The sequence below is a fragment of the Tetrao urogallus genome, assembly GCF_951394365.1.
Source record: "Tetrao urogallus genome assembly, chromosome: 6".
Lineage (NCBI taxonomy): Eukaryota > Metazoa > Chordata > Aves > Galliformes > Phasianidae > Tetrao > Tetrao urogallus.
The window spans coordinates 25875042-26134536 of record NC_136819.1 but is presented as its reverse complement, the minus strand read 5'-3'; the positions used below and the strand labels follow the sequence as shown (position 1 = coordinate 26134536).

The 259495-nt window shown below is 38.0% G+C and overlaps 7 protein-coding genes across 7 annotated transcripts; 3 read left to right on the top strand and 4 right to left on the bottom strand.

Annotated features, from left to right (window-relative positions):
- Window positions 1-30061: 30061 nt before the first annotated feature.
- On the top strand, window positions 30062-86516 carry TTBK2 (tau tubulin kinase 2; the record flags this gene model as incomplete). Its single annotated transcript, XM_079537611.1, has 15 exons — window positions 30062-30130; window positions 32995-33142; window positions 37449-37522; window positions 38571-38711; window positions 42231-42335; window positions 56447-56512; window positions 57056-57148; window positions 58131-58256; window positions 60770-60927; window positions 62137-62353; window positions 63875-64086; window positions 65425-66028; window positions 70032-70280; window positions 83815-85079; window positions 86048-86516. 15 exons carry the CDS (start codon window positions 30062-30064, stop codon window positions 86514-86516), a joined length of 3996 nt encoding a protein of 1331 aa, XP_079393737.1.
- An 11059-nt stretch (window positions 86517-97575) lies between these two features.
- Window positions 97576-99329, bottom strand: LOC306947398 (uncharacterized protein; the record flags this gene model as incomplete). Its single annotated transcript, XM_079536696.1, has 2 exons — window positions 97576-98248; window positions 98840-99329. The coding sequence occupies 2 exons, from the start codon at window positions 99327-99329 to the stop codon at window positions 97590-97592; spliced, it is 1149 nt and encodes a 382-aa protein (XP_079392822.1). The 3' UTR covers window positions 97576-97589.
- Window positions 99330-99453: 124 nt separating this feature from the next.
- CDAN1 (codanin 1) lies at window positions 99454-126764 on the top strand (the record flags this gene model as incomplete). The annotated part of the gene is made up of 28 exons (XM_079536909.1): window positions 99454-99756; window positions 101896-102596; window positions 103836-104051; window positions 106237-106430; window positions 106860-106979; window positions 107671-107749; window positions 108133-108253; window positions 109263-109372; window positions 109978-110067; window positions 111097-111172; window positions 112155-112363; window positions 113092-113206; window positions 114011-114154; window positions 114807-114973; window positions 115546-115627; window positions 116316-116405; window positions 117498-117552; window positions 118509-118642; window positions 119326-119429; window positions 120869-121018; window positions 121466-121529; window positions 122016-122094; window positions 123089-123246; window positions 123386-123493; window positions 123882-123945; window positions 125037-125239; window positions 125972-126079; window positions 126639-126764. The coding sequence occupies 28 exons, from the start codon at window positions 99454-99456 to the stop codon at window positions 126762-126764; spliced, it is 4170 nt and encodes a 1389-aa protein (XP_079393035.1).
- Window positions 126765-131702: 4938 nt separating this feature from the next.
- STARD9 (StAR related lipid transfer domain containing 9) lies at window positions 131703-227781 on the bottom strand (the record flags this gene model as incomplete). Its single annotated transcript, XM_079536652.1, has 34 exons — window positions 131703-131804; window positions 132757-132915; window positions 133299-133378; window positions 133791-133996; window positions 134084-134148; window positions 134761-134903; window positions 135505-135610; window positions 136241-136387; window positions 137635-137818; window positions 138520-138717; window positions 139508-150568; window positions 151306-151789; window positions 155915-156102; window positions 162434-162481; window positions 164666-164769; window positions 165791-165873; window positions 166749-166886; window positions 167740-167791; window positions 171237-171416; window positions 172069-172140; window positions 172888-172965; window positions 173434-173531; window positions 173954-174154; window positions 174346-174443; window positions 175053-175120; window positions 176017-176089; window positions 178881-178950; window positions 184051-184163; window positions 184773-184834; window positions 184924-184956; window positions 187019-187135; window positions 214815-214931; window positions 217518-217587; window positions 227735-227781. 34 exons carry the CDS (start codon window positions 227779-227781, stop codon window positions 131703-131705), a joined length of 15045 nt encoding a protein of 5014 aa, XP_079392778.1.
- A 3486-nt stretch (window positions 227782-231267) lies between these two features.
- HAUS2 (HAUS augmin like complex subunit 2) lies at window positions 231268-235345 on the bottom strand (the record flags this gene model as incomplete). Its single annotated transcript, XM_079537445.1, has 6 exons — window positions 231268-231414; window positions 231561-231669; window positions 232294-232426; window positions 233300-233369; window positions 234629-234721; window positions 235097-235345. 6 exons carry the CDS (start codon window positions 235343-235345, stop codon window positions 231268-231270), a joined length of 801 nt encoding a protein of 266 aa, XP_079393571.1.
- Window positions 235346-235756: 411 nt separating this feature from the next.
- On the top strand, window positions 235757-239044 carry LRRC57 (leucine rich repeat containing 57; the record flags this gene model as incomplete). Its single annotated transcript, XM_079536855.1, has 5 exons — window positions 235757-235840; window positions 236580-236715; window positions 237830-238098; window positions 238569-238754; window positions 239003-239044. 5 exons carry the CDS (start codon window positions 235757-235759, stop codon window positions 239042-239044), a joined length of 717 nt encoding a protein of 238 aa, XP_079392981.1.
- Window positions 239045-245735: 6691 nt separating this feature from the next.
- SNAP23 (synaptosome associated protein 23) lies at window positions 245736-255277 on the bottom strand (the record flags this gene model as incomplete). The annotated part of the gene is made up of 7 exons (XM_079537564.1): window positions 245736-245801; window positions 247790-247934; window positions 248490-248642; window positions 251900-252017; window positions 252783-252831; window positions 254580-254621; window positions 255221-255277. 7 exons carry the CDS (start codon window positions 255275-255277, stop codon window positions 245736-245738), a joined length of 630 nt encoding a protein of 209 aa, XP_079393690.1.
- Between the last annotated feature and the right edge of the window lie 4218 nt (window positions 255278-259495).

Genomic DNA, 259495 nt, shown 5'->3' with positions numbered 1-259495 from the left:
TGTTCTAATTCAGTAATTTTCATTAGTGATTTTATATTATACAAATATGTATTTACATGATTCTATGTCATCCTTGTGGATTCTGCTACTACAATGGCATTTATAAACAGTAAAACATAATCCTATAATTTGAGGAAAGAAGGAAGTGTAAGCAGCTTTATTCATGCATATTTGCTTTTAAGCTTACTACTTAAGTTAAAACAGCATGAAAACCACCTGCAGACAAACCTTCCAGAAGTAGGGGCTATACACTGCCCATCAAAGGATCCACAGCTGCAATGAAGCTTAATATTAGGCAAGTAGACTGCTGCAGAGTGCAGTTAAAAGAGGTAATGATACCATGGTGTTTTCATGTGTGTGTTGGAATGAATCAGTTCTGTTTGTACAGGTTCTTCCTTTCGTATTAGGATGTGCTTTGAATATTAAAACATTTGAATGGCTATGATATCTAAATTATTCATGTTGCATTTATTTTTGCTGCGTACAGAGAGGAAATTGATTTCCTTTAAAACTGTTCACCTCTGTGTATCTCTTGCACAATACACAGAATACTGTGTAAATGGAAATGAAGCCAGTAAGGAAAAATACTGAAGAGGTTTAGGCTATTGTCGCTTCTTGATTTTAAAAACAGGTGCCCTGTTTAATGGATTAAGGCTGATTATCAATTATTGTTGAGTATTTATTCTGGTAATATTGTTATAATTATTTTGCTTATCATGGTGAAATACTACTTTTTTTTTTTTTTTATAAAGATCTCTGTACAAAGAAGTCTGGAGAATATTCATAAAGTAACAGTACCTTTTTCACGCTATTCTTCCATGAAATACTTCAGCCCTCTTTCAGAAGAATCATACTTTGCTGGAACAGGATTAAGCCACCATAGCAATTCAGCTGACAGCCTGTCTGCTAAGCCTGCAGACAGTAGCCTTAACTGCTTCACCAGTTAAGCAGTTCATGACTTAAACTGAAATAGCTGTAAATGGCTGCTGCAAATAGTCTTTGCTTTGAATACTCAAGTCTCTGAGCATGCAGTAGAGGGAATCTGTTGTTAAGAAATTGCTGATACAGGCTTCACATTCTGCGCCTGGGGTTTGTGAATACATCTTCATTTCTGTGAAATGTATCTATTTGCAAAATGCTTCTAAATTGTTAGACACACATTCAGTTAGCAGTGTCACACCAAAAGGTAGTGACTTGGTGAACATCTTTTGCTTTAACATTTGAACAAAGTTTGTAAGTTATTCGGTTTTCACTTAATCTGCTGTTTTTTATTTTGGAGGATGTAAATTTTAGGCTTCCTATTATAGTATTCTAGCCATAAAGAAATCCGAAGCTGACTTTCATAAAGAGACACAGTCAGTCTTGTGTAGTTATTGTCCTACAGCTCCCTCCCCATCCTCAGATGACTAAAGCTAAAAACCTGGAACTTGCACGTGCAAAAACAAGTAATTCTGTGCCTTCAATAATTCTCAAATGCTATTTCAAGCTTTCTTGATGAAATTTTAATTACAAGACCAGAATGTATAGAGTATTCACATTCATTTAATAGAGGTACTTGCACCATAGTTCTTCAGCAGTAGAAAATTTGCCTAACACAAGCTATTTCACATAAGCCATACCACAAGAGGGAAACAGAGGTAGGTGCAGTGCAGCGACCATTTATTGTCTGACCCTGGCTGTCACTGGTAGAGCTGGAATTGCACAAAGTATCTTCAGCACTGTGCTTCTCATACAATGAGTGCCTTGAGTCTGGGACAGAGGAACAACTTATCTCATTTATTCCTGACAAATTAGTCTTTGGCAACACCAGGTTTAGAAGATCAAGTGTACCCAGCTTCTGTTTGTTTGTTTTTTAGCACCAATATTTACTGCATTTATTTCAGGTAATATGAAGACTCTCTTCCCTTTATAACAAATTCTGTAAATATGCCATAATGTTTTTATATCCCTAACTATTCAGTGAAGTGTTGGATATATTTATTCAGTACTGACACATATTCGTTGTTTTGAGTGCTGTGAAGAAACGTTTTTCCAGCTGGAAGAACAGAAGCACAGTTTTAAACTAGAAGTGTCACTGTCTTATTCTGCAATGCATATATACTCTTCTCCAAATTTTATCTGTGAGTGAGACTACTGCAAAGTCACATGTGCTCCTAGCAGATCAGAGGAACTAACCTGCCTATTGAAGTTTTTGGAAGCACACCTCAGTATTTCATATGAGCCATTCCAGAATTATAGTGTGTACATACAGTTTTTTTTCCCACCTTGTAGTGGGAAAGAAAGCTGGACTTTATTCTGTAAAGGGAGGAACATTTCTTTCAACAGAACACCAATAAATGTGGAGATCTTTCCCACATCACCAATCCTATTCTTGAGCTTTTCTTGTCTAAATTTGAACTAAATTTGAACTTCAGCACAGTGTAGCTGTTTACTTTCCAGGTGCCACTTACCTGTTCCTTTGATTTCAAACATACAACAACACACATCACAGCTTTTTATTTGCTTATAAAATGTACTTATTAGATGTAGTTTATGACAAAATAGCAAGCTAAATTTTTAGAGGCAATTTACATCTTATCTCACTGATTTTGCTAAAATGGCCCTTTTAGCTAGGCACAGATTTAATATTATTATTAACTTATTGCAAAAGAAACAACTAACCTGCTCCACAGGACTGGGTGAGGTCACAAAACTGGCACCTTGCTGAGTTCATGGGAGAAAATATCTGGATCTGGCATCCTGAGGAAGGGCGAAGTACTGATTTCCTGATGTCTGTGTAGTTCTGTCTTTATGCTGACACACCAATGGAGATGGTGAAAGACTTCAACTCTCTTGCCTGTGCTAATCTCCCTTGCATCTCTAATCGTATTTCAAGGTTCTTATGCCACTGGGTTCAATCCTGCAAAACAGGCCGATTAACTGAGTGTGAACTGAGACCTCAGTGACCAGTTGAGTTTATGATAATGTTTTTTATTCCTCATGAGTTTGGGCTTGTAAGAAGCAGAGATTTCATCACTATTTGTTAATGTCTTCATAACAACAACAAATAAAAACAAATTATCAATAAATATGAGTCTGGGAGAGAGAATAATGAAACTGTGTGGTTCTGTGAAAGAGCAAATTAAGATTTAATTATGATTAATTAAATTTTAAGGCATTAAGGCATTAATTATGATATAACTTATCCATGATTCTGTACGTTGTTGCTTTGTATGGAATTGGTCACCTCTCACTGTGTATTGGCTGACTGTGAGACAAATTCAAGTAACCGGAGACAATTAGTTCATCGTATATGACTCACAGTAGATTCTGGCTTTGGAAACTTTACAGATTCAAGAGCAGTCCAACAGAAACCTCTCTCCTAGATTCTTAGAAGCATTAGCCAAGCCAGAAGCAAATGCATATTATCCTCCTCTGTCATTTCTGAGCTCTGCTCAGAGCTGTCAATCTGCTGGCTGAGTTGAACTGGCTGCAGAAGCAGCAGCAAGCTGAGTTTGCAGTGCTTGATCATGATAGTGGTGATGTTAGTACCATGATGGAGTCACTAAGAAAGCCCTGTTTTGTTCTATAGGGTTTATAATACCTTTAGCACAATGGTTCAGGGAGCACAAGCGACTGCAAGGGCTGTGCACCACAGACTCATGAATATGGATAGTCTCAGAAGCATTAACTGTCTTCTCCCAGCTGATGATAAGCAATACAGTGTGATTGTAATGTTAATGTAAGTATCCTTGGAATAAGCATGGGAATTCTGGGAATATACCTTGCTTATGCTCTAGGGTTTTTCTAAGGGTAAACATCCCTTTGCGTGCATGAATATTGTGCTTATTATCAGGGAAAGGTGGAAGATGAGTTATCAGTGCAGCTCGGTTCTTCAAAGTCTTGAGTAAAGCAGAGATTACTGTACCTAAGCACACTGCTATAAGAAAAAACTTTTAGCTTACTTGCTAGAAGTCATAATCTTATATGTGACACTGTTGAAGAGGAAGGCTCATCACTGCCAGTATCACTGTGCCTCCATGAGGTGAAAAAACCAAGGACATGTCTCAGTAGGATAAAGACATACAGCGAGACTGTCTTTTTGATTTCTTTTTCTGATACGATCAAACTCATAACTAATGCTTATGCTGAAAGCTCCATCCATCAAAGCAATATCTAGAACAGCATAGCAGATTCAAACCGCAGCGGCCTTAAGTGTATGGGAGTGCGTGGAGTCGTACTCAATGTGCATTTTGCTGGCATCTTCCTTTCACAAACAAACAAAAGAGTTTTCCATAGCCTTACGTTTTTAAGGAGAATATCTGAAGAAGGGCTTCTAGTTTTGTCCTGCCTATGTGCTAATGTACTGCATACTCAGGAAACTTCAGATTTGGAGTATCTGTGCTATGTGTGGGACCCTTACTGCATGTGAATCAGGCTAATGCTTGCAGGTGATCAAATACACCTAGCCAAACTAAGTTTGTCCTATGCATGTGGATTGTTTATGCTTTAGGTTTTCTATACTTCTGCAGACTGCAAGGAATACATCACATCTGTTCAGTTGTGTACATACGTGGATCGTATTCAGCATATATTCCCTGTGGAATGTGCAATAGTACAACTGTATATATGTACAAAATGTACAAGCTTACTTGGGATTTTTGAGCTACTGCTCTGACTGGGATGTGGTGTATTAGCAATCCTGGATCAATTTTTTTTTCTGCCCAGATAATGCTTTTAAGAAAGCATTTTAAAAACATTATTTTTAAAAAAGACCTGTGTTATCTCTGAGTATTAGAAATAGCATTATTGCCTAAGACACCTACTAGAAGAAAAACAAATCTGACCTGTTGCTTTGCAATATGAGCCCAGTTCTCACATGCATGAAAAAAAGCAAGCAGAAGGTGGCAGTGCTGCTGTATGTAGGTTTTTTTTTCTACAATGCAAAGCAAGTAACTTAATTTCAGCTAGAGAGATGAGATTAAAGGTCACTCAGTCAGTAATGGAAGCTCAGGAATGCATCATTTTAAAAAATAACTTAAATCTTCATGGAATTAGAGATCAATGCTACCTGTGCTTTTTGTTCTGTATCACTGGAAAATTGTTTCAGCTGCCAAGTTAATATTCAGAATTGAATTATTCACAAATCAGTTATCTCATACTCATCTATGACTAGTCACGATGTGCTGCTTTATTACAGACCTTCTGGAAAACCTGAACACCAAGACCATAATGATTGAGCAGCATTTTCTAACCCAGCAGGAGCAGTTGTAGCTGTGGGTCTGTCAATTGTCAGCCAGTGATGCAGAAAGAAAACACGCGTCCTACTCAGTTTTTTCTTCTGTTTAATGCAAATGGTATTTCATGAGAAAGAGATTGTGGAATAATGGACTAAAACTAAGTTTGACACAAGTATCACACAACTTTACCTCAGTATGTCAGCACTTCAGAGGGAGAATTCATATACAGGAAGAGATTCTCACCAACCTGTGTAAACGTGGAGGGGGCTTGAAAAAAGAAATTTAGACCATGTGCTTTTTTTTTTTGACCTGGTAGATGCTGACAGGTGTAAGCTATTGGGCAAATAAAAGCAACTGGGTCAGAATATTAATCTCTCAGTTACATTTCTGAACTTTTAGGAATATAGTGGTATTTAGATGTGCCTATGATTCTTGCAGTTAGACAAAGGGATCTAAATTACATAACAACAGTTGAAAATCTTACAGAATTGCAGGAATGGCTGAGATAATGTCAAAACTCATGGCAAGAGGTAATGAGGATAGATGGCAGTTTGAAATAACCCACTTTGTACACTAGAATGCCACAGAGCTTACTGAGAACACAGTCAAATTTATCATATTTTTAACCTATTTCATTGCCTGAAAAGCTCTTCACAGATGAAATGAATCAGGAAAGAAATACTGTAATTTTAACTTTAAGATGTTTAAAGTTCACAGCTATGTGGACGCAGAACCCAATTTCAGGCAAATGGGAAATTATAGCAGTCTTGCATGAACTGCATTGCTCTTTAACTGGTAGTCTTTGGGGCCCCTGCACGTTCCAGGAAATGCCAAATAGGTATCTACGAAGCTGGCTCTGATTTCAGTCCATTTGTAGCCACACTGTCCATAAGCTCTGAGTCATCCACTTCAGACTCACAGTGAGTCATTATAAATGGAAAACTAAGGTACAGAAGTGGTGTATTCACCTTAGAAACAGGCTGGCAGTCTATGGTAAAGCCAGAAAGTGAATCTGTATTTTAGGTTGGTTACCTAAAACTCCTTCCGTCTTGGCTATAACTATTTTTTGAAGACCAGAATTTTTACAGCATTATTCATAATGAGACCATATAGCAATTTTTGTTTTTCACCTTCACTCCCTAGATACTGCAGCAAGCCAGCCCTCAGGAAGCTTTCTGCAAAATGGAATTATACGTGTATTATGAGGGCTTAAAACAAAATTCCCTTTACATAATGAGGTAAAATTTCCTTTTTCAATTCCGTAACTCATAGCGTCAATACTTTTGGTGCACTACAGTGCCAATAAACCTCTTGTTTCCTAGCAAAATATGCAGACATACAGTTTTACGTTTCTCTTCTAAAATACAGGGCCTCCTATACTAACCATGAATCCTCCCTGTTCTTGCTTTATAAAACTGATGCTGATGTCATTTCTCACTCTCTAGATAATACTGGAATTAAACAACGTTACTCAGGACATCTTGTTGGATAGTTGGTATTCTTTTAAAAAGATTCAGTGAAGAGATGTTTGTAAAAAAGAGAATAATGATTCTGAAGCTGTTGAGTAGGAAAAAAACAGGAACTGGACACTGCTCTTCTGTGTTCTTCTGAAAAAGATCCAAGATCCCTCTGTCCCTTTAGTGGTGACATAATGTTTTACTGACAGTTTGTGTCTAGAAATCACACTCTATGGAAAAAAAAAACAAACAACAACCCATACAGTAGGAGCTCAGTTTTCCTACCAGCACAACAAAAATGCTAAATTTGTTTGCTTTACATAGTGACTAATCAGTTACAATAAAGTTTTGTGAGGTGTGCCTTTGGAATTGGGAATAATTTGACAGTAATCCTCTTACTTTCTAGCTTCGGAGTTCTGGTCTGCAGCAAGATTGCAAGGAGACAAAAAGATATTTTGGATTGATCTGTGACAAAACACAGTGTGTTTTACTGACTGACTTTGCTCTTCTGACTACCTGAGACATTTAAAAATCTTCAAAACAAATGCAGTGGTGTCCATTCACAGTGTTTTACAACAATTAAATAAGAAAAAATTCCTAAGTAATTTTCCCCTGTTTTGTAATCAACAGATTGTCTGCTGATACAATTGTCTGGACATCTAAACCAGCAGACAGTTCTTTCTAGAAGTTGTTCTTCTCCAACCCAAAATGAAATTCTCTCAGAAGTATCTGAAACTCAAGAGTTTCAGAAACTTTGCAAATCGTGAGCTGCCCCTTCTTCTGTTTTTGACCATTTATCTATAAAAGTGATATTTTTAGCATGATTTATGATACAAACATTAACTTAATTTCAGTTTGTTTCTTGGAAATAATGGAAGTGATATAATAGTTCTAAAGATAAATATGTAGGTATGCTCTTTACAGGCACAGACAAAGATAAAATGTACATATGAAAATTTATTCATAGTAGAAATAGACTCCAAGATCTGTAACAGCTTGAAGCCTTTCTTATTTCCTCTTTTCCTTCTATGTAAGTACCAGTATACAAAACATGACTAGATGAATTCACAGCTACATCAGAGCTAAACGTTTCTCTCTGTTAAGCTACTGCACTTGAGTATGTTTTTAAGAGCTTTCTTTTATGTGAGGGTCTAGGACACGCATTATTATTCTGTGCAGGTGCAGAGGTGGCTCTCTGCTCATATATATTGATTCAAAGACTGCACAACAAACTCCCTTACAAAAGTACAGTTACATCAGAACATATGAGGTACCCTGTGAGGTCAGACTGGTTATGCACATACCACATCCTCTAGTCTGTCTCTCAGAGGACCAATAACAGATCCTATTTAGATACACTCCTTACTGTCAATTCCTCTTTTAGTCCCCCAGCTTCCAAAATTATTGTGAAAGGGATGTTGCAGAATATCAGATAGTTACCATTCAAAGATAGTTACCAAAATAATACAAGGGTGGGTTGGAAAGAACAAGGTTGGAGTTAAACTGCAAAAAGTTGCACACCTTTACACTGAAATAGCCAATTAGAACTGGCAATGTAATAGTAGAACTTCAAGAACCTCTTTGGTACATTCATGGAGCAGTAAATTCAAGATTGTGTTCTTTTTGTAAAGGCCTCCTGCACTTAAGTGGAAATAGATTTTCCTGTTGAGAAGATTCAGTTTTAGTTCATTTTTTCCCTGCCTGACGTTTATTTGAACCGTGCAGGTTTTGTCTACTTAAGAAGATTCCATAGGAAATGGAAAACAGGTGACACAACACATTGCTAGAACTTGAAAGCTAACTGACAAAGGAAAAAGAAGAGTTTGGTCTTCTACAGCTTGCAGTGCACATGCTGACTAATGGTATGTGGAAGACGTGTGCTGATGGTGGGATATTTGTGATATTGTGCATGCCAATGTGGTTATATTGGAACCTGTGAATTAACTCGTGAAGTTACAAACTGATGAGGAAACTGTGCCCCTTGGATTAGCAGTGATAAATAGGTAAACAGACAAACCAGATAGACAAGTTTGTTAAGGCCTTTCCCTTCTGTTTAACTGAATTTAAAAAGTTTTCCTGAAGAACTGTACAACTTAGGCACCTGAGTTAATTAGGGAACAGTAAGGCGTGGGGAATGAGCTCCCTGTGTGATGATGTTTAACTGCTGAGCAACGGATAAGAACATTAGTACCTTCTAATGTTACTATTTCAACTGTAAAAAGAGAGAATGTACACACTGAACATGAACTCAGTATCCAGAAAATCTAGAAACTTTTTTCATTGAAGATGTAGACCCAGAACGTTGTACGCAAAGAGCTGGGGCCTAGCCAAAGGATTAGGTTTATTAAGTATTCAAGAACTGTAGCTCAAAACCAGCATGAGCTGCAGCTGTGATCTCAAGTGCCAGTAACATTTGCAAGGACACATTATGTGCATGTATACATATATATACATAAAAATAAATCCTCATCACCTCTATCCACGTGGCTACTGCTGCTGTACTGCTGCTCAAGCTGGTTCTCTCTGAATGAAGACACACCTGCCTGAAGCTGACTCTTAGAAATGGTAAGGGCAGTTAGGCTTTGCTGTTAGGTTGGGGTCACAGCCCCCCTGCTAGGGGCTCACTGGTGAGCAGTGGGAGCACGAAGATCCTGCTTACTCATAAAGCAGCAGTAGGAGACGCTGCTTTCTAACCCTACTCCCTGACTAAGCTCTCCTTGCAGTGAATGAAGAGAGCCTCAATTATGCACACTGTCATCATCTTCACGGCCTGGCACAAGGGAAATATAAATCCTTTCTTTCCTCCCTTCAAAGAAAACTTCACGTGAATGTAAGACTGCAGTGTGTTACCCACTTCACGCAGGCTGCTGGGTTCAGGCCAGGTCTGTCCTTACCACGGGACGGGTCTTTGGCTGCCGGGCTGCCGCCGCGGCCTACGGACCCGTCCTGCCAGCCGTTACGTGGTGCCCGCACGTACCGACGGCGTTCAGAGGGCTGGAGCTTCTTGCCTCTAAGGAGGTGTCACGCTCTGGAGCCGAACCGTTCACCGAGCGTGCCGGCCGGTGGCCAAGCTGCACCAGTGCCTTTCCGCTGCCTCAGCGCGTAGCCCGGGGTGCCAGACCGGCTGCTCGAAGCGGGCGGCTCCTGCTTTTGGCGGGGACGGGTCCCCTCCCGCCTCAGCCTCGGGCACCCCCGGCGACACCGGGGTCCGGTTGGCCCCGCGCTGCCGCGAGGCGAAGCTCGGCACTGCAGCGGGGGAATGCGGCTCCCGCACGCCGCGGCGGGGAGCCGCCCGGGTCTCCGTTGCTCCCTCAAAACGGCCGCGAGTAACGGCGGCGGCGGCCTCGCCCGGGGACTGCATTGCCCAGAGGGCCCCGCGGCCCCGAGGCTGCGCGGGGGCGGACAGCGGGGCTCTGGGAATCTCAACCAACCAGGGGCTCAGCACCGCCTCGTGTGTGCCCGCCTCTGCCGCCGTGACTGACCAGGCCGAGAGCCAATCGGCTGGCAGAATTCTCCGAGGCCACCCAATCGGCGCTCCAGAAGCATGGCGGCGGGCGGGTGCCAGAGCGCGGCGGACTCGGTGGCGCCGCGGCAGGGGAAGGGAGACCGCGGCGGCGGTAGCGGCGTGGCAGCGCTCGGAGCGGGACCGCCGCAGGGATGGCGGCGGCTCGCGGGTTAACGCCTGCGGGTTGGGCCGCGGGCCGCCCATAACGCTCCGAGCGGCCCTCGGCGCCGCGCGCATCAGTTACCCCTCCCCGCGGGCGGGCCGGCTCCCGCCCGGCACCGCAGTCGCTATAGAGACCGCGCCGCACGCCACGGGGCGGAGGCTGGGCCGGGGACCTCCTCTCTAGCCTCCCCCCGCCCCGCTACCCGCAGGCCGTCGCCGCGGCGACGGGCGGCACCGTGCTCCGCAGGGACCCGCGGGGACGCGGCGCCCCGAGGAACCGCCGTCGCCTCGGCTCCGTTCCAGGTGAGGAGACGCGGGGCTGCCTCGCGCCCGCCCCGGGGCCGAGGGCCGCGCGGGGGTCGCGGCCCGGGTGGGTCTGGGGGTCAAGGAGAGGGCTCGGCGGTTCCTAGCCTCCCCCCGGGGCTGGGATTTACGGACGCTCCGTCCCTCCCTCTCGCTTGCCGCAAGGAGAACGGCGCCGTGGGGCGGGCTCGCGGCTCCGTGCAGCCGCACCGCCGGCCCAGCGTTGTGGCGGGCGGCAGGGCGCGGTGCGGGCCGGCCGGCCGGCCGGCAATCTGCCGCCCCGAGTCTCGCAGCCATTAGCGGGGGCATCGGTACGTGAACGCGGCTCCGGCTGGCTAGGCCGCGGTGTGTGCTCACTACGGATAGTAGTAAACATACGGGCTGCGTAGGGACGGCGTTTAGGAGAGCGTCGTTGCGTGCTCTTCTCCTGAAGGAAGGGAGAGGGGAATGCCTCGCTCCGAAGGCTGCTGGGATCCCCGGGCTTGTGGCCGCATCCCTGAGTACGGCGCTGGAGCGGGAGCGGAGGGGACAAAGATCGGAGCGGGGCCGGTAACCCGGTAATGTCAGCGCAGGATGGGGGAGGGGGTGGGCAAAGCAGAGCCCCGTGCTGCTTCTGAGCACGGCCTTTTGGGAAGCGTCAACGCTATTCATTATTAATACGGAAAGGACTGTGGAAAATAGGTTACGAAATAGCTCGTAATAGCTCTCTTTGGCCGGGTGTGCAGAACCAGTTGAATTTTGGGTGAATTATTCAGAGTTATTCAGAAAATGTGTATTGATGGGAAGGCTGAAAGCCCCCAGACAGAATGTACTCTCAGTTTGGAATCGTGTTGGCCTTAAAGTGTAGAATTAGTTTCCATGCTGTCGTTCTGGAGGAACAAAACCACCGCCACAATGAGAGTTCTTATATATTCTCCATAGTTAATGCCATGCCTCTGTGTATGTCAGATGGTTTCAGCTGCTGTATCTGAGCAAACAAAAGATGAAAGCTGCTTCACTGCTTGTTTAGTTTTGGAAATATTTGAGGTGCCTGTTAATGGTGTGGCGCAAATGTATCTACCACTTCTTTTCTGTGTTAATGTCACAGAATACTTCTTTGTGATGATCCCTCTGCTTTACAGCGTGAACTATGTTTACAAAGTATTAAAACTTTCTTAAGTTTATAAACGAGAAGTGTGCTCGTTGACGTTGATTTAGTCTGTAAGAAAATCTGACTGCCGTAATGCATTTCCTTATCTGTGAAAAGTTGTTTTGAAAATGAAGATACTGCAGTTATAAAAATGCAAAGATGGATTTGCTTCTTGCAAATACTTTGTTCATCTTTGATGTACCATTGTGCTCTTGAAATCCAGCATCCTTTTAGATATGTTACTTTGGAAGTGTGAGGGGTTAAAATGAGAAGAGCCGTGTGTGAGGACAGAGAATCAAGGTGCTGGTGGGGCTTGGTGTGGTTGTGGCACTACTTCTGCATGCGGCAGTTTCTCTTATCTCTGACATCACAAATTCCAGAGAGGTTTTTCTAGAGTAACTGATTAAATCAAGAAAGATTTTAGAGTGTAATTAAAAGAGAAGGATGTGTGATGTTTCCCCAGCTAGAAACTGATTTCTAACTGACAAGCTTCTGCTGATTCTCTGTGTATGGATACCTAAGGTTAAACACTTGCTTAGCATGTGAATTTGTGCTATATAGTGTGCTAATATACTCCTGTGTTTTCTGTTTCAGCTGAGACTCGTTTATCTAGTGGGAATGAATTGATGCTCAGTAACATCAAATAACAAAAAGGAGATGTGCAGTTTCTGTGTTTCTCAGTGTTTTGTGTTGTGCCACTCCTGCTCTGTTAAACCCTGACACAAAGCCTTTGTGTTTGGCTGGAGGGGAGGAGAAACAGCTACCTCCTCTGCATAAGACACTGACTGGGGTCCTTCCCAGTCTCTCAGGGATGCATTAAATGCCATCCAGCCACTGTCCTTCCTCCCTCTGCCTACCTGGTAATGCACTCTGCTCTTGGCAGGGAAACCTGAGCTTTGTTGCATTGATCTCACAGATCAATGTGTTGTGCCATGCATCTAGGAGAAAGGTCTGACAGGCTAATTGCTCAGGTAGAGATGTGCGTAAGTTTAAGCATGCAAAATTGACTAAATGTGAGCTGGACATTAAGAGGTCCAGTAGATTGTGTTTTGTTTAAAAATGACTTACTGTCAGCTTGGTTTCTTGTCAGTGATGGGGATAAAAGAAGCTTTTTCAAATGCATGATCTGTTACATTTTTCTTTAACAAGCTAGTGTTTAGGCTGCCTGACTGGGAATTAGTACATAACGCAAAATTATTTTGGGCAGTTGTGGGAGTACAGGTAAGTGGGGCAGTTTAACTTTTTGCTTTTTCATGCCAGCAGAGTGCTATGATGGCTGTGCTGTGTTCCAAGTCAAGTAGTGGTGGAATAGAAGTGGATTTCCCTGCCTTTGTTGGAAACACCAAATATTGTGTAACACTGCTGTTAGCAGCCGTACCCATCACGGTTGCTTCTTTGAAAATATTCATCCAATCTTTTACTTATCATTATTATTACAACTTTAGTGTATTATTGGTATCTTTTTTTTTTTTTTTTTTTTTTTACCTACAGTGATAACTGTTATTTCCTATATTACTGTTACACATCACTTATTTAGAAGCATAATTAGTAGAAAATAAGAAGAATGTAATGTGACCTTGTGACTCTTTCTCTTGATTTGGTTGAATATTTTCCTCAGTTTTGAGAAGTCCTGCAAGCCATGTCTTGAATAACTTACTCTTCAAGTCTGTTTCTCAGTAACAGAGAGAAATCTTTGAGAACTTGAAGGAGCTTTTTGGGGAGAAGGAAAGGATTGAATTTGGGAGGAGAGAGGGAAAAGAGAGCGGACTGTGAGACTTAAGATGTCTGTAGCATTTTTATAAATCTGTTGTGAAGACTTCAAAAATCGGTTCACTGCTATGTTCAGGCATATTTTCTTTTTCCTGTGAATTTTGTACTTTGTGGTTGATTCTGTGATGAAAAGTGTTGTCAAATGCTTTTCAAAATGCTGTTTTATGCTGTTGCTTTGTCTCCAAAGAGAGTAATCAATTATTGAGAATTAAGTTGTTTGCAGTGATGAGGAATTCCATATGATAATTCTTCCTTTCAGAGAAATGTGTGTGTGTGCATATGTTGCTTTGCCTTGAGTCTGGTTGCAGCTAGAGGTGAGGAGGGCTGCCTGTTCTTCTGTGGGTGAAGCTGATGAGCTCGCCCATGCTATCAGGGATGGAAGTCAGATCTTGCAGTGCACAGCCATCTGATGTATAAAGAAAGAGTAAAGTATGCTGAACTTGCTTTGAGAGCTTTTAAAAGATGTGAAATTGTTTTAATGTGAAGCCCATTTCTTATTCCTGAATGTTGCAAAGGGATTCGTTAGGTGATGCAGAGATGAGTTAGTATGTGGAGCTAAAAGGAGGAGAAATTGAAGTGATCAAGGTGGACATCATCCTGACTTGCCTACGTGTAAATAATATTATTAAGTTTTCGATGCATTGCTCTCTCAGCTGGAGTTGCCAAGTACTGTTCCTGTGTTAATAGGCTGATTTGAGTGCATTTGTCTACAGTTAGAGAAGATTGTCTTGTGTAGTTGGTGTGTACTTGGGAGCTGTCTCTAGTCAGCAGCTATTAACTGTGCACTCCGTTACATCCCAAAGAATTTTCAGGCATTTGTTGCTTTTTTCATGCTGCCTCTCAGTATGTTCAGATTTTGCAACTTTTCTAGCAAGCTATTTGATACAATGTTTTGCAGAGGAGTAGTAGAATTGGGTTGCTTTCTGTACCAGCAGATTGTGTTTTGTTGCAGCTGTTAAGTTTACTGCTTCGGGAACGCTACTCTTGTCCAGCAGTAGGGCTTCTGAGCAAATTGAGCACATCTGTTTAGCTTCTATGTTGACTATTTGAAAAAAGAAATTAAAAAAAAATGAGGTGAGGAGGTGATCTGTAGATCTGTAAGTAAAGAGTGCTTCTCTTCAGCATACAATGTTCTTAGAAGATTGGTGTCATTATATTTTGTTGTAAACAGTGTTATGTCCAGTTATTTACAATCTCAAAATGGCTTGTTACTTTCCTGTCTTTCCATTTGTCAGCATCCTGCACTACGTAGATTCAGAATGTGCGTTATCTGATGAGTGAAGCTGTATTGAAAGAGAAATGTCTGTGCTATTCCTTGAATTTCATTGGGCATTTTGCCTTTGCGTGTGACACTCTGACTTTCTGTTTCCAGTAAAATCAAGGAATTATTCCTGAAGAAGAGTCAGCCTCAAGCATACTGGCCTGTTGTACCCCCCAGAGCCGAAGGATTGGAATTGATATTAGATCAGGATGCTATTTCAGTGTAACATTTATCTACTGCTGTGTAAGGCTCCAGGGATTATTGTGATGATCACGATGATTTGGGTGAAATGATATTTCTACAGTTTTGAGTGAGACAGTGTTTCCACTGGGGAAAACTGTGGAACATTTCATCTGGATGGAGCAAACTTATGAAAGAATCATAAGGCAGATCAGTAAGAAGAAAGTGTTTATTGGTCTTGTGGGAGAAACGTGCTAGCTAACCCAGGCAGTTTTTGTCTTGAGTAGGCAAGAACTAAGAAATGCTGAAACTGAGGAGCAAATTTGAGTCTCTCACAGTAAAGCAGATGCACAGAGGAAAGGAACTCCATCACTTACTGTTTTGTTCTTGACATTTACTTACAGAATGCACACGCAGAAACATAATTTTCATATGTTAACTTCTGCAGATGAAATTGCAGATTATTGTTGAACCGAACAACTGGTTGCTGTTTAAGAGGAGAAGAATGTGTCTTCTGCCTTGCCTTTTCTAGCACCCATTGATCTCTGAGCTGTGCCTGTACAAACTCATAGGTTTGGTAGTGAATGATTCCAAGAAGGGAGTTGTTTATATTGCTTTTTTTTCTGAAATAGGTTTATAATTCTTATTAGGTCCTGCTGTTCGGTGCGTCTTCACTCTGAATGGCTAGCTGAGGGAAGCAGTCATAACTAGATCCTTTCTGGTGCCACAGGCTCGGTGCTTGGTTGATGTTTTCTGCCTACTGTCAACTCAGAGAAGAGGCAAGAATAGGAGGAGTGTTTTATCTGGAAGTCTGTTGATAGGTCATGTTCTTCTTCCTTTCCTATTGCTCAGGAGAGGGAAACTTGGACTAGTTGGGCTAGGTCTGGATGCTTCTTAGTGTTGATACTGTTCTTATATATTTAATTAAAATTATGATCCTAGGATACCTTGTTTATTTGGCTTTTCTTCTGTAATAATCTCCAATGACTGGATCTGTTCTTTCCTTGATGAGTCAATTTTCCCTTGTCTGCAAGACAGTTGCATCAGGACACTTTTGCATGTTTGGCAGCTAACTAAAATCTGAGCAGGCACTTTACCTCTTTTGATGTGTAAGAAATTAATATCACTTTTTAAGTTCTCTTAGTCAACATGTTCATAATACATACATTCACTAATTCTGTGGTACTTTGTTTTATATCCAATCCCTTGACTGTTAAAATATATTTTCTGGACTTAGGGCATACTCAACAAACTAAATTTACATAGGATAATTATAGTTCCCTAATGAAATATACTTTTATAGTTGAGTTTCAAGGATTAAGGAGTAATCAGTCTGTCTGCTTTGAGGGCAAGGGAGCCCTTGTGGTTACTGAGGCTAACTTTGTGCACAAGAGCAGCTTCCCTCGGACTTCTCTGAGTAGTGTTTGTTAACAGTAGCTGAATAGAAGCATATAATTCAAAATAAATAATTTGGTTGTCTTTTAAGAATCCTCAGTAATGAGGAATCCATTGAAATCATTCATGAAGCCTTACAATAGTAGAATATCCTTACTGACTAAAATTAAAAACCTCAGGTCTTTTTGTAAGTGATCTAAATGTTCAACCTCTGACTATCAGGATTTTCTGTGTCGTAATGGATCTCTTGTGATTCCTTAAGCTTAAGCCATTTTATTTGGTAACCTAAAGGCATTGAACTTTGTGTTTTTCCCACTCAATGTATGTTGTCCAACGCTTTAATAGCTGTTTTCTGCCCCTTTTCTTGACATGCAAAAGCAGAAACTGGGTATATTACTCGAGCTGCAATTCTAACACTAGCGGGTAGAGAGGTGTTATGATCTCCCAAAGTATTTATTTGCCTACTCATCAGCGGTTGTCGGAGCCTTACTGCTGCAGTAGATGGATCTAATTAGGAGTGACTGATTATCTGTATCATGTCAGATGATGCTTCCGTGTGTTCTTTGCTCCCTGATGTATAATGTCCGCTTTTATCTGAGTTGGAACATGTGCAGTTTGATTGCAGTACATTAAATGGCTGACACTGTTTGTTTTATGCCACTTCTTTATCTCAGGATCAGCTACAGACCTTGTATATTGTTTTGCCTAAACTTTTAATAACACAGATGTGAATAAAGTGATAAACTAATTGCTGTTGGGACTAATTAGAGCAGCATTATTTCAGCTAACTTAGTTATATTTTGAGACCTAGTCTTCATTGTGATGTACTCATTTTTCTGCCGTTTTAGTTTCTTAAAAACAGACTTCTATGTGGTACGTGTCTCGTGGAGTGTTCTCACGGCGGTGTCGTTGCCGTAGGGTCTTTATGGGCCAAAGTTGTAATGTTATCGTTAAAAAGTTATTTTGACAAGAACGTCAGTTGAACAGCAGCTCTTATGTCTCGCTTATTCTTCATGCTTCGCTTGTGCTCGCTGTGTCCTGGCGCCGTACCCGCGGCTGGCTGCGGCTCCCCGCCCCGGCAGGCCGTGCTGCTCCGAGCCGCGCTCCCGCCTGACCGCGCCCGCGCGGAGCTGGCCGTGGTGCTGAGCGCTGCCCTCGGGATGCGAGTGCGTTCTGACCAGCTCCTGGATCCGCGCAGCGTTCTGCCTTTGGACCTCCGCCGCAAACCTTTCTGCCCACTCTCTGCTGTGGAAGAGGTTTCCCCAGACGCGCCTGTTGCAGATTTCTCACGGCCCATGTTATATTCATCATTAGTAGCAGATTCCTTGTGGTCCAAATTGCATCATAGGTGTTTATACCAGCCTTGAGTGAGGGAGATAAACTCCTGCAGTTCTATTAGCGCCACTGTAATGTGACACTTGGGCAATCGCAGTCTGTCAGAATGAACTTTTAGATAGTATAATGTGCAAAATCATGGCTCTCACTGTTTTATGATCTCAGCCCTGGTCCTCATCAGAGTCCAACAGAACAGCATCCGAAGATGAGCTTGAAAAATAATACATCTATAAGCAGGTTTCAGCTCACTACAAACATTTAAGAATGTATTTTCATCTGCTTTGCACTAATAACTGTATTCTCCTTTCCTCCCCACACCATTCTTTTCTTTCTCATGTACTTCAAACATGATTACTAATGGCGCCATTTCCAATGCTTACTAAATATGCTACACATAACCCTCTCCTCCCCCCCAGCACTCAAATAAAACTTAGAAAAATGCACCTAAGACTTTCCTTCCTTGTATTGCTCCCATCACCAGCTTTCTCAGCTTGACAAAGTTTCAGTAGACAAATTGTCCTTTGATCAGACATTTCAGCTGATAATGACTGACAAATGGATTAAAGAAATGTACTTTGCCCTGGTCCCCCTGCATATTAGTCTTGCAGGGTCTTTAATATTTAATAATGTGGTAAAAGCCTAGTCCTCCTAGGGCAAGAAATTCCATGTCAGCAGAAGCATCTGATTACTTACCTAGCAAATGCTGTAGAAATCTCTTCATCGTTCTTCCTTGTTAATAGGTAGTGCCGGACCACAATTAGATGTATATGTAATCAGGGCAAAAATATTTTAATCCAGAGATAAGAATTGAATTCTAAAAAAAAAAACCTCTGTCTTTATACAGGGTTCGCATTTAATCTGTTGCCTGTGGAAAGGTAATGAAATTAAGATGACAATTTAGCTAAAATTCAGAGATTCCTTATGAAATTATATTGAGGAATAACCCACTGAATTTATTTAGAGAAGTGAAAATAATGTCAAGAGATTTGACTATTATATCAATTCTGGCAACAGAATTATGGGTTTTGCATTGTAACTTTTGAAGATGGCATCGTATGTTTTCTATGTTTTATGGCAGTTGTTTCTGGCTGTTTATGAGAGGTATTTTTTTGTTGTTGCTATGTGATCTTCTATTTTTTTCTTTTTCCCCCTGAAATAAACACATCATTGGAAATGCCTTAAGTAGCCTCAGGTAGATACAGAAGTCACAGTTTTGGGGAGCTTTTTATGCTCTTGCTTCTCTTGATTCTCAGGTCTTCAGCAGCCTAAAATTTTCCAGTTGCATCACTTGTATAAAAATGGTTGTTTATGTAGCTGCTACCTGAAGTAACAAACTTTCATTCAGAAGTTGATTTCTTTGAACTCCAAGTGTTGCTTAGCTGTCCTCAAACTTCATTGTGAGCAAATACATTTGCAGGAATTTTCATTGCTAAAAATCTGACCTAGAATCCCTCAACCAGCTACATTAAGTAAACTTGAGGTTAAGAGACACGTATTAATGTGTTGGTTCTCCGCATCCAACCAGTGGAATTAATCAAATGTAATGATGAGAAGCATTTCCTTATCTGAAGCCAGATACTGGGATGAAAAAACATCCCTTGTCTAATCAATATCTTCCTGCAACCATCTGTAGTCTGTTGTTTTTGTTGTTTTTTTTTTTTTTTATATTGATCTTCGTGTGCAACAAGTCACATGCTAAAATGATAAGCAGAGATGATTGCCTTCTTAGGGTTGGCATAAGACCCTCTTGGCTTGAACCCTTTGGCATCTGATGAAAGATAAAGTAATAGAAAAATTGCAAGTAATAATGAACTCAATGTATTTGCTGTTTTCAAGTAACTGATGTGTGGAAGTCATCCATGATCCTCGCAGCTGTAGAAAAGTTCACACATCCACAATAACCAATAATCACGCCATACTTAAATACTCTATTGGCTCCATTCTGTGCATGCACAATTTTCCCAACTGAGGAGTGTTTAGTTTCATTGGGAAGAACTATTGGGTATGTGAGAAGTAGGCGGGCCATTAAAAATGAAGAAATAACATGATTGTGATGTGATTGTTATTTAAAAGATTACCATGCTTGTGTGTTTTTAGCATGTTTTTTGTTTAAAACTAAATCCAAGTGCAGATTCCATAAAGCAACAAAGAATTAAAGATGATTTTAGATATTCAAATTAATATTTTCGCAGGAATATTAGAGTAGAGGAGAAATAAATACACTCCATAAAGCAAGGCTCTTATGGGGGTTAGAGAAAAGAAAAATAAATTGCTGGCAGTAGCGATGTCTAGCTAATTATAACACCAACGTTGCTTTACTTGTAAATGTCACTCCTTTAAACTAGCACTTCCAGCTTGAAAGCAGTTCCACCCAATCCCTGCCTTTAGGAGGATTTGTATTGCCACATGGTAATTCAAATTAGGGAACTATTCTATCTTAAGACTAAACTTTTCTGTGAATCTCCAATTTTAAGAAAGTTTTAGAAAAGTACTGCTGCCAAAATTTGTGATTACAACCTCTGTCATCCGGTATAACTTGTAAGAACAACATACATAGGAAAAGTAGTGCTTCCTAGGCTGATTCTGTTTTTTATTAATCTAAAGAGCTGTTGTAATTGAAGTAGCAGTGCTTATCATTAGAGGATGATATCATATGAGTATGATTATGTGATGTTAAGTAGTTTTGATAGTGCTGCAGGTTTTTAACATTTGAGAGTCTTTTACTGTAACTGCTTATTCTGTGACTAGCCTAACTTTATAGCAGTAAGTATAATTTAAAATTTTACTTCAAAGGATTTTAGCAAAAGCAGCATTGTAAAAGCATATCTGCTATTTTTTAAAGAATATAATTGCTGTTATAACCACATATTTTAAGGAACAGTAATGAATGAATGTGACCAGAAGTGAGATGTATTTAATAGCCTATGAATGGTTTGATCTTTGCTATATTTAAAAATGCTCCAAGCTGTATTTCTTTTGATCTTTCTTTTTTTTTTTTTTTTTTTTTTTTTTGTTAAAAGTTAATATTTAGTAAAAGACACATGGAAATTCACTTTCAGGAGTCACTACTCATTATTTTCTTAAATACGTATTGTAATAGATTGTGATACTTCAGCTGGGGTGTGCATTTCTGATCTTAATGAATCACAAAATTGCTCTTTGTTAAGGGTAACAAATCTTAAAAGGAATATTGCACTTTCATAAGTGAAAAAAACATGAGCAAATATGAAAATTGTTGAAAGTCACAGGGATGTGCTTTAGATGCGAGTTATTAAGTCAACACAATTTAATTGCTGAAATGGTCTGCAGCATGATTTGATATACCTTGATTAGAGGTAGAATTCAAGCTTGTAATATTAGTGATTAGTATTAGTTTTTAATGTGTATATGAAAAATCTGAATTTGAATGAGAAGTATGATGATGGAGGGCATGGGAAGCATGTCAACTGATGGGAAGAGTACTATAAATAGATATATTGAGATTATTATAGACAAAACTCAGTGTAAAAGGGGAAGGTGAAATGATGGAACAAACTGTACTTGGAGATCCTGAATGTTTTTTGCATACATGATTTTTTCTTTTCCTCCAAGTAGTTGTCTGATGGAAGAGCTAGAGAAAAAGAATTTACTTGAGTTGAAGTTGCTTGCTTTCTGTCATCGTTCCAATAACAGCTAGCTAGCCAATAGGTTTAGGGTTGGAACTTCTTTGAAGCAAATGACAAAATGTTACAGGCAAGTATTTAATTGCAATTAAATCCTCAGTTCAGATAATTTGAAATTATGGTATTATAGAGGACAGAATTTCTCCTCTCTACGTCTTCCCAGACATAATGTATGAATGTATAGTTGTTTGGTTTTTTTTAATAGGAAGTACTTGAATGGTATGCAATATTCAAGGTACCAGTGAACCAGGGATATAGAAAAAAGCAGAGATGATCTTTGTGTTGTTCTCTGTTTCATCTGAATTGCTAATGTTTGATTTTATTGCTTTTTGACTGCTACTTATTATTAAGTTGTCATCACTTTTAACTGTATATCATAAAAAACAGTATCTTATTTTTGGTTGCTAGTAGTCTGTTGTGTCTCTAATGAGAAGTTATGATTATTTTTTCTGATGTACATAATTTTACATTTATCTACGCAGAACCTTAACTGATATTTCATTCCCAAGTTATTTGGTACCGTAAGGTCACTCAGCAGTTTCTCATAGTTTTTTCTTGTCTTTTCTTTCTTCCTTTTTTAAAAACACACACAAAATAAAAGACAGTAAAGACATGTTGTCAGCCGACTTCTGTTATTTTAGTTCTAGTTCTGCTTTCCACGTTATCTGTGAAAATGTTGATTTGTACTGATCGTATCTTGCTCCTTGCAGAGCTAGTGACCTCTTTGTCTAAAGTGACTACTTAGTCCCGTTTTGTGCCTTTTAACCAATTATTGTGTAAAGCACTTGTCCTTTTATGCCATAGCTGTTTAGTTTCTTTAAAAAGACTTGGTCAGATACTTTTTAGGAATTCTGGGTTGTGCTTACCAGCGTGACTGTTTGTTTAGAAACTCCGAGATTTGGAATATAGCTCTTTATTTCAAGAAACCATGTTGTCTTCTCAACTATATCCCTTTTATTCCAATGTTCAGTAGTTCTGTTCATCATTACAACATCTACTAGTTTGCTAGGTGCAAATATCAGATTCCCAGACGTGAAGGTTATTGGATGTCACATGTAGTGCTTCTTAAAAAATTGGCAATATATTTGCCACACTCTAATCCTTATATATCACTGCATTTACAAGTGAGACATTTTGAGCTATCATTTATAGATGAGTCATTTCACTCTCAAGCTTCTTTCAAGCTTTGGTGAATTCTGTCTGACACTGGTGACATTAATTTTTGTTTTATGTATTCCCTATTCCTTTCAATTTAAGGCAAACCTTCTGATGAGTTTCCTGGAGGAGCGTTTTTCCTGGATACTTTCTCATTTTCTTTCACTGTCAACACAGATGCGAAAAGTCACTGAGTTTCTCTATTGCAGTCTTACTTTCTTTAATGTAGTTCTTATACCGACAGTTTATTCTTCCTACATATTTTCTGGAAAGATTTACCATCTTGGGATTTTTTTAATTCGTTTTAATGTATTTTGTTTATTCCTCAGTCTATTTTGCTTTGTCCCAGTTGCTCTTTTGCACCTTCAGTAACTTACCATTTTTTTAAAACTGCATACTTTTTTGTTGCTTAGGAGTTCTCCTAGTCTGCTCTTCATTTATGTGGGATTTTTTTTTTTTTTTTTAAACTTCCTTCAGGTCTGTTTTAATTGGTATTTTATGCTCTGCTCTGTGCTTCCTATTTGGTCTATATTAGAGAGACTGCTTGGTTTGCAAGACCAAAATGAAGCTAAACTGGGAGTTAAGTTCAGGCAGTCTTTAAAGAATGTGACCATGAATTATGGCATGTGCTAAATAATGATCTTCTTGAAGGAAAATTGTGTTTAAATATCCAAGAAATCCATTCCAAAATTTGAAAGCAGTGCTATTAGTGATCCAGATAGAAGATCATGAGTCAGGTTCTCTATATATGAATAATTTCTGCAATGATATATTTTTCAGTGGAACTTGAATTAAAAATGTAAATATTGATCTTGATAAGTGATGACTCATCAGCCTAAAAATAATAGCTCTCTGTGCTGTACTGTGTAATCACAGATGATCTAGAAAAGCTGTGAATAGTGAAGCGACAGTGATGATAAAAGGGCATTGAGAATAGCAAAGCTGTAGACAGGCATGGAAGTACTGCAGAAAGACATTGCAACTCTGAGGTAATTATAGATGAAAATTATTGTAAAGGAGTGCACAGATGGAAATAGTTTTGAAATGTACACAGTGATAGGCCAACCTTTCTGAAGTCTTGCAGACTTTCTGAAAATAGCAGTCCAGTGCCTAAGAACATCTCATATGGTTTGTGGTAGATCAGGGAAAAGTACACAGAAAGGGGAAAAACAAATCAGTGGTAAAAGAATAAATAGATGAAGAGAGACATGAAGGGAATATGACAGCAAGCTATTCCCTGCATGGGTCCAAAAAGTGAACAGGGAACAATTGCAAACTTTACCTTCCAGTACAAAGGTTAGGGAGCCTCAGATGTAAGTAACAGAAGATAAATTGAAAACAAAAACGTTCTTGCCACAGCATGGAAATAAATTGTAGCTTATTTGCAGTGATGTTATGGATGCTAAAAGATTTCATGGGTTCAGAAAATATATGATGAATTCAGAGCTGGAAAGTCTTAAATATCATCTTTGGCTCAAAAGGAGTTTTTTGTCCCAGCTTTTTATATCCTCAGAAAGTATCCCAGAAAAGTATGATAATATACTTTCTGCATCTTTTTTTCTTCCCTCTGCATATGCTGTTGGCAGCAGTCACAGACAGGAGACTGGGCTGAATAGAACTTGATCTAACTCAACTGTCTGCTCTCATGATTAGCTGTCCATGATATCTACTCTTCTACTGTCTAAATTAATTATAGGTTAAGTGTCTACTACAAACTAAATTCATATTTTTTTTTTTTTTTATTTGTCCCAGCTTGTAAGTACTGTTGCCAAAGTTCCATTTGAGTTTCTTAATATCTGTCTCCCATTTCAAACCAGTCATTATTGCTTGAACTAAAATTTAATTTTGATGTTGCTGCACTTATTTTGGATTTAAAAATGGTTTGTGTGCCTAACTTACACATTTTTTTCTGCCTATATCAGCTAGTTTAGTTAAAGATAACATACTTGCTCCTTCCATAAACTTTGCCTTCTTTTTTTTTTTTTTTTCTGAAACATGTTTTGCGCTGGATTCTGTTGCGTACTGGAAAATAGTGTGGGAACTTGAAGTACTTGTTTTTAAATAAGGCTGTTATCTTGAAACGAAATGCTATATATTTAATTTGTCTTCAAACTGAGGAAAATATTGCCACTTTTGTAATAACAACATAGCTGAATGTGCTGAAGTTCCCAGAAGGAAATCTAGGCTATTTGGCAGCAGATCACAAGACAGCTGGGAGCTTTTCACACCTGGAATCTGCAAATGGTAATAAGAATTTTGGTACCCAAAAGCTTGAAATAGGAAAACATAAAATAGCATTGGTTAAGTATAATTTTGTGGTTTGTTCTTTTTTTAAAATAATTTCTTCATAACCAATGCAGTTGGAAATTTAGGTCAAGGTCTTAATTTTAGTTTTTCTCACTGACCTGCTGGATAATTATTATCATTTATTTTAAAGACCCCAACATTTAATTAAGATATTTAGAAAATACTTAGTTTGTAAGAGGAGAGTAGTTTTCAGATACACACTTAAAGCATTTAGATTTTGCATTTTGAACATGGACTTTACCATAAATGCTATGGAATTAAGACCTTTGAAAATGTCCTGTACTGATTCTCTGTTTATTCAGACTTACTGAAATATACGTGTATGTATGTATGTATATACGTCTGTACATATATTCTGTAGAACAGAAGCAATCTTCTGTCCTTATTTGTTCTGTCCTGTGACTACATTCAGCCAGCATTGTACTACTTTCTCACCCTTATGTTTAGATTTTAACATCTACAAAGGCTGATTAGCAGATATTGGCTTCTGTTTTGGGCCATCTGTAAAGAAATTCTAATATACACAAGCATACATGTACACAAATTACATGTCAGTCTTTCCATTCTGAATTAGAGTCAGTTCTTAGAAATACAGTTTTTAGGTAAAGTTTTGCTTTGTCTAAGTGCGTGTAATGTTTTAATATACTTGGTTGGGTTAAATTAAAGAGTTCTTTTGGGTAGATGATAAGTAGTTATAAGTAGTTTAAGTGGGTAGAAGAGTATTGAATGGTGAATGCTGTTTGTACAATATTAAATTTGGTTATAAGCACCACTTATCCTTTATATTATACTGTGGTCAGTTCCCAGACAAAGGAAGGCTTTTGTTATGGAATAAAATCTGTACTTATAATTTTTTCCTAATTATTCCATGAACTGTCACCTGGAAATAAATTGCCAAAGGGATAATTGCCTTTAATTCTGGTAACTCTGTTATCCTGTTTGTTTACTCTCTTGACATAAACTGATCCGATAGTGAAACTGATGGATACATAATTTCATTAAATGCGTTGCCATTAAAGTGGTTGTTGTTGTTTAGGAGAGCAGTAAAGAAAAGTTCATTTTGCAGAAAATGACCTCACTGCCACCTGTAGAACTGCACTATTGAAAGATTCCTCCCTTGATCGAATAAGGGAAAGCTTGCACCTTAACTGTATGTCGTTAACTACTCATTTGCTTCAGTAGGATATGGAACATGCTGGAATGCTCTTACATTGTTTGCCACCATTGTAAAGTCTTCAGTTGCTTTGCTGAAAGCAATAGCTGGCTGTATTTCAGTAATGGAACTATCTGTGTTTTTATGCACTTCATAGTCATCTGTGGCATTTAGAATGTGTCTGAACAATCTTAATTTGAGTCCTCTAAAATTCAGAAACTTTTCAGTTTCATCCTGAACACCACCTCCAAAAAAAGTCCTCTGAAGGTAGTCCTCTCCAGAAATGTCTTTCCATATGAATTTTAATAGGGCTGGAGTCTGAACGGCACATGAGTGTGTTTTCTATCAAGATATTTACACAGTGCAGTGCATTAATAATTCTTAACTCAGTGAAAGAGAAAATTTGTTAAAGTCATTAGAGCACACAGCAGAGCAGTGAAAATCAGTATATGTCAGAGTGTGAATAAAAACTTTAAAGGAACCCTGTTCTCTCAGCAGTGTAGGCATGTAAGCATCTGATACAGCTGTGATTTTGCAGAAATGTAAATCAGCTTTGGACTTAAATTAGGAAAAAAAGACTGTTAGCATAAACAAACAAAGTTCATCTTTTCTCCATCTTAACCATTGGTATAATTGAGTGTAATTCAGTGTGTCTAACTGGGAGTTGCTGCCCATACCGCAGGAAGAATGTGGAACAAGAAGAGGCTTTTCAAAGGAGCACCACAGAGAAGACCCATGGGATAGGAAGGAAGGCTTAATTTAGAGGAGGTTAAAAATGATTTGATCTCTGTGTTTAGGATGCTTAAATGAGTTAAAATTAGTGGGACTGGAACTCAGTTTCCAAAAGTGTGACAAAGTCCTGTGGTAAGAAACTAAAATTAGACAGGTTAAACCTTGAAAAAAAATCATCTGCTCACTATGAGAGAAGGGACTTGACAGAATGCTTTATAGAGGAGAGTAGGGAACTTGTTGCTTCTGATGACCAAGTATGTGTGCATATACACTGCACAGGGTGAAGAGCTGCCTGAGCAGGTAGAGGTTCTGACTAATTTTAAACTCTTGTGGTCTTGAAATCTATGTACTTAAAGACTCCTACATTTGGGGAACACAAAGTTGTCCAAATTAACTGCAACATGTTTATAACATTTGTCTTTCTTAGGTGAAACAGTGCTTGGCTATTTTATGTGCACCAAAATAGTGCTAGCTTCTTAAGGGAACACCTTAGGGGTGCTAATTAGCATCAGGGGTCAGGAGAGAACTGCCTCCTGTCCACGATTCTTTAACCTACCCTCAGTTTTTGGTGTTTTAAATACTTGTCAATGATAATGTAGAATAAATTTTCTTGCTTTCCTATAATAGAGGATGGCAAGAGATTTAGCAAGGAGTCAGTATAGTGGAATAGAGAAGAAAAGGCTGAGGGGAGGCCTCATGGGGCCTAGAGCTCCTCATGAGGGGAGTACATGGGCAGGGCTGATCTCTGGTCTCTGGTGACGGTGACAGGGATCCAAGGGATCAGCATGGAGTGCACTGGGTATTAGGTCCCCGGGGCAGTGCTGGAGTTCAAGGAGTGTTTGCACTGCACTCTCAGACATAGAGGTTGGATTTTGCGTGGTGCTTTGTGGAGCCGGGAGCTGGGCTCAGTGATCCTCATGGATGCCTTCCAACTTGGGATGTTCTGATTCTTTATGAGTAAGATTGAGGAACAGTGCATAAATGAAGATTTTTATCCTGGCCAGGCAGATGTTATCTACAGAATTATGGTACTTTTAAGGTGATTCTTAAAAATGTGGTATGTTTCTGTTGGTGTACATCTGTGTGGTAGCGCTGCATTCTGGGCTAGTTACTGATGCTCTCATAGCATGCTCAAGACTTTGGAAATTGAGAAATCTCAAAAATATTATCAGAGCTGTGACTATAAGTTGTGATTTGAAATGTATATTAAAAAGATATCAAATCTGATACTAGATGAAGGCTGGTAGGAATACCAGTACAAAATTCTAAAACCATTGTTGTCATGTATTTAACCAAGTATTTAGTATTTGTACAGATGATGAATTTCTCTTGTGAGAAAGCTTTAGCAAAATTCAAACTTGTCAATTTTTGATCTCATTCCAAGCAGATGAATACTTTCTGCACTGCTTTTTTTTTTTTTTTTTTTTTTTTTTTTTTTTTTTTTTTTTAATAAATAAACAAAACATGTGCCAGGGGAATAAGAGAAGTAGGAAAATAGAGAAAGATATGGGAGTAAATGCAGTACTTAGTGAAAAACACCACATAATTGGAAGGGGGTGGAAGGGTAAACAAAGACTCGAACAAATGGAAAAATCATGGGGCATGCTGTGAACATGTAATTTTAGAAGTGTTTAATAGACCTTTATCAATTTGTTACTGCTGTTTAATTTTCTCTTTAGCTTACTTAGTTGCTATCTGTGTTATGATAACTCCAACCAAAAAGGCCAGTAATTAGTCAGCATTTCAGTAATGCTAGGAGCGTTAGCTTAAATTACTGCAACTTGCTGTATAATTTTGACCTTATATATGGGGAGAATTTACCAACACCAAATTGGTTTAGTTCAACTTCGTTAAATTTCAAGGTGGACTTTTTGACTCAGAATATACAGTCTTAATTTGGTTTCCCTTCATTTGTTTGAATTAAACTGATTCAAGCTGTGTATTCTTAAGAAGTGTGCTTTCACAGGTATCTAATCCACTCTAACTAACTAGGTGTAAATTTAAATCTTCAACTAATTCAGATTAATTTTCCTCCAGAGGTTTCTGTTTTGTTTGGCTCAAATGTAAGAATTTACAATTGAAGTGAAAAAGGCATAAATGAATTAGGAAAAATGAATATGAAAGAGTATAAATACAGAACAAAACCACAACCAAATATAATTACTGTTGTGTTAAACCTCTGTCTTCATTAAACAGTAGGGTTTGGTTAGTTTTATTTCTTGTGGTTTTTAGGTGTAACTTAGGCATGGTATTAAACTGAGCATTTCTACATATGAAAAGAGATCCTGTGAATTTGCATCAGAATGGTTGTGGCAGTGTTTACCATTTGGGTGCTGATTCTGGGGTGAGATGATTTTTCAATTTTAGCTTATGCTGTTTTGGAAGTGATTGAAATAAAACTGTATCAAATACACTTTTGATGAGTCTTATTGAATAAGAGAGCTTCTGTCATTGTATCAGTGTAACAAGCACAATTCTAGAAAAGCTGGTAGCAAATAATTGTAGTAAGCTTTTAAATGGTTGGAGTAGGTGCTGATGAGAATCCTTGTATGTGGATTAATCTTCCTTCCCTTCAAAATATAGTATATAAATTGCTGTATAAAGTTTGCTGTACAGTTGATTACCAAAAGTGAGGAAATTAAAGAATTAAACTGAAACGCTCCAACACAAGTTGTTTCAGGTCTTTGTTTTTTTTTTTTGTTTTGTTTTGTTTTTTGGTGTTTTATTTTCTTTAGTTGTTTGTACCCTGGCATAAACCAGTAAAACTGTACTTACAGACATAGTAATACTAAGTATGTGAACTACACTGTAAAACATGAAGTAGTTGGTAGGTATTACAGTAAATTAAAAATAAATTGCAATTCCAATGTAAGTATCTATTTTTACTTGTGTAATTTTTAGGCTAATATCCTTTTCTAAGTTATTATTATATATTACTATTACTTAATTGATTATCTACTGAAGTGTTAATTGTATAGTTGATTAAAAGTTATTGTTATTAAAATAAAAGAAAAAGTGTTTATAATTTACAGTAGTTTGAAACTGCCTACGTATTCTTCTTGACGGATTTTAAATATATATAAAGAACAATATACTTTGATTTCTTTCTCTACTGGAAGTTGCTTGGCTTAATTCTAGCACGAGTCACTATAGGATACAAAAATCCTGGTTAACATGCTATGTGAGAAACATAACTTTCTGTATTTCTTGCCAGTGTTACCTTATGTTCTGCTCTTATTCTGCAGCCAGTGGTTAAATGGAAGCTGCTCCTGGGATCTGGATGGTTTTTACTGACGCAAACGTGGCATAGCAGCTCCATCACATCAGGAGGTTGCAATGAGTGGAGGTGGGGAGCAGCCTGACATCCTCACTGTGGGAATCTTGGTCAAAGAAAGATGGAAGGTGGTAAGTATGTCTTCCTGCAATTCTTTTTCATTTTTAAAAATACTCCTGTTAGGATATTCAATCCAATTAGCTAGTGATTATGTCAACCATTTTGGTAACCAAACAAGCATTCTATTTCAAGGCTGCCAGCAAAAAAAAAGAGTATCATGCAAATTTCATTTCTGCAATAGCAATTCTGTCGCACTCAGTGTGTGTATTTAAACATATTTCGTAATCTAGCATAAAATAATTATTGATTATTTTTGCTGGGATTCTTGAAGTAACAGCAAAATTTCCTTGAGCAGGAAGATGAGGTGGCATAAGGCAGTGGACTTCAAGATTTTGTATGAAGAATCGCTGACCCCTATTAGTGCTCTCTCTGATTGTTCCTTGTGGAGTTCTCTGATATCCTGCTTTTTCTCTCTCCATTGAAGATTGACAACCCTGCAGTTCGATTGCATGAGAATATTCTATTGCAACCACTTTAAAAATAAATAATAAATAAATATGTGCACATTCTGCAAATTATATATAGATTTGTGGCCAGTGTAGAACTGAGAATTTTTGCTGCTCAGGATTTTGGTTTTTGTAATAATAAAATCACATCTGGAGTTTTTGAACATGACCATTTTTTTAAATCTATGCTCAAATTTTATTTTATGCAGATATTCTTCATAAAAATTCTAGTTTGGGAAGTAAACATAGGAAAGATCTTATAAAAATGTTTGTTCTTCTCTGTTTCACTCTCTCTGCCAGTTTCAGTTAGTGTGGCTCCTTGTATCAGTGCCTTTCTAGTCCCTTTTCTTTGCCTTTGGAGCTGGAGAAATTGGAATGTAATTATAGTTTTTTATAGGTAGATTTAAGACCATAATTTGGTGTGCAGTATAACAAAAAGCCCAAAGAAAAAAAAAGTTGGAATAGATGTACTTAAGGCTTGAAGCGTAGGAGGAGAAGAACAGTGGAGAAGAGGATGGAGAGAATGAGACAAGAGATGCTGAATGCAAAGATGGGAAGTGTGAAACTCATGTGCAGAGTGGAAGACTGTGGTGTAGATGTGAAAAAGTGCAACAGCACCCTTGTCAAGGTAGAAGACATTGAGTAGATGTAGCAGGATACCAGTATAAGCAAAAACTTCTGTCATAACTCAAAAGCAAGATGTTTTTGAACAGAAGGTGAAAAAGGGGCTGGGCTGCCTGAAAGGAAAATGGAATTTAAGAAAACCAGAGTTCAGCCTGCAATTGAAACTTGGGAGATATATGAAAAGCAATCGAAAGTCTTCTATAGGAATGTTGGCAACAAAAGGAAGACCAAGAAAAGTGTGAGCTCATTGCTTAATTTCGTGTGTGACCTACTGAAAAGGAGGTGAAAAATGATTTTTCTGTCATCAAAGAGAAGTTTATTTGTGCCTGAAATTATTGTGTGCCATGATTATTGGATGCATGTTAATGATTCTGGTGTACTTCATCTGAGGACAGAAATTGATCTGTTTATTAATATGGACACTTGTTTGTTTATTTTAGCCCACAAACAGAACAAAAAGCCTTTCAGAGGCAGTCTTGCCCCGTCTGGCCATGTCTCAAAGCTGATAAATTGAAATTACGTGATTAACTGCTCTAAGTCTGTAGAAGTGACAAAGGTGACTGTATCTCTCTATCCTGTTTCACCTTTCTAATGTGCATTTTCACTGTCCCCGCTGTACTTAGATTAGTGCTTATGCTGAAAACTGCAGTCAAATAGACATCTACGTTTAGCTGTTTGAGCCTGAGCAGATAGGTAGGTGGGTTAGTTATGAAGTCTTAATGTAATGTGCTGTCTACACAGTGCATGTTTTTAGCAGTGACAATGAGAGACTAGAAGTGAAAATTGCTAGGTAGTATTTAGTATGCTGCAGTCATATAACCTTAGCAAATCTACAGTTTCAAATGATGGTTAGAAAATCATGTCATTCATTTCAAGATAAAATATATTAAAAAAATTAAAATGAAAAGTAAGCCCTGAGGACTTTTTCTACGAGTCTTAGGATAAGTTCGTTTTGTCTCATTTTCTCCTGTATCAGTTGAACAATGGTAGCTACAGGAGACTTCACAATATAAGAACATTCAATGAAATAGCATTGACAATTTGATACTGGAAGAGACAGGTCTTTGTCTCTTATGAGCAGAGTTAAAACGCAACTATCAATATCTGCTCTGAATGTAGTGTATGCCAGGAGCATTCTTTTTGCTTCCTCCTCCAACAGATGAATTTTCTACTGGTGCCTGTTCCTTTAATATATCTGATAATAAGAATGGTGTTAGTGAACACCATTCTTATATAAGTAAATAAGTAACATGTAATATATGTATTCAAAGATAATCTTAGCCATTTTTAGTCATGTGTAAATCATTGCACAGAATAGAAAATTCTGTCTTTTTGTAGTAACTCCCAAGAAGTTTTGTACCTTTAGTATTCAGTGCTTATATTTCTGAGGGGAAGATAGCTTATTTTAAAATGTCACTGTACGTTTGTTTTTTGAAGGTCTGTGGGTAGCATATGGCTATTTGAGGAAAGCTTATATTCAGCATGCTGACTTTGGCCAGATTCATGCTGGGAGTTGTATTCTTATATTGTGTGAAATTGAGGAAGTTTAATGCAGATAGGTATTGTGTGTATTAACTTGTCTGCCTAGGATTCTCTTCCAAATTTTATGCAGTTAACCATATATTTGTAGATTTTTCAATAGCTCTTTACTTCGTAAAGGGTACAATTATATTAATCTAAAATCTAGAATAATAGTGTTTGCAGTTTGGAAGACAGTTGGAAGAAGTGTTGCTGTTTTGTTTCTTTCTGCTCCTCTTTTTCTAATTTGCTTTTTTTTCTTTTTCTTTTTTTTTTTCCCAACATAGCTAAGGAAAATAGGAGGTGGAGGATTTGGAGAAATTTACGATGCGTTGGACTTGCTTACTCGGGAGAATGTGGCACTGAAGGTCGAGTCAGCTCAGCAGCCAAAGCAAGTGCTGAAAATGGAAGTAGCTGTGTTGAAGAAACTGCAAGGTAGGACTGTACCTCGGATATACAGGAAGTAGCATGTCAGTGTATCTGTTAAAAAAGAATTAGAATCACAACGTAGTTGTAGTTTGAGTAAGTACTCTCCATGTTGTCTAAGTTTTTAATTATTTGGCCTCTGGAAGTTTTGCTACAATTAACCTTTTCTTTGAAACAGGATGAAATGAGAAAAAAAGATGAAAAATTAAATTGCTTTCAGAACCTGTGTTCAGCTTTATTCTGGATCTGTTTGCTCTCTTTATCTTTTTTTGCTCTAGATTTTTTTTTGTGTGTGTGTACAGAAAAAGGAGACATTTAAAAAGAGGAAACAAAAATACCGATTAAGCATTGAATTGCTGGTCCTTCATGTAGCACCAGTGATAAGAATACTCCTATTTCTTTTTCTCTTGTCAGTTTTCTTACAAAGAGTTTTCTAAGCTTGAAATTGGAAGCATAATTAAAAAAACAACAACAGTGTACAGGAAACAAGAAACAACAACAGTAATAAAAATCAGCCCAAAACCACAAATTTTAAATCCTGTAACTCAGAGAAAAAGTAATTATTAGTATCTAGAATACTTCTAGGGTTCAGTTCCTTGACTATTCAGAATTGTGGCTTTGGATGTTCACTTCCAATGTACCTTTTAATACTCTGAGGTCTGAAGCTAGTAACACAAGTAAGTGTGCAAAGGTGTCTCTTCACTGCTTTTCACAATATTTGAATAAAAGGAGTGTTTAAAAAGTGACTTTTTTCTTTAAACAATTTATTCTGAATCTGGAAGACTGTGACTAATCTGTTGGTCTGTGTCAGCAGCCAGATTTTTTCTGAACTCTGAGTTCGAATAAAACAAAATCTGCATGACATATGGTGCTGCCTAATCAGCTGTAAAGGTCACATTGCTACAGAAATTGACAGCCTCTATAGATTTAAGAGGGCAAGTATGTCACGTGTGATAGTGTTAACAAACTGTTCCTATGTTCGTATCTTTTTAAAGAATTTCACAAAAACATCTATTAATACACAGCTGAGTAAGAAGATTCAGGGAGTCTGTATTAGTTTTCTTTGAACATCAGCATCAGTCTAGAGATGTAACTTTAATACTGGTTGAACAACTTGAATTTTAATTCGAAATACTATATTGGAACCTTCTAGTTTGAATTTAAGTACAGTGAATTTTGAGTTCAATGGTTACAGAGGTTCTTTTTTTTCATTAAAAAATTTAACTTCTTTACCTTTTTTGCCTGAAGTGGTCATTTCCAAATATTGCTGTAGGACCTTACAAAAGTTATAATATTTTGTGTCAATCTTACTTTGGGAATTTAACTCACTAATTCTACTGAATCTTAGTAAATGCTGTCTAGATGCAAAAAACTGAGTAATGACACACCTGAACAACAGATCCGCAGAGGCAAATAATTCACATATATTATGCAAATAAAGACCTCTCAGGTTTTGTTAATTATTTTCTCAATAGTTGTTGAAATAATTGGAAGTTTTTACATAAATGAAAAACTGATTTAATAAAAGTGCTTTAGAAGACACTTTTTTGACAAACCTTCCTTATATGAAAACAATCTAAATAATATTATTTGTTTATTTTTTTAATCTCTAATTGTTCAGCTCCTTATTTTTAAAAATACAAAACAAACAAACAAACAAAAAGAAGAGAAGGCTGTGCTTTTATGATAGTAACGCAGGAAGTGACCGTTAGTTATTGCTGTTCAGACTACACAATACAGTGCAACTGCTCTGACTTTAGGTGACGAATGTTGTGGGTAATCAGGAAAGTGACTTTGGTAACTGACGAGACAAAGATGAACTTTATGGTAATGTTGAGATCTATAGTTCACACAGATATGTAGCTTGATTTTTGTGTGAGTGTATTTTTATCTGTACTTGATGGATTTTGTCAAATGGGATGTTGAATTATGGTAGAGCATACCAGTTTTCAGAAAATCTTGATGCTTAGGAGCCATTTCCATTAAGTTTTCTACCTTCGTAAGTTTTCAAAATGCTAAAAATCTGTTGGAGAAAGAAAACCAAGAAAAATGGATAACGTGGGGAGTAGAGAAAAACTTATTGTAATTGCTTCCCAAATAATATATGTTTTGTTTCTTGTATGGTATTTTTTTCTTATTTTTGATTATTTTTTTTTCTTCCATAGGCTTACAGATTTAGAAAATGTGACATTGTAGACAATTAGTTTAGGATACTTTTGTTACTACCTTCTAATAGCAAATGTGCAGTGTCAAAGCAACTTTTATCTTGTTCTATCCCTTTTTGCCACATGTCAATATAAGTATGTATGTGTATAATTCTTATTCTGTTCCCAAAGAGCTCATGCTGTCTTACTTTCAAGGTGTTGTAGATACTTTGAACATAAATCAGATGGAATGTAACTGTCATGAAAATCCTTTTCTTGCACATATTTGGAAGGTTTCCTCTGTGACTAGTAGGTAATGAAAGGCATGGTGTTGCCCCACTGTTAGCGTAAGGTGACATTGTTCAGAATTCTCATGATGTATGGGGCTGATTTATTTAAAAATACGTATAATCTCATGTATTTTCTGGGAAAATTAGGAAGAAATAGGCTTAAGGAAACAAATAGGTGTAATGTGTCCCAATCCAGCCAAACAAATCTTTCAGTCTTTACTAGAACTGTACACGTTCTCATGGTTATGATGATGCTTTAGAGCATTTCTGTACTAGAATATTATTTCACAGCAACTGTGAAACTGAAATGAGCATAGCTGTTGGCATAAGTGCAGGGCTGTAGTATTTTTTTTATTATTTTTGCTTTGAGACATTTTGAAAATTAAAGCAGTGTGGTCATTCTTTGCAGGAGTGAAATGAGTCATAACTTTGTAGATATGCAGTGAAGTGAATAATAAAAAACTTCAAAGAAGCTCTTATAAGACCCTGGTCTATCAAAACATGCTTGAATATATGAGTAGCTGTATGATTTATCTCATAATTATGTGGGAGGAGTATGTTGACTGATACGGCCATCTATTACAGTTCAGTTACCAATAGTTTCCTTCATTTATTTGGTTATTTACTTTTTCATGCCTATGATGCTGTCGCCTAATTCTTGTTGGCAGAATACTGTTTAACTCTTTAAATACGGTTTTTTAAAAGAAATCTGCTGCAACAGATGGTTGCACTATTTAATCATGTTGTTAGGCCATCTGTTCACACAGTCAGATCAGAGAAGACAGATTTGTCGTATCTCACTCAGCGAGAGTGAGACTCCCTCAGTTGGTTTCTGTCTCACAACCTCACCGACTCTTATCTCACTCATTTACATCTCTGCAGCATAATTTGATGATTGGTTCCCTCTGGTGTGGTCCACAAAACTAGCTGTAGCGATGCAGTGCAGCTTAAGGAATGGTTGTTGGTCCTCTCTGGCTAGAAATCTTTCCAAGGCCATAGCCATTTGCTGCAGCCTACTCATGTTTTTTCTCCTCACTCCTCTCCAGTCACAGGCTTACAGATGTTTTACACTTAGAGAAAAGGATCTCAAGGTATCTGCAAATGTGTAATAGGTACACAATGTTACACTAAAGTGTAAGAGAATTAGGTTATTTGAATAATGTGTTTAGGCCCTACTTCTGCCCTTTGTCACTTCTTCAGTTTTTTAATGAAAGTTAGTTTCCAAAGAATTTACCACACAGTTGGAATTGAGGCTTCAGATAAAAGGGATTTACTTGGACAAACCAAGTTTTGGACACTTACTGGAGTTCTTAGATAAGTCTCACCATGAAAAAGTGGACTGATGTGGTTCTCTGAACTTGTTACTTCAGCATATCCACAGTGACGGTAAAGTGAGTCGTGAATGTTTGAGATATGAATTCACTAACTGGAAATGGAAGCAATGAATATACAAAACTTCATCTTGAGAAATGTGCTGTAAATCTTTCGTAAAACTGTGTTGTCCGTGCTGCTTTCCATCTCACTTAAATGAGTGGAAGAAATAGAAAAAGCAGTGTTATTGTTTGGCACTTACGTATTTGTAGAAACTGTAGAGATTTCTTTCAAAATCAGTTTAGAAATTATTTTGAACCATGAGTTTTTTTTTGTTTCTTTGCTTGTTTTTAAATAATTATGGTTAAATGGTGTTTGGCAGGGAGCTTCCTGGGGAGCTATTAAGTAGGAACCTGTTCTGTCAAATGAGCTGGAAGTATTCAGAAGTTGTAAAACTAAGTTCTAGGGTTTTGTGTGAGCTTTTCTTGTTACTTACTAGGAATATAAAAGAGAAAAAACACATATTTTCATTATTATTGCCTAATTTGTTTCTTCTTATTCTTCCTTCAGGAAAGGATCATATCTGTAGATTCATTGGATGTGGAAGGAATGACAGATTTAACTATGTGGTCATGCAGTTGCAGGTAAGTGTACCAAACAAAGCTCAAATGTTTGTTTGTGTGATTTGTTTTATTACCCAAACATGAAAATAGTATGAAAACAGTATAATTTCAGAGAATAGCAAATGAATTGTTTTATTTTCAAATTTAATAAGTAGTAGGGAGCTAACTTAAATTGACCCTCTCCTTGTATCGTTATCTTTCATATACTCTCAAAGAGGAGAAAGTTTCCATCATTAGAAAGGTTTGATTATTGAAAGGAAGAGGTTTTCTGTGATAATGCACATTCGTTTAAAGACTTAATTTGGAGGTAGTCTAAAATATAGTATGCTTGTCTTTTCATCTTGTTAGCATTTTTGGATGAAAGTTTAAAAAACAAAAAAACAACCAACAACTCTTTGCAAGTCTATAAAAAAAAAAAAAGGATAAAATATGTGATTAATACTTAAAATTATGATATTGTGGTTCTGCATCATCTTGATTAATATGAATGGTGGATGAAGAAGTGGCTGGTCCTAGTGGATATGATACTGGAGAAAGAAATGAGCTGTTAGTCATATTGTTGATTGTTGGTTATTTTGATAGACCAATGGTTCTTTGATGTCATAGGAGTGTATTTAGTGCATTATATGAATATTTTTCATCTGTTTCATTAAATCATCTAAGATATATTAACTAATTAAGTAAATTACATACTTTTCCATAAACAAATGAATGTAAAGTTGTCTTTGTGGGTATTTTCTCTCTGACTTTTTTTCAAGCATCCTTGATGGAGAAATATGTGTGCTGTTTTCTAGAGATTATTTTGGTCCAAGTTATTTAGCTGTAGATACTAAAGATACTAAAATTAATATTTTTAAAAATAATTTGTAAATTTAATATTGTAGATATTTGGGAACATCTGCTCATTAGCTATGTTATTCTTGAATATGAAAACAAGTAATAAGAATATTCTGTGGTCAACCACTATAGCTAAAGATATGATGGGAAGACTTTATGTTATCAGTGAATGTTGTTATTAGGTTGTTTCGTTTTGATTTGTTTTTTTTTAAATGTCCTTTTAATTTGACAGGGTCGAAATTTGGCAGACCTGCGTCGGAGCCAGTCTCGGGGAACATTCACAATTAGTACCACTCTGCGGCTTGGGAGGCAGATCTTGGAATCTATTGAAAGTATTCACTCTGTAGGATTCCTGCACAGAGACATAAAACCGGTAAGTCTGACCATTAAAACAACACAGGCAAATATTATGTGGATGTTGGATGGCTGTGGAAATAAGAATGTGTTCTATTCTACAAGGGTGGCTGCAAAGGTAATGCCTCCCATTTTATAATATTGGCGCATGACATCAGAGGTGAACATCACTGATGTGGCAGTAGAGGTTGAACCTTCCCACCACTATTCCATTACTTTTTGTTGCCATGCTACAGATGGCAGCAGAGGGGCAGTTTGACAAAATGGTGGCTGACATGAAAGTGTGTAGCAAAGTGTGTAATTGAATTCTTCCATGCAGAAGAAATTATACCCATTGACATTTATTGATGTTTGCTGAATGTTTATGGAGACCAAACAGTGGATGTTATCACAGTGGTGCATTTCAGCAGTGGTGACAGTGACATGAAGGGCAAGTCATGTTCTGGATGGCCATGCATGGCTGTCACACCATGAAATGAAGAAAGTCTCAATCGGCTCACCCACGCAAATCACCAGATTATGACAAGGGAACTGTACAGAGCTGAACTTCAACTTCAATGTATTAGAAATGATGTTGGCAACACTGGAATATTGCAAAGTTCATGCCATGTGAGTCCCACGAATGCTCATACAGGAAGAAAAGTACGCTGTATGTGATTTTGTCATGACCTACTCAACGAATAAGAAGCTGAAGGTGACAGTTTCTTGGATTACATCATTACTGATGATGAGGTACAGCATCACCACTATGAGCTGGAATTAAAACAGCAGTCCATGGAGTCGCAACATGAATTTCTTGTTGAAGAAACAGTTCAATATACGGCCCTCAGCAGGTGGTAGAATGATGTGTATTGTATTAGGATAGGAAAGGGGTGATCCTTCTGCATTTCCTGGAGCCCAGACAAACCATCGATTTTTGAGCACAACGTCATGATGCTGACTAAGCTGAAGGCTTGAATTTCCCGAGTCTGGCAAGAGAAGAAGACAGTATTTCTCTTGAAGCATGATAATACCAGGCTCCATACCAGTATGAAGACTCTGGGGCACATTGCCATTCTTGGCTGGACTGTCCTAACCCCCCCCCCACTGCATAGTGAGGATTGGCACCTTCTGACTCAAGTCTGTTCAGGCAGATGAACAATGGACTCCATGGGCAACCTTTTTGTAGCAAGCGTGATCTCATAGCAGCTTTGAAATAGTGGTTTATCTCCATTGGGACAGATTTTTACAAGCATGGGATGCAGATTCTAGTACCTGTTGTCATTTCCACTGAAATAAATGAGGCATTACTTTTGGAATGATCTGTGTGCATGATAAAAGGGAAAAATGAGAAAGAATAGAAAACTAAATGCTTATTTACCAGAGTAGAATTTTTCTATTAATTAATGTTGTTTTGCAATGACAGTAACTTGTTCTTTTTCACCATTGCCTTGAGTACTTAGACCTCCTTGCAGTTTCCCACAGTTAACACTTACAGCTCTTATCTGTAGAGTAGTTCATGTGTTGATCACACATTTGTCAGTACATGGTTTCGATTGATTTTTACCCTCCATCTCTGAAATGGAGCAACGCTTATATGTAAATATAAATACGTAATTAGATAGATTTTGGGGGGAAAACCCAAACAAATTAATTTGCCTTTGTAGCTTTGTGTTTTTCATCAGAGAGATTTTCTGTTCTTGAAACTTTGCTTCAAAACTTGTATCTTGCAGTTTACTGAAACAGTCAAACTTTAGGAGATAGCATATTGTATAATTGCATACTTCTAATGAGAAGCAAGCAACAAGCGTTTCACCTTTTTGGAATGTTGCAATAATGAGTCTTCCAGTGTGGATGTTATCTATTATAACCTTTCAAATTCATCAAACTGAAGCTTTAAGCAATTCTAATACATTAAAAGAAAAAACAATTGAGCAACCTTCCCTCCTAAGAAATACTAGTTGCATTGTTCAAAGGGATTCCTATATGTTCCTTTTATCTTGTTACAGTTCTGCGTATTTTTTCTTCTGTTATGTATTAATGGCTGGTACTGTTAAGGTGGAATCAATGCATTTTTCTCCAACAAGATTTTCCATCAATCAATGACATTACCTGATGTGCATTCCTCCCTGCAATTTCTTATCACAATAAGAATTGTTTAGCACGTCTAGCTTGTCTCTGGCTTCCCTGCCCCTTCCATGATTTTCTATCTAGGTAAAAATTAGAAAGTGTTTTGAAAAGAGCTCCCTTGTCCAAAGGTATATTTTTATTTCAACTTTTTAGCTCTGAATGGTTATACCAATAAGCAAATAATCACTTTCCTATTTTGTTTTCTTTCCCTTGTAATAGCTGTGGGTTATTGGCAAAAAGAGTTCAGGAAAGTAGTACATGTATCATTAATAATCAACTAGGAAGTTGTGCTCTTTGCTGTAGCAGTGGAATCTGATACAAAAGATTCCTGTAGATTCCTGTATATTGCCTATTTGCTATTTTCTGGAATCTCTGCTTTTTCTTTCACAAAAGTGACAGATTAAGGTTTGAGTATTTGCTACTGCCTTGTGATATTTTGCAGCATATTGTGAAAACTCAAGATTGCAATGTAACTACTCAACCTTTTTTGTTCTTCTGGTGCAAAGATACATTTGTGACTTCGTTCAGGTATTATTCTTTTCGGATTTGCATGAGATACATTGTTCCCCAAGGCTCTGATTTTTTTTCCCAAAGATAAGTGAAATCCAGTCTGGGTTCTAAAGGACTTTAAGTACTGCGAGCTCCCTTAACACAAAAACAAAAGTAGTTTTTCTAGAGTTAACTTGGTGTAACTTCCATCTTGCTCAGATGTATAGATTCAGTTTCATGTTGCAGAATCATTTCATGTTCTATCTTTTTTTAATGTTATGTAATTTGAGGGTATTTTGTGGGAGATAGATTTGAAACAATACAGCCAATGTGTTGGGGTTTTTTTACAGGTTTAATGTGGAATGCTAATCCAGAGAGACAAAAAATTACTTCAGAATGAATTGTCTCCATAAATCCTCATGACTTTCCAGCTCTTACTGATTTTAAGTTTCCTTCTCTCACGTAAAAGAAAAAACATTTGCACTCTTTATTCTGTATTCCTTGTATATGTTATTAGTGCATTTGTTTAGGTGACCTTGTTAACTCATAGATCAGTAGGGTTTTTTCTTGTTTTTTTTTTTTTTTTTTAAATGCTCAGATCAGAAAATATGAACTAGTGAGGTGGATGGAAAATTCTTGCTAAGAATGTGTGGTCTGTAAGTAATAAGGTCAGGCAACAATCTATTTGGGCCTTCTAATCTGTGGTTCAGATATGGCAAACTGAGTGTCTGATGTTCTTAATGTTTTCTTCAAATTCGATAGGAGTTAAAAGAACTGAAAACATGGAAGGAAAGGTAGAGAAGTAGAACATGGATTTTCTGTGACAGTGTAACTGTGTTAGTATGTACACATTAAAATATATATACGTGTGTATGTATTATATATTGTGTATATACATATTGTATATAAAATGTATATCTGTATTTGTTTTTCTTCCTAGTCTAACTTTGCAATGGGACGTTTTCCTAGCACCTGTAGGAAGTGTTATATGCTGGATTTTGGCTTGGCACGACAATTTACGAACTCATGTGGGGATGTCCGACCAGTAAGATTCTTTTCAAAATTATCAATTGTTGATGTGATTAATTAAATGTGGTAATACACCATTTCTTTTTTTCCTGGAGAAGTGTATGAATGGCATTGAACTGGTTGCTTACATAAACTTGACAAGCATGATCCCAGATCAGAAATGCCAGCTGATGTATGGGTTATATTAAAAGATTGGCAGTTAGAGATGAATCTTGTTTCTGGTTTGAAACGCAGCCTACTCCATTTTTATGGGTAGTGAATCATTTGATTTGTGAAAACAAATCTGTATCAGAGTAGTGTATCAGCTCTGAATTTCACTTGGTAATGCATATTCTGTATTACAGAAAAAAATATGAGCAGGAAAAAAAAAACAGTGAACTGAATAGTCTTGTGAAAGGGAATGTCTAAATAATTAAAACAGTGATAGGACACTGATTATAATATTAGCAGGACATAGCTAAGTGTTTTTGGTATTTGTCAATGTGATGCAGTTGGGAGAAAATTGTTGAGAAAAGAATATAAATGAGGGCATTACAATTTAAGTACAGTAGAGCCTCCCTAATTCACTGGGGGGAGTCCTTTCAAAATTTCCAAGTTTCAAATCAGTATCGTGGTACATGGCAATGTTTAAATGAAAAGTATTGTCTTTATTGATTTAATTTGTTTTTATAATAATGAATACTGTACTGTTGAATGATTCATTGACTAATGAATAGTCAATATTGTGTATTGTATTTATTAATGTGGAACAATGTGAGTGATAGAATCTACCTGTACAGGATTTTCAATTTGATTTTTCCTAAGGAGTTGGGAAAGTGGCAAATTTTTGTGTGCAAATTACGAGGTGTATGAATTAGGAAGGTAAATTAGCGAGGTTCTGCTGTACTCTATTCCTTCAGCCATAATGCTGGACACTGCAATGAAAGCAAAGAGCAGGGGAGACCAACAGAGTGGCTGCTGCTGTTGGAAAGGTGAGCTAAACAATTTAAGTAGTTTTACATTTTTTTTTCTATTTATCAGTGTTCTTGTCTTCCGTATGTTTGTCTGCTTATAATGGTTTTTTTTTTTTAAAACAGACCTTAATTTTGAAAATAAAGCAATTCCCAAGATTCTGTAATTTCAGTGTGTACACAGGAACACGCACAGTGGTACTATTTTCAGAAAGCAAGTAATAACAGATATTATTATAATATTTCTGCTTTTTTTGGTAACGACACAACTCTTGCTTTTTGTTTTTCATTGCAGTGCCCTACAGTGTATCTGAAGTAATTATTCAGCTTAATCTATCTATAATTTTCAGACTATTTTATTATAACTTTCAAGGGTACAGTTCAAAGCAGTCAAGTTTGTTACGACTGCATTTCCCTCCAGAAAATCCAGATCCATCTGCACTGGCTAATGTTAGCATTTTGATTCTTCAGTGTTTTTGGTACTCACTGTATTTTTCATTACACTGAGGTGTCATTCAGTACACTGAGGTACACATGTCATACAATCTTTTTAAAGCCCAGAGGAGCAAGCAGTTTACAGCCTATTTCACTATTCTATTCCATAGTAGGATTTGCAATAGCAGGATTTTCACCTTTGTTATAGATTACAAAAAATGACCTTCATTTGTTTTGCAGCGGGCTCTATGACTGGTTTTTGAAGGTTAAAAAAAAAAAAAAAAAAAGACTTGAAGGAAGTGTATTGTACTGCTTGTCCATCAAGAATATGATGGAATCTATGTTTGCCTGGATCTTATGTTGACTGCAAATACTTTTGAGATACAGGTGTAGGTGGAATTAGGATGAAGAGTATGGAAATTCTGGGAATAGTCTATGACTGTATAAGCTTCTGAAACACATTTTTCTTGTTAAGATGGTACTAGGATGCAAGTATTTTGTGTAGATATAGAATGAAATTCTATAATGTAGGTTAATAGGACAACATGGGATTGGTGGCAGGAACCTTTTTTGGTAACTGAAAAGATTCAAAGAGTGAAAAACGCATCTGGAAAGTAGAACAAGAATTGCTGGAGATTATATAGGCTGTTATGGAAGGAGCAAATGATTTGGAGAATAAATTGCTAGAGAAAGGGAGGAAATGAAAATTTGAATCAATAGTATAGATAAGAAATGACTATTGCAAAGTGGGGTAATTAGAATTTAATTGTAGGGAGCCGGTTTCTAATCATCAGGCAAATACATTTAACACAATGTAAATTCAGTATGCTTATGCTCATGGTCTACTTCTGTTTTAATGTGAAGGTTAACTGCGAGTGTTCTTTGAGGTACTATTAAAATTACTACAAAGGAAGCAAAACAAAGGAAAAAATAAACAGCTATTCTTCACTCTCAGAAAGATTAATCTTTCTCTTATTGAGCGTTTAGAAATAAATTTGAGTTCTTAATTTAAAATCTGTATATTCAACTATCAGGTACTGTCACAGATCTGTTTTTTGTCATCTCTTTTATATAGACTGTAATTTCGAAATTACAGAATTGTCTTTGTTATACAAAGAAGAGAGTGTAACATGAAAAGCTAAGATAAAACAATTTGAAAAATATCCATGAGAAGTAGGCATCTAGGATAAAACCTTTTCATCCCAAATATCTCTGCTTTTTTTGCTACGGCATACACATCTTACTGACTGGCAGCATAAAGAATTACTCAAATTAACATGCAGTCCCTTGAGCCTGGTGATTTGGACTCTGCAAATGTGAATGAAGAAGGAAACTTTTTTTTTTGCCGTCTGAAAGAGTGATGTCTAGTATTGGAATGGGCTGCCCAGGGAAGTGGTGAAGTTGCCATCCCTGGAGGTGTACAAGAAATGTGTACCTGTGGCACTGAGGGAGATGGTTAAGTGGGCAGATGGACTAGATGGTACTAGAGGTTTTATTCCAAGCATAATGGTTATATGGTTCTATTATTGTTTGATCTGTATGTTCCCTCTGAGAGTATCGGAACTAGCAAGTTAAAGGGTAGTCTAAGGAACTCTCTTTTTGCCCACTTTTTGGGTCAAAGAAAGAGTTGCTCTATGACTGTTTTCCTCAACTTCCTCCTGTCCTCCCAGTGAATAGATTTTTGGTTGTTATTCAGTTGTTATTTAAACCAAAGAAAAAGCTTCAAAAGAGTCCTCTTCCTCATTGGTTTATTCAGCATGACCTTAATATCAAGTGTGTAAACTTTCCAGTAATTATTTAAAATATAGATTAAAAAACCACATTAGCATATATTCAGGAAATATTTTAGATCTAAATTTCTAGGTTTTATTTAGAAGTTTGAAATCTTAAACCACACCAAGCTGGAAGTTGTGATTTTTTTGAACAACTAGGAAATGTAGTACAGTTTCTCTGATAGGCTTTGCGTTAAAGGAATCACAAGATTCTTACTTTGAACATCAGCAGAAGTATTTAAATCTGAAGGAAATGAGTGTCCACCAGTATTTTCTGACGAGTTATCCATGCTCTTTACTGCTGCTGTCAACCACTGAGTAACAGACAGTAACAGAATTCTGAGACCTGCTAAAGCAGAAGATGCAGCAGTGGCTGTGCGGACTGACCCATAGAAAAAAGCACAGCAGGAAGAATGCGAATGCTTAGATCTTTTTATTCTCTGGGCAAATGGTTACAAAACTGTTCACATCAAACCACAAGCTGAACCACATTCAGATGTTTAGGTACAAAACCAGTTAAAGGCTGATTGTCTTTCTTTAGCGCTCTCAGGTTCTGAGGATTTTCCAGCAAGTGAATTTTAATCTTGAAATTTCACTTTTGGACAATGACAATTTCACTTTTGGTGTCCTGGAAATTACTTTAAGGAACTGAATTCCACACAAAACAAACAAACAAAAAAACAAACAACAACAAAAATATACACAAACCCTCCTTGAATGCTGTGCAGAGATGTGTTGCTAAATGTTAAAGCCAGGCATTAAATACATTTTGAAAGCTTTCAAAGTCTATCATAGTTCAGTTAAATACAGAGAATATATAGAGAAAATATACATTGTATATGCATAGTCTTATTTTGTATGGGTTTTTTGTTTGCTTTTCCTACTTTATGAAGATTTTGAAATGTTATGTGTTTGAATTACATGGTATTTCTTGTAATATTCTATAAGATTTTGATTGCTGAGGAGGACTAGAGAATGCTTCCATCTTACTCTGCTTGAGACGTAACTTGTCTTCTTGGCATAAGAAGATAGAGTTGTGGATTGTTTATTTCTGTGGTGAGAATGGAATGGAGTTCTTGTGGTACTGAAGGATTAAACACTGCATTGATTAAATCATAGAATCATAGAATCACCAAGGTTGGAGAAGACCTAAAAGATCATCCAGTCCAACCGTTCACCTATTCCCAATAGCTCCCACTAAACCATGTCCCTCAGCACAACATCCAGCCTTTCCTTGAACACCCCCAGGCTCGGTGACTCCACCACCTCCCTGGGCAGTCCATTCCAGTGCCTGACCACCCTTTCTGAAAAGTAATACTTCCTCATGTCCAGCCTGAATCTCCCCTGCTGTAGCTTGAAGCCATTCCCTCTGGTCCTATCACTAATGACACGAGAGAAGAGGCCGACCCCCAGCTCACTACAGCCTCCCTTCAGGAAGTTACAGAGAGCAATCAGGTCTCCCCTGAGCCTCCTCTTCTCCAGGCTGAACATTCCCAGCTCCTTCAGCCTCTCCTCATATGGCCTGCGTTCCAGACCCCTCACCAGCTTTGTTGCCCTCCTTTTTAAGATGGGCAAGAAAGTGGGATAATTTTGCGAATTAAAGAAGCAGCAATGAAGCTACAGTGCTGTAAGAAAAAAGATCGCTGTGAATGTTTTGTCCTCTCTGAAGGCCGTTTGGACCCACATACATTAAAGGTAGATGCTCATACATGCTTCTCAATATTCTTTTCAAGTAAGTGCTGTTAGAATCTGATCTGCAAAAAGTGTCATTACTTTAAAAAAAAAAAAAAAAAAAAAAAAAAAGCCAGAGAGGCTGTCCACAGACAACACCAACTAAAACTGATGCTCTTCTCTATATTTGCCCCAGTGTCTATTTAGAGTTTATGTCACTAACTTTTCCCTGGTAGTACTTTGACTGCATGCTTTTATAATAAGTAAGAGACTACACGTGAAGTTTTCAAGAATAGCTACTGAACTTTGCTTAGGGTGAAAGTTCAGATTAAACTAAGACACTCTCATCCACCTGCCATTAAGTTTAAAGAGTAGGCAGCACTGCAGTCAGCTTCAAGAGTTGTAAAATTTATCAGGTTTCCATTTTATGTAAAGGGCAGGAAGATACGGTATATCTTCAGCAGTCCTTGATACATTCTCTTTTTTCAGTGACACCAATTGAAGCAACATTCAGGAACAACCCAGACATCTTTTAGAATTACAGTATTAAATGGCAATGGATTACATGAACAATACACCAAAAAAACAAGAAATGTTACTGAGACTTGTGGCATATGAAGTCTATAGCAAATAATTGGCTAAAGTATGTTAACTGAAGAGACCATTCTTCCAAACCTGTCCAAATCTACTGAATGTCAGATGCAGCAGGGTAATGGTCTATATCATTTTGTTAAGTATGCTGTACAGTGGTTGTTTCATCTTATCAAGAAGCACTTTGTTGCTGACAGGTACCTTATGCTGTCTTTTCCCACTGATGTTCTTTCAGTCTCTAACAGCGCATTACACAGTGATGTGATTAGTTGAAGACTGAATGTTTTCACTGAAACAAGTAAAAAGATATTTTTCTTCTTAAAATCTTTTCATATTCCTCAGTTCACTTTCCTGTCTTTAACATCCGTTGTGACTTGCATTTGCAATAAACCTTTGAATTCCCCTTCTTCATTTCATTTTACCTTCAAGTTATCAATAAAACATACTATTTGCTCAATGAAACTTGTGTAAACTTCTCTAAAACTCATCCACGTGCCTTCTCTGTTATGATAAAATTTTCAGCAATCCCTTGGTTATTTCTTTATCATTTACACAGTTTCTTCTATTTTAACCTTCTATTTTGGCTGTCGTTATCGAATGAGTAGGTGTGGGTTTTTTTTTTTTTTTTTTTTTTTTTGTTACTGGAGTCGTGTTTCACTAGGGATTGCACTGCTGTGTCTTTAGGCTGCTAGTGATGAAGGTGACAAAGAAGTGTTGTGATAGTTAGTTGTAGGTGCTAAGTACCTGCTGAGCTTAGCTGGAGGCACCCTTGGCATGGAGCGGGAGCTGTGCAGCTCCTCAGGCAAGGAACCCCAGGGCTTTGTAACGCTCCTGCAGGGTTCATTTGCTGAGGCTCAGCGAAGGTTCTGTTTATTACTTTTGTACCTAACTGGCGATGCTGTTGCACAATCCTCCTTACTGTCATAGAAATATTCAGGTTGCAGGAAGGCTGATGAAAGAAGTAAATTGTGTTAATAAGTTCTTATCTATATAATATTTCTTTCCAGCTTTTGTACGTTGTTATACTCTAGAGTACTCCCTTCATAAGTTGTCTGAGTTACCAACCATTATCTTATACTGTAATTTCAAAGAAATTACTTAAACATTTACTTTGAATAGTCTCTCCTAGGATTTTAAATAGATGTTGTGTCTGGAGATGGGCTCTTTTATTAAGCTCCAATAACAGAGAACGAATTTGCTTTGTAAAATGTATTTAGAAATAATTTCTACCTTGTAATTCATGTGCAGTATATATTTAGGCTGTTGGTGGATAAATAATTTTGGGAAAAAATGCATGGCAAAAAGATGTAGAGTGAACAAGAAGTAATAAAGAAAATAAAGAAAAATTTAATATCTGTATGCTGTAAATCTCAGTTTATTGGAATAATGTTCTGATTGTGTGTTTCTGCAACAATTAGCAAAAATCAGTTCAGCTCTTGTGGCTCAAATAAAAACAGAAGAAGGAACAGTAGAGATGTATGTGATGTAATTCAGCTGCCAAATAGAACTCCGGGAAGAGTGAAAAACTTTTTACTGCATGTTCTTTGTTTCTAAAACAAATATTTTTATTAATAAGTAATGATTCAGAGGCAGTGTTGGAAGAGAGCACCAGGGTTATTTTCTGGAAACCTGACAATCCCTTCCTGTTACAGTCCACTTCTCCTATTTCATGTCTATAATGTTGTGTTTTCTACATTTTGCTACTGTAGAACAAAGAAAATGTTTAAAGAATAAATAACTTAAAACTACACTTTTAGTTTTTTCTTCACTAAATCTACATCACGTAGACTACATTACGTGAATTTTTGGAAATAGATGAAATTTGCAAGATTTCCTTCTGAGTTTTGATCTAAGTACTTAATAGTTAAGAACTTGTAAAAAAAAAAAATGAAGTACTTTAAAGAAAACAAACTTTGTTTCAGTGAATGGAGTCTAAGAGTCTAAACTGAGTTATTACAGCTGTGTATATTCTTTATAATTTTAGTCATATAGTAAAGATTAATATTGAAAATCAGAGATGTTGTATGGAAAGGAATAAGCATGTAGGCTCATTCTTAATCTCCTATATACTCCTTAATTCTTTTCTTCATATAATCTGAGTTGATAAGACTGGAAAGTAGTTAATTATTAATTTTCTTCTTGAATGACAGGAAAAACTGAAAAAGTCTTAGGTTTTTATGTCAAAATGTGCTAAAGGGAAGTATTGTCTAATGGTTATTTTCTGGAGAGACTAAGCGAAGAGCCATTCGTTTTTTTTCTTGTCATTGTTTTCTATAAGCAGGAATCTGCATGAGTTGGAAGAGCTGTGAGACTAGTCATTTGAGGCTGCATGTCTGAATTAATGCTAGTTTACAGGAAAGAAGAGATTTGGTTTGTAGAGCTTTGTGCAGGCATTATTTTCTTCCAGACTATTAGGTTTCAAAAGTTTTTGAAGTCACGCATCATATAAGTGGTGTTATATCTACCAGTGTCATGCTATTTACAGTATTTCTCTGCCAAAACTTCCTTCAGAAAGAAAGAAGACTTTAAGATACAGTCTTAAAATATGTATGTTGAATTTTTTAATAACTGCTGAACTTGATTTTTGCAAGTGTGATTGAATTAGTGTCAAAGAAAAAATGAAGGAAATAATCCAGCTGGTGTTGTGCATGATAGTATGCAGTGAAAAAGGCAGGCAGTGAGTTAATGTAAAAGTTGAAAAAAAAAAAGCACAGTGAATCAAGCTAAAGGGTGACACAAGTAGAGTGAATAGATTAATTTCATGCAGTGTGATATTATTTTGTAACATCTCTATGGAGTATTCTTGCAATGATGAAATGAAATGAGAAATGTAGAACCCCCCCCCCCCCCCCCCCCAAAAAAAAAAAAAAAAACAACAACAAAACCACACACACTAAACAGCAACAACAAAATCCCAAACACCTAATGATGGGAATTTCATTGAGAGGAAGAGTCTTTGTGGTTTGGGTGATAAATAGAGTTTACAATCTATTAATATTCTGCCTGAAGGAAAAGGCTGATGAATTGTTGAGATATGAAAAGAATTTAATTCTTATAGTACAGTACTTTGTTATTCTAGGGGTATATTGTTTTTTTTTTTTTTTTTTTCCTTTTCAGTGATGCATGGAACATGGATATAATATCCTAGCAATCAGAACAATTTAATTTAGAAATTCGGATATGTGGTATAACTGTTCAATATTCTAATACAGCAGTTCCTTTATTTCCCTTAGAATGGTTAAATGCTTTAGGGAAGAATAGGCTACAACTGTCTATTTCCTGCTAGGATTTGGTATTATATTTGAAAAAATCTATTCCTTAAATGGTGAAATTGACTATTTTCCTGTCGCTTTATGTACTACTTCCTTTATGCCTTTCAAATGTCACTATTTTCAGCTCTGTACTACATCCAGCCTTTCTGACCAGGATCCTAATAGTTGATGTTAGCAATTCTAGGGATAGGCATGTGCTCACTTGCCGCCTAAAACGCTGATTGACCAACTGATCGTTGTCTGTTGAGATGGATGTGAGCCATTTCTGTTGAATTTTAATTGACTGCCGCTGTGTCACAGTACTAATTTAGGTTCTCTAATCACCAATTTTCATTAAACTTGCAGGAACTGAAAGTCTTTGAGAGCTGTCCTATTTGCTTGAAATTAAAAGCTATTATAGTGGAAAGACAGATGGCTTGATCTAGTAGAATTCCTTTCCTGGTGAAAGTAGAAGCAAACCAAAATGAAAACAGAATTTCTAGTCTTTTTAATTCTTTCTGAGCTGTGAACTCCTCTGATTTATGAAAAAATATTATGAATGGTTTAAAAAGAAAACATTTTTTTAATATACATTAACTTGTCAGCCTTAATTTTGCAGTCTTGAAAGAAGTCTACTACTGAATTAACTTTGTACGATAGTATCGTAGTAGGTCCTATATGTGATACATACAAACAAGTAAAAAATTAGGATCTGAGTTCTCTCGTCTGCTAAGAACATAGGAATTCTGGTAATGCAGTAAAAGCTTTTTTTCTTCTGGAGATGAGAAAAACATTATTTCGTCTGTTTGGAGAAATCCCCTGCTAGTGCATTAGCTTGCTAAATAAAGTTGCTGGTCTTCCTCTTACGGTAATTTCTCCTCCATCTCCTGGTATAAGAGAAATCACATACAGCAAAGTAAACATGCACATGGAAGGTGTGAGATGTATCCTGTGTGATTTTTTCACTGGAATAAGTTTAGGTTTGTGATAGACATACGGTAGGTTGTTACCACTTCCAGCCTCCAACTTGTCTGCTTATGAATCAATTTTGAAAACTCTGCTGTTTTCAGCTAGTGCATATCAATGCTGAAGTGAGTACTCTAGATTGAAAATGCTCAGGAGCTTGTTTATGCACCAAGTGTTGCTGTGATGCTTTTTATACCACAGAAGTTGGTGCTAAATTTTGATTTGTTACTACATGCCTGTTAGAATCCACAATAACAAAATTAAATTGTACTGCTAGATGTTAACTCAGCTCATTACTCAGCATCTGCTGGAACTGTGTAGCAGTATGGAAATCACAGTTTTTTGTTTAGGTAAAGTGGAGATCAAGCTGTGTGTCCTACTGATAGTTGGTAGGAGATAATTTAATAAGGATTTTACAGTGTGAGTACTCTGTTGTTAGTGGCTTAAATGGTTTTTATAGAGAGCTAGAAGTATGGCTTTGAAAAGCTATACATTAAAGTGATAACTAATCATGATGTATTACTTATTGTAAAGGCAATTGTATTTCAGCTATCTGATCTTTGCTTACCCAGATGATCCCTGAATGTTTCATTTTCTTAAAACTGATGCTAATGCATGCTAAGCAGTAAATTAAATTCCAAAGCTTATATTCACAAAAAAAAACCGAGGGTGACAGAAGGTGCCATTTGATATAAAGAAAGGTAAATCCTAAAATTGTATTCCCAGTAGATGAACAGAAGAAAGGATTCTTTACAAACGGAAATAGAGTGGCTGCTTCTCGACCCATCCTCCTATTCAGCTTTAGAGACGGTATTGAGAAGGTATTGTTCATTGCCTGAGCTGGTTTCTCAATGTAAAAGCCTAAAGGCACTGAAGAATTACCAGTCATTGACTGGTAGAAAGATACTTGTAGTTTGTCAGATAAAATAGGAAGGAAGTCTTTACTGTTTTTATTTTTTTCATGTTTATTATATAGTTTCTGTGACTGTAGTATAAAAGTAACTTGTACTCCATGTAAAATTTTCAACAATGCCCAGAGCATTTCTAGAGTTACTGAACTGTGTTAAAGGAGTATGATTTGCTTTCTCTATTGACCCACCAAAGAACCAGTGGATGTGGACAGGTTTGTAAGCTTAGTGTCTCTCAAGAATGTGCAAACAATTCTGCTTAGAGACAATAGCTCCCTTTTCTAGTAACTCCTGATTTCCTTCATGTAGTTTTATCTGAAACATTTTTGAATGTTTCTGGGACAGAGCGATGTCCAGGGAAAACTGATGTTGCATGAAAAAGGAGACTTAAAAAAAAAAAAAAGCACTAAAACCCACTAAATTTCAAGAGGGGGAGGAAGAAGGGAGGGAACGAGCAGGGGAAAAAAATAAAAATAAAATTAAAAAAAAAAAAGAGAGAGAGTCAATTATTTTATTTGTCCTGGGAAGGAACATAATGTGGTCCATTTAATCAGGGATGTTAGTGGAATTCACAGATGCACTGAAACATGAAATTCACCATATCTTTACTGCAAATACATTCTGCAGCTACATGCTCCAAATATTCAATGATAAAAACACCACCAACCTCTGTTGTTGTTGTTGCCGTTTTCCCCTTAACAAGGAAATTTTCCTTTGCTTTGGTGGCATGTTTCTTAGATATCACATCTGAAAGACATGACTATAAAAGTGGATCTACGAGAGCATTATTTCTCAGTTTTTGTCAGATTAACTTGGGGAAAAAAACGAGTTAACATGAGTAGTAGCAGAGGGGCCACTATATTTGAAAAATGTAGTGAATCATTCAGGAAGTTACTATTATTGCCTCTAATGCTTCTCTTTTTCTACATGAAATGTAAGGTGCATGAGGAGCTTTGAAACAGTTTGAGAGGTTTTGCAGATGCTTAGAAGTCTATAAATTCTGTTGTGAATTGAGCAAACATGCTTTGGGCTACCAGACCCGTAATTCGTGTAAATTACACAGTATAATTAATTTCTTGTTGAGTGGGATTGTAATACCACTTCTAAATAGTGGTCAACTGCATTACTAAAATGTATTTAAATGTGTCTTAAGAACTGGGACACAGTTACAAATCCTTTTAAATCAGATCTATGGGTACACTTCAGGACAGTAGCTCTTTAGGTTGGGAAAGGATTTAGATATCCTTATGAAGTAAAGAATTCAGAATTTATTTCACAAACTAATATATAGAAAGAGTTATCATTCATTCTTTTCCCCGACCGGTGATCCTGAGATAACAGAAAGCACTGGAACTCTCCCTCTTCCTAGGGCAAATAATTTCATAGGTATACTTAAGGATGACAGTGGGTTCAACATTCAAAAGTAATAGTCTTGATGCACAATGAAATACTTGCATTAGACTTTTCTCCCCAGGATAGTGCTGAAATAGGTTAAACTGTTAATTTCTGCAAACTGAATGGAGTCATTTAAATCCTGTATGCCTTTTCTTACTCTCCTTTCCCCCCTTTCCCCCCCCCCTTATCAAGCAACTGTTTTTGTTTTTTTTTTTTTGTCTACTTGTTAACAATTTCTTTGTCTACTTGATATTCTAAGAATAAAAGCCTCACTCCATCCTTGTTTTCATATTTTTCATTATTCTTAGAAGAATGATAGAATTAGGTTGGTAAAAGTGAATATAGTCCTTTCTTTTTAACATTCATGCCACAGGTTGAAAACAGTATTTGTATGGTTTAATCTTCTGAAATTTTAATTCTCTTGTTTACTGAATTTATGGTGTTCTAAAGTTGTACTCTCAGTGCCCTTCTGAAGATGTGCTGTTGATCAAACATTTTGGAAATGTATTCTGATTGACTTGGCAATGATCTGTATTGTTCTCATTTGGATAATTTCTGGTCCTCAGCACTATTGGGAAGGAGAAATATATATATATTTTTAATAAAGGACTTTATTTTCTTCTGAAATTTGGCAGTACTACAGAACACTTAGAGCTACTCTGTTTATTACTGTGTGATGTTATGAAGTTTCCACAGCTAGTGTTGTGCTTTGTTTCTGGGTAATGTTCAGAGTGAATGTGATGACTGAAGACAGTAACTCAATTGTCTGCCCTCCTGAACAGAAAATGTGTTCTGAGCATTATTCAACCTTTATGAGAATGTGAGAAATCTAAAATGATCTAAATGTAGAGTATTGTCTGAGGTCCTGGTCATATTAAAAATGTCCTAGAAAATACTTTCCACTTTAACACTAATTCATTTCTCATTGTATCTCTGTAACAGACATTGATTACATGAGCTATTAAATAGCTTTAAAACACCTTGCTGCAGGATTATGCAGGATTTCATTGATAGGTTTACTGACAATAATGGCAGCTCCTGATATACTTAAATGATAGTTCTCAGTATTACTTGGTATTTTATTAATAGGGCAGTGGTTTTGTATTGTGGTTATTTTTGTGTGTGTGTGTGTGTGTGTGTGTGTGTGTGTATCAAGATTTTTAATGTATTGTGCAGAATTTTGTATGATCTTAGGAATTGTCATAGATCTCAAGTTTCTCACATTCAGTGTTGTAAGAGACAAAAAGAATTATTGATTAGGAAGTGCAGAGTACAAAGGAAAGCAAACTTTGCAGTTCCAGCAGTTCTCTTTAGTAATATAGAATGATTGATCGAGAGGGGTAGAAAGGATTGCATATCTGGCTTAGGCAAAGTAATAACACTACTTTGTAATTTTTAAATTGATAAATATACATTATTATCATTTATAGTTCTTTTTGTAACATTTTACATGAAGGAGGGAAGGCTGGCAAAATAGATTCTGTGGTTATAAAACAGCAGTTGACTTAGGTGTGTCCATGCAATACCTACAGTGCGAGGGAAGAAAAGCTGGTATTTGGAAAATAGGAAAGAAATAAGTATTTTTAATTAGTGTCAGTTGTGAAACCCTTGTTGTTTATTGTTCAGCCTCAGCTTTCCATGCTATGGCTGGGACATGCACCTGTGGCTGTACTTTCTTTTGGAATTTCTCAAAATTTAGTGGTTTGCTGATTCAGGAGGTGATTTGGGAAAATGTTGCATGTGCATTTTGATAAGTACCTACTTGTGGCATGTATGTATGTGCCATTTTGCATTTGAGCAAACTGGAAGTAATTGTTATGTTTTTAGATCCTGTCAAAATTTCGAGACACAGACTTGTACTAGTTAATAGCAGGAGATATTTCATTATTGGAGAAGAAAAGGAAATATTTCTGTCATACAGATTTATTTTTTTTGATGCATGAATTAAACAGGACATGATGATTCTGGAGATCAAAAACTGACACAAATGTATGATTTAAGAAACTATGATGTGTTGCTTTTTGATGCCTATGAGGATTTCCACTGATAACTGATGAATAGCAAAAATTGAAATAGATCAGTGATATTTGATATTTGTTGTGGCTCCACACCCACTTGATAGCTACATATTTAACTGTTCAGAGGGCTTCTTTCTGACGGAATCTTTTTTATTGTTATTCTTTAATAGCCTCGAGCTGTTGCTGGTTTTCGGGGAACAGTACGATATGCGTCAATCAATGCTCATAGAAACAGAGTGAGTATCTGAAACTGTATTATATCCATCTGATGTAGCTGAAAGCAGAAATGCACTTGCTACTGATTTTGTTTTGTATCTTGATATAGGTACATTTGTCTTGTAGAGCTATATACATCTAAATTTGGGGGAAAAGATGATGTAATTTACAGGAATTGAGAGTAAGAAAGGTTTCTGCAAAATAGTAGTGATATTAATGATTATCTTTGCTCAGTTGTACTGCAAATTTTATAGAACTGAGCTCTATAACATACATAATCTCTAGCATGTTTTCTTACAATTAAACACCTCTTTTAGTGTAAAAGCTCTTCTAGTAAAGATACTGTGTAATATTAACACGCTTCAACTTTTATCTGTATCTTTTATGGAAATACAATTGTCTGTTCCTAACTATAATTAAATCGTCTATTTTAACAACTTATTTGCAGTGTTTTTTAATATGATTTTTTATGTATAACAATGTAAATTTAACAGTGAAGAGTTTATCTTCTCTTTTGTCTTACATCTTTTTGTAAGATGCATTACAGTAATTCTTTCTCATAGGAAATGGGTCGACATGATGATCTCTGGTCCCTGTTTTACATGTTGGTGGAGTTTGTGGTTGGGCAACTACCTTGGAGAAAAATAAAAGATAAGGTAAACCTGGAAGTGGAACCAAAGAGTATGAGTAAAATTAGTTGTGAATTGCAAGCAGATGCCGTGATAAAGATTCCACAAAGAATCACTGCTTTGTTATTTTGTACATTATTCCTTTGAGTGTTTTCTAGTATTCTTTTTCCTAATATCATGATATAAAGTACAACCAAGCCTTATGAACTGGGAAACTTTAGTGGGGAAGTGTACTGTTACTTCTAGTTTGATAACATTTCAAAAACAAAAGTAAATGTATACACACCACTGAATTTGTGCTCTTGTTCTCACTTGGATATTTTTTTTATTTCACCTTTTGGACACTGAGCATTATTTATTTATTTTGATTATTTGTGAGGTGGGCATTTATTATGTGCTGATGAACAAAAATTAATCAATCAATATGCAGTACTCTTTTGGCATATATCTTAGGTGAGATATTCCAAGAAAAATGGTATTTAATTAGCCTATTAGTATTTCTACTTTCAACTTCTCCTGAATTCATATTGAAACTAGGTTACTCCTGTAGTTCGTGTGTTAGTAGATGATAGTGTGCTGTGCTGTGTAGGTAGCTTCTTTTGGTTTTGATTTGCTCATCTTACACTAAGCAAGATCTTCTGTGATGTATTGCAGTGACCGAATAATCACCAGAAAGTGATTGGACTTCAGATGATACAAGATATTTTAATCTTTAAAGCAGGGTTTAATCTGTGGAAGGGTTGAAATTTCTAATGATATCAGGCAGCATTCAGGCACAGAAGCGAACAGCTTTTCATATTCAATTTGAAGTTAGTATGTTATTTTTGTGTATGTACTGATGGCAATCTCTTATCTTGCTATCTGATTAAGAACTGCCTTCCCCAGTACTGATCAGTGTAACGCAACTGTCTGTCTGGTTAGTATTGTTTTGAATGGCTGTAAGATGACAGTGTGGGTACGTAGCAGAGAACAAAGGTATGTTAACGTTTTTTGTATTATTTGCTCCTAGGAGCAAGTGGGATCCATTAAAGAGAGGTATGAGCACAGACTTATGTTGAAACACCTTCCTCAAGAATTCAACGTCTTTCTGGATCACATCTCTAATTTAGATTACTTTACAAAACCTGATTACCAGGTAAACATTTTTACTTTTTTGAATCTCTGGTTTTAAGTAGAATTTTATGCAGTTGCATCTTCAATTTCCTTTGATTTCATTGTCTGGTCTTGAGTGTGGCAGTCTCACTTCAGTGTCTGGCATAATTACAGAGAAGATTATTCTGGGAGTTACTGGAAAAACATCTGAAAGGCAATGCAATCATTGGTTACAGACTACATGAGTTCATGAGGGAGAAGTCCTGCTTAACCAACTTAATCTTTTATGACAAGGTTACCAACATCTATGAGAACATTACCAATGCAGTAGTAGGAAGCCAGTTGTGGATTTCATCTAAGCTTTCTGTTTCTCACAGTATCCTTCTGGACAAACTGTCCAGATAAGGGATAATGTGGTGGGTGAAGAATTGGCTGATCGGTCAAGTTCAAGTGATTGGAATAAATTGATTACATCAGGCTGTTGGTCAGGCACTAGTGGGCTGTGGAGAGGCTTCATTTTAGGACCTGTTCCCTTTAATGTTTTCACTGGTGACTTGGATATAGGACTTGAAGGTTTTGAAGGTCAACACTAAATTGAGAGGAGCTGTTGACTTCCTCAAAGACAGAGAGGCCCTGCAGAGACATCTTGATTAATTTAGAGGGCTGGGCAATAACAAGCCATATTAAATTCAAGAAGAAGTGCTGGATTCTGCACTCCACCCTGGGTCAGGGCAACCCTGGCTATACGTACAAACTTGTGGAGGAGAGACTGGAGAGCAGCTCCTTGGAAAGGGATCTGGGTGTTCTGGTTGATAGCAATTTGGACAGGAGTCAGCAGTGTGCCCTGGCAACCAAAAGGGCCAACTGTACCCTGAGGTGCGTCAGGCCCAGCTCTGTTCTGTTCTGCACTGGTGTGGCCTCACTTTGAGCACTGTGTGCAGTTTTGCGTGCCACAATGTAAGAAGAGCATGAAACTATTAGAGAGCATCCAAAGGAGGGTTACAGAAATGGTGAGAGTTGAGAGGGTAAGACATAAGAGGAATGGCTGATGTCCCTTGTTTAGTGCAGCCCAGAGCTGGGGGGGTTAGGTTTCTAAAAGTGATCGTCAGTTGCTGTGCAGTCAGTGATCTCTTAGGTTCAGATGTTGTGCTCATATTCTAGGCTCCAGTGAGTGCTCTTTAAGTTAAATTGATGAGATTGTTTTATAGTAATAAGCACTCAGGCAATTTTCAGAAATCTGGAGCTCAGCACCCTTGATACTTACAGCTGGATCATGACATGAATCCATGCTTTTTTTTTTTTCCCCCCCACACTGAAGTATTGCCTACAGAGATCATTAGAAAACTAAATAGTCATTTTTCTTTGTTGAAGAGAATATTGCTTGCTGAAATAGGCAGCTTCAGATTGGTGATAAAGTGGTGTATTTTTAGTCACTCACTGTTGACCCATATTTTAACAAAAAATTAAACTCAAAAATATGACTGTTTTATGCTAGCATGTTGGAAACGGCATTTGGTTTTGCATTATAGCAGAAATTATAGAAAAGATTTATAGGAGAATGATGTCTAAAATAATTTGAGAGAAAGTGATGAAGGTACAGGAAAAATCGAATAAAGGAGAGTGTGAATGGGACAGAATGAATTGTGGCTTTGTGCAGTTCAGTAGGGTTTTGGATTGACAGAGATAGATAGCATTTTTGAGAGCTCTTAAGAGTAAAGATAAAATGAATGCATTTTGTGCAAGAAAAATAATCCAAACTTCCCATCCATTTTAAGTTAGAAAAAGTAGGTATTTTTAAAAGAGGCAGAGAAATTTCCAGCAACCTTGATAAGAAGAAAGAATGAAAACCAGAGATTTAGCTTTCAGGAAAAAAGTATAATTTGTCAAAATGTTTTGAAGCAAGAGATGATGTGATACAGACGCAGCCTTCCCACCAGTTACTGGAATGAGACAAAAGTTTTCCAAAGCAAGAGGAAAGAAGATGTAATTTCTTTCTCTCCCATGGACACAAATTGGCCTGGATTAATTTTCATAGCATAAAATTAGAGAGGAAAGCTTCCTCATGTGGCTTTTCTGTGGTATGAATGTCAGCACTGGATAATATAAATGATGCATGGTATTAAATAAAAGAAGTATATAAATGAGTGAATTGGTATTCTTCCTATGCACTCCTGATTAATTCCCTAGCATTTAATGATTTAATGATTAATGATTGCTGAATATATTCTTTCATCCTTCTCTCTTGGAAAGCTGTGGCTCCTATTCTGCAGCAACTTGGTCATGCCTATGTGTACATTTCTACCTTTTTTGCCTCTCTTTTCAGCTAGAAACATGGGGAAGATTTGGTTGTCTTTTCTTGCTTATTTGTTTTTAATGTAAAACAGAAGTTTGCATATCTTACATTTGAAACATTGCAAAAATGATAAAAATATATTCCTGGAAAATTGTCACTCAGAATCATGAAGGAGTATGCTGAATTATTATTGGATAATATTTTTAAATTGTTTGATCTCTGTGACAAAAATGAAGCTAATGAACCTTTTCCTTCATTTTTAGCTTCTCATGTCTGTGTTTGATAACAGCATGAAAACCTTTGGGGTTATTGAAAGTGATCCTTTTGACTGGGAGAAGAGTGGAACTGATGGCTCTCTGACAACGACAACAACTTCAACCACACCTCAGTTACACACTCGTCTTACTCCAGCTGCAATTGGGTATGTATGCACATTGTGTATGTATGATCACTGAAATTAATTCTGATGGAATGGAAACAATTACTGAATCTGAGAAGAGACAAAAGTTGTATCAGTAGCTTTTTTAGTAAAAAGCAGACATTGTCTTATCTTTATGCTAAGATAAGTGTTAAATAAAGTTATTCTAGCTAAATAAACGCATGGATTATAGCAGGTGTGGTTTTTTAAACACACTTAAAAAAAAACACAAAAAACTACAACATTTGAATACAGAGTAACTATTGACTGGGCTATGGTTAAAATGATAATAGTTTGAGAGGGAGTTTTTTAATTTCATGCACGTGGATTATGTGATCTGTAAGATATTTTCAAACTTTACTGTTATCTTCATTATTCTTTGAACAGTCAAATTTGTCAAACTGTTTTCGAACTATCAGTCCAACTAATTAAAACAGATACTGGAAGAAAGAAGTAAAAAGATTAGAATATAGTAAATGGTACCTATTAATAAATAATAAAATTTAATAAATATATTAAATTTAATAATAAATAAATAAATATTTTATAATTATAAATTATATATATAATTTATAAATAAATTAATAAATAAATATATTAAATTTAATAATTAATATTAATAAATATAATAAAAAAATGTTTGTCTTCCATCAGGACTAGTCATTGAAGTCAGGTACTGTACTTTCCAAGGTGATAATCCTGGTTTACCATATTTTACATGCTACTGTTTGTTCAGTATATTTCTGTACAGTATAGAAAGTAAGACATTACTATTCTGTCAGAACATCCCGGTTTATTTATCAATTGTTGGTTCTTGTTGATTTCAGGAGTGCAACCAATATGAAGGACTTCATAGTCCATTTCTATTCCAGGAAGTACCAAGAGGAGAATGTTATTCCAGTTACTTTGAATTGTTATATGCAGATACTAAGCAACTGTTGAATTCCATTTGGAAAACAAACAAACAAACAAAACAAAAACAAACAAAAAAAACAAAACAGAAAAAAACAAACATTTTTCAACTGAACAGCATTTATAGAGGATTTTCATCCAGTGATGGAAGAAAATAGTATTTATCCAGTGGTCTGTAGATATGATCTCTAATAATTTTTATTCAGAAATTACTTTGAAAATGTTCAAGCAGCAGCTTTTAAGTGTTTTTCACATGATTAAGTTTTTTTGACTTTTCCAATATTTTTTCTACTTTTGTAGAATTGCCAATGCCACTCCTATCCCAGGAGATTTGCTGCGAGAAAACACAGATGAAGTATTTCCTGATGAACAGCTCAGTGATGGAGAGAATGGTATTCCAGTTGGTGTCTCACCAGAGAAGCTGCCTGGGTCTCCTGGGCATCAGCGTTCTCAGGAAAAAGACGTTTGGGAAGAAATGGATGCAAACAGAAACAAAATAAAACTAGGGATTTGTAAGGTATTTACAAATTTGTATTGTGAAGATTTACAAACAACTTCCTGTCCTCATGGTACACAGTAGAATATCATTAATAATACAGTCATGCTAGTATGCATTACTTAGAGTGATCTAAGTAAACAAGATTTCATGGTAGAGTTTACACTTTTTATTAGACTAATGTGTGTACTAGAAAAAGTAGACAAGCTTTTGGGCTTTTCTGGTCTTTACGATTAATAATTTGCTGACAATTTTAAACTTGAGTCTCTTTCAAGCTTAATCTGAGAATTTAGTTTGCTATGAGAGTGACATAGTTTGTAATGTCATTGGTATCATTTCTTAACGTGATCGTCATATTCACGTTCTTCAGACATCATTTCAATTCTTGCTCAGTGTGTGAAGCCAAAGCAGATTTTCTGTATTTTGCATGAGTTTAAATACAGAAAATACAAAAAATGTTTTAGTATTATTTATTGTCTTTCAAGTGGCGAATTAACATTAAGCATGATTGGTAGTACCCTTTTAGTTCATGTGGTGTTTTTGCTTTGGTAAGATATGGTACCTTTCTACTGATGCAGAGAGATTAATGGGTTAATCTTTTGGAGACAAAGTTTCTTAAGTTTGACCTGTAGTCTCTTGGAAGTGGTTCCTATTTCCCTTGTTCATTTTCACAGCATTTCATATTTTCAGACACAATCACTAGACTTCATATTCAGAAAATGTAGCTCTTTTTCTTGATATAAAAATGTTTTAAACAGCTCAATAGGCATGTGTTACTGAAATGTTCTTTAGATAGAGAGATGTCCAGTTTTCAGGCTGTTGCGGCTTGTTTCTAGAAAAAAATGTGTTGTGGTAGGCCATAAGACATGGTGCCTTTTTTCACTGTTGCTGAATTTATTGTTTTTTGTTTGTTTGTTTTTTATTATTCTTTATTTTTACCAAAGAGGGAGCAGGCCAATTGCTCTGATTTAAACAAAAGCAATTTTTGTTAGTTGCACCTGTTGAAATTAAGGATAATCACGATTCCCAAGCTTCAAGTTGTGTCCAGCTAGTATACCAGATGAAATGCAGTTGAGCTAAGATAGAGTTCTAGGTTGAGGATCATAAGGACAGCTTGGAAACTAACTTTTCTGTAATAAGAGCTGTTGGCTCTGAAGTAGTCTGAGGATGCTTCTAAGTGATTGGTTTCAAACTATTTTTGAGGAAAATTTTAGAGATGGGTATGAAAAATCAATACAGATTTAAGTATATTACTGTTTTCTGTTTTGTTTTGTTTTTTCTTTAGACTCTTGTTTTTAGACCTGCCCAGAGCTATTGCATTACTACTGGCACATTACTAGACCTTTTTTTTCTGTTCTGGGTACATGCTGAAGAGCATGTCTGAACTATCTCAAATGTGGTGTGAGCTTAAGGAACGTTCCAAATACAAATTGGCTTATCAATGGATAAAATCCTGGATGGATTTTACACTATACAATTCTGTGTCTTTCTCTATTTTACCATTCCTAGTGTGTTATGTTTTTACTTTTACTTTTTGCGCAGGCTGCCACAGAAGAGGAAAACAGCCAGGGACCTGTGAATGGAATGCTTAATGCACCAAGTCTAGGTTCTCCAGTTCGTGTCCGCTCAGAGACCACCCAGCTGGACAGAGATGTCCCACTGGTTCGAAAGCTGCGTTCAATTCACAGCTTTGAACTTGAGAAGCGTCTGACATTGGAGTCAAAGCCAGACACCGATAAGTTTCTTGAGAACTGGTAAATAAATTATTTCTATTTTATTTTTATGCTTAGATTTTTACAGAATATGTTGTTAAGACAGTATAATCTCTCTGCTGTTACTCTGTCAATTTACAGCACCTTGCAAAAATCCTGAACGTATTTGCTGAGTTGTGCTTATGCAAGCTACAGCAAACAATATTAAATATGTTCATAACATTGCTCAACTTATTGATGTTGCAGCTTTACCTAGTCTTTATTTAAAAAAAAAAAAAACAACAAAGGAACAGAAAAAGAAGAAGACTAATGCTAGTGTAGAGCTAAGGTCATTTTTATAAAAAATCTTTTATTACAGGGTGATGCTTATTAACTTTTCTTCACTGGACTGGTCTTGACATTTGACAGTCATTACAACTCATCCAAAATAAGAATGATGACGTCAAGTGCTCAGTAGAGCTTGTGTGGGACTGGTTGCTAGGAGATGAGAAGGACAGCTTACAAGAAGCTGAGTGTTTTGTGGTTGGTTTTTTTTTTTTTATAAGAAAGTCAAGTTAAAAGTCTACTTGCATGTAGCAGATTTGATTATACTAAAAAATGTTGAATCAACATAAAAAGAAACAAAAACAACAAAACAACACAAAGTTGTTAGAAAACAAAGGTCTTAAAATGGAATTTGAAGACAGAGAAAGGAAAGCTATATCAGAGCTGATTAAATCAAATTTGCCCTTACATAGAAAAAATAAAGGAAAGTAAAGAAAGATGCATTGCAATCTGTCTGAGAGGCAGTAGCTGAGGTAGGACACAGGAGAAGATGGATGAGATGTTGACAGTGGCAAAATCTTTCTAATACACCATTGAGGATTAGTAATTTGAATTTGTTTGAAACAAATTAAGCGAAGCATAAATTGGGAGTCAATCCAAAAAACAGAAACACTGATTTTGGAAGCATCTTCTAACTGCTGTTGGTGAATTCTGCTTTTACTGTTCCACTTGGATTCTTTGTAGCATAGCTTAAATGCAGATGGAAACCAGAACACGGAGCTATCAATTGCTCATGATTCTCTCTGCCATTCTCTCAGGGTAATTGCCTTGATATGTGTGCAAACTTCTAAGACCACCCAACCATTTTCACTTGCCATTAGAGTTATTTTTTGAAGAAGTGGATAATAAACATCACAGTGAAATAATTGTTTTCTATATTTGCTTCTCTTTTCTTTGGTTTAATTTATGGAATTGCCTCAAGTTTTAGCTCTTTCACTATATGTTTTTCTAAAACGTGGCAACAATTTTTTAGGTAAATCTGGTTTTCATAAATTGAAAAACTATCAAATGCAGGTTACATCATTAGTAACTAATTCAAATATTTCTTTTCTTAAGTTTGGAGAAGAGGCAGAAAGACTTGAATGCTGCAGCTGAGACTGCAGTTGCTGCTGTTCCTCCTCTTCCTCAGAAATCACTCATTCCTGCTCCTGTGGCTGCCCGCATGGACCATGTTTGGCACTATGATGAAGAATATCTTCCAGATGCTTCAAAACCTGTGTCAGCTGGTTCTCCAGAACAAATTGATGGTGTTGTTGGCAATGGATTTGTAGCTGTCAACTTAAGCTCCTGCAGGCAGGAGATTGATTCTAAGGAATGGGTGATAATAGATAAGGAACGGGACTTGCAGGATTTCAGGACAAATGAAGTTTTAGGGCACAAAACGACTGGAAGTCCCTCAGATGAAGAGCCAGAGGTACTACAAGTTCTAGAGGAGTCCCCTCCAGAAGAGCAGCCCAAACAAGAAGGCTGGGCTGGAAACAGTGTCCATGCCAAGAATCAAACCTCAGGGGTGGAATTTCTTGTAGCCATGGAAAGTCATCCTGCTTCTTCTGAACAGCTTACAGACAAATTGGAACTTCTGACAGGAGCTGCTGGACAGCTTCTTGCAGCCACCCCTACAAGTCCTATGGAAGCTCAAGCAGAAGGAGCACTCACTCCGGTAAGAAAAACACTCGCTGTTTTATTAAATCTCTCTTTGCTCAGTATTATGTGAGGAGATAAGTGAAAAGGCAGTAAGTCAATTGCAGTAGTGTAGCAGAAATTCATAGTTTATTAAAAATGGGACTTGATTCTTGAGAGGTAATCTTCCATGCTTTGTTATGAGTATTTCCTTTCTCCCATGGACTTGGATAATTGCTCTGCAAGTATGATCCACAGAATTTGCCTCAGTTAAAACATATTAACATTCTATTTGTGCAGAGGTTTCTAATCAAGGAGAGTAACACATATAAGCTGGTATTAATTATATTTGTCATACATAAACATAAAATCACAATGGATGTGTAAAATACTGTGCTACAATCCTTGTTGCAAAGGTAAGTTGGAAATGGTATCTGAAATCTCTAGAACAACACCTGTTCTAGAAGTGAGCCAAGTTACGTAAAAGACTATACTTTCCTCCAGGACCTGTACTTATGTACATCTGTGTGGAGGCAGCATAACATGCTATTTGAAACAGGTAGGGCAGACTACCTTAATCTTCAAAATATTTGTTATGCAATGTTTGAAAGGTGCTACGGGTTATTTTTTTTAAAGCAGTTCTGTGGTTGAACTAATTTTACCTTTCATAAATAGAGTAATCTCCTTAATCTGACATTCTCTATGGTAGTAAATTAAAGTTGACTAAAAATGATAGCTCAAGGTAAATGTCATGCTGTATTTTTTCTGTAATGCCATCAATTCTTTTTTCTTTACCACAAACTTTTCTGTCCACTATTTATCTCTTAGGGCTATACTTGTTACTGCCAGTGCAGTTCAAAACAAGAGACACAATTATGGGAGAAGGCAGTAGCCTGAAGAGTCTATACTCTGCCTGCTGGTTGGATATTTTTACCTCTGAATGTGTACAACTGCTGCCAAAGCCGTAGTATTCAGATAAGAGAGTCTCCTTTGAACCGATATAAAGATAACAGTAGCAAATACTACAACCCCTTGGTAAAACCTGTTATGGCTCAAAAACATTTGTATCTCACACTGTATGATTTGGTTTAGCACACGCTTCCTATTATATGTTGGACCACAAAACCAAACTGGGAAGCAGAGTACAGTTACATGACAGCAATGTGAAATGCTCAAGATAGTATGATTCCAATAATAAAAATGCTTTGAAAGACTTTGCGTAATTTTAATAGTGAAGTTGGTGCTGTGTTTATGAAATGATAACAACCTTAATTAGATTTGAATGTTTTTGTTTAGTAGTTTTATCTAGATATTTCCTTCCTGACAACAAGTACAAGTAATGGGCAAAGGGTTGTATTTTACTCTTCTGCTAATTTCAGTTATGTTGAATCTGTTACTAAGAGATTGGATCCAAGAATGTAAGTTTGGGACCATATATCAAGTGACTTAAAAGAAGTGTTACTGAAAGGGGTTAAAGATAGATGTTGAAATTTCAGAGTATAGTATCTTAACATAATTTCTGAACGGATTATTCATTTCAAATGGCTTGAAACCATTCTTATCTTCAGAATCATCATGATTATTAATATACCTCCCATATGGATTTCTAGTGACCTTACTTCAGTATCATTTAGGAGAAGATATGATGAATTATGGTATTTGAGTTTATTCTGAGAGTTTGGCAATTCAGATAGCTTTTTTGTTTTTGTTTTTTAAATATGCAAGCACTTAATTTAATGTTACAGTAAATGAATGGATGTAATATTTTTAAGTAGTAGCAAGGATGTTTCTGTATAGGAAATTGAAGGTTTCTTCCCCCCCCTCCCCCCCCAGTTTTATTTTCTTCTGAGGGTAAGAAATGGCTGATCTGTAGTCCTTCCATTTGCAGGTAATTGCTTTTCAGGATATCATGTGTATACCTGGTTTTTCTGTAATTGGTGATAATATCATTTCTTACCAGTTACACACAGCATCAGTGCTCTATTAAGAATGTGAGATTGTAGCAGTTCAAGAGGGAAATCTGAGCTCAAAGAGTAAGAGAAAAAATATGTAAGTTATTGGTTTGGGATTAGCAAGTTTTAGGCTTAAAAAAACTAGTCAATTATGCAATTATTTGTGGAAATGCATGTATGTAAAGAGATAATTTTCTTGTTATCAGACATGGTTTTGCAGTCACACAGAACAGATTACCCAGTAAATACCAGTTTGATGTGTCTTGGTCATGGGCATGCAGTCAATTTCTGTTGAATTACTCATAGCATGCTGGTATGTATGTGCTGACTGTATGATTTCATGTTGGCTTTATGTAGAGTTTGGCTTCAGCAGGACAGGCAGTATCTGATTTACAGTAACATCTGCTGCTGTTAAGTTAATTTGTCAAAAGAATTGGAAGTGATATAAACTATTCAGAAATTTACATTGGAGAAGCACTTAGCATCCTATTGCTTTTTTCTTTTTCTTCTTTATCTGGTTCTAAGAGTTTAATGCTGAACTTGCTGTGTTGCTAACTATGGCCTCATTAATTTACTATCTCTGTACTGAATTGCAATGACCTCCATATAGTGGGATGCACAAGACTGTTTGCAACATAGGATATTTGTCAAGCAGTTATTTCAGCATAAAAAACAACAATGGTGTTAAAGTAATCCAATATTTATCAGCTAATGCCTGTTTCAAGTTCAATTTAAATTAGACAACAGTTTACTCTTGTCACATTTTCTTGGCAACCTACTACCAAATACATATATATGCATGGTTATAGAAGTTATTTAACTGTGAATGCGCTTATTTTTATTACTTAGAAATGTAGCTGAAATTAGCATTTTGTACATCGAGTTCTGTTGTATCGATAAAACTGCTCTTAAATTTTCATTTATTGGAGGGTTCTTAGTTCTGTAGTGTTCGTGTGCTTTATATTCTCAATTTCTGTTTTCATGAGACACTGGAAATAATTTTTTTCTTTCCTTCAGTTGAACGGTAGATATGTAGTAAGGGAACTGAAGCTTTAGGATTGACGTGAGTGGGAATACCTTTTCCTTGGAAACCGCAGTGCTGGCAAGTGTGCTCTGTTTCCAAGGAATACAGGTTAGAATTGCAAGTATCACAACAGGAAATGGGAAATCATGTTTGTATAGCTTGCAAAAAAGAAGTTTCCATATCTATACTGTTCCTGGATTTGTCCAAATATAATTGGAACAAAGCCATGTAAGCCATAAACAGTAATCTCACTAACAGATATTTAGATGTGTCACCACTTATTCAGCAAAGGTAAAAGCCTTGGAAGGGGTCGGTTGGCTTCAGAATTGTGTATCAAATCTATAGGTTTATTAGAATTACTGATAATCAATTAGAAAATGTACTTCCTTTAAAATTATTACTTTGGAACACTTTGACTTTACCATTCCTGTTGTTTTTGCTCTTTTCTAAGTGCTTGTTTGATATGATACAAAATGAAGCAGATGTTGATGGATTCTCTGGGCCAGTGTATCCTGCAAATTCAATTCCATGTTTGGGAAATTTCATTCTCTAATGCTAATCTTGCTGATTAATCCCTTCAGCTATGGTTCTTAATATACACTGCTGTAGCCATAGTTACACAGTCGTGTATGTAAAGCATGCAATGGGTGCATATGCTAAAATTATTATTATCATACAAAACAACACTGTTGAAAGGATATGCTGAATATTTGTGAGGACCAGCCAACAATCAGCTAGCCTCTCTATATGGTGTTCCTGGAACTGACTGTGTTAGTTCATTAAATGTGCCCTAGGTTCTGACTGACTGACAGGAGCCAGCAGGAGAAAGGATGCTTGCTTCTGACTTGGATGTTAGAATTTTTTTTGAATTGATGGAAAATATGGTAATAAGACTTCAAAAAAATAATAGCAACAATCAGAAAGAAACCTCTTAAATTATTAGCTTTTACCATGAGAGGGAGATTGCAATGCAGTCTCCTAAGAAAATGCATATATGCAGGACAGAAACAAGAATTACTACAGAATTGATTTCTGAACCTTATTTTTTCCCTGCCATGTTCTCACAGCTCAACTCATCTCATATGCTGCATTTCTCTACTCCAAGAATTTCAAGTCCCATCCTCCGCACCATGAGCCCTATAGCCTATCTGTCCATCCACCCGGACCCTCTGAAAGAGGCTGGTTTACCAAGGAGTCAATCAGCTGAGAGCCACTCCTCTTCTTCCCGCTCAACTGGTCGTAGGCAGCTTCCTGTCATTCCCTGTGGCAACAAGTTTCCCCCTGTCATTCGCATCTCAAAAGCACAACTTCAGCAGGTGAATAAGTCTTGTCTTCATAGAAATGACTGCGTTGTAGCAGTCATCTGCAAAGTTTTTTAGTTGCTCTGCAGAGTTTGGTACTACGTGCATATGCTAGTCATACTGCTACACACAGTGTCTTACAAAATGCTTTGGAAGATAAGATGGAATAAGAGAATGAGAAGCAATCTTATTAAGGAATTGAGGCAGAAGTTCTCTTACGAAGATATACGTAATCCCATTTAGAAGTGGTTACTGTGGATCACAGGTTACTGTGATCTGGAGCATCAAATATTTCTGGAAGATAGATTCCCATCCGCAAAGGGATTTTCTCTTGGAAAAGGTAGGATTAATAAATCTAAGAAATATATATATTTTTTTCTTTCACAATGGAAATTAAAATCTTTTTTTTTTTTAATTTAAAAATTTTCCTATAATCTATCATCAGTAGCAGGTAGATTTTGAATTGGGAAGCATATTAAAATTTGGACTACTGTAAATTATTTTAATGTGTGGGAATAGGATATAAGTTCTACTTACAGCATCAGGAATTTCAAGAACTGTTCTATGCTTACAATATATAAAGGAAAGATGAGAACTGCTGCGTTAATACCTAATGGAAATGTCATTGGAGAAAGCAGAATTTTCATAATGTTGTATTCCCAATTTATTTACATCACGAAAATGAAGAAGACTTGAAATCAAGTTAAAGTTTAGTGTAATTTGTGTATTATTAACGAAATTGTAAAAATTTGCTAAGCAGCATCAGCTTATATTGCCTGTAAAGCAGTATGACATGGCATTAATGCTGTAACATATCATCATCATTTTACCATTAATATTTCATTTGGATTATATTTTATGTTGTCATTTTTTTCCAACTTATCTTTCAGTATAACTTTATCTATGTGAAAGGTTTATTTTTCTCCATGAAATGTGCACAGAAGTATTGATTTTAAAAGTTAACCATCATCATTAGGTTCTTTCAAACTTCAGTAGGATCAGTGGTGAGAGATGATACAGGTGAGTGAGTATTGACTAGGGAAAAGGACTTTGGAGAAATTAATCATTAAAAATTAAGCTTGTATCACAGGATACGAAATGGATGGGTATTTTTTTGCCTGTACATTTGCAATTTAAATTTTTCAATCAGAATGTATCGCAGTTTCCAAGTAATTTCCAGGCTCCTCACAATACTCAAAGTAGGATTTCATACAGAATCTTCTCTGGCTTCCTTAGTATACCCAGCAGTTGCAATATTAAAAGTGGCTCTGAAGTGATATACTCTTGTCATGTGAAAAAGAATAGGTATTGTGCCAGGTGCTGCTACTGAGCAGGGTGAGAAAGGGAAGGGATGAAGATTATATGCAGGATTCGGAGCCTTCTCTCAAAAGGACTTGGTAAGTCCTTTACTGCTTTATTCCTTTTCCTTGATTTTTGGCATTCCTGGCTTTACTGAGAGTGTCATTTCCAGAGTTTCATTTGCTGTGGAAGTTACAAGCATGTGAATCTTCAGTTTATTTCCACAATGAAAGCCTTATGTACTTTATGGCTTAGTGAAGAACCGAAATAATTTTACAGATCATCCTCTTTTTTTACCTTTCAGTGATGTTAGGTACTTAGCAAGTTGGAAACTCCAGCAGCATGAAAGATGAATATGCATGTTAGTAACCTGAAGCTTTTATCCAATTAAACGCTAAAAAATATTTTAATACTATTATGTATAATTCTGTATAAATATTTAGTACTAAATATATTTTCCTGTGTTTACTGCTGCTTGCCCTTTAATTCAGCATTCGTACCTAATGAATTGCAGAGCTCAGAGATCTTCGCTGTTGAATTTTGTTTCATGTACTAAAAACTAAATAGTGATACATTTGTTCCTGAAATCAGGCAAAGGAGTTTTCTTTCCTGATTGTTGATGAGAGAGGGTTCAGGAACTGTATTGCAGCCTCCTTTGGTTTGACATCAGATGGATTTGGGTAATGAGATTTATGTATATTCCTCATTCACTAGAGCAGTGAGGGTTATAGGATGTAGGTCTACCTTTATTTAAAAAAAATAAAATTATATATATATATATATATATATATATATATATATATATATATAAAAATTAGATAAAGATAACTCTTCTCTTGCCCTACATATATGATGGAGGAGAATTGGAGTATTTTTCTTCTCTCCTTAGTTGCTCAACTTGCAGCATTAGAGCTGACAAAGGCAGAATGAATTCTTTGATGTTACTTGAATCTGAAAAGAGAGGTCACAGTGCTGCTAAGTATCCTTTTCTTGAATAGAGTATAAAATTGTATAGCAAACCTCCATGAAATGTAACATTAATTTCTGTGTTTTTTTTTTAAAGTCAGATAACTCATCTGAACATTGTTCATTAGAGAAATAATAGGATGGTGAGTGAAGACCATGGAAAAGGAGATGGAAGCGTAATAATGACTGGCCAGAGCTGTGTGTGAAAAGATTGCTTAGGTAGACATCCTGCTAAAAGTGAAACTATGTCTTGAGAAACAATGAAAATCAGTGATCATTTATTTATTTATTTCTATGTTTCTCAGTTCTAGTTCTTCAATAAGAACATGAAAATGTTTTCTAGCTGTGGCAGTCTGGCAGTCTTCTATTGTACAAAAGCCAATTTATAATTATTTTAGAATTCAGCTTTTAATGAATGTAGATTCCATATTTGTATATCATTCTGATGTTTCTTCATTTTTTTAAGTGCTTAATGAGACATGCACAAACAGGGCTAATTTTAAATTCATGATTTTATGGCTGTTTATTCTGTTAGGGAATGGTAATCTGTGTCTCTTGTGTAAAGCAGTTGGAATTGGTTAGCACTTTCACATTTATTTTCTCATAGGTCTTATTTTTCCCAGTAAGCCATCTTGCTGCATTGTTTTTAAAACTATGTTATAGGCATATAGTTACAGTATTAGCTACAAAGTACTTTGAAATCTTCCCACACAAAATAATGTGGAAATGCAAGCCATCATGTCCAAGAGGGGAGACATAATGCACTGATCTGAGTTGGAAATTTTACCTTGATTTCTAAACTTCTGACTGGAATTCAAGTGCATACAGAATAATAAGGTAAGACTTGTTGACACGTTCAGGGGATATTTAGAGAAAGTATGTATGTCCCATATATTGCTGTCATTTTATTTTGGGTGTTGTAACTGCATCAGCCAGGGGTTAACATAAATGTAAAATTCTACTAATTTTCATGAACTAATTTTGTCAAGTTTCAAAAGTCTGCAATAACAAGAGATGAATGTTTACGCTCATGTCCACATTTAATAATACCTTTCATACTCACAAACAAAAAAAGCGAACTGCTCCTCTCTTATTACCTTGTTCTTGAAAATGATTTTTAATTTGTTAGTGTTCTTATAGTCGCTATGCACTTTAGGATTGAATTAGAGCTCAACTAGTTAGAGCATTAGTTAGGCATTTTACCTGTCCATTAGATACATCAGAAATAGATATATTTGTCAAAAAGTCCACTTTAGAATTTGTTTCAAGACATACTACATTACCAAATAGGTGTGTCCTGGAATGAAAAGGAGGTAAAGGCTTTTCTTTGCTCAGTGAGTCTCCTTTTCAGTGTTGCCACCATTGAAGTTGTATGTAGCAAAGAGACTTCTGCTTTCAGGATCTACAGAACAGTCACACCCTACCCTATCCTGATGTAAACTATATTGGGTCTGCGTGAAGTTTAAGTGTTTTCCCAAAAGTTTACCATTTGCTGTGATGTTACAGTTGTCATGGAAAGTAGTTATTTGATAATGCTTATGATCAGGTTCAGAGGCAAGCTCAGATCCAGAATTCTGTTTTCAGTTTTTACTGTTAAGTACTTTGAAGGGCAATCAGCATATGGTTACTAACTGTAGTGTTGTTGTTTTCTTTGTTAGTCAGTTTCTCTGTAGTATGTGAAAATTTTCAAACAAAAGCACATATTCAAAATATGAGGGAATATTAGGAAATATTTCAGAAGGAAAAATGATGTCCTGAAGATGCGCTCAAAACCCACAAATTACTGCCGTTCTTTTAAGCAGTTGGATTTCAAATGTAGAATGTAGATTTTCTTTGAACAGTTTTCATCTACAGTCTTTCCTCCTAATGCAAACGTGTAAAAGTTGTGTATTTGTTTCTGGTGTCCATGTGGCAAAGGCAATAGCTTGACATCTGGAAATCTAAATGTTGCCTACTGAGCTTAGCAGGACCTTCTGTCTGAAGGAGGGAAATTCTTTAGGCATCGTTTTTTCCCCATCAATTTTTAGTGTAAGGAATAATTAAGAAGTGTGTGTATGGGTAGCTTTTCTTTCAAATGAAGCTTTCCAAGCTGCAAATTAAGAAGTAATCAGTAGAAGAAAACAAGAAGTCAGAGTGAACCTGTTATTATTATTTTTTTTTCCCAATAGTGTGCCACCTGCAGAGAGCAAATCAATTTTTATTGACAGGATCCTCTTGCCATTTCCCTTCTGCAGGTTTCTCTAGCAGCAGTGGCAGGAAAGTGAAGGAGAGAGAAATGAATTAGCATTAGAAAATGAATTAATAAAAGCATCCATATACACTGATTATTAGCATGTGCATTGAAGTGTGGACAAAAAATAAAAGGAGAAGAAGAAAATGGATTTTAAAAAAATTAAAAGCTACTATTTTTTTTAACATTTATGTTTTGTGGAATCTACAGTACTTCTCAAAATTGATAACCACATGGTTAATCTATTCTTGTCTGTCATCCTTGAAATGATCACTTTGTTATATTTTTTTAAAATGCCAAGCTAATCTTATTCCAAACATCTGCTCTTTAGTACATTTTTTCCAGCATTAAAATTTCACTGACACATGATAATAAAAGATAGTAAAAGGTGCTTCAGAAAGGCTCAATTCAGAAAGGCTCTGCAATTTCCCAGAGAGAGCTGATCAACTCTGGTGAAAAAAAAATTGTTATAATTAAAATATAGTCCAAATAGATTGTCAGAGGAAAAAAAAATCCCTACTTGAAGTTTGTGAATTTACTAGTATCTTACTGTTTTCTTCTGATTAGATACATTTTTCATATGGAAAAAGAGAACTTTTTAGAAAAAAATAATGTATACACTACTAAAATTAGAACAGGCAGAAAGAGGTCTCTAGTGTCTCTAAGTTACCACTATATAATTTTTAAAAAGTGGTTACTGTAAGGAGTTTATAAACATGGAATATGATATACATAAAGAGTTCTCAGGTTGGTTGAAGTGGTGCTGCCTTGTTGCCATATCTCATCTTGCTGTTACTGTGCTTGAAACCAAAACAGAATCAAATATACTGACTTCAGACTTTTAAGTACCTTTTAAATTTCTCACTAGCAACACGTAGCCTGTGGATCATCTGAGTGATCTGAGGGAAATCAGCTGTGTTGTGACTAGATGATCTTATAGGTCATTTCCAACCTTGTGATTCTGTGATTCTATATGGACCTGTGCTTTATATTTATCATCACACCTGTGCACAGAGGCAAAGCTAGGTAAGGTAACAGACTGCCAAATGTTTAAGGGATTTTGTTTTTAGAAGATAAGCTGGGTTCTGATCTTTATCTGCACATGGTGTAACTGTAACACCTTGCGTATAGAGAAGAGTATATATTAAAATATTGAAAGAAAAGAGAACCAACCTTAAGACTGCTATCTCTGGGTCTGCTTCCTATAAAGAATATCTATAAAACATGCTTATAAGCAAACTGAAAGCAGACAGTTCTTTATATGAATTATAACTACTCTTGGTGGTGAAGCACTATGGACATGAGAAACCTGTAATGCTTTCGAACAGATCTTAGCTATTAGGAGAGATTTTTAAGAATGTTTATCTAGGTTTCAAATTTTAAAATGAAATTTTACGTGTACTTTTATGACTGCATACATTACAATTTGTATTAAAATCATATTTATGCAGTTTGGGTTTCATAAATTCTTCTGATGTGTTTTATTTCCCAATGGAAAGTGTAATATTCATGGATTGTTTCCCTTGCAAGCGTAACACACACTTTGGGCAATGTGTACAAATACAGTGCCAATTTTATAATTGGATAGAACTGGATTTAATTTATTGCAACACACATGAGTAGATTCACTGTCTCACTGAAAAATCAGAAGGGAGATGCTGAATTTTTTTTCTTGTTGTTGGTTGTGTTATTTTTGTGGGTTTTATTTTAATGTTGCTGTTTGAATCTGAATGATATTTTTGCCTTTACAAAAATAAAAAATATAATGCAAACAGCAAAATTGAAGCACAAATGAAGCATAGGAGTAATCTAAAATTATATATGGGTTCATAGAAATCAGGTATAAAAATCACGAATACAGATCCTTGAAATCTGCACACTGAAATAAAGGTAGATCTTATGAATTATGTGATATTTCATGATTATTTCATAATATTTCATGATATTTCATGATATTTCATTCATAAATGATTTCTTTATTGAAGTGATATAAGGAGAAGAGTATTCAGAATTCATCTGAACAGTAGTGGCCGGACTCCACTGCTGTTATGCAGAAAAATATTTTTGTGTGATTGATAGTCTCTGTGTATGTCTCATTTTCATGACAAAGGAAGACTGCTGTGTTTAAAATAAATAAATAAATAAATAAGGGGGGAAAACACCAGCACTGTCTCTTAATAACAATGTATAATATTACTTTGAAAAGGAGATCTCTTTTGTTTTTGTTTTTTCCCTGAGGAAGTATTAATCCACAGTTTTATTGTTTCTTAAAGTTGCAGGTATTTTCTCTATAGGGACAGATGTTAATATAAAACTTAGCTTCAGAAAGATAATTCACAAGTAGAAAAAATTTATTCTAAAGTTAGAAAAAATACATTCTGACGTATTTCTGATAGCTTGATGCTGAAACTAGACTTGATTAAAGATTCTTGTATCATTATTATCGATTTGTGCCTGGTAGCTTCAAAAATATTTTAAGCGCATTTTATATATCAAATATCTGCACCAAGAATTGAAAATAAATGCAACATTGTATTTGCAATCCTCTATTATCAGGATGAACCACTCTAATTTGTAGCATTTTGCTTTGTTTCTTAACAGAAAAAGCAGGATATCTTGGGCATGACCTCTCGTGGCAATCTAATTACCATCCTATGAAGGTGGTTAGATATGTAGTAAAATCTCAATTTAGAAATGCTGATTGAATTGTGTTCCTTAGAGTGATATGTATTCATTAGCTTTGATACATAAGCCACAGTCCTCATGAAATATGTAGTTTCCAACTTTCCACAGGAAAATATCATGAAGTGGCCATGCTTCTTCAGTGGTTTTAATCTCTACATGTTTTATGCTATGAGAAAATAACCATGATAAAGTAGGAATTTGGTTTCTGTGAAGACAGAAATGAAAGCATGAGATAAGTGTGATACCAGTTGCTGTGTTTTTACATCTCTGAACTGTGTGTTAAGGCAAACTGATGCTTTGTTAGAAAAAGACTTTCTCTGCGAAACTGAAGAACAGTGTTATGATACTAGCCCATTTTTAATTGCAGTATATATGACAGGAGTATTGTGTGAGAGCTATAAAATAATTATCTGGAATTGCAGCTGCTTACCAGTTCTCCAGCAATTCCAGCAGTTCTATACAACTTAAGTAAGTTTGAAGAATATTCTTTAATTGATGTACATATTGTATGGAAGTTTGAAATTGAGTACTTGTTTTGGTCACATAATTAACAAACTAATTAACCCCGTATTACAATGGCAATCATTGTCTGAAAGCAATTAAAGATACTTCTTACAGAGCAGTCAGTATTAGCCCTTTGGATATGTGAGTATAGGGGTTTTTGTTAGAATAAAGAACACCTTCCTTTACCTGTTAAGTGGTATAGGAATAACTGAAAAGGGGAGATATTTAAAGAATATTGGAACTAGGCCATGAATAATAGATGCACTTAAATAAAGACTGTACACACTGTGTGTTCTCTATCCTCAAAAGATAGCCGTCACCTCAGAGGATATGAAAACACTGTTGTCGTGTAGCTTTCTAATTCTGCATCTGTGTTTCTTTCTCTTCCAATTTCTTGCATCCTTCACAAAAGGTTGATGCAAAAGATAGCATTATAGAACAGTAGAAAGAATGTAATCTAAGAGCTGTGGAGAGTTATCTTCATATGCTCTTTTCCTCCAGGTTAAGACTAGAGCGTGTTGCGTGTGAATTTTACCAATTGTGTAATATCTTGGGGACTGCCAGTTTGTTCAAATGAATGCAATGCTTGCAATACTGTATATATGTCAGAAGGGATTGAGTATCAAGACTTAAGAGTTGTCTTTGGGCTCCATAACACCATGAACTGCAGTCATATATTTGTCCGGTTTATCAGCATGTTAGCCTATAATAGAAAGAGACAATGTATTTTAGGAAATCTTGAACTAATTTTGTTCAGCTTCTTCCTTTCTGCGACATTAATCTGGGAAGGGGATGTAAAGAATACAGAGGATTAGACTCTGGAAGGTCAGAAGGAATGATAACAATAGATGCAGAGAATTTTGAGGAAAACTGTTCTGAACAGTCAGCTGGTAAGTTACCTACAGAATATGTAAGCATCACAGTGGTTGAATCACATGAGAGTAACAGTAGCTGTAAATTACAGGATATTAGCATTTCTTTTATCCTTTCATACAAATTGCAGTTGAATTTTCTTTGCAGAAGTATATAGCTGTGGAAGAAAAGTTAAGCAACAGGGAAAGAATTATGAAGTAAGAGGAAGCTGGTGAATTGGAAAGATTCAAGGAGACTGTTTGGTATTGCAGAAGCTACAGGCTTGTACTAACGTTGATCATATTGCTTCCAGGCTGTAGAGCCAAAAATGGATGAAAAGTAGAAGGAAAAAGAGAAAAGACACGTGAAGTTTGATCTCATAGATACATGAACTTATCTAAGGTAGGAAAGAAGTTCTGAAGATTAAATTGATGAGTGGAGGGAAGAAGCTGTTGCTGCAAGGTCAGGTTCCTACCTGCTAGTATTTTACAGTAATCCATATTTACACCTTTAGATCTTTCAAACTTAGCTGCTTTCATTCCTCTGCAATTTGCTGTATACATTCACAGAAGGTTTGATCCCAGCATATCACTTGCTGTTGCAGCCTGTCAAAAGTTTAGAGAGAGGAAAGCCTGACGGATGCCATAAAGGATGTCTAAGAGATATTTGTTGTTTTGTTCATTTTCTTTCGTAACATTCCACTCAGTATATTGTAAAGCTTCTTGAAGAAAATGCAATCTAATATAATGCCTCAGAAAACAGAATGAAATTAAGAAATCAGTTAGGGAAGACTGATGGATTCAAGGTAGTGGTGATAATTTCATTTAAATATTCCAGAAGAAAAGGAGATATTTTTGCAGAATAAAGGGAGCATTGCATCTAAGAAGAAAATTGTGCAGAACAGATTTTAAATACTGGAGGATACAATTCCAGCATACTGGGTGTAATCAGTTTATAGCATTATCTACCTGATTGTCACAATTCCAGGACTTTAAAAGAAGGCATATGATACAGCAGTTTACTGAAAAGGACTGAGACAATATACAGAACATTTTCTTCTTAGATGCAGCACATTATAATCTTTGTTCCTCAGGTTCAATGTTGTGCAAAATTGATGTAATTAGCCACAGAAATCTTATAGGATATGATTGTAGTTTGTGGCAGAAGAAAATAGAGTACAAAACTTACTTATGATGATGCCAGAATTTTAGTTTTGCATACTTGGCCATGTATTATTTGTTTCGTAACTAGATATGTATCAAACAGTCTTTAGATTTCTGTGTCCCTGAATTAGATTAAACCACCATTTAGACTGGTGTACATTGCACATCTGAGGATCAGCCCTTCTCAGGCTACTTGATTTTCACTTCCGTTGTGCAAGGTTTCACAAGGAAGATGACTATTGGATGATTAGGGTTACAGAACTATATGTTGCTTTTTTTTTTTTTTTTTTTTTTTAAGTTGCTTTGAGAGTTTTTTTATACAATTATTTAGAGTTCGAGGAGAGTTAAGGCATGAAGGACATCTTTCATGGCTCATAATTAAATTCAGAAGTTAGGGTGGAATTTTTTTATCCTTTCACGGTTGCCAAACTTTCTTCTGCTGTTGTTTACATCTCATCCTTACGGCCCCATCTCAGGGAACAAGCATTCACCTTCAAAAAACAGTCTCTCTATCCTTTCTAGGGATGTTCTTACAACCCTGCAGTGTGAAAACACTAGCATTCAGTAAATGCATAATGTGTATCCCTTCGTATTTTCATCCTGTGAGACCTCAAATATCAAACTTGTATAATAATGAAATTGTTATACAAGTATAATTATAAAATTATTATTATGTAAGTAAATAAAATTGTATAACAGTGCTTTTTAAAATCCCTTGTGTTTCTTTTTGGCCTTGTTCTTTTTTTCCCTCTCTTGAAGCTGCACCTGAAGTTGTAAGAATGCTTGTGTGAGAGGCACTTCTGCATGATTTGTATTTCTTGCATGTGTAAATGAAATGTCAAGCCTATTAGGGATATAATTTAATCCTTGTGCTTTGAGAAGAATAACAAAAAGATTATTGACCATCTGAGAAAACAAGCTTCTTTTTGTTAGTGAGCACAATTCAAGAAAGTGATACATGCATTCAGGAGGCCATTGCTGAAACTGAGCTACTCAGCACTACAGAGTCTTTGATGATACTTAGTGTGCTTTTCTTTCCTTCTCTTATTTCGGTGTTTTTCTTTCACAAAAAGCTCCTTCTTGTCCTATTGTAGATTCTTCAACAAGTCTACTCCTGCATTTCTTGGATATAAGGGCTAAATCTGGATTGATCAAGAGCAGTCTAAAAGGCTAGAAACTGTTCTCTCTAGTTGTGGCAGAGAAGATGAAGACTGAAAACTGTAAACAGATTTCACATCAGAATTGGTTTCACCTAAAAAAGGATTGACATATAAGGGAGATGTCATAAGGAAAAAGGTTTCTGTGTAAATGTATTTAAGCAAAGAAAAAAAAAAAAATTAACTGCAATTGCAGCTCTTCTGGAAAAATACCAGGAAGAGAAATAACACTAGAGAAGCAGATAACTAAGGCTGTTTTACTTCCCAAAACAGAGTCCACCAGATATCATTCTGTTCTATGGGAAGCCATCATTTTTCAGAAATGTGGGAGACAAGCCTGGTTTTTATTAATTAGCAAGTGATACAAATTAACTACCAGTGTAGCTCATCAGGTAAAAACTTTTGAAAAGGAAGCATTTTACAGGATTTCCTTTTTTGGAAATTCCACCTGCAGCCCTGTGGAATGGTTTGTTGAAACAAGATAGAACTGATTGTAACTCCCCTGTCTCTTATACCAGACCTATTCCCTATTTTATTTCTTTTTCGTTCTATGCAGAGTTCCTGCGAAACCATTTTTATGGTATTAAAATTCAAATTAAAATTTAGGTATTAGTTGACTTAATCATGAATAGGTGCTTTTTTCAAATATCTACTTCTTCTGTTCTTGCTGTGGCCAAACTGATTTGCACTGGTTCTCTCACAGGAAGGCTTCTGCAGTAAGAATTTGCTAACTCAAGAGAAATGATGTGTCTTTCAGAAGAAAGAGCTTGTCTTGGGAATAAGAGTAGGCAAAGAGGACTGTTTTGCTGAATGAAACTAAACAATCTCCATTTGTTTGTCAAGGTAGAACTTCAATTCAGCAAACATAGAGGGACTGTATTACATGAAACTAAAAAAATGATCCAACTGGGAGACAAAAGCTAGTCTCTTGCTGCCGGTCTCAGTGTTTTTTTTTTGGTTTTTTTTTTTATTTTATTTTAAATATATGACTTTTTTCCCCCCAATTTCAATAAATTTCAGCTCATTGAACAAGCTACAGACTGATACATTCAGAAAACAGGAGTTCAGTTATTTCTGCTCATTTTCTTTAAAAGAAAAAAAAATAATAATAAAGCCATGCTTTTTAGGTTAACTTCCAAAATTGTATTAGGTAAATTAAAGTATGTTCAGTAAACGTTTTACAGTACAGAGATATTTTCTTTAACAAACAATTACCTTCTCTTTAATTCATCTCTATTCCAAACTGTGATTTATTTTTTTGTGTTCTGTTCTAATGAGCTGTTTATAGTACACTTGTTTATATAGTACTCTTGTTTATATGCTCTTGTTTCATGTAGGTCAATGTGTGTGCATACTGATAGGAATGATGTACAGGATTATCAAGAAAGTGCAAAAAAAAAAAAAAAAAAAAAATCAGCAAGAATTTTAGAGAAGAATCTTCAGATTCCCATGAGGGTGTATATCCTTGACTGTTCGTTGGCATTTCTTATTTTGGAGAGTTCTGCATTTGTGAAGTTGGAGTACACAGTATGAATTGTTGCTGGTCCAGAAGTACCAATGCGCTAGCTCTTACAAACAACACGTTAAGCTCAGCAGCATGTCTAGATAATTTCTGTAAGAAGTTCAAGTGAAATCTGTCTTCTGTACCACAGACTATTTGGAAATAGGATCAGTAGTTGTCTCTTCTATTGTCACTGAATCAACATTTTCAGGAGCTCCTGTCACTTCTGTGTGACCTCACCCCCGACCTCATGACTCCTGCACTTCTTACTGTGCAGTGACCTGTCTTCAGTAGGAAAGCAAAAGAGCAGATCCATTATGGTTCTGCCCATACTTGATGGGAAAGAGGGTTTGTGTCCCTCAGGGTGGAAAGAGACATGAAGGCAGGTTTCCTATTTCCTGGCTGTGTGTTCCAACAATTGAGCTATATACTCAATCGTTTTTCACACTGACTCTGAGTCAGTACTGTATATAGGTTTTGGGCGCACTTAGCATTAGATTAGACCCATCAGGAGATTTAGTTGTGTGAATATTTAGTTTGTGAATCTCTTAATGACCTTAAGTAAGAAGTCCTGACCTGCTTGCTCAGTTTAATAATTAAAAAAGACGTAAGCTTATATAGGGAAGAAAATAGATAAAATTTGTGCACTCAGGAATATTTATGAGCTGTAGGTATTAGAGGTACTGATGTATTCAATTAGGTAGATAAGGTTTTCTTATTAGTTCTTTTGAGAACAGTGTCTAAGTTCTGCTTAAATTGAAGTTTAAATCAATTCCTGAATCTGGACCTCAGTGTGTTCTTTGTCTTCTATACTTGTCTAGAAAGTATTGTGGTGTACTTGTTAAAGTTCTATGTTTACATGAAACTTACACTGAAAGTATTCAAATTAATGTAAAATGGTAAAGTGCTTACCTCTTAATCTGAGTCTCTTTTCCAGGATGTTCCTTGGTAACTGCAACAATTTCCACTGAGACTGTTTTTATGTTATGCATTTCTGTCTTGGGATGGTAGAGTATCTAATTTTCCTAATTACCGATACGTAATTTATGAAGTTCAGGGATTATTTAATCATTGTGATTCATAGGAATCATTATTTAATGTATTTTGAATATATGAAATCACAAATGCAATATAAAGAATGCTTTCTATGGTATTCCCGAATTTTTCACCTTCTCCTTCTCAATTTTTTAAGGTAACGATACCCAGGCCTTCTGTGGCATCCACACAGTCTGCTTCAGAGAGCTTTCATTATGGCCACCAGCTAGATAAAAGAGAGCGGGATGCACAGTCTGTGGAACAAACAGTGGAACTTTTATCTCCAAGGGAAACTTTGCCGTGTTTGGTTGTGACAGGAGATGCGACAGGTAGTGGCAGCAGAGCAGATATGGTACTTCATATCAGCCAAGAAGTGCTTGAAAGGGAAGAACATGTCAAAGAACATACCAGTGTCCTGAGCAGTGGCCAAAAGGACCTACCTGAAAAACAAAGCGGGAGACAGGAAGAGAAGGAACTTGAAAAGCTTCCTGTAGAGACTGAGGAAGAACTACTTCCAGTGGTTTCTGAGGATGCTGTTGTAATGCTGAGCAAAGAACAGAATTCTTTGCCGGGAAGTTCGAAATCTGCGGATGAAGAACCTCTAACTAATACTGATGCTGCTGAAGAATCAAAGCCAAGGCCTGTCTGCTTGGTGCCAAATCAAGATGAGCTTCTAAAGTCAACAGCACCTGAAACACCAGAATTTTCTCCGTCAAGACGCATCAACCCATATGTTAATAGACAAACAAGCAAAATAGCACCAGTTCAGGAAAATGGTTTTCATTCTAATAAGGAAGAAGTCCATGTCCAGGACTTGCAGTGCCACCAAGTGGCTCTTACTACTTTTTTGCACCAGGAGGACAAGAAGGAGAAAAATGCTCCCAGAAATGGAGAGTTATTTCACTGCATTTCAGCAAATGAGAATTCTCATCGATCTAAGAAGGACTTAGTTAAATCTCCTTTTGTATTCAGGCAGAGCCGAATCCCGGTTTTAGCACAAGAAATAGACTCAACATCAGAATCCTCTTCTCCTGTTTCAGCAAAGGAAAAGCTTCTTTTAAAAAAGGCCCATCAGACAGACTTGGTCAGACTACTTGTGGAAAAGAGGCAGCTCAAATCTTTTCTTGGTGACCTCTCAAGTGCCTCTGATAAGTCACTGGAGGAAAAAATGGCTGCTGCTCCGGTACCATTTTCTGAGGATGATGTATTATCCTCATTTTCTAAACTGACACTGGACTCTCATTTCAGCAAGCAGACAGAAGATAGTTATTTATCTCCAAGCAGCCCTCAGTCCAGAAAAAGCAAGATACCCAGACCAGTCTCCTGGGCCACTACTGATCAAGTCAACGGTTCAAGTTCAACTCATTTCCTTCCTCGGCCACCACCTGGAAGACCACCTACTAGGCCTGGGGTAGAAGCAAGGTAACACAGTGAAAATAGAGATTGGTTTTCAGGTTGAAAATGGATTTGAGTTAGGCTGCAGTTACTATGCAGCGTGTAATCGTGTAGAAGTCCCATCCTTATTGTTTTTTAATTGCTGGCCTTCAATTCTCTGAAAAACCTTGCATTATTGAAAAATGAATGAGGAAAGACTGCTAGTCTGCTTCAACAGTAAGTTTTATACATCAATACGTGTAGTCAAAATTTCTAGATCTGTCAGTCTGTAACTAAATCCTTCTTCAAATGCAACCACTTACTCAGAACTGTCAATTATTCACAAACTTACAGAAATCAGTAGGATTTATCAAACGCAGCCCCAATTAACACTGAACTGTCCTTATTGTAGAAGCTTTAATTATTCTTGTTTGGAGAGTCCACCCATCAGTATGAAGTTAATTAACTATGCTCTGATCATGGCTAAGTAAAAACAACCACTTAATGGATGACAGAGTGAACTGTAGAAATGCTCCTTTGCAGGTTCTCAATATAGACAACCATGATCTAGTTTATTCAGTGCTTAAGTTACCAGGATAAGGAGAATTATGATATAATCAGTAGTGTGAAATCCTCGGAAGGAAGTTGTGGTTTGCTTTGTCATCCTTTGTGTATAGGAGTGTACTGATGATGGACAGAAATGGATACATCCCATCAAAATAGATATTGTAAGCATTGCTTTTCTGTGCACTTCAACATCGCTAGGAAATTTCAATTTTCTTGTAGGTGCTTAAACTGTTTATGTAGGTGAATTTATACAACTAATTATTGGGTTGATTAGAACAACATGGAGGCCAAAACCTAGATGTGAACATCTCTGCCTTACAAGAAAGTTCACATTCAGATGTCTGTTCTGCCATGTAAACTCCTCCTTAGTTTCCAATCATACTGTGTGTCTATTTGGATTTTGGTGAGTAGATTGAAACAGAAATATTTTTTCTTCATTTCTTCTTAAGGTTACGCAGATACAGAGTCCTGGGGAGTAGCAGCTCAGACTCAGATCTTATCTCTCGTCTGGCTCAAATTCTACAGAACGGATCTCAAAGACCAAGGAGTTCTACACAGTGTAAGAGTCCAGGATCTCCACACAGTCCAAAAACACCACCCAAAAGTCCTGTCAACCCCCGACGCAGTCCCAGTGCCTCCCCTAGGAGCTCTTCCTTGCCCCGTACTGCTAGTTCTTCCCCATCACGGGCAGGGAGAACCCACCATGATCAGAGGAGTTCCTCCCCACATCTTGGGAGGAGTAAATCACCTCCTAGCCATTCAGGCTCCTCATCTTCTAGGAGATCCTGCCAGCAAGAGCACTGCTACAACAAACCAAGCAAGAATGGTCTGAAAGGATCTGGCAGTTCCTTATACCATTCCCCAAACACTAAGACTCCCACAGGAAAGAGCAAATCAGCCACTAAGCTTAGCAGATAGGAACTGGGCCTTGACAGGTATAAATCCGCCTCTTAAGTCTGATGCATGTTGTGTCTGTGTACTGTGTATTTAAAAAATTAATCAAAAAAGTATATTTAAAAAAAAAGTGTTGAATCTGCGCTTTTTAAGAACGTAAGCTTCATAAACTACTCATGAGAAAGCATACTTTGTAAATGAGTGGCCAGACATTGCCTAAGAGCAGGCAGCAAGCAGATCTGGGGGGGAGAGGGGTAGAGGGCAAGAAAAGAATGACTCAGGTAGTCAAAGAGGTGGAATGTGTTTGAAGTAAAAAAATATCTCCAAGGTGAGTGTTTAAAAAGAGTATTTCTATGTTTTCAGTTTACTTAACTAGAAGATTTGGCCTAATTATTTAAGGTTTGTCTCAAGAATTATTTAAGGAATCAAAACCATTATTCCCAAAACAACGTCACCACTTGGGAGATAAGTGCTGCTCAAGCATAGTCTTTACAGTTTTAAAAAAGCACAGTTTATATGACAATGGTATTTCTACCTTATGATTCTGTTTCATTTTGAGTTTCACACATCCAAGTCACTTAGTGCTCATCTTGTCCCCTATCTGTTATAGCACAGATTTACTTACGTGAAGTATCGTGTTTCTTGCCCCTTCTTTACTCTGGTGACATTTTAAGTATGGATACTAACAGTTTCTGAGATGTTTTTGTAGTGATATTTTGTAGAAATTTGTTCAGTACTAATTATGATCCAATAAGCTAATTCTTGGTTCCATGTTATACACTTTGGGAATCATAAGGGGTTCTACCTCAGTAGGTAGAATTTGAAAGAGCATCCTCATCTAGGAGATGAGAGAAAGAAGTCTGCAGTTCACTGAATGTTGCAGATTTGCAATGGATTGCAATGAATGTTTGAAAAGGAGTGCCTGATTTTTCCCTAAGCAAAATGCAAAAAGAATCCTTGTTACTGCTGGCTTTTGTTTTTATTTTGTTAGTTGTGGATCACTGAAATCACTGATCTTACAGTATAGAATCGATTATAACCAAAATTATTTTTTTTAATAAAAACATGAAAGGTAAACTCCTTGGGAGGATTCAGGTGACAGAAATAAAGCCAATACCTTACAAAATCTGAGTAAGAATCATTACAGCAAAATACATAGAAAACAATCTGAGATATTTTTGTTATTGGGTTTTTGTTACTCTTCCCAAATCATTCTTTGATAGCCAAACTTTGTTATCTGCCAGTGAAGTCCACAGTGTCTAATTCTTCTTATTTTTTTTAGTAGTTACTTAATAATCTCTCGTGCTCTACAGAATCTCAGTAGAGAACACTTAGCACTTTTTGCTACATTCAGAAGAGAATACTGGCTAAGAATAGTAACGAGCATGAATGCAATCCTAAAAAAGATGTGGCCAGCTCTCCTTGGTTATAACTGTTGTGGAGATACTGGATGTGTAGGAGACTTGTCAGCTGCTGATCTGCTTGCTGTAGTCATATGCCTCTCCAGCCAGCATCTGTGCTTTTTTTCTATTTAACCTCTGCCAAATGAATACCTTTGGATTAAAAGGGAATATTTTGTCTCTGAGCTAACACATTCTAATGCTGCATTAAAGCTGCCCTGGAGCTGCACTGAATTTCACTTGCTCTGTCAGACTATGTTGATTTTTCTTACTGTTTATATGTATATTGTTTCTCATACGCAATGTAGCACAGCGTAGAACCTTAATTTCATTCAGGTTTCAATCACTACAGATGAATGCAATAGGTAGGGTATACCTGCTTTTTCTGAAAAAAAAAAAAAAAAAAAAAAAAAACCTGTACCACTGGAAAGTCTTATTCCTTTGTATTATATTGTATAATAGGTGCTATACCAATAATTGCATGTCCTCATGGTAAATTATATAATATAAATATTTATATATACATATATGTACATGCTTATATAAATTCACTTTCTCATTTTTCACTTGTAATTTATGGACCACACATAACGCAGTTCCCTGTTAGTTCCTGAATACTCTTGGCATTGCATCTCCTATCTCCTGGAGAAAAAAAAAAGTCTGGAATGCACAAAGTCTAACAACCTTTGTATCTTGGGACAAGATTGAAGGACTACTGATTTCTCAACCAGCCAACATTTTGTCTTGCAGCTCTCTGTCTTTCTTTAGAATTGTGTGCATTTGCACATGAACAGGAACAGAAACTGAAAGGTATTTTCATTTCTTATCACAAATAGGGCTTGTTGATTATTCATTTTATTTTATAATGTATGTTCTTAATTGTTGTGAATACTCATGATATAGGTACAGTGGTAGTCAATGAATACTTGATAGATGAATGTGACAACAACAATTCTGTCTTTCCTTCCTGCTTTCCTCATGGCATAAAAAAAAAAAAGAAAAAGAGAGAAAATTGGTTCCCATTTGTGATATTTCTACTCTGGGCACTGCTGGAATTATTTGTTAAGGTGGTATAGCAGCCTAAGGTTATTTTCCCTCCACTCTCCCTTATTTTCCATTTTGTTAAGGTCCTTTGAGCTAATTCCTACATTAATAGGGTCAGTTTGAATAAGTGCCAATTTTATGCTTGCTCTCCTGAAATGCTGAAGTTTGAGGTGTTTGTATTTTCTCTCTAGTACAACAGAATCTAGAAACAGGTAACTTCTTTATAGATGAGAAAGAATATTAACACCTGAGGATTTTTTGTGCTCTTTCCAAAAATACAGACTTGTTCATTGCTGCAGTTTACTGTATATGACAGGGGAGTTAGACTACTTGATCTTTAAAGGTCCCTTCCAACCCAAACCATTCTATGATTCTATACAAAATAAGCCAATGTTGTAGACATTCACCTGTACTTGAACCAGTTGCCAATGTAACAGTAGTAGACTATGCCAAAATAGGGTAAGAGATGAATCATGATTGATAATCCAGGCTTCTTTCAGTGCAATACAAGGTAAAAGGCCTCTATATCACCGAATGCTTCTTGCTGCGGATTCCACAGGGACTAGTGAGAAAATCATGAAAATGCAAACAGGAAAGTGGTTATGAGCAATATGACTTGAATTACCTGCTCTTCTAGAAATTTTTATTGCTTGTTGCCTTCTGCCAAAAACATACAGAATTGCATACTATAGGCTAATGTAGCAACTGGTTAATGTAGTTAGATAGCAGTCACTTGATCACCTCATCTATATATTTGTTACTGTACTATTTCCAGGGGGTCCGTTTAATCATGAGCTCTGTAATCTCCGACACTTGCATACGCAACTGACATAAAACCATCAATGTATGTGTGTGACCCTTGTGCAGAAGGGGAATGAAGGATCTACATAGAGTATCGTCATTTTGCTTAAGCATCCAGCAACTTGTATAGCAATTTTTAGCTGAAAAATAATGTAATTCAAGGAGCTGTTGCTTTGTGCTTTTCAAGTATCCATTTCTTTGGAGTGCAGTGCAATGGCGACATGGCATGTTCTGGATGAAAATGCTGCATGTGTATTTCCTTTTCACAGTGTTACCTGTGCTGTTTTTTCCAACACTTTAAAGCATTTCTAGAGAAATTGAGGCAGGAAGCCTGTAAAATAAAATAGAACTTGAAAAGATAGAACATGTCACAAAAAATTATGTCCTGCAATTTTACATGATACACTGAATTTGAGTGACAGCCTTGAAAATCAATATTAATATCAACAAAATTTGTTATTAATTGCAAATTCTAATTGCTAAGTAAAACTGTTAAAAATAACAGGAGTTGTCATACAGTATAACAACATTGGCAAGTCATGATGGTAGGCACCTATCTATTTGAGTAGGATCAGTAAGCATGAACAATTTCAGTGTTCAAAGGCAGGAGCAATATGAGGTTTTAACTGCTAGTATGTGCAGTTATTCAGGAGGCACAGACCTCTGGGGAGTTATAGCCACCAGCTGTAACATGGAAAATCTGAACGTATTCTTGCCTTGAAGTCTCCATGCTTGAGATCAAGTTTTCTATCATACCTCACAAAACAGTCATGGTGTAGAAGGAAAGGTCTGGTGCTGTATGCTTCAGAGATTTTTCAACTGAAAAAGGCTTGCAAGAGCTCTGCCAGTTAGAATTTATAATTATTATGGCATTGATTATCGCTGGCAAAACACAGAATTTTAATTTTTTAATATATATATAAATATACCTTTGTACATGTGTGAATATACACATTTACCTAAATACTGTATGCTATATAGAAATATATGTTATTTATATACATATATACACATGCTTATGTGTGTATATAGGTAGAAACAGTCTCAGCTGTTGCATCTTGTTTACTTAAACTCATTTACCAGAGTGAGCTGAGGTCTGTGGTGCTTTGACTTGGTCTGATCTCTGCTTTATCTGCCATAATTTTGCCTTGCCCTAATGTTGATTCTCTTCAGTTTTACAGGGCCTGATCCTGTAGTTCTCTTTTGGCAAAAGTGCTGTAAGTCTTTCTTATCCCAGTAACATTTATACAATGGTTGATCACAGTGCTCCTAGAAATGTGTTATTTTTCTCTTTGATACGAATGTAGACAATGCCAGTTAAATGGTGGGGACTTTCCTGTAAACAGATTTTTTTCCATAATGAAATAGAGATTTCTGTAGGACAGTAAGAAGCAGAAATTCTGCTAAAAAGATGATTATTTCAATGTTTTATAAAGGTTTAGTTGCAAACCAGGAATACTTGCCTACAATTTTTGTATGAATGTTAAAAATGAGAGAGAAATTGAATCTTCCAGAAGAAACAAGAGAATAAAAGGGAGCTCAAACTCACTAATGAGCTCAATAACTAATTCATGGAATACTCTGATATAAGTTGTTTTTGTTTTTGTTTTTTTAACACAGGAATGATCCTGCAGGATGGTGAGAGGCATGTTTGTCTGTCCAATGCCAGTGTGCAAGAGGGTTCTCAGGTGTCTAGGTTAATACCATGATCCCATGTAGTGCATTCTTCGTAGAATATTTTTATTCAACTTCTTTAGCAAACCAAGCAGGCAGTGAACTGAAGGATTTTGTTTGTTGTTTTCGTTTGGCTGAAATGTCTTGTTCACAATTTGCAGTGACTGGTAACTTTGATAAAAGGAAGCAAGGTTCAGTGTTTCGGCTCCATGCAGTCCGTAGGTGTGGATCATGCTGTTCTTAGCCAATATGTGCAACCACATAAACACACTCACCTCACACAAGGATACCTCAGCTATCCACTTGAAGCCAGTCTTCCTCTCCCCTATGTGTAACATTTGTAAAAGAAAAATGTTATGAAATTCAGTCTAGATTCTAGAATAACTACCTGGAATTATCTTAAGATATTGCAAAATGCTGAGTTTATTTAATTACAGTAGCAACAAGCCTCATTTGGTGGTCTAAGTAACCAGATTTTTAATATTAACCTCTGAGCGTTTGTTTGTTTGTTTTTAAGGAAGAATTGAAGAGGAATAAGAGGAATGTATTATTTTAAATCTAAAGTATTGACTTGGCAATTTTTCCAGCCTTTTAGGATTGATTATATAGGGTGATTTTACTCTGGTAACACATCCTCTCTTAACAGGAGCAGTGACAACACCTCAAGAACTTTATACTTTTGTGGGATTAATAAGCATTGCTTTTCTAACTTTCTACAATGGCTGGCAATTATGTGGACTGTCTACAGGAGTTATGTATTTTCCTTTTGGGAGATTTCTTCAATAAAAACAACCATGTGGTTGACACAACAAATTTAGCGCAGAGCAAATTGCGACCTGCAAACCCCAGCAGGGAAGCTGAACCTGGGCTGCAAGGGGTACCCACAGCTTCCAGGGACTAGCTGGTTTTCCTCTACTGCTGCAATAGAGAAATTGTCTTTCAGAGAACAGGAATTTAGTTGCAGTGCTCTGCAACAAGACCTGTGTACCCTGCTCCTTCCTTACTACAGAAGAGTTCCAGCTGACTGGTTAATTTTGGTGCCAAAATCCTGGGTGAAATTCTGGTTTTGTTTCAAGTATGTCAGGATTCCCACTAATGCAATGCAAAATTTAAACGCACAAAGTTGTACGTACAAATAATAATGAATGTGGATTTGAAGTTTCTGCTCTAAGTGTTGAGCAATGCCTTTTTTTGTAGTGCAGATGTTAGCTTGTGTTTTGCTCCTGTTTCTCCCCAGTCCACATAAACAGCTTGGATCCTTTCTGTTCTTGTGCAAGTGAAACTTTCATTAAAATAGACCCTAGTTTTGTTTAGCTTTTTTTTTCCTGTGTAGGGACTGAAGGAATAAATTCACTTATAAGTCTTGCATTTTCAGTTACTTTATTTTAAATTGGAAAATGCATATTTTTAGTAAAGACTGCGACATGACTTGCTTTTTGATCCCTTACTTTCTGTAAGAATTACTGTTAGTCAGCTTAGGCCAAGAGTATGGAGTCCACTGTTTCTTTTGAAAACAATACTGCAGGTGGGCTACTCATACAGGGTCCTGATGGTCCCCAGTTGGCTGTGGTAATTCAGCTAGTATTAATTGGTTACAGATGTTTGTTTCATTTTGCGATCACTTGATCTTTGACCTAACTTTTATGTAAGGGACCTCTAGTAGCAGCAGGCCAGCTTGCTCTTGAAGGTACATAATGTTGACCAGCTTGGTCTGCATGGCTTCAGATTCTTTTAAGTCCTGATCTGGATTGTGGCAGACAAGGTCATAAAGGCTTGACACAAGGTGCGGTGAGGGATTTTGGTCCATTTCACAACTTTTCCTTCTCTCTGGTTATGACTGGAGATCTGGAATGATTGGCCAGCAGCCTTCTCTGCATCTTCTGCTTTCTTAGTTTGGAATGCAACACTTAAAATTATTCTTGAACTTCTAACTGATTTTCTGTAGAATCAACCCAGAATTGAGTTGCAGTGTGTATTAGAGAGAGAGAGAGAGAGAGAGAGAGAGAGAGGGAACAGGTGTCAATTTTCAAATGCTTTCCTACGAATATCCAAACTGCTAAATCAAGGAAATCACCAGCAATGCCTTCAGACAAGTACTGACTTTTTGAAGCTGCAAACCAATGGCTGCTAATTGAAAATCTCTGGGCAATACCACAAAGAATGAAATTGGTGTATTAGCTAAAAATACAATGTTGTTGCTCCATAAGGAATTAAGTACTTGATCTGCATCATGATTAAATTAAATGCAAAGTACTTCTGAGGTTATTCGTTACCATTGGATAAGACAAATGTTGAGTCCTTCAAAATTATTTTGCTCAATAATTGCTGTTCTCTTTCCCCTCCTAGGAAATCTTCTAAGCCATTCTTTTTCTTTTAAGTTTGCTCAGGCAACCAAGAACATAAGAAAGTTGATGCGCTTGTAATGGTCATTTGTACATAAAGGTGTAATTATTTATTTTCTCATTTGTACCATATCAAGGCTTTGTACAATGTTTTAAGTTTTGTTTTCAAATTATTTTGTATTTTATTTTTATAAACTGGTTATAAATAAAATACTCATTCAGCATGCAAAACTTCAATCCTTGATTGTGTTTGTATGGTGATTTTACTGCTTAAAATATACTGTATAAGGTTGATTTTTTTTTTTTTCCAATTTTTTTGTTGTTGTACATTAGATGGAAAAAAAACTTTGTTTTCTCTTATGAGAAAGCAAAAAGCAAGTGTCAGTTGGTACTACTGCAAAAGAAGTTGATACTCATACTGCAAGAGTGATTGAGGCAATGAAAGTTCTACTGTTTAGTATACTGATGTATCCTGTAATAAGTAACATTAGGAACAACTCAACCCTCCTCCTTAAAGGCCTCCTTCTCTATTTGCTCATGTTCTTTATCCATCCTCTCTGCATTCACCCAAACGACAAATGACTGCCATGGCAGATGAGAACAATTTAGTGATGATATGGTGGATCCCAGCCTTGTTTGTGTAGCAAGCCAGCTACACTTATTAATTTGTAAATGGGCTAAATTATAATTTCTTATTTAGCCACAGGCCACTGTAATAAATTTATTTTGTCCAGCTGTCTGGACATTCATGCCAAGGTTTTACAGCCTCTTGTAAAGTCTCATTCTCTCTGCAATACAATTTAGCTGCAGATAGCAAAAACATTACTGAAGTTGTTATTGAATCTGGGCATTTTGTCCCATATGGGGATGCAGTGTTAACCAGTTGTTCTAGTTCCATCCAAGATCCTTTCATTTCTCTTTTTAGAAAAACTAGATAAAAGTACAATGTCATCACAATATTTGTGGTCTATGTGCACACTTATCTTAGTCCTTGTGTGCTGTGGAAAATACTGCTTGCTCTTTGCACAGCAGAATAAGGTTGCTAGGGAAGTCTAGAAGAATTGGAGAAAACTTCCGGATCTCTTTCTTGACTTTGCCACTGTTATGCAGTGTATGTGAAGCAAATTAAAGGCCAGCTCTGCCCTTAAGAGCAGCTAGAAATGTACTGTTGTGCTTCTGGAGGGTGTTTGTTGTTAGTGTTCCCAGTAAAGCCACTATTTGATTACAGAAAAGACACAGAAAGAAACAGAAAGTCAGCTTTATTAATTGGAATTTGAAAATAAAAGTGTACATGCTCTGTACTGGAGGTGAGATATCTCAGTATCTTAAGTTACTTATAATATTACATAAATAGTGATCATAACCAAAATGAGAGAGTGGTCTCAACTCAGCTCCGACATACCTAGGCTGTACAGTTGAGAGACTGAAGAAGATCCAAGGCTGGAACAGGAACACCACTGGAGATCAGTGCTGAGATCTGCTCATCTGATTTCTGAAGCACTTTTTTCTTTTTTTAACCATCTTCACAACCACAGCAGACACAGTCCACTAGCTCTTGAAATCTTGCTGCACTTCTTTGCACCTGGACCGTAGCTTTCTCTCATGGAAACATAAACGTGAGACAACTGTGTAGCACACACAAGCTAGCTTTCCCTAAGAAGGCTGGAGTAAATGAAATTAAAGAATCAATAATTGAAGAAAGAATTGAAATACAGAAAGAACTGGCTACTGCACTCTGGACAAGCTCAAATAGCTGCCCAAAAAGACCAAGTAAACTTCTGATTCACTAACATTTTTCTAACCCAACCTGGGATATCACAGATTGAGAGGCTGCTTTTTGTATGCGAACAAAACACAAATGAAGGCTTGGCAGATCCCATCTGTACTGAGGAGGAGAAATATAAATGCTTCTAAGAGGTTAACTCTATCCTGCTTTTGGTATCAACATTTTATGAGTAAGGTAGTGGTAGTTGTCACCCACACCATCTCCTTTTATAAGGGAATCCAGGAGCCAAGAACCTCCTCCAGGGCATAGACCTTGTGTTAATTCCCTGTGGTGGCTGCAATTGAACTGCACCTGGCTGAGCTTCAGGATTTGTCATCCTCTTCTACCGTTTCCTTTTTAAATGGTTCTTTTGGGCTTCTTAAATAATTTTGTTTCCATTCTTTGCTCAGCAATGCCTCAGAAGAAACCTGTTAAAATCCAGCTGTCCTGAGCTCCATCAGACTCCTGCACGGGCTAAGATGAAATCCCTTGCTTTGAGGTAATTATTCTAATAGTGTGTAACTGGTGATGCACTCCTTGCATTATTTGCAGCTACTGTTAGCTCCCATATTTATCACATTTCAATGAAAATGGCCTACTTCCCCCCCTAAAGATGGAAGAAATTAGTCCTGTATTTTTGTGTAGTATAGTGCACTGTCCAAGTTGACATAAAAATATATACATACCTTGCCTGATGTTTATTTGTTCTTATGCTGCTAAAAGGGGTAGTTGGGCTGCCACTTTGTGTGCAACAAAAACATATATGCAGAATCACTGGAAAACCAGTGACCATTACCATAGGCCAATTTATCTTTAGAATTTTATACTAGTGATAAATGCTTATGAGGAGGACTTGAATGATTTTTTAGGCGATAGGATAAAAGTGCAGGTGAGAGGTTGCTGTATTTCCTTCAGTGAGTACGCTAAAAATATAAATGGAGTGCTTTTTACAAGGCACTAATATACAGGCTCTAAACACCAGTCTTCCACTTATCTTAACGATAGCATCAATAGTAATATTTTCCTCCTGTTCAGAGTTCTTCTTCCTTGGATGTACAAGCATGGCAGATTTTACTAATCTCTCTGATAGGTAAAAATAAAAGCTTCTTTTCATGAGCTATGCAAGAACATTTTTCTATCCAGAATCAGACTCTGCCTCCTGTAATTTATTTAACAGCAAGTCTAAATGTAAAACAATGCAGAAAGGTTTTTTTGTTCTTTGTATTTCAAGTGATACCAATTCCAGAAAGCTTGCAAAATCTGCTTACAAGCCATAATAAGAAATGTCATTCCATGTCAAAGCCAGGCATCACTCATCAGTTACTGTTTTTGCTTTATGTCTCTATCTTAATAATATCACAAGAAATAGCCTGCTCTGCTAGTGAAGTAAAACAAAATGCCTCTGAGAAGATGCATTTGGCAAGCTGGGAATGAGCAGCAGCCAAATGGAGCAATGCTGTACGAATTTGGAGAAGCACATTCACCATCAACAGCTCAATCCTAAAACCATTCCTCAGGGAAGCAGGTGTATCCAACCCTTCCTGCCATATCTTCCTTGCACAGCTGAGACTTAGAAAAACAAAACCTCAAACCAACAGCAAACAAGCAAACAGTTATAAGTATTACAAAAAGCAACTACTTAAAAACACCAGCTCATTTTGCCATTTGTTTAATTAAAAAAAAAAACCAACAAAAACTAAGCAACTCATGTAAGACAGCTCCTGGTAGTCAGTAACCATAACGTTACTTTTTCACCCAAATCTCATGCCTTTTATTTTCCAAAAGGTCACATTAAACAAAGGGTAATACAGACAAGAGTTATAGCCAAAATAAATCTGTTTGTTTTTGAGAGAGTAAGAGGATAAAGAGAACAGCAGAAAAACATTAGCCAACTGAAACTGAGTTAACAAACAGAACTGGTATTTAGTGTTTAATGCCACCTCCTATAGAGAAACATTTCCCACTGGGAAAAAATGCGGGGGGCAAGTCCACTTTGCTCCTTCAAGTCACAGGCTGGAGCAGAACAAACAACAGCACCTAACACCACAGTCACTGTACATATATTCAAGTTTTACATGTCTGCAAAGCAGAAGTAGTAGCAGCCGTTTGGATGTTCTTTCTTAATGGTTCTCAGGGGGGGCCTGGGAAACTCTGAAGGACCTGGTTCCTGGGATGTAGAGCTGGAACTGCAGCTGCTGCTCCTGCTGCTGCTCCCAGCCATCTGCACCCGGCCTCTGTCCTCAGCAGGGGAAACCTGGGGAGAACCTGGGCTCAGGTACCCGGCTGTGGTCTGAGTAGAGGTGGTGGTGTATGTAGTTGGGCCGGTGTTGTTTTTCACGTAGACGTTTTTGATAGCAACAAGCGTATGCGCCATGATGCTGAGGCTGTTACTCAGATCCTGCATGCCTTGCTGCAGCAGCTGAAGATTGTGGTTGACACTGTCAAAGCCAGACTGAATCACCTGCATCTGGGTCTGCTGAATCTGCACTAGGTCCGCTTCAGTTATTCTGATTTGGTCTGCCTGGGATCTGCCTTTTGATTTGGCTTTTACCTTCCCTGAGGAAGCACCACCCGATGTCCCCAGATAAGGCAGCTGCTCCTGGCTAGGTGGGACTACTGCCATGTCCTCAGAGCTTTCCTCCGGCTCTACCACTTTCACCACTATCTCTTCTTTTAGGTTCATCTTCTCAAGACCGGGTTGATGAGATGGGCCGGGATCATCGTTAAATCCTAGAGATGAGGGGAGAGGAAAAGCAGAGCAAAGTCAGTGAGGAACTTCACAGTCAAGTCAGGTGCGCTTTTACCCTTCAGCACACCCACCGCCCTTGAACCAAGACCCTACCGCAGCAACTTGCGCTGTGCTGACGCTTTTAGAACACACATCACCTCTATACGAGGGGAAAAAAACCCTAAAGATCCATTTACTGAATAGCCGTGAATTGTAATTCCCTTACTGTCCCCACCGCGGGGGCTAAGATGCAGGTTCCAAAAGACAAATCTTGTTCTGTGCTGTGTGTGTGCACGGTGACGCCGATCGCGGGGAATCCCTGCGTACTGCAGCTGCTGTTTCAGCGCGTTAACGCCCCCTCTCTCTGGGACACAAAACCATACGTAGTCACAGCACTTCGGGCACCCTAGGATTGCACGCTGGCATTCTATTTCTGCAATTTCAAGAACGGGATCTACAAACGTGGACAGAAGGGGCTTAGCGCCGCCGGGACGGGAGGTCCGCTCCCACGTGCCGTTGCGCCGTAGTGTCACGGGCCGCCGGCTACACGCAGCACTGCGCGTCAAGGCGCGAAGGCGGCGCCCCGCACTCACCCATCTCCCCCACGGCAGCGCCGGGCAGCTCCAGCGTGTCGATGCCGCCCACGATGGGCACGGCCTCGGCGTGCAGCAGGGAGCCGTAGGCGCGGGGGTGCAGGTGGTGGTGGTGGTGGTGGTGGTGGTGGTGGTGGCGGCGGGCGGGCGCGGCGCCGGGCGGCAGCTCCTCGGGGGCCAGCAAGAGGCCGAGGGCTGCAGCGGGGCCCGGCGGCCCGCCGCCCTGAGACAGGCGGCACAGCTTGCTGCGGTCGCGGCGTTTCAGGTCCCGCCAGCGCTTCTTCAGGTCCTCCACGTCGCGCGGACAGGCGGCCACCGGGTTCACCTTGTGCCGGATCAGCTCCCACACCTTTCGCTTCTGGCCCGGGGAGGCGCGGCCCGGCCCCGCCGCGAACAGCAGCCGCTCGTGCTTCAGCACCTGCTCGATCAGCACCTCCGTCTCCGCCTCGTTGAAATTGGCCTTGCGCCGCTTGGGCGAGTCCTCGGCCATTCTCCGCCGCCGGGGGCCGGGGGGGCCCGCGGGGGGCGCCGCTGCCCCTTCCCCCGGCCCGGCCCGCGGGCGCCGCCGCCGCTAGGCCGGGCCCCGCGCCCCGCCGGGGAAGGGAACACCGCGCATGAGAGGAAAGGACGCGCGCGGCCGGCGCAGGCGCCCCGTGCCCCGCGTGTTGACATGGGGAGGGGGCCCGGCCCCGGGCCCGGCCCGCGCCCGCTCCGCCCCCGCCCGCCTCCCCCCCGCCGGGATTCCCCGCCGCCAGCCCGCCCCGCCCGGCCCCGCCGCGGGTTGTGCGCCTGCTCGGCGGCGGCTGCTGCGGCGCCCGGGAATGGCGGCGGTTTTGGAGCTGCTGCTGAGCGAGGAGGTGGCGGTCGGCGCCGTGGTGCGGTGGCTGCGGCGCGCGCCGGGACAGCGCCCGGCTGAGGTAACGCGCGGCGGCACCGCCCCGCACTTTGCGGCCCGGGGGGTATCGCGTCCCGCCGCGGGCCGAGCGGGAAACTTTGCGCACGGGGGAGGCCCGCCTGAGGCCCGGGGGCGGACGCCAGGGGGCCGAGCTCCGCCGAGCGCGCGGCAGGAAGGCGGGACGGGGGCCGCGGGACCGCTACCGCTCGCCGGGCCCCGGGGCGAGGCGGAGGTGGAATGGCGGCGAACGTGGCCCGGAGCGCGGTGCCCCGTCGCCGCGTGCCGGCTGGGGAGGCGCGGTGACGCGGGGGGCTGCGCTTCCCGCCGCTTCGCCGGTGGGAGCGGCGCCGGTGCCGCGACCAGCTACGCGTCGGGAGCTGCTCGTGGCCCCGTGCGCACGCTGTGGTGTCTCGCGACCTGTTGCTGGTGTGAGCGTGGGGATCCGCTGCATCCGAGCACGCGGAGCTTTGTAACGCGCTGTGGGCCGAGCATTGGTGTTGCCGTGGTTGTAGAAGCCTTTGTAACCACACGTTGACCAGGAGCGCTTATACTGAAGTTACATCGTGGAGAACAAGGTCTGTACGTGAAGCATTTTCAGCCCGAGCTCCTTAGAATGCCTTTAATTAAGATCAGAGCTTACTGCTGTCACCCCAAACTTCTCCCTCCTTAACCTGTGGGCTGCAGATGTGGGCCTGCGGGTGCCGTGCAATTTGAGGTGCTGACTGCTCAGAACTGGAGGCTGTGGGCTGGCTAGCGGGGGGTTTGCCTTGCCGGGGGCTGTGGGTGGTGTGTGGGGTGAGAAGGCCAGTGGGAGGCTGGGAGCTGGCAGCATGCCCTCATCCTACAGCAGAGCTATGATCCTCTGTTAACTCACACAGTGAGAGAGGAATAAAGGCATGCTGTGCTCAGAAAGGTTTGAGGAGCTGACTGGCCATGTGTGCAGACCGCAAGCTGTCTCAACTCTAAACATAGATGGGCAACCAAGGAATGGTAGAATACATCTTGCCCTGGCTTTTGTGGGGCAATTCTGCACTGCTGGCACCTGGTGGATTTTGTGTGCTGGCCTTGGTCTGCCCAGGGCATCAGCATGCTGAGTCTACCCTGTACCAAGGCTGTGCCAGCCTCAGGCTTCATTAGGGAGCTGCTGTGCTGTCATGCTTTCGAGGAAGAGTTTCAGCACTGGTGTCAAGGATGGCAGGAGTGAGATCATGGCCTTGCTCTCACTGCCTTCTTTTGTAAAAAGTACTTCCAGAACAGTGCTTGCTCTTCTTTCTTAAAGTGGAGATGGGAATCAAAATGAAACAAAATGTGCATGCAATTATTTTCATGTTACTAAGGAGGAAGTTGCTGCCTGTGAGTTTCTACTGTTGTTGAGATGGCACAGAGTACCATAGAGAGGAAACAGGAATGTGCGTGTTGTTAGAAACAAAAGGCACTTTTCCTAGCGTACAAGGCTTTGAGCCATGCATGGGATATGAAGTCTTTTTGTCTGGAGTTACCATGGGAAGATCACCACCTGTTTAGTTTTATAACATGTTGATTCTATGAGTGTTTTTTTTTTAATTAGTTTTTGTGTGTGTGTGTTTTTGAAAGGTTTGTTACTTAAAATATCATGCATGTTGAAGTTGTGCAGTATCTGTTAGCTCTCTAGGGGTTCCCAAGCAAGAGGAAATACGTAATTGAAATCATCTGATATTTGGCACCACAGGACTCCAAGTACTTAAACACTTGTTCTCACAGCACCCCTCTGTGGATATAGGTGGCATAAGTAGGGAACAGAGAAGTTGTAACTTTTGTTTTTCATGTCAGAATTAGCTGCTTGAATATCCATGCCCTACTTTGAAACATTGGATGCAGAGGTGCCAGTTGCTCCAGGCTCTTGCTGGCCACAGCTCCAGTAAGTGTCACTGCTGTTTCCAGGGACAGCTCTGCTAGTTCCCAACTGGAGGCCAAAGTGAGTGACTCCATTAGGAATCCTCTGCCAAAATGACTGTGTGGAGGCTGACTTTCAGGCTTGTGCTAAGGCCATTTGAACTGTATTGGCCTACTTTGGCATATCATGTTGTTTTTTATTGTGTATTGCAGTACTAAATGAGTCTAGACAAGTGAAAAGAAAGAATGAGAAAGCAACTTTATATTAATGCTTTGTCCTCTTTTGTAGGAGAATCACATCCATGACAAGCTGGTATCGTTCAGTTTGCTTCAGAAGGACTTTGTGCCTTTTCTGCTGAATTTTTTAAGGGAGCAGACCAGCCAGATACTGACTAATGGACCCTCCACTCCTGCTAAAACTCCCAATTCCAAGGCCCACAGGAGCCAAAGGACAGGACCAGAAAGGAGAGCAGGCCATGCGTCTAGCAGCCGAGTGCAGCTCTTTTCCCAAAGGACTTCGGTGACCTCCTGCACCACAGACACCAGCTTTTCCCCCGCTGCTGCATCCAGTGGTTCCTCTTCCTATTCTGGGTCGAACCTGTCAAGCCCTTGCAGTGACTTCCCCAGCGTGGTGTCCAGTAGCAGCCCGAGCTTTGGGTACAGCCCTGTGCTCACCCACAGCGAGAAGCGTTCGGCTCAGAAGGCCAACCTGGGGAGCTTCCTTGCTGCTGCACCAGAGGCCTTGCCAGCAAGGCGGGGCAGGAGGAAGGGCAGCAGCTCTATCAGTGCCTCTGGACGGCAGGTTGCTCGGGACCTGGGGCGTTCCTTGGCCGAAGAGGAGGATGGAAAGAATGAAAGTGCATCGTGGAGTGGAGGGAGAAGGAAGCGGAGCGAAGTGCCTCTTGTTGCTGCTAGAACCCCTCCCAGCCAGCTGAATCTTAACAACCTAGAGGAGTTCCCACCCATGGGTACCGCCTCTGGCTGGACAAAGTAAGAGTGTGTCCGCCTCGCTGTCTCATTTGGATTGTCCTGCAGGTTGCTGTTCCGTTCTGTTGTGCACCTCTGAATGCTGTCACAAACAATACACTGCTGCTGACTTCTTGTTCTCCTTGGCCAGAACAACCTTGCAACTGCTGCTGAAGAGGGGAATATTGCTGTCACAGGCAGTCAGCTTCTGGCTCTGTTTGCTCACCTCGGTGCCCCTTCAGCCTCTCACTTGTGTTGTGCCTGCAGCTTGCTGGTGCACAGGCCAGCTGCCGTAAAGCTGAACGCATCTTTGTCCTTCTGTGTTCTAACAAGAAGAGCTTAGATAATGCTGACGTGTTTCTTGTTTAACACAATAGCAATTGCTGATCAAGTGCAGCCCTGGAAGGCTCTTCAGCTTTACTGATGCAAGGAAAAAAGCTTTTGGGTTGATGTTTTCTGAATTCTGGTAATGAACATCAGTGTGCAGCTTCATTTATGTCATGTGGTTATGGACAGATAGATGGCTAATTCTCATACTCACTTTGGTCTTCAGCAGGCCCTTCTCTCCCTGCTGAGACTAGTTTTGCTTTGGGGCAGCTGTTCGTCTTGTGATTGCCTCACTACTCTCTTTGATTTTTTTCACTCTTCAAAACTTTTATTAGCAAGTATAATGCTTTCATGTCAGGCTATTTACTCTGTAAGCCAGACACTGGCCTCTGAAGGGATCACTTTCTAGTTGGACAATTAAATTTCCAGCACGAAATTGATAATCTCTGTGTTTGCCGGGGAGTGCCTCTTATAGAGCCTCTTCCTGAAGGTCCAGTCTAGGTAGCGTAAGCGGGAAGAATGGGTTCCCCTGAACTTCAAGGATAACACATTACTGGGATATAGTGGTAGCTTGTTTATTTCTGGTTGTGTTAGAAACTGCTGGTGAATCGGTTTCATGTGAAAATAATTCATCTGATGTCCTTCTAAACCAAAGTTGTTTGGAGGAGCTGCTTGGCAGTCTTTGTCACTGTTCTGTGCACTGTTAATAATTACATGTGTTGGCAGCAAGGGGCAGCAGGCTGTTTTTTGCCATCCATAGCTCCTTGAGTACTGACAGTATCTACAGATAAAGTTTAGGAGTTCACAGTGCTGGCTTGATATCTGTTTCATTTTAGCATTATGTTCTTTTGGAAGAGTTTAATGTGTATCAGTCTTGAGATTTAATTTCTTCTGTTGTTTTGGTGATGTCAATGAAATCCCTTCTCACTCCTTCAGCAAAAGCAAGCCATCAAGGCGAATCAACCCAACTCCTGTGAGTGCTGAACGCCCTCTTTCAAAGCCAAAGATGTGCTTCACTTCAACGCCTGTCAGCCAGTCTCCAGCTGCTCGATTTTCAGCGGGATCAAGCTCTGAGGCCTTTACCACTGTACAAGAGGGAAGCCCGACTTGTAGCAGCCTTCAAGAGGAAAGGGAGATGCTGAAGAAAGAACGGTACAGTTTGAACAGGGTGTTGAAGGGCTTGTATTGATTCTTAGTTCTCTTGACTGAAGATGGTATTGATAGGAGAGTGGAAATGACCAGAAAAGTATCTAAAACAGATGCTGATAACCTTAAACTTTAATTTGTCTAAAACCAAGCGTGACTGCTGTCAGACCAGTATGTTAATGCACTTAGCTCATGCTTGTCATTTTAAAGGTGTACTAACTCTGGAATGGCAACCTTCATTTTTATCTTCAGGAATCTTTACTGCTTTCTTACCGTTGCCTTTTCATGGGTTTGCATGTGTGGTTGTCTCCTGTCCAGCTTTTCGTAGATTGTAGAGGTGAAATGAGTTGGTTTGAGTGCATGTAATCAGGTGTATCTGAAGACGTCATCCGTCACAGAAGGTATTGTCGAGTTTGAAAAAAAAATGAGTTAACAGTGCAGATGTGGGGAAAATGTTAATGGAATTTAGGCAAACTAACACAGGCTTGTGGTCAGAGAAACGGGATACAGCTAGCAGGAAATTCAATTTTAAGAAGTTTTAAAGTTGCTACCACAAATATCTGACTAAAATTGTGTGTGCTGGGAGATGAGGTGAATTCCAGCTTCTAGTTTTGTCTGCTGCTTGGATACTAAGTGACTTTTCTCCATCTGTAAAATGATATCACTGTTAGTCTGTGGTGGTTGGTGCTCTGGGAAAAAAGCAAAGCATGGTAATATGTAATTGCTGACACAACTGCTAGTGTTCTTTGTAGCTTTTGTTTTTGGGGAAACTCCTTGGGACACGAGTGGAATTCTTTCCTTGGCAGACTTGCAGTTCACTTCAGTGGGACCAGAATAGGCTGGAACAGACTCACTAGGTTCTCACAAATTCCCTTTTGTACAGGGCCTGTACCAGAACTGGTCAGGATTCAGACCTACCTTTGTGCTCTTCAGTGGAGCATGTATTCCAGTCTGAATTCCACCTGCAGTGTTCCACTAATCTGTATAAACTAAAGTAGGTGAAATAGCAGTACGTGGGCTGGATTGGACCCATGAGGTGATCTCATCTAACCCATCGTGCTTTCAACAGAATGGTTAGTGCTTGGGGCTAGGAGCTGCTGCTGTGTTCTCAGTAGTGGTGGGAAGTGAGCAGTAAAGCTAAGACAGTCTCCAGCCAACTGGGTTTCTTTTTTGAGCAATGGCTCAAGGGGAGAAATTCATGCTGAGGTAGATGACAACACTGAGGTAGAAATGAAGCTGTGTGTAACTGTGTTTTTGGAGGCTTACTGTGGTAGTTTTAAGAAGTGCTTAGCATGAAGTAGTCTTCTTCAGTTCTAATTCATCAAGTGCTTATGTTCATTGCAAGATGGATGTTAGTAAATAACCTTTCTGCTTCCATTTTGAGACTGATTTGTTTTTCATTACTGCAGTTTGAGGTTAGGCCAGCAAAAAAGTTCTTGGCTGTGATGAAAAATGTTTGTGTCTTCCCCATAGCCTCTCAAGTTACTTTTAAAGATTTTACTCTTGAGACAATCTGGACATAAGTGGATGTAATGTTCACGGTGTGGATGTTTCGTTGGGATGTTAAATGGTCATTTTATATTGCTGTTAATGGCTTTTCTCTTGCTTCTCATGTGTCTTATGTATGTTCCTGCATTTTGGGTGACCTCAGGCTTTTTTTAGGCAATACCTTTGTATTTAACTGAGTAATTGTTATTGATTCAGAATCCAACAATTTAAGTAAGCAGTTTGTCTCTTCTGTTGCTCAACTTGTCGATACAGGATTTCATCAGTTGTTGCATTGCCTTTGCACGTACTCATATTGATTCTTCTCAGGGCATTATTTACTTGTAAATATAGCTGGGAGTCTGGAGATGAACCTTATTTTCACAGACTTTGCAGTGTCTAGCTGTCAGAAATTACACGGAGAATTATTTTTTTGAGGACAGGTTCAATATTTTTAACAAATACCAATTTAGATGAAAAGAGACAACGTAAGCATCCAAAGTGACAGGCTGCATCATTAGAGTAGGAATTTGAATGTTTCTTTAGCACTGCCATGCTAAAAGCTGGATTAGACAGTATAAATGATGTGGTTAGTTACTGCAGGACTTCCTTCATGCTGTGCTGGAAGGGAAAGGTCTCTCTTCTGGTCACATGGTTGCTGTGTGTCATTTAAGCCACATAGTATGTTGCTGCTCTTGAATTTCAGATGCAAGTTGCTGCACCAGACATCTTCTCCTGCAGGGATATCTCCTGATCCTGGGACTCCTACTAAGCTCACTTACACTCGCAGTGCTAGCCTTCCTGCTGAAAGCCATCTGGTGACCTGCGCAGATCCTGCAAAGGTTTCCTGCAAGAAACAGTTGGAGTGTCTGGCACAGCTCTACTCATCGTGTATAGCAGGTGAAGACTGAGATGCGAGACTGACCCTTCTGTGAGCCTTGAGCTCATATGTGCACTGTGAGGGGAAGGCAGATAGCAAGTAGAAATTCTGGCGGGGTTGCTGTGTATAAATAACTCCTAAAAGAATAAGCTATACCAACTCAGTTATTAAAATAAATAGATTTTACATGAAAATTTTGGGAAGTAAAATGATGTGGTACTCTGACCTGTAGGAGGCTGCAGTTGCGTGTCCTGTCTGATAAGGTAAATTTGAGCAACCAGACCCTTCCCTCACACATCTTTCCTTGTTGATATATGCTGTGGCTGTGTGTGGGGAGGAAGTTCCTTACAGACTTTGCCTTAGAGCAGTTGTCTGTCTTTTTACCTTCATTCATTAAAACAGGTTAAAACACAATATTCATCTCTAGTATCACATGTCTTCTCTTCCAGAAAACCTGGTACCAAATATTTTCCTGGAGGTTTTTTTTGTTCTGCAACTGCTAACATCTAAAGGAACTTCTGCTTCAGAGGAAGAAGAGAGTGACCTTGAAGTCAATGAAGGAAGTAAAGGTAAGCAGTAGAATTGAGTGGAAAGAATGTCCTTCCTGCGAATGATGATAAAGTGATGTAGGTAAGTTGCCTGTAACCTGAATAGTTAGTATCCAATGCCATAAAAAACACAGTGGAACTCATCTGCAATACTGACAAAAATCATGTGTGTATGGGAGGTATTACTTCAACATGGGTCACAAATGTGGGCATGTAGGGGCTGTTAATATAGATGAATTTTGGCAAATCCATACTTACTCTTGATACAGTCAGTAGTTTGATGTAGGTATGAAAAGCAGAGAGTGGCTTTAAGATGAAAACTTCAGAAAACTTTATTTATTTAACCTTTGTTTTCCTTCTCAGTGTTTCTTAGGGCTGAGCTTAGGAACACAACGTGATCATCATCAGCTGATCAGCGCTTGCAGTTGGTCTGCTTGTTGTTTGGCTCTGCTTATTGTTAGCCAAAAAGCTGAGAAGGAATATTTTCTTTCCTATAGAGCATCAAACAGTTTAGTTGCCGTTAGTATCAGAAAGATGGGGATTTATCAGGTGCCAGGGAATAGGAACTTCTGGAAATTCAGTACCAATCTGGAAGATCATTTGTGTTTTTGGATATGGCAGTTCCTTCTTTCCTCCAGAGCATATTATTGATTGCTTAGCTTATAAATTGTGATAGGTATTGTTGTCACATGTTTCTTTTATTTCCCATTAGATGCATCAGGGAGGCAGCACTTCCGAAGTGTGCACAATTGCGTGTACTTCGCTGTTCAGGTCTTGGATTACCAATATGAGTGAGTTGAGATGGTTTGTTTGGGTTTTTTATTTCCTCTGCTTGTGTTTGAGATAAAGCAAGTGTGCTTGGATCTTAGAGCTTTACTAATTCCAGGTTTGGAGATTAACTTTCCCTCAAAACACCCTTAAATTTGGCTTAAATTTGGATGGCTGTGAATTTTCCTTGCGCTGGCCTCTGTGTGCAAGAGATGGGAAGTCATGAGATGAGTGCAATAAGAAAAAATGTCTCTGCAGATGTCAGTGAGATTTGATCCAGGGTGACTGGGACTTAGAACTCTTTATTTGGTGGCTTCTTAACCATGATGTAAACATTTCTTTGGGTCTGATCACGTTGTCGTTTGTGTCTGTATGTCTGTGGGTTTTATGGATGTTGTCTTGGCAGAATTATTTCCCATTTAGAAAAGGGGACACTGAAGTTCTTGGCAGAAAATGAACGGATTGCAGCTTTTTCTCCCACCCTGCATGAGAGGCTCAAACAGGCGTATGAAAGCAGCACTGCCAAGGTAAATATTGGCGGACCTCAACTGAATGCTCTCTTACACCTCTGCGGTGATGAAGTTTTATTTATATTGGCCTTAATGCTAACTCTCGTTCCTTCTACAGTGGGTCTCTTTGTCATGTCGTCTTTGGGAAGTGTCTGAAAGTTGGTTTTTGTATGGTTTTTTTTTTCCTCATTGAGTGAGTGAACTATATAATCTCATCACTGTTAGTTGTGAATCGCTGCTGGCTGTCCTGATGTTGTGGACCTTAGCTTGTGGTTAAACAGAGCCAAGTTTTGCTTTTGAGATTTGTATCTAATCAACATTAATCCCAGAAAAATAGCCAGCTAGTTGCAATATCATAATGTAGTTGGGAAGAAGTGAATTTCTTTCATAGCTACAGGCTTCTTTGAAGCAAACAAAGCTTGCAGTCTGGAAAAAATGAGTTTCCTGATCGGATCATCTGAGTCAGGGAATTGAAGCTTGATGCTAGGATTCTATTTTCTATTTAGTTTCATGCATCCCATTGCATTTGCTAAAGAAGGTACAGTGACTAGAGCACATCAAGAACTGATCAATTTAGCTAAAGTTATAGATAAGGTTTTCTGTTATTAGAAGGCATATACTTTTAAAGTAGGAGACAGAATACAGAAATTGTACAGAGGCTTCTGTCCTCCTCCACTCTCAGAAGCCTTGTGTTGAAGATATGCTTTGGCTGTTTGCAGATCATTCTTTCCACACTGTATGAATACTAATTGCAGTCTGTTGATTGCAGTAAGAAAAAGAAGTTGCTTTGCTATAGAGATAAGAAGCTTGCATTCATAATGAGTGATTCTGCCTGTGGAGTAATGTAGATTTTGCAGCCGTTGGGGTTTACCAGCAGGTAGCAACTGGGAAATGACTAGAGTCTGAACAACTCAATTAGTGATTCTTGTTTTCATCATCACCTCTCTCCACTGCTTATTCTGGGTGTCAGATTGTTGGATAAATTACACTTGCGCTTGCCTAATTGTTGCTTTTATGTTTTCAACAGGTGTCTCTGCTGCTGCCATGCTCTGTGCAATCTGTTTCTTTCCAGCCAGAAACTGACAATCGTTCTAACTTTCCCAGTGACAGAGCATTTCACATATTTAAGAAACAAAGGTAAGATTCTTTTACTGTTACTATATGGCTCACAAGATATTATCTGCCCATAGTTGTGAACAAAAGAAGTCAAGAATATCCCATTTATGCTACATACCGTAGATTTTCACTCTAATTAAGAAAAGAAAAGTCTTTGTCCATCTTGACTGTAAGAGCTAAATGTTTCATGTCTTTAGTGAAGAATAGCCTAATTCTTCAGGAGTTTTTGAGGCTTCTGGTAAATGCCAGTACATTGTGCTACCGTATATGTAGATTGCTTCTGAATATATATCTGGTATGCTTTGTATTCTTCCTCCCACCTCCCTCCATGCTTGCAGCAACAGAGTGAGGGGAGAATGGCAAGTTGTCTTGGTCCTTTTTTTCTCCTCATAGGTATTATTTTGTGTGGCTTATTTTTTCCCTCTTCTCAGTCTTCAGTATGTCTGATAAATGGGTGCTTTGATCGTTCTGTCTGAGCTTGGGCAGAAGTATCAGAACATGTAGATGCTTGAATTACTTAAATCTAAGGTAGAGTCTCACTGAGTAGTTTAGAAGCAATTAAATGCTTAGTTGTTGCTACTTCAAATGTAGAAGAGTAGAAATTCCTTAAATATATTGGTTCACAGGGATATCTTTTATGAACTGCTGCGTGAGTGGGAGGATAACCATGAAAAACCTGGTTGGGACTTTGAAAGAGTTCTGGGCAGCAAGATCAGGTAGGAGTCTTCTGTAACCCCATCTAGAACTGAAATTTAGCTTTTGCGTAGCTAAATTCCTGGTGCAACATACCAGACTCAGCATCCTAATTTCTATGTTCTTCCTAATGGTCTGACTGTAAAGGGCTGTGCTTCTTGGCAGGTAGCATCTGTGCAAAGTTGCTTCTATATTCTATGTAAAGTTTTCAACTATCCTCTTAAAGAAACAAGGTATAAGTGGTGGTGGCCTAAGATGATGAGTCTTGTTGTAACTCTTACCCTGTTCCCAGTCACGGAAAGAGTTACTCTCACAACCAGTACATTGTGGTTTGGGTGCATTTTTCTGCATAGTTCATGTTTCCAGTTCCCCACTTGTTTAAGCATGTATGTGTTATATGTACAGAAACTTTTATCTCTTGTAAGTATTTCAGCAGGTTCTGGTGTCTTGGCTCTGAAAACAAGACTTTCTTCATGTGGAAAGCAAATGGTTTTATTTATTTACTGTGTAATCAGTATCAAAATACAATGTATATATAAAGAAACCATTGTGTTTTTGAAAGCAGTTGCCTTGTGGGTTTCTGTGTTAATCTTAACCACCAGCCTACTGAAGTTACGTGGACCAAAGCAAGGCTGAGGTTTAAATGAGGAATGTTCATCCTCTTTGGGCATCAGAACTACTGCTGTTGTCTTACTTGCATCTTTGTGAGCTCTCAGCTCTCTGCACAGGAGGAAATGGAAGATGAATGTATACTTCTTCTTCCTAAATAAAGATACTATTGCAGGAAAAGAAGAGAGTCTTTTTGTCTCTAAAGCTGTGTTTGCTCTGTAGACACTAAGGAAGAATCCAGGGAGAATTTTTGTTTCCGTGATCAGCAAATGGGGCTTGCAACCTGGTTGCAAAGAGGCTCCTTTTTTTTTCCATGGCCTATGAAAACTGAAGATCACTTTCTTAAAAGCTGTTAGTTTGTGATTTTGGTGTAATTTGAAGTTAAAATACTATTTTTGTACCACAAAGATCTAGTCAGCATTTTGTGAGGTTTTCCTTCACAGGGCCATGATGGCTCACCTGTCTGCAACCTGCAACCACAGCCATTTTGCCAGGCTCTTTCAGAAGCAGCTCACCCAGGTACGTTCCTCAGTTCTTCTTTTTTTTTTTTTTTTTCCTCATGAAGATATGTGTCAAATGTGATTTGGTCCTTCCTCAGCCTGAGAAATGAGCTGTTGTGCAAATTTGAGACTTTCCTTTTGAAACTTCTTTTTTGGGGCAGCCCACTCTTCAGGAAGAGAATTTCCTGCATTTTCTGGAAATATAGATCAGTGATGAGTTACTGATCCTTATCCAGTTGTAAGGCACAGTGAGCATGTCGTGAGTTGTAAGAACTTATTCTTCGTGGTTATTTACCCTTGACATTCTAGTTTTAGGAGAATTAATTTTTAGAAATGATAACAATACGTTTTGATGTGTATGAAATGAAGATGTTCCCAGTTCCATTCCTTAGCAACGTTATTATGCTAACTTTAGAGAGTCTCATGTTCTTCTGTGTAACAGCCAAACAGGCTCTATTTGCTGTTGTATTTGCAGGAATTTTTGACCAGTAGCTGAAGGAATGAAAAAAGAAAGGATGCTCCTGATTGGAGTATAAATTCTTGCTGTATTCCCTCTATAAGTGGCGGGCTTATTGATAGGTAATAATATCCTTTTGGGTGACCAGAATAGGCACAAAAAAACCCCACTCACATTACATGAAAGATGTGAGCTATTGAATTCCTCGTGTCCAATCTGAATTTGCGTCAGTGTTCTGTCAGGTAAAGACTGTGCAAGTGATGGAGGTTTCTCCACATGCAAATGTTGGCTGCTAGATGTGTCTGAGTTAGTTGTGTGTTTTCCATCTCTCAGAATCTCTAGGCTATTTATGGCCAGGGTGGGTAGTGTGTCTTACATGAGGTAAAGAGATTTTTCTGTGTGTGCTGGCTGAAAAGACCATGCTTGAATTCCTTCTAAGACAAAATCTCATGAAGAAGGAAGAGTGCATAGGGGAAGAGACAGAATGAAACGATGTTTGATTATGAGTTTTCTACTTTCTTTTTTTTTTTCCTCTCACTTAAAGATGTGTAAAGATCCTATTGGTGGTGGTGTGAGCTGGGGAGATACTCCAGACCAGGATGTCCTTAATATGCTGGGTCCCGATAATCTGAGCCGTCTGAAGAGGTTGCAGGAAAGATTTGTTGTTCCTCAGAGCATCAGGGGACCTTGCCCACCCCCTTCATTCCCAGGGTGCCAGCAGTTCTTCAGGGACTTCATCCTCAGCGCAGGAAGGTCAGCTGGTTACTATTTCCACAGCGAAGCATGGGGTGTGTGGGGAAAACTGTGTTGCTGTTGCAGCAGGGGTGTTCAGAGGCCTTGGGGCACAGTGTAACCTAGGTAGAGCATATCAGCAATATTCTAAGGCTGCGTATCACCTCACTTAATGTCCTTGGCCAGTGAGCACATTAACAGACAGGTTTTTTTGGGGGGCATGGAGTGCATTTCTGCACTACATTAGGCTGGATGGTGTAATCACTGAACCAGAACATCTTGTCACAAGCTACCTGCATTTCCCAGTGCCGAGAAGTGCAGGCATGTACAACAAGGGCACCAGCCTGTCCAAACATGTCTTGCAGCAGTGTAAGGAGCAAAGGAGATAAGGGATGGAAGCCAGTTTCTTGGTTTTCTTGAATGAGTTTTTCCCAGTCCAGAGCATAGATGAGTTGCCATATCTGACAGATTTGAATGTAAGTTCATTTTCTTCTTCCTGCTTAGACAGGTCCATATTATCATCCTTTTGCTGGTGCATACTAAACAGTGTCTGCTTCAAAGAGCTTAAGAGTGGAAAAGGGAGTCAGCCAGCACTAGTTTTATCATTTGGTTCGTTTTCTGTCAATTGCTTTGTTTGTCATTTAATGCTTGATATAATTGAGAGATCAGTTTTAAATTTTGTGGTGTGTTAGTTGAGGTTGTACTGCTATTTGCAGCCCAATCTGACTCATCATCATCTTTTGCTGAAGTTACCAGTTCAATCAGCACCTGGTCGATAGCCTGTGCCTGAAGATACTTGAGTTAGATGGCCTTACTCTGGTGGAGCATGAGCACAGTGACGGGGAAACAGATATGGATGAACAGGTAAGGCTGTATTTTGCACATACATCTGGCTGGAGTTTCCCTGAACTGAACCTGTACTGAAAGAAATGTTTTGGTTGCAAGTTGTTTTAAGTTTCTACGAGTGAATTTATGGGACAAGGGTTTCTTTCTTCTGTTTTGTCATAACTCTGTAATTTGTACAGTGTCCAATTCCTGCCTATTTACTCGTGTTTCAGAATGTCTTATAGAACTGTCTTAAGAGGTGAGATGTGCTAGTTTGAAAAGTGATCTCCTGTGGAGGGGCCTCTTTTTATATTGTTAGCACCTTGTGTTAGATCTGTTTCATCATTGAAACAACTGAGTTTAGTTGTTGCATTCAGTTCCCATAGCTCCTTTATTATTGCTATTCCATGCAGAAAAACGCAGTGAATTTGTGGTCAAGGCTATTCAGGTGTCCCGTTACTCACCTATACCTATCACAAGTACCATAGCTTTTAGACTGTTAGCAAAGTAGCAGCCAAAGATAGATGAAAACTTGCAGAGGAGTTGTGGTGTAAAGGAGGCAGCAAAGGGTCAGTTCTCATTGTCTCCAAAGTTGTTAACATGAATATATGACTGAGCAGCTTCTTGTTCTAGAAAGCTCTCAGTATCTTCTCATGGTAAGTGACGCAGTAGAGGCAGAACCGATTTAAAATATGTGTGACAAATATGCATTTTGGAAACATTTATGGAAAGCATTGATGAAGCTATGTGGCCCTTTTTACATGAATGGAATAGAGGTTTAGTGGGGGTAGTTGCTTTGCCAGCTCAGGGTGACATTCCCCAGTTTGCTTTTATTCATTGCAGGATGAAAAGAAGCGTTTCACTGTGGTACTGTTAAGCTTGAGACTCCTTGCCAAGTTCCTGGGCTTTCTTGTATTCTTGCCATATCGCACTGTGGAACAACCAACTAGAGACCTGCAAGACACTGCAGTAGCATTGAGGAACCAAGTAAGAAACAAGAGCTTCAATCTAATGTGGCCTATTGCTTGATAGGCAGGCTTCCTAATCTAGTAAGGATATTACGAATAGTTACGCCAGTTCAAAGCAAGGGAGTGATTCCTGGGAAGGTGTTACGCTATTCTGTGCCCCATCACACATTCTGAAGCTGGAAACAGAAGAAAAAATTATGTAACAGAAAAAGGGAGCAATGCATTGATGCTGAGGTATGAGGTGCTGTTATTTTTCCTAATCAGGGGCTGCTAGACTGATGAGTCTACCTTTATAGAGTCTGCCTTTATAGTGTAAAATCCAGCTACCAGGAATGATTTGGTAGTTTTTCACTCGCTTCCTAGCAGTGTGATGTAAAGAATGCAAGAAGGTTTAACCCCTGTTAAACCTTGACTCCACCTGTACCCTGTTGTGCTTTTAGTGTTACAGCCTTGTATTTGAAAGTCCCAGCGGGACCTGTGGTTGCTGTCCCTCATAGCATAGTTTTTGCTCCTCCTGGTGTGCAGATAAATGTTGTCATTAGCCAAAAAAGTCACCTTCTGTTTGTACAGAAGAAATCTTAGAAAGAATAGTAATGATACAGAAAAATATTTTTCTTTAATTATTAAAAGATAACTTCAAGCTGTTGCTTTAACTTTTTTTGTTCATTAAGACTTTGCCTGTGCTGGACATATTGAAGCTTCTGAGACGATCCATTCGGAATCAGCGTTCTGTCCTCACTATTCCTTGGATTGTGGAGTTTCTTTCTCTTGTGGATCATATTGCTCCTTTCCTTGATTACTATAGGAAGGTATTTTGTCTTTTGCTGCAGGTATACAGGTGAGAGCCTGGGAAAATATATCAGTTCAAAAAGCTCTTTTGTGCATGGTTTTGTTTGAGAATACATGCTGGTGCTAGTTTGAATTTCTTGTAAAGGTATTTTTTTGTGTGCAAATCATGAGCATTCATATCTTAGATAGCACTACAGAGGGAGGGTATTTTAAACAAAGAGAGAGAGATGCAATAAGTTCATGTTCATTGAGTAAACAAGATTCTTTTCTTCTCACTCACCCATTCCACATCTGCAGCTGCAAGTTTTAAACCTTGAATTTAAACCTCAGACCTGCAGGGTGAGCAGAGCCTAATTAATGCTTGAGTTTTCTTTGTGATATACATGAGGAAAATTTCAAGCACGTTCTAGAGAGTTGCTTAACACTATTCGGCACATTATTCAAATGTGTATGCGCAAAAGAGTAGAATTTGCCCTCCATTTTGTAGGCAAACAAGTAGGGAATGTGTACATGATCACAAATAATATGATTAGAAACTGAGTAGTTTGGAATGTTTTTCCTGAAAGTGAATTGCAGTAATGAAATCTAACACTGCCTTTTGTTGCTTTTTATGCATGGCAGGCTAATGGTCCTTTCTGAAGACAAAGAGATGAGTTTCCTGAACAAACTGCTGATCCTTGCAGTTCTGGGTTGGCTTTTTCAGGTAGTCTATTGTGTGCACACAGATTTTCCCCAGAGAAAAGGCAGACCACAGGACCCAATAAATACTCAATACTGAAATGAATTAAAACACTTGAAATTACTAGGTTCTTCTTGTGCTACTTTTGGGGTTCAAACAATCCTCTGTGTTCTAATAGAGAGCTGTTGTCCTATAGTCAAACTGTGTGAAGTAACTTTTTTTCCCAGTATGAATTCTAATTGCTGCTGAGCACACTTGGTCCTTAAATCCACATCCTTGTAAGAATATTGGCAAATTCATGTTAGAACTTGGGGCACAAAGGTGGGGTGCTAACTGGTGTCCTCGAATGAATGGGGATTTTTTTGTTGGATCAAAAGATGGCGTGTGATAAACTTTTAAAATTCTTTTGTGTCTTCAGGTGGAAGTAAGGTGATTTGTTAGCAGGAATTTGCAGAAAAGGTTAAAGATACCATAGGGGAGGTTAAGGAAGGTGGCATGCATATTAGTGATTAAATTAAATCTTCAATTTTACAGCGAAGTCTCCTTATGGCAGAGAGGATCCTTGTTATGTTTGTTTGTTGGTTTTTTGTTTTTTTTTTTTAATGGTTAAAAAACTACTGTGTTCTTTCAGTTCACAGTTTCACAGTTTCTTTTCAGAAATGGTGTAAGTTGACTGCTATTTGGGCTGTTCCGACTGGGGTTTCTGTTTCAGGTTCCATCGGTCCCTGAAGAATTGTTTTTTGCCACAGATGTCAGGCAGGAGGGATTGGTGATGGATATTGTGACATCTGCTCAGGCTTTGGTGAGTTAGTGCAGTAGCAGGCCCTCTGAATCCTTGGATGAGGGTGGACCTACTGTGGCCTCAGGAATTTCAGATTTTGTCAGGAACCTGGCATCAGTGCAGCTGCATTGAGTGAGACTATCTAGGCCAGTGTCATTCTCTGGTTTGTCCAAGTCACTAGTTTGCATTGCATTCTGGATTGCCAACTGTATGTGTTCAGAACTCGGTTTTGTCAGGCAAAGGGCACCTCAGCTGTGGCTCATAGAATGGATGCCAAGTTATGTGGGAGGATCGTATAGTGTTCTCTGATTATCTCAATACAAGGTGAGCTGATTAAATTGCAGTTCTTCCTTCAAGTAACTAATAGTAATTGTGAACTCAACAAAAATAATACAATAGGTCTGTCAAAGCAAGATTACTATTTTTGGTGTCACATGTTGACCAGCTGTATGATAAAGAGTGAGTAAACTAAAAATAATTTGAGCAAGCAGAGAAGTATGTGTTCAGGTAACTCCCAGACATGCAGGAGAATAAATGGTATTCTGTGAAAAATCAGCAGTATGTTTTTGAAGACATATGTAAGTCTTGTCCAAATTAGAAACCTCTGTTTTGCATCATCTCTTTAGTGGCAGAGATGAGATGCAGAGGTAACTGAATATTTTGCAAATGAGTACACGACATGGCTGCCTATGCCCATGGGATCAGAAAAAGCTTTTCCTCCAGTGCCTCTGCCTGTACTGTGTCATACTGAGGTGGTGTTACTCCATAGTGTGGTGTTCTAGCAAGTCTGGCTGAAGACACCTGTGGAGGCTTACTGTGCAGCAGGTGTTCCTCGTTTATTCTGCTCTATGGTTAGGCTCCTGTTTTACAAATAGCAGCTGTGGCAACAGTCCTGGTTTTCTAACTATCAAAATTTAGCTGGGCTTTGACAGTGATCAGAAGAAAAGATTGAGATACACTTGGACTGCAAAGTACGTAATTTTACTGTGAATTTGGAATCTAGCCTTTTCTGTTGTTTTCACAGAATAGCAGTTTTGAAACCTGCATGTGACCACGTGTATAAGATTTCTTTCTTGCTGTATTCCTTCAGCTTTTCTTTTGTTCTCTCACTAGGACTCTGTCCCCTTGGTGGATCAGCAGTTACTTTATACCTGCTGCCCCTACCTTGGTGAGTATTTTATTTTTTTTTGTCCTTTAAAGCATTCCTTAGTCCTGTGAGTCCTTGGATTGTCTTTCTTTACCCCTCCTCACAGCTTTGGGTCTCAGCTGTGTGTAAGTGAACCTTGATTAAAAATCTGGAAACACCTGCAACTGAGGATAGTTATTTGATAACTCTAGGGGAGGGAGGCTACACAGTTAGGGCAGTTGTACAGAGCTTGAATGCAGAGGAAAAGGAGAGCTCGTCCTTTACAAACTGAAAAGAAACACGATAATGACTAAGTATACAACTTTTGCATCCTAGGTATAGGTGTTTGTACTGTGAGAAGTATCTTGAACTTTGGGTGTTTCTGTTATTAGGCAGAGGGGAAGAATCCTGTTGAGCTCTGCTGCTTTATCAGGTTGTTGTCTCAGACATCTTTTTCTTGGAATAATTGATGGCGTCTTTATGTGTAGAGAACAGAATGCTAGATGGTGGGATGGTTCTCTGCTTCTTGGGACTTAGCTGCTAGGAAAACTGTGATAACCCTGGTATCCTGCATCATAAAAGCTAGAGGTTGAAGAGCTCTTTGAGCTTTTCCCCTGTGGTTTCCTTCTGACTCTGTTGTATTTCTTTTGTAATCTTTCTTGTCTTGTTGTCCTTGTAGATTTTGTTATGATTTCTGTTTACTGTGCTAAAAAAGGTTTCATAGAAATGGCTTCTGATCTTTCTGAACAAGTCTGTACATGCCAGGGAATTTTCTGGGATCCTGGTTTAGCTTTGGAGCCTGCTTTACTCTGCCCTGCTAGTTAGACAGGTGGAATGCTTCTCTGTTTCTGAAACTTCTCTTCTGAAACTTCAGCTTTCACCGAAGCTGAAAGAATTTGCTCTGGAAACAGGACTGACAGTGTGAATTTCTCCCTGAGTTTTTGGTTTGTTCCCTTGCTTATGGGATAATGACTGGTTTTGCATGTCTCTCTGTACAGGAGAGCTGCGGAAACTACTTGCCTCTTTTGTGGCTGGTAGTGGAGTAAAAAATGGTGGCTTTATAAGGAAAATCACTCCAACAGCTGCAGAGTCCTTGGCACCAAAGACTTCCATTACACAACGGAAACTGCAGGTAATCTGGAATTCACAAGTGAAAGCAGAGTAGGAGGAATTCCCTGCATGGCAGTAGGATACACAGTAGTATCCCAGTGTTAGGGAAAGAAAAGTATGGACCTAGACAGCAAGGGATGTTGTTTGACTGTCAGTCTTTAGTTTTCGTTATTCTGGTTAAATCACGTGGCTGGGAAACCACATGGATGTTGAAATCTAGAGAAGTTTAATAAGTATTCTTAGAATAACTCTCTCTTCTTTAGCATAAAATGTTGGCACATCTCTCACCAACTGCTTTTGGTTAGGTTGTAGCCATGCTTTTTGTAGAGTGTAGGAGTATGCAGAATTAATTACCAGGCATTTAGGAGAGGATTCTTTGTTTCCAAAAACAAGCCCTATATGGTGACTTAACATTAGCAGCTGCCCTCAGAGCTTTCCCATTTTTCTCTTTACTGATCATTTGCTTTTGTAGCTTCATAAACACTGATCATGAACTTTGAGTTAAGTGGTTAGGAGGAAATGAGGAATGGGTAGTTTACAGAGGCACCAAATATTGCTGGAGCAGAATACTCAAGTGTAGGCAAATTATGTGCCTTGTAACACAGTTACGTATGGCAGTTCTGTCTGCTCCTGTGATGAGGAGAGGAGGATGTGGGTGGGTGGGTGGAGTGCTCTAATCAATTGTAGTGCTTTTGTTTTGAACAGGTAGAGCTGGAACAGGCCTTCTTCCACAACCAGCCTCCCTCTCTGCGGAGAACAGTTGAGTTTGTGGCAGAGAGAGTGGGATCAAACTGCGTTAAGCACATCAAGTAAGTGCTGGTGATCTGTTCTGCGATATAAGAAATAACATAGTACTAACGAGGCAAAGAGATGATCTTGAAAGTTGTGTGTGCAGAGGAGGAGGAATGGGGGAAAGAAAGCTTCCCTCAGAGCATGCTGTACAGCTGAACACCAAGGCTGTATTGGGTTATGACATTATGTCCAGTGACATCAGATTTCCTTCGTGGGGGGGATTTGTGATGGGATATAAAGAGGAGGACTGCATGACTGTGGAGCACTTGGAATGTGAACACAAAGGAGCATTTTGAGATTTAATATCTGTTTCATAGCATTCTTGCTAATTATAGAAAAATGTAGGTTGAAAGGAACTGGAAGTTGGGCATCATCTTGCCCAAATTCACACTCAAAGCAGGGCCACTTTTATAGTTAGGTCAGGTTGCTTGGCATCTTGTCCAATTGACGTGTGAAAGCCTCCAGGGTGGAGATTCAGCATTCTTAGCATCTTGTTTCAATGCATAATTTTACCAGTATTTGTGAAAAATCTTTCCTTATATTCTATCAGAATTTCCTTTGTTGCAGCTTGTGTATCTTGTCTTTAATACTTTTGCTGTATGTTTCCTGTAAGTCTTATTCTGTTTTCTCTATGACCCTTTCATCCCACTTCACCTGCTCTAAGCTAAATGAGCCAGGCTCCCCCAGTCTCTCCTTGTAGGTCATGTGCTCTAGCATCCTAGCTGTGTTAGTGGTCTCAAGTGCAGCATTACAGTGGTGAGGGGAACTGTAGCTTCCTCTTGACTTGCTTGACTGCGCTCTTGGTAACCTGAGGCTAGTGAGAAGCCACTCTTCTTTGGTACAGCCTGTCTGCTGGGAATGCTGGATCCTTTTCTGGAGAGTTGTCCTGGCTGGGAGATCTTGGCCTTTATACCCAGTACAGAATCACTACCCCACTATCAAACCATTTCTTCACCTTGTTGGGGTCCTTCTGAGAGATAGCCCTGGCTCTTCATATGCTCTTCATAAATTTGCTGAAGATTTACTCTGTCCAGTTGTCCAACTTAAAGACATTAAGGAGTATCAGTCTTTGAGGAGCAGTGGTTGTACTGTGCTGCTGGTGACATCTCTGCATTTCTGACCACAACTCATTGAGATTATAGAAGTATTGGTGCCAGAAAAGTTACCGTGTAACCATTTATTTCTGTTAAAACTCAAACTTTTGACTCTGGAGTGTTATACTATTCTGATATCTCTACTTTTTTTCCTTACCTTTTTGGTATTAAAAACAGCAACAACAACAACAACAACAAAGAAATTGTGTGATTAATACTGTTTTATTAGAGTAGCTAGTTGCATTTCTGCCTGAGAGAGAGAGGTATCCTGGAATGAGGGAACCAGCTGATTACAGTTAGCGTGCATTGTTCCTTTTATTGATTTCAGTATGTCTGAATTGTTTTATGTTGTGTTTTCACAGGGCGACATTGGTAGCAGAGCTGGTTCAAAGGGCTGAAGTCATGTTGCAGGATAAAGTGAAGGAGGAGGATGCTAATCATGATAAGCTGCTTGAAGAGGTGTGCGCTCATCTGTATGATGAAGGAGCCCAGGCACTTATCAAAGGCAGAGAGTAAGGAGGAGAAGTTATTTAAATCCGTGCCTTTCCTTCTCTTCTTATTGTGGAATCTGTAAGTCTAATCTGGCTCGGCCTGTCTTGCTCAGGTTCTGGTAATTACAGACCCTGACCTCTGCTCTTCTTAGGGCGACTGTCTGCTGTGCCTCCAGCCAGATAATGCCATATCTGTAGGAAGGAGTAAAGGTTCTGTTTGTCCCTCTGCATCCAACTCCAAACTGGCATTTACTGCAGTTGTTGTATTGCCCTTCTTTGGAAAACTGAGTATTGCAGCTTGAGGGCTTGTAATTCTTTCCTATCTGGTCCTGTTGCCTTGGCTTATTTCTCTGTAGTCTTCCAACTAATTTTGACTGTAGGAGGGCATGTGAAAATTCCTGCAGTAATGAATATCTGCCTGTTGTCCAAGAACTTTCTGTAATACAGAGACATGTTATTTTCTTGCAGATTTTGCAAAAAGAAAGGTCCTGAGGCGGTAAGGGTCTTATTGCCCGAAGAAACATCTGCAGCAGTACGTATTTTCACAAAGACTTCTTATAGGCCTCGTCTCTGAGTCTGTATTGTCTTTTTTTCTCTTGCTGCCTCACTTACCCCTTAATAGCTTTGAACAATGGAATTTACTGATGTGCTGATATAGAACCTGATAGCTAAGGAGAGTCACCTCTGTCAGGCTGTGCCTGGATATCACACTAAAGTGATGCTCTAGCCAATAGCTAACTGCTGTGACTAGAGTGGTAGGTAAATCACATATATCTTGCAAGGATAGCGCTTCTGATTTTAAAATCAACTTCGCAGATAATTGATAATTTTTGTATGGAGTCAGTGGGGTTTGTTCTGTTGTTCAGAGTTAATGGTTTGTCTAGAAATCGTGATGTTCTATTTAAATATTGCATGTCCATACTAAACCGTATCTCTCTGGAGTTTTTTTTTTTCTGATTTTTTTCACTGACTGTTAGCGTTGTGGTAGTAAGCCTCCTATCACCTCCTCCCTGCGAAGGTTTTGAGCAGTGCAGAAGACATTGCAGTGGAGCTGGCTACTGAGAAGGCCTGTGGCTGGCTTTCTGCTAACATTGCAGGTGAGCTTCCTCACTGTGAACTTCTAGCCTGTATATTAAACTCTTTTTCTGAGATCAAGGGGTTGAAGTTTAATCTGGTGCTATGTGAAGTACTTAGGTGTAAGAGCGGAGGCAGGCAGGAAGTGTGTTCCCTTTTCCTTTACTGGGAAGCATGCAGTTGCTCTGTCCCTCCTTCTTTAGTAATAAAGGGAGTGATTTCTAGCTCCACGAATCTTCTTCAGAGACGTTTCAGTCTTGGCCCTTGTGAGTGATTTTTAGTTATGGAGGCTGTTAGGATGGTAAGAATGAATGTTTCTGAAAATACTCTGGCTGAGTTTGTCATAGCATTTCAAATGTAGGATACAGACAACTGTCAAGCCACCTTATGGTCCGTATGTGTAGAGAACTTCTGAAAATTTCTGTACAACAAACACATCTTCAACTGTGTATGTTTTCAGGAGGCTGAAGGCAACTGCAATCCTTTTAATCTGTAATAGTGCTCTGGCAGCTCTTCAGAGTCTCTCAAAATCTACTGTTTCAGGAGATGCTGCCAAGAATTTGGGGAAGACTATCCAGCACCATTTGCAGCAGCAGGAGATTAGTGTTTTGGATGCTGGTCAAAATTTATTTTGGTACAAAACATAAATCTTTTGTGGGCACTGTGGTTGAACTGTCATGCTGATTCAGCTTTCTTCTTTGGTAATGAATGAGCCTCCTGGCTCAGCTGCTTTGTTCATTACAGCTACTGAAGCACTTTCGATGGAAAATGAAATGGGTTCCCAGTGGTATCTGGTAGTAATGGGCAGCTCCTTACTTGTGCCTCTGGCCATTAATATAGTGGGAGCTCAGAGTCAGGCGGGTATGAAAGTGTGAAGTCCTTTCCTCACTCACAGCAGCTCTCAGAATGAGAGGCAGATATGGGTAGCATTTGGAAACAGGTTGTCTGCCTCCCTGGAAAGAAAAGTGGAAGTAGATGGGTTATTTTTATTTATTTATTTATTTTTCTCCTTTGTAGCACTGATTAAAAGAGAAGTGAAGGCAACATTCAACAGAATGCTGAAAGTCCCAGGACTTCCCTTGCCCAATGAGGATCCTGTGGAGTTGAGAAGGGACTGCTCCCCGGGCTGTCTGCACCGTGCGCCATTTCCCTCTCAAATAATCAATGAGATTAAGGTACATGCTTCCTGTCTTTCCCTTACTCCCTTTCTACTTTTCACCTGTTTGAAAAGCACTCCTCTACGTAGGGCCAATGATCTGTTCATGGAAAGTGCAGAATATTAGCAGCTCAATCACTGTTGTCTTTTTCATCAAGGATGTGCTCTGCATTGCTGTGGGCCCACGGGATGAAGGGGAAGTGATTGATGTTGGCTGGCTGGAGTGCTTGCTGGGTCGACTGAGTCAGACGCTTCGGTGCAGAAAGGTAAAAGTTAAAAAGCAGCAAAAGTGGTAACAGTGAAAACATTGGACTACTTTGAGCCACCTTCGTGCCTGTTTGCCTTGTCTCACAGTTGAGTTCAGGCAGAGAACATCAAACTCAATTCAAGTTTGCAAAGTTGAAACAGCTGCATTGCATTTGTTAGTCTCCAGATGTGTTCGTTAGTTACAACTTGCCTTTGTGGACTTCTTTGTCCGTCGGGATCTTGTCTTTCAGTCTTTGTTGGTCTCCTGATTGCAGCTCTGTGCTTCCTGCTGTAAACCGCCTCCTATTCTCTGATGCTTTTATCCCGATATTTTTATCCCTTGTGAAGTCCTGTTTTGTCCAGTTCGCAGTGTGGGGACAAAGATGCAACTCTTTCTCTGTTTTTCAGTTTATGTGTCCCACATCAGAACAGCAGCTGGCAAAGTGCACGGTTGAGTTGGCTTCTTTGCTGGGTAAGTCAGTCATGAAGAGCTGTTTAAGTCTTCTCTTGAATTCTTGGCTTCAGAGATTTTGTTATTTAGAGCTGCTGATCTTTTGGTTCTCTTGGTGCCATTGAGTCTGTTGGCTTTTTTTTTTTTTTTTTTTTTTTTTTTTTTTTTTTTTTTTTTTGGTCAAATCTGGATGGTTTTTATTTCCTTAAACCTTCTGTGGAGGTTACTAACTGTCCTTCATATCTGGGGCTCTTATTCACATCTTCATTGGTTTTCCTTTATTGAGATCTTTATTTAAATGTGCTGTGTTTTTCTTCTCCTAAAAATGTTGTTGTGGTTTTTTCCCACCTAGAAGTGAAAACCTTATTTCCTTCAATTGTATTTTCATGGCTTTTTTAAAATTACTTTTCCCCCTGTTGCTCTAATCAGTTAAGCTATCACTTTTCTTAGTGTGAGCTTGCTGTCTGTATGCAGATGTTTTCTTCTTGAGCACACCATTTTTAGAAACTTTTTTAGGACTTTTTACATAGTTCACTTCTTGGTCCATGTCTGAATATATTGAAATGTCATTTGAGGGGATAACAATGCAAATCTGACCATTTCCATTAGACTGTACCTAGGAAGACTTGATACTGTTCCCTCTGTGTATGTTTAGCTGCAGTTAAATACTGTAGGACTTTACTTTCACTTGTGTAAACTCTGCCTATAGTCAAAGCTATGTACAACTGTTTCATCTTTCCTAGATTTAAATGGTGTTTTCCTTTGTTACTCTTTTCTTTGGAATAGCACCTAGTTCCTATTGTATTAAATGTTAGGCTGACTGAACAGAAACTGAAATAATCACCTTTCAAAGTTTGGGACTATATGCCAACTAACTTCTTTATCTCAGAGAAATATAAATATATTCCCATATAATGTCTCTTAGTATAGTTTCAGAGCACACTTTTGCATGTTTCAGACTCCCCTTTTGTTCAGTGGTTTACGCTCAAGAGGTGTTTTTACTTTAGTGATTGCTTAGTTATCAGCTACGCAAAATCTGCTGTTGGACTGAGCTGATGGCTGTAGAAAAAACACACAGGTGCAGAAGTTCATCTTCCTTCTGTTTCTTACAGTTTCAGGTTGTGTTCCTCTTAGTCTTGGGATCAAGCCCCCAGAGGAGAGCTCCGAGAGGCTCCAAGTGAAGAATAATCCCACATATGACCTTCTGAAACTGCTGCTTTCTGTCTGGAAGGAGGACTTTGGGACACCTGTTCCTGTGCAGCTGATGTTCAGCAGGAAGAACATTGGCTATCTTGCAGAAGTGAAGCAGCAAGAGGTAGGCTTTATTCGTCTCTGAGGAGTTGCCAGTTACCTGCTCTAGTCTGACACATACACATGGAAGTTATCTCACTTGCAGAGTGAACTGATTGCTTGTGGGAACAAGACTGGTAGCATCAGGCTTCATTCACAGGGACAGAGAAAAAGAGGGCTGCACAGGCACAGTGGTCAGTCTCCAGTATTTGCCTTGGGGGCTGTTGGGAAGGCACAGCTTAATTTGGGAGCAAGTGATGAAATGGCCACTCGGATCTAAGTGATTATTAGGACTGAACACAGTGACTGTGCAATTGGTCACCTCTGTGTCTTCTTTTAGCTTTCATTTTTTGTATACGTGTGGTGTTACCTTACAAGATCCTCAACTAGCAAAAGCTGAAAATTGCCTTGCCTAGTTGCAGGCTGAAACCAGCTTAATTGGGAAGGATATGAATGTTTTTCAAGCTGTTTGGAACATGCAGGAATTAAATACTCAGTATGTTTTGGAACTGAGAACTAGAGATGTTTAGTTTTGAAAATGTTATGGTAGAATACCGTGTATGAACAAAAGTAATTCTGCTTATTTGTTTTGGATGTTGCTCTTTGTTTTATCCTTTTGTTCATTTTATCCATGTTCTGATCCAGGAAGGCAACTCATGAACTATATGGAGATAAGGGAACAAACACAAATTGCACTTATTTTTGAGATGTTGTATCTCTTTTTTTTTTTTTTTTTTTTTTCTTTTTTTCTCTGCAGTGGGATTTGTTCCATTTCATCCTTCATGGTCTTGTAGAATATGATCTAATGGGGACCAGTGAAATAGAGAGTTGCTTGCGTAGCCTTGAAGAGTTCCCTTGGCCCTCAGTAAGTAATTAGGTGTGTGTGTGTGTGAGTAACAAGTGAAGCAAAAAGTAAAGCTACAGAATAGTAAATCCTTGTAGTTCAGTTTCCTGTAGATGCAGTCGTTAACAGTGTCCTGTCTGCGTTTCTTGCTTAATACAGCAAAGGGATTGTTTAACAATAACTTGTTACTGTAACTAATATTGTAACTTTGGTTGAAATCTGTACCTGACTGAATCCAGAATATCCCATGCAGTGGAATCATTGCCGAGAAAACTGTAACCCAAGTTGGAGACCAGCTCAGTTAGCATATTTTACTTCATCCTGTATGCATTTGCAGTGCCCTGGCTGAGAGTGACCTATTGGGAAGGGGCCTAGCTGAGCACTCACCTCCAGGCCTCTTTGCCTCCCACAACCAGAATGGGAGAGAAGCCAGAATATTCTAGAGAGGGGGCACAAAATACAGGGAAGGGCCTGAGACCTGTGCTGCAAAGTTGCTCTTATTTCACATGTGGTGATGCTTGCACGTTGGAGATTGATACTTGTTGATAAAGGTTCTCAGGTTTGTATTTGTCTGTTGCAGGATTTCTTAAAAGCTCTGGGCAGCATTTCCAGTTTATTTCTATCGGAACATCTTATGGAAGAGCCCAGGAGTAACCCCTGTGACCTGACCAGACAATCTCTAGGTACCGTGACAGCACAAAGTTAGTGGAGATGGACTCTCTGAGGATAGAAATTACTAAGGAAGATGCAGATGGAATTTTTAGTGTTTCTGAATGCACTGTGAGGTCCTTGCTGGGAAAATACTGCATGTAGGAGGTCTCTATGTGCGAAACCAGCACTGGTCTTTCTGTTTGTGGATGTGTTGCACTGGTGACTGCTGAAGGATTCATATCAGCAAATAGATCACCAAGTCAGAAGTTCTTTAAGCACCTTGATCATTGCTCAGAGCAGCTGTTTTTTCAGACTCATGAACACTTTTGTGTTTGTACAGTAACAGACCGTGGTCAAACCAGGAATCAAGTTGAATGGACAAGTCCCTCTGTGAAGCAGGGGGACTTCCTGGTGACTGGCTCATCTCTGAACTTAATGTGGTTTCTTGCCAGGGGAGGGAAAAGGTAACCTGTTCTGCAAGATGAGCCCGTATTTATTTTTCACTGTGAGCTCAATTTCGAATATTTGATATTAATGTTTTTAAGACTCATTTTAGAAGTTAAAACATATTAAATATATATACACCAGAAAATGTGTAACATTATTCTTAAAGGATGTAGATGATTAAGTTAAGTTTTCTTCCACCTCTTGTTGGAAACAGAACTGTTATTTCTTGGAATTTTTAATTGAAATAAGGGAGAAAATACTTGATTATATTTTTCACTGAAGGCAGATGGCAGTATTTTTATGACTCTTTTTATAGTATGTGAACATAAATGGTATGTAGCTGCTATTTCTTGTTTTTTATAATCCTTCTTGCCTTGAGTTTGAATTTTATCAGACAGGAAATACTCCAGCGAGTAAACTACAGACTAGAAGAACAGACAAGAAATTTAGCAGGGAAAAAACCAGTGCCACCTTCTGGAGAGATGGTATGAAAGGAACCTTTTTTATGGAGGGCAGTGGGCACTTCCTGCTTTTGTGGATAGATCATAAAGCCAGGGTGCAAGTTCCCTTTCACCCAGCAGGGATCTTCTTCAGCAGGAGTTTACGCTCGGGACTGCTGGGGGTTAGCAGAAAATTACCTGCTCGTTAGATGATTCAGGACAATTTTTCTTTTCAGAGGATTTTTTTTTCCTTTTGTCTGGCAGTCTGCCATTAGTACAGGTTTGTCAGAAAGCAAATATTGTGTTAAGACCAATGTTTGGACTTGAAGCTGAGTGTCTTGCTGATTAAATTACTTACCTCTTCCTTGTAGAAGGTGGAAAAAAGTAGCTTTCTCAGTTGAGGTGGAGGGGAAAAACACAACCAGGACTAACTAGGTAGAACTGTGGCATCTGTTGAAACGTGTGATACAGAGGGGAATGCCAGCATCTAAACTCCATTGAGGTTGATTGGACATGCACCATCCATGTGCTTTTTTTCTTTTTTTTTTTTTTTCTTTTTCTTTTGTCTTTTTAGGGATTTTAAGGCATGACTGAGTCAGAGGTTCCCTGAAAGTAGGTGTGCTGTGTGTCTGGTGAAAGCAGGGTAATGCAAATTGAAATAGCGAGTACTGTCTCTTGTTTCATACCTACTTCCTGAGGCTGAGCATTGTGTGACGTTTTGCTGCAGAGCTCAGTTGAAGTTGTTGTTTGTTATAATAAATATGATTAAATGTCCTGTTTTGTGTCCAAGCTGGTGAAATACAGCTTCTTTGTACTGGGACAAAGTACAAAAAGGTGTCTTGCCACAAAGCATGGTGCAGAAAACATATGGTGATATCTGTCCTGCACGCTGCTGTTTTGCTTGTGCTGCAGTACTGCATCTGTTACTTGACCCTGGGAGATAGAGGGAGAAGCTGGATAAAAAGGTGCTCAGTCTCTGGAACTGAATTTATTTGGGTATCTAAAACTATTTGCGTAGATACTGCAGCCACAGGTGTTTTTGTGAACTCAACCTAACTCAGTTACCCTTCGGTAATACAACATGCATGGAGGTATTTATTTAAAAGGTGATCAAACCTGAAGATCAGTTTAGTACTGCCAGAGAATGTAATTGTGCTCCGTTGGGCAGAAGTCAGTCTGTTCTTCAGTGTTGTCCAGCAGGTAAGAAACACCTCTGCTTCTGTTTTCTTACATTGTCATGTCATTAATCTACATAGTTAATGGGTGTCTCATGTTACTTATGCTTGGTGACTTTGGGGAAGCCAGGCACCTGACTCTGCAGCCAAACTTTGCAAGAAGGATACAGCACTCTGGGCAAGTAGGAGACCTAGGAGACCTACGCCTTCTATCACACGCTAACCTTTTTGGCTTCATCCAGGTAAGTGTTCACTGAGTAGAACACCTCCTCCTGTGTAAGTACAGTTCCAGACAGCTATCTTAACTGGAGCAAATACCACAGGGCATTTCTTTTTCTTGTGTAGAAAATACGTTTTATTGTGGATATGAAAATAGCAATCTTGATTAAGAGCAGAGATGTAACAGCAGGTGGTACAGATGCTTGGTCTGATCATCTACTGCTCAGCAGTAATTGACAGGAAGCTGGGTTTTTCCCATTGTAGTTTAACAAAGTAGATGATGTCTGCTAGGTTTTATTTCTTCCTTCCCAACAAACCATTGCCATACATTAAGAGGTACTAAAAAATGTTATATTTGCAAAAGAAAACATCCATATAAATAGGCTTTTTAGTATCAATTGACAATTGTATTACAAAAAAAAAAAGTTACGTTAATACCGATAAAAATAAAAATTAGCTTTGATAGCATATAAAAATGCTTCAAAACAAGCATATATAAATAACTTAATTTGTAAACATAGAAAAACCAATCTTATGTATATATAAAAATAAACATCTGATGCACTGTACAATAAGACATTATCCTTCATAGGCACTGGTTTCATTGACCCAGGAGTCCCCCTAGATGTTTTTCCTACAAAAACTGCTTTAACTCTAGTGCCGTCTCCAAAATAAAAGGGAAAAAAAGCGAAGCACTGAGCAAATCTTTTGTGGACTGGCTGAAAGCCACTCATCTCCTCCTGCAATCCCTTCTTGAAGCAGCATTGGTGATAGCCAATAAATACACCTTGCTGCAGTTCCTGCTCACTTTTTCTAGGGCTTTAATGTATTACCTTGTTCAAGCTTCTTTGTTTTGCCTCCCTCAAAAAGGTATGACAGGGTGCAAATCTGGACATCTGCCTTTTGGTGCAGTTGCTGAGGCTGTGGAAGATGTGCAGTGCTGCAGGTGAAGCATCCCCTGACGCAGCTTGGCAGGCTGCTAAGAAAGGCTGAGCCTCACCCCAGGAGAATGGTAATACACTGAAGGTAATGTAAGAATGGCCACCTTGAGTAAACACAAAACAAATTTATAAGAAATGATGTGTTTTACTACTCTTCCTGCTGCAGCTGGGCAGGGAGGAACCTTGGGCTGATATGCCTCAAAACTATTTCTTAAATATCAATTTAAAATAGCCACTGTCACTTCATTTAAAACTTCTTAATATATTAATGATAGGAAGTAACATAGAAGCTGAGAGCCAAAATTACATCTGTGCAAAGATAGAGTTAAAAATAGATTTTTGGCTCTTGAAGCTATGGTGGGAGGTGCAGTGAGCTTGTGGTATGCTGGGAAAACATCTCTGACCCAAAGTACCTACGTGTGTTCCCGTAGCAGAGATGGCTCTGGTAAGGTGGGTGCTTGAATAAATGTTTCTCACTTGACAAATGTAAAAATCAACAGCCACGTGAATAACGTGGGCTTCTGTGAGCTAAGGAAACAATATTATAGCAGCCTTTATTGCTTAGAGAAGCTAGTTTAGGTGATTTCTGTACTACTGTGCTGAAGACCTACATGAAGTTACTTAGATACTTGAGTTGGCTGTGGTTTTGTTTAATTTTAGGAACCTGTGACCAAACACTTGAAGCCTGACAACATGAGTATTGGACAGAGCTCAACAGCTGCCAGGTAACTGAGAGGGGAGACACTGTGCTTACTGCTGTAGAGGCGGCTGTTTGTGTTGTGAACAAAGAAATGATGATGAGAACAGGACCAGGCTGGATTTTCTGCTCTTAATGCTTCTATCTAGGTAAAAGTAGAGACAGGCTGATGGAAAAAAGCCATTGTGGAAAAGTGCTGGAGCTACTCTTATGAGCGGGATTCAAATTTTAGGAACATGCTGACTACTCTGTACTACTTTCTATTAATGAGTTATTGTTTAGAACTGTCAGTTTGGTTTCTCTATTTCAAAGCACCTAATTTTGTAGTGCAGTAAAACTGTCCTGAGGTGTGGTGGTTTCCACTGTTGCTGCATAGTGTAGTGGTAATCGAAAATCCCTTGTACTGTACTGGCTGTAAGCAGTCAGCCAACTATGAGAAAAGTCTGAGATGACTTATGGATGTCATGTTGCCTTAGCTTCTCTCCAAGGGGAAGTAAATAATTTACCATGGCAAGCTGACTCTAGCTGCTGCTAGAGGGATCTGTATCTGATATTTATCTCAACACAAGGACGTGGCTTTGCATTTCTGCTCAAAAGTTTGTAAAAGGTCTCAAGCCATGTGAATACTATTTCCAGGTTTTAGTACATTTCATCGCTTCCATTGCCTTTTTTCTCACCACTGCTCAAACTTTACTGAATGGAAAAGGTGAACCTTTTATAGTTCCTTGGAAATTGAAACAAAATGATACAATTCTGGTTATTGTAAAGAGAATTCTCTTCCTCTGCTATTGATAGAGACAGCACTCCCTCCTGCTCACGGAGAATTTTCACAGCTGTTTCCAGAAGATAGGCTACTCATAAAACTTGCTGGGTTTCTTCTAAGCAGCATTAGCTAAAGTGATGTTTGTTATTTTTTTCCAAGCTATACATTTTAGTAGTCCAGAATTAGCAATTAGGCTTTTCAAGTGAGGTTTGATTGTTCCTGATGTAAGAGCAGACATTTTACATTACCCTTATGGATGCTTGTGTCTCCTTGCTACCTTTCAGATGAATATTCCAGTTTCTTGATCAATGCTAACTGGCAAGGAAGTGTGCTAGTCGAGCAATGACCAAAGGCTGCCGCTTAGCGATGGAGCTCAGGAGCCGTGCTGGGATCGCTGGGGCACCCAGATCCACCTGTACAAGGTAGAAGAAAGGCAAGTGTTGCATGACCCATTTTTGAACACTTTCTCCAGGCTAAACTGGCTCTGTTGCTGCACATAAAATAGTAAGCACGAAAGTAGTTTACAGCCAAATACTGTAATTTCTGTGGTGGACTGGATCTTTTTCTTCCCAATACTCTGTAGACTTTGAAGGCTTTGCATATTTGATAGTAGTTTCAGCAAGTACAAAGCACACTGGTTCTGGGTTTGAGCTTAAATATTGCTAGTTCGAAACACAGGTTTGTAGTGTTACTGAAAATACATATTGCATTCCACTAATATATGCATAAAATGTGTAGAAAACTTTAAAATACGTTGTAAAGGTATGTGCTAATCATTACTATTTGAGGTTGCTTTTTTTTTAATTACCTATATAAAACGTGTTTTTAGCAAAGTTTAAAGGACTAATTCTAATTGTCACTAGCTGCCTTCTTAAATAAATTATGCAGCATGATATTCTTTTCTGGATGTATTTAGGTGGTTGGCGTCACTGTCCTAAAGGAGCCTGCTTTTTCAGATGACTCTGTAGTCAGTGGAGGGCAAGATTTTCTCATTCTTAACTAGAATCCTCATCTTCTCTATTGTGTTTATTTAAATGCAAAGACTTAATGACTTCTGTTGAAGAAAGTTAACAACGTGCATTTCCATACGTGTCAAAAATAGTTTTAGCAGAGGTGGATTTCTGTGTCTCCAACAAGACAGAAATGCAAGTGAGATTCTCCAGTCCCTAACACTGAACTATCATGTACTGCTTCACTATGCAAAAGCAGAATGTACAAAAGTTGTGAATTAACAGTTACAGAAGAGACCTGGTGTCCAAGGCAGCAGATTCACATAGTGTAAAAAAAACTGTGGATCATGTACATAAAAGCAGAATCCTAATTAGACTGTTATCAGATGTGATGTACAGTAATGAAGGGTCTTACCTGAGCCATGTAAATAACTCTGGTGATATCTCTTCCATTCACCACATCAGGTTCCAGGATCCATGCACTGGGCAAAATTTCCCCTCTCACCACGTCTTTACAAGGGTGAGGCATGGATGCATCGTACACAGACTGAATAGCCAAGACAGACAAGTTCTTCTGCATGAAAGAAAGCGTAAAGAAGAGAATTTTTATTTTTTGATGCATGCAGTATTGTTTTGCTTACCATGAGGCATATTTCTCACTAAATCAGCTCCTGTTTCGTTTTTTTTTTTTTTTTGTCAGAATCCTGCTTGTCTGTAACAAGAATATGCTGTAACAGTTGTGAACCAAGCACTATTAGGCAGTAACAACTGTCAAATGCCATTAGATTTAATACATAATTCATTTCTGTCAAATGAGCATAGCTTTTCTTCCTATTACAGCTTTTTCTGGAACTATGAGCATAACCTTCCCTTCCTTCTGCCCTTGAACAGTGAGTTCAGACAAGTTAGTTAGTTTCCTCTGTCTTAGAGAAAACACACTCACCACACAAAGCTTACCTCTTTGGCTTCTACAGTAATGCAGCAGAAATCCCGTGGCTGCTGTAGGTAACACAGGGAGGTATCAGTCACTAAATACACTGCAGAAAAAGTATCCAAAACCAACAACAAACAAAGGGAAAATTAATTAGGCTTTGACAACTGTAACTTGTCACACTTCCCCCCATCCTTCAAAATGCACAAACAAATTTTATTTGAACTTGCTGCAGTTAAGAGCAAAGTTCAAGCTAACATGAAGATGCTAATAGTAAGATACTGTAATTAAAATGATGCTGTTTGAAAGCACCTGTATCTTATACTTCTGCAGCGTATGATTTGTAATAGCTGTACTTTGAAAAAGTCTTGCAAAATGGAAGCTCCTACACTAAGTAATGAAACTGGCTCTTCAAGTCTGAAGAAACAAGATGAGATGACTGTATATTTCTTTCTGGCTGATCTGAGCTGAAGAGTCCACAATGATAGTTCTGGTCGGTCAGTGCAGTTGGTACTCACCCAGCTGAATGTGACTTGTTATCTTCTTGTGTATTCGAGCTGTGCTGATGGATCTGTCATACAGGTGCCTTTTGCCCGGATCTCTCACTAGTCCCCACACATATGCAAGAGGTCTTTCTATCACTCCTGCTCCCAAAAATCCATGCTTTGTTGCTGAAGGGAAGACTTTGTAGTAAACCAGCACCTCCTTTTCTGTACATTGGTATCTGTCAAAGACAAATGAAAGGTATTGGCACAACAGATGATCAACTGCATTAAAGATCTCCCATTATAAACACCTGCCATAAACTTACTTCCAGCCAGCAGCTGCTTGACAGGTGTAGAGATTCCTCAGGTTATGAGAGCATGCTGCCATTACCTTAGAAAATAATGACAAATGTACATATAAGTGGAAGTTATCTACATTTTAAATTATGTTCAGCTTCTGCTGAAATTATCTGAAATTATGTTCAGTGCTGCTGCAGTATCTTCTACTCAAGCTATTCAGTGGGCTGAATACAACAAATATTTAGTTTTCTTGTTCTAGTATTACTCTGGGAGTTTTAACAGTCAGACTGATAAATCCAGCCTGAACAATAGTGTAGACCTCTGTGAGAAAACTGCACTGGGGGAAGCGTGCATCTCCAAGTCAAGTGATTCCATCTGATCTGAAATGTGAAGTTTGCATGCTTTGCTTCTGGCTACACAGGCATAAAGGTATTTAAGACTTGCACTGTACAAACTCTTAGGAGCTAGAAGCATTCAGCATTATCACCAGCTTCACTTGAATATTTCAGCTCACGTGCAGCGGTCATTCCTGTGCTCCACTGTTACAGCCTGTTTCCTCCCACTATTTAAAACTGCTCAGCATATCCTGCTATACCCAGCACTAATTACCTACTAGGAGTGCAGAAGAATAAGATTTGCCTCACACACTTTCATTACAACATCCAGTAGAAGGAATAAGCAAAAACTGTGCTTATTTACTCACCTCGGTGGTAGCATTAGCCAAGATATGTTTGGATAAATCTTGGTATCCTTGTGTTGATGAGGAGCTTACTGAAATAGTTAACCCATGAGTGAACCTACAACTGATGCTGTCTGATGGAAGTGGTGGCTCAATTCTGCTGTCTTCTGCAGGAGACAAAATTGTCATAGGAAAGTAATAAAAAGGAAAATGATCACTGAAGTGGTGCAGAAGATGTAGCATTGAGCATTCAGAGGAACTTCAACCCTTCTAAAGAAAGACTGTTATCATTCTTGGTCTGGACAGCCCACATATTGGTATTTACATTGCAGTTACATTTTGCATTACTCAAGTATAAACATTATTAACTACATATAAGCTAATAACCTAAAGAACAATATGAAACGTGACTCTGGGAATACAAATATTCAAATATACAAATATACAACTTGCATGTACAATCCTATACTCTTAGCCCCATGCTTCTTTGGTTCATTCAAGACATTATCCTCCTCGCAGCCTCTCCAAGGACTGTACAGCAATGCTACAACATCAGAAGAACAACTTTCTTAAGAGGAACTAAATCTCCAATTACTTTTCTGTGCTTTAGCTACTGATTACAGTATTTTTTTTTCTGAATTCATGTAATGGTAAGACAGCTTCAAAATACTTAGAATCAAATTAGATTGGGATTAGAATAAATAAGAAACCTCATTAGGTTTTGGGATACAACACAGAAATAAGCAGGTGAATATATACTTTACTTACCCAGTGTTGAATCCTTCTGTAGCTGCTCTATCATAAAAAGCTGACTGTTTCTAACAGCTGAACGACCACGTGTGTCTCTTGAAAGCAGTGCACTTCCAGAAGAAACCTGGTTTAGCAAAGAGCAGAAGTGGAGACTTTTGGCTTGAACCAAGAAAAATAAATTGTTACATTATCAAGAAGAATATCTGTAACCAGCCTGCCTTTACGAAACTGGAAGCTTGACGTTATGACAAGTTAATTTCTTTACCTCTCAGCTGGTTATGAAATGATAGCTTAACTGAGGAATTTCAGCAGACAAGTATGACAAGCTAGCATAGGTGCACACTCCAAAAAGCAGTTTAAAGTAAGGTGGTGTTCACACACACATATCCCTGAGTGCATCTCTCTTCAATGAGGAAGGCACACTGAAAATACTAGATTCTGGCTCATCACAAAAAAATGTTCCTTATTGCTAAAATGTGACAGACAGTGGCACTGCTGTCAGTAATAACACACTGGCTTTTACTTACAAGTTAAAAAAAAAAATCTGAACAATGAAATTGTCACTGTCCTTTGCAGGACATGTTTAATGCTCCCTCCTCCCCCGTGTAGCCCATCTATGTGTTTGTTAGGACACAAACTTGTCCTGCTTGATAGCTGTGACAGAATATAAACCACCTAGAATTTCTGTCCTTGTTTTCTCTCTTACTGTTAAAGCATTAGGGGATGTTGGTCTTGCAGGCCAGTTATTTCTCACCTGTCCTTCCCAGCTGCTCAGTTTACTTGCAGTGTATGTAGCAGTATTGCTACTGTTGTAACCTGATGTTGGGCCAGAGGATAGACTGAGGCTGGATTCTGTACATAAGGTGCTCGTACTTGCAAGAGTCTTCAGCCTTGCTTCCTCCTGTAATAGAGATCAGAGCATCACAAACTTGTATAGCACTTAGTCAAATCAGTAACAGCACTGGAAAATGACAGAGGAGTAACATGAAGTCCATTTTCTTTCAAAGAGCATTGGTAAAAGCTGTTACTTTTTGCTTCATACAGAAGATATTTAATAAGCAGGCTCATTTGAAACTGTAAGATTATATGAGCAAATCAATGCATCAGTCTAGGAAAATCTGGATAACTGGAGCTTCTGACATTGTTCCTTTGCTAAAAGAGTCCAGGCTTTCTTTCAAACCAATTCCCAGACGTCTTAAGGGGGAAAAGAAGTTTTAAAAAAAGATCTTTTCTCCGTCCCATTTGTTACTTTTTTGCCTAATTCTTGTGCTTAAATTATTGGTCAAATTCAGTTGTTAAACACTGAAGATCTTACTGCAGCTCAGTGCCAGCCCAAAAGATGAAGAAAAAATTACATAAGAAAATACTGAGAACTTCAAGATGATTTATTCTTAAAGTAAAGGGTACTTTAAGTATTTGGTTTTCAATTCAGCTGAAGTTTCATAAGAGAAGTATGGAAGCAGATGTGGTTAAGAACCAGTCACCCATTGGAGATTCCTGAATTCTAGGTGCCTTGCAGGGCAGAGAGCAGTGAAATGACAGTTCACCACCTATGAGAGGAAGGCTGCAGTTCTAACTAAAACTGCACGGTCAGGCTGTGACAGAGATTAGCGCATGAAGGTGTAGTCAGAGACCAGGCAGAACACGTACCTTCCAACAAGGTATTGTCCTCAAATACCAGCCAAGTCACATTCATTGTGCAAAATAGGTAACAAAGTGCAGAAGTTAAAACAAAACATGCATACACGGGACAGCATAACAAGAGGAAAAATAAAGAAATAGATGAAGGTCTTTCTGCTTAAGTACATGCTGAAACACTAAAATAAACTTATTCTCTTTAACAAAACTTCTCCAAAGACTGCGTATGTTCCCAGCGGGATGACTCCAAAAGTTTGATCCAAAGTGAAAACAGAATTTTCTTGCACAAAAAATGTGCTCAAGAAATAGCTCCAGGAAGATATAGTTCAGAAGCATGAATAAGATAACAGTTATCAATCTCAGTAATAATGATTACTGAGAATTTTTTTAAGACCAAATTTGCATTTCATTATTTGTTTTTCTATGCATTATGTCAGACAGAAAAACTACTGAGCTATAAAAAATGCATCAATGTGAGTAATGGGGAACAATTTCCTCTGTAATGCTCACCTTCTGTAACTGAGCAAATATTTGCTCCCTTATACGTCTTTTCTCTTGCTCAGCTCTTTCCCGAAGTTTGTCCCTTGCTCGTGCAATTTCAGTTTTGGTTTCCTCTCGTGCCTTTTGATAGTCTCTGAGCATCAGTTCAATCTCTGAAGGGTGCTGAATGCTTCTTCTTTTTGGTTCTTGAACTCTGAAGGATAGGTAAGGGGGAAAACATGTGTACTTACTGGAAATAAGGTCACCTCATGGAATGCTGTGAGAAAGTCCTCTGTCAACGTGGAACAGGACAATTTGCCAGAACAGCAATTAAAGAAAACCAGTAAGTCTCCCTTTGCCCACTAAAGGTTGTAGGAGAATTAATCTTGGAAAACGATTTGCACTGAGAGTGCAGTTGATCAGTGAAGATTACTCTAGCAATTGCTCTGGTTTCTAAGCTTTGTAAGATCTAAGGTTATGGCTTTGGCATAACACCCAGAAAGTAACTGTGTGTTGGGAAAATGCTGCCTCCTGCCCAACTGCAAAGGAAGCAGAAATCATTTAGGGGATGTGGTGGGGGATGAGAAAACACTATTTAAAATGATAGAGGGTTCTGGAGAACTTCATTGATATGAAAGACTATTTGCCATGACTTACAAATTAGAGATGGAGTGAGAAGACAGATTAGTCAAAACTGAATCTTTGGCATACATACATAAAGCAAAGCAGGTGCTGGTTATGAACTGAAACTCAGTGGAAGATTTTAATGAATGTTTCCTATAATCAGGCACACGTTTATCCTGAGACAATTAAAAATTCTGCCACAAGTCTCAGATCTCAACAGGAACCATGAATGCACATCTATCGTGAACACTTAATGATCAGAGGGTCAAGAGTGAGGGTTTGAATCCCTACCTGGTATTTTCCACCACATCTCTTCTCAGCTGTTGCAGATATTCACGGCGCCTGCTAGGAAGATCCAGATCCCTGTGACTTGCATCCAGGGTCTGCAACAGACTCAAATGCTTCTGAGGACTCAGACTTCGGCTCCTTTGGTATCTTTGCAGCCTTTTTTCTCTCTCCTTCCTCAGGGTCTCAATAGTCCTCATGTGTCTGTCAGGGAAGCACAAGTAGAGTGACAAAATGCACCCTGCAAAGTTACAATTTCTGTGGTTGTTTTTTAACCTTTAAAACCTTTAACCTTTAAAATGTAAAGTCTTAAATACTAAGTAGCTTTGTAGTATGAAATTTCTAAGAATCTAATAAAATACACTTCCCCTACAAATATCCCTTTCAGTCATGCACTGAAGAAATTCTAAAACGCCATTGCTTTTGAAAGGGAAAATGGAGGAGGGAGATAAGTGCAGCTCCTCCTGACTATTTCAACAACTATTACAACAACTTCCCAAACAGTTCTATAATCCAATCTCTAGAATTTAGGGTATAGATTTTTTTCATAATTCATTTGGCATCATTGCAGGTTTGTTTTTTTTTTTTTTTTTCCCCCCCGCCCCAATATTCCAAAGGTTTTATTCAGAGAAGCATGAGATGCATAACCAAGATGCATGGATTATTTTTACATCATAACAAATCTATGTAATACACCATCGTGGTCACCAGGGAACACATGATCTCTCTCATAATGACTAAAAGTTGTAAGAATGAGGTGTCACTAGATGTGAATTACAACAAATCTTACACTTACTTCAATTTCCTTAAATAACTCCAAAATTTTTATCTTAAATCATTATTTAACTATGTAAGTGTAATACTGTACCTCTTCACGTATTGTTCTTAGTCATTTAGTGTGACTAAGTGATTAAGTGCTCTTTATTTACATTGTATGAAGCTATGCGTGAAGTCTATTCAAAATAATTAATAGGGAACAACTTCAAGCAATTACCTTTCGTAGAGCTGCTGCTTTACTGGAACCGCCATCAGGTCATCTGCAGTTCCGCTCTGCAGAACCCTCAGCAGCGCGTCCGTTTCACCAATGCCGTAGTTCAGCTTTGCCTCAGTCAGTTCCACAGTAAGGGGATGCTGGTGCAGATCCAGGTGTACGCCAGACATGATCTGAGCGCGCTCTCTCTGAAGTCTCTCAATCTCTCTGCTTCTGCTGCCCCGAAGTTGGGATTTCCCTTCAATTTCCACTGTTTGTTGGCTTCCGGGCTTACTTTCTGCCTGGCTGTGCAGGTCAGTTGCACTGCCACTCAAGCTGAGTGATGAAGGTGGAGGACTGCCCTTAACACCACACCAGTTGCTAAACTTGTTGTGTACGGGTAAGTCACGAAGACTGTAGCTCCGAGGCCTGTAAGGCTTGGCTAAAGTAGTACTTTTCTTCAGAGGAATTTCAGTGTCACATTCGATTTCGGTGACAGAATTTGGGTTGTCATTTTGTAAGGAAATTTGCACATCGCTCACATCAGAGAGAAGAGAACAACTGTTCTCATTTTTCCAGAAATCGTGTAATCGTAGAGAAGCTGCTCCTACTAGAGGTTCTGAGGACTCACTAACATTTGCCTGACTTGAACAAGTGGCACTACGCTTTGGATTAAAAAGTAAGTCAGAATCTGGAAGTGAGTGCTTGTGAATCAGAGCAGTATCAGTATTTCCAACATAATTCTCATGTCTTATTCCCCCGAGCACAGATCTTCCTCCCCCTGTGACATACATACAACGGAGTGAACGTGCCAGCGGACTGGAGTCTCTAACATCATCTGTTAAAAACTCAGTATGGCCAGAGACCTCTAATGTGCTGCTAGAGTGGTACAGTCGTTTTGCACAAATTGTAGTGTGTGTGCCAACAGTGAGTCTGTGCTGTTGTTCCACAGCTTTTGAGTCATCCTTTCCTAAAATCTTTTTGGACACTTTTTTATCTAAGCAACTTCCAGATATATTTCCTATGCCGTTGCTGTCTCTAGAAAAGCTGCATTCGCTGTCTGTTTCAGTCTGTGAAAAATTGTCCACGTGAGGTTCCATGCTGGAATGTGGACCTGATCTTTTCTTTCTCTGACTGTGAATGGGGCTTGAAGCATCACTGGAAGATCCAAAGGGTTCCTTAATAGGGCAGAAAGGCTTACTAAAAGCGTTCTGGCTTTTAGGACTAGCACTAAGAGTAAGAATAGGGGAAGAGGCCCTGTCCACCAACAGAGTATTTTTGCAACGAAGTTTTCTTTCTGCTGGAACCTCTAGCTCATTGACACTTCTTTTACCCTGAGCATAAGATGATGGAGATTGAAAGCTGCTACTAGTAGGGCTGCTAACTACAGTGCATGAAGAATCATCTTGCCCTGAACTCACTGAAGAGGATGGAATGGATGAAACTTGGGCACTAGCAGGAGCAAAATTCTGCTGTGCATTTAACGATGGTTTTTGAAAATCTAAGGTGGAGGTGGAGGTTCTGTGTAAGCGAGGCAGGCACATAAAGGAATCTTCCAAAATGCTGTCAAGACTGTCATGGAAGTCAGTGTTGCCCAGATTTCTCATCTCTGTTCCTTCTTGTCCTTCTTCCAGAGAGAATGTTTTCTCCTTCCTTTTAGGAACCTTATCTGTTGCATCTGCACTGATTCCACTGAAATTGCAGTTTACTGCTTTAGCTGCCCTCAATTCATTTTCTAATTTTGTCTGCACTTGTTTTTCTTCATGTTTGCTTTGAGGTTCTTCCAAAGTCTCGGTTTGAGTGCCTATATCTGCTGTAGTCTGAGTGCAGCTGTCTGATCTAGTACTAGTAGCTTTTGCACCCTTTTCCATTCTGCTTTGGTAGATCTTGATATTCTGTTCGTTATCTATAATATTTTGTTGGGAGAGGTTTCCCAGAAGCTCAGAAGTGTTCTGAATAAGCTGTGACAGATGCATGGATAGATTCTGCATACTTGTCCAAGAAGAATGTTGCTGAAATAGGTCCCTGTTTGTTTCCTGCCTTCTTGCAGAAACGTCTGTGTAACTTCTCTGGTGTCTTCTCTGCCTTTTATACCTTGCTGTAGCCACTGTTTGTGTTCCCTGCTCACAGGTAACCCCTGGTGATTTTTTGGAAGACCTTTCTGACTCAGATGGATATAACAGTACAATTTCATCAACTTGCACTGAAGAGTTACCAGGTTCTGCAGAAGGATTCTTATGTTCAGCAGTATCATTTTCTGGATTAGTTTCCAGTGTTTCAATGGACACATTGCTGTACTGCTTGTTACTGTCACTCGAGTATGTGGATTCAAAGCCTGGTCTGGCATTGTCCCATCCTTGAAGACCTTCAATACTGCTTAAAGTGCTTGATAAAACTTTCGCTGTAGCATATGAACTGAGATGAGAATGAAAAGGAGAATTCTCAGAATTCAATCCATTGTCCACACTAGAACATCTCGTAACTTTACGATTATCCAGGTTTAAAGGCATTTGATGGTAAGAGACATCGCTTGCACTTCCAAAAACATACTGCTTCCAGCCAATCTTGCACGATTCTTCTTGTTGCCATGGATGAATATATGGGTTGATATCACTTGAACTAAAATGCATTGTATCTTTACTGCCTTGCAAAAATAAATCTGTTCCTGCTTGGTACCCAGCTTCTTCACTACACTGAGCTACAGAACTGCTCTTTGAATGGATATTTTCTTTCGCACCTGCAGAACTGTGAGCTGTGGGCAGTAAAGATGATGGAGAATGTACAGTACTGTCTTTTAAGGACTGGCTGCTTTGGGTCCTTGCTGCATAATTTTGTAAATTTTTTGGATCACAGTTGGCAATCTTCTTAGTGTGTGTCATTCTTTGCTGAAATCTGGGTTTAGATTTAACCTGTAAAATGTTCTTTGATTCCTGCTTTGAAAATCTTTCAATTACATGAAGATCATCTTCAGTTGGTGATGGAGGCTCCACGCTCATATTTAAATCTTGTAGTGATCTAGATGCAGAATATAACAAGGAATCTGCCAGAGATGAAGCTTTGAAAGTATCATCTAAATCAGAGAACACAGCTAAGGCCGGAGCTGATAGTCTGTGACTTTGTAGATAAAGTCTCTGTTCAGTTTTGCAGTTCTTTGTATTATATGTCGTAGGACATGGCCTTCTGCTCCTGACTTGTACCAGTTGGGGTTCTTGGGAAGGCAAACCATGGTTTACCATGGTTGGTAAAAATTTTAAGGGAGTACTTTCATTATTCATTAAAGAAAATTTCAGTCTTTCTGATTTCATTATATCATCTCCTGCTATTGAAAAACTGTCAGCATGAACATCGGAACCTGCATTATTTTTGCAAAGTAAAATCTCTTTTCTATCTGTATTTGTTCTGCCTGGGTTATTATCACCCGTAGGCATGTATTGACAGTTGTCCTGCAGATCTGCAGGACTTTTTTCAAAACCTAAAACACTGTGATATGGTTGTCTGGGATCAGTACTTCTGCTGTTTGTGGGATATGCTGGACCAAATGAATCATAGGTGTGTTCAGGATCCACATTAACATCTCCTGGATACAGATGTTCCAACACCTCTGGGACTGTTAATTCATTTGTTGAATTTGAAGATACCTTAGTTTGCATTTCAAGATGTTCTTCATCTACTGTTTTCTCTTGCTTTTTCTTTACTGAAAAATGTTCAACCTCAGTACTTGAATGCAGTTCTTCCTCGTTTCTGTTAAGTATTTTTCTTATCTGTCCCTCTTTAACCAGAGCTGATCTTTCAGTATCCCAAAGAGGTACTGTTGACAATACCAGAGATTCACTATCATCTGGCACTTTCTCTGCATGTTCTGTGCAAGCTTTCTGTGCAGGAACTTTACCCCAGTGATGTTGATCAACTTCAGTATTATTGTCAAGTTGCTGACAGTTACTTCCATAGACAGGTTCCACATCTACAGCAGAATTCTCATATGAAGCAGAGTTTGTGTCTGATACTGGGTAATGCTTGTTTGCTTTTGCAAGAGAAAGTAAAATAATTCCTGAAGCATGTATTGGCTCATCAAATACCACAGACTTATCAGACTGGGTGTCTTGCACTTGTAAAACAGCAAGTGGAGAATGCTTTAATATACTTGCATGTGATCTGTCACGCGTGCCATTTTCACCATGGTCTATATCTGAAATTGGAGAAGATTCTGAAAACGTTCTCATGGATGGGTGATTAATTTCTGCAAATGCTGGGGCAAAGCCTTCTTTCGCTGAGCGCAGATCAGCAGAACTAGACGATACCTGCTCAGTCAAAAAGGTGTCTTGAAGTGAGACTTCAAGCTGACTAACTGTTAGAGATTTTGAGTCATCGAGTGAACAAGTGCTGAAGACGCTTACGTTTTTGGAGTTCTGAAGCAGTATATCAGTTGGGGTATTTTCTGCAAAGTAGGATGGAGCACGCTTTGATTCTTCACTGCCAGTCTTTCCTTGGCTTTGAAAAATGGGCACTCCTGATTCTGGTATAGTCACACTAGAAGTGTTACTGTACTGTTCTAAGTATTCAGGCATTTTATTTTCTTTAGTATCATTGCAGTTCTGAAAAGAATCTTGAATTATTTTCCCCACTTGATCAGTTCCTACAGTTTCTTCAGGGATCTTATTACCTTGAGCATCTGTAGCCTCTGTAACTGCAGAACTGTCATCGTTTTCATCTCCTTTTTGTGGAACATCAGGAAAAGTTATACATGCACTTAAAACAGTTGATTCACTTTCAAAGTATTTTGTTTCTTCAGAGAGAACAGCATCATTTTTACGTTTCTCTCCACTGCTGTCAGTCAAATCATTTGCAAATGATCTTGGTCTATTCAGGAGACCAGCAGAATGTTCAGAAGTACAAGATTTCCTCTTGTAATTTGGAAACCTTACTGAAAGGGTCAAAATGTTCTCAGAAACAGTGATCTCAGGATAGTCTACACAGCAATCCTTGGAAGTCTCATGTCCCTGATAATGTCTTGGCTCATTCTGGCATGTCCTGATATCCGGAAACCTTGCATTATCATTATTACTGCTTGTTATAGTATAATTTGTGTTTAAGCATTTCTCTTTGTTAGCACATTGTGTTGAACTTCCTGAGTGAAGTTCTCTCTCAGCTGTACTAATGTTGTGAAATATATTTTGAGAAGAGATTTCCAGTAAAGCATGCTTTGTTTTTCCCCCCATATCTTCCCTTGCATCTTTCTCTGAAGGAGAAAGCAGGCTTGAATTACTGAAGAGCAGCTCATCAGGCATTATGGTATCTTTTTCCTCTTGATCTTTTCTTTCTGTGGAATTAAAGCAGTCTTTTGATATTTTGTTAATCATTAAATCTATACTGTGTTCTTCATGTGAGTTAACACCCTCAATTGTATCTTTGGAAGTGTCTAATTCTTCTGAGGAAAATGAATTTCCTTCAGCCCCTTGCTTAAGCTCAACCATTTCAGGTTCATGATTGTCCACTCCACAGGGCATAGAAAAGCTGTTCGCGTTGACAGGTTGCCCAGATGCAGAATAATCATTTCTAAATACAAAGAGGTCTTCCTCATGACTATCCTTTGTGGTCGTGTTTTGCAGGAAAGCTTCATTTTTACTTTGACTTTCGTCAGAATGAGCTTTGTTGTTTCCCTCTTTTTTGACTGTTTTAAGAGGTGTATCAACAGAGGCCTCATTCTCCATTAATGTTTCATAGTAGAGAAGAACAGCTTCAGTTCCGACATTGCCATTAGATGGTTTTGTGTGACCTTTCAGTGCAGTGGAAGCATCTTGAACAAGATGGGAATTATCACTTACTTCAAGACATAAAAGGTGACTTACAGATGGGCACGGGGAGTCTTTAACTGAACTTTCTTGCATGTTTTTGGTAGACTTCAGTGTTGCTGCTGAATTTTGCTGTTTGCTGTTATCTCCATTATTTGTAGAAAAGCTAGTAGATACCCATTGTCTTTCTTTTAAGATTTCACTTAGTCTGTTGTCCTCATGACAGCTGTCTTTGCTTTCAGGGAATAATTCATTCAGGTTTTGTAGAACTATCAGTTCTACCTCCTCCCTGTTTCCTAAAAACATCTGCTTCTCTGTTTTGTCCACTGCTTTCAAATGCGCTTTCTCATCAATTCCTGAGCCTGTAGCATCCAGTCCACAAATTTCAGGTCTTCTAACAACACTTATGTTCAAGTTTTCTGAAGTGCCATGCTCAGGATATTGTGTTGAACAACTCAGATACACATGGCTGTTCTCTTTAATATGAAGACTTTTAGATTCTTCTTCAAGTCTGTATTGGTCATTACTAATATTATCATCAACTGAATATTCATACACACGTATATCTTCCATAGATGTATTTCTTGTATCTGTAGCAGAGTCTTCTGAGCCACCATCTTCATTCATTTCAAGAGGACTGTGGTATTGTGAATCGTCTACTGACAGTGTATTCTCTCCTAGTCCTGAAGGTGTAAGGTATCTTTCAGGGATCTTGAACTGATTTAAAATTTCCTCTTTGTCATCTCTGTTACAGTACATCTGATGCAGAGCTGGAAATTCTTCAGTAAATTGAACGTTTTCATCTGTGTGTTTGTCTTCTTGATTCCTAATAACCATTTCCTCTGTGTTTGTCATGATGATTTGCTCTTCACTCCCAGTCACTTCACATACATCAATCTCATTTTTCTGGTCAAAGTCTTCATGGGGCAAACTATGTGGCATGTAATGTTCAGTTAAATTGCTAGAATCTATTTTTTCTTCATTTTCGTTTTTTTCTAAAGTATTTCCTTGCCTATCTGTGATTAGTTCCATAGTTTCTATATTCTCTACATTAAACACATTTTCTCTTGCTCTGTTCATCTGCAAAAGCCCTTCACAAGCATCAGGTAAGCCTTGAGCATTCTGAGTAAAATCTGTTCTGTGGGAATGCATAGCTGAAGGTGAGCTTTGGGGAGAAACAGAAAGCTCTGGTGAATAAATGCTGATTATTTTCTCACTTTCCTCTTTTTGAAAAAAACTATTAGAGTGCATGAGTACTTTTGACTCCTGAGCGTGTTCTATACTGGTGCTAAATACCTGTAATTCATCTTTCTCTGCCTCTTCAGGTGTCAGGTGCAGATCTGTATAAAACTCGCACTGAACCTCAGAATGTATGATACGAGTGGGTTTCTTCAGATTCTGAGATAGATCAATGCCTTTAAAATTCTCACCACTCCTTTCTGCAGTTACACTTTCAACTTCGGCTACTGAGCAGTCAGGTACACTTTCTATCTCTCTTGATTTCATTTTCACTCCATTTTCTTCTAGGTTGTTTGCACTATTGTTTAACTTTGTCATTTCTCCAGTGTTTGCTTTTGTATTCTGATAAGGAACCACAGTTTCTTCTGGATCAGCTTCTGGGTTTCTTAAAAACTTGGATTCTTTACCTGTACATATACTCTCCTCTTGAGAAACAGTACCTAGTGTATCTCTGTTGTATTCAAATACTCTTCTCAATTCTGAGTTAAAATGGTCTTCAACAAGCAAAATGTCCTCTGGGCAATCACATTCAAAAAAGGGTTCTTTCTCTTCTCTTGATTCAGTTAAGAACTTTGTTTCTGTTTCCAAGTGAATGGTTGCATCAGATTCCACAGAACTGTCAGTCGCCTTACACATATTGTTCTTCTCCCCTGTTGATGTTGAAGAGCACGTTGTACACAGACAGTTGGAATGTATGACAGAACAACATTTTGTGGCCCTGGCTTCCACGGTGTGATTAGATGTAGCATCACAATCTCTTTTCACTATTGTAACATGCTCTAATAGCGTATCATAATTTTCAGTCTCAGATGCACTTTGAAAAAAATTAGCTTTTGGCGAAGCTTTGTAAAATATGCTTGAATTGGATTCTGGGAGCAAATCACCTGTGTTCTCACCAACAGCGGCAGGGAAGGACTCAGTGTCTTGCCCATTTACATTCACTGTGAGATAACTAACTTCCTTTACCAGTAGGTTCTTATATTTGGATGAAAACTCTTTCTGATCTGTAACCCGAGAATTCAACATACCGTGTTCTTTGCTTTCACCGCTTTCTTCTCTTATGTTGTCAGCACACAATGTAGAATTTTCTGAAACGTGCTGGGACAGGCAACTTACAGGACTGTCTGCTAGACAGCACCCATAGGAATAATTTTTTGGAACAGGTTTGCTTTTAAATTCATAATGATTTAATGAAGACAAGTCTTCATCCCTTGGTTCATGTTCTTCTTTCTCTCTGAGTGAAGGCTCCTCTGATATAATCTCTGATAGGCTGTCAATGCTTGTTTCCATACAGATTTTCTCTTTTTCATACATCTCTATTGGTGTTGCACTGTAAGCAATAACTAAAGGGTTACATTTATGTGTTACCTTCTGTGAGGAAAAATCTGTGTTTACAGTTGCTGCTTCTGCAGGTATTTGTTCATAATCTGTATCTTGCAATGCTTCCAATTTACTCTCCCTAGACCTGAGGAGACCTTGTGCAACAGCTGATTCTGCCCCTTGTCCAGCCAATACTCGATGCTCCTGAGTGCTTCCCGGGGAGCACTTCTTATTTGTTAAGTCATTGAGAAAAAAACTTTCATCACAACACGTTGGTATTTCCCTTCTTGGAAAAAGCTGCACACAGTTTCCAAAATGTACTTGCTTTTCTGCTGAAGCCTGTGTTGAGACTACATTATAGGCAAGTTTTGTAGAAGATCCAGCAGCAGATGCACCGACAGGCGTACTGCCAGTGTTTGAATCTGTTATCCTTGATTCTATCATTGAGTTATTGCAGTCATCATCTAGGTCATCTTTTTCAATAGTTCTGAGGAAATTGCCTTCTAAGTCTGCTTCCACACAGCTGTTTCTCTTCTCCAAAATGTACACAGGCAACACAGAAACAAAAGGTGGCTTTTCCAGCTTGAGATCTTTCAACAGTTCTGGATGAGTTGTAGGGAAAGAATCCTCCTCTTTTCTGCCTATTGGTGACAAGCTGTCTGCAGTAGAGAAGCTTTCCAAACAGCTGAACGCTTGTGTGCATTCAGTGGTAGACCTGTAAGTGGATAATTCATTTATTTGTTCTTGTTCAGGATGATTTGCCATTGAATGTTCATAATAGTCAGGTTTTACTGAAATATGAGCAAAAGAAGAGCTTGGTCCTATTGAACTTACAAATGTGGATGTTATGTCTTGAGATTCCAAGGAAGAATTTTCATCTGCGTTTATACATTCCTCACTCTCAAAGCCTCTGCTTGCAGCTGTTGTTTCAGGTAAAGGTACTTCTGATGTGTCAGAGGAGAAACTTGTGTCTATTTCTTTTATACCATGTGATAAATGAGTAATGCTGTGTATCTGCTTAGAGCCAGAAACAAAAGAAACTTCAGCAGCTGACTGTTTTAGATCATCTTTCTTCAGCCAACCTTTTGGTTTGCTCAAGGAATAGAAATGAGCATCTTGAAATTCTAGATGCTCATGGGAAGAAGGCGCTGTTATTCTGGGGCTGCTGATTTCAACCTTTGAGTCATAGGATGACCAAGCATCAGTTGTAAGCAAAGGATGTCCACTTGCATAATAAAGTCTTCTATCAAGTGACCTTTCTTGCTCTGCAAAAGAGACCTTTGCATCCTTCAGAAACTGCTTGCTAGCATTATTGAAAGCAGGCTGTTGCTTAGTGTCTAAATAGAAGGAACTACTCAGCTTCAGATTGTAATTTGTTACTTCTGTATCTCTGCTGCAGATCTTGGACTCATGGCCTTCTTCAGTCTGTACAGTTGGTGGTCTTGGAGTTTGTAACTTCCAAAAAATCTCTGCTGGGACTTCATCAGATGAGTCAGATTTGGATTCTTCTACTGGATCTTCTGTTGGCACCTCTTCTCCATCACCCAAGCTGTCCAGAGAAAAGCTTCTTTCAGCCTCTCCCAGTCTCCTGTGTGATGCATACGATGTCACTAAAGATGAAACACGGTGTTCAGATCTGCTTTTGTAAAGCTTAGCTGGCTGGTGGCGGGCCTTTAATTTCTGAAATTGGCTTTTATTTTGCTTTTTGGCTTTATTTTCCTTTTCTACCAGAGAGTCTTGTGACATTTGACTGTCATCACTCTCAGAATCTTCTGGGTTGGCAAGACATTTATTTCTGTGGAAATCATCTTGCTTCAGCTTCTCTGTGAAAGCTTTTGCATAAGTGCAGGAGAGTGAATCTACAGAGTAAGTACTGTCAGTATCAGAAATCTCATTTTCCTCATCTTCTTGCCAGTTCCCAAGCACGTCTGTGGCTGTTTTAGACATTCCAGCACTTAACAGCTCAGCACTATGCCATTTTTTTTCAACATAAGAGAGTGGTGCCTGTGTGTTCATCTTAGTGAGATTTCCAACTGATGTTGCCACCATCAGAAATTCTTGATGTTCCACCGATGAGTTCTCATCACTTTGTAAGTCTGAGGGTGGCACTCTCTCCAAATTCTTAGCTGCTTGGTTTGGATGTGCAGATGGTAGGTTTCCATACACTACTGCTTTCTTGATTTTGTTAACAAAATTTTCTGGGGAAGGACTATGGCCTTTTGTATTGATATCCATTCTCGTCTTTTTATTGGACACCTGAGCTCTGTTTTGTTCTAGACAGCTATTTGCAGGCTGACTTAAGTCTCCTAGCACCTTTGTTTTTGTCATTCTTGTCCCTGTAATAAAGGTTTCAGGCTCATTTTTCTCCTTACAACGATCAGGAGAGGAGCCTTTAGAGGTCTGTTTTTGACATCCAGCCCCCCTTGGGCCATCATTCAGCTTCTCCATTTTTTGATCATTTTTATTGATATGAGCCATGACAGCTGAGTGATTACAGTCCCTTTCTGCCCCTTTTTTATTTCCAAATGAAGATACTTTTTGTTTTTCAGATAGCTGCATCTGAACTAAAAAGGAGATACCTTTTTCATCATTAAAGTCATCACTCCTGGAAAAGTCTTTAAATTTTCTGTAACAGTATTCCACGGATGAAAACTTCCCTGGTGTATTGCCTTCGGAGCATTGATCAGTATTTGGCGAGGTAGATAACTTTGAGATTGTTTCCCCATTCAACAAACAGCTGTGGAAATAAAGAAGAAATAAAGCCCAATACTTGCTTAAATAACATGCTTCATGTTTCCATATTAGTAACATCTTGCAGTTAAAAGTAATGACATGTGAAACAACCACCTTAACAACAAATTAATACCTTGATATTTAATCTTCACAGTTTCAAGTAGCTGCAAGTTTTAGTTAAAAATAGAAGATTGTTCTAAGTCACAGGAATTCACTTTGCGGACTTAAGCCACTTCCTGCCTCGGGAGCCATGCTGTGATAGACACGCTATCGCCCTGACATTTTAGTACTGTGTAGTGCTGTATTTGGCTTGAGAAGGTTAATCAACTTCAAAGTCCAAGGCAGAATCACACTAGTAAAAGTATTCTGAAGGAATAATTTGATCCTAATCACAATAATAATGCAGAAACAAATATTTACCAGCAACACAAAGGCGGCAAGAACAAAGTTGAGCAAGCTCTGGTAAGCAATCACAATGAGGTAAAACGCGCAGAAAGGATTGATGGAGGAAAGAAATAAACAGCAAGACCACGTCAGAGACCTAAGTAGGGAATGCACTGCATAAATCCAAGGAAAGCAGCAAACAGCTCCAGTGTGATGTACAATATACTAAGTGATACCGCAAGTTTTAAGGATTGTTTCAGTAAGCTAAAAGGCATTCTGGATTGCAGGTAGCCATTGAAAATATCATGAATTTAAATAATATTTGACATTCAGAGGAACTGGTGGATGTTGACTCACCTGGGTACCTGGGGCAGATGGATGTTACAGAATGAATGCTGACTGTGCAGTGAGTAACTCGAACCCAATGACCTCCTCCTGTTCTGTAACTGGTGATCCACCGAGGCCTGTCCTGCAATATTTTCATTTGGGATGTGGGATTGTTTCACACGAACTTCACTGAGCCAGCAGTTAGCTTCCAGCTGCTCTAGGTTTTGCTTAGCTTCCAATAACTTCTGCTTCTTGACAATCCTTTCCAGCTGGAATTTGACCTTTTTACGTCTTATGTTTCTTTCTGCCTTTTTTAAGGAGCACCTTCGCAGGAGCTCCAGCTGCACCAGTCTCTTCTTGTTCTGCTGTAGCAGCGAAGGCGAGATCTCCAGACCAAGGCTACTCTGTACCTCAGCCTCTGCGTACAACGCAGATTCTGTTTGCACTGCAAATTCTCTCTGCTGTTGCTGAAGGGCAGCTAATCGGTTACTCTCATTTATAAGCCACTGTTGGTCTGTAAACAATGATTGAAAGAAAGTAAAAAGCATAGAAATAACATTGTTCATTAATTTAATTAGCCGAGAATCCACTGAAGAACAGAATTCCTATGCAGATAGAGCAAATCTATCTATCTATCTCCATGTTAATGAAGAAAATAAAATTTAATGCACATACTAATGAGCCTTTGGTAAATAAATTCCTACTGTTTAGTGAAGAAAATGCAATATTAAAATGTAACTGACTCCTCATCAAAGAGTTTGAGTGTTTTACAGCTGCTATAAGACAAACACTGCTTTATACACATTTTTGCTCATGTCCTTTCCTTTAAAATTAACTTGAATGGACCAAAAAAAAAATCCACCTGCCAACTATTTCCTCTTGTTTCTCTATACATGCTGAAAATGAAGGAAATTAAACTCATGCTGAGGGACTTCGTGTTCAGAACATAAGAAACTGGTGGCACATTCAGTAAACTTGAAAGCTCGATCTCCCAGCACTACAGTCAGGATGTGCATCATATCTGGGGCCTGCTGCCAGCCCTCAGGCTCGTGGATAGGCATGCAGCCTACTAAGTGGGTTGAAGAAAAGGCTACTAGGAAGCTTCCAAGTGGCTGCTTGCTGGGCAGTTCTGCTAGCCTCTCTACCCACCAGATGGAAATTTCTCAAGCAACACAAACATTGTGTGGTATCTGGGCTGAGGTGAAGCAACAACCACTAAATTTTCTACCTGTTGTGATTATGGCTGCTCCAGAGCATTTCATAAATGCCTGGTGGGAACCCATGTACCATGAATACGAGCAGGTTAGCATGCAACATGTTTGAAATTATTCAAACACACTCATAGCAAGGATACAAGTGAAATCAACACAACCATGAGTTGTCAGGATGAACACATACAAACTCATATCACCCATCAATGCATATTTTTTCATAAAATCAGGAGTCTACTCCCAAAGAGAATTGGATTCTCCCTTTTTATGAGCATTCCCCAAATTTCACAAATGCTTAATATTCTTTTCTAACAAACCAATTGATTAGCCTTATTTAATAAGAGTATATTACATCTGTTTACATTTTTAATCGTCTCTAAATCTTTGGAGAATCTGATCTTCGCAGTCAGTAGAGAAGCAGTAGAGAAGAATAGGATCTGCTCTGTTAAAAACTTTGTTCACGTTTATGCTGTTATGAAAATATACATATTCAGCTGCACAGAGGAACAAATATATCATTAGCTGAAAAAGCAATATAGAAAACCACACTCAAAGTTCCTTCATACATGAGCATTTCTCAAAGGACAGACGCTTTTCAAAGCACTTCCGTCTTCCTAGCAACACTATTTTGGCTGGGCTTAGCTTCAATGTGCTTAGTTGCAGCCCTTCACTGAGGAGCCACCTTTAGTCACTTATTCATGGAGTTAGGAAATAAGAGTTTGACATGGTCACAAGCCCTGTGCATGCAGCTGAACTACGTGAAAGGATCTGGGGGCTGTGGATGCTTCCCTAATGGAAGAAAAATAACCATCTTTAGCGGATAAGCATTGCCAGCATCAGTTGTTTGGTAACTACAAATCTCATTAAACATTCTTTGTTAGCGATTCCCACCTGAGGGAGTCTCCAGTTTATGTCCTCAGCTAGACACACAGAAGTAGTGATACTTTATAGATAAGTATGTTTACCCTATGGATAAAATGAAAGCATTTTAGTCATAATCTGTTATTACTTCTTAATAACATCTTAACCTTCACATACAGAAGAGTTTCCTCAACTCTTTATTCCCAGATCTGCCCTCTTCAGCATGTTTCTAGGAAGCAGAGTATTTGGCAGATGAGTGTGCCCCTGTAATAGACCTGAAAGTTCTAAGACACTAATTAATGTCTACTCACAAACTTGCCTCTGTCAGAAGCTGAGAAAAAGAGGGTGCAAATAAGGCAAAAGAACTCTGGTGGGCTGCCAAACAAAGAATTATATTTGGCTGCAAAAACTGCTTGTCTGGCTAAGCTTAATATGAGCACAGCTGAACAGTGGAACTAGACAGGAACAGAGAACTTGTCCTGTTTCAAGAAATACGTTTTGGAGAAGCTCTGTACTGCCTACACACACTAGGTCTCCTGATACTCCCCATCTCCACAATTTTCCTTTTAATTTCTTCCTTGCATTTGGCATAATTTAAAGATGGTAAACTGCCTAAGTTTGGCTCTGGGAAGCCTCTAAACATTCAGAAATTATTCCAGGAACCAGTAGCAGGCTTTGTGAAATGGAAATGGTGCCTTTGCAATAGACGTACTCTTCTTATCAAGAAACTTGGATCAGACCATTCAATAGAAGACAACAGGAAGAACACTCTATCTACCCTATTTCAATGCTCAAAAGCTTCTTAAGATTTAAAATGTTACCAAATCTCCCTACAAACTCTGTTCAGCCCCACCAGGACAAGTCTTGCTAAATATGTCTTTGTGCAAAGCAGTATCACTCAGGGCCAGAAGTCATTGATGCTAACAAACACCTCTCCAAATATGCTGTGGTTCCACCTTTTGCCATAGCTATTTACTATTCAGAATCTGATCACTGATCTAATCTCTAGCTTGAATAACACTATAAGAACTTGCTAGAAATAACTCCTATTTGAACCAAAGCATGCCTTTTTTTTTTTTTTTTTTTTTTTAAATACAGTTTTGTTAAAAATAAAATCAGCAATGGAGAATGCAGTACCACGTATCAATCATCTTTAGGGTAAATAAAACTTGCATCTTACTTTTAATCTTTATTTTGTCTCACTTCTGTTTCTACCACAGAATTTCTTCCTACATTTTTATTTCATACTACCAAAGCCTTGTTCCTACTTATAGACTTGGATGAAATCACCTCCAGCTTTGCTGTGATCAAGGCAAACAGACTGAGCTCTCGGGATCATTTATTATACTATGCTATCCCATATCAGTTTGTTAGAGTCATCATAATATACCTCTAAATTTGTATGTCCTCTGCAATTGTGAACATCACAACTATTCTCAACATTGCAAACAGTAGTCATGCCAGTGATTGGACAAGAATCATCTTAGTACCTTTTCTAATCCCAATCAGGCTGTTTATGTACCTAAGAATTAGTTTCTCTTCTGTTGAATCTCCCATAAGCATGTATCACAACACATCTTCATAGGTTAATCAGGTCTTTCCCTAGCTGACAGTAACTAATGAGAGGCCACAGAACAAAGTGAAAGACACAGGAAAATGAGAAAACTGAGAAAAAGAGGCTGTCAGAGGTTTGCAGAGTGAATTAGGCTCCCATTGAGATGAACAAAAAAACCCAGTATAAACAAAATCTGAATTCAAAGTGATTCTTGAAAGCTAGAGAGCTACCTTTTCACTGAACTTTTGAAAGATCACTTATCTTCTGATGTTTTGGGATTTCAAAATGTTTCAAGCTTTTCATGGTATAGTTAGCATAGAGCTGAGGTTTGTGTCAAACCAACATCATCGATACTTTACCTAGGAATGAATTTTTTACTCAGAGGGTGGTGAGGCACTACAACAAGTTGCCCAGACAGCTGTGGGCGTCCCATCCTTGAGGCATTCTAGGCCAGGCTGAATGGGGCCCTGGCAGCCTGATATAGTTGGTGGATGGCAACTCTGCCCATGGCAGCAGGGTTGAAATGAGGTGATGTTTAAGGTCCCTTTCAATCCAAGGCATTCTATGAAGCACAGAAATGTTGATAGAAAAGTAGAAAATACAACAGCAGATTCTGTCTATATTGCTGCAAGGGAGAACTGTACTGCAGATATAATCAGAGCAAAACTAGAGAAGCAGGATGGGGAGTAACTAGGGAGATGAGAGGCTTGGTGCCACAGGAGGAGCAGTGAGCCTATCCCAGTCAAGACCTGCAGAACTAATTAAACAGTGCTGCTGGTGCTCTGCAAAGTTAATCAGTGCTTGATAATTCTCAAAGGAGTTCTCAAAGGAGAGATAATCATAGGAGAAAATTAGTACTGTGCTGTAAAAAACAATAGTAACAACAACAACAAAATTACAACAACAACAACAAAAACTTCCACCACAATACAAAGCCTAACTAGGACAAAAACACAAAGAGGATGAAAGAATGCAATTACGGAAGAAACCTGAGAGAGGGGCAGGTACTTACTTTCTAGGATCTGCTGGTTGATGAGGGCTTGGTCATTTTCCAGTTCTCTCTCTGCTTTGACCTGTCCTTTGAGGATCTGCTGCTTTAAATTCTCAACATAGAGCTGCTGCTGTTGGATTTGTTTTCTGTGGAAAGCTTCCTGCTCTTTCAGTTTCTTCTTGTACTCTTCATGCACAGCATCTATGTCTCTGCAGTTCAAAATGTTGGCAATTAATTTAAACAAGAAAAAAATACCAAACATTTGTAAATGCAACACGTCATCTTACTTACTAAAGAAAGAAAACTTACTAAAGAAAGACAATGTTCTGGATATTGCTGTGTTCATTAAGGGTGCATTACACAAAGAATTCGTGATGGTAGAGAGTATATGCACATCACAGCAGGCCACAGTCCTGGAACTGTCAGAAATACCAGCTTTCACCATGAAAATTGTTATAGTGAAACTGAAAATTCCATCACCAGAAAGAAAACAATAGAAATAATTTTAAAAACAGGTCACTTGTCATTTTGCTTCCAAAGGGAAGCGGGGGATGGGAAAGTGGTGTTTATGTTTTATAGGTTAATGATCACCTATATAATAATATAGGATGTTTTTCACCCAAGTACTTAAAAAAATATACAGAAATAGAAATGAAAAGGTTTGGTTTTTTTTTTCCTTACAGATCAAAAATCTGAAATCTGGAAAGAAATATGGGAATTGCTGAGATTACATCAAAGGTCTCCAGCAGCACCAAGGAAAGAATTCAGTCACCCAACTCTCTCTCGTATGCAACCACTGCAGGTTGCTCTGTCTATATCTGGAATAGAACGGTGATCAGAAAAGTTACTATCCTGTAAACAACTCCATGCAGTCCCTCCAAGTGGCCTGTTTCCTGACCAAATGTCATGTGCACCAAATGTCATATTGTTTGTAAAATCATTATCAATCCAAGGCCAACGAGCCTCTGACCTTTGCTACATCAGGATTTATTTGTAATCTCTATCTACAACCACAGGCATGTGTTTGAAGCAGCTATTTCTATAGCAACAACTTTATGTACCAGATTAGCAGACAAAGCAGATGTAGCAATTAAGCAGCTAACATCCTCACATCTGATGGAGTCCCTCTAGATTGAACATTCATTTTCACTTTCCTAGGAAGCAGCAGGAAAACCTGACTATATGAATGACTTAAGATTCTCTCTTCCCTCTTTCATTCACCTGAGAAAAACAGAATTCAGTTTGTTTTTTATGTTTATGTAACTGTAATGCTGATGAGAATAACAGAAGAGGAGCATGTTCTGTTCTGTTACGTTACATGGTGCAAGCAATCTGAGTAAAAGTTTTGTCCCTTCCATTTTCTAACTTTTTTGAGTCTATTTGAGACTTACAGAAACAAATTACAATAGGGATCTCCAAGACCCATTTGTATTTGGCTTGACTGCTAAGATTTCAACAATCTGTGATGTATAGTTATTTCTATTTAATAAATGGTGTTTGAATTCCAGGAAATAGGACTGGATTCCCTGGTTTCTTATTCACTTGAAGTAGGTTTAAATAGACACTTCACTGCTGCACTGAAGGGTCTCCTATGGCCATTTCATACCCGAGCTTTTCAGTTGTTGTAGTGACATCAGCAACAGGGGGACAAACACAGAGGTTAAAGGCAGGCTGGTTAACTATGGAAGAATCAGTTTTTGAGTATGAAACAAAATCCAAAGGGTTTCATTTCAGAAGAGCTCCCACGGTTTTTATTGTAACTTTGAGGGAAGCTTTCCACAAATTAGGCTTCCAGGTTACGTTATGTATTTTCCAGAGAAATGTAATAGAGCAGCAATATAACCTGGAGGTTATTATGCTGCTACTGCTCTGAGATAGACAATCACAATGATTTTGGAGCAGTTATATCACCTCTGTGCTTTCATGCACTTACACTGCAAGGCCTTCAGGGCAAGGACTACTTATGCACTTCTTAGTTCAAGAGAGCTTTTATGTCGGCTGAAGCCTCCTCTTGCAAATGCATTAAAATGTTAACAGCAATTGTAAACGTAAAGTCTCTGCAAAAAGTCTAATTCTACTTATGGTGGAATAGACTTTAGTCTGACGATCTGATATCTGTGATGGTAACACATCTGGAAAATCTGAGACTGCATGTGCATGACCTTGTAAAAGTCACTTAGTTTGAGACACATGCAAAAGAAACAAAGTACGTTCATCCAAGAGAAGCAAGGAGGATCCATAAACCACATCAAACATCAGAAGGCTCAGTATTAGAAGAGATTAACTCTATTTGTTTAACATTATCAACAGTATTCTATATAAGACTGAGGAAATAGAATAAGTCATGGCCAATAATGCTGAAAAGCAGAGTTTGTTAGCAGAAGAGTAGACAATGAATTCTTGTTCTGCATCTACTTACTAAAACTAGATACAATTTCTTTTAGAAAAATGTGTTATGTTCTAAGATCTCAAAAAATGCTTGCAGAGGTAGTTAAGTAACATCTGTTTACATTTGGGAGAGGGTAACAGGCTTATACTTTCCAACAATGCTGAAACCAGCTCCCAACTCCCAGCCATATATTATAATGAACTGGAGAATAAGCAGTGCAAACAATGGACACAGAAATGTGGTGTTTACTGTTCTCAGCAGCACTAGCATATTCCCTCATGCAGATTTAATAGCTTTTTGCTGATCTAACATGAAACTGTAAAATCTTTTCCAATAAGCACATGTGTTTGCACATAAAGCAAAACACAATGCAGGCCAAACGAACGTTATTGCTTACTGGTCCACTCTATCATTACACCCCATAAGGGCAAAGAGTACACAGGCATAACCATAATTTGCTTTAAATCTTGGAAAAGAAACATCACAGCAACCATCATGGTACTATTGCTGCCTTGTTTTGGTGAGGTAGCTGATGGATACAGTTCTCTATGGTGAAAGTTTCTGTAACAAAAGGCAGGTTGACTGTCTCACCACTGCTGAGGGTACATACATAAATTGCAGTTCTGCTGCTATTTCAGTTCCTTTTCGCCTCATCTCCTATCCCCTAATTTTTAACAGTACAAAACAAAAGCCAGTCAGGGTAGTAAGGACAGCTCCGAATACAGGAGATTGAACATCAAAGCTTTTTACAAAGTTGCTTTTTAAAAACAGCTTTCTCAAGCGAGAGAAAAAGATTATGAAAATTCATGCACAGCCACTTACATAACACAGGTACTATGGCAGAACAGGGAATGCTTTTCTTCTGCTTGTCAGATACTGACCACAGGAGCAAAATGACCGGCTGGTTTGGACTCGAGATACAGATCTATCTCAAGAACTGCTGATACCAAAACCATGAATTGAGAATGCTCCCTTTCTGCTGCTGAATACACTATGTCATGTCAACACGTCCTTGATAGTTTATAGAAATCATACCATAAATTAAACTCAAAAATGAGATGACAGTAGCCCCAAAAGAAAACAACAGATTCACGCCCACTTAGGGGCTAAATCACCCAGTGCACAATTTTAAAAAGAGCTTCTGTAACAGGTATTTGAGTGGCTAAAATAAAGACAAATATCAATCAAATTAACATAAGAATATAATATTCTGAAATAGGCAAAAATCAGTCATTTCTTTAAAATATCTTAACTAATATATACTATATAACTATATAAATACAATATATATGTAATATATGCATTAAATGTAGACTTAAAATACAGGAATCCTATGAAACAGGAATCAAGCACTGATACATTTCTGCTACTGCTTGTATTCCTTCCTTCCCACAGCAACCTTTCCCCAGTTTAGCTCTAGCTATATAACCCCAGGATAAAGATAAGACAAACAGTTTCATTTTTGCTGATATCAAGACAAAGCTAACAAAATCCTTATTTCACAGAACTTGGCATTCAGCATTAAAAATAAATGCAACACTGCATAATATTTCACAAAAGCATGCAGATTTCTAGATATACCAAATGCATCAAGAAGTGTCAACAGTTACCCCTCCCTCCAAGTAAGCCTTTAAAAACAGGAATTAAAATTACAACAGAAAGAGAACAATCTTAAAATAAGGATAATAAATTACTAAGAAAATTTTCATATTATACCCATATTGCCGGATTGCTTTTCCGTCTCATTTTTCTCTCCACAAAGTTTGCATGACGCATGCTAAATGAACCATCTGTAAATCCACATTTTTTCCAGCCTGTTTTGTCATCAGCTCTCCGGGATCCTATTCTGCAATTCTCCTCCCCTCTTCCCCAAACACTTCCACTGCTGTTGCAGAGGCTGGCGGCTCCTACAGCATAATGCAGCTTTCAGTAACTATGGCAGCGATAGCTCTGTGCTGAGGCAGAAGGCTTTCTGCAACAAAATCTTAAGGCTCAGCTAGAGAAACTCAAGTGGAAAAAAAGAAAAAGGAAAAGAAAAGAAAAAGCGAGGAATACTTGCTAAAAGCTGAGATTTGCCATTTTCCTAAAGAAATCAGTCAGGTCATCAATCAGGTTAGCACACCCATCCTTCTCTGTCTGCCTGATGTTCAAGTCTTTTTCTTTTACTAATGATTTTTTCCAGGGAAAGAAGAGTTAATAATAAAGCAGACAAAAAAGATGTTGGCAAGGCATTTTGCACATTTGCAAATCCCAGCACTGAGAGCAATCACAAGTCAGGGTTACAGCCCATCCTCTGATATACATTCCCCCCTTGCTCTGTCCTCTCCTCCTCCCTCTACACGTGTCCAACCCAGGGCCCTTCCCGCAGGGCCTCAGCATCACACAGCAGCAAGCAGCACACAGCAAAGGACTGGCAAAGACTGTGTGCATTTGCTTCTGCCTATCACTGTGGCTCAGACCTCTCTCTCCTCCTCCCTAAAGCAAAGGGAAGAATGATGAAGGAGCTCTGAAGCAATGCTGCTCACACAATTCAAAGCAAAAGTTGGGGGGTGAGGGGCAGGAGATAGAAATGAGAAATCAGTAACAACTACCAGCAGTCAGAATCTTAGGAAATAAGGGACATTTAGAAATATGCACAAAGGAATCCCTGTTAAGGAAATTTACCACCAGATAAAATATCACTCAGATTTTCAATTAGCAGGTTTGCTTGCAGGTTTGTTTTGTTTCATTTTTTAGCTCTCTCAAAGAAACTTGTTTTTGCTTCACTTAATCCCCCCAAAGCAACAGAAAGGTAATGACTTAGTTAAGGCAGTCTTTTAAATATGCTTCTATGCTATCTTTGGCAAGAAGTCACAGGCACAAGACACAGACATACTTTAATAAAGGTCACTGCTGCATTGCTAAATTCCAATTCAGCTGTAACTACATTCTATCGTAGATTTTCCCTTTGTGATTTCTGTCATACATAGAACCAGTTCGTCTGCTAAACCACTATTTTGCTTCAACTTTGTGGAGCTGCTGTAATTGACAGTGAATTTCTTTGTGAAATATTTGAGTAAGGGTTGCAAAAGACTTCTTTAACTTGTATTTGTAGGGCACTTGGGAATTCTCTAGTGTTAGTAAGAACACTGACATTATTTTTACAAGTAACAAGAGGACATTTTAAGTGTACCACAGTAGCATGAAAATTCTGTTGTGTTCTCCAGTATCAAATGCTTTATTTAGAGATACTCTTTACTGTCCTTTCCTTTTCCACATTCTTATGCTTTGTTTTTGTCTTGCATTTTCAGGAGAAGACATTTTCCAACTTCATTATCTACTGGTATGTGGTGATGCTGTCATACAATCATTGTTGCCAGCCACAAACTTTCCATGTGTTTGCTTGCTGACAGTGAGCATCAAAAATGTGAAGCGCAGGGGTATATGAGCAAGCAGAAAAGTAACAAGTGCAACAAATCCTATCATTTTTCAAGGAAAATTTCATGCTTAAAGTTTAAATACTTTGGCTTAACAGTAAAAATTTGTTCTCTATTGTTTTTGAAAATATTTTAATATACATTTAGAGCTTGAACTGGTGATTCAATCCAATGAAAGCAGATGAACAAAACATTGTAGTATTACTGGCAGCACAGGAGATAAGATTTTAAGTAATGATTATAACAAAATGTATGTCCATATATTCTGAAATAAAAACTCCAGAGAAAACCAAAATACCATCAGTTGCTGATGAAAGATTTCTAAATGCACAGAAGCCCAACAATTTCAGAAAGATTTCTGTGCATAATTGTCATCCTGCTTTGTATGAATTGACCATGTTCTATGCTAGGTCTTTTGTTTGGACTCTTCCATAAGCCATTTTCTTCTCACAAGCAGAGAACTCAATTAGTCTGAAGAAATTCTGATATACTAACGAGTATTTACAGGACCTACTACTGACATCAAATTTATTGTAAATCCCACTGCAGTTGTGGTTTTAAAATACGGGCTACATGCTTATAATTCAGCTGCAAGTAGAGATTCTTGTTTCAATGTGATAAAGTCAAATTAAAGCTTAGAGCCTACTTGCTTCTTCTGGAGGAAATCAGCGTAGAATAAGAAAAAGGCAAAGCTAGAGAGACCAAAATATTCAGCATGATTTAGACGTATCTTACCTTATTTCTGGAGAACACTTTTTTTCTTTACAGTTTGTACATTTTTTACTGTAAATATAAAAGTAGGAAATTACAAAGATGTACAAAGAGAAGGCAAGAAAACTTCACTGAATACTTCTAAACACAGAGAAGATGTTATAATTTTGAGTATAAGAATGTTCTAAGATGCAGACTGGTAGCAGCTGGGAAAGCATATATGAACTATTAAGAGCGTGTTTCTGTGAAATATACTTACAGCTTACCCCATTCTTTTATAATTCCTCTAAGTACCTCCCTGGCTGAGACAAGACACGGGGCTAGGTGGATTTTTTTTTTTTTTTTACTGCTTCAGTAAATAAGCACACTGTGTACTTCATTGAGTGCTATATTAGTGTTTATAAAGTACCTTCCATTTTTAGTACCTGACATTGACTTTGCAAAGGCTAGACATTTTAAATGATTTTTTATCTCACTTTATTTTCATATTACAGATCCTAGGCTGTATATCTTAATCATAACTCCCTCCATGAGCACAACTGCTTGTCCAAACAGATAGGGGCTTGCTGGTTATTTTAAGGGAAGACCAAGTGCATCAGTTCAGCTTGCCTTTGCCAAAATAATTACTCAAGGGAAAAAAAATATCATTGGATTACATCAAGTGAAAGAAAATTAATTTAGACATAGTGTACAGCTTAATTCTCTAATAGATCGTCATTCATGAAGGCAATACAGTAATATTTCTAATTTTTAGTGAAGAAATCATTTGAAACATTTGGGATAAGTCTCAGGTAAAGTTATATTATGTAATACGCATAGTCCTGTCCAAACAGTTGAAAATCTGATCAACACAAAAGAACCTGTTACTTGAACACAGTCTGAAAAAAAAACAATCAGAAGTATTCTTTATTTTTGTCAGGTTAAAAAGGGCAAAATAAGTGCAATGCTTTGCTAAGCTGTTTGCAAGACTTCCAGATTTCTGTATGTGTACCTAGGAGCTAGTTCTATAACAAATGCTCCACTGCTGATGTTTAAACCCATGCAATGATTGACATGGTATCTACTTCTGAGATCATTAGAAAAGCTATTATTCTTACATGTTTTTTTTTAAATTTAGCTAAATAAAGAAATAAATATCAAATACCATTTTGTACAGAAAATACCACTGCAGCAAATTAAAAAAAATAAGTGCAGAGATTAGGTAAGTTAAAGAGAGCACATATAAACACACTACCCAAGGTGGAAAGCAAGCCACTTGAATAGAAGGATGAAGAGATGTTCAAAACAGGGAAAACATTTTATGCTCATAAAAACAAGATGAGATACTTCCCCAGAAAAAGATAAGATTCCCAGTATGTAATCACACAAAAACACACCAGCAAGAAGCATAACTATCAACAGATATGAACGAGAAGATGGCTGTTTCTTGCCTTTGACAGGTCAATTGAATGTGCCAGGCTGAGAGAAATTAAAAAAGAAAAAAGAACCCAATTACATTTAGTTCTCCTATACTCTTACAGTATTACACACCAAAACACAGGAGGTATCTTAATTCATTTCCCTGATATACCTGAATAAATTAACCACTGTCTTTATCACACCAATACTTTCCTTTCAGAAAGCCTCTCTCAAGAAATGCAAACACTAGATGTTGTGGATATGAGCAGCTCTTCAGCACTTTGGAAGCAGCCTATGCCTTATTTACAACTCACTTTAAAAAAAACCAAAAACTTTTCAATTGCCCTCTGAGATGAAGGGATTGATATTACTTGAGCTACAGGGAATTTATAATGAAACAAACCTTATTTTCAAAACAAATTAGCAGGAAAAGTGAATTGATAATCACATTGCATAAATCCTGATTCATTTTGATAAAGTCCTTTTGTGCACTGAAGAACATTGCAAAAATTATACATTAGCTTGTAAACAAAAAAACCATAATACACTTGTGCAAGTGAACTGAATTAAGACAGCCTGACAGTCTCAATCAAAGCATTTTCTTGATTGCACATTAACATTCACTGTGTATCAATGAATAATTCTTGAAATTTACTGATTGAATATCCTAACATTTTTAAATTAGTAATTCAGCTAATGCATTTTCCTGGACAATTTTATTTGGTTCTGACCAGCTGAAAACATGAATGGACTTACTCTATATACAACTCAGTTGTACCTGAACAAAGTCCTTGTTTCTGAGGTTGTATTAAAGGAGAAATAGCTTTGTTTTATACTTACTTTACTTTGTAAACTTACTTTTGAAGAGAAGAAAGGATATAATGAGGAGAATGAGTATGACTTCCATCTAAGTTGAGCCAGTCCAAAGCTCCACAGCTCAAAATAGGCGGGACATCATTAATCTAAGCATGTAAGAATAGAGAGGAAAAAAAAATATCACAGCAATCCAGGAAGTTGCAACACATCAGTCATACTGTTGCTGCAAAGTGCTGCATGCCACATGATGTATAATATGCAGGATATGCATAATAATATCTCCCAAGTGAGCTTACAATCACACTTACAGTTCTGCTTAGTCTTCAGTAATCTATAAAGCTGTTAAGAATTGGTTACTGAGGACACCCATTCTTGCAATTCTACTTTAATGTAGTGCATCTTGTATTACTCAAGAAATAAAGGATGAAGGCAAATTGAAGTTAAGCCCTTTATCTCAACCACAGAAGGAAGTACAAAAGGACAGTAGTGAGTACAAAATGTCAGTATGTAAAATACTGTTTTAAAAGGAAGTTTATTGCCAGTATCATTTATATGATTATGTCTTAAATCAGAAAATCTACTTCTTCTTTCTTTAGGGGGAGAGGGAGATACTTAAATAGCTGAGCAAACGGTATCCTGCAGCAGTTAGTTCTTGTGATTACTGTACCAATAAATACTTTACCTATTTCCAGAGTATGTAACAATTAAAAGTCCTCTGGCCTAACAACGCTCAAGCACTTAATCCTGAAAATTTTCCATTTCTGTTAGTACATCTGATTAAGGGTGGTGAAAAGTCAGCATATAGGGAGTAATTCAGAAAATTATAAAAAATGGAAAGACTCTAAACTGGCCTCTTCACAGCAATCTTCTGCCCTTAGGATTCAATCCCACTGTAGTTATGACTAGAAATAGGAAACGCTAAATTATTCAAGGGATCTGCATCTTCATTTGATAAGTGTATCTGAATGAAGAAATAGTGTCCTCCAACAAAGTTTATGTCACCATAGGCCATTAGGTGCAGGAAATGAAGTCAGCAAACTTGATGATGTTAAGAAATATTACCTTTCTCAGGCACCCTTTTTAGACAGAGAATAAAAAGGAAAATCAATAAGAATCAGGAAATCAGTGGAGAATTAGAAAAGAAAAATGCAGATCCTTAGAACTTACTGATCTTCTTTGCCTTAAGGCAGCAGCTTCTGCAGGGTGATTGAATCTAAATTTATGAGACCTGCCGAGGACAACAAGGGCCCCTGTAAACAAAAATGAATTAGAAACCTACAGACATAATATAACAAATGGTGCCCTGAATATTCAGATTTTTAGACTGGTGTGTAAAGACTACTGCATATTTAAAGTACTGTAAAATACTTTGTTTAAAAAATATATATATATATATATTCTGACCAACAACTTTCTGACATTTACAGAACAGAGAACTATTTAAAATTCGCCACCAAGGAATGGCAGTTACCATTCTGTAATGATGGCATCCAAATTAATCATAGGGTCCTCTGCAAATCCAATGTAGCATTAAGTTCCCCATTCCCATACTAAATACCAGCATGACTTCATACCAAAAAACAAAGAAATGCATTATCAGAAAGTTGTTTTTTATACAATCCAAGCTCCCAGTAACTGGATTTTTTATTTTTTATTTTTTTAAACACAACCCTAAAACATGATAGCCCAATACATGTCATCTAAGCTTATTCATCATAGCCCATGACTCAATGGCTAGTATTCTTTACCCAAACACACCACGAATAAACTGAAGATCATTTCAACCATATTATCTAATCATGAGTGGTCTGCTGGCTTGAAGCCAGCCTCCACTATTTTCCACAACACTGACTCTGACTACAGGCTTTTTCTTCTCAGAAGGCTACAAACTACTGCTGCCAAAAGTTGTCTTAATATTGTCACTAATGTCTTTATTTTACTTCCTGTAGGTAGTTCATTTAATTGCTCCAGTCTGGAAGCTTTAGCCATCAAGCCTTGCAGTGCTAGACAGCAGTAGATTGAAAGATGTATTTCTTAGATCTGCACGAGCTAGGTAAATGCTTGTCTCTAAACTCCTGAGATAGGTTGTTTATAATGCATGACTCACAGAAAAAGCAAGCCTTACCTTGTGACAGACGGCATGATCCAGTGACTTCACATCCATTCACAGTGCAGTATGCTCCCTGAAGTGGTCGTAATGTCACGATCCCACAGTTGTTGTCTATCATACAGTGGTCTTTTTCGATCCACCGCCCCTTCAAAACTAGAATGCATACCTGATTTTATTTCACCTGTTCAAGGGGTCAGGTATCCTGTATTTTCCTCAAGATTGGAGTGCCACATGGTTTTACCCTATGACTGCATACTTCATACCTCAAAGAACTGTCTCACTTGCAGAAAAAGGACAGCCAATTGTCATTGTTGATTGTTAGCTCAATACCAAATCATAAAAAAAGCTCGACTGAAAACGGAATTATCCTTCAAAATATTTCCTGTTCTGGAAAACCATAAGCTGCTTTCTGATTTGTAAGCCGGTGTGCAAATTCCTCTTAATGCTATTATAGCATTTATTGGTTACAATCTTACTAATCCATTAGAACAAAATTTTGAAACAAAGAAAGTTATAGTTCCAGAAAGCGCCCTATTTCAGTATGAAGTTTTGATCTGAATCATTATTATCTTGAGATTCTTACTGTGAAAAATAAGGAAAATAAGGATATAAAAATACTCAAAATGTGTTTCAACTCTCCTAGGACAGAGTATCATGATCACCTGTGCTGCTAGTTTAAGAGAGGATATATCAAGATTTGGATGTTGGACAGAGATATTTCTAAACTCTAACATAGACTTTAACATGCATGAAGAAATTGTTAAAGAGACCTCAGTCACTTCCACTGACTTTTTGATTTTTCAGACAGTAACAAAAAAAAACAAAAAATAACAACAAAAACCCTGAAAGATCTTAGCCAACTTACATAATTATTCTTTTCTGCTTACCTTCTTCTAAAAGGAGAACTGACAAATGGAAACATAAGCTAGATATTACAAGGATAAATGTAAGCCTCTTGTTTCAACATGAACATACAATAAAATAATCTGTAATATGATTCTCTTACCAATGTCTTGATCTTGGTCTGAATCGCTCCTTCCAATTTTGGTTGTTCCTTCCTAAAATAAAAAAAAACAACTAATATAATAAGTCAGTTATCAAGGATGAACTCTATACAAGGATTAAAAGCTCTGGTATGGAATCTTAGCAACTATTTGAAAAAAAACAACCAAACCAGTTCTGGAGCAAACTTTACACATAATACTTGGTCTGTTATAGAGATGCAACTACTTCTTATCCTGCAGCTATGTCAGCTTCTATTATGACTGCAGCAGATGGAGTAACCTTCAGTACATAATTTTTGAAACATGCTGAAGACAAATATTTTGAACACAAAACACATGCTCTGATGCTTTGAATTTCTACAGTGAGCTGGGTCTTTTTTTTTTTTTTTTTTTTTTAACAGAAATGAGATTATTTTATTAGAATTACTCACATACGAAGAAAGAAGTCACAATATGATTATTCAGTTAACCAGTTTTTTTTTTTAGATTTCACAATTAAAAAAAAAAAAAGTAACTGAATTTAAGTTTTATAAAGGAACTGTATGTCAGAGACTATGAATTCATCAAAGTATCCACTACTGGAGAACTTATTCCAAACCACATTATAGCCTAGATTAAAGCTGAAACAAGAAGTAAGAACTGGAAGCCTCAAAACTGGAAAAGGGAAGTTGTGCATTACTGTAAGATGATACAGTTACAGGTAACTATAAATAAATCATACTGATTTCTTGTATTTGAGGTCAAGAGCACAAATACCTTTCAGTTCCTCACATAGCTTGGATCTTTGAACAGTGAAGAACTGAACGAACAAATCCCTCTGCAACAAACCATGCTGAGACCTCCATCCTTGCTGGAGAGGCAGATGGCTAGATTATGACCAGTTTCCATGGTTTGGAGGGAGTGTCAGCTTAACATTCAGCAGACTCAACCACCAAATAGCCACCTGTAGAAAACCTTATCATCCATTTGGCTTCTGACTTACCTCACAAAAGCAAGTGAGCTAGCACCACATGATTTCTGCAAAGAGAGTAAATTAACTCCCAAATCACGTTTCATCAATATTGACTAAGCAAGGAGATAGTTATTATCTAACCAGATGAATCTTTTTTACAATATTCTAAAATAACTTTCTTGTAATACAATTTAATTTGGCAAATTGTACTATAGCTGTATTGGCTTGTGAAATTCACAACAGTCAAATGCACCCCAACCAGTGGAGTGAATTTAGATGAGTTTAGGTACAACTGAAAACTGCAGCTGAGAGCAAGGGTGCATACAGCATGCAAGCCAACTAACTAAAGTTGAAGACAAAAGCAGACCAACTAGCCACAAACAAGACCTATTTCAAGTTTCTTATGTTACTGAGCTAATAATTTAAATATTGATACTCCTTCCTAATTTAATATCGATTCGTCTACCTAAAGAAAATAAATAAATCGAAAGGCATATCATTCAGAATAAATGATTGCATAACTTCATCTCAACATACAAAAGTACATCTTCATATCAGTAAGTAATTTTATGTTGTTTTTCTCTTCTGGCAGTGTTTCCTGACTAAGGATAGAATTCCCACTGCGAATTAGAGAAGCATAATGAGGGAGTTTACTTCCTTCAGTTTTGGGAGTACTCCATCTTCAAAAGTTTGTGAAAAATCTTCCAAAACAATGAAAACAAATCCCATATTTTTAAGATAATTTAATCTATAGAAAAAAAAATCGTTGTTTTTGTTAATGAAAGCCAGAAAAAAGGAATGGAACCTAAGAAAGAAAGGTTCATTAAGCACAGTGCAGTGGATTAGTGCAGTTAACACTAGAATAATAAAAAAATAGAAGAGTAACACAATGTCTGTTACACATGATCTGAAGACTAATGCCATGATTTCTCACAAGCAAAAAGTAAAGCTCTGTTATACATTGAAGTCCTTATATGTAAGGAACCCACTAGTGTTTTACCTTCTTGCTGTTCAGATGAAGGTAATAGACACCAGTCTAAAAGCTGCAAAGCACAAAGAAAAGAAAAGGCACCATCTAGAAGCAAAGAAAGAGGGAACAAAGATGTTAGTCTGACAGAGACTCTGCCTAATGATCTCAGAAGATGACCTTTCAAACTAGGCTTATTAATCAAAATTAATACCTTTAAATTACTTCAGATGTTGTTACTATGTGAAAAATTGCTATGTGAAAATATCTACCGTTTCTAAACTGCACATAATGGAAAAACTTCTAAGTGATAGCAGTTACTTTGAATAAACATTTAATGTTAATGATGGAGTAGTAAAGCTTAAGCATGTTGATCAGCACTGGATGTTATTACTTGTTCCTTCATCATAATCTAGTACAATTCCTTTGTGCTGGCATGAGAAAAATCAATAATAAGGTTTGTTTTTCAACATAATAAAGAGTAGTAAGATTTCTGTTTCAAATATTTGTTGCTGTTTTTTTAAAAAGAAAAAAATATGGTGTCCAGAAACTATATCAAGTAGCACAGAACCTAGCTTGGGGTTCGGTTATTTTTATTACCAGACAGATACATAACAAGATCAATTTTACAAGACAACGATATCTAACGCATTTTTTGCTAACAAGTGTGCCTCTGAATACGAGTTTCTCCATCATTTATTTTAATGTTAAACAGCATCAGTGTTTTCATAACTTCTGTTCATTTAAACAATTTCAAAAAAACTAAAGCCCAGCTTAACGTTTAGCCCTGTCTAAAAAGAAAAGCTCTGAAACTATTTGACCAATTCACTCACATCTTATGCCACAACCTAGAGGAATACATATAGAATCATAGAATCACCAAGGTTGGAAAAGACCTAAAAGTGATGTTATGTGATGTTATGAAAAATTACTGGTAAAAAAAAATTCTCTTAAAAGAATAGCTACACAGAAAAGCAGATTCTATGAAGACAGGATTTCCACCTGATCCCAGAAAATAAGCAGAATCATGATTAATTTGCATTCAAGCTACACATGTGGAATCTATTTCATGAAAACAGCAACAGCTATAAACAGCAGTCATTGCCAAATCAATCCTGTCAAAGTTTACTTTTATACTGGAACTACAGTTACACAAATATTCCAGTCTTGAGTATGCAAGCATCTACTAAAACCTGGACCACCAATTCTGGTATACTTTAGGCACCATCATTTACGTTTACAGAGATGCACACCTATTTTCTTGCTTTGCAGGCAAACTATTAATGCCTAATTTGGGTACTTTACTTCACTTACCACACCTTATTATATGCATATTGTCATTTGTGTGTGCATTCATAAAAGGTAAAGTTACTATTCCATATATGAATTCTCCTCCACTTCCATTTTTGTATGTTCCTTTCTGGTGCTGTTTTCATTTTATCTGAGTATTTGTTTTTGTGGATTGTGGGCTCTACTTTTTGCTAACTTTTGTTGTAATGCCACCTCAGCCACACTCCATTTTGCAAATAAAACATGTTTTTAAATTCAAAGGGAAAACAAAACAACAAACAATATCTCACCCTGAGATGATACAGCACCACTCCTGTGCTGAGGATATCATCATCCATCGCCATTAGATGAGGTAAATTGGAGTCTATTGTTACTCCAGCTTTTTCTTTGTTGATGTCCACACTGTATTCTTCCATGATTGCCTTCCTGTCCATCCACTTACTTGTCCAGTCTTTGGTCAGTTGCTCGATCTTTGAGGAGAATAGGAGAGGAAATAATTTCATTTACAAAGTAGTTGAATTTTTCTCATTCATAAACGTTCTAACTGAAGAATATTTCTGTGGCAACAAAACCTGGGTAGGAACTACTGCCACCTATTGAAGTAGATTAATCCATTGAAAAGTCATTCCCAAAATATCAGAAAGATATATGATCATGATAGCTACTCAATTTGCCTGTCCTGACAAGCTTCAGCAAATCTTACAATCAGAGACTTCAAAATCTCTCTGCATCTCTGGTGAAGAAATATCTGTAGAAATATAGTGACTGCACAATAATTTCCTTTAATTAAATTGGAGGAGTTTAATCTTAATCTTGGAAGACAAAAGATTTGTATAATGAATTACTGTGGTACACTTAGACGGTTTTCAAATAAGTAATAGATAGTGCAGACTTGGTAATATACAGTGAACAGTATCATCCCGTCAAGGACAAAAGAGGCTTTTACCACTAATTGGTAGAGAACATGCAACATACACAATAAGGATGACTGTTTTCTGCATTTTCAGAGCAAACAAGAAAGGATTAATGCAAAAACATTTTCATAATTGCCTCAAAACAATGGCAATGTTATCCCTCCCAGCCCTCTGGAATGGGAGAAGGTTACAGGTGACTCATACACACCTTCATCTCATTCTGAAGAACGAGTTCAGTCAGATTTCCATCCCTTTCATCACTCCAAGGACTGGAATTCCTCTGTTCAAACAACAGTCACAGAGATCTAAGGGTTGGTTTCCTTATTCACCACTGGCAAGCATGTTCTTTCCAGATTTCAAGGTGAATTCAGGAAGAAGGACAAAATATACAGACATTCAATGATGCCTACTCCTCTGTAAATACTGCATGCAAATTCTAGGGGAGTGCAGGTGAAAGAGCATTAATAGAGGGATTTCTATGTACAGAATTCCTGTGGTTCCAGTGTCTTTCAGGAAAATAGGCTTCCTACAACATGGAAAGCCAAGATACTACTATTATTCCAAAGACAAAACCACAAAGAAGCCAGCTGCATTGTTATGACCTAGAGACTCACACCCTCTTTCAGGAGACAGAATGCACAGACAGATTGAAGCCTCCAAACTACTGTCAAGGTTTACTAGTTTACATTTCTGGCAAAGAGGATTGTAATTAATCTTGCTAGGAAGTTACATCAGTGATTAGTACTCTGCATTGCCTTCATGCTTTGTCCCTACAGAAAAAAATGCTTCAATTTCAAGGTATTTCTGGATAACAAAGCCAGACAACTCCACGAAAGGCAACAAGAAAATCCTTCCAAATAATCATACAGCTGCTTATACTTCAGGATTATCAATATTATGCCAGAAAAAAAGGAGAGATGGCAAAAATGCTGTTAGTCTTGTAATCATCACAAAACGATGGAGATTAGATGAAACTAAGGTATTGAAAGCACCATTAAAACTACAGTTGGGAAACATTCCTACGTACCAGTTCAAAGCTCATCAGCAAAGTTTTCAATCTATCAATTTCTTCTCGCAGTTCTCTTATCAGTTTTACATTTGCATCCTGAAACATTGAGACAAAGATCCTAGGAAAAACCATTCTTAAAAAATTCCAGCTGAAGAAACTGATGCAGAGCCAGAAAGAGATGAAAACAGGCAAACTCGCAACATCGCACTGCTACAGGCTCAGGGGTTGGTGGATCCCATCTTTGCAACTCCACCAATATTAAGGATAAAGACAGAATAAACATACATTGTCATAGTCATTCAAAGAGAATAAAGATGGAAATGGAAGGGATAGATATGAAGAATATATAGTAGGTGTGATATTTTAAATTATTTAGGGAAGGAATAATTTAGGCTGCAGGGAATCAAATAAATGATTTCTGTAATAACTAGTCACCTATTTAGCTCCAGTTAGCATGAGAAAAACAGGTACAAATTTTATTCAGAGAATAGATATACTGAAAAAAACTTAAAGGCATACACAACTAAACTGAACAAGAATGAAAAGCAGAACTCAGGGCCTCACCTCATTCACTCTGGGCTTGTTAATAATATTTTTGGCATTTGAAGCATATCTTAAGGTACTCATGGTTTCATTGTAGCTGGAGCTTGCAGGAGAAATAGCTAACAAGTAGAAAGCAAACAGTGGTTTATTTAAAAGAAGTAATCAGCTTAACCAAACACTTTTTTAAAAAGCTTATTTTTTTTGTCGTTGTTTTTGTTTTTAAATTCTGCTTTTTTAGAAAACAAATCCAATAATATCTTTAAGGATTCATCAAGCTCATAGAGAATGACTGCACGAGATTGTACTTACAAATGAGCATTTAATCAAAGCTGTGATATTCAAGAGACTCTCATTCTTTACTTCATGCACACAATTCAAATAAAAATCCAACTTTTTATTTCCTTATGTATCCTACAAAGTATTTATAAAAATCTTTCCAAGGTCAGAATCTAAGTGATGCAGCTGACTAACCTCATCAGAGTTGTGTTTTAGGGGTGTAATGCAGTGCAGAATTGTAAAAATTAACAGGAATCAAACTCACTGGCAATCATAATGGTCTTGGAGTTGCCCCCCAGGCTGTCCTTGAGAAGCCAGGTGAGGATGGAATCACGATATGGAATGTATGCTGGTCGTCTGCTCCCACTGACACTGCCTGTGGAGGGGTTATCCACATGGCTGCTCTCCCCTTCACTCGTTAGGGTGTTTATACTCTGGCAGCTGCTGAATATCTGTGAATTTTGTGCTGAAGGAGAAATGCAAAAGTGCTCAGGAAATGGCTTATCTTCTTCTGTCACGGCTAATTTTCTTAAATATTACAGTTTATGAAGTCCCACAGATGTTCTGTTCAGATTTTATTGTAAAGATATAACACATGTATGGCTATCTGCTATACTTTTATCACTACCATCGAATATAAAGAATCACTGTGCTTACCTAAAGTAGAGATGACAATTCCAAGTGTAACCAATGACTTGTTAATATTGGCACCTTCTGTAATTCGATCTTTGCAGTAGCTGGGATCAGCTCTTTCACTGAAACACAAAAGTGTGATAAAGACAATGCAAACCAAATAAGTGCATTTAGTTATTAACATACTATCCATAATAAAGCATCTTGCATTTTCCTTAAAAGAAAACAGAAATAGACAGGTGTGCAATTAAAAAAAAAAAAGACATGTTTTGAACACTTTCCATGAAATATCACTCTGGTTCAGAAAGTCCGCACAATCAGCAGCGTAAGTTGTTGCTAAAATCTACCCAGACAGCAGTGAGATATGACAGTTCTCCCATGCTAGGTAGCAATTAAGAATATATTCCTCTCTGCATCGCCTCCCCCTCCCCCTCTTTTCAAGCTTAGATTTATAATTCTACTAATAGATACTGAAAAATGCAGTCAATAAGAATAAAAGCTTGAACAGAACTCAACATTAAGTGTTTGCAACAGCAGAGCATTCCTCAGGCAATTCCTTTCCAATGAAGTCCAGAGTCCAGACCAGAAGAATAGATGACAGATTATTAGCACCTTGCTACTGTACACAGACTTGGACTTACTGTCATTTCAATGAAGTTTTAATATTTTTAAGGCAGTACTATCATTCTTTCCAGATAAAATTATCATTTTGCCATTTGGTGTACTATTACCTGCCTGCAAGGTCCACTAAGTTGATCTTGCTTGCAATTTCAGTGGGTAGATTGTTCTCCAATATAGCCTGAAAAGGATAACGTAGATAAGGAAGATTATTCCTCCTAACTCATTAATGACAATAAAATAGGTGCATTCTCTCGTCTGAAATTAATTCACACTTCTGATTCTTGCTGTTGTTCTTTGTGACCTTGACTCACTAACTGTGTTCAAACCATTAATATCTTCTTCAGCTGACAGAGGAACTGCCCTCATATGTGAATTTCCTCTTGAAAAAAACTTCACTGCCTAGCAACTGTGAAAGCATTTCTTGTAAACCTTGCACAGTTACTTTCCACCGATATATTCCAAAGGTCTTTTGTGAAACTAATGAAAAATATCCCCAAATGTTCTGTGATTACAGGATGTTAGACATGTGAGATAGAAAAGGTCTTTTGGATCAATGAAAGACCTCCCTGCCAGGAAAGGATATAATTCCTCCAGAGAAAGAGTGCATTGTCTTTGAGAGGAATGGATGCCAAGTGCTAAAGTGATGAGCACATCTGAAATGCTGGACAGATAGAAAATGTTGGTGTTAAACTAATGATATACTTCAATTACGGATCTTAAATGAGTGTGACATAAGAAAGCATAAGAAAACAATTTTTACAGCATCTTACAGGGAATACTGCATTTCAAAGGACTGGTTAAAGCTTTAAACTGTTCTTTTTACAGCAAGTTTACAGCAGCACTGCTAACTACAAGCTTGTATAAAAGAACAAGAACACTTCAGCAAACATGCAGCACAGTGTATCAGCTGGTGTAGGAAGTGTAACACATCTGCAGTGTGATCCAAAGGAAATAAGTAACAGTTTCCACAGAGATCAGTAAAAGCATCACAAAACAGTGGCAACTAAACAATGCAGAGCACATCAAACAATGCTTTTTTAGAGTGAAGAGGAAGTTGGATTATTTATATCTAACCTGAGTGTAGTGGATGGTGAAGATTGCATGGGATCTGCTGCTGGCATTGTGAATATGCGTTGCTGCTGTAATTCTAGAGAAAAAAAAACAAAAAAAACAAAAAAACCACATTCTATTACAAAAGGCTTATTTCCCTGTATTCAGAGAAAGTACAAATAAATAGAGAAAAAAAATGATGCAGAAGAAAGAACACGAAAGTTCGAGAATGCAGCATGCTGCATTCTTTGATCTGATCACACAAAGTTTGGCAGAGGACATAGCTGGATCTAAACCAACTGTGAAGCTAAAGGTGGTTTTGTACACAACAGAACTCTGAAGAAATATCCCAAAACAGTCCTACAGCAATAGCATCATACAGCTCATCCCTGACAGCACAGAATGTACCAGTCCAATATCTTTTTCATAATGTTGTTCCCATTTTTATTTCTTGGCCCTTCAGAAAGGGTCCAAAAACATTCCTACACCACTTTCGTGAACTCCTTCTGTTACAAGGCTGTGGCAAGCAGCTTCGTGCTATTAGAGGAGGGCACTGAGATTAGCCAGCCTACCAGTATCAAATGAATGCTGTTAATTCACTCGAGTAGCACTTCCTTGCCTTTCCCACATGGACAGGCCAGTCCCTCATTTCCAGCTTTCTGACTCACGGATTCTGGCTAGTGGGTACCAGATGCAGGAGGTCTCTGTAACAAACTTTTGGAAATACTCCTTTCTTTGCTATTGTTTTGTTGTGACAAATTCAAAGAAAGCACGCTTTTGCCAAGGGCTGAAGCCAGGTGACAGGTATTTTCCTTTGTCACTCTTGTAGTTTGTCCTGAATACAAAGAGACATTACTGATGATCAGACGTCAAGTTTTGAGTTTATCATAGACAATGGGGTTATTTTATTACTGGAGACAAGGACTTTGAGACCATACATTTGTTATGAGCCCAGCTACCAGAGTACTGCCCAAAAATTCTGTGGTAGGGAGCAGAGTGGCAGCTGTATGAGAACAGCAGCTGTATGTGAGCAGCAGCTGTGAGTAAGCAGCTGTGAGCCCCACAAGAGGCCAAAACCAGGACTCCACTACCTATTGTTTCCTACTTTCTGCTACTCCATAGCCATGTGACCTGGCACTGCTAAAAGCTACAAGCAGTCCAGTGCATCATAGCTTTAAATCTCAGCCTAAACTAAGGAAGCAGGAGAAGGTGATCTAATCTCCAGATCTTGGAGAACCAAGACAAACAAAGAGGTAAAGGGCAGACAACAGCAAGCAACCCTACAAAGGGCAGAGAATACAGGGGAACAGTTCTGAAGTTTATAAAGCAAAAGTGAAAGAGAAAGTGTCCCAGGATTTGGAGGAGAAAACATTAGTGCTAGCTTCGCACCTCCCACAATATACAGGTTGATTGGAGGGAAAGTTCTCACCTCAACTATTCACAATCGTGTCAGCATTTTCATGGGAGAATGTACATATTAATTTTTTCCACATATTCTATTCCATCATGGCATTCTTAACATTTTATTCTTAAGCATTTGAAACTAAGTTTGGCAAAGTGTCAAGAGAAAAAAAAAAAAAGCTGTGAGTTACAACAAAAATAACAATGGCATGTTGCAAAACCACATTTTGTTTAATTTTAGAATAGATTGGTGCAACCAGATTTGGGCTGGCAATGGTCTCATAAAACCATATGATATAAAAAAAATGCCTTCCATAAACTTTGTTTGTTGTTAGCCCAGCTCTATCACAGGCACCAACCATGTTCAAGGGCAGCTTCCCTTCTGATCTTTTCTTTACACATGGGCAGGCCATCATGCCCCATCTACTTCTCTCCCGCCTCTGGCCAGGAGGCAATTGCAACTCCTCTGTCTCTCTAAGATCTTGCAGATATTCATGTGGTAGCATATCCCACACTGCAGATGTTTCTAATTATCTTGGTTGCAATTTTAATGTGCTAATAAGTACTCCAAAGAATATTTCATAAAAATAGAAACTGTAGGTAAATAGAATAAATCCAAAAATGTTTTTGAAAAGTTACCGCAAAATAGCAGTTGCCTAGTTTCATGCAAGGAAGTTTAAAATTCATTACCACATAAATTTACACAAAATTCTGAACTTCTGACTTTTGTTTTTTTCTGCAGCTCCTAATTCCTCAGCAATGAGACCACTGTAGGACAGTCCTAGTTAGTACACAGTTTGGAATTTTGTTGCTATTCTGAAAGACTCTCATCTTATCATAGAGTTACAACTATTCATCACTACAACAGAATCCATGCTTATATTCCATGTTTTTGTCCTAATGTAGTAGTTTTTTGATGTACCATAGCATAACTGAGATTCAAACATTATATCTCCTCTAATGACAAGAGGTAATATTATATTTGGAGGATATATTCAAATTATACCCTTTTCTACCAATTTAACAGCAGATGTACTGATGACCAAAACTGCCTGTAGAAAAGAAAAAGGTAAAAATAAAAAAAATTGCTAGACTAATAAAGGCCAAATTTCAAATTATAATAGATAATTATAAAACAAATACAAAAATACACTATCTTTTCAGCAATTATAAATCATGAAGTTAAACTGACAAGTGAGTTGAAAGCTACGCTGTTTAAAGTGTCATGAGCAAATAGAGAAGAAATAAAGCCTGTTTACAACAAAACATTTTCCTGGCACATCTTTCATTCCAGACAGCTGGTGGAATTCTGTGGGTAAGTTTTGAAGAAATATGTTGAACAACACCTTCATGAGTCCTTGTAACTGTTACTGTGGGTATGTAGCATCAAAAAAATCAGACAACACCATGTGCAAAACAAACATCAATGAAACCAATGCGTAGTGAAAGAGGCGTTGAGTAAAAATCGAGCTGGTTTTAGAAAATACCTTTTAGCTATTCCCTCTTCTAGAAGTTCTACAACTTGCTTGTAGTCTGTAACTAGATGTTGAGATAATCCTGTCAGAGATTTAAGAAGAGTTAAATGCATATTTTTTCTCAGGAGTTTCAGTCAGTTCATTTTATTACCTACTTGGGAGTAATAATAACAATTTACCCAATGCCAGGATAAGGATATTCTGCTGGGATGCCAGCCAGTTCTCTACAAGTAGTCTCTCAACTACAGTAACACTTTCATTTAAAAAAAAAAGTTGCACCTGTCAGACAGAGCAATATCAGTATAAAAAATGCCTTAAGATGCAAAGTACAGACCTTTTCAAATGTATTTGTAAAATAATGGTATCTTAAAAAAGGCCTAACTACATCTTCACAAGGAATTTTCAGCTATGTCATTGCTATTAACTGGGTACACACCTTGTAAAGAGATTTTGTCCATTGGCTCTGAATAACAGCTCTGCTCATATGACTTAACAGAATTGGGAACCAATCACCGTGAATACTTAACTAGGTTAGAACCTGGAACGCTGAGGAGTCTTCACACTGTTCTTTCTAGAGGGTATGCAAATATGAAACACTTGGTCTTTTTATACTTTCTACTTTCAATATCCTCTTTAATTTTATTTTTGAGAGGAAAATAACACATGGAAAACAAAAGGAATACTGCATTGCAGAGCCTACTATATCAGAGCAGACATTGCGACTAACATAGTCCCAGTGGAGGGCAGCACATTGCTATGCTGTAGTGGCATTGCCAGTACCATACAATATGCAAATTCTAGCAGATGCACAAAATTAATTTCAATAGACTTGTATTTCACATAAATCCTGTTTAATATGCCTCATTTGCATTTTATGGTGATGATTAGTTATCATTTGTACTGCAGCAGCTCCTAAAGAAAATCACCTAATTTTTTAAGCAAGATATTCCTCATCATGCAGTTCAGGACAACATTTTTTTTCCCCCTTCATACTAACTACTACATGCACTGATTCGGGTTTGTTTTGCTTTTTTCAGGCCACAAAAGCATGGATTGCAGGCAAAGTACTTAAAAATGATATTTACTTGGACCAAATAATGTATATACTGCTACACTTCAAGTCAAATGAATACAATATTCAGTGGGACTGAAATGGTCTCTGACATTATTAGAGTACCTTATGTGATAACAGCTTACTTAGATTTAAATGAAAGAAAAATCTAAGCTAAATACAGGAATTTATTTTAATTCCTTAGTGACACACAAAGAAAAAAAACAACTAAGAAAAACCCCTCTCATACTTGCACACATTAGGCATAGGATAGTTTTCAAAGAAAAAGCTTTTCTTCAGCTTTCTAACATTGCCTTCCAATTCAATAGTTCCTAAAGTCATCACATTTTCCATTTGAGAAAGAAGATTGTTATTTCTCCAATAGTGATAGGATCATCAAAACTCAGAATTATGGGAATTAATTTAGTGTTTTCCCATATAATTTTTCAGGGTACTGAATAAAATACAATATAATGGAGGTTATACAGAGGGGGCATGGAGGAAACTGTTGCCTACTTAACATTTCCATAAGCAGTGGAACAGTGAATCTAGCACAGAATTCTAGTTTTGTTTTTAGTAAGGTAAACTGAATGTTGTAAACATTGCTTGAGAAGAAAAGACGAAGTGTTCTTTTGGCTGGTAGAAGAAGAGATCATTTTGAAGTCCAATAGAAAGATCAAAAACTCTTGGTCATCTAGAAATCTGCCTCAGGGTAAGACAGAATCACCCCCAGAAATCTGTCTCAGAGTAACAAAATAAATTGCATCATTTCCTGATTCAAGAGAGGCCAATTCCTTAACAGTGCAACCATCTGTGAGGGAGAAGTTTGAAACAATTCCAATCCGAAGCACTGAAACACTTTTAGCATTTTAAAGGCTACAATCTCACAGCCTTTAGGTGGAAAAATGATGGGCTGGAAACTATTCAAAATACTTAGTGTTCAGAGTGGGGACTTCCTGACTGGTCTTGAAATGGAAAATTTATTGCTTGGAGCAGTGCAAGTATCAAAGCAACTAGGCAACCTTAAAGAGGTTAAATTCTGATTTTACTCTCTGTCTGTTCTTCATAGAAGTGCTAGCTGTACTCAGCATATCGATATCAGCCACACAGCTGACATTCTAGCAGAATGCTGGAGAGCACCTGCAAGCCTTAGAATTGCTGTTAACTTGCAAGAAGTCTCATGCAAATGCAGACGCTAGTCCTTAACACGTTGTATCTAAAGGAAATAATTCAAAGTCTGCTTATAATTCTGATCTCAGCCACCTAGTTCCTGGATATAATATTTTTGCATTCTTGTTTGGCACTGAGAAACTACACCAATAGGCTTCAGCATGTAGATGTCACTCATTACAGAGAGCAACAATTGTTGATTGCAGCAATATATTACTGCAGTTGACAAGGTCATTTTGTATTAACGTATTGAACCACTTCATTTTTTTTGGTTTTGATGTTATTAAAATCATGATGACTGTACTCTTCACTTCCATGCAAAATACTTCTGGTCTTCCTCACCAATTGTTATTTGCAATGTGAGCTAATGAGTGCAGTTCCAAAAACAGTGACACAGCCAGATCTTGATTAGTCCCTCTCCTCAAAAGATGTAAAGGTTGTCTCAAGTAAATTAAACTGCTACAGTTATTAATTGTGTAAACTGTACATAAGCATATTTATTTGTGTTAACATATATACGCATATGCTCAAAAATATATGAAAAAGAAAGAACTTATGCCCTATGACTCATTCGCCTGAAACTAATTCTGTTCATGTGCTCTCACAAGGGCATGTAAAAGCATCCCATGATGCTTTCAACAGACAAATCATTTCATTTTTCATGCATGTGAAAATCTAAGGTTTTGGAGACTGTCACAGGATGCAGAACACTGACAGAGAATCTCCTAAAATAAAGCATTTGTGCTGGATTTATTAATGGCCAAAACTTGCAAATATTACCTAAGTTAACCTTTTTCCATTACGCTTTTCTCTTATACTACAAAATTACAAAATCTATTCAAAAGAATAGTCTTCTGGGATATTTCAGAACTGTAACAAAAACTGTCTCACTTTAAAAATTTTAGCTGTGCCTAAGTAGTAACTACTTATTCAAAAGGGGTAAATTTAAATTAAAAATCAGAACTGGAATAGAAGCAACAGACTTGCCTGGAAAATTCCAGATGAAGACAGAATAGTGACAAAAGGCAAGCCAGCCCATTGGCAGAAGCTATAACTGCATTTACTTTTGAAACAAGGAAACTCCATTATATGTAGCCAAGGAATCACTGGAGATATAGTCCTGAGAAAAGGGATAGAAATTGCCAAGGAAGGAAGTAGTTTAAAGACCTTTTCTCGTGTGGTGAAAGAGCAGCTGCTAAAAGAAAATAATTAGTATCTGTACTCCATCAACAATAAAGTTCTCCGATAACAAGCAGGTAGAAAAAGAACTTTGGAAAGAACTCAAAAAAAGGCCAAACGTCTATGAATCTGCTTTTCAAAGAATGATAAGCTTGCCATACTAATGAGAACATCAATTCATCTACTTTCCAGCTCTCCTTAAACAGGGTGCTGATGTGCTGGGAAAGCACAGCTGAAATGACCACAGTGTCAGATAGTTTCCTTTTATTTAGGACCATGCAAGTTAAACGCTTCCTAAGTACTTATTTCAAACTTTGAGAGAAAGAATCAGTAACAACTATCAGTTGTTAGATGTACTGTTACTGATACTGCAAGTGGCCAGGAAATCAGAACTGTGAAATTCAAATTCCATTGAATCAATGATTCACTTAGACAATCACCCTATCTGTTGTCACATCACATCTTAATTTCTGAAGATTTTGAAGGTTTTGAAGGTAAAAATCTGATACATAATCTTGTGATAAACAGAGGGAGAAAACTGAACCAGTAAGGATGAATTTACAAAAGAAACAGAAACAAGAACTCCATATTTAAAAGGCAGACCATTTAAATAAGAGGTGTTAAAGCCAATAAAGTTCTGTGTGATATGCACTTTGCATATTAAAGGCACACATCTCAGGTAACCAGCCAAGCACTTGGAGAGTTAGTAATAACATTGTAATCATTTGGAATTCTGCACATCTGACAGACAAGGCACATGGAAAAGGAAATATGTATGTTTACTTTCTAAACAAACTTGCCAATTTCTTAAACTTGCGCCAGTTCAGAAAAGGCTATTCTTTCTGAACGCTGTAGTAAAATTACGCTGTATGATTTTGCACTGGGTTTTATGGGGCAGGCTTTTTGTCAGTCATTGGTCAGATAAACTGCAGTGTAGCAGGCAAATTTTACAGCAGGTGCTAATCAATTTACAAGGCAACAATGGCCAAATTCCTATCTAAAGCTATGCAACACCCTGAAGTGAAGATAGTAATCAACAGTGGAAATGAATAAAAAATACAGAAACGATGAGAGAGAAGATAACTAAAAATAAGACAGACACTTGAAATTGAAAGAAGTAAATTATTTTTGTTTTTGTCCATCTTCTGAAACCTTATTTGAAAGCTATGATTTACAAGAAAATACAAAACCAAGGGACTGTTATTTATTAAAGTGTAAATTTAAAAGTGTGTGATGTTAATTGCACAACTGGATCTACATTACCTAACCTGTGCCTTCTGAGTGTAAAAAAGGGCAATAATCACATTGCATTCTCATTTGGGTAATAGAGATTTTTAATTGCTTCTCAAGGTGCAGTTGGGAATATTAAACAGCTAAATTTATCTACTTTCTAATTATTACTATTTTCCAAATATACTGATGCCAAGGACTGAAATACAAGGGATCTTAGGCTGGTCTGTAGAACTTATTTAAAGCTGATGTTAGTGGATCTCTTGATTAAATTTGATTCGAAATAAAAGAAAGCAAGAAAGCAAAATACTATGGCTTATACATGATCTGCACCTGGAAAGGCAAACAGAACTGTGCAGGATGTGCAGACACTGAGATAACAGAGCTAAAGCCTTCAGTATAATACATATATTCATACTAGCAGCAAAATATTTGAACAGAGTAACTGCTGAAGAGTGGAAGCAATTAGGATCAGGCCAAGAACATGTGCAAAGATACTTGAAGACCTGATCCACATGTAATTGAAATTTACTTGAAATTCTGATTGCCCACCTTGTACGTACGGTCCTGTTTCAGGGTGCTCTCTGACTCTGAGAGTGTAAGGCTTCTTGTGGTCCGACTGTTTTAACAAATCTCGGACACGCTCATTATAGATTTCTAGAAAACTGCAAAAAATGTTCAGTGCACGCAATTAGAAAAAAAAACAGAAAGCATTTATTTAGACTTAGTGTAAATACCTGAATGTTGCACTGATCATTCATGACAAAGTTAATTACCTCATTGTCCCTGTTACTGTTCCTTCTTACACAGTACATGTAGAAAGAACTTAAAGCAGCAAACTTCCAAGAAGCAAGAGGTATCCATTATTATATTTAAAAATTAACAAAATCTACATTTTTTAAAACGAGTAAGTTCAGATCCCCAGGTTGCCAAATGCAGTGCTTCATTAAGAGAAGGAGACCTTGGAATAAGAAAGGAATGGAGAATTTTGACTCAGATTTAAGTTACACAAACAGTAAGTATATTCTTCATGCAGTTCAACTTCAGCTGTCTAAACTAAACTGAATGGACAGTATGCAGAGATCTATACTAAGTTGGAAAACTAACAACAGTGCTTTCTCATCCATCCTCTACATCTTCCCTCTTGGCCCAAAGGATTATTATCTGAGAAAATATGCATAAAAACAACAAACCAGTCTTTGATTTGTTAGACTATAGCAATATATTTTTTGAAAGCATCCATTGGATTGCCCAAAAGAGTGACACACACTTACCTGACTTTTACTCTGCAAGATGCCGTCTGGTCTGAGTAATCGTCTTTCCTTGAAAAGAGGCCCTGCACAAACCAGTCTATGTAAATTTTAAATACATCAAGAAAATCTAGCAGCTTAATCAAATGCAAGTGAAATTAAGAAAGATAATTACCTCACATATACGAGGCGTCAGCCCAATGGATGCCTTCAAATAATAACAAAAAAAAATTAAACAATATACTTGCTATTACTCATTCAAAACCCTTATTTAAATATGAGTTAAATTATAAGAAAAAGATAGAATTATGACACAACACTGAAGCAAAGACTGCATGGCAGATTACAACACAGACCACTCTGGATTGTCATTCAGAACAGCATGGCACGGCTCTACTATTTCAGCTGAAACACCTTGAGCACGAAACACTGCAGGAATTAGTATGCTGTACAATGGCAACTGTCTTAGCTTCAGTGAAAATCCTGCTCACAGCAAAAGTCATTTTAGAGCAACTTAAGCAGCATCAATGAGAAATGTAGAGAGTTCTTGGGTTAAATCCAAGAGTTGTTCAATGTGAACACACTGGGCATGCCTTTGTCAGTGGTGTTGCAGCATAAAGGCAGGATAACATAGTCTAGTTTGATTGATTAGTCATATTTTATTTTTCCTGATTTTAATTTTATTTCTTATTGCTACAGAATCACAGAACTTTGTGTTCTAGAGTTATAAATCTGATCTCCCAAAGAAAACAGGATACAGGCTGCTAAAATCACCCAAACTACAGAGTTTAAAATTTGCCCAAACATACTAGACAGCACCAAACTAATGCTATGTTTTTGAGTAGCAAACTGTTATTTTGACATGATTGCTCATACTTCAATGATTACACTGCTAACACACCCAGAGAAAGACTCTCAGACTTAGGTGAATCCCTTTATTGAATAGAATCATAGAGTTGCTTGGGTTGGAAGGGACTTCAAAGATCATCTTGCTCCAGTCCCCTGAGATGGGTAGAGTCACTAGCCAATAAATCAGGCACACGATCAGGCTGCCCAGAGCCTCATCCAACCTGGCCTCAAATGCCTCCAGGGACAGGGCATCTACAGCTTATCTGGGCAATCTGTTCCAGTGCCTCACCATCCTAAAACAGAAGGCTTTTAAAAGGAACATTTGAAAAGGGCTGAGGAGAGAGAAAAGTCCAGATTTCTTGAGTAAATGGACAGAAGTTCTGGTTAGACCAAACATTTCATTATTCCTAGTTATGATTACTGTTCCACAATGAATAGACATTACCATATCAAAGAAAGAGTTCATTGAAGAAACAAATCACTTTATAAGCCGAGAATCTCTTAGAAAGATAACTACCTAGAATTTCCTTCCGAAAGAAATAACAATTTCGAGAGTTGGCTATTCTGAATTGCTAAAATATTTTCAAAACAATAACATATTTTTCAAAATAAAGTAATAACACAGATGACCTAGTTTATCTCTCAGTAACTAACTTTAAAAACTCTTCAGGCATTCATAGAGTTAAGTTTGATTTAAAAAAATCAAACAAATTGAAAAGCAAGTTATAATTGGACTATTATAATTATACTAATTATATATATATATTATATAATTATAATAATTCTGATGTCTGAATTAGTATGGGGATAGTAAATAGTGCCCCCTCTCATCAACAGGCAACTCACATTTCACCAACAGCCAGGAACATTTAGATACGAAAAAAAATTGCCTTGTGCTACAGTCAAACAGAGGAATTTCTCAACTGATTGCACTGCACTGACAATGAAGACTAAAACAGAGTGTTTCCCGATATCCAAGCATCTTAAAATACAACAGTTTCTACAGACACCATTGAAATTCATTTCAAAACTTGAAACAAAGAAAATACTAGTTTCTACAGGTCAAAGTACAGCTTCTGCTAAATAAACATATCTTAAATAGTGAATGAAGACTATTACAAAAGTATTCCTATAAATTTTATCTAGATTATAGACTCTTTGCCTCCTATCCTAGCATCATGGCGAGATGAGGGACATCTAAAAGAAATATTTCAACTACATCACATCTTCTAGAATTTTTTTTAGCTGATGCTATGTTATTTACCTAATTGTAAAGACTTGTGTCTCATTTTATATATAATAATAACAACATATGTAAGCATCCTGCACAACCAGCATACATCACAGTTCAAAAATAAAGCAATATTTCTGAGGGGCATCCCATCCTCAACCCCAAGTGTAAAATGAATGCTGTTACTCACAGGTGTTCCCATCATTGTATAAGTTTTTCCTGAACCTGTTTGTCCATATGCAAAAAGGCAGATGTTGTATCCTCTGAATGCACCCGACAGCACAGAAGTGCCAAGGTCCTGGAACACCTGGAAAGATCAATAGAGACAGAACAATCCATGAATAATATGCCTCCCTAGAAACATTCTGCATTGCTTGTAGATGTTCCAGTTTTAATAATATCGTGTGAACAATAAGTTTCATAGTGTTTGTCTTTCTAATCTATCAGACACAAGGTTAAGTGTCCAGCAACTGCCTGTTAGCTCATCCTCCAGAAACTGATATACTGAGCACAGTGCTGACACCAAGTAGTGATTAGTTGCACTTCCTTGCCTATCATCTCTTATTTTATGCTTCTAATGGAGATCCCTATTTTATCCCCAAACCTTCTACAGTCCTCTGCATAAATCTAAACAAATATCATGATCAAGGCTCCTTGAAGCAGTGTAACATTAATAGCAGCATCAGACAAGATAATCACAGATCAGAAACAAAGCAAGGTCTAACCCAGAGACTGTAAGCCATACCTTGCCCAAGAAATACTTCTATCTGATCCATGTGGTCAGGAAGTGATGCCACAAATTTCTAAAATGCTTTCTCTTCTGTTCATGCCACATGCACAGTGATGTGTGTTCTGCTTATAACACAGACCCTGGAAGAACTGCCACCAAATCAGCATCAGCAACTTCTAAATCTTGTACTGGTCTCCTTGGGGCTGCAGAATTTGAACCATCACAGCTAGACTGCCCATGTAGCCAGCTCTGAATAATAGCTCCCTCTGCTTTCCCTTTCCTTGTTCAGCTGCCCCAGGTTGTGGCCATGTTCTCAGAACATCAAAGCTACCACAGACCACTTGAAAGGATACCTGGCAAGGTTTTCTAGGAAGTGCACAGTCGATCAGAAAGTTCCTGCAAGCCAGCTGCCAATTTCTTAGCATAGCATTAGCTTTCCGAAAGAAGCACTGTGAGTGTTAATACTTTTGCCTTTCACATAGAAAACTAGCTTAAAAATACAGAGAGATGCATAGGATTTCACTATATTCGTGTTGTGAAATCTTATCAATTGCCACTCATTTCTTTCTCTACTGGACAGCTAACTGTATCAGTTAGATAAGAAATTCAATAGCAAAACATATTCCACCTAAACTGCATAGAAGAGATAAAAAAATTATCTCCTGAAGCTTTTATTTTCAGATCATATTTCAACTCAAGGTGAGACAAGGTGCTGATTTCCAGCTGAAGAAACAATAATAATTCCATTCAGAGGAATTTGGCTAGCCCCACCCATGTTCATAAGGATATGTAGAACATGAGAACATCTGCTTCATTAGAATTATCAAATCAAGCACCTTTTCAGTTCATGGAGAGCCACAAATAACAGTTAAAGTCATAAACAAAATAAACACACACAGACTGCTAAGCAGGAGATCCACAGTCAAGCCAGGAATATTAAATGGGTAGAAACTCCATGCTGGTAGTTCAGGGATTCAGCAGAGAGGTGCACATGAGCATACGCACACTCACTAGACAGCACCAAGCTGGGCTACCAGATGAGCAGAAGATCCACAGAGCAGGGCTTGGGAGCTATGTAAGGATATTAGATGGGCAGAGGGCCCGTACTGGCATCCGAGAAATCTATAGTCATACGCATTCTTAGACCTGGAGAGTTGGGGTACACTAAATATCACTGAAAATATCACCAGCCAACACCAGTTCTGACCAGAAGAATAGGAAGAAAAGTCTCATCTGCCTATGCTTATGTTTCATGCAAGTGCTGATAGTGCTCTATGTGAGCGCTGCTGAAGGCAGAACACTCTGTGGCATTTGATGCAGGAAGCTGCATAAGCATCCTGTGTCCTCTGCCCTTGTCAGTGACCATGTTATTGGATGAGAGTGAAACTCACTACTGATTGAAGCTGCAAAAGGAGAAGTAGCTGCCTCACCCATCACGCTGAGATGAAGAGAACTCCAGGTTTCCAGGCACACAGTGGTGGCCTCCAGGGGCAGAAAGAATCCTGAGGTTCTGGAGTCCACATGAGCCAATGGCCTCATCAGTGGACTACATACATTTAATCATATTATCAGAAGCAACTATTTATGGCCTTTCACTAAATAAAATTCAACAGTCCAGAATACACTAAGGACTACTAGTTTACTTGCAGCACATCTGACTAGTAATTCCTTATGAAGGACAACATGCCATAAAAAGGTCAACTTTTATGATCAGAGAGATAAGTATGCAATAGTATTAGCAAAACACATTGACTATGCATAGTTTATGAATGAGTACACAAATAGCAGATATATTACAGTGATGGTTAAAAGTTATTAAAATAAATGTTGCATTGCATACATAAATATCAGTAGAGAGAGAAACATGAAATCAAAATATTTCCTATCAGAAAGGTTTAGAATCTCAATAAAGAACCCAGAAATGCAAATGGTAGAGAAGAAGGCTAAAGAGAAGATCACGTTCTACTGTGCTACAATGGAAAGAAAGTGCACGGTTTAAGAGAAGAAAATCATCTAGCCCTACAGAGTCTAAATAGCCGGACTGTTAGCATCAAAGGGGCTAGGCAAAAAATTGTGAGATAGCTATGACAGCTGTGCATTCAAAGCACCATGGAAAAGAATGGTGAAAAACAGTACAGAGTGGGTTCTGAGTCTTGTAGGTAAGGAAGAAAAGTGTATTGGATTTGGTAACGGGAAAAAGGAAGCTTCTTTCCAGCAGCAAAATGGAATTACCACTAAAAGTCCTCTCAGAGCTTTTACAAAAGTAGTTATTCTGTTGACCACTCCAGATGTAAATGTTTCCTTATGCCATAACCAGAACAGAGAGAAAATTGTTCCATATAAATCATGTACATACTGGAAAGTATAAAACAAGATCACAGGCAGCACTTTGCCCATGAAGCTTGTTGCCTTCTGAGCTGTGGGAAAGTCCAAAAGCTGGGATTAGGCTGGGGGTTGGGTTTTCTCAGAGATTGCTTCTAGCACTGTTTCAACATCTGTTTTTACTTACATCTCTTCTTCTATGTGGAAGTCCCACTTAAAAATAGTAATTGAATAAATATATCAAAATGTGCAACGAGCCCTGTTGCTTTTTACTTTATTTGATCTCTGAGATTCAGAGGGACTCAGAGGGACCAAATGCAATGGGATTTCTTGCATGAATAAGGTCTACAGAACTTGACCCTGTATTTGTTACAGAGTTCACTTTCATGACATATACTGAGCACTTTGCAGCTCCTAATTTACTGTTGTTGAGGGTTTATACCTTGATTACTTTTGGCTACATGTGGACAGTATACAACGTATCCCTATTTTTTTTACCAGCCCAGCTTCCCCTTCTCAACAGAGAGTCACTGTTTGTTCCACTGATCTTAACAATCTCCTAGCAGAAAAACAACCACAATTAACAGCTGGAGTTGAAAAGCAAACCTTGGCCATAATCATGCCACTGCTCTAGAGCATAGTGATAAACATCAAGTAAGCTACATCCTAACCACTCATTATGAAGATTTTTTCAGCACAGCCAATGAAACTCTCCCATTCTCAGTTAAGCTGTACTGAAGAAAATAACGCCGTAAATATGGGGCTGACATCTATAACAGATCAATCTGTTTTTCTTCAGTGAAGTTATTTGGAAAAGCATAAGAGCATTAATGGAAGCAATGCAAATCACTGTAACAGATTCTTGGCACAGCTTATCTGTGTAGGCCATAAGACAAGTTCTATTATGTTGTACAGCCTACAGAGGACCACAGAAACGATCCAGGGGATGGAACACCTCACCTATGAGGACAGCCTGAGACCACTGGGGCTGCTCAGCCTGGAGAAAAGAAGGCTCTAGGAGACCTGATAGCAGCCTTTTAATATCTAAAGGGGGGCTATGAGAAGAAAAGGGACAGACTCTTTAGCAGGGTCTGTAATGGCAAAATGGTTTCAAACTAGATGAAGGAGGATTTAGATTGGATATAAGGAAGAATCACAGTCAGGGTAGTGAGGCACTAGAATGGGTTGCCCAGAGAGGTGGTGGATGCCCCATCTTGGAAGACATTCATGGTCAGGCTGGAGGTTGCTCTGAGAAACCTAATGTAGCTGTAGGTGCCCCTGTTCACTGCAAGGGAATTGGACTAAGTGACCTTTTAGGGTCCCTTCCAACTCAAACAATGCTATGATTTTGTGAAAGTTGTTTAAAACACTGAAGATGACAAAAAGTTATCTAAAGGTTATCTAAGATTCTAAACTGAACTGCCACAGGCCTGGACACCTCTGAGACAAGACGCTTAAATCCAGAGTAGAATAAAAAGCCTCTCTTGAAAGAGTGGCTCAATGACTTTCAGTATCTGGGAGTCTGATCCAAGTACAAGACAGTAAGAGCCAGATCTGAGTATTAAGATGTGGTTGGGGAACTCCCCAGGCAAAACGACAACTAATGAGGACCAGTGACAGCAAAAAGATGGAATGAAAAGAAATAGGGACTGAATAAGAAGAGGTTAATGGAGAAAAGGTGGGACTAGTGTCTACTGGGAGCAAGAAATCTGCGGGAGAGACAGAAGAAAGACTGAGTTTTGGAGCTAAAGCAAAGGAAAACATTAGACCGTGTTGATAGTTGATACACAGGACAGAGATCACAGAATCACAGAAGGTTGGAAACGACCTGCAAGATCATCTAGTCCAACCACCATCTTCTCCCTAGATACCTAGGGAGAAAAGCATAAACAGCAGAAGTTTCATAGATCTGGAGCCTAGATAGCAAGATTTTTGGACTGGAATCAAGCAGTAGAAAGGAAAGGAATAAGAAAATGCAGGAAGCATCATCTTGAAGTTAACAGGAGCAAGGTGAATATGTGCTCACTTCCCTTCAGAGTACCATATGTAATACATTCAAGAATTTAGCATGCCCCATTGTACGCAGAAGTGGCCTAAAACTAGTCTGTGTACTCCATTCCAGTTTAGAAACCTGTTCATCAAATTGTAGATCCTCCTACAACAGAAATAAATGCAGCTCAGGAAAGCATCTTAGTTTTATAGTATTGTTTCCTCAGTAAGAACTGCCTTTCTTTCTGCAGATTCATAGAAGATTTTCAGGAGTTATTAATTGATCCAGTTATAACAACACAATCTTCAGAAGCTAATGCACCTTTCTGATAGCAACATGAGCAATAACATCTGCACGAAGCTAGAATCCTGGAAGAACTGTAGTTCTGTTGTTCACACTCTTGTATGACATTGTGCAATCCACTTAAGAATTTTATGGTCCAATACTCCTACGGGTAATGTGTCAGTAGAAAATTGTGGGGTGTTCTCACTGCTCATAAAAGTACTTGTGATCTTGTCTTGAAATGCTATGAAAGTTCTAAGTGTTCAAATTATGCTGCTCTGTATCTCTCAATCCAGAGTGAACTTCTTGAAAGAAGTCCCAGTTAAACTAAGCTCAATTGTGCTTACTCTCCATTAATTACACAGGGCTACTCATGCTGCAATTCAAATGTTTCAAATCAGTATTTGAATTAGGTCTCAAAAGAGGATATTTTACTACAATCAAACCTGGCAGTTCAGAAAACAGTGAGTTTCAACCCTATTATGATAATGAATTAGAATTTCAAAAAGTATTTATTGAAATCCTATTAAAAGCTGTTTTGAACTGTTCTGTATTTGTTCTGATAAGTTACCCTCCCTCATTCTGTGAAGATAAATTACAATCCATCTACTTGACAAGTCACAAATCAGTCAGAAAACCTCTTAGCTTCAGTGTAGTGCTGAAAAAAAAAAAAAAAAAGGAAAAGCAAAGCATAGCAATGAATTCATAACATGTTTAAAAATAAGAGAAGTAATTGAAATTAAAGCTTTTTCTGTGCTAATATCAGAGGCATTAGTCCAAGTTCCATCAGCATGAACAGCTGTATGTCATACAAAATGCATGACAATTAAGCTCTCTGGACATGTGTACTAACATATTTCATTATATAATGAACAAAATTGTGTTTTCTGTTGTTCATAAGAAAAAAAAAAAAAAAATTCTTCTAAGATTCTCTCAATTCTTTCTTCTAAAATGAAACTCCAAGAACATCAGGTTTGTCAAGAAACATGAGCTGCACTTAGCTTCCTGCAGAGTGTATTCCATTTGGCCAAAAATTCTGAGTCTTCCATGTGTGGCTGCTCTACGTGATTGGAAGTGTTTAGTTTGTTCCACACAAGAATGTTTCTTTCAGCAAAGCCTTTAATGGCTTTGATATGCCTCGTTTCTGTACTCACCCAGCTGTAACTGGTACATATCCCATGGTGATTTATGGAACAAACTTATTACCATCCAACTGTGCTAATAGTGGGAAAAAAACATGTCTTTCTGAAGAAGTTAAGAGGGTATATTAAGACAACTGTTCTCATCCAAGGTATTTTGCTGGCATGCTTATTCTGAAGTGGGCAGTTTTCAGTTCCAACCTAGTAAATCTAAAATCATGTGAATTAGTCCTCAGGATAGAACTTTTACTACAAATGGGAGAAAGGGGAAGGCTTGGTCTAAAACTAAGCTGTGTTCTAATCAAACAGCTCAGAAATACCAAAATGCTGTCCAAGTTGTTGCAATATGCACTTATTTGGGATTGAAACTGTTTTACAGCAGATTTGAATCACTTCAAAATAAGAACAAATCACTGAAGTAATTTGAAATCTATTTCAATACTGTTCGAAAACACAATACATTTTTCAGAGAGATAAACTATTTGCAGAGCAAGTACACTTGTGAAATCTTACATTAACAGATTTACTGTAAGCCAGAAGCACAGACAGATTGCAGTAAGACTCCTGCCCCTAAGAAACCACAGAGGATCAGTTATATAGTACATAGTTATACGTACATATAACTATGTACTATAGTACATAGTTATATAGTTATATGTACATAGTTACATCAGTTATATAGTACATATATATAGTACAGAGGATCGTGTAAAATCAAGACCAGAATACCTATTAAAGTAAAACACTTTCAACTCTTAGGCACCAATCAAAGCTTTAAAACTTATTCCTAACTCAGATAAAAAATCACAGAACTTGATTTCTGAAAAATCACAGTGTTAGTCATAGCTCATTCATACTAGAAAAGAGACTATTTAAACTTTTTTTTTTTTTTTTCTTAAACAAGTTTATATTTACAGGTTTACGCCAGTGAGGCAAATACTTCTATCATTCAGGTAAAAATATAACAAACCTCTGTGCAAAGACTTCTCAACTATCTCTTTCGTTGGCTTCAGAGTCAAAATTTATAGTAGCTTTTCTACTTCTTTCTTAAATAGTTTTCAAGATATTGAAAAAAAAATACTCTTTTATTAGCCTGAGTATATTGAATTTTATCATGAGACTTGCACATGTATGCATAAATACGCATACCAGACATATGACGATAATTTCTTCTGGAATGGACAGACATACTTCTGGTGCTAATGCCAAGAAGAGACAAAATAAGGCAAGGAGCACCTCTAAACAGACACCATAAGTGTAAGACATTTATAATTAACAATGTTGGTTTGGGACTTTGTTACCTTACATTGAAATCTTTGCTTGGATGTTAAAAGAATGAAGCTTTTTGGTTTTAGCGTTCACTTTTTTTCAAAACAGTATGTTGAACTTCATAACAAAATTTTTTACCATATTCTATTTATCCCAACTGGTAGGGTTTATTATGTAGCCTCTATATACTAATATTTTTCTTTTCTTTGACCTCTACATTACTATCATACCAATAGTATCACACACAAATTAAGACAGAAGCATGCTGGCTCTCAGATTTTCTTTTGATCCTGACAAACAGCTGGAGATTATTAAACTCTTCTTTAATGCACACGATTCAAAATAATCCTAGTGAATACTCAGCACCAGCCACAGTTAACAACGAATATCTTTGACTTTTCATTGAGTTAATAACCTATAAGTAGGACATTTGATTAAAGCCAATACGTATGAATGGCACTTTAAAATGGCATCTCTACTATGTGATAATGTCCTTTCTAATTAATAAATGCTTTAATTTCAAAGATAATGAGTACATTCTAACAGGAATAAAGTTTTGGTAATATATGAATTCCAGAAGTACAAAACTGTCCTTTCTTAGCTCAATCAGAGACTGAACCTCAGAAGGAAACAAAAAAAGAGTTGTTTAACACTACAGTAAATTGTCTGTTATGCTTGAGGGTTGAATACTTTGGGAAAATGAAATGTATGCCAAGTCTCAGAGAGATGGAAAAAATCCAGTAAACCTACAGGGACAGCACACGATGTTGAGCTTGCAAATTTAAGGAAAAAAAATACCGATATATCACTTTTGTGCATTTTTAACTCTAAGTACTTTCTGGTAAACAATGCTTGCATTTGGTTTTGACGTTGGGCTGGGACAAATTCTGACCAGAGCTGAAGTGGAAGGAGGTGGAAGTGGAGGAGTGTGAGCTGCACCATTTGGGATCAGCAGGATAACAGAATTGTTTTCATATGTGAGTGCTATAGCATCCATTTCCTGATTTGCATGTGTCTGAAATGGTCAATATTTTCTATTATCATTAGGAACCTGAACAGATCTTGAAAACTTCAGAAATTTCAAGGGAATATGGTCAAGGAAAACAAACAGACAAAAAAAGGTATTTTTTATAATGGGGTTTTGAATAAATAAAATCACCACTTACTACAGTCCTAGTCCACAAACATCAATGTGAACAAAAAACTTGCTAAAAGAAAACTGCTTGTACCGTAAAACATTAGCCCAAACACAGAACAACAACACGAATTTCCATCACTTAACAAATGAAAACCAAAAAAAAGTTCTCTTCTTGCACAGCACAATTTAAAAATAGCCTTTTAAAATACCGCTACTTTAATGAAAGAGGAAGGGACTGAACTTATATAGAACAAATATGGCCAAAAGCTGCTCCTGGCAATAGAATAAACAGTTGAATTTATATGTGCTGGAAAGACTCAACCACTTCATTCCCACTAAAGATTTGACATGCAAACCAACAATTAAAAAGATGCCTCGTGAGTAGGTAGAAAGCTTCAGGACATCAGCACGACAATTGTAGCTGACCCAGACACAAAATGGATTTACTTAAAATAAAATGTGCCATTATTTACTATATAGACAAAATTGCTCTCAACCAGTAAGTGAGGATAGTTTAGGCAACCGCATGAACAAAATAAAACACAAGAGGCTCAGTCCTGCAGTATCCATTTGCCACCGCCTCCATAATAAGGAGCCAATATGCAGTATCTCATATAGCACGATTCCCTACAGAATTTGGCCCACCTATAGCAGTAAATGCCCAAATTATAACTAAATTCTGTTTTAATTAAATTGCTACATCTGATATGTAGCATCCAAGGCTTGTGTTTAAAAAATTATTTCACAGAATAAAATTATTCAGAAGTAAACATTTCCTGCCAAAACAATGGGAGCTTTTGTCCTAAAATTTTCTCAAAACCCCGAAGATCAATTTAAATAAAAAAGGCAGAAAGAGGATTCAAGGAAGGAAGGAATATCTGAAAACAAATGTTGGCTTTTACTCCACTACTGCAAGGCTTTTCTGCACGTGTTTTCTCTTAAAGAATATTAAAGAAATGTCAACTGAGGGGCTTTCTGTACACAGACAGAAAACACAAGCAAAGGGAAGCGCATTATGCGGATCAACTGCACAGAACCCTCTACTGTGACATTAGGATTACTTCAGCAACATTATCCCATTCAAACCAAATAGAAGAGGGAAATAAAAAACAACAAAAACCAAGCACTGGTCCATTAGTTTGGGAACATTTCTTCTCTCTTCTTGTTAAGAGGCCACAGCTCCACAGCTCCGATTACTCCTCTCCCTTCCCTCTATCCAGTCTTTTCAGTTTCTTTTCCCAGTCGAACAGGAAACTGAGTGAAAGAGCAGGCTTCCCTCCAGCTCAAGCTGCTTGGCCTGTGGCAGGAGCATTTGCACCACAGCTTGGGAGAGATTGGCTGTGGGCTCTGCCAACAAGCTTCCTGCGTGCTCTTAAATCCCTTTGTGCTTTAATTCCCCCTGGGAAGGACAACAATCACATCTTTGTTCATCTATCAGCTGTCATTTTTTCCAGTGCAAATGCTATTTATCGTGTGCATCATAATGTACATACATTCGTGCTGTTAACATACTGTAAGTCAAGCTTGGTTAAAGTATGTGGGTGGAACTGTTGTCTGCGACTTTTTCCTAGCATCTTACATGGCAAATAAACATGCTATCCTTCTGGGTAGAGAGTGGAAGAATGAGATAGTTCAGCCAACGAGGCTGAACAGTCACTTTGTATTTCTGCTGTTTTATCACCAAAATACACAATCATGAAAATATACCTCATTTGTTTATCAAAAAATGATTTTGTTTTGAGAGAGAAATACCCCTATGCTTTCCACATTCATCTAATTTATAGATGCTGTGACAAATTTTTAAAAGTGCTCCATCAATAAGGACACAACTCCATGCTTTTAAAAATTAAAAAATATATATATATAAAAATTGCTGGTGTTTTATTGTAAAGATCAATCTGAAAGACGAGATAGCCATCACAAAAGCACCACCTGCTATTTTCATCTATCTGTGCAGAACCACATTCATCACAGAACCCTCCTTTCCTGCCCAGTGGGGATTCTTATCATGCTATCACTAGATGAAAGAGCAGTCACAATCTGAACACAACAGCTGTACAATCCACAAACCAGTGTGTGAAACTCACCAATATCTGACTCAGCTTAGTTCAGATACAGTTGTGGTGATAAACCTCTCTACCTAGAAAACTTATGTTTTCATTAATGAAGCCAGAAATCAAGATTTACACACTTCATTTTATGCCATACATGAATTGAATTCTGCTGCTGCATCCAGCCTTTGAATCAGCATAGGTGAATTCCTACCCATTAAGGACTGAACGAATCCCTTTCCATTTAGTTTAGTGAAACGCAAAGCAGACGCTAGGCTTGCTAACAACAGATATTTGTCAGAGAGACACATTGTAGATGTCCTCCCATTTTTCCCTCTACCCCCAAAAGCTAATGGTTATGAGGTATCAAGAGTAACTAAAGGAAAAGCACTACTCATCTTGTAGGGGTGCTTTCTGTTTCTGAACTATAACTAGGGATCAACTGACAGAAGCCTAGCTTGAGTTCTTTCCCTGCAGATGCACTGTAAAATAGAATTGTTACAGGTAGTCTGTTTTTCCAAGAGCACTGTTCCATTTATTTAGTATAGTCCTTAAAGATATAGTTAACAGGGCATATTCAAGTTCTCATGCATATCAAAGGAAAAGTCTGAAAAGCTGAGTAATTCTGGATCTCCTGTCTAGACTTCAGGAATACCTCCTGCCTACAAGCCAGCTACAGGAAGCTCCTTGTTTGACAAGAGGATGAAGGACAAGTAATTAAATCTTCCTGGATACTGTTGCAATAAATGACAATAGTGATGTTAAAATAAATAAAATTTTTTTAAAAGGTCAAACTGATGCATTAAGAACAAAATTACGCACCAACAGATGAGACACAATAAAAAAAACACACAGGATTTTTGGTTAAGCCCGCCCTGTGCAAGGGAGTGGCTATTCCATAGCATCACTCTATTACCTAGTTCTTTAAAATTTCTGCAACTTTTAGAGGAGGGAGGAGAAATTTACAAATAGACAGATAGCCCATGCACAAGCTGCAACAAACAGCTTACTAAGCAGGTGTGCAACAGCCTTTGTTGCACTGTGTGAGCAGTAGGGGATGTGGAGGTCTGAGTGCTGTTGTGGGCACATGTGCACCTTTGGCTGAGTTGAGGAGCAGGATTTGCCTCTGCTCTGTGCTTCTCCACTGAAACACAGTGAAAGATATTTCCTGAGTGAACTCTGGGCCAGAAAACCCAAGAAAAGAATCACAGGGAAAACTTCAGCTTTTCTAAGGGATAATGTCACAGCAGGAAGAGCAGTGAGCCCTTTACAATCAGGCTGCTTCACTCCACCAAGACCCAGTAAACATTTTATCTATTCCAATCCCCTGGCCCAGATGTGACTTCATGTCCTCTACTGCCTTAGAAGCAGAAAAATCACGTGAATCAACTATTTAAGTGTTGTGATTAAAAAATAAAAATAATAAAAAAGCAGTTTTAATGATGTCACCTTTAAATAAGCAAAACAAACAGAGAGCTGTTCAGGTTCAAAATTAAAAAAAAACAAAACAACAACAAAACAACAACAAAACACAAAACCAACTCTCTTTTGCAATGGAAAGAGTAAGGAATAAGTAACAGATAATGAAGTTATGAATATCCCACATTTCTCCCACCATGGCCTGCTCTTGGCTGGGATCCCAGGTCATTAGCGGATGTCTGCAATTCCATGTGAAAGGAAAGTAAAGCAAAACAACAAAAATGACTAAGTTTTATTGTTTAAGACAGCAGAGACAAGTATCAATTCTCAGCTGTTTCTAACAATAACAGCCCATTAATTTTTTAAGAGAGGATGGAAGATGGAAAAAAGATTGTTCCTTGATTTTATTACAAGGAGGGGAAAGAGGAGCAGCGATCCAAATTTTTCAGTAATTCGGTAAGGGCTAACCATCTACTGAAATACTTGAATACAGTGCAATGACGTTATCAAGATAATATTTCTGCCTCTCCCCTTCACCCCCTTCAGCTGGAAATGGGTATTCTCGTTTGTGCATCAGCTAATTCAAGTTGCTACTTTTGTTATTTGATCATTAGCTCTTAAAATCACTGCACTGGAAAACAAACCTTAAGTCTATAAAATACACTTTCTTAGAAATAAGCTAGTTTCTCCACTTTCATACAACATCAGACATCATTGTGGAGAGAAATCACTGGATAGGTGAACCTTGCAAAAATAAATGCTCATGGGGCTCACCAGTACTTGGCCTCAACTGCATCTCCAATGCCAGTTTACATGAGTACAACTACAATGGCTGGTTGAAGGAGATACAGAAGTTGTTTTAATATAGTATATCCTAAGTTTTCTCCATGTAAATAACATAAGTTAATAAAACCCTAAAACTCATAAAAGTGAAAAGCTGGAATGATCACTTTTTAAATGTTACACTGAAACTGGACTCAAAGAAATATTCCCCAAAGACTTCTAAAAGCTCAAAAAACACAGCACTGAAAATTACTTGAACACAGTTTCATTTTTAAACTATTTTCACTCTCCAAATTCACAACATAAAAAATATAATCAAATGCAGCTATTACAAATTCTCCACTTTTTAGTGGACTGCATTTAGTAGCAGCATATGTATAAATGAGCTTCGGATTTCTTGCAATAATCTTATTTCCCTTTAAATTATTGCTCCCTTATAGTAGAGATGAGAAGGTTCAAAAGACACTGATTTGTGCTACACAGCAGTCACATCTAGTTTTGTCTTTCACATAAAGAAAAAAAAATGTAGATTACTGCATTTCTGATAGTTTTAGGCATTAGACTTGAGACTAAATCTGTTTTAGTCATTAGAGGGTTTTTTCTTCTCTCTTGTTGCTTGTTTCCTGGGAATAAAGGATTTCCAAATATACGTGATGACAGACTTAAAATGACATGCTTTCTGATAGGAAAGCTCGGCCACTTTTCTGAATACGTGCAGGGCATATTGCCAAAAGAACAGGTTGAGGAATGCATATCCCATCATCATCCCTACTTGCAAATCTGCAGGTTTCAGTCCAGGCACAACAGAAGAGCCAGCTATCTTCATAAAACATGGTTCACAATGGAGGGATCCGCTCCACTGTTCTCACAGGTACTGGGACAAGCAGACATGTTGCCTACCTAGAGTAAAGCCCTTTTCAGCAATGGAACTGCCTATACATCTGCCTGGCTGCTCAGAGAGCTACACCTCTTCCTATAAAAAGGACATGATGGAAAAGTATACAGACTTGTATGAAAACTGATCACTTCAATGTTTACTGACAAGATTCAGAAGCAGCAGTCAGATCCCCAGGAAGATTTCCTGACTTTGGTTTAGCTTTTCAAAAATTGTTGCAGTGTTAAATTTTCACTTCTTTTTCCTTAAAAAACATGATCTAAAAAAAATACATAGAAAGAAAGAAAGAAAAGAATGCTGGAATGCAGTCTATGATACTCGCCACAACTATTTTAAAAAGTGTTTTGAACTCATACAAGATACTTTCTAAATTTAAATGGTTTTAGTAGTTTCCGGGAGAATCCAAACAACAGGAGCCAATATAAGGTCGCTCTGAGTTCAGGGAAAGGGCTCTTGGCATTTCATTCTCAGCAATATATTTACAATAAAGTTTGCCAGCACTAGTGGTTGAGGAAATTGTTAATTCCACTCTTCTGCCAGGTTAGATGCCCCTGGGCATTTCCAGTTTGCAAGTACTGAGGGGCAGCACATTAATGGCCAAAGGTGCAATGAGCAATCACAGCTCACCTAATTAGAAACGCCACACTCAAAAGGCTGCAAGGTCTATCAGTTCCTTCTATATTTGCTCCCTTGCTGACAGAAATTACTGGATGTTTCCATTATTTTATACAGCCCTTCTCTTACCCAAACACTTCGTATCCCAACCACCTCAAAATGGATCACCACAAGAGATCACAAACACTTGCTATTACACATCGCTAAATAGACAGAAAGCAAAAAGCAGTAAGAAAATATCTACAAAACCAATCTCCTCAGTACTTTCACAAAGCAGTAACACTGCCATATATTTTCAAATACAAAACCATGCAGATCTGGTAAAGATTAGAGAACAAACAGGCATATAAACCAGGAAATTCTTCAGTCTTAATTATAGATGCATATTTCTGTGTCATTGCAAGCCCAGTGATAATCCAAATTTTGGTATTATGAAGACGAGTAAGGACACTCTGGAAGAATGTAAAAAAGGAATTCTCCATATTATGTCAAGCCACTTCCTTTGAAGATAATACTAGAGTTTCACTGTAATACATAATACTTACTAAGAATGAAAGGAAAAAAAAAATCCATAAAACTATTCAGGACTGCACTTGATTGTCTAAGTGAAACAGAATATTTTTACCCATGATGAATTAAGGTGGGGGTGGTTGGTTTTTTTTTTTTTTTTTTTTTTTTTTTTTTTTTTTTTTTTAATTTTAAAATGAGACAGAAGGTAGAGATTTCATCAGAAATCTCATTAGAAATTTTATTAGAGATTTCCCAAGTTGAGGATGCATTAGATTTTATTTCCTTACAAATTAAAACCTTGTGTTAAGAACCACATTAAAAAGACATGAAATGGGCATGAAATAACTGGATGTTCAAAAGAATGACTTTAAAAGGATTGAACAACAAGACTTTCATGTATTCACATGAGGTTTTAAGTAACTCTCCATCATTCTGTATTTGCTTTCCAACATGTTGGTGCAATATTTTTATGTTGAGATATAAATATAGAAAATATAGTGACGGTGTGCTGAAGTTTATGGGTGATTTTCACATAACTGTGCTAGTTCAGATGATAATTTCATGCTTATCTTTTTTCAGTACAATGACTTACAGTAGATACACAGTGTGTTTCTTGCATCCCACATCTACATTGTTTGCTCTCCTCAAAAACAATCCTAGCATCTACAAATTCTGTCTGTTTTAGGAGATAGCTGCAAGGTCTGATCAAAGCTGCACAAACAAGTAGTATTCTGTACAAATCAGGGTATTTCACTTGCAACATGTCATTTTTACTAGTTCCTCAACTGCCTGATCAGTAAAAGCCTGACTAGAAAAGGATTTTTAAAAGTTTACCTTTCTTTCATACCATTCAGTGCATATTGTTGTTTCCTCCAGATTTCCTTTATCAAATAATTTCCCCCTCCAGCTCCTTTTGTACATTTTTAAAAAGTATCCTTAACAGAAGATAATTTAGTTCTCAGGTATGTAACAACAGAACAGTGAAATTATGGCTAAATATTTTCAAATGTCATTAATGTGTTGCTGTTCTAAGCAACATTAACCAGTTCATTATTTCCAACATGCTTAATTACTCCCAAATTGCTATCTTAAGTTCAAGTATATTGCATATGTAATCCCAACAAATTAATAATACAGGTATATATGATTTAAAAGCCAAGAGAAAAACTGTATTGGAATACAAATGGACTATGGAGTTATTAAATTGTTGTTTAGGAAGCGTAGCATAGATAATTGACAAGTCTATATCATTTTGAACTTAACAAGAATACACTTCAGTTCTTACATGGGTTATTTCTTCATGCCCATATCTCATGCTGCCTCATTAATAACGTTATACGGTAGATAATCTGTAGATACCTGCACTGCAAATGGTAAGAAAAACTAGCTGATACTCTCTCTACAGTAAGTGAAATAAGTCTGTAAAGTACAAAAAGCTTCTGGGTGGACAGTAACTGCCTTTTACATCAGAAGCAACTTACAACTTATGTCTGCTTCTGGGATGAAAAGCAGAAGGGGGCTCAATTCTGCTCTCAACTATATCAGCATCTTTTTTTGTTCTCAGAAAAGGTTATGCACATTACTTGCAAGCTGCAACCATCATGGAAATAGTTGCAAGGACTTAGCATGCAGTCTGAATTTAGTAATGTTTTCTTATGGCTAGGTCTTAAAAGAATAAAATAATTTAAAAAAAGGAACATTATCTTTCCTTCAAGTGACAAATTGCCTGTGTCTTGCCTAACCTTGTAGGTCTTATTAATGTTTCTTAAATGTTTAAAAATGTATTTAAAATAGCTGCAGTTACTACCTCAAATCTGTTAATTAGGTCCTATTCTTGTTTCATCTCTCTTTTCTGACTCCTATTCCCACTTCCCCCTAGGCAAGAGGAATGAGAAGTACATCTCTATCTGTGCAGCAAAAAAAAAACCCAAAAACAATCAAGCAGAAGAATAGAACGACGTAGAATGAAGATATAAAACATTATAGAAAATTTCAGGGATGTCTGACACAACATGGATGTGGTGAAGAACACGTTCCCATGCTCCGCAATGTGGCAGAAGATCCATCATGAGTCAAGTGCCTGAATTAGTGGATACATGTATGAAAGAAACTACAGTGTATAGCAGAAGGTGAAAGAAGTAGCTTCAGCACTGCGCTATTCAGAACTAGTCCTAAGTGTACCAAAACCTCAGGACGTCACAGTGCACACACACACTGCCAGACATAACAGACAGCATCACAAAAAAAGGTTCTTGGTGCTTTGTACGCACCATTAAGCAGAGGTAATAAATAGCACGTAAAAAATTCCAGCCCCCATAACCGAATCTCAAGATCTAATCCCTCTCCTGGGAGCAGAATTCTTCACTTCCCACCACAGCTGCACACGTACTGTTGACTATTTCCTACCCCGCAAGGAGTGGTCAGCTGCAGCGCCAGTGTAAATGGCCACAGAGTTCTGGTTGGGAATAGACGTGGCCCTGCCAGTTCCTCTGCTGTGCCCAGAAGCTATAATGAGAAGTGCTGGCTATCCCAGCCCAAACAGGAGCAGGAACTGCTTCAGTGATGCAGTAATGTAGGTGATCAAGCTGTGGGGCTTAGTGAATATTCCCTGACATTCATCTGAACTGGTTAGTTTACTTGTAAAGGTGCTATGAATAAAAGTGCATCAACTCTATGTTAATAAAATGAGGAGTTAAACACGACCTTGTGATCTCATTTGCTCTCCATAGTGACAGTTACATTCAGTTGTAGAAAGCCACTTACACTGATAATAGATGGAGTAGAAAAAGGTTATATTCTGCATACTGTAGTGAGCAATACAATTATGCAAATTACATGCAGTTGAATGAGAGAGAATAAAAGTGTGCTGTACCAAGTAATATCAAGTAATAGGAATGAGGCAAAGGAGAACAACATGAGGAGCTGGAAGCAAGTTTCTACCACCCTTCAAAATTTCTGAGATTTCAGACCAAAAAATGTCTTTAAGGCAGTAACAGGTTTCTGCTGAATTGTAGTTTAAGTTAAAAACAACAAAAGCTGCTTAAGCACAGAGAGTGCTTAATAACAAAAGCTTTGCAATACAAGCAAAACATCAATGCTCCAATGACAAATTCATGTTGACTGTCCCTCTGGACTCTAACAATGATATCACCACTATTTTTTATTTTTCTATTTCAAAGCAGCTTTTAAACAGCTCTTGGTTGTAAAAACACACACGAAAAAGGATAAAAGCAAGAAGGTCCTACATTCTGTTTAGCTACTGAAAAAGTCAGCAAAGTCAGAAACACACATTTTGATGTGGAACTTTCACTGTATCAGCAAAGAAGTTGTAAAATGCAGCAATAAAGAAAAAAAATATCAGCCACTCATGAACTACTCTGGCCGTTATCTTCAGTCATTAAGAAAAAGAAATGCAACTAAGAGCATCAAAACAAGATAGACAGACAAAGAAAATGACTTCACAGCAGTATAACTGAGGACATCACAGCTGACATGTCTGGTGCAGGATAACCCCAATGTCACCTTTGGAAATGGCATTACCTACACAGAGAAGGGTCCTAGAGAGGGTTCATGAGAGGGACTACAGAAGACCAAGGCCCACAGGAGGCAAGAAAAATCATGTGGAGCACAATGTCCACAGCTGAAGGTATGTTTTCTAGCATTTCAGAGAGAAACTGAAGCGACGTGTTTCTAGGGCGCTACCAAAGGAAAACCTCCTGATCATACTCCAAAGTGCTGAGGTCAGACTTGTTGGTCACACAGCAAAGCAAGTCCAGCAGTCTACGTCATGAACAGCTCTGAAATGATGTGGCTACTTCAAAAGACTGGGAATCATTGCTCAGCTGGGTAGATAATTTTTCCTTGGTCTTCGGCTTTTCAACTCCATTAGGAGACCTCATTCCTTCACAAAGAGACTAACACAGTATTATCGATGAAGCTTTCAACATCTTGGTTCTAGCCCTCCCTCAGAATTATCTATTTCTAAGTATATCAGCAGTTACTCAAATCCATTTGCTGCTACCAGAACAGAACACTTAACATAAACTAACACAAGATAAGATGTCTCTTCAAAGCAAATGCTGTTAGCACTTACACTCAGTTTTCCTGACAGACACTAGATATACAGAGTGCACCCTTTCCAACAGGCAAGCAGAATAATTCACTAAACAATAATGGAAAGATCAGTAAGAACACACAATCTCAGAAAAAAGTAGCAAGTTCTTGGCATTGCCAGTTGTCATTCATCTTGCAGTGAACCCATCAGTTTTTCTCTAACCATTGTGATTTCCAGACGTCTTGCATGTGAACGCAAAAGCCTTCTGAATTCACTTGCTAGCACATGGTTATGTGGAAGGATTTTTATTTTCTAAAAACAAACAACAACCAAAAAAAACCCATCATACTGATTTTTTTTTTTTTAATTATTATTTAATCTGTTATATAGATAAGCTGTTGGTTGGTTGTTCTTCCTTACTTGGAGATGAACGTTCACAATTTCAATTCTCTTGTGTTTAAGTGCCTGCCACAGTTTTTCTTCCATGCATGAAAAAATTACATTTCCGCTGTTTCCATTCCGAAATGAAGAGCAGTGTTTTTTCAGCAATCTGTTAGTAATGTTGCGTGAATGACTTCACAGTTAGATTAGTCCTTTGGCAACCAAAGCTACGGGAAAATTAGCAGAGCTTTAACCAAATCTCTAAGAACAAACTGGTCTGAGGGTTGTGTAAGCACCAGATCGGAGGGCTGATAGACTTTTAGAGGGAGACTGGGACAGGTTTGGGAGCTTTTTGTTTTTAACAAGCAGCTGGCTTATGAAAGATTTTATTGGGCAGGCTTAAGCTAGCACTGAATAGTGAGATACATTTATGCAGCAGCTGTGATCGTGATCAACACAGCCATTTTGTTTACTCCTGAAAACGTGCCACGTTTCTGACATGTTCCAGCCAGGAGATTGGACTTGCAAGCATAAATAGCTAACGCTTAAAAAATTAAATGATGTGGTGCCTGTAAACAATCCTGTATGACTGTTTATTAAAGTGTTGGGTATAAATAGCAACTGTTCCATTATAATAAAAACCAGCCTTTTCCTTTCTCTCTTTTTTGTTTTTTAATTTGTGTTTGCTCTATTTTTCTTTGCTAGGGGTTAATTTTTTACACTTCCCGATTAATTAAGATATGTCTCAGAGAGATAAGTGTGCCTCCTTGAAGACAAACCAAACGAATCATCCTTTTGGCTGGATCTGAGCACCTGCACATTGACTCCCAATTCAGCTTTGTTTTTAATCAGCAGAAAGTATGCCCTTGAGAGCTCACTTGTGAAAAGCAAATTAACATCGCTGTTCAGTTGTGCTTTTTCTGCTAAAACAAATTTTCTTAGCAATGTTCCTAAATTGCATAAGAATTAAAATGAATAAAAATAATTCAGTGTAGAAACATTAACTACAGCCTTAAAACATAAAAAAGTCAAAATTCTGAATGCTAGTTTAGATTTCCTTCTCCCCAGATTCACATACTATTCTGAATAAATTCTCACTGTTTAAAAGCATAACCTCTGTGTTTTAAAGTCAGAACACGGTTAGCTGAAGCATGGATGATGATGTTTCAGTACCTTAGGCTGAGGAATATATTTTGAAGTACATCTTGCCAGGCTATATCACTGTCATGTGAAATAGCTGCAGAATAATGTTTAGAAATGGACCATCTGAACTGGCCCTTCCTTAAATAGATTATTTTCCCATGGTGCTGAATCACAACTGAAATTACAGCTATTAACTTTAATGTTAACACCTGCTCTAATGTTATTCCAAGCGTTTTCCATTCTGGACTTTGAGACACGCCTCTCTTTCACACACACAACAAATCTTTGTATTCCTGTGCTGCATCATCAATACTGTGTGTGTTAAAGTGCTCCTGGTGGATTTTCTTGGAGAGAAGAGGCAGCCTAGCCTAAGAAGTACGTGCCCCATCCTATGTGACAGATCAACATAAAAACCTTTTAGGTCTGAAAAACACATCTCAGGGACTGCAAAGAGAAACATCACATCTATATAGAAAGAAAAAATCCTTTATAAATAACAATATGCTGACAAGCAACTTCAGATAGCTTGCAGGTCATCAGTACAAGTTTTTGCCTTCATTTGCAAGACACGTAGAAATCACAGTGAATATGGAAGAACTGCCAGCTGCGGTGGTGCAAGATGCACAGCACCTGGTAACACAAAGAATTTACTATTCTTTTTCTAGGCTGCTGAATATAGTTACTGTTCCTTCTGATATTGTTTGGTGAATTATATAGCTTGCCTATTGCAAATGAAGTGCACCATGTATTCCATGCCTATAAGGAAAAATGAGTGAGTGGGTATAAGTACTAACACATCTAACATCTGGGTAAAGTTGAATTTCATTGTTTGAAACAGGTTGGTTTTGTTTGTTTGTTTTTGTGTTTTTTTTTTGTTTTTTTTTTTTTTAATATTTAGTACTTCCCTCTCCTTTCAAATACAGCTGTATTAAAATATAGCTGCATATGCATGCCCATGCAACATAGTTACTTCTTGCAATTAACTGAATGCCTTATTTATTTAAATCTAAATAGGTAACGTATATGAAAGACAAAGAAAAAATTCAATGTTATCTGTGGTAAATTGAAAATCCATTCAATTTTTGTCTTCCAGTAATGCCTGCCTTGAAGTTTACGAATATCAGCTATGAATACCACATCAGTTTTCTGCAGAGCAAAGAAATCCTGGTCATAGCAAGGAAGAATTACTTCATCTGATCGTGAACTGAACAGAGCAGCTGTGCTGCTCGTTGAAGATACATAATAACCTGCACTGACAGTGGTTTCCCTGCCTTCATCACAATCACAAAAAGCCTTTTTCTTACAGTACATTCTCCTTTCCACTTCTATCTCATTCTGGGTTGGAGAAAAAAAAGTTGCAGATGGAATGTTTACTGCTTTTCAAATAATTCATATGAAAATGCCTCTTACACCCACTGCTGCCTCCACCTCACCCCAGCATTACAAGTAGGAAGGGGGATGGGGGAAAAGATGAAAAGAGAACAAATTGAAGGATTACAGAAATATAAGAGTCAGCACTTAATTCTAAAGAATTTTAATGTAATAAAGCGCATATATCAGGGAACAGATGTGCAACTAACAACTGGAATATCACAAGGAACACATGGAGGCATGCAAATGCCACAGACTCATCTGAAAACAGAAAGGCTCCTCAATCTGAGTTCTTGCATTACACAAACTACCAAGCTGCAAGTACAGTCAGTGTATCTCATCAAGATCTGGAAAGTATGTTGTAATGTTTTGGTTCCAAACAATGCTCTTGTATAACCTTTTAAAGCTTTTTCAACTAACAGGGAAAAACCAAACATTCCTGCCTCCTCCCATTCTTAACAAGCCAAGAAACAGAATACTGCACTGAGGATGCTGCATATTAAAACAAACATATCAGTTTCATCTTCTGGTTGCTTTTGAGTTACATTCTGACACAGATAAGAAAATCATTTGCCCTTTCACCCCTTTCTACAGCTACATTCCTTAGCTGAAACCAGTATTAAGAAAAAAAGAAAACGCAGCCACACACAAATACAATGGGAAGCCAAATGTGAAAACAATTATGACACTTTAAATACAAATAAGAAATGGAAAAATCCGTCTTCACACATCATGTGTGTTCAGTTAGAGAAGCTGCCCTTAGCAGCCTCCATTTCTGTACTTACAGCACAGATTAAAACCCAATCTTCCTAATGAAAATATAATTATAATGAAAATATTTGTAAATAGTGATAGAAATCATCGCACAGTGAAACTAAAGATATGTCTGGTTGGGAGTTCTTCCTAGCATACATGTGCATTGGACAGGCAAGCAGAGAGATCCCCTATTACTTGATACATCAAGTTCAGAAATAAACAACACAAAAGTGAATGAGTTACTCTTTTCAGCTTACAACTATATCAGTAATTCACAGTTATAACAGTAAGCCACTGCTTACAAGAGGAGAGGGGGAGAAAACAAGGTCAAGAACTTTGGAGCAGTTATTGATATTTGCAATACGACTTTTTTTTTTTTTTTTTTTTTTTTTTTTTTTTTTTTTAAATAACATCACTGCTTTTTCCTCAGTAACTGTATGAGGGCTGTTGCAAAAGTCATGCCTCCTATTTTATTATGTTGGCCCATCATGTCAGAGACAGATGTTGGTGGTACGGCAGTAGGGGTTGAACCTTCCCCCCCAATATCCCATCACGTTTTGTTGCCATGCAACAGATGACAACAGAGGGGCAGTCTCATAAAATGGCATCTGTAATGAAGTGTGCAAGAAGCAAAGGTATGCCATTGAATTCCTTGTATTATAAATCTCTGTTTAGTTGGTAACTAAGGCACATAGCTTAAACTTCAGATCTATGAAAAGTGTTCCCAGTCAGAGATTTGGATCCCACTGAAATCCAAGCAAGGCAGGCACTTAAACACTTTTCTGGATTTGACCATCACTACCAGTCATGCTCTATTAGTCATGCAATGTATTCCTCTTATCAAAAGGAACAGATTACTACATGAATTATCTATGGCAACTGCTGTGTGTAAATACCTGCTTTTACATCCTGTTGCTCAGTCTGCCCACCACAATTACTGCAGATACACAATAACCGGATGGGTAGGATGGCTGGAGGGAAGCCGAGAACTGAAGTTATAACAACCAACCACAAGAATACTCAATGCTTGTATGGGTTTCTATAGTTGTGCACGAATATTCTCTAGATTTTGTTTAAGTCTTTGCACTATTAAGTTCAGATGAGTATACATTTAGATGTTCGTTTGTGGGATAACTACAGAGGTTTCAAAGCACCTACATGCTCTGATATTCAGCCACCACACTGAATCAGCAAGTCTGAATCTGCCTATTAGGTTGAAAATTATAATCCTAATCAAATATCACTACAATATCAAATATAACTACAATATTATTATTAAACAATATTCCTATCTTACAGGCTTGCAGCACTTTTTATTGCTAAATAGAAGTATGTCATGAATCACTACTAAAGGATAATCCCATAATTACACAATTGCCTGAGAAATGAATTTCCTTTGGAAAACAATCCTAAACTTCCCCAAGACACCTGTGGAATAAGTGGGAAGGAAGAAAAACTCTTACAGATATCTTCTCCACTAAAGTGGGTTTGTACAGTGCCACATTCACCTTCCAAAAAAGCTCAGTACTGGAATGCAGCGAGACACTGTGAAACAGCACTTCATCAGATGCAAACAGAGAAGCCCAGGTGCAGACATCCACCACCTTTCCATTGTGAAACCAAACTAGTTCTTATGGCATAAAGGCAAAGAGAAAAAGGAACAGTTCATCTCAAAAAGGCAGGAGAAGGAACACAGACAGAAATATTACAGCTTCTCAGCTCTTTTCATATTTACTTGCTGTTGAAGGGAGAATAAAGGAAACAATGACCAAAAAAGCCAACACCTGCACAGTGAAGGTTTGGAGTAACTATTCCATGGTTAATAACCACAGAAAATGAATGTAATACATTGCAGAAGTAAGATCAGAAAAAACCATGCATGACCTTTTGCACTCATGCGTAAAATCTTTCAGTTTTCTTTTGCTGCTTATTCCATTCAACACTCTGTTCCTGTGCTCAGTTTATTCTTACACCTTCCTGTCCTTTCGCTGCTTCCACACAACTTTATGACACTGTATCCCAAGCATCAGATTTACTTTACTGTGCACTGAAGGATTTAGCACATCATTAGAAGCATAGTAGATTCATATTTCTCTCCAAACTGTGGTGAAACAAGGAAAACAGACCCCTGACTCATGTCTGGTTTCTCAAACATTTTGAATGAGAGTACAGTTTTCAAAGACGTCCACTTGCACCTGAAATCTCCTGAAAACAACTACTATCCAATAGGTTGTCTCTAAAACATCACTGTTGATGTTTGAGAAATAGATACCTTTTCAGTAATCAAAAACAGGTTTCTTTTTATTTTAAAATAAATAAGTCTTTTCTCTTTTCAGATATGAGAAGGCTTACCATCTTTATGTAATACTACTCAGGAAAACATGCATATCATCTAAAGTAAGAATTACTTTTAAAATTCAGTCTCAAAGAAACACATAGACAATAACATTTCCTAAAAATAATTTGTATTTATGACTCTGGTTTAACTTGTTGAAGTGAAAAGGACTGCAAGTTGCAGAGTCTCTAAAAAAAGATTAAAAACAAAGGCATACAGTCTGTCACATGGGCATTACTAATTCATTTAAGTTCCTGTTCATTCCACTGTATTACAAGGTCTGCTCTCCCCAGACTACACTGGAAAATTAACCTTATTCCCATCCTCCTAATCAAGTAAAGAAACATTAATATGAACACATTAGAAGAAATAAAATGGACAACATGTATCTACATTTTGGCAAACATAAGTGGAACACAGGCAGTAGAGAAAGCTTTATTTTTTTAATATGGATTTGAACATCTTGTTACAGCATTTGAAAACATTTACAGATGTGACTGAAATCTGGCTTAAGTGTGTAAAGTATATGATCAAAATACACAGGGAATAAAATACAGTTTGTTTGGTCATATTCAGAAATGCAAGAAACCAGAATCCGAAATCAATAACGTTAACATTCAGATGAAACTAGAAGCAATCAGAGAAGCAGACTTGTATCTTTAAAAATCATATTTTTAACTATGATTTGCAGCCCATCTACTGCAGTTGTTACAGACTGTGACAATAGAACAAATAAACTGCCACAACTTTATTTTTATACGTCAGTCCAGAGGACAAGAAAAGGACACTTCAATATCAGACAGTTCTCCACAAAAATGAACCTGAAGGCACATACTTCAACCTGTTTTTCATCCTCAACTGATACACCCACCACGTATAATAACAGTTGGCAGGGTATCCTCAAGGAAAAACTAATCCAAGGTCAGCTCATGAAAGAAAGCTTTTATCGGATGAAAACATTACTGAATCTCCTTTGGCTGCCATTGCTGTAAGGAAGCTTAGAAACTTTGAACTCAGCATTGAAGCACTGATGCAAAATACGGAATTAATACAATAAGCTTCATTCATATAGTGTAAGAGGGCAAGATAAATGCAGAAAAGCACAGTAAGATTGCAGTACTCCATCAGTCCTTTTCTAAATGACATTATGTCATCCTAAATTCACCAAGACAACTTTAGATAAACAGCCAAGAAACTCACTCATGACTCTAGGCCTTCCTCAAAGCAACAGTGTATCTTCAAACACTTCCTAACACTCAAAATAGGTCTTTCCAAGGATCAGTAACTCAACAGTTACATGAGGCAGCGCTGGATATCCTTTCGGCCAGCAGCAGGTGCATTCAACAGCTATGTCACAAGTAAGACAACTACTGCTCATTTGCTTAATTTTCTATGGCCAGTGAATTTGTATTTCCCCTTCAGTATTTTTATTGGATAAAAGTGCGTTGTATGACAACACAAAGCTTTTTAAATACCTGCTTATTCAATTTTACATCCTTTCTGAGTTGCATTTGTATTTTATAACAACAAAAATTCCACTTTCTATCCAATATTTGTTTCCCACTCAGCAGTTGTGATCTCTTTTTGTACTGAGTGGAGAGAAAACTGACTTGACAGATTGTATTTATCAACATCCCATTTGCTAAATCATTCCAGCTAGAAACATAGCTGTATTGTCAAGAGCTTTAAGTGGCAACACTTATATTATGAGAGAAACTTACAAAGACGACAACATCCAAACATGCAAGTAAGAAAATATTTGGGGAGGGTGGAGAGGGGGGGGAATATGGAAACAACAACAAAAAACAGTTCAACACTTAAAGATTTGTCATTTGTAATCCCTAAAGTGGAAGTTTATCTTCTACTGTGTACTTTAGAGAGAAGATTTCCTTTTTTAAACACTACATGCACACTTCCTGAATTCCTAAAATCTCTTCCACACTACAGCACCAAGCAGGAAATCTGGCAAAGTTAGGAATTTGACCGATCATTCTGATAACTACCAAATCTGATAGTTTTTCCAAATACTCTATTGAAACAGTCCTGTGTTCATTGTCACCAGAAATAAGAAATTCACAGAACTAGTTCAGTCTTTAGTGACACTTTCTGTGAAAAGCTGAAGGAAAAATAACAAAATTACATAGTTTAGAATATTGGGAACAACTGTACTGACAAGAAAAGGAAAGAAGAAACAATTCTGAAGACAGAAGAGCTGCAAAATCTCATTGTAATGCTGACATATATTTCCCTGTATGCGTATCATTTATCTTTAAACAGCTTTACCATGCATGACGCTTATAGTAGATTTAATAACACAGCATTTTTTTAAAAAATGAACAAGCAAATCTTAACATATCTCAATACTGAAATCTTAATCTATCAAGCCCCACTCAGTTATAGAATTCCTAATGGTTGAGCAAGAAAAGGTGCTCAAAACAACACACTACAAATAAAATTTAATACCATGGTTTAAATACGTGATTACTTAATTCAAATCACTTTGAAGATTTTCTTTTAATTTTATAGCTTTCTTATACTAGAATCTGATCCCTGAGCAACTGAGCTAGCATCCTAAGGTCATCACAATAAATGATTTTTATCAAAGCTGGCAGCTAATGAAAGTAAAAATTTGTTTACAAACAAGGATATTGCAGATTGTGTACTATAGCATTACAACCAATGTAAGGAAAAGATGGGGGTAGATAGACAAAATTTTCTTATCTAGCTTCATAATCTCGTTCTGTAGATATGAATAGGAAAGGACAAAACAGTGGAAACAAACACGAAGAATAGCATTACTTACCATTTCCTGAGATGCATACTTTGGATCTTCGGGATCAACTGACCAGTAGCAGTAGTCAAAGCTGAAGGCCACAGTCTTTTCTCTTGAGTCCCAAGTGCCATCAATCCTACTGTCAACCTGACAACAGAAGGAAAAAAGTCAGACTTCACTCCAAAGCAGAATAAAAAGCAAGCATTTTAGAACTAACAGGAATTTTACCTAGGATCTACATTGTGGAAAAGGAACAACAGTTAATTCTTTTTGTTCATTTTCCTTTGATTCACAGAGCGAGGAGGCAGGGGTGTCCATGACAAACCTGCTGAGAAATTTTTTCTGAAGGGTATGTTTTCTATAAATTAGGTTCTTCAGCTTAAATACAATTGACAATTGTGAGTCTCCACAACATCTGTATAAAGAGAAGCCGTATAATCCTTTTTATACTTCTCAGTGAAACTGATAAATGATACAGAACTGCATCACAGAAATGAGACACAAGCAGCGCTAAACAAAACACATTTTCTCACTCTATTTAAAAATCCAAGTCTATTCTCCCTTTTCCCCTTTGTCATGTTGACAAGCTAATAGATCTTTTGCTGTGACTGCATGCTACAAATGCAGCCAGTCAATTAATCAATAACTTTATCATAACCTTAGCATGTGCAATAATATAAGTAGAAAATTCATTATTCATATCTAAACAAAATTCTTCACTGATGTCACCACAAACCAGGGACTGACTATACTGTCTGTCAGATTACTGAATTAATGGCATGAAATGCTGAAGACTAACATCAACTGTAAATCTACAAGGAAAATGAATCTATAGGCTCATCTGAGGGTTTTGTGGTGTTTTTTGTTGTTGTTCTTGTTTCTTTAAGCCAAGAAACAGCAAAATAAAGTGTTAGAAGTAATGTCCAGTTATCTTTGATTTGACAGGTTATGCGTATTTAAAATCTCACTTGGCTGCACTTGATTCAACATAATACCTGTAGAATCAAAATTTCCTTCACCTAGACTTCACACCTTAATGAGCCTGCTGATCATTCTCACCATGCTTTGATTCAGAGATCTTTTTATTAAGTAATCTTTTATTTACTTAAATTTTCTACAGCAACAGAAAGACAGGAATACCACAAGCTATCACAACTTTAAAAATGAAAAGTAAAAGAACCAAACAAAAAACCCAAATCCCTTCACCTCAAGATGTACTCCTGCCTGACAGAAGAAAATCTGTACCTTGTAAACCTTGGCATCCTTTCTAATTTTCAAGGTTTTCTTTAGTTTTTAACTACAAAGCAAATGCACTTCACATGCAATGCAAACATTAGTGTATAAGTACTAGTTTGTGCACTGCAGTAAGCAGTCTAAATTTAGTTCATGCATTAAAAAAAACTCACCAATTATGAAACATCAGGAGAGAAAACATTCACAAGTCAGCTCTTGCACCCCAAATAACCCAGCTACAGAGCCTGCTTTGACTTCCCAGTGCCCCACAGAAGCCACAGATACTCTTTTAAGAACTAGAATTTAAAGTTTGTTGTGTCACACGGCTCAGCTGGACCCACTTACCCAGCTGTGGGCCTCCACCTGCCTGCAGTCAGTCCCAGCTGGTGGGGGTGGGGATGCTGCAGCATCGCCACGGTAACCAAAGCCCTCCCCAAGAAAATTAAATTGCAGCTGGAAAGCAACTGCCTCTTGGAGAGCTTTATTACACGTGCAAAGAATTGGGAAAAATTGTTCAAGGGAATAGTGAATTTTGGGCTCTGTAAATACAGCCTTGCAAAGTCATTCACACCTGACCAGAACAGCCAGAACAATGGCACTTCTGCTGACTGAACTAAGCAAACCCTGGAAACATCAGCACATCAACACCAGCTCCAGTAAAGAAATGCAATACAAAGATAATTTGCAACAATTTACATCCATGAGACATTCCATACAGCAAACTTTTTTCCCCTTCTGTCTTTAAAAAAAGAACACCCACAGTCCTTACCTAAAAGTTAAAACAGAAAAAGGTAAAAAAAAAAACAACAAACAACCTCAAAAACCATCCATTTTATTTTTCCCTGTCTTTCTCTTCAAAACCTCATGAAATATTTCTCTTCAGCCAACCAGCTAGAATAACTGGGTTCCTCATAGCTATAAAGAAACACATCCATCTCTTAGAATCCCTACCTTTACCTCGGTAATTCCACAGTTTATTTGCTTTTCAAGCAGACAGAAGTTTGACTACGCAAAATTACTTGGTTTTCATTCCATTAGTTTAGTTAAGGCACGCAGCAGTTTTAAGTCATTTAAGAGTCTAAAACAGAGGGTTGATTCCTATGTATGTAGACACTAGAGCTCTCAGAGGAAGTCAGACACATTAATTTTCCTCTAATAGCTCTTGGCCTTTTACTAAGGCCTGAAGTGTAGCTGAACACAATTTGCTCCATTTCATGTAAGCCAGTCACATTCTACGTACAAATAGGAGAGGAGGAGAGAAACAGGGAAAGAAATCATCCAGATGTTGGTAACAGTAAGATAAGCACAAAATCATAAACAAATTACCAACAGCTTTGAATAATGGCCCACAGCCAAAGCACAAAGATAAATTTTCTAGAACTATGCTAGTTTAAATGTATCCCTTAGTATTCCTTTCAAAATGTCCAGTAGCCAAACAAATGCAGCAAAGCATCACATCAGGATCCTTAAAGGAGAAGCATAAGAAAAGAAAAGGCATACCTTTACATTTCTAACTGTTGTCACTTTGTCGTCAACTTCCACAATCACTCTTCCTCCTTCCGCACTCTCTCTGGAATCAAAACACATTCAAAAATTCATTTGAAATACGAAGACACAAAGATGCATTTCAAATTCATAAACTCTAGAAATTTGCATTTCCTTTCAAGAATTTTAAAGAGACATAAAACACTTCATAAAACATTTTATTCCTAAAGGGAACGTAATTTCACTTTAAAAACACACTGCATTGTTACTCTGAAGCAGCGGAGCCCTTGTAGACTGGCATTGTTTTGTGCAGTAAGAATCCAAGTCACAGACCCACGAAACACAAGTGTTGTCAGGTACTATCATCTAGTTTTTACCACAGAATCCAAAGATTTTATTGTAGTCCTCAAGAAAGTTATTTTTAGCAAAACAAGCCTGTCCTGAAATGTGATCAGACTGATTGCTCCACAGTTGCAAAGCACCATGCACTCCTATACATTATTTGCATAAAATCACTTGGTAATCACCTGCTTTGGCATCATCAGTTTAGTTTTAAGGCAGATAAGACAAAATGAGGGTTAGAAAACTGAAATCTAATTGACCACCATTCATTTGTGACTCCAAATCTCTGTTTTAACAGATTTCTTTACATTTGTACAGCATGTAATTACTTCCTAAGGCAATTTCTGCTTTCATTGGCAGCCTGCCTTTTTGTCAGTTGAGTAGCTTTGTTCAAATCTCAACTGAAAAAATATACACCAAATTTCCAATTCTAAGTAAGTGGAAAATCCAAATAAAAGACCACCCTAGGTTTACTTTTAAATATTTAACCTCATCTTCTATAGTTGCTGAACTGTTCCAGATGAAGTTTAAAAACAATTAGAAACACCTTCCTGAAACAGGTGCTCATGCATGGAATAATTCTAGTAACTTGCAGTAACTTTAAAAGTCAGGGTATTCTCACAGAATATATAAGAAAACTTCAACAACAGCCAGCACCTTCAGTCCCACCAGCACTAATTATGAGAAACTCACTGCCTTCAGGCCACAGTTGCCATACAAACTCTACAAACGTGTATTTATATGGTTCTCATCACCAATATACTCATAGACTAAAGTCATTACTAGAGATCTAACATAAAGAAATTCCAAATACAAGACGTTAAAGGTATAAAAATTATTATCAAATATAAAGTTAAAATGCTCGCATTTAAATACTTTCAATTACAGTACAACAGAAACGAGAAAATCAAATTACCACACCACAGTCTAGCACAGGGTAACGATGATTCTTCACTACACAGCAGCTGAGTAGCTTTGTTCAAGACTCACTAGAAAGCTAGCAGCAGATAGAAATAAAACTAATCTGCTCTGGATGTAGATTCACAGCATACTTATCTCAGCTGATGGCTGTTACAAAGGGACAATTTGTGTTCTCCTGACCAATACCTCACATGTGTTCTCATTTCTTTTTTTGTGTGTGCATGTGTGTCTGATCTAGCAATCACACCCCCACACAATGACTCAGATCAGCTGTGATCAGAAAACACACACAACTGCAAAAGCCAAAGCAAGAAAAAGTTCATGGGTATGCAGTGGTGGAACAGAGCTGCTTTTGCAACAGCTTACAGCTGAAAGAAAGAGAACTGAGTTTTTTCTAAATAGAATCATTAAGGTTGGCAAAGATTGGTAAAGGTCTCTAAAATCATCTAGTCCAACAGGTCATCTACCACCAATACTGCTGAATAATGTTCCTAAATAATACATCTACCCATTCCCTTAAAGGCCTCCGGGGATGGTGACCACACCAGCTCCTGAGCAGCCCGTTCCCACTAGAACTGCACTCATTTGGAGAAGAAATTCTTCCTAATATCCAACATAAAACAAAGCTGGACTTATACCTGTTTCCAGTCCTAAAAACTATTTGTTCAGCCTCCCTGTAAGTATGTGTTTATTTCACACTTCGCTTAGGTACAAAACAGAGAACATTAGGAAAGGAAGCCCAGTTTAATATCTAAAGTCCAACAAACAAAGCACATTTAGCACATTTACAGGTGTTGCAGATGTTCTGCCTTAATTCCAAATTCCAAACACTACAAGAAGCTCTTGCAGCAAAAATCATGTATGTTCACACAGGTTATATACATGTATTACAGTTTGTATTCGAGTAATAAAACAATATTTCATCCTCACTGAATGGGTGCTCTGCTCTACCAGTATGAAAGCTGTATTACTTGTATCAAAAAAAATCATCCCCAAGATTCATTTCTCTTGTGATACGTTTGACTCCCACTATTCAGAAATCACAGTGATCTAAACATTCAGCCTCCCTATCATCCATTCTCTTCCTTTTTGAATAAATCGTGCTGTGCTTGGGAAATGCTCTCTTCTAAGTTACTTTGTACAAACAACATTTTCCTCATGCAGTGCTGCAAAAAGATCATTTTGTGGACAGGCCTGCACCTTCCCAAAAAGCTTCAGCAAAATGCAAACCCAGTGACAGACCAGTAACAAAAATACAAAATGCAGCAGCAAGGCTGCAACAAGGAGCTACAAAAAAGACTCAATGGAAGCAGTCGCAGTCCTACTGTGGCAGTCCAGCCAAAACCAGGGGGAGCTCAATGGAAAATCTCCATTAACAGTTGCTGGTCCTTTGACAAATCATTTCTGCAGCCCATCAAAGCAAACACAATCCTAGAGAGACAGCAGATGCTGAAAGACCTGGAAGAAGGAGCCAGCAGAACTGAATCATGGGAGGATCAAGGCTCCCTTAGAGCAACATTTCCACATCTTGCTGGATTGCATAGAAACTAGGTCAGATTGCAGAGTGCAGAAGTGCAAATAGGTACACAAAACTGGAGGCAGCAGTGAGTGGGAGAAGGGCAGTTGCTTATTTTAGGCTTTATAAAACTTGCACCACTTCTCCTCCACCCTCTCAAATAATAGTCATGCACTTAGAGAACAAAGGAGCTGACTTTTGAAAGTTGCACGTTTATTTTAAAAACATGTACATGCAGTAAAACAAAAATAATGGAGTCACTAGCACTAGACATGTAATACAACAAAACATCTTCTACAACAACTGAGCACCAAATACTTGAGGTAATTAAACATAATAAAGCCAAAATATACCACTCAAGTACATGAGAAATCCTAAATAGTTCTTGAAAGAATGCAGTACACACCTTCTTATACATATTTTAAAAATAACCCTGCAATGCATTTCTTGCGTGCATCCTATGCTTTTCCTGCCAGTGCCCATGACTCAAGCTAACTCCAAAACCAATTTCAGCCTTGAGAGTTCAGCATTGAGAGTTGATAGTGCCTTCAGCCATGAGAGCTTCTGCACTGTACTGACAAGGTACCCACAACCACAACCCAGCCCAGCATCTCTCCATGACAGCAGCATCATCTGTATCCTCAGCCTTGCTGCTGTAACCTGGGAGACTCACAAGCTGCAAACAGTACGAACACGCTTTCTTTGGCTAATGCAGGATTTATTTTTAAAATATTAGCAATTAAAACAAACAAACAAACAAAAAAAACCAAAACCACCACCTAAAACTTGTTTTCAGTGTTTTTCATTATGCAGGACAACCAATGTTATTTGGGATATTTCTTACTAAGCATTTTACTGGGACTTGTAAAAGAGGAGTGCACACCCAGTCAGCAACTTTCCTACCAAATTCAGAACAGATGTTGATAAATAATTTAAAAATCTATATTGAAGCCAAGTACACAAAGTTCACCAAGACAACACACTGCTATACTAGACATGCAGCTCAAGTTATCTGTATAAAGCTTTCACTGGCTCTAAGAACAGCTGAGGCAATATGATTGATGGTGATTTTTGTCTATGTGGCTTCCCTCTAGCATTCTTTGTGAAGATGATACAGCAACAAAAACAGGAATATTTGGTGCAGAAAATCCTGAGCCGTTGCTGGCACTCCCTCAAGATAAAGACCTGCTCAAATGGTCAACATTTTCTTGATCATATTCAGACTTTTAATATCTTGATGGGAGGTGTTGGATGGCCTCCTCCGGTGGCCCTGTGTGAGCTGTTTTTTAAGCCTTGTACTGCTGTAACAAGAGTGTCAGGCATCTTCCTGCAGCAATCCAGTGCTGTTCATGATTCACCAGTGCTTTGAACAGCCTTGAAATGACACTGCTTTCTCTCTTAGGTAGAGGCATTTAGAGGGGGAGGAGGGTACAGAGAGGAAAAACTTATCTATACCACCAGTGCCCAAGAAGCGTGAAAGGAGGAGGATTTAAAACAATATTGCACCCCAGTCAGTCCAGTTTCAATCAAAACCGATACTTTTCCACCCTTGATTCCCTAACTGAGTAACAAGACATTCATCAGCTTTAGCAAAAATGAATTCTGTGCCTTTACCATGTGATTTCCTTGGAAATCAGAATTTAGATACACTGATCAGTTTTCATTCTAACAGGACAGAACTACAGTCCGTGATCACAGTTAAACAAATGACTGTTTCACTGAATGCTACAATGCACCCTCATCTCTCCTGCCTAATTATTTATCTCATTATACCACAATCAGCTCTGATGGTGAACAATTAAATTGTAAAAACCAGACATTCAAAACTTTAAAAAAAAAACAAACAAAAAAACCTATGGCACAGATAGAAAGATGGCTAGAGAATTTTAGAAGAGTGGGATTAAAGAAAAGGAAATTGGGGAAACTCTACGCAAATTCCATGTGCAAAGTGTTCATATCTTGTACTGCACAAAGGTTTCACAAGAGCAGCTTCCAACCTCTGCACCATGCCCAGGGCAGATGGGCAGCAATACCTTGCATACGTCACATTATTTTACATTAATACAGTTTTTCTCAGGGAGAAGGCTTGGTCTTAGAAATCAAAACTGCCAGGCACAGACTTGGTTCTAGACAGGTTATTTAATTATATTATGTCTGATTTTTCTTTGCTGCATAAAAAATAAAAAAAAAATAAAATAATTATAATTAAAAAATCTGATCCCTGCTCCAAATCATTCTGATGTCCATAAAGTACTTATAGGACTTTGTGGTCTATAAAAATGAAAAATTACAGTTAATAGAGTTTCAAAAGGTTATGGCGATGTTGTTTTAGGATATTGTTGCAGATGCTTTTGCAGGCAGGAGAAGCGAAGAAAGATCCAGCCTCTTACTTCAGACATCAGACCCACCAGCAGCTTGCACCTTGTATCAGGCACAGGGCTGTCACATAACATCAGCAGAAACATCACTGTGGTTGCAATAGCCTTGCAGCATTCGGACACTCAGCGCACATAAGAGTTCTGGCCTTTAAAGAAGCCAGAAAACTTGTGCCGTGGAAAAGCTAGAAAGCATGCTCAGTGTGACTGCAAGAATACATCTGGGAAAGGTTGCTGATGCAGTGCCCTTACAAAAACACAGATGTTGCTTATGCAAACGACCTGTTAATGCCAAGTATGGTTACTAAGAGAAAAGAGCAGCCATCTCAGTGATAGTTTACACAAAGCTTTAAATAATAGACTAGGCAAAGGAAAATAACTAATCTGAGTGAACTAAGGGAAAAGATGTTAAGATAACCTTAATAATAGGCTAGGTTACAAAACAGGACATGTGAATGTAAAAATACATTTCTTTGGGATAGAGAACTCCTTTATAAACACAAAATTGGCTTTCTTCAAAACAAAACAAAAACCTCAGCTCTTCTGTGGAAAAACAAAACAAAAAGCTTGAAATCATGAACAATGCAGAACCAATGCAATTTGTGCACAATTTCAGACAGCTCCTGGAGGTCCAAGACAGCTTTCCCACCATCAGGTACCAGCCCTGAACCCACAGCTTTTGGGAGAATTCAGCTACCATCACCTGAAAACAGGAACTGTCAGGTAATAAAAGGACACAGAGGAACAGCACTCAACTGTAATTTTTCATTTTCATGTTCATCAAAGCAGCCTGCCATTCATCTGGGCAATGGCGTGAATCACCAAGGTTACATATCTGCAATATGTAATTGAGAAAGGTAATAAACTACAGTCAGGGTATAAGACAGACACTTCACTGGTATGACTATATTCCATGGCCTGCCTTATTCTAAACTTTGTTGTAATGAGAGGTATCCGAACAATCCTGAACAAACTAAAAGGTGTTTCCTACTCTTGCATGTCACCTATTTTTTCCTGTATTTAGACCTTTTCCTTTCACAGAGACATTCCAGTCTCTTAGAAATCAAGAGCAACTTCACCATTTTCTCAAAAAAAAAAAAAAAAAAAAAAAAAAAAAAAAAGCAGTATTTTGTCCTGTATTTGACAATTACGTCCATATGGAACATATGCTGAATAATAAATCCAAATTCTGCTTCATCCATTCTGCAGATAAATTTTCATCTCTAACATATTTCTTGTGCTAATGTAAAATATATACACATTTCTAAGTAAGTTATTTCAATTTACATCCAGTAAAGCACTTAATAGAGATGATGGCAATACTCCAATAACAGCTAATTTCTCCAACACACATTTGAGCTTCAGAGTTTAAGTTGATCAGAGAAAAGTAACAAAAAGAAGAAAAAAATGCTCATATCTACCATTATAATGGAAAACATATCTCCTCTCCCTGCAAACCCCATTATTTTTGTCCAAGAAAAATGCAAATACAGCATTTAAAAAAAAAATTATCTAAGAAACAGAAAAGCTAACTTAATCAGAAACTGAAATTATAAACAAAATGTAACTGCATTAATGATGCCAACACCTTGTGTCATTACACTTCAGATGTATGTAACACAAGTGTATATCAAGTTGAATAAAGTTCAGGAATTGTGGGATTTTTTTATTTTTTATTTTTTTAATGTAACCTGAAAATGCTTTTGAATTATGAACCTCAACTCATCTGGCTATATTTGCTCAGATTATATCCCCCTGAACAACAGCATTATGAAGTTTTAGGAGTGAGATACTATAACAACCAGAACAGGAGAGCTCATTTGTGAGTTAATAAAGATCCCAACAGCATCTTTCCATTAAGAGCTCCTCGCCTGTCTCTTCTTTACCGGGTTCCACAGGCAACTGAAAACAGTTTTCCAACAGCAGAACGTGCTTTCTGTTTTGCTGGGTGCTACACATGCAGCTGCCAAACCTCAGGGGAAGGTGGTTGACTCACCATCCCTGGATGTGTTTAAAAACTGTTTGGATGTGGTGCTCAGGGACATGAATTTAGCGGGGAGCTGTTAGTTAGGGTGGTATGGTTAGGTTGTGGTTGGACTTGATGATCTTTAAGGTCTTTTCCAACCTGAGTGATTCTGTGACTCTATGATTCTCAAAAAGCATCCCAGGGAAACTTGCACACCCTAGTGTCAAGGTAATTTACCTTGTTTCTCGGCCAGCTATGTGACTTCCATGTCTGGATCAGATCCAGTATCATACCACCATGCTGCAGCATATTCCACAGCAGCACTGGAGAAATAGGAAAGAGTGCCTGTGTCCCTACTTCATATAGTTACATACTAGCATTCATTTTTAATCAACAGCTTTTACCCCTCAGCCAAAAACAACATTAGGCTTTCATTACAAAAGTTTGATATCTAACAGACCAAGCAATAGTATATCTGGAAATAAACCACAAAGGGATTTCACCAGTTCCTAGCTCTTGTTTAACACCTGAAAATTATTGCTGTAGTCAATTTACTGCACCCGTTCAAGTTTCCAAATTTCATTCTGAGGAATCAATGTGGTTATGAACAAGTATCTGTGTACCCATACGTAACAAGTTCACTTTATTTCTTGGTACTTAGAATGGCAAATGTGTAATAAAGATTTTCAGAAGAAATGCTACTCCAGGGAACACACTGGCAGGATTTTACACTCAGGACAATGCTTTGATGACAAAAAATAGTCTATTACTATAGCGTAGTCTATTACTGTATAACTGATGGCATTATGAAGAACGTTGGCTACAAGCTCTTAAAAGCCTAAGGAAAGGAAAAACTGCATTCTGTACAGCTGTATGTGCTTTTTAGCTACTGAAGATTATTTGTGCGTAGGAGTTCTCTGTTGAAGAATGCATTTCGATGGGCGCTGTACAGGCAAAGAACAAAAAGACCTCTCTTTACTTGGCCTTATGCTAAGTAACAAATAGCAGATGCAAATAACATGGATTATAATAAATGGATACTTTAAACAGAAAGTAGGATTTTATGATCTCCCATATAAGACCTTTTAACTTCTGAATATTCTTTAAATTGAAGATGCAAAACCAGAATTCACCCACTCACATAAATTAAACATAGCAATGGACAAGTTTGGATAGTCTAGAAATAACCACTAACACTTTGGTGCTAGCCATTGATCACAGATTTTTAAACTCTTGAAAATCAAAACTTTAATCACTGGAACTGCAGTTGCACACACCACAATACTTCAATCCAGCTTAACCCAAAGAGTTTTTGTAGGAAGCTTTTCCTTTCAAAGTACCTAGGAGGTCCCAGGAGCTGTGGCAATCTGTTAATGGCCATCATGGCTATGTGTACAGGAAGTGTGAGAGGTGCATGTGACCACAACATGGAAGTGGTTTAAGAAACTAGAACGGAAAGTGTAAGCCTCTATCCTCACTGATCCCTATCAGGGTTACATTAAGTATTCAAGTATTTGCTACTTGCCTGGAATTTATCATGTTTGAGCAAGTTCTCCCACCAGAGCCTTCATAGGCAGCATTCAATCACTTCCCCTTCCCTTTTACAAAACACAAAAAGCCATCTGGAATAATTTTGCTGATCCCAGCTGGGGCAACGCAGTACAGGGAACAAACAGCTTATGGCCTGTATGGTCAAATACCACATGCCATCAGTGAGGCTGCCACAGGTGAAGCAGTAGAGCCGTTCAGTGTCTGCCTGTTACCCCCTGAGCTTCTGTCTCCCCTTTGTTGCATCTCCATGTCAGTGCCAGATTCACTTTGCCCTTGTGCAGGGAGGCTGTCCGGGATCCCACCCACCCAAGATCCCACTCACCCCTCTAAACCATGCTGCTGTCACACCACTGATCCTCTCAACTATGCCAAAGGTCTTCCTGTTCATCACACCTCACCTGGCAGAGCTATGGGCACAATTTAATGCTATGATGACCTATGTACAGTTACGTGCTACCCACTGGGGAAGAAACATTAAGCCAAATGCGATGTAAAGCCAAATGCTATTGTGGGAGAACTGGCTGCATGACGAAATACATCACCAAGTCAAACTTTGAAGCTCTTTCAACCTCTGGTTAACCCTGCAAGACTCTGCAAAATGATCCCGTGGTCTGAATAGCTTGATCTCATTACCAGGTTTTCATTTTAATGTCAATACTTCTATGCTAGGAATGGTGAACTATATGGAAGAAAATAAAAACAAGAAATGTCTCCAGCATTAAAACAACACTAAGCAAAGAAGGTCCAAACTTAGCTTATTTCCATGCTGCAATTTGTCTTAAAATACGCCATCATCTGTCAAAACGTGTTCCATTCACAGCTGTGTTATAGATCAGAATTATATATATAAAAAAAGAAACATAAGATTGTATAAGATAGTTATGGATTTTTAAATCCGCTAAATTTGAATTAAAAGGTAAAAAAACACAATGAGAACTGCGCTCCACGGGAGGGCCATCTACCACAGGCCCACGCAGCCAGAAGACGCTGTGCGGGACTCACGCTAACGGGGCGGGCTGCCCCACATCAGCGCTGCCCTCGGAGCTCGGACCCGTCCTCAGATCACTTCCGCCTGAAGCGCTACAGCATTTCTCTAACAGCAGAAGCAAATTACCGGCCGCTAAAATTTGGTTTTCTTTTCTTTTCCTCCCCAAACTTCCGAACTCCTCACAGTTTTACTGATGAGTTGCAGCGGCCCCCCGGAGCTGCCGGGCCGAGCTGCGTGCCGGCCGGGACCACAGCCGAGCAGCCGGGAGGGAGCAGAGCAGGGCGGCAGAGGGAATATCCGGCCCCTGTCTGCTCGGGACAAACAGCCACAACCAAAGGGGAAGAGCACGTTCCTTCGCGTTGGGTGACAACGTTCAGCCTAGAGGAGCTCAGCGATAAAAGCCGAGCAACCTCCCCTGCTCGTCAGCATTCTGGAGGGACACATCCCGCCTCCTCACCCGACGCTGCCCACCGCCGGCTCCTTCCCCAGCCGCAGCTCCGTCCTTCCCCGGCCCCTCGCAGCCGTCCGGCAGCGGCACGGCCACCCGCGCTCCCTTCACGATCCCCGCCGCACCTTTTGCTCAGAGGCCGGACCCGCACGGCCACCTTGACATTTGCCATGCCTCGCCTTACGCCTTGCAGCTCCGCGCCCGCATCGCGCCCCCAGCACGACCACCCAGCGCCCGTGGTAGAGCCGCCCCGTCCCGTGCAGCTTCGCCTCGCCCCGGGGCGGGGACACAGCGGGGCCCGCCCCAGCACTCTTCGCTTCGGCGGCAGGGAAAACTGCGGAGGGAGTCGGGGAAAACCCTGCCCTAAACAGCTGTGAGGGCCGGGCTGGAAGTTTTTGCAGTCCTTCCAGCAGCGAAACTGGGCATTTTTGGTGCTTATTTAAAATCCAACCGGCGGTCGCTGCGCCTACCGTAGGTCTGGCCGGATAAGGAGACAGGAGCCGCCGCTCGCGCGTTGCTCCGCTACACGTGCACCGCTGCAGCGGGGGCTCGCGGCTCAGGCGCGAGCGCCGACACGCGGCCGCTGCGGCACGAGGCCCGAGCGGCTGCGATGCTGTGAGGGCAGCGGTGCTGTGGGGGCGCAGCGCGGGGCGTGCTGGGGAGCACCGAGCTGTAGCGGGCTTTTTTTTTCAAGAATAAAACACTCTTGGTCTACTCCTTTGATACATTTATTTTCCAAGTAAGGTGCGGGCAATCCAGAACTCCAGTGTGCTTCCAGCACGAAGCATCCCACATTTGATTAACGTGACAGGAATTTAAGGGAGGTAGTAAGGAATTGATTAACACTGAAGGAACGCTAAGCTTTTGAGCACTTGCAGTTGCTTTAGAAACTCCAACCTTTATGCATTTATTGTAATAAATCTGGATTTATATTATTACACTATTATTTTATTATCTAGATTCATCATAGTGCATTAAAATACCCCATGACCTGCAATTGAAGGCAATCTCAATCTATCAAACTGACAATAGTTTTATGTCTAGAGTAATGTAAAAGCCATCAAAACTTTAAAAAAATGATTTTAGAATATTGTCCTTGCCCTTGTTACCAATGTGACTATGGGGATGTGAGAGCATCAGGCACACCCACAGGAGAGACACAGGCTGCCCTGAGATATTCTGACAGGCAAAAAGAAACAATCTTCCCCCCAACCCACACCCATAAAAAAATAATCCAAACCCAATGCGGTCATTCACTTTTATTCGCTGCATTTCAGAATATTGAAGATTGTGCTGTATCTGAATAGGCAACTACAGTACCTTTACACCAGATAATCCTTGCCATGTAGACCGTTTAAACAGCCCTACATTTTGTACTTTAAGTATAGCTCTCCTCACGAGATCGTGTTTCTTAAACTGCAGAAATATTGAATCTAAATGAAAGGTGCCACAACACAGAAACCTTCCAGACTGAGGTTCTTCAGACTCAACACTCCTACCAACTCATGACCCTTCACAAATCCGTACAAACTGTGAGCTGCTGTACATTTCAATAGGTTTAATGACCTCATATATCCATAGCTAATGGCATCAGCTAAATTCCACCATCTCCACAGTCAACTCTCCAATAATGGGTAGAGCAGAACAAGGAAGTATGTTCAACTTTTTGGATATGGGAAAATGTACATATTTATCTTTATTCAAAGGAATTATGATGAACAAAGTAACTGGAACTGTTCTCATCCTATTTCTCAAAGTTTTAAGTTACAGTAGCTTTAATTTACCTGATGTAAACTATCACTGTAAGGCAACTTAAGACAGGTTAAATCTGGGATAAAGGCACTGGACTAAAAGTCTGGATTGTTTAGTTTCTGTTACTTCCCATCTCAGAAAAACAGAAGATACAGCTCTTCTGCAACTGTGTGGAAGACCTTTTCTGAATCAGAAAGAACAGTCATGTGGGAGTTTGTGCTCAGATTGCGCAATGTCACCTACCAAGTGTTCACATGAAGACTTCATTTAAGGCTTACAGGACTCAAACTCCAGCTTTGTTCTCAGATCTTATCTCTTGACATTCTGCTCCACTTAATCCAAGCTGTTTGTCTTTTTAACTTCACTCAGCAGCAACAAAAAGGAAAGCTAAAGGAAATTCAGCTACACTTGTATATGACATTAGAGAATTTTTAAGCTATACTTTGACATCATACTCTGTAGAACGATGTGGCTATCCGAAAATTTCAAGTATTTAATACTGGGTAGACCAATTACAAGTAAATCTTATTAGAGTGTGTTCAACAAAGAGCCAAGTATTTCTTCCTTAATGCTACATTTTTGATGCAGCTCTCAGATAAACTTGAGTGAAATTTGTGTGGTAGTGAGCTACCTGGTGGCTACTTTAAGAAATTAAAGGGTTCCTTTTTAGAAACTGAAGTTGTGCATACAGAGAATTCAGATAACAGAGGTTACAGCAATAGAAATAAATACATCTGCAGCACTTCTCCAGTTTGATCCATGTCTTCAGGACGAAGCTGCACATCCCCAAAGGCAACCAAGCTTCTTGATTTATATATGTCCTGCCAGCGATGTTTTACCAACACATCTTTCAACACATAAAAGTTATTAAGGCTGTGAACTGTAACCATCAACCTCTTGCAAGAAAGAAACAAACAAAAAAACCCCAGACATTAATACTTGTGTAAAATGAGTTGTATTTTAAGAAGGTCACTGAAGACAGGGCAAGCAATAGAAGAGACTGAATAATACAGCTATCACTATGATAGAAATCTGGGTTATCAGAAAATTAGAAGAACTGCTACACATCACCAAGTCCATTCCTTGCTTTTGCAGTCAACAACATCATAACTCTAATAAGCTGTAACTTAAAACTAGTAAAATTTCTTGGTTTGAATCCTTAAGTGCCAGTTTATGCTTCAATCAATGAGCGTACAGAAGTTAGGCTAAGCAGAATTATTGTGATAGAAAAATACTGAATGGAAAAAAATGCTCACTGATGTTGTAGGTTTGCAATAAACTCCACAAGGAGCGATCTCCAGATCCTTCCTCAGTGGCAGTCAGCACTTAAATGGGATCTAGGAGCTACCTGCTGGTAGCACAGGTGAATTGCCTTTACCTGTGCTCCCGTGGCTGACTCACTGCTTGCCTCAGGTGGTCAATCAGAGGCTCAGGCTGTGACCAACAGTTCCCCTACAGTTTCCATAGCATTCTGTATCATTGTTTTAAATGCAAAATTCCATAACAAAATAAAGACTTAAATCTTAAAATCTAGTACTTTTATTGAAGTGTTATAATGGCATACAAAATACAGTGTATTATCAACATACCTCTAAAAATGAATAGAGGTTCTAAAGCCAACAAATTTGCACTGAAGATAAAGGCTCAAAGAGTCTGTCAACTATTTCAAAGAGGAACTCTCTAACAGTCCCCTCAGCAGTTGACTACTTACAAGCTACCGCTCAGCCATTTATCATCTGTTTTTGTTTTCAATTAGTTGGAAAACACTGAACTACAATGTCAAACATAAATACAACTATCTACAAAATCCCTGTTAACTTAAGGCACAACTGTGTTGCAGTTTCCACAGGAGACTGGCATGGCAGTTCTTTAAGCAATTATCTCACATGAAGAACAATATCATTTGTTAGGTAGATAAGCCCAAGTCCAATTCAGCAGTACTGCAAACGCTGTCAGAATATACTTCTTTTTGCACTTCTCTCCACTGCAATATTTGCTCAGTCAGCTCTTCCAAGTCTGTCACCAGCACTTCTGTTTTTGTCAAAGCAATGTCCTGAAGCAGAAGAGGATGGGATTTAATCTCCACACATCCTATCAATCTAGCAGGAAACAAAAAGATGCTAGGCAACAAAACAGCACTGAATTCTTAATGCTGGAGGAGATGAAAGGCTCAATTATTATTATTTTTTTGCCACTCACCAGATTCTTCATGAAAGTTGGTACCTGAGGGATCGTTTTTACAGTCTGCAAATGGTTTTCCAACTTCTCAATGAAAGTCACAGCCTCAGTCAACAACTCCACTACATACCTGCAGCCAAGAATGAATTCTGAAGTTGTGCAAAACAATGCAGGATTTAATACTTGCAAAGTCTTAACTCTTTTCCCTGCGGGTTTTCTTAGTCCTCCAGTTTTATTTGAGTTCCTAGTCATCTAATTAACTTCTGTGCAATTACAATTCTTCTGCAACTCTCAGCAACGTGTAGGGCAGGAATTACAGAAACAAGTATGCACTTCACTAACAGGACTAGATTTTTAGAGAAGGACTAGTTTTAAAGCATGTACTACGTAAATCTGAGAATCATCCACACATTTATTCTGCGCAAGTCATAATGGAAAAACACCAAAGCTGAAATAGTATTCTTACCTATGCAGAAGCATAATGAATCAAGCATTTTACACACTCGTTTGAAAATACATATTTTTCATTGTGTAATATTCAGAAGACAAATCAACTAAGCAAACTGTCACAAAAAATAATTATCACTACTGTTCCATGAATTTAGCAGTTAATAGAATTTTAGCTTTTAGCTTTGGTCCTGCTATCATTTCACCTTTTACTGATGTGAATTAAAGTATATGATGTTTACTGCCTATGAGTTACAATTAATTTTGACTCAATCAAACAAACAAGTATTATTTTTTATATGCCTACTTGTGGAAATCAGCCTTAATAGGCAGCGTCTCTTGACATATGGGCTTAATCAGCCTCTGCCTAAGTCTTCTCTTCTCTTTCAGTACTGCTTCCAAGTGTCTGTTCACATCTTGCAATATCTGGTATTTTTTACCTATAAGATAAAATTGCAAAGTTGAAACTGCTGTCCTGCTAGAATAAGAGCAAAATTTCTTCAGCAGAAAGGCAGAAAAAAAATTCTGATCTATTACTCAAGACAATTTACAGTCAATAAACATATCATTACTCCAAGCTACTGGTGCTGGATTGTATAGAACTTAACATCAACACTCACCTTGAAGAAAGTCATACATACTTTTTAGAGACACAGCTTTATGACTGCTTTGCATTTTATGTAACTCTAAGTAAACCCACTTCTTAACCTATACCATATGATAACAATTTTACAGTGTACTTCACTATCAAAACACATTATTAGCAAACTAGAATCTTTTTAAGCATCCATCAAGACAAAATGGAAAAAGCAAGAAAAATAAAATAAATTAATCCTTATGCTCCCAAGAAAAACTAAAGAAAAACAAACAAAAAGCCCTAAATAAATAAGCAAACAAACAAACAAGGTAATTCTAGGGGCCTACAGATGGAGCAGAAATGCGTGCATCAGGTTACTGGAAAATCAGCAAAGCAGCACACAGCTTAAGGGAAGGAAAACAAATCACTGATGATTTCGGAACTCCCAATGCTCCACTGAATTTGGGAAGCTGAAGACACACAGACACATATGATTACAAATATATACACCCACACCCACCCCTTCTACTTTAAGTCATTTTGATGAGATTCAAATATTATGCAAGCATTCTTCTGGAGGAAGTTAACAAAACACCTGTCACCTTTAACAAACTATGCAGTGAAAACAGCTGCAGTCTCTTCTAGAAGCATGATGAGCACTATGTAATCAGATGAAACAGTCTGCTGATACGCACCTTTAAGACTCTTGGTGTTTTTACAATACAACCACACTTACTTAAATAAAAAGGATGAACTATGTCTGCTGTCTCCAGCTCCAATTGCAGAAGTTCAGTTTCCAGTTTCTTCTACAACAACAAAAATAAAATAAAAATGCATCTTAAACATATTTTTTGTCTCTCTTTAGGTGGGAAGAAGAAAGGGAGGGAGGATTAAGAAGGGAGATGGTGCAAGTGTGAGAAAAAGCTTGATCACATGCATGACAGCATGCTATCAAGCTCTCTCAAGTTTTAGATTCTGTTTTTGATTAATAGGAAGACAGTTTAAAAAGAACAAACCAAACACCACCAGCACACAAAGACAAGAAAATCACTATTTGGTGATGTATTGGGAACTTCTGCTTCAAAAGACAGATTCTGCAACTCATTCCTAAAACACAGATGCTTACAAGTCCTACAAAGCAATTCCATAATCCAGATCCTGCTCAAGAACCTCACAGCCCAAGCTTTCTCCCTTTGGAGAAGACAGTTCTGTGGTCTTGATTGTCTTAAGCTGAGAGAGAACCTCTCAGGAGAATCTTAGCTTTAATTATTTTTAACAATAAATGAGCACAAAAGCAACAGGTATCTTCCTGTGGCAGAAAATTCAGGTCATTTTGGCTAGACAGGAAAAGACTGAAGAAAGTACAGAACAGAACAATAAAGTCTTTCAGGACACAGAACTGCTCCTTTGCAAGCAAGGACAAAAATTATTGCTTCACTCACAGCACATTGAACATTTGTCAGAGACGGCACTTTGTAAGCATAACCTTTCAGCAAGAGGCTACACAGCCACTCTACCAGGAGCTGAAAGTGTCCTTTCTTTCTGCCAGTCATATGGGGTAATGCCAGTTAATTCATTCTCCAAAAAGTTAAAAGCTGAGTTTGTCACACTTTTGCAGTAACTGCTGGAGTTTACATGACACAATTCAACAGACACAGTCTGCATACTAGCAAGCAAATGCTCAGAAAACATCACCATAAAATACAAATCAACAGACAACTCAGGCAGTAGGAAGTGACTAAGGTTACCTTTTGCTAACCAAGAAAATGGTCCAGTTGCCTATAAAGAAACACATTTTTGGGGAATGTAAGCGACCTACAAACTCTTATTTGTTCTTCAGTTCCTACAGAAAGGTAACACTTCAAAGACACAAACTGCTACATCTTTCCAGTTACACTGAGAACTTATTTAATCATTTCACTCTTTGTTTTATGTCAGGTAAGCCTCCAGAACACACACACATTTGACAATGGCACACTGCAGTCTGATGCCTCATTAGTGACATGTATTACTTGTACAGATGAGGTGTTAAGTGCACGTTGACAGAAGTGGAGGCCGTATGTACCTCATTGATTTCTGCTCGAATCTTCGCCATTTTTTCCCTCTCTGAAAACCTCACAAAGCATTCAAATTCTTCACAGGCTAAATCCAATGTCTCCTGTGAAAGGAATGCAACGTGAAATGGCACAGTCAGCGGCACAAAGGCAAATTCTCAATATTGACTTTTAATAGTCTAAACTTACCGTTAGCCTATCACCCTGAGAGACAGAGTTAATTTCTTTCAAACAACTAATAAAACACAAGCGTTACTTTGGGAACATCAGCACAAGCTAAAAAAAAAACCCCAAATCATAAAGGACTGCTCTGCGGTCACTCCCTAAGGTATTGGTTTGCTCGCTTTGAACGCCTCCGGGAACGGGGCATCACGGCTCTGCGGGCAGCTGGGCCAGCGCCTCAAAGCCCCCTCAGCGGAAGATCCTCCCTTTTAGCTGCAGAGTCGCTGGCGGGAGCTCCGCGCAGCCCCGCGCCGTACCTGGCTCACAGAGCCCTCCGCCACGCACTCCTCCAGCACGGTCGCAATCTCCGTGGGCTCGTCCGACCCCCAGGGGCCGGAGCAGGGGCCGGAGCAGGGGCCGGAGTCGGGGCCGGAGTCGCTGCCGACCGGTTCGACGCTCTGCCAGAGGCTCTGCCTCAGCCCGCCGCAGACCTGCCGTGCCTCTTGGCGGGGCCCGGGGCTGGCGGGCGCCGTTGCTGCGGAAACCAAACGGCAGCCCTCCGCCATCCTGGGCGACCCGGAAGGGGGGCGGCGGGCCGCCGCCACGGCGGGTGTGACGGCGGGCTGACAAGGTTCCGCTTCCGGAGGAGCCGGTGAGGGTTCCTGGCGCTCCAGGTTTCGAAGGGAGGGGGAAGCGCGGTGTGAGGCGGCTTAGAAGTGAACGACCCCCGCGGGTGCGGCGGGCCGCCTGACTGCGTCGGGATCGGTAAGGAGCTGCGTCGGGGCTCCCCGCGTCGCTTTTGGCTCCTGGCGGAGCTGCGGCCTGCGGCTCGGTGCGGGCTGTGAGCTGCGGGAAGTGGGTGTCAGAACAATTTTGCTTTGTGATGCAGAATTTGGTCGTGCTCCTCCATCGTAGAATAAGAGAATCTGTCTGAAAGCACCGCTCCGACTCCGTACACTCGAAGAAGAAGCGTTAGGATGGGAAACAGTGCATTGAAAGCCCACCTGGAAACAGCACAGAAGACCGGTGTGTTCCAGCTGACGGGAAAGGGACTCACAGAGGTAACGTACCTATAAGGACATGTGGCCGTTTGTCGGTGGGACTGACACTGCTGAAGAGCAGTTCCCACTTAGGTGTGGTCATAATGCACCACATAGTGTATTTCTTATAAATAGGGATGGATAATGTTATCAGAAGAATGTTTTTTTCTTCTCAGCAGAGCAGATTTTTGCTTGCACCGTCTTCTGGTTGAAGATTTGCCTGTCAGGACACTTGCAGGCTACTGATCTTATGCTTAAAAGTGAACGTACCCCAGAGAAGTAGTGGATACAGCATTGTGCTGTTAAAAAAAATAAATAAGAAAAAGGCTTGGAACTTCAGGAAAAAATGTAATTTTACAACGGTATTGCTATCTAGAAAGATCCTCCACAATTTTTCATGCTTAGATATTTGTGCTGCATTTAACTGTAGCCTGTACAGGATGTTCACACTGCTGCAAGCATCTTGGATTTCAGTATGCAGAAATCATCTTGACTTTGACTTAATGGCAGAAAAACAAAGAATATCTTTGGACTATAAATCTGCCGAAAATTCACAGGATAGCCAAAATTCAAAGCTGAAAATATATGCAGTAAAGAAATTTGTCAACTACTTTCTATACAACGATGTCTGGATATTGTGATACGTATTACAGTATGTAATAGCAATATATGTTTTTCACTTAAAGTTTTAAAGCTTATCACTTGAACATTTGAAGCTGTATCAACTGTTTAGACAGTGTATCTTTTTTCTTCACCCTAGTTTCCTGAAGACCTGCAGAAGCTAACAAGCAACTTAAGGACAATAGATTTGTCGAACAACAAAATAGAGCTCTTGCCACCACTCATTGGAAAATTTTCCCTTTTGAAGAGCCTTGTTCTAAACAACAACAAACTGAGTATGCCTGCTAATTAATATCTCCACAGATTTTTAAAGTAGTACCTGCCTTCTCTGATCAGAAACTAAATGTAATGGTTTAACTCTCACAGGATATAAATGGGAAGCTTAGTCATGTAAACTGAAATCTTTGGAATTCATGTACAGGAAAAAATCAAACCATAAATTCTGCAGTACTAGTTGCCAACTTAGTTGTATTATCATTTTTACAATAACATGTAAGTACAAAAACTGTATAGTTTCTGTGCTGTGACTTGCCTGATCTGAAAGTTTAACAGTGTCAGGTGGTTTAGTATTTGCTTAGAAAACAGGTGCTGAAGATTGCCTGTAGAGAATGTTGTGGGCCACTGATTAGTTGTTGCTGCTGCTTTTGGACAAACATGAGTGGAAGGTCAATAAAATTCAGGTTATGTTTATGCTATGAGAGATGCAGTTTTCTGGATGATAAACAAAATTTTTGCCCCTTTATGGAAAAATTAGGCTGAAGTGAAGAAGCCTTTTCTTTTTTTTTCTATTTTTTGCTTGTTCATTGTGTATTAACTGCCTTTTTTGAAAAACAAATGTAATTTACAAACCTCTTTGTTTCTGTAGTGCAACTCAGGAGTGTTACAGGTTAGACACATGTAGATAGAGTGAGGATGAACTGTAGCAGTGCTTACCTGTTGAGGCTTCTCTGCTGGTCTGATACAGTACAGCTTATTTGAGAATTTACTACTGAGTGAGTGGAGCAATACCTTTAAACGGCTGCAGCAGATCTGAGGCTATGAACTGTGTGGTAGATGAAATGCCATAGAATACGTTAGCAAATGGGCTGGTAGAGAGTATAATTTATAGCATTCAATCCTCAAAGCAGCATTTTCAGCTTATGGGTTGAAGGTCTGTCTTGTCTGGAGATTATTTTTAAGATATTTTTAGAAGATGTTTAGAAAGCACATCTTGTTAGCGAGTTTAAGTTTCTATCAGGGATCAGTGCTTTCATTGGAAAACGTGGAAGAATCCTTTGGGAAATTACTGTAATAAACCACTGTTGTTCATGCAGAAATTTGACATAAATGGTTACAGAAGTTTACTGTTCGTTTTTTAGGTCATCTCTTTGTTGTGTGATTTATTTTTAGCTGCTCTACCTGAGGAGCTGTGTAGACTGAAAAAACTGGAAACATTGCATTTGAATGGCAATCACTTGAGGCAGCTACCAGCTGCATTTGGACAACTTTCAGCTCTCAAAACTCTGAATCTTTCTGGGAACCAGCTTCGGACTGTGCCTACACAACTTTGTGGTCTTCGCCACTTGGACGTGGTGGATCTTTCCAAAAACCAGATCCAAAATGTACCCGACAGTGTGGGAGAACTGCAGGCCATTGAACTCAATTTGAATCAGAACCAGGTCTGGTAACAGATGTTATAGGCATGTGGATGTGGGACTCAGTTGTTTATATTAGACATAGTTTGTCCATAGACCATAGGCTGACACAATCAAAACTTTAGAGCTAGAAGATGCACCTCTTCTACACAGAAGAAATGAGGCATCATAACTCCAATTTGTGTACTAATACATTCAACTGACTGATTTTAACAGCTAACATATCCTGAATTTAATTATATAGAAAATATTTGGACAGATACTGAGCAGGAATCTGCCTACTATTATAGAAGAATATAAGTTTCATTATAGAAGAATATAAGTTTTTGGCTTTCTTTAAACATTATTATGGCTTATGTACTGCTAATTAGTCATTGTTAATGTAATCTATATTTGCAAAATGATATTTGTTCCATATCAGTCTGAAGCACAGACCACTTGAAGTAATCATGGATAGCTAACATTCTAATCCCATTTTTTAAAATTCCTACCAGATTTCCCAGATCTCAGTGCAGATCTCACACTGTCCACGTCTCAAAGTCTTGCGTTTAGAAGAAAATTGTCTAGAACTTAGCATGCTTCCTCAGAGTATCCTCAGTGATTCCCAGATCTCACTGCTTGCAGTTGAAGGCAACCTCTTTGAAATCAAGAAACTCAGAGAACTGGAGGGTTATGACAAGGTTTGTATATAGACATACTTTTTTTTTTTTTTTTTAAAAGAAGCTTCTGGTGAATTCTTTAGATATGACTGCAGAACAACTGGAAGCATCATTAACTTTAATATCAGTTCACCCTTAAAACCCTTTAGTTAGACTTCAGCATTTGTAAGGTTTCTTAGTCTAGAGTATCAATCCATTACAACAGATGATAGAAGAAGGTTAGATTTATTAAAGTGTTGTTTAAATGTCTTTTTTGTTTTTCTTTGTAGTACATGGAACGGTTTACAGCTACAAAGAAGAAGTTTGCGTGATTTTGTTCTGGTTGTGTGTATCCCTGGTAAGAAGTTAGTGACTGAGCCACCCACTTCACTGACATAAACCAAGACTGATAAAGGAGATTAGAGTATCCTCTCTATTAGTTGCATACAGTCGGTAAGACCACATTGAATAAACTGGAACTAGAGAGCACAGGTACTGTACTGATGAACCTGCCTAGGGGCCAGTTTTCTTTTTGAGCCGCTATAACTTTTTAACACAGTACACATTCTCTGTTGTCAGGGCTCATTCTTCCATAGAGAAGGGGAAAGAGTATTCCAAATTTGCCAGTTTCCCTTTGTCAGGAAGCTATTGATTGATTTCTAAGAGAATTATTTCTCCTAGAATCACTTTCCATGATAGTACATGGAAGTTTTGCTTTCAAAGCAGATTCAAAACATTGTATATTTTGCAGTAAGCTCTTCTACAGTAAACTCTTCTACAGAGAACTTCCACAGATGTTTTAGTTCTTAACTTATACAAATTTTTCTATGAAGCACAGATAGTTATAGCTAATTTTTATTAACTGGCTCTAGTAAACAAATGACTTGAACATTCTTCATTCATACTTCTCTGTATAGACTTTCTTTTCTCATAAGCAAGAATTGCACTACAGTCCTCTACTGCTTGAGCTATGTCAAATAAAAATGAAGTTCACCTTCAGTGTATTCAGTAAAAACGTATACTGCTGGAAAATATCCTTGCACTGACTCTTAGTGAAAGTCTTAGCTGTCTCCCTACTGCTGCTGCCTTACTACCAAAAGCACCTAGACAGAATTGAAGATGTATGCAATTATTTAACTTATTCTAAAGAAGGAAGTGTACTTGTTTATTTTAGTAAAATGTTTTCAAAAACTCATTTCAAGCTTTATTTGGTGTACCTGCTGTTGTCACTTTTACCAGTAGTATTAAGCTGTCCTACAAACCACCACTTCAGATACACTGTTTCATCAGTTGCTGTTAACAGTTGTACTTCAACCCTTTGAAAAAGCAGAGAAGTCAAGTAAGTCAACACTTAGGTAGCAATTAAGTTAACATGCACAAAATAGCAAAGTAGGAACTGTACTAGGTGCATTTCTTAGCAAACGAAGATGGATGCACCTCTTCCTAATCAGATGGTCTTCCAGTCTCACTGCATATAGTTATTGTTTTATGCATAACCTTTCATACTTGTGGTAAGAAAGGCATTTAGACATTCAACTCCTTGAAGGTGCAGGTGTGAAAATTATATGTAGTCAATGTGTTATGCCATCTGCAACTAAGGAAAATGAAGTGACCTCTGTGCCAGTGTTTTTCCTCAATATACTAATCTTAATTGTAGTTATCATTTATTTTATAAGATGCTTAGGAATATTGAGTTCCCTGGTCCCGTTGAAGTTTTGTTTCATTCTTACACTGTAATACTTTTTTTTTTTTTTTTTTTTTTTTTTTTTTTACAGTATTTCGGGGAACATCAATTAATGATTTAAAGGATGGGTATGATCCATCATTAAACAGGTGTCATGACCTGCAAGTTCCCCAGACTATGAGTGCATAAAGATTGCAATGGTAGACTTAGAGAATTCTATAATATGCAAGAACAGGTGTTTTATTTCTTAGTTTTTAATTACTGACTACTACTATTTACCACCACTTAAGCAAGTAATTAATAAAGCACATATGTTATTTCAAGCATTACCAGCCTGCTGTAATACTTGCCAAATTGCTCTCAGGACTGAGGGTAGTTGATGAAGGACAAAGTTTCACTTCAGAGATGATTTGCATTGTAGAGTCCAGAGTCAGCCAGGTGTTCAGACTCCAAGGTCTTGTCTATCCCTTAGATCTCAAATAGAGATGTTCTCTCAGGGGAGTAATAAGAAAGAAGTTCCATTTTGAGTAGACAGCAAGATATTTTTGGTTGGTAAGGACACAACTACCTGCCACTGCTAGCTTTTGTTCTCCTACCTGTAACTGCCACATTTGTTTTTAGTTTCTTGCTTTCCTAAAGCTTCTCCCCTCCCCTTTAATGAACAAGCAAAAACAGTACCATTCTCTGATTAATTTCCACTTTTTACCTGTTCTTACAGTTTGTTTTTATAGTTATCAGAGCTACCCCATCCCTATCTGAGGCTCTCAGGTACCTAGAGAGATCAAGGATGGTACAGATTCTTGGGCTAGTAGTTCCTTGTCTGACAGACATCTTCTGTTAGTATTGCTGCCATTATAACCAGGCTGGCGACAGCAGGAACCAGTCTCCACTTAAGGACTTCCCCATTCCAGGTGCTATCTTAAACAAGAAGTAACTGACAGGAAGACAGTGCTTACTATACTGCTTTGTTTTGCATGTCAAAATAATTGCAAGGCCAGATAATCGGAAACTTGTTCCTCTATATTAATAAACTCCACAGATGACAACTTGCAGAAATTTAGCAGTGAATAGGTTAAGCCTCAAACTTGTTTCAAGTTCAGCTCCTTTCAGTTGATACCTGAAATCCAATTTGAAGCAGAAGCTTTCTTCCTACAGACTTGCAGTGCTTGAGACACCCACAGACCAAACCCCCCTTCATTTTAGCAGATTTCCCAATGCATGGGACAGGAGCAACTGACCTAACAGTACAACAGGATAATTTATCATTAATATCATGCAGTTTGCAATACTATGCTGTGGATCTGTGGGTGCTTTTTTTTTTTTTTTAAAAACTGAAAATACTTGTTCTCAGGCATGCTGCTCCTCTTAAGCTTAAGTTTTGTTTATCAGCATTCTTTGTCTGAGACTTGTCAAAGATTTGTATGCAGGAACAGAAAGTAATAGGTATTAGGAAACAAGAGCATCAGAATACTTGAAAAAGTGACAGTTGGCACTGCCATAAAAAAAATCTCAGTGGTTTTGAAATATTTGAGATACTATGTCAGTATTTCTGTTGTCTATGTGATTGCCAGTACATTTAGAAACCTTTCAGTTACTCATGGCTAGGCTCTTCTGCTACCTTGGAGTTACAGCACCTACCAGAAGTTTCATCAAGCAAAGGGAAAACACCATGAAAAATACTAAATGCTGCCAAGTTAGTCTTGAACTATACAAATCTGTATCAAAATAGAAGGGGATTTGTTTCAAGAAAAAAATTTCATGTTCTAGGTCACAGTAATGAATGTGTTCAAGTATAGAATAGCATCCAGTTCAGTGACGCTTCATCACTACACTTAATCTATCAATAGTTTTACATCAGCAATTTCTGTTTTCCCTTCTCCTTATGCAAAAGGATTTTATTTCCATGCACAAAAATACATCATTTTACTTTGGAAATTACTGAGTTAGAAGTTAAATGAACTGATTGTAAACTAGGGTATTTTATTTCATACTGATTTCATTTGCTCTCCAATTTTTTTTTTAGCTGCATAAATATACAGTTTTCATCTGTTTATTCAGTTAGTATTTAGATAAAGTACTGTTGCTTCAAGTGCAAAGGCAAATAAGCAAATTTTTTCCACAGCAAAGCCTTTACAGAGGAGAGAGTTTTGCAAGCTACTGCACAAGCAATATGTACTGCAGCTCATATAAAGCTACCTGTCAAAAACCTTACTCACTTTTCACCAAGATGTAGGCTAGCTCAAATTTCATAGTATACCATGAATTACTGTATAAATATGCCTAAAGGACATCTACAACACATTCAGAATAATTATATACTCCATTTGTCCAATTCTTAAAAATTTATTTTTAACCTAGCTCTTAGTAAAAATATGCTAGGCAGCCCAACTTTATATGAGAAATGATTCTTCCAAGCCATTTCTGGATACCACTATTCTTTCTTGCAGCTCAGAACTGTTTCAAATCTGTAATCCTTCTATCCTTAAGTGCATTCTGACAATCTGATGTTACAATATCAGAGAAAATACTATTTTAAATAGCTTTTCAAGTGCATTGCCAAAAAGTTAGATCTCTGTATTTCATCTACTGGATCCTTGCTTGATATCTGTTACTAGTATTCATCATCTTGAAGAGTAGTCTCATTTCTTATCAGTCCTTCAAAAAAAGATGGACACATCTGATAGATTGACATTAGGTGATATTGTCAGTTATGCCAGAATGGAAACTGAATTGTTAAAAAAAAAAAAAAAAAAAAAAAAAAGAGATCTTTTCCTCTCTTTCCAGCCACCTCCCTTCCTGTGTTAGCATCAGGGTTTCTATGAAATAAAAATAGAAGGGAAACTTCCTATTTGCATAACAGCAGCAACTAGTTCTGCCAAGTTTTTCAAGGACAGGAAACTAAACAAAGACATTTCTAAATAAGACAAAATAGTTCTAAAACACATTCAGTTATAAAAGTATGTATTTTGTGCACAATATGCAGTTTAACAATCAAAAGCAGAAACTGTAAACCTTCATTCTTAATAGTATTCAGAAATATAAAGATGTACAAGTTTTGATTACATCCCACAAACTCAGAAAGTAAGCATCTATTCTACAGATAACAGTAAGATGATTCAAGAAGCAGACTGCATTGTTCATTTACATTAAAGCACCAGCTCCCTGACAGGTTTGGCTCTTGCTGCATCAGAAAATATTGATACTTACATAATACTCAAGCTTAGAGTTATTTCGTTGTGTGATATTCATTGCAGTATTAAGATTCTGTGTACCAATCACAACAGTCTCTCATCCAATTTGTGCTTAATGCTCAGGGAAGATCAAGAACATAGACTTGTCATAGCAAGGAAAAAAAACATTTCAAGATGCTACAGAGCAGCCTTGCACTGTTCTAAGTACAATAAGGCAAATGCTTTAGTTTTCTGTTCCAGGAGATGATCACAGGTAATGCATGCTTTGCTTTCGTGATCAGCAGCAAATATTCCTTCAGTTAACCTGAAGTTTGTAGGAAGGAAAACAAGACGACCACCCCAAAAATGTCACAAATTCTAATCCCTGGTGCTTTCCCACACAAAAGGTTATAAGAATATCATATAGTAAAATTATAATAAGTACTTTTTTGCTACTTGTGTTTTTAAGCATTAACAATAGGAGCTTTTATAATTCATTATCTTTCCAAGAACCGTCAGAAGCCAATATCTAGCATTTAAGTAACCAGACCCCATAAAATTGGTGTCTTACATAAGAACATCTATCACTGGCCAATTCACCACATGCAGCAGCTCCATCCTTTGGTTAGTTGTTTTCTTTGATTTTTGTTTAATATCAGGTTGTACTGGGAGCAAACTGAGAATATACTAGTTAATATACTATACACAAATTGTATTTCTACTGGAAATCAGAAATGTTACATACATTCATTACATCTCCATTTCAGCGGTTACTGTAATCTCTTTAGCCCGAGGATTTACTATTAATAGTTACAAGATACCTGTGGACTGTCAAAAGCCCTGGGAATAAATCTGGGTATATTGGAAGCGGAAAAGCATTTTGGTTTGACTACAGAGATGACAGCTGTACCTCCACTCAACTGGTCTTCTATTCTGCAGCAGAATAGGAACTTTTTAGTTTTAAGCAACTGAGATCAAGTATTTCCAGCTGCCAGTCCCAAGGCCTGAAATAATAAGCTAGTCAAGAATCTATTCAGAACTAGTTTATTTGGAACTAGCAAACAGATCCTACATACATGTACTGCTTCTTCCAGACCCGTGACAAAGTAGTATCATAACAAGATGATCTTTGCTTTTGGTAATTTTAAAAAGCTCCCCTAAAGTCACTGCTGAGGACAAACCATACTCAATCTCAGTCATTCTATTTCAATGGAGAAAGGCCTGAACTGAACTTCAGCAACAACTAGCCAAAACAGAATACAATATGGGATATGAGAAAGCTGCATGCTTTTCTATTCTGTTTCTATTCAGATCCTTCCAGTTAACATGCATTAAACACTTCAAAGCTAACTTTCAGACTGTGGACACAGTTTTCTGTCAAATAAATGCTTTGGGGATTTTTTTTTGTTTTGTGATCTACTCACATGCACATAGGTTTTAGATCAGATATATCAACACATACCACAAACATTACTAGAAAAACGGAGCATTGTTTCCTAGTCATAACTTCCAAATGTCAATTTACAGTAAAGAAATGGAAATCTGTATACCCCTCCAGTTAGCTTTACATTAAAGTTTGCGTGTTTAAGAAGTGTTTTTAAAGCCCTCAACCCAGAAGTAGTAATTAGTGGGCTATTGAATTCTGTAGTCCATAAGCCCAACCTCAAACCAGTTGTGGTTTGAACTGTGAAACTGTGGTTAGCCTGCTTAGAGATATAAGTCGAACAATACTCACCAAGTCCCTATTTCATTGAAGACACTCAAGTTATGAGGTATTTCAAACAGTGCAAAGTGCCCTCTCCAGCTTTCCACAACTGTGAATTCACATTACCCTGCTTATTCAACTTCAGTAATGAATTGTATTTTGGATGCAAGAAAAGAGACTGGGAGGGGGAGTAAAACATGCAAGGAGGTTCTCAAAGCCATGACACTTCCAGCCCTGAGCAGTTTAAGAAAGTGAAGGCAAATGAGTAGAAGAAAGTTACGTTGACTACTTTCTTTGAGTAAAAAACCATGTTTACATGAATTAAAAAAAAAAATCCCTATAGAAAAGGTAGATTTCATTTTTTCCCAGCCCCCTCTTATTTCAGAGTAGAGAAGTTTCACAGATCCATGAGTATGGTGGCTTGAAGATGGAGAGACAGTGTCACTGAACAACTACAATAGGTTCTAATTGTCAATGAGTTTCTTCGCTCTGATGTTGGCTTGCTCAATGCGATCTCTATTTGTATCTGCCTGAAAAAGACAAGTTTATAGGTCATTTGCAAACCACACACAAAACAGTTTAAGAAATCAAACTGACACAAACTCCTGAGTTGCAGTATTATCATGGTAAATATAAAGGAAGCCTTTTTTTTTTTAAGTTAGATCTTATATAAAATATTGATTTGAAAAGGTAGGAGGCCACAATATATTTCATAACGTGTTTTTAGAAATAGCTGATTTGAAAAGGTAGCTACACCATACATTTTAATAGCATATTTTTAGAAATAGTTGTTGAACTGTTGTATCATGTGATTAGTTCTTGCATGCAAAACTGTAATAGCTTTTAGATGTGAATAGTTACCTAAGTAGCACTATACACTAGAAAGCATGCTGTAATACTATTCTGTTTTAATAAGAGACCTTCAGCAAAAGAAACACAATAACAATATGAGTAGGCTTGTCAAACATCAAAGCAGCCAGGGCCTCCACACAAAAAGGAATTGTCTCACTCTGGGAGTAGGTTGGGATGCAAGATACTCCCCTCTATCCTCATTATCTTCCAACACGCCAATATATGTCATCAAAAGACAGCTTGCCAAACTTATCTCTATCCAAGGATGAACAGATGTCCAGAAAAAAGGCCAAGTGCCAAGTGAGCAAATGTTATAATTTTCGTACTTATAAATTACTTATAATAGGTATTCTACTAAGCATGCACCCATGAAGGAAGTTCATCTAGAGAGTGAGGAAGACTACTGGATGAAGTAAAAGGCTGTAGATTGGACTGTCATAGTACTAAAAGGATGCTAGATGAGACCATGGAATAGAAGACTGGAAACCTCATAAATCACTACCTGAGATAGGTGCGTATGTTAATTATCTCACAGGTAATTGATGAGTATGTACTATCTGTGGAAATGTAATGGAGCCTGAATGCTGTGATCTTTGAAGCGCTTACTGTAGAAATATCCGCAGTGCTTCCTGGCACTGCTAATAAAGAACACCTGACCTAAGTCATAAAATTTCACTGTTAAGACAAAACCGAGATGCTGACATAAATAATATCAGCAGCATTTATGTCACACTAGCCTATGTGGCTCTGTATATTTGATATCATTAATCCTATGGGTTTTTTCAGAAAAACCTTTTGACTTGCAATTGCACTTCATTTTATAAGTACACAGCAATGTGTACCTACTTCTGCTTTTTAAAATGTCTCATACACACCATTCATTAAATTTCAGTACCCTTTATTGGAGAGACTGTTAAAAAGCTTCTATTCAGTTCAGAAGATGGGGATTCCTAAAACATGGCTAAACTTCCTCAAGTTGCCCACTGAAAGAAAGCCCCTTATAAAAACACTTATATACTATTTATCCATTTAGGGAAGTTTACCTTTAACACCAGGTTACGATGGGATGCAGAAAGATGTTACTGTCTGGGACTAACTTAATGCACAGATAAGAGTAAAATAGGTTTTTGTAGATGCACAGGAACATATTTCTCATGGACATACCTCAAGAGACTTTGAATTAAGACAAAGAATTACCTTCTGATAATAGAAAAGGACCGTGGTTTGTGGGATTTTTGTTTGTTTTTAAGAGGAATTCCAAAAGAGTCTTGCTATTATTTAACAAACAGTAACAAAAGAAACACACTATTCTCTCCCACACACCAAAAGATTACCTGGAAGCAACAGACCCTCAGTTTACTTCCAATACGTGTCAGAATGTTTCATAAGTACAAATTAATTATTTCCAGAATAAACAAGTTACCTGTACCATATTAAGACTTTTTTATTTTTAAAGATTCTTGAATTTGAAAATATTTGAATTTTCAGCTGCATAACAAAACACTAAGATCATTGTTTATATCACTACAACTACAGGACTGTATGATCTTAATTGTGTATTTTACTGCAAATGCTGGAAGATAAGAGTGAGCCTATTCTTTATCACTTCTTAGTAACAGGAAGTTGTCAACCTAGGCTGAAGGCAGAGAATACGTTTGACACTTACCTTTACATTTATCCGGTCTATTTGCTTATTCTGTGCATCAATCTCATTGCCCATATCCAAAGCCATATTTTTTAAATTTCCAAGAATGTTTCCTACTTGAGCAAGATTTTCATCCATTTCATCTTCTCTGGCATCATTTGTTATCCTTTTCAAACAACAAAAACAGAATTTCCAAGAAGAATGAACATGCTTTTCTTTATCGAAACTTCAGTATTTTTGTTATTTCAGTCATCCAACAGCTAGCTATTGAAGCCAAGGTATGTTTCTAACATTTAAAAACTACACATTCTAAGCAAACAGTCCATCAAAAGGAGAGTTTTAGATTATTCATTATTAGAAAGAAATTCCTTAGTTTAAAACAGTAGCTACTAGAGAAAATTTGAGACATCAGAAGACATTAGTTTGTCTTATAATTGTATGACAGTATTTCACTTTAAAAAAAAAAAAAAAAACAACACCAAAACATTACTCCCTGTAACTTTCATTGGAGCCCTACAGTTCTCACTGTAGAGTAAGGAAGTGCAAGATGTATGCTTTCAGTACTGTATTATTTCATTCTTGCCACCTCCACCTCCTCTCAAAGTAATAATAGTTATTCCAAATAACAGTAAAAAACTTTATTTAGCAACTTCATCTAAAATCTGTCTGAAAGAACCTTATGATTTCTGTATTTGGGATTGATAAATATGAGGAAACAAACCTTGTAATATATCCACCACTTGGTCCTCTAGAATTCTGTGTCTGCTGCTGATTCATGCTTCTTGGCTGCATGGATATCACATGATCTGCTGAGTTCTCTGTTCCATCTCCCCAGGTTGCTCTGTATGCTTTGGTAGACTCGAAGTTCTTTGTCCTACTCCATAAAAATCAGAAATCTGAACTACTCTATCAAAAAAAATGGTTTTCTGATTGAGGCTCCCCATTAATCTAGAATTGTCAGAAACACTTGTCTTGGGCCCTAAAGACAGATTTTATATGTACTAACAAGACAAAGCTTTTTATAGTTTCTCAGAATACTACAAGCATAACCAAGTTACTCTATGGACAGTCGGCTAATCTTGTCTCACACTAATATAGGCACAATACCTTCCTTAGTTAAGTAGTATCCTTTAGCAGAATAGATGAAGCTTACAACAGTATCAGGAAAGTTTATATAGTCAAGAAGTTGTATTTAGAACAAAAGTTAATCTTTAGTTGGGCATAAATACTTTTCAGGGAAGGGATAAAGAAGCTATACTACACAAGATCAATCTTACTCTCAACTGATTTGACCAACAATTTCTACATTGAAGTTCTTTTTAAAGTTAATAAAAACAGACCTGAGAAACATTTCAAAATAACACCATTTTTATACAGCTGCTTCATTCTAAAATTTACCATTATACTTTTACTTCATAATTTAAGAGCAAACAAAACAACCATAGGACACTAACATGAAGCAATCTTAAGAATCGTAGCTACAAGCTACAAGATCGTAGCTACAAGATTGGAAGAAAATATAACAGAAAAGTGATTTACATTGGGGTAACATCTCATGAACTCTAAAGAACATATTTTGAGAAGAATATTCTAATGTTCAACTTGTGTGCTGTCATTTTCATGTTTATGCTATATAATCCAGACACTACTATCACTTCCCTGCTTCACTGGAAACATGTGAAAGCCAATGTATTGTATCTTTCTTTACATCTAACTACAGGTAATTCAATATTTGTAGTGCCTTTAACATCAGTAGCCCATACTTGAAGAGGTGTGAAGTTGCTAGAATGAAGAGATATTCCCTTCTCATTCCTTTGACATTTATATAATCAAGATAGGAAATGCTTATAGGAGCTTTGGATGCCTCATCCCTGCAAGCATTCAAGGCCAGGCTGGATGTGGCTCTGGGCAGCCTGGTCTAGTGGTTGGCATCCCTGCACATAGCAGAAGGGTTGAAAGTAGACGATCATTATGGTCCTTTTCAACCCAGACCATTCTATTATTCTATGAAATATAATCTAGTATAAATACATTAAGAGAAAGTAAAGGAGTCAGCTCTCAATTCATAACAGAAAGGTTGCACCTAGTAGAATCCTGAGCTAGTTAATTCTGTGTGTATACAGCCTTCAAGATCTCCTTAGGTTTGCTGCAAATAGCTCGAGCATTATATTTTAATCTCATTCATGAGAATGTTGCAGCAGCAGGTGAGATTTTTACACTAGTCTTTTGAATTATCACAGTATTCAGTGTCAGAGGTAACAGCAAAGACCTTTTTGAGAAAAGACAAGCAGCCTGAAAAGTACTTTCTCATCTGAAATAGCTAAAAGACAGCTAGAAACAAATTGCTTAAATAAAGTATAGTTATTGAGTTACAGTTACATAGTTATAAAGTATAGTTATTGAGAACAAAACCTCTCACTGTTTTCACTGCTAGATATTTTAAGAACTTTTTTTTAAAGTTACTATGCATTCACTTTTCTCAAGTTTTGTTTCTGTAAGAGTAAGGCAATCTACACAGCTTGTCAAAGCAGCAAGGGTTCAAGTAATAGGTCAGTATTGCCACAGCTAATGCAACCCGTGATAATTGTCATTTTCTGTCCACACAGTATTACAACACATCACAGTTACAAAGAGACCTGCATGCAGATACCATGCACATGCAAGCACACATCCAACAGAAGCACTGCTTTAGACAACTGGTTAAATGCACATGCTGCACTAATAAGACTGACCTTGTCCTAAAATCCGCTTTCCCCAGTTAAATGAATACAGCTTCTCATCCTAGTCTTCATTTTTAGAAAGCAAGCATCAGTGTTAGAAGAGAACAGAGAAGAACAGTAAAGACCAGCAAACAGGTAAATCGGATTAGTATACAGATTATATGAGTACTGCCAGTATCTCACATTATCACAAAGCCTTTATAAACAAACTGATTAAGCCTAGTGAAAAATAGAAAAACCTAAACTATTGAATTAAACGCTCTGATTTACATTTTAAAAAAGCTTTGGAGATAGCCAGTTGGCAAGTATCTCAGACATTAATAAAGCATCTGATATAGCAGTAAAGACATTCATTTTCCTCTTCATGGCCCTCCACTTGCTTATCTCACAAGTTTTTCTGCATAAAATTTTCTGCTCATTTTGGTACCCAGCACTATTTCTTTTCTTGTTATTTTTGTATTTGGAATGCCATAGCCATTCACAAATTCAAAGTTCACTTAGTGCCAGTAAGTAGCTTAATTAATTTCAGTGAAATAAGACTGCCAACTACAGAAAACAAAGACTGTATGTGTGAAAATGCTTGAAGTCCATCAGCTTGATACAGTTAATATAAAATAGTAAGCACATCTATCTAGAAGGCAGAACTACCTCCTTTTTCAAGATACTAAAGCTAAAATTTTTCAGTCTCAAAGACCATATCTGTATCTATCCTAAAAAAGATTTCTGAAGTATTATTCGGTGAAATAAGTAGACTTGCTACTCCAAGGAATTTTTACCTAGTTTTATGCTACCTCTCAGCAGAATAATAAATTGGTTCTTTTAGTTTTTTTTCCCCCCAGTTACACTAAAGAGCTAAAAGCAAACAGAAACACAGAGATGACACTGAAGTACTGTGAAGCAAGTCCGCAAGAATTTGCATAGTCACTAGTGAAAGCTTTAATCTCTAAATTCAAGATCTGTTATCCTACTTTTCCCTAAAGCATTAATATATTTTTCTAAATACCTAGAAAATCACTATTGTGACTCGAAAAAGGAGAGTAAGTCTTCTTCCAAGATATTTAATTCTAACATTGAATTGTCCAGCATTCTAAGCTTTTATCTAAGTATTTAGTACATTTATATATGTATTTGCAATGTTCTACCAAGTGCATTTCAGAATCACCTAGCTTTATACAGATTAGGGTATAATTTACAGAATGATACAAAGTAGCTACATTTACAGTGAAAGGAGCAAAATCTATGGTTAGATGAAGTATGCTTTAGCTTTACTCATAGGATTATGATAGTGCATCTCTACAAACCAGGACAAACAAGCAATTGTTTTCTTTAGCTCTTATAAAAGACCACCTCTGAAAGCAGTAGCTATTGGGAATATTCTAGAACTTCAGACCCACAAACCAATTTAACTAACCTGTTACAAGGACAGACACAGAGTCCACAGCATTTGTTGAGCTCCGTCAGCGTCTTCTCAGCTTCTCTCACATCCTTATTTATCTGGTCCATGCCTTCTTCTATGCGATTTAGCTGTTCTAAAAGAGAAACAATTATCCAGAATAAATACAAACATTCACGGGCATGCTGTATATGCATTCCTTTCAAGCAGGTATCTATAAGCTTCAGTTCCATCCTTATATCAGGCTGAAATCTCATTTGCTTTCCTGCCTTCTGACATTTCTTTTGTAGAAAGAAATTAAGGAAATTGGTTTTTATTTTTACTGTATTAAAAAGTTTATTACCTTATCCTCAGAACAGCACTTTGGTTGCTGCTTTTAGAAGAAATGCAGACAGTTACAGTCACATCACAGTGGAAGGAAATTGCTTCCGTAACAGAGGCCTCATTACATTGTAACTAATTTGATTTCTTAACTACTTTATCTTAATGCTACAAGTACATAAGAGTATCCAATTAATAGACTGGATTCATTTTTTGAATCAGTTATCTAGACTGGAAAAGACTTTCTAGATCATCACACCAACCCGAGTCCCATCACTAAACCATATCCCTTAGTGTCATGTCCATGCACTTATTAAACACTTCCAGGGATGGGGACTGTACCACATCCCATGTGAGCACATTCCAATGCTTGAACACTCTCTCTACAAAAGCATTCTTCCTACTATCCAATTTAAACTTGTCCTGGTACAACTTGAAATGATTTTCTTTGTCCTATCACTTGCCATCTACTTTCACATAAAGGTCTTGAACAAGCCTTTAGTTTCCACAACACTTCAATGATAGCTTTTTTTTCTTACAGCTACAGAACTGGTCATTAGCACTGTGGGGAAGAACTCACCTCCTTGTTCATCCAGCATGGCGATAGTCTTGACGCCAACATCATGGGACTGCACAAAGAAAGTTATTTGGTGATACAAAGCCATTTCAATACATCACTGCAAGATCAGAATATCTCCAAAATAAGTTTGACAAGTCAGACAAGTTTGTAATAAAATACAGTGCTATGAAATAGCTTCTATAGTAAAGTTACACTAATTTTCAAATTTGATCTTGTTAGGCTGACAACGTTCTTACCTGTTATGCCATATCACTTAGGATTTTTTTTTTTTTTACTATTATTAAAACAAGATAAAAATTGATTAGAATACTTAAGATTGAACTATGTCAAGGTCAAGCTGAAAAAAAAAAAAAAAAAAAAAGAAAAACAAAACCTAGCCATATCTTGTTTTAATAAGCAGCATTTAGTTCATTCTTTATCCCTACAGCTTTCAGTAGAACTGAAAAAAACTTTTAGTCCTGGAAGTCACAAGTGAAAGTAAGTAATTTTGAAAAACCAATAAGACAAACCCTGGAAAACCCTTGTCGGGAATTTAGAAGGTATCAGGAAGAAACTTGCCCATCACTTGGCAAAAACAAATTGTTAGTGAGGGACATACCAAGCTACAGCTCTTCACTGGCTCAAAGTCTTCAGTTTAGCAAACAAGTTTACACCCACGTTTTACAGTAAACTTGCAGCTCAGAACTGTGGTAAGCATTACTTAAGCTTCTAAGAATTGCCAAAATGCGACACCAGAAGATACAATCTTGTTGCATTGTGTGTTTTTGACATCCATGTTTGAGAGGAATTCATTAGGCCGTACTAAATCAAGCATCCTATTGATAACAGCAGCATCTTTGTTCCACGCAGTCTGCTACCATCTGGATGCGAGTGTAGGTTCTAAAGCAGTACTGATTAAACTCTCATTTGTAGGATTAATGTTCTCATTTGTAGGATTAATTTTTAACTAATCTCACATAGACAAGAAGTCATCTCATCTTCTGGGCTAGAAGTAGTCATTAGCTTTACTGCTCAGTCTCTGTATTCCCATTTGCCCACAGCATGCACAAGTACTAGCAAAAGTCTCAACTGAATCACATAAGCTTTATTATCTCTAACAGAATTGATTCTCTAGGGATCTGCTCTTCATTATGCATTTCTGAAAATAAGAAGTAAGCTTTCTATAGGTTGGGGTTTTTTTTTCTTTTTTTTTTTTTTTTTTTTCTTTTTTTTTTTTCTTTTACAATGGGATACACAAGTCATAGAAGCATAGAGGAACTCACTGATAGTATCATCCAGATAGACCCGAAATACAGATTTGTTTCAGGTAATGGACAAGGGTGTTAAGAGTTTCCTTATCATACCTAACTGCTTTTAAAAAAATAACTAGGGAACAGATGGTAAGAAGGGATAAGCAGAAAACTTTTGTGTAGGAAGAAGCAAAAGCAGTGCTGCTCTCTGCTACCCTGCCACACCCTACTAAGCACTAAGGGATAGAGGGAAAAAAACATTAATTGTTTTGAGAACTAAGCAATGAAGCAGCCAAAGCCATCTGTGACAGATGAGTGTTTACAACTGATCTGAAACATCTGGAGATTTGACCATTTTGCTTAGAAGAACAGTCAAAAATACAATATTCATTTTGCGACTCAAGCCTAATGGCTTTCACATTATATGAAGTCATTGTAACTCGAATGTCTCAAAAAAAAAAAAAGTTTGGGAAAAAGAAAAAGCAATGAAGATCACTCTGTGAGAGATAGAATGTTTCTGCTTATTCAAATTTATACATCCCTAAGGAATTCAAAAGCTTTTCCTTACCTCAATGGCCAAGCCAAGAATTCTCCTTGTGCTTTCCAAAGACTAGGAAGAAAAGAATGTTATGAATGTATTAACAGCATATATCAGTCCTAGAAAAAGTTACTTATCAGTTCATTGCAGTAAATCAACTAGTTTACATACTGGCAGGGTCACAAGCCCTTCCAATATTCAGCTATAAAAACCTAGTAGGCTACATCTGTGTTGTTTTTTGGTCTTTTTTTTTTTTTTAAAGTTCTCCCCAGTGACTAGTAAACTCTTGCCTTTCCAGAATTCACTAGTACTCTGCTTGTCCCAAGTGAAAGTCTAAGTAAAAATACATTTACTTCTCCTTTTATAAAACTCACCAGAAAGGAATTAGATGCATGAAATAGCAAGAGGATTAGGAAGGGCACTCAACCTGTATTTTCTCAGCAATCAGGACTAGGTAATGAGTACTCAGTCAAGCGGGTGGCCTTACAATTGAGAAGTTTAAAATTCATTGTTACTTTCAGGAATAGCCTCAGCTTCAGTACTTACCAAGAGAGTGATTGGAAACATTCTGCTATATCCTTGCAGAACCATCACTCTAGATTGTCTTTAAAGGATAACATAATCTTGCCATGTAACTGCTCTAACCCCATGCAGATTCTTAAAATACTTACCTCATCAGTGACCTGGTTGGCCTTCAGCTGAATTTCTTCAGGTGATAGTTCAGCCATGATGAGGAGCTATCACTTGCAAGTAATCAAATTAAAGAGAATCTTCACACTGTAAATAAGAGATACCAGTTCAACGTTAGAACTACTTCAAGTATTCATACTGTACAAGTCACAGAATCACAGAATTGAAGTCCAAACATCATTTTTCACAGCACAACACATGTTCAGAAGGCACTAGGAATTGTTCTGCTAATATGCCTGTACTTCTCTTCTGATGCTCCTATTTGGACACCTGAAGCATTCTGCCTGTTGTGAAGCAAAACAGTCTACAGTGGTGGTTCACATTTTCAATTCACACTTGCTATGGTAACTGACCTCTGTGGGTAGAAGCCAAACAAAAGCACTCATTACACTTTGAGGCAAATGTTCTGACTATCTTGTAGCTGTACCTTTTACCTGTGCTACTTTCCAGTCATTTCTCATCAGTTTGGTTTGTCTAGACTTTTATTTCTCACATTTGGTTTCTCTAGACTTCACAGCAAGCTTACCCACCTTCACTTTTCAGCCACTGCCATTTGAGATATGGCAAAGATGCATCTCCCTGCTAATAAAGCATACTCTTTACAACTTGATTACAAAATCTGTTTCAAACTGAATAACCAAAACTGATTCATTAAAGGACTCAAAAGCTGTAATTATATTTATTTGAGCTGGCCAGCTATGCTTTTCGCAGACAAGCATACAACCTGCACAGTAACTCTGGTGTCCAGCAGATAGAGATGTCCCAAGACATTCCTGGAGTTACAACAATTAAGGCGAGGTGATTTTTACAGGAAGAGATCAGCTATTCCAATTGAACACAACTTACATTAATAAGGAGTACTCAGGTCTTCACCACACAGTCACTTAATTATTTTACTTAAGAAAAACATTCTGCTATTTTAGTTCATTACTATGGCTGAGAGAAATTTCAAAGAAAAAACAAGACATGTCTCACAAGGATCTTTATCTCCATTTGCCTAAAAGCAAAGTAGAATTTCTTTTTAAAAGTAGGTAGTCAGCCATATTTACCTTGTTGTTAAGAAGTGCTCTGCAATATTTGCTCAGTTATCAGCCTACAAGGATTACAGTTTAACGCATTCCAGTGGAACAACCCTCTTAGCCCACCACTCCTATAGGAACATTGGCACCCACAAGCAGTGTACACCTAGGCTTGAAATGAAAAGCTAATTTTATTGAAGTAATGGGCGTTGAAGCTTTTCTACAAAGTTAGGAGACAGCAAACAGCTTAATTATCCCATAAAATGAAAATTAACTCCATAAAAATGAAAATTCATCAACAAAACAAAGGCAGCATGCCAACAAACACAGATCACAAGAATCCATTTTCTCTTCTCTGCTATGCTTTATTCTGGAAAATGAGGTGTGAAAGAAAGTTCTTGGAAATTCCAGTTCTGACAAGCTTCAGATAAGACATTATCTGTTCACAAGCTGATGTTAATTGCTCTAGGACATCCTATAAGCTTACTACTATAATTTAGACCATAATATTCTAGTTTTTATGTAAGTTGCTGAGGATGGACTAGAATTAAGTTACTTCTACCCTTTGGACAAGAGGAACAATGAGATAAGAGAAAGGAATGCTTGTCTACATAGACTTTCTCCACTTGCTATGTATTCAAAGTCAGTGGCTCCAGAAGCTCAGAAAAACCTTAAATTCACTCTCCTATACAAAGTCTTCAGGTTGGAGAAGGTTAGGAAAGAGATGGTAAAGGAGATTTTATAGAACAGCTTAAAACGTTCAACAAAATATTTTCTGTAAGGGAAGTAATGACAGAGGAGCCCCAAAGTGCCTCTCATCTGCATGGTGTCAGACCTCTTCAAAGCATCATTGGCTAAGAGAGCTTCATTTGGTAAGTTTTCACACCCATGAAGCACCTGAAGCATTTTAGGAGTTTCTTTATCTAACTTGAGTCATACCAACACTCAGTTCCCAGTTCTGGAGTGTAAAAGTAAGCAAGTTTCAGAAGTCATCATACGTGATATTTCATAGTCTTCTCAGTCTTTTAAATTATAAGCCTTTTTCAAAGGCTTATAAATAATACGTCTAAGGTAACAAAAGCTATAGCAGACCATTTACACACTACTTGAACATCCTTTTCTTCAGTACCAGCTGTAAAGAAAATGTAAGGCTTATTGGCCCCATGGGAAAAAAATAAAGTGCTTCCTTCTAAAACAAGTCGCAGTATATTCACGTCATGCTTTCTGAAGCACTCAAAATCCATAAGAATTTCCTGTCCTCCAGATCTCTGGATTTAAACCAATTGCAGGTGATTAGGAGGCCTACAAAAATGCCTGTTGAGATGTAATTATAGTCTGCACCTGGAAACTGGATAGCTGTTTTAAAGCAGCATTCAGCATAAGACTGCATTTTAAAAACATCAATACAGTTAGTTAATAATTTCTCCCATTCCTCCAAAATAACACATTTTGAAATAAATAAAAACTTTCATACGTATAGAATCACTCAGGTTGGAAAAGACCTTAAAGATCATTGAGTCCAATCATGACCTAACTACACTATCCTAACTCTAACAACCCTCCACTAAATTGTGTCCCTGGACACCACATGCAAATAGTTTTTAAACACATCCATAGATGGTGACTCAACCACATCCTTGGGAAGCCTATTCCAGTGCTTAACCTTTTCTGTAAAGAAGTGTTTCCTGATATCCAACCCAAACTTACCCTGGCACAACTTAAGGCCATTTCCCCTCATTCTGTCACCAGTGAGAAGAGACCAGCCCTGCTCTCACTGTAAGCACCTTTCCGATATCGGAAGAGAGCAATAAGGTCTCCGCTCAGCCTCCTTTGCCCCAGACTGAACAGCCCCAGTTCCTTCAGTCTTTCCTTGTAGGGCATATTTTCAAAGCCCTTCACAAGCATGGTCACCCTTCTTTGGACCTGCTCTAGCACCTCAATGTCTTTCCTGTACTGAGATTTATGTTTCCATGTATTTCCATGTTACTAATTTCCAGCAAGCTGTGATATAAAAAAGCCTATTCCTTCGATTTCCAAATACTTGTATTTCATGACCTCTTCTTTTCAGGTAAATTAGAAAATAAATCATCTACTTCCCCTTTTTAACATAAACCCCTATTAAGGATACTAGCAAATAAAACCTTAACATCTTATAATTCCCACGCCACTTTCAATTGCTGTTTAATACAAGTATGAAGACAGAAATATTAAATATGACTGAAAAATGCAGTCTCTGCCTTTTAATGAATAATCTCATCACAAAGGCATGAAAAACAAGATGACATAATCCTGCTGTTGCAACAACTGACTGAAAGCTAGGAGCTCACGAGTTGTAATTTCAGCCAGCATTGAATTGGTACAGCACCTGCTGAGCACAGATGCTCTCAGGTACTTCACTGACTAAGTCAGCAGCTGCCTTTCCCATAAAATAGAAAATGAATTGGGCAATATTTTTAGAAAAATCTGGCCATTATTTATGATTTTGTTTGCCTTTTTGCAAAGATTAAAAACTAGACAGTTTACAGAATAGGCAACTTTGGATTAATTTGGTTTTGCTTCTCCCCCTCTCCTCCCCCCCCCCCAAATTTCATATTGCCAATGTGGAAGAAATTATTTGTTGGGTTTTCTCCCCCCCCAACATTTCCTTAGACAAACAAGAAGTTATTGTGCTTGTTAGGCAGCTGAAATTCAGCCCATCTAATACAGCATGGTACAAGGTATCAGCATCAGAATGTACTCCTCTGTGCTATTATGACTACAAGATAAATGAACAAAACATCTGTAACACTGAGGGAGGAGGCCACGACTAAGAACAAGACACTACTCTGCAGGCTTCCTGCTCTATCTTATCAGCTTCCTGAGCACACTGCACAGAGGCGATAGCTGAAGAATAGGCGCTAGCAATACCACCTCCTCTCTGTGTTGTGTCAAGCTCCACATCCTCTCAACAATCCATGTCTGTCCTTGGAAAAGCCTCGTGATACCTCTTCCAAATTAATTATTGGCCAACACAAGTTAACAACCAATCTTAGAGACACATACAGTCAGCAACACACATTGTTTCTTCTAGGGGCACACACAGCAATATACAACTAGCAATCAAAAGACATGCAGGACAGAGGAGCTCAGGCACTCAGATGTGTTAATTACTGGTCTGTCAATAACCAATTAATGGTTCAAGACAACAAATAGAGCAGTTGGTACCACAGGAGGCTGCTCCTTCGCCCTAAAATCATT